Source organism: Pinus tabuliformis, chromosome 8 (genome assembly GCF_031772625.1).
Source record: "Pinus tabuliformis cultivar Carrire ecotype Pingquan chromosome 8, CPIR1, whole genome shotgun sequence".
Lineage (NCBI taxonomy): Eukaryota > Viridiplantae > Streptophyta > Pinopsida > Pinales > Pinaceae > Pinus > Pinus tabuliformis.
In genome coordinates this window covers 2,066,363,929-2,066,652,286 of record NC_142294.1, presented here as the reverse complement: position 1 = coordinate 2,066,652,286, position 288,358 = coordinate 2,066,363,929, and the positions used below count along the sequence as shown (strand labels likewise).

At 39.3% G+C, this 288,358-nt stretch overlaps 1 protein-coding gene across 1 annotated transcript; it reads left to right on the top strand.

Moving 5' to 3' along the window:
* Positions 1–70,068: 70,068 nt before the first annotated feature.
* Positions 70,069–240,420, top strand: LOC149244763 (zinc finger (CCCH-type) family protein / D111/G-patch domain-containing protein). The gene is made up of 4 exons (XM_089374989.1): positions 70,069–70,573; positions 110,156–110,476; positions 238,449–238,509; positions 239,097–240,420. The coding sequence occupies exons 1-4, from the start codon at positions 70,448–70,450 to the stop codon at positions 240,125–240,127; spliced, it is 1,539 nt and encodes a 512-aa protein (XP_089231115.1). The 5' UTR covers positions 70,069–70,447; the 3' UTR covers positions 240,128–240,420.
* Positions 240,421–288,358: the final 47,938 nt, after the last annotated feature.

The window sequence follows — 288,358 nt, the reverse complement described above, 5'->3', positions numbered from 1 at the left end:
GGAACAATATTTCGATCTCCATAATGTGCAAAACACACAAAAGGTACGCATTGCAACTGTATATTTGGAGCCAAATCAGTTTGTATGGATGGCTTTGCTCTCGTAAACAAATTGTCACTTGGGAATTTTTTACAGAAGAAATGATAGCACATTATGAGGATACAAAAAGAAACACCTTTTTTAGCCAATTGATAAAACTCAAACAAAAGGATTCAATGATGGAGCACATTGAGGACTTCAAAAAATTGAATATAAGGGTAAAACATAGTCCAGAGGAGCATAGGATTGATGTGTCCATAGAGAATTTAAAGGGTAACATCCAACATGAGGTTCACCTTTGGGAACTTGATTCATTGGAGAAGGCATTCATGATGGGAAGAAAAATGGAAAGCAAAATTATGGCAACAAGGAAGCCTACCGCTCACAACTATAAAGATGGAAGTGTTGTTACCCATAGCCTTCCACAACCTACAAGGTTGGCACCACAACAATTGGAAGAAAAAAGAGCAAAATGGCTTTGTTACAGTTGTGATAGCAAATACACTAAAGGTCATAAGTGTGCTAAGAATAAATTATTTTACATAGATTGTGAAGAGGAGGAAGAAAAGGAACAGGAAATGTCAAAAGAAGAGGATATACACCAAGAAAAAACCCTAGAGAAAGGAGAAATTAATCCGACCATATCTTGTAATGCATTGGCCGAAATTACCACTCCTCAAACTATTAAGATAGAAGGGCATATCAAGAAGAAAAAGGTAATATTTTTGATTGATTCGGGTAGTACCCATAATTTTATTCATTGTAAGATAGCCAAGGAATTGAATTGCTTCCTATATCCATCACCAGAGTGTCAAGTGATGGTTGCAAGTGGAGGAACCATAAATTTCTCTAGAAAGTGCCATAATATCAAGCTATCCATGGGATAATATGTATTGAATATCCCAATGCTTTCCATTCCAATAGGTGGTGTTGACGTTGTACTAGGAGTCTAATGGCTACAAACCTTAGGTACAATAACTTTTATTTTTCAAGAACTTTTCATGAAATATTTTTCGAAAGGAAAGGAAGTTGAATTAAGTGTTATCGTAGGGAAACCGGGAAAGATAATCAGCTCTAACATAATGACAAAGCTTCTAAAGAAAGAACAATGAGGTGTAATTGCACAATTATGTTCGGTAGAGGTTCCCACATCGAAATCATCTATTTCTCCAGATCTCCAAAAAGTCTTGGATAGTCATTCCAAGGTATTTGATACTCCCTGTTAGCTCTGCTATTTATTTCAACATGTGAAGGTCAAATGTAGGCGTGATCGAGTTGTCTATGATCAAAAATGGATTTGCAGCAGCCATCCCGCCCATTCCCCTTCACTCTGCTTACGCTCTTATAAACTCTGCTACCTCTGTTTTGCCTCTAAAACCCTGTGTAAGCCCCCTTTCCGTCAAGCCCCTCGGTGCTAAGGTTTTAAACCCATATAACCACGCGCCTTCGCAAAAAGCGTTACCCACAAAGTCTTTCCTTGTCACATCAGTCAAAAAGCATGTGAAGTTAAACCCCGCCATCCGATCCTTCACCTTGCGATCCAACGGCATACGCTACTCCAGACCCCACGAACCACCCGCGTGTTAACTCGCGGGGAAAGTGGTTTTCTGTCTGTCCCATCCGCCACGCGTCATGCAATAAGCGTAATCGTGAGCCCATGTACGAATATCGCCGCAGGCTCTAAAGCGGTGCGATACATACCGCTTACCGCCATTCACCCGTCCCCCGCTCATTATCGTCCCTGTACCTTCCGCCCCCGATAACCGTTGGATCTATCCGCCCAAGATCCAACAGCTCAGGACTGTTTGTTCCTAATGTCTCCCGCTGATAGATCTCCGCCACCCATCCATGTGATCCAACGGCTAATATTTATTCCCTGCCCTCCACTCATTCCCCATGTAGTTTTCGTGTCTTTGGCCTGTCCTGTGCATCTGAAGGAAGAAGGCGGCCAGTATTCAACATTTTGCATAGTTAATCCTTAACCTCTGCATTTAAAAGCAGTATGGCCGAAGGACGGGAAGGACATGCCTCGAGTAGATTATGGCATTTATTAGTTATGGGACTTCTTCAATATAACACTTCACCTGCTCGAGGAGTACAACAAAGTACCAGAGAATGTCAAATTCATTCATTGAAGCAACAGATCATAGCAGAGGCCCATTTTAGATAGTTAATGTGGTTGGTGGTCCATTATGACCCCTCCACGCATATAATAGTAGAGCATTTTTTGTAAACAAACTCTATATATACCCAGACCATGCAATGAGGGTTGACGGTTGTTGTTTTGATGTAAGGTTCAACTTCTGGAGACTGTAACTACTGTGATACTTGCAGCGTCTGGTCTTCATCTTTAGCTAATACAAGCTTCTTTTGTTGTTAATTGCTCACTTCCCATTTCTACTCTGTTCTAGGTTGTGCTTGTTATGCATTTGTTCATGTGCTCTTGATATTTAGCATTAGAGGGGCTCTCATCCCACCTCTGTGTTGAAGCCTAGTATGTATCGTTGAATGTGTTATGCATGTTTCTGTTTACTTAGTGCCAGAGAGTTGTCATCCTGTCTGTGCATAAGGAAATAGATTTGCAGACCTCTTTACTGGTTGCAGCCGGCCATCACATGGTCTTGTGCATCTATTGGTGTGGTCAGTATTCTCCATGTTCACCTAATCCTCAAATTGTGAGTAATTGGTGGTCTAAAGCCTTGTAGTCTAGGGGTGTTCACCCATGTCTGGAGTTAAGTTTAGTAGAAGTGGTTATCTGGTTTGAATATGCATCATTCCTTCCATTCATCCATTTCCAACATTTTGTTGAGTTTGTAATGTTCCCGAGCATCTCCAAGATACAACCTAGGAGAGTTTCTTGGGGTGATAACATTGATTGGCACCGTTGCCGGGGAGAGGATATTGAAGCTCAGCTTCCCTGGGAGACAACACAGTTCCAGATTTTGATGATAGACAAGGTCTGGGCACATTTCTGGTTGTAATCATCTATCTGGCGACTCCACGTTATAGTCCTGGCTCAGTTCGTGAGACACACTCGAAGAAATCCTCAGAAATCACCAGCTGTTCCAGTACCTGACCCTGAGAAGATTGCTAAGCAGAAGAAAACATCACAGAAAGGAGCATCAGGATCGGGTAAGCCCAAGAAATCTTATGCATCTCTGAAAGATAAGGTTATAGCTGAGGATTTACAGTTTGAAGATTTAGAGCCTAGCTTTGTTAGTAAAGAAATTCCTTCAAAGATTAATAAAGCTCCTTTCTCAGTCAGTTCCCCTTTGGATCGTAGTCCAAAGAAAGCCTCCCATTCAGTCCATCAATTCCCTTCATTTCTTTCATCACTTCCTACCATTCAATCTGCTAGTATCCTTCCACATATCCCAGTCATGGCAGGACAGCAAGCACCTACAAAAATGGAAAGAATTATTGCTGCTAGGTATGGACCCCTGGTCTTGCCTGTTCCTTTGAATGCCATGCCTGTGGGAGAATATCATAAATATATGCCCTAATTCACTGGTACAGAGGGAGTAACAGCTGAAGAAAACCTGGAATCTTTTTATAGTTATGTTGATAACCTGGATATCAGTGAAGATGATGTGTGGATGAGAGTTTTTGTCCAAAGCCTTGATGGAGAGGCTAGGAAGTGGTTTAGAGAATTGCCCCATAGGTCCATAACAGACATTGAAGCGTTGGATGATGCATTCCTGAAGCAGTGGGGAGATAGAAAAGACCTGCTCTACTACCATACAGAGTTTGGAAACATAAAGAGGGAAAATAGGTAATCATTGCCTGATTTTAATAAAAGATTCAACCGTATGTATAGTAAGATACCAGCTGAGGTAAAGCCTACCCCCACCTCTGCCAAACTTACTTATGCCAATTCTTTTGACTCTGATTTCTGCCTATTGTTGAGAGAAAGAAGATGTGCCACTCTAGCCGACATGTAGGATGCAACACTAGAGGTGGAATCCAATATTATGGTTGCAGAAAAGCTAAAGAGTCGTGCTGACAGAAGGAGGTAGAGAGGTGAGGCTTCTTCTTCCTTTGCCTCATCTTCAGAGCCTAAATTAGATCAAATGACTAAGATGATAGAGTCATTGGCTGCTGAAATATCTAAGCTAAAGGTTGAGCAGAATTCAGGAAAGACAAGGCAGCAAAACACATTTTATCCAAGAAATCCAAATCCATTCAGAAGATCAAATAAACAGTTGCAAATCATTCATAGGGGAAAAGAACCAAATGAAGAACATAAAGTTAAGGCTCCTTTTCAAAATGTAGTCATAGAGGAGGAACAATTTGAAGAAGAGGATGAAATTCCTTGCATGGAAGATAAAGGCAGTGCTGCCTTTTTTACATTGGCTACATATGAAGAATCACTGTTGCAGGACTAAATAAGTCAGGAGTGGGACAGAGAGGCAGTTCTACAAACTGAGGAGCAGCGAAGATATAATCTGAGGTCAAATGCAAAAAATGTCAAGGAGAATCCTGCCCAAAGAGCTTCTGTCCAAACAGAGTCACAGAATATTAGACAGAGAAGACCAGCAACTGATCCAGTCATCCTTAAAGCACCAGTTCAAGAGGTAAGAGGTTCTGACAAGCTACCTTCCTCTTTCAGCTTAGAGTCAGAAGTCCAGAAGTTAAAAATATATGTGCCTCTGGTAGAGTTGGTAAAGAGTGAAGTGTTTAGAAAGCCTATCCTTGAAGCTCTTGAGCTGGAAACCACACAAACCTCCACTGACTCTGTCAATTTGCAAGATGACAAGCCTGTTGTTGTGCTTAGCCCCATGATTGAACCTGCTGATAATAATTCTCCATCATTTTATGTCTCCTTGACCATTCATGACAAAATCCTCCACAATTGCCTGCTAGACATAGGGGCCAGCCACAATCTGATGCCTAAAGCTGTCATGGAAGAGTTAGGCCTTGATATCACTAGACCATATCATGATTTATTCTATTTTGATTCAAGGAAAGTGAAATGCCTAAGATTAATCAAAGACCTGGCCATTACCTCAACTCAACTGCCCATGAAGAGTATGATGATGGATATTGTGGTAGCAGATGTCCCTCCTAAGTTTTGCATGTTGTTGTCTAGAGAATGGATTAAGAGACTAGGTGGGACATTACAGAATGATCTATCTTATGTCATTGTCTTAGTTTTTGGAGGAGAAAGCAGGAGATTGTACAGAGAAGCACAACTGACATACATCATCAGTGATGAAAAGAATCCATCCAATCATCCCATTTATGCTGTGGACACTGATTTTGGAGCATGTGTCCTCCAAATTGAAGAATCCCAGAAGGCCTCAATGCATCTCAAGAAACCAACAAATTAGGCCAAGGGAGAGCAAGGAGGTCAAGTTTGGGAGATGTTCTTTAATGGAGCATGTTCCGGGGAGACTACAGGAGTAGGGGTGGTGCTGATATCTCCAAAACAAGAAAGCACACATCTATCTTTTAAACTGGCTTTTCAAGTCACCAACAATATAGCAAAGTATGAGGCTCTGATATTGGGCCTTAACACAGCAAAAGATAGAGGAATCAGGAACATAAAGGTGTTTGGAGATGCTGATCTTATCATTCAGCTAGTAAACAAAACATTTCCGACAAATCACCCAAGGCAGAAAGCGTACAGAGATGAGGTATGGAGACTCAAAGATTCTTTTGATGATTTTTGTATTTCATGTATCCCTAGAGCCAAAAATCAGCTTGTTGATTCCCTTGCTGTGTCTACTAGCATGTTTATCCCTCCCATGCCTTCCAGACTAGTTTATGAAGTCCAAATGAATTATAGACCATCCTTGCCTGACAATGTCCACCATTGGAAAGTTTTTGAAGATGATGATGAAGTGAACAGATTCTTGCAAGTCATTGATGAATTTTTTGAAATACAAATTGACCAAGAAAATGAAGCTTTAGAAGAAAACCCCCAATCCCAGCTTAGAAATAAAATTGGCAGAGATAGCATTGTCTAGCTTCCCAGCAATCATATTCCTAAGGGTTTAATTCCTCTAGAAAGACTGTTTGACCAAAATGATGTGCCTTACAAGGCTGCCCAAAAAGAAGATCAATCTGCAGTCTGTAAGCATGATATAGGGAGTCCAGGTCAGCCAAGATACATAAATCTGTCCATGCATCTATCTACTGATCAATGTTCTGAATACTGCAATTTAATGAAGCAATTTGCTGATGTGTTTGCCTGGGAATATAGTGACTTGAAAACCTATGATAAGAAAATCATCCAACATAAAATCCCTCTAGAGAAAGATACCATCTGAGACCAATAAATCCTATGCTCCTCCCTCTGATTGAAAAAGAAATCAAAAAGTTGTTGGCTGCCAAAATCATAGTCCCTCTCAGATATTCAAAATGGGTAGCCAATTTGGTTGTGGTGAGGAAGAAAAGTGGAGAAATCAGACTCTGTGTTGATTTCAGGAACTTGAACAAATGCTCTAAGAAAGACAATTATCCACTACCCAAGATGGAGCATTTGCTGCAGAAGGTCTCAGGAGCCAAAGTAATGTCTTTCCTAGACAGATTTTCAGGCTATAACCAGATTGTTGTACATCCAGATGACCAAGAGAAGACTGCATTCACCACTCCTTGGGGCACTTTTATGTATGCCAAGATGCCTTTTGGGCTAATGAATGCTAGAACCACCTTTCAGAGAGCTATGGATGTAGCATTTGTAGGAGAGAAGGATAAATTTGTCCTCATATACCTAGATGATATAACAGTATACTCCAGTAACCATGAGGATCATCTGCAACATTTGAAGAAGGTGTTCCTGAAGTGTAGAAGGTTTGGGATTTCAGTCAATCCTAAGAAATCACAGTTTGCTTTAGAAGAAGGCAAGCTGTTGGGACATCTTGTTTCTACTGCAGGTGTCCAAATTGACCCAGAAAGAGTGAGGGCAATACAGCTTTGTATGTCCCAAGATCAAAGAAAGATATCCAGTCCTTTTTGGGCAAGATTAATTTTGTGAAGAGGTTTATACCAAATTTTGCAGAATTGGTGAAGCATATTACCTCCATGTTGAAGAAGGGGTCGGAAATCAAGTGGACTTATCAAGCAAGAAAATCCTTTGAGTCCATTAAGAAGGCTATTATGGAGGCTCCCACTTTAATAAGTCCAGATTACAGCTAGGAGTTCCATGTATTCTCATTTCCCTCTGAAGACACCATTGTAGTAGTTTTATTGCAAGCTGATGAAGAAGGTTCAGAGCATCCGGTGGCATTTTTCAGCAAAGACTTAAGGGATGCTGAACTGAGGTATGACATTATTGAAAAACAAGCATATGCTCTTATCAAATCCTTGAAAGCTTTCAGAGTTTACATTCTGTATTCCAAGATAATTGCATATGTGCCCTCTGCTACAATAAAGGATGTCTTAACACAACCTGATGTTGATGGAAGAAGGGCTAAATGGATTGTACAGTTAATTGAATTTAATATAGAACTGAAGCCCGCCAAACTTGTCAGAGGTCATGGTCTTGCCAGATTGTTAGCTAAAGAAAATCACAAAACATTGGACATAAACCTCATGGGCTCAATTTCAGATATTGGTCAAACAGAAGAAGAGGAAGCAGCTGAACCAGAAAAAAATCAGACACTGACCGAAAATCTAGAATTTTGTGATTGGTATTCTGCAATAGTTAAATTCTTGCTGAAGCTAGAAATCCCTCCAGGTTCAAGCACAAGTCAAGCCAAAACTATTAAGCTTAGGGCAGCTAAATATTGCATTAATAAAAATCTGCTCTATTGGAGGTGTTAGCTCTGTTGTTAACTTCACTACTTAAAAGGCAAATTCAAGTGCTGGCAGCGGTCTTTTCTTCCTTCTTCCTCCATTTCTTTTACACTTCCATGAACCTTGCTATCCCTGCTTTACCCCGAAAATCAACATAAAGCCTTATTCCCTTATAACTCCCCCTACCTCCATTTCTTCTTTCCCCTGTATTCTTTTTATTGCTCTCATAATCCCTTTATCTCTGTTTTATTCCTTTAAACCCCGCTTAAAACTATTTTTCGTTTAGCCCCCGGGTGTTGGGTTTACATGTCATGAAACCCTGATAATGTGACCTCGTGCCTTATAGCCCTTTTTGTCGCTTTTAATTCTGAGCCGTTGATCACATCTGTCGCGATCCAACGGTCTTCGCTGACTTTCCCGCGCATTAAAATGATACCTCTTTCCACCCTTGATCGCTTCCTTCGTCGGAATCAAATGGCTTTCCCGTGCCCCGCTCACACAACCTGCCCACTTGTTAATGCATGAGGAGAGTGGTTTCTCGCCGGTCGCGGAAGCCACGTGGCACCTTTTTGTTGGATCGTGGCCCGCTATACGGAAACCGCCCGACGCCGATGGGCGATGCGGGGAATACCGTCGCCCACGAAAACCGCCATTTCCCCGCTCATTAACCATCGGGCAACTCCGCCGCCCGATAGCCGTCGGATCTGCCCGACAGCGATCCAACAGCCCACGTGTCTCCATTCGCGCTACCTCTCGTACAATTCCCCGGCCGTTAACCTGTGCGTGACTTCCGGTAGCGATCACCGTCGAATCTAGTGCGTCCTAATCCGACGGTCCTCGTTCATCCCGATTTTTAAACCTCCCGATAACCTTTATCAGGTGATCTCCACCGTTGATCTATATGATCTAACGGCCCATATCTGTTCGCCTCGCTTCTGTCAAAATTTTTCCCCTTCGATAGATCTTCGTCGTTGATCCACGCGATCTAACGGTCGAGCCTCGTTCTCATGTTGTGCAAGCCTCCGCCTTACTTCGTGTATTTCTCTCGATTGCTCCTTGCTGCCAAAAAAAGAGGAGACCATGATCTAGTGACCTTCACATTAAATCTGCAACCAACTGCATTTAAAGAAGAATGGCCGAAGGACAAACAGGACGACCTTGAGCAGTGAAGAGCATTTATCAGGCATGGAGTTTAATCCATAATTCATTCCAGCTGCCAGAGAAGGACATCAGACAATCTAAACAGGCCGATTTGTCCATTAAAGCTCTAAGAATTGCAGTAGAGGCCCATTTCATATTGTAAATGTGGTTGGTGGTCATTTATTGACACCTCCACGCATAGCCTAGTAGAGCAACTTTGTAAACAGATTCTATATATATCCAGAGACACAATGTAATCAGGTTGATGAGTGTTGGATGAGTGTTATTTTGCTGTAAGGTTCAACTTCTGGAGATTGTAACTGCTGTGATACCTGCAGCGTCTGGTCTTCATTTTCAGCTAATGCAAGCTTCTTTTGTTGTTAATTGCTCACTGTCCACTTATTCTTCTTGTTCTAGGCTGTGCCTATCTTGCATTTATTCATGTGTTGTTAATGTTAGCATTAGAGGGGCTGTCACCCCACCTCTGTGTTAGGATTTAGCATGTATCACTGAATTTGTATGCAGGTTTCTGTTCTTTTAGTGCCAGAGAGCTGTCAACTTGTCTGTGTATTAGAAAACATATTTACAGACCTTTTAACTGGTTGCAGCCGGCCATCACAGGATCCTATGCATCTACTGGTGTGGTCAGTCTTCTCCATTATCACCTTATCCTCAAACTGTGAGTAATTGGTGGTCTAAAGCCTTGTAGTCTGGGGGTGTTCGCCCATGTTTGGGGTCAAGCACAGTAGAAGTGGTTATCTGGCTTGAATATGCAGCATTTCTTTCATTCATCCACCATTTTCCAACATTTTTGTTGAGTTTGTAATGTTCCTGAGCATCTCTGATATACAACCTAGGAGAGTTTCTTGGGGTGATAACATTAATTGGTGCCACTGCCGGGGAGAGGAGAATGAAAGTTCAGCTTCCCTGGGAGAACGACACAACTTCAAACTTTGATGATAGACAAGGTTTGAACACATATTTTGGTTGTAATCATCTATCTAGCGACTCCATTGGAGGAAGACCATCATTTGGCGACTCCACATTGCAGTTCTGGCACAGTTGGTGAAGCATGCTCGCAGAAATCCTTAGAAATCATCAGCTGAACCAGTGCCTGATTCTGAGAATACCTTTAAGCATATGAAAATATTGCAGAAAGGAGCACCAGGATCAGGTAAGCCTTGAAATTTTTATGTATCTTTGATAATGTAGAAATACCTTCAAAGATTCATACAGCTCCTTAGTCATTCATTTCCCTTTCGGACCTCAGTTGAAAGAAGCATCCATGTTGTCCATCATATTCCTCTGTTTCTGTCATTCTTTTCATTGATTCATTCCACTCAGTCCACCAGTATCCTTTTTGTATACCTCAGTCATGGCAGGCCAGCAAGCTCTTATAAAGATAGAAAGAATAATTGCTGCTAGGTATGGACCCTTGGTCTTGCCTTCCCCTTTGAATGCCATGCCTGCAGGAGATTATCAAGAATTTATGCCAAAGTTTACTAGTGCAGAAGGAGTAACAGCTGAAGAGCATTTAGAGTCCTTTTACAACTATGTTGATAACCTAGATATCAATGAAGAAGATGTTTGGATGAGGGTTTTTGTCCAAATCCTAGATGGGGAGGCTAGAAAATGGTTTAGAGAATTACCCCCTAGGTCTATTGCAGACATTGATGCTCTAAATGATGTATTTTTAAAGCACTGGCGAAATAATAAAGATCTACTCTTTTATCATTCTGAATTTGGGAGTTTGCAAAGAGAAGATGGTGAGCTGCTGTCTGATTTCAACATCAGATTTGATCATATGTACAGTAGAATGCCAGCTGAAATAAAACCCACCCCTACTTCTGTCATGATTACTTATTCTAATGCCTTCGATTCTCAGTTCTGCCTGCTGTTAAGAGAAGGAATATGCACTTCTTTGGCTGATATGCAAACTATAGCCTTTGAAGTAGAAACAAATATCATTGCTGCAGAGAGTCTCGAAGATGATGATGAAAACAGAGGACAGGGAGAAGAATCATCATCATCCTATGATCCTGAAATAGATGAATTAGCTAGGATGATTGAGTTTTTGGCCTCTGAAGTTTCCAAATTACAGGCTGAGCAGCATTTTGAAGAAGCAGGAGCTCATTGTTCCTTTTCTCTTCCAACTCTAAATCCACATAGAGGAACACATGAGCATGTGTAGATTTTGCAAAGAAATAGACATGTAAACGAAGATCAAAGGGTGAAGACCCTTTGTCAAAATATAGTCATGGAAGAGGTGCAGCATGAGGAGGAGGTTCATGTTTTGGAAGGTGCTCCTTTCCTAACCAGAGCTGCTTATGAGGAAGCAATATCCAAAGGCACTGCTCAACAATTTGTTGTAGCTGCAGAACAACAAGTTGACCAGCAGGGGCAGCCAGCAGCAGTTCCCTTCTTCCTCCAAGAATCTGTGCTCGATGCTAGCCCAGCTTCCACTAACTGTGCAGATCTGCAAATTCATCTGCCTACTTTCATTCCCATCACAGTGATCAAAGAGGGAAAAGAAAGCTCCCCATCATCTTTTGTCCCTTTGTCTGCTCAAAAAACAATCCCTCACAATAGCCCCTTGAACACTGAGGTAGAACAAAATTCAATGATCAAGGTTGAGACTGATCAACTCAGTTTTGATATCCTGAAATCTGCTCAGATGGCTTCCACACAGAATGAAAGGGCAGCTTTATAGATGGTAGAGGAAGAAAATGTTCAGTCATGGGACTCCTCCTTGGATGAGGATTTTTCAAAGAAAGATTCAGGAGCCGATGTTGTTTATGTGTCCCTTGCACAAAAATTCAATGGTGCCTCTTTCATATTAGTTGTGCAGGCTACAAAAGACACAGACATGTACACAGCAACAGTGGCTATTCAGCAGGTGTACAAAGGCTCCTCTAAAGAGCATCCAAGGAGGAAAATACACAGAGAGGGAATGAAATTTGATCCCTATCTACCCACCAAGCTCAAATCTCCCAAACTGTTTGAGGTAGAGGATCAAATAAATCTTGTCTTGCTGATATATGATGAACCAGATGACAGGCAGCAATTTTGGTGGCTCAGCAAATGGGCAATTTTTGAAGTTTAAGTTTTTCAGGTTTTAATGATTGTAAGCAGTTTCTTGTTCAGTTTTTAGTATATGCTTAGTTTGACTCCATGCCCAATGGATACTAGGCAATGTTTTCAAAGCTGATTTTTGTATGAAGGCATTGGTCTGCAGGTTCTTGAGACCTCACAGGGAGGATCTCATCCCCAGAAGGAGCCAATGTTAGCTCTGTTGTTAACTTCACTACTTAAAAGGCAAATTCAAGTGTTGACAGCGGTCTTTTCTTCCTTCTTCATCCATTTCTTTCACACTTCCATGAACCCTGTTATCCCTGCTTTACCCCGAAAATCAACATAAAGCCTTATTCCCTTATAACTCCCCCTACCTCCATTTCTTCTTTCCCCTGTATTCTTTTTATTGTTCTCATAATCCCTTTATCTCCGTTTTATTCCTTTAAACCCCGCTTAAAACTATTTTTCGTTTAGCCCCCGGGTGTTGGGTTTACATGTCATGAAACCATGATAATGTGACCTCGTGCCTTATAGCCCTTTTTGTCGCTTTTAATTCTGAGTCGTTGATCGCATCTGTTGCGATCCAACGGTCTTCACTGACTTTCCTGCGCATTAAACTGATACCTCTTTCCACCGTTGATCGCTTCCTCCATTGCAATCGAATGGCTTTCGCGCGCCCCGCTCGCACAACCTGCCCGCTTGTTAATGCACGGGGAGAGTGGTTTCCCGCCAGTCACGGAAGCCACACGGTGCCTTTTTGTTGGATCGCAGCCCTCTATACGGAAACTGCCCGACGCCGATGGGCGGTGCAGGGAATACTGCTGCCCGCGAAAACTGCCATTCCCCCGTCATTAACCATCAAGCAACTCTGCCACTCGATAGCCTTCGGATCTGCCCGACAACGATCCGATGGCCCACGTGTCTCCATTCGCGTTGCCTCCCGTATGATTCCCCGACCGTTAACCTATGCGCGCCTTCCGATAGCGATCACCGTCGGATCTGGTGCGTCCTGATCCGACGGTCCTCGTTCATCCCGATTGTTAAACCTCCCGATAACCTTTATCAGGTGATCTCCACCGTTGATCTATATGATATAACGGCCCATATCTGTTCGCCTCGCTTCTGTCAAAAATTTTCCCCTCCGATAGATCTTCGTCGTTGATCCACACGATCTAACGGTCGAGCCTCGTTCTCATGCTGTGCAAGCCTCCGCCTTACTGCCTGTATTGCTCCCAATTGCTCCCTGCTGCCGAAAAAAGAGGAGGCCATAATTCAGTGACCTGCACATTAAATATGCAACCAACTGCACTTAAAGAAGAATGGCCGAAGGACAAACAGGACGACCTTGAGCAGTGAAGATCATTTATCAGGCATGGAGTTTAATCCATAATTCATTCCAGCTGCCAGAGAAGGACATCAGGTAATCTAAACAGGCCAATTTGTCCATTAAAGCTCTGAGAATTGCAACAGAGGCCCATTTCATATTGTAAATGTGGTTGGTGGTCATTTATTGACACCTCCATGTATAGCCTAGTAGAGCAACTTGGTAAACAGATTCTATATATATCCAGAGACACAATGTAATCAGGTTGATGAGTGTTGGATGAGTGTTATTTTGTTGTAAGGTTCAACTTCTGGAGATTGTAACTGTTGTGATACCTGTAGCGTCTGGTCTTCATTTTCAGCCAATGCAAGCTTCCTTTGCTGTTAATTGCTCACTGTCTACTTCTTCTTCTTGTTCCAGGTTGTGCCTGTCTTGCATTTATTCATGTGCTGTTAATGTTAGCATTAGAGGGGCTGTCATCCCACCTCTGTGTTAGGATTTAGCATGTATCATTGAATTTGTATGCAGGTTTTTGTTCTTTTAGTGCCAGAGAGCTGTCATCCTGCCTGTGTATTAGAAAATAGATTTACAGACCTTTTAACTGGTTACAGCCGGCCATCACAGGATCCTGTGCATCTTCTGGTGTGGTCAGTCTTCTCCATTATCACCTTATCCTCAAACTGTGAGTAATTGGTGGTCTAAAGCCTTGTAGTCTGGGGGTGTTCACCCATGTCTGGGGTCAAGCACAGTAGAAGTGGTTATTTGGCTTGAATATGCAGCATTTCTTTCATTCATCCACCATTTTCCAACATTTTTGTTGAGTTTGTAATGTTCCCGAGCATCTCTGATATACAACCTAGGAGAGTTTCTTGGGGTGATAATAGGAGGGATCCATCTGGAATGCTTTTGAGGCGTCTGGACAAAGAACAATCAATGGAGGTTATGCAGCAGTTTCATTCCAGCATGTGTGGAGCACACCATTTTTAGAAAACCACTGCCCACAAAATTCTCAGAGCTTGGTACTATTGGCCCACCTTGTTTTCTAATGTCTTTTCATTTGTTAAATCTTGTGACAGGTGCCAAATATTTGAAGGAAAGCAGCAGTTGAAGTCCCTTCCCTTAAAACCAATACATGCAAAATGACCTTTTCAATAGGGGGGATTGGATTTCATTGGAGAGATCAATCCACATTCCAGTGGCCAGCACAGATGGATATTAGTAGCCACTGGTTATTTTACTAAGTTGATTGAAGCAATCCCTACCAGGAAGGTTAATCATAATGTGGTCATGAAGTTTTTGACAGAGAATATTTTTACCAGATTTGGTTGTCCACATAAATTAGTCACAGACAATGCAGCAGCCTTTAGGGAAAAAGAATTGGTGGAAATGTGTGACTTAATGAGCATCAAGCTAGTTCATTCCACCTCATATTACCCTCAAGGCAATGGCCTAGCAGAGTCTTCCAACAAAATCCTGATAAGAATAATTAAAAAGCTATTGGAAAACAATAAAAATAATTGGGATTCTAAGCTCAAATATGCATTGTGGGCTTATAGAGTAAACACCAAGAGATCCACAGGGAATTCCCCTTTCAAGCTGGTATATGGCACTGAAGCTATATTCCCAATTCAGTTAACTCTCCCTGTGGCAAAATTCCTTCAAGAAGAGCAGAACGAGGAAGAATACATGGCAAAAAGGATCACTGATTTGACAGAGGTACATCAAATCCGAGAACAGCTGGTTGAAAAGGCTGCAGCACATCAGAAGAAGATCAAGGAAGCCTTTGACAAGAAGGCAAAAACAAATAATTTTCAGGTTGGAGACTTGGTTCTGAAGTGGGATGCACTAAAGGAAAAGAAAGGCAATCATGGGAAGTTTGATGCTTTCTGGACAGGGCCTTTTATCATTTCTTAGATTCAAGGGAACAACACCTTCATATTGAAAAGTATGGGAGGAGAGGTAGTTTTTGATGGCCCAGTCAATGGGCGTTTTCTGAAAAATTATGTGATTTAAGGTCTTTTGGCCTTAAAATTGTAAATATTTGATTTTATCAGTCTTAGTGTAGGTTCAGTCAGACTCCATGCCCAATGGAACACTAGGAATTTTGTTAATTTGTTTTTCATCAGAAAGGCATTGATCTGCAGGTTCTTGAGACCTCATAGGGAGGATCTCATCCCCAGAAGGAGCCAGTGTTAGCTCTACTATTTATTTCAACATTTGAAGGTCAAATGTAGGCCTGATCGGGTTGTCTATGATCAAAAAGGGATTTGCAGCAGCCATCCCGCCCATTCCCCTTCACTCTACTTACGCTCTTATAAACTCCGCTACCTCCGTTTTGCCTCTAAAACCCTGTGTAAGCCCCTTTTCCGTCAAGCCCCTCAGCGCTAAGGTTTTAAACCCATATAACCACGTGCCTTCGCAAAAAGCGCTACCTGCAAAGTCTTTCCCTGTCACATCAGTAAAAAAGCATGTGAAGTTAAACCCCGCCATCTGATCCTCCACCTCGCGATCCAACGGCATACGCTACTCCCGACCCCGCGAACCGCCCGCGCGTTAACTCGCGGGGAAAGTGGTTTTCTATCTGTCCCATCTACCATGCGTCATGCGATAAGCGTGATCGCGAGCCCATGTACGAATACCGCCGCAGGCTCTAAAGCAGTGCGATACATACCGCTTACCGCCATTCACCCGTCCCCCGCTCGTTATCGTCCATGTACCTTCCGCCCTCGATAACCGTTGGATCTATCCGCCCAAGATCCAACAGCTCAGGACTGTTTGTTCCCAATGTCTCCCGCCGATAGATCTATGCCGCCCATCCGTGTGATCCAACGGCTGATATTTATTCCCTGCCCTCCATTCATTCCCCATGCAGTTTTCGTGTCTTTGACCTGTCCCGTGCATCTAAAGGAAGAAGGCGGACAGTATTCAGCATTATGCGCAGTTAATACTCAACCTTCTGCTTTTAAAAGTAGTGTGGCCGAAGGACGGGAAGGACATGCCTCGAGCAGATTATGGCATTTATTAGTTATGGGACTTCTTCAATATAACACTTCACCTGCTCGAGGAGTACAATAGAGTACCAGAGAATGTCAAATTCATTCATTAAAGCAGTAGATTGTAGCAGAGGCCCATTTTAGATAGTTAATGTGGTTGGTGGTCCATTATGACCCCTCCACGCATAGAATAGTAGAGCATTTTTTGTAAACAGACTCTATATATACCCAGACCACAGATGCAATGAGGGTTGATGGTTGTTGTTTTGATGTAAGGTTCAACTTCTGGAGACTGTAACTACTGTGATACTTGCAACGTCTGGTCTTCATTTTTAGCTAATACAAGCTTCTTTTGTTGTGAATTGCTCACTTCCCTTTTCTACTCTGTTCTAGGTTGTGCCTGTTATGCATTTGTTCATGTGCTCTTGATATTTAGCATTAGAGGGGCTGTCATCCCACCTCTGTGTTGAAGTCTAGTATGTATCATTGAATGTGCTATGCAGGTTTCTGTTTACTTAGTGCCAGAGAGTTGTCATCCTGTCTGTGCATAAGGAAATAGATTTGCAGGCCTCTTTACTAGTTGCAGCCGGCCATCACATAGTCTTGTGCATATGCTGGTGTGGTCAATATTCTCCATGTTCACCTAATCCTCAAACTGTGAGTAATTAGTGGTCTAAAGCCTTGTAGTCTGGGGGTGTTCACCCATGTCTGGAGTTAAGCATAATAGAAGTGGTTATCTAGCTTGAATATGCATCATTCCTTCCATTCATCCATTTCCAACATTTTGTTGAGTTTGTAATGTTCCCAAGCATCTCCGAGATACAACCTAGGAGAGTTTCTTGGGGTGATAACACTCCCAAAGGCATCCCACCTATTCGTGATCATGATCATGCGATTCATTTGATTCCAGGAAGTGTTCCTCCAAACATCGGGCCTTACAGATATCCCTATGTCCAAAAGAGTGAAATTGAACGTATGGTTGCAAAAATGCGAGAGGTTGGTATAATTCAACCTAGTGAAAGTTATTTCTTTGCTCCAGTAGTATTGGTGCACAAGAAGGATGGGTCATGGCGCATGTTTTCGGATTATAGGGAGCTCAACAAGCTCACTATTACAGATAAATTTCCCATTCCTGTCATTGATGAATTATTAGATGAATTGTATGGATTAATTTACTTCACCAAGTTGGATCTTCATTTAGGATATCATCAAATTATAATGAAGACTGAAGGCATTCTAAAAATAGAATTTAGAACTCATGAGGGTCATTATGAACTTTTGGTCATGCCTTTTGGCCTTACCAATGCACCTTCTACATTTCAAGGGTTGATGAATTCCATTTTCAAACCCTTCCTTAGAAATTTTGTGTTAGTATTTTTTGATGATATAATAATCTACAACAAGTCTTGGAAGGATAATGTTCAACATGTTAACAGGGTGCTCAAACTATTGGAGGAGAAACAATTATATGCAAAAAGCTCCAAGTGCTTCTTTGGAGTACAAGAGGTGGAATATTTGGGTCATATTGTATCTCATGAAGGTGTTAAGATAGACCCTAGCAAAATTAAATCCATTAAGGAATGGAAAATCCCCACATCCATAAAGAATCTACGAGGATTTCTCGGGTTGACAGGGTATTATCGCAAGTTTGTTAAGAATTATGGTAGAATAGCAGCACCTCTAACAACATTATTGAAGAAAGATGCATTTTCATGGACTCCAAAAGCAACAAAATCCTTTGAACATCTTAAAGAGGCAATGTGCCAAGCACTGGTCTTAGCTACGCCGGACTTCACAAAAATGTTTATTGTGGAGTGTGATGCCTCAAGAAATGGAATTGGTGTTGTTTTAATGTAAGAAGAAAGACCAATTGCTTTCGAAAGTCGTCCAATCATAGGAAAGTATTTACACAAAGCTATTTATGAGAAGGAAATGTTGGCAACACTACATGCACTTAAGAAATGGCGACCCTACGTAATGGGAAGACACTTCAAGGTAAAAACGGATCATGATAGTCTTAAATACCTTTTAGAACAAAGATTATCTTCAGAAGAGCAGCAAAAATGGGTCAAAAAGATGTTGGGTTATGACTTTGAAATCATTTACAAAAAAGGAAAGCAAAATGTTGTGGCACATGCACTCTCAAGAAAGGATGAGGATGTGGAAGCATTGCTTTGTGCCATTTCTATTATCCGACCAGATTGGATAAACGAAGTAAGGGATGAATGGAAGAATGACGAAGAAGTGTGGGCACTCATTCAAAAGTTACAACAGGATCTCAGTACATCTCATACATTTAGTTGGAAAAATGATTTGTTATGGTACAAAGATCACTTATACCTATGTAAGAATTCCCAACTCAAATAAAATATTCTTATGGAATTGCACATGTCTCCCTTAGGAGGGCACTCGAGATTTTTAAAAACTTATCACAGGGTTAAGAAGGAATTTTGTTGGGATGGCCTTAAATCGGATATTCAAAAGTTTGTGGTGGAATGTTTGGTTTGCCAACAAAATAAAGTTAAAACAATTAAGACCCCAAGTCTATTACAACCTTTATCCATTCCAAGCCAACGTTGGGAGGAGGTTTCAATGGATTTTATCACAGGTTTACCCAAGTCTGAAGGAAATAGTGTCATCATGGTGGTATTTGACAGACTTACCAAGTATGCACACTTTTTTTCATTATCGCATCCATTTAAAGCAAGTATAGTTTCTACTACATTTATGGAAACAATTCAAAAGTTACATGGAAACCCAAAGATAATTGTAAGTGACAGAGATCCCATTTTCACCGGAAATTTTTGGACAGAATTATTTTCTTGTCTTGGTACTCAGTTAGCTCATAGCTCATCTTATCATCCTCAATCTGATGGGCAAACTAAGATAGTAAAAAAATGTTTGGAAGGATATCTTCGTTACTTTGTATCTAAGAAACAGACACAATGGGTCAAATGGTTGCCTCTGGTTGAATGGTGGTATAACACTTCCTTCCATACTACAGCAAAAATGACCCCATTTATGGCACTTTATGGATATCATCCACCGTCCATCACATCATATTTAAGAGAAAATTCTAAGGTTCAAGCAGTGGAAGATCACATCGAGCATCAATAACAGGTTCTCCAACTCTTAAAGGATAACCTCGCTTTGACGCAGAATAGAATGAAACAACAGGCAGATCAACATCACAGTTAAAGAAGTTTTGATGTAGGTGATTGGGTATTCTTACGACTACAACCATATAAACAAATGTCCCTCAAGCAAGCTAAGAAGGATAATAAATTATCACCAAAGTATTATGGTCCATACAAGGTGTTGCAAAAGATTATTACTATGGCATACAAATTGGAGCTTCCTGCAACTTCCCGAGTGCACCCAATTTTCCATGTTTCATGCTTAAAGAAAGTTATAGGTGACAAACTCCCAGTTCAAATAATATTGCCAGAACTTGACGAGGAAGGAAAAATCATATTGGAACCTGAAGCAGTCATAGAAATAAGAACTCAACAGCTACGAAATCGATCAATTTCGGAGTATCTCATCAAGTGGAAGAACTTACCCGCTGAAGATTCCACATGGGAGGGTGAGAATTTTATACAGAAGCATCCAGAACTACTCAAGCGTTGAGGACAACACTTTTTTTAAGGACAGGGACATGTTACGTCCCTATAATACTAATGATTCCCCCATTACTATTGTCATTGTATCCCTTCTTCTTATTGTTGTGCCCCTATTTTCCCCATATTGTTATTAATGTGCCCCATAGGAGCCCACTATTGTTATTGTTGTGCCCTTATATTATTATTGTTATGTAGGCTTTGATTATATTGTGGCCCCTTAGACTCCATTATATAGAAAGAAGATTTTTTCATTTGTATCATCCAAGAATTGTTCATTTGTGTAATGTAAACGAGGTTTCCCCCTCAAAGAGGCTGAATTTCAAGTCATTGATCAATCTTTTCTTCTATTTTGTGAGTTGGTTACATAACACCCCTCCAGATCAATGATGAGGAAACCATTTTGCACCCCCTCATCCCTTTTCACATTAACGACGAGGGCGGGGGGAAGGGGGTTCGAAAATTTGGATTGCTTTTCATGGGACCCATGCGACATGGCGTCCTCTTCTCAATTCGCACCCCCCCCACCTACGAAAACTACCTAACCCTCTCCTTCCTGCCAACATCTATTTACCCCAGGTCACATCACTTTCCACCAACCATGTCAAAACCGGAAAGAGGTTTTTGTTGATAACATCCTCATGTACAAAAACCTCTCTCGGATTTCTATGAGCTATTATGTTTTGGGAGATTCGGATGAAGCTTTGCAACCATAGTTTCCCGAATTTTCCTTTTTTTAGTCAGCATTTTCAAATGCCATTTCCGAGCAAGTGGAAATGAATTTTTAAAAATGGAAAGAGATTTTTGTTTCCATAATACTCATGTACAAAAACCTCTCTCGGTTTTCTAACATATGTTATGGTTTTTTATATACAAAGGGATTCTAGGACCCTATTTTTCAGAATTTCAGGAGGAAAAAGCTCAAAGACAATTAGTGACTTGGAGGCCACCTCATCAAATAAGAGTTGATATCAAATTCGAATTGCTCTTCTTTGTCACCAGAAATTCACAAAGATAGTGCCAGGTAGATTCATTTGTTTTGAATGTCCTATATTTCAGTTCTATTTGCGTAAAACAGTTTGAGATATTTGTAACAAATCTTGATATTTTAAATCAAGATATTTTGTAATAAATTGTATAAATACTTCATCAATTAAGATGATAGGGGTGGGATTTTGATGCCAAGGCTCTTCACTTTGTAATAGCTTATATTATATGATTTCTAATGAAATCCTTCTCGCTCCAGTTTGACATAATTTTGTGTTTTCTAGTATGTCTTTCTAGTGTTTCATATCTTATTTCTACACATGTTTAAAGCATTTATAGCAAGGTCTCGGTAAGTGTAGATTGAGTATCAATCTATTCTTAAATCCCCTACAAAATCATAACCTTTATAAAGATTTTATCGTATTGGACTGTTTGTCTAAGATAACTTCTCTTTCACTGGTTTTTGCTTTATGCCTTCTAATAGCCATTAAAATAGATAACCTTATTGGACTATCTGTTCGAAATAGCTCCTCTTAGAATTGGTTTCAGTTTGGCCTTCTTGAATACTCTGCAATGTGTTTTGTTGGCCTGTAGAAATCTTCTACACGCATCCAAATTTCCCTAGTTGTTAAGAAGTTTGTCTGACTGCTTAATTATTAGGAATCTCCTTACATTCTTCTATCATAATCCTTGAAAATCTAAGTCTTTCTGTCAGGCTCGAAGCTGACATGTTCAGAAGGGACCCTGTGAGAGAGGCCTTTAATCATGGAGAGAGATTGTTATTGATTGCCAACCACCCCCAATTAAAACCATAAATCCGGTCATTGTGCTTCAAAGGCTATTGTTGAGTGACAGGTGAACAGCGTTAAACAAAGCCTCGTAACCACTGAGGGAGCCCCCTCTGGTTCAAGGGCCAGCTTGAACCTAAAGGATGTTTGAGTTGGTTCCATGGCGTAGTTTTTGCAGCTAAGGACTGCCTGCAGGAAACAGGTACAACATTTGGCATCGTTGCAGGGGAGCGAAGTAACGAAGATATCTTTCTCCGGGGAATGATAAAGATTACATCTATTCGTTGTTGGTGAACAAGGAGTAGGTATTTATTATTGGTTGCATTTCTTTCACCTAGCGACTCCACTTTGTCATATGGCGATTCCACTGGGTAACTGATCCCACTCTTTTGAAATTTCAGATGCCTTTTACTGCTATGCAAGGTTTATTGATACTTGTAATCAGTAGTATATGTCTGTCCCTCTCAGCCATGGTCAGAAATCTAAAATGTCTACAGAGGATGCAGCTTTTAAAGTACACCTGTGAATATAAGTTTCCCATGGAATTTCATGTTCATATTGTATATATTCTTCAGATTTTCAGCTATTGGCAATGTGGTTTGTTAATAAATCCACTCCGCAATTGGTTGCATTGGAAAGCATATTACACTTAACAGTGTAAAGTTTTTTAGTTCAGTTAGATAAAGGTGTGGGGATTGAATAGATATTCTGAGTGTCAATATGCAGTAGATCAACGTGTTTGTTGTTTACGAGTGGTGTGATTTGACGAGTATAAGATAGATAAACTTATATTTTCAGTTTTCATATTTCAGTATGAAAGAGTATCTGAATTAGTGTAGTCATATGGTTGCATTTCACAGTTGCAGGTTGCAGTGTGTAGTAGCAGAGTCTTTAAATGACAGCACTGATCCATGGGGATTGGTTATATTTCTACATAAGATGGTAGATCAGTGGTTGATGGTTTTATGGTATGACTCCATGCCCAACACTAAAGGCAATTGGTCTACTAGTTCTCCGCATCCCACAGCGGGAGGTAGTCACCATTAAAGCCGATGTTGTAACATGATTAGTTTTGATAATTTAAATTTGTTGATATAATAGGTTTTAGTAGTTTAGAAATAATAAATGGGTATGCAAGAGTAAATGCACCCTCAAAAATGTAATTTAAGTTTCATTAGCTTGTTGATTTAGTTAATCATGCATTTAATTGATGTAATAAAGTTTAAATCAGATTTTAACTTATGATCGAAAATTGGCAAGACATCTTGTCGCTTTCACAAAAGTTCAGTTGCTTTTGCATGGTTAAGATCTTCCCCGCCAGATCAACAGCTAGGAAACCATTTCACTCCCCCTCATCCCTTTTCACATTAACGGCGGCGGGGGGGGGGGGGGGGGGGGGGGGTCTGAAAAGTGGTATCGCTTTTCATGGGCCCCATGCGACGTGGCGTCCTCTTATCAATTCACACCACCCCCCCCCCCCACCCCGCCCCCCAAAAAAATACCTAACCCTCTCCTTCCCGTTAATTTCTATCCCGGTCACATCACTTACCACCAACCATGTCTTTCCACGTTATCTCCCGCCTCCATGTCATATGTTCGTTTCATAATCAATTAAAACTATGTTTTGTCTTTTATACAACACAGTAAATTCAAACATGGTTTACAAACAGCTGAGAATGAATTTTCAAAAATGGAAAGAGGTTTTTGTTGATACCATCCTCATGTACAAGAACATCTCTTGAATTTCTAATAGATGTTATGGTTTGCGAGATTCGGATGAAGCTTTGCAGCCATAGCTTCCTGAATTTTCCTATTTTTATTCAGCGTTTCAAATACGGTTTCCAAGTAGGTGGAAATGAATTTTCAAAAACTGAAAGAGGTTTTTGTTTCCAACATCCTCATGTAGAAAAACCTCTCTCATTTTTATAAAATATATTATGGTTTGGCATATACAAAGGGATTACAGGACCCTATTTTTTAGAATTTCGGGAGGAAAAAGATCAAAGACAATTAGTGACTTGGAGGCCACCTCATCAAATAAAAGTTACTAACAAATTTGAATTGCTCTTCTTTGTCACCAACAATCCACAAATATAGTGCCAATTAGATTCATTAGTTTTGAATGCCCTATATTTCAGTTCTATTTGTGTAAACAGTTTGAGATATTTGTAACAAATCTTGATATTTTAAATAAATATATTTTGTAATAAATTGTATAAATACTTCATCAATTGAGATGATATGGGTGGGCTTTTGATGTCAAGGCTCTTCACTTTGTAATAGCTTCTATTATAGGATTTCTAATGAAAGCCTTCCGGCTTCAGTTTGACATAATTTTTTGTTTTCTAGTATGTCTTTCTAGTGTTTCATATCTTATTTCTACACATGTTCAAAGCATTTATAGGAAGGTCTAGGTAAGTGTAGATTGAGTATCAATCTATTCTTAAATCCCCTGCAAAATCATAACCTTTATAAAGAGATTAGCTTATTGGACTGTTTGTCCAAGATAACTCCTCTTTGACTGGTTTTGGCTTTATGCCTTTTGATAGCCATTAAAAGAGATTAGCTTATTGGATTATCTGTTTGAAATAGCTCCTCTTAGAATTGGTTTCAGTTTGGCCCTCTTGAATACTCTACAATGTGTTTTGTTGCGTTGTAGAAATCTTCTACACATATCCAAATTTCCCTAGTTATTAAGAAGTTTGTCTGACTGCTTAATTATTAGGAATCTCCTTACATTCTTCTATCATAATCCTTCAAAAGCTAAGTCATTCTGTCAGGCTGGAAGCTGACACATTCTGAAGGGACCCTGTGAGGGGGTCCGAAAAGCGGGATCACTTTTCATGGGCCCCATGCGACGTGGCGTCTTCTTCTCAATTTGCACCCCCCCCATGAAAACCACCTAACTCTCTCCTTCCCGCCAATGTCTATTTACCCCAGGTCGAATCACTTTACACCAACCATGTGCTTCCACATTATCTCCCACCTCCATGTGTCCTCCCACCTACATGTCATATGTTCATTTCATAATCAGTTAAAACTATGTTTTGTCTTTTATACAATACAGTAAATTAAAACATGGCTTACAAACAACTGAGAACAATTTTTCAAAAACGAAAAGAGGTTTTTGTTGATAACATCCTCATGTACAAAAACCTCTCTCGGATTTCAAACAGCTATTATTTTTTGGGCGATTCGGATGAAGCTTTGCAGCCATAGTTGCCCGAATTTTCCTTTTTTTAGTCAGCGTTTTCAAATGTGGTTTTCGAGTAGGTGGAAATGAATTTTCAAAAACGGCAAGAAATTTTTGTTTCCAACATCCTCATGTACAAAAACCTATCTCGGTTTTCTAACATATATTATTGTTTTCGATATACAAAGGGATTACAGGACCCTATTTTTCAAAATTTCAGGAGGAAAAAGCTCAAAGACAATTAGTGACTTGGAGGCCACCTCATCAAATAAGAGTTGCTATCAAATTCGAATTACTCTTCTTTGTCACCAAAATTCACAAAGATAGTTCCAAGTAGATTCATTTGCTTTGAATGTCCTATATTTCAATTCTATTTGTGTAAAACGGTTTGAGATATTTGTAACAAATCTTGATATTTTAAATCAAGATATTTTGTAATAAATTGTATAAATACTTCATTAATTGAGATGATAGGGGTGGGATTTTGATGCCAAGGCTCTTCAATTTGTAATAGCTTATATTATATGATTTCTAATGAAATCCTTCTCGCTCTAGTTTGACAAAATTTTGTGTTTTCTAGCATGTCTTTCTAGTGTTTCATATCTTATTTCTACACATGTTCAAAGCATTTATAGGGAGGTCTCGGTAAGTGTAGATTGAGTATCAATCTATTCTTAATCCCCTCCAAAATCATAAGCTTTCTAAAGAGATTAGCTTATTGGACTGTTTGTCCAAGATAACTCCTCTTTGATTGGTTTTTGCTTTATACCTTCTGATAGGCGTCAAAAGAGATTAGCTTATTGGGCTATCTATTTGAAATAGCTCCTCTTAGAATTGGTTTCAGTTTGGCCTTCTTGAATACTCTGCAATGTGTTTTGTTGGGTTGTAGAAATCTTCTACATGCATCCAAATTTCCCTAGTTGTTAAGAAGTTTGTCTGACTACTTAATTATTAGGAATCTCCTTACATTCTTCTATCATAATCCTTGAAAAGCTAAGTCATTATGTCAGGCTGGAAGCTAACACGTTCTAAAGGGACCCTGTGAGAGAGGCCTTTAATCATAGATAGAGATTATCATTGATCGCCAACCACCCCCAATTAAAACCATAAATCTGGCCATTGTGCTTCAAAGGCTATTGTTTAGTGATAGGTGAACAACATTAAACAAAGCCTCGTAACCACTGAGGGAGCCCCCTCTGGTTCAAGGGCCAGCTTGAACCTAAAGGCTGGTTGAGTTGGTTTCCTGGCGTAGTTTTTGCAGCCAAGGACTGCCTACGAGAAACAGGTACAACATTTGGCGTCGTTGTCGGGGAGTGAAGTAATGAAGATATCTTTCTCCGGGGAATGATAAAGATTAGATCTATTCCTTGCTGGTGAACAAGGAGTAGGCATTTATTATTGGTTGCATTTCTTTCACCTGACGACTCCACTTTGTCATATGGTGATTCCACTGGGTAACGGATCCCACTATTGTAATGACCCATCTACCAGTACAAACAAAATGTGAATTATTAGCATGCATACAATGCATGCATATGATAGCTACATATGCATGTGTTGCCTACACTGCACTAGTAGTATTAAATTATGAAGAAATTCCAAACATAGGATAAAAGACGTAATTGTTGAAGATATTAAATAAATATCTAACTTGCAAAAATATATTGGAATATGTATTTTAGTATGTGTCGTCATTCATAATAGGTAACCATAGAACATTATCCAAAAGTTCTAAATTAAATTATTAAAGTTTAAAAGGGAGTTATATTATTATAAAAGTAGTAACTCTTAACTAAAGGTTAAACATTAAAAGAGGTATAATATAATAAAATATTAAATAAAGCTTATTAACAAAAGGACTACGTAATATAGTTTGGTATCACCTACAACCTTATAAAGTGATGAGTGTCAATATAAAGTGTGACTACCTCTTTAATTCACTATGAGGAGCCACGTATTAGACAGGGGGCACACAACTAAGGCAATGAAGGATGAATGAGCGGTGGTCCTAAGAAATAAAAGGAGAAGGGAGTAGGACTGAAAAAGGGGGGGGGGAATATTTTGCTGTTGGGGGAGCATAGTTGAGAGGAGGAAAATTTGTAACAAGAGATTACAGACAGTAAGGACTGAGCCTTGTTTGTTTTTGAAGTTTTTGGGCACGGGGGAACAGATTGCATCAATTGAGAAGCATTCTGGACTGAGTACCTAGGTTGTACCCAGTTTGGCTGGGAGGTTTTGGTCTTTTGGTAGCGAGAGCAGGAGCAAATTCTGAAGTATCTTCAACTACAGCAAAGAGCAAATTCTGAAGTATCTTCAACTACAGCAAACCAGGTAGGTACTCAACAACAAATTAAGGAATTCTGATGTTATGAATCCTGGTTAGTTAAACCTTAAAGCAACTTTCATATTTTGTTTAGTATAGATATTTGATTATATAATTTGGAGTCCTACATTCTTTATCTGATTAAATAATTTGGAACCCTACAACTGTTTCAAAATTTCAACTGTCTTTACTGTTATACAAGCTTCATTGATACTTGTAATCAATAGTATATGTTTGTCCCACTCGGCCATGCTCAGAAATCTAAAATTTCTACAAAGGATGCAGTTTTTAAAGTACACCTGTGAGTATAAGTTTCCCATGGGATTTCATGTTCATATTGTATATATTATTCAGATTTTCAACTACTGGCAATGTGGTTTGTCAATAAATCCACTCCGCACTTGGTTGCATTGGAAAGCAGATTACACCTAACAGTGTAAAGTTTTTCAGCTCAATTAGATAGAGGTGTGGGGATTGAGTAGATATTCTGAGTTTCAATATGCAGTAGATCAGCATGTTCGTTGTTTATGAGGGGTGTGATTTGAAGAGTATATGATAGATCAACTTATATTTTAAGTTTTTAGAAATTTTCAGTTTTCATATTTCAATATGAAAGAGTATCCGAATTAGTGCAGGCATATGGTTGCATTTCACAGTTGCAGGTTGCAGTGTGCAGTTGCAAAGTATTCAAATGACAGCATTGATCCATGGGGATTGGTTATATTTGTACATAAGATGGCAGATCAGTGGTTGAAGGTTTTATGGTATGACTCCATGCCCAACACTAAAGGCAATTGGTCTACTAGTTCTCTTCATCCCATAGTGGGAGGCAGTCACCATTGGAGCCGATGTTGTAACATGATTAGTTTTGATAATTTAAATTTGCTGATATAATAGGTTTTAGTAGTTTAGAAATAATAAATGGGTCTGCAAGAGTAAATGTGCCCTCAAAAATGTAAATTTAAGCTTCCTTAGCTTGTTGATTTAGTTAATCATGCATTTAAACATGATTAAATGATGTAATAAAGTTTAAATCAGTTTTTAACTTATGATCGAAGATTGACAAGACATCTTGTCGCTTTCATAAAAGTTCGGGCGCTTTTGTACGGTTAAAATCTTCCCCGTCATATCAACAGCGAGGAAATCATTTCGCACCCCCTCATCCCTTTTCGCGTTAACGACGGGGGGCGGGGGGGGGGTCCGAAATGCGATATCACTTTTCATGGGCCCCCATGCGACGTGGCTTCCTCTTATCAATTCACCCCCCCACACAACAACCCCCCCAACCACCCCTCAGAAAAATACCTAACCCTCTCCTTCTTGTCAACGTCTATCCCGGTCACATCACTTTCCACCAACTATGTGTTTCCACATTATCTCCCGCCTCCATGTCATATGTTCGTTTCATAATCAGTTAAAACTATGTTCTGTCTTTTATACAACACAGTAAATTCAAACATGGTTTACAAATAGCTGAGAACGAATTTTCAAAAATGGAAAGATGTTTTTGTTGATACCATCCTCATGTACAAAAACATCTCTCGAATTTCTAACAGATGTTATGGTTTGGGAGATTCAGACGAAGTTTTGCAGCCATAGCTTCCTGAATTTTCCTGTTTTTAGCCAGTGTTTTCAAATGCAGTTTCCAAGTAGGTGGAAATGAATTTTAAAATACGAAAAGTGGTTTTTGCTTCCAACATCATCATTTACAAAAAGCTCTCTCACTTTTTAACATATCTTATGGTTTGGAATATACAAACGGATTACAGGATCCCATTGTTAAAAATTTCGGGAGAAAAAACCTCAAAGACAATTAGTAAATTGGATTCCACCTCGTCAAATAAGAGTTTTTATCAAATTCTAATTGCTCTTCTTTGTTACCAACAATCCACAAAGATGGTGCCAAGTAGATTCATTAGCTTTGAATGCCCTCTATTTCAATTCTCTTTGTGTAAATACAGTTTGAGATATTTGTAACAAATCTTGATATTTTAAATCAAGATATTTTGTAATAAATTGTATAAATACTTCATCAATTGAGATGATAGCGGTGGGCTTTTGATGCCAAGGCTCTTCACTTTGTAATATCTTCTATTATAGGATTTCTAATGAAAGCCTTCCAGCTCAGGTTTGACAAAATTTTGTGTTTTCTAGTATGTCTTTGTAGTGTTTCATATCTTATTTCTACACATGTTCAAAGAATATATAGGAAGGTTTGGGTAAGTGTAGATTGAGTATCAAACCTTTCTTAAATCCCCTGCAAAATCATAACCTTTATAAAGAGATTAGCTTATTGGACTGTTTGTCCAAGATAACTCCTCTTTCACTGGTTTTTGCTTTATGCCTTCTGATAGCCATTAAAAGAGATTACCTTATTGGACTATCTGTTCGAAATAGCTCCTCTTAGAATTGGTTTCAGTTTGGCCTTCTTGAATACTTTGCAATGTGTTTTTTTGGGCTGTAGAAATCTTCTACACGCATCCAAATTTCCCTAGTTGTTAAGAAGTTTGTCTGACTGCTTAATTATTAGGAATCTCCTTACATTCTTCTATCATAATCCTTGAAAAGCTAAGCCATTCTGTCAGGCTCGAAGCTGACACGTTCAGAAGGGACCCTGTGAGAGAGGCCTTTAATCATGGAGAGAGATTGTTATTGATTGCCAACCACCCCCAATTAAAACCATAAATCCGGTCATTATGCTTCAAAGGCTATTGTTCAGTGACAAGTGAACAGCGTTAAACAAAGCCTTATAACCATTGAGGGAGCCCCCTCTGGTTCAAGGGCCAGCTTGAACCTAAAAGCTGATTGTGTTGGTTTCATGGCGTAGTTTTTTCAACCAAGGACTGCCTGCGGGAAACAGGTACAACATTTGGCGTCATTGTCGAGGAGCAAAGTAACGAAGATATCTTTCTCTGGGGAACGATAAAGATTAGATCTATTCATTGTTGGTGAACAAGGAGTAGGCATTTATTATTGGTTGCATTTATTTCACCTGGAGACTCCACTTTGTCATATGGCGATTCCACTGGGTAACTGATCCCACTGTTTTGAAATTTCAGTTGCCTTTACTGCTATGCAAGGTTCATTGATACTTGCAATCAGCAGTATATGTCTGTCCTTCTCAGCGATGGTCAAAAATCTAAAATGTCTACAGAGGATGCAACTTTTAAAGTACACATGTGAGTATAAGTTTCCCATGGGATTTCATGTTCATATTGTATATATTCTTCATATTTTCAGCTATTGGCAATGTGGTTTGTCAATAAATCCACTCCGCACTTGGTTACATTGGAAAGCATATTACACCTAATAGTGTAAAGTTTTTCAGTTCAGTTAGATAGAGGTGTGGGGATTGAATAGATATTCTGAGTTTCAATATGCAGTAGATCAGCGTGTTTGTTGTTTACGAGTGGTGTGATTTGAAGAGTATATGATAGATAAACTTATATTTTCAGTTTTCATATTTCAGTATGAAAGAGTATCCGAATTAGTGCATGCATATGGTTTCATTTCATAGTTGCAGGTTGCAGTGTGCAGTGGCAAAGTATTGAAATGACAGCACTGATCCACGGGGATTGGTTATATTTCTACATAAGATGGCGGATCAGTGGTTGATGGTTTTATGGTATGACTCCATGCCCAACACTACAGGCAGTTGGTCTACTAGTTCTCTGCATCCCACAGCGGGAGGCAGTCACCATTGGAGCCGATGTCATAACATGATTAGTTTTGATAATTTAAATTTGTTCATATAATAGGTTTTAGTAGTTTAGAAATAATATATGGGTCTGCAAGAGAAAATGCACACTCAAAAATGTAAATTTAAGTTTCATTAGCTTGTTGATTTAGTTAATCATGCATTTAAACATGATTAAATGATGTAATAAAGTTTAAATCAGTTTTTAACCTATGATCGAAGATTGACAAGACATCTTGTCGCTTTCACAAAAGTTCAGGCGCTTTTGCATGGTTAAGATCTTCCCCGCCAGATCAACGGCGAGGAAACCATTTCGCACCCCCTCATCCCTTTTCACGTTAACGGCCGGGGGGGTGTGTATGGAAAGCGGTATCGCTTTTCATGGGCCCCATGCGACGTGGCGTCCTCTTATCAATTTTCACCCCCGCCCCTTCCGAAAAATACCTAACCCTCTCCTTCCCGTCAATGTCTATCCCGATCACATCACTTTCCACCAGCCATGTGTTTCCACATTATCTCCCACCTCCATGTCATATGTTCGTTTCATAATCAATTAAAACTATGTTTTGTCTTTTATACAACACAGTAAATTCAAACATGGTTTACAAACAACTGAGAACGAATTTTCAAAAATGGAAAGAGGTTTTTGTTGATACCATCCTCATGTACAAAAATATCTTTCGAATTTCTAACAGATGTTATGGTTTGGGAGATTCGAATGAAGCTTTGCAGCCATAGCTTCCTGAATTTTCTTGTTTTTATTTAGCGTTTTCAAATACGGTTTCCAAGTAGGTGGAAATGAATTTTCAAAAATTGAAAGAGGTTTTTGTTTCCAACATCATTATGTACAAAACCCTCTCTCATTTTTATAAAATATATTATGGTTTGGGATATACAAAGGGATTACAGGAACCTATTTTTTAGAATTTCGAGAGGAAAAAGCTCAAAGACAATTAGTGACTTGGGGGCCAACTCATCAAATAAAAGTCGCTATCAAATTCAAATTGCTCTTCTTTGTCACCAACAATCCACAAATATAGTGCCAAGTAGATTCATTAGTTTTGAATGTCCTATATTTCAGTTCTATTTGTGTAAAACAATTTGAGATATTTGTAACAAATCTTGATATTTTAAATAAATATATTTTGTAATAAATTGTATAAATACTTCATCAATTGAGATGATATGGGTGGGCTTTTGATGTCAAGGTTCTTCACTTTGTAATAGCTTCTATTATAGGATTCCTAATGAAAGCCTTCCGGCTTCAGTTTGACATAATTTTTTGTTTTCTAGTGTTTCATATCTTATTTCTACACATGCTCAAAGCATATATAGGAAGGTCTGGGTAAGTGTAGATTGAGTATCAATCTATTCTTAAATCCCCTGCAAAATCATAACCTTTATAAATAGATTAGCTTATTGGACTGTTTGTCCAAGATAACTCCTCTTTGACTAGTTTTTGCTTTATGCCTTCTGATATCCATTAAAAGAGATTAGCTTATTGGACTATCTATTCAAAATAGCTCCTCTTAGAATTGGTTTCAGTTTGGCCTTCTTGAATACTCTGCAATGTGTTTTGTTGGGCTTTAGAAATCTTCTACACACATCCAAATTTCCCTAGTCGTTAAGAATTTTGTCTGATTTCTTAATTATTAGAAATCTCCTTACATTCTTCTATCATAATACTTCAAAAGCTAAGTCATTCTATCAGGCTGGAAGCTAAAACGTTCTGAAGGGACCCTGTGAGGGGGTCCGAAAAGTGGGATAGATTTTCATGGGCCCCATGCGACGTGGCATCTTCTTCTCGATTTGCACCCCCCCTATGAAAACCACCTAACCCTCTCCTTTCCACCAACTTCTATTTACCTTGGGTCACATCACTTTCCACCAACCATGTGCTTCCACATTATCTCTCACCTCCATGTCTCCTCCCGCCTCCATGTAATATGTTCGTTTCATAATCAGTTCAAACTATGTTTTGTCTTTTATATGGTACAGTAATTTAAAACATGGTTTACAAACAACTGAGAACAATTTTTCAGAAACGAAAAGAGGTTTTTGTTGATAACATCCTCATGTACAAAAACCTCTCTCGGATTTCTAACAGCTATTATGTTTTGGGAGATTCGGATGAAGCTTTGCAGCCATAGTTTCCCGAATTTTCCTTTTTTTAGTCAGCGTTTTCAAATGTGGTTTTCGAGCAGGTGGAAATGAATTTTCAAAAACGGAAAGAGTTTTTTGTTTCCAACATCCTCACGTACAAAAACCTCTCTCAGTTTTCTAACATATATTATTTTTTTTTATATACAAAGGGATTACAGGACCCTATTTTTCAAATTTCTCGAGGAAAAAGCTCAAAGACAATTAGTGACTTGGAGGTCACCTCATCAAATAAGAGTTGCTATCAAATTCGAATTGCTCTTCTTTGTCACCAGAAATTCACAAAGATAGTTCCAAGCAGATTCATTTGTTTTGAATGTCCTATATTTCAGCTCTATTTGTGTAAAACAGTTTGAGATATTTGTAACAAATTTTGATATTTTAAATCAAGATATTTTGTAATAAATTGTATAAATACTTCATTAATTGAGATAATAGGGGTGGGATTTTGATGCCAAGGCTCTTCACTTTGTAATAGCTTATATTATATGATTTCTAATGAAATCCTTCTCGCTCCAGTTTGACAGAATTTTGTGTTTTCTAGTATGTCTTTCTAGTGTTTCATATCTTATTTCTACACATGTTCAAAGCATTTATAGCAAGTTCTCAGTAAGTGTAGATTGAGTATCAATCTATTCTTAAATCCCCTCCAAAATCATAACCTTTTTAAAGAGATTAGCTTATTGGACTCTTTGTCCAAGATAACTCCTCTTTGACTGGTTTTTGCTTTATACCTTCTGATAGCCATTAAAAGAGATTAGCTTCTTGGACTATCTGTTCGAAATAGCTCCTCTTAGAATTGGTTTCAGTTTGGCCTTCTTGAATACTCTGCAATGTGTTTTGTTGGGTTGTAGAAATCTTCTACATGCATCCAAATTTACCTAGTTGTTAAGAAGTTTGTTTGACTGCTTAATTATTAGGAATCTCCTTACATTCTTCTATCATAATCCTTGGAAAGCTAAGTCATTCTATCAGGCTGGAAGTTGACACGTTCTAAAGGGACCTTGTGTGTTATGAAACTAGCTCACAAAAAGATAGAAAAGAGAGATCAACGCATTAGAATTCAACCTCTTCGAGGGGGCAACCTCCTTTACATTACACAAATGAAAAATTCTTCGATGATACAAATGAAAAGACCTCCTTTCTATATATAGGAGTCTAAGCGGTCATAACATAATCAAAGCCGACATAACAATAATAATGTAAGGGCACAATAATAACAATAGTGGGCTTCTATGTGGCACAATAGTAACAATATGGGCACTACATGGGTACATCAATATAATAAATGGGTTGTACTAATAACAATAAGGGGTTACACTAGTAGTATAGGGGCCTAACATGCCCCTCTCCTTCAAAAAGCGTTGTCCTCAAAGCTTGAGTAATTCTTGATGCTTCTGTATAAAATTCTTGTCCTCCCATGTGGAATCTTCAGTGGGTAAGTTCTTCCACATGATGTGATACTCTGAAATTGATCGATTTCGTAGTTGTCGGGTTCTTTTTTCTGTGACTGCTCCAGGTTCCAATATGATTTTTCCTTCCTCTTCAATTGCTGGAAATATTGTTTGAATTGGGATCTTTTGCAACTTTTGAATAAGTGGCCATACTTCTTCATCCTTCTTCCATTCATCCCTTGCTTCGTTTATCCAATCTGGTTGGATAATAGAAATAGCACAAAACAATGCTTCCACATCCTCATCCTTGAAGAGTCTTCCCATTCGGTAAGGTCGCCATTTTTTAAGTGCATGTAGTATTGCAAACATTTCCTTCTCATAAATAGCTTGCTTGAGATGTAGCAATAAAAATACCCAATCACCTACATCAAAACATTTTTCACTACGATGTTGATCTACCTATTGTTTCGTTTTATTTTGCACCAAAGTGGCGTTATCCTTTAAAAGTTGGAGAACTTGTTGTTGATGCTCGATGTGATCTTTCTCTGCTTGAACCTTTTTCTTCTTGATATGTCCTTCTATCTCTAGAGTTTGAGGAGTGGTAATTTCTTCCAATCCTTTACAAGATATGGTCGGATTCATTTTTTGATGCTCGATGTGATCTTTCACTTCTTGAACATTTTTCTTCTTGATATGTCCTTCTATCTTGATAGTTTGAGGAGTGGTAATTTTGACCAATGAATTACAAGATATGGTTGGATTCATTTCTTCTTTCTCGATGTGATCTTTCACTTCTTGCACCTTTTTCTTCTTGATATGTCCTTCTATCTTGAGAGTTTGAGGAGTGGTAATTCTTGCCAATGCTTTACAAGATATGGTCTGATTCATTTCTTCTTTCTCTGGGGTGGGGTCCTGGCGTATATCCTCTCCTTTTGATGTTTCTTGATCTTTTTATTCCTCCTCTTCATATTCTATGTAAAATAATTTCTTCTCAACACACTTATGACCTTTAGTGCATTTGCTATCACAATTGTAACAAAGCCCTTTTTCTCTTTTTTCTTCCAATTGTTGTGGTGTAACCCTTGTAGGTTGTGGAAGGCTGGGAGAAACAACACTTCCATCTTTATAGTTGTGAGGGGTATGCTTCCTAGTTTCCATAATTTTGCTTTCCACTATGTCACAAAGCCCTTTTACTCTTTCCAATTGTTGTGGTGTTGCTCTAAAGAAGGTGTTGCTCTTTGTATCCTCATAATGTGCTATCATTTCCTCCGTGAAAATTGACCACGTAACAAGTTGTTTACGAGAACAAAGCCCTTAATACCATAAAAATTGATCCGGTTCTAAATACGAAGATGCAATACATACCTTTTTTAACAGTGGTACGCCATGTAGATCAAAATATTGCTCCATCTGAAGTATCCAATTTACTGGATCCTTGCCATCAAACTTCCTCATCTTGCTTTTTCTTGATTTCAGGAGCTCGATCTTGAAACGACTGTAACTATGTACTTTCGGATCTTTAAGTTCTGAAATTGCGACTTGTAGTAGCCCTCTGCGTCCTCTTTCCAATGCCACCAATCTGATCCAAATTGGATTCTCCAAGAAAGAGTTATGCACAATCTCCCAAGATGACCTGATTATAGACCTTTCCAGAAGAGTGAACTTGTATGAAGTGCCACGTGTCACTGTTTCGACCTTTGGCTCTGAAAAATATATAGAAGAAACTACAGTCCGTCCTCTTTCTGTACCTTCTTACGAAATTTCAATCCAATGCTCAAAGAGAAAATTATGACGATTTTCCCCAGGTCACCTGTTTGGAATGTAATTTAGGAGTCTGCAAAAAGACCAACTTTCGCAGATCATATCTCCACAAATATAACGTGAAAAGCTCTGAAATTCGGACCCGAGATTCATCGCAATTTCTTCTCAAATGGGTTTTTTTTTTTAGCTTCTGAAACGTCGCCAAAAAAAAGTTATAGCAAAAATGCCACGATGACCTGTTTGGAGCAGCGAAACCCTAGAATCCAAAGCTCTGATACCAAATGTTATGAAACCAACTCACAAAAAGATAGAAAAGAGAGATCAACACCTTAGAATTCAGCCTCTTTGAGGGGGCAACCTCATTTACATTACACAAATGAACAATTCTTCGATGACACAAATGAAAAGACCTCCTTTCTATATATAGGAGTCTAAGGGGTCATAACATAATCAGAGCTAACATAACAATAATAATGTAAGGGCACAATAATAACAATAGTGGGTTTCTATGTGGCACAATAGTAACAATATGGGCACTACATGGGTACATCAATATAATAAGTGGGTTGTACTAATAACAATAAGGGGTTACACTAGTAGTATAGGGGCCTAACACTGTGAGAGAGGCCTTTAATCATGGATAGAGATTGTCATTGATTGCCAACCACCCCCAATTAAAACCATAAATCTGGCCATTGTGCTTCAAAGGCTATTGTTTAGTGACAGGTGAACGACGTTAAACAAAGCCTCGTAACCACTAAGGGAGCCCCCTCTGGTTCAAGGGCCAGCTTGAACCTAAAGGCTGGTTGAGTTGGTTTCCTGGCGTAGTTTATGCAGCCAAGGACTGCCTACGAGAAACAGGGACGAAGATTGACAAGACATCTTGTCGCTTTCACAAAAGTTCAGGCACTTTTGCACGGTTAAGATATTCCCCGCTAGATCAACAACGAGGAAACCATTTCGCACCCCCTCATCCCTTTTCACGTTAGCGGCGGGGGGGGTCCGAAAAACGCTATTGCTTTTCATGGGCCCCATGCGACGTGGCGTCCTCTTATCAATTCGCAACCCCTCCCCCCCCCCCCCAACCCCCCACTCCCCTCCGAAAAATACCTAACACTCTCCTTCTTGGAAATGTCTATCCCAGTGACATCACTTTCCACCAACCATGTGTTTCCACATTATCTCCCGCCTCCATGTCATATGTTTGTTTCATAATCAGTTAAAACTATGTTTTGTCTTTTATACAACACAGTAAATTCAAACATGGTTTACAAACAGCTGAGAACGAATTTTCAAAAATGGAAAGAGGTTTTTGTTGATACCATCCACATGTACAAAAAAATCTCTCTAATTTCTAACAGATGTTATGGTTTGGGAGATTCGGATGAAGCTTTGCAGCCATAACTTCTTGAATTTTCCTATTTTTAGCCACCGTTTTCAAATGCGGTTTCCAAGTAGGTGGAAATGAATTTTAAAAAACTAAAATAGATTTTTGTTTCCAACATCCTCATGTACAAAAACCTCTCTCATTTGTATAAAATATATTATGGTTTGGGATATAAAAAGGGATTACAGGACCCTATTTTTCATAATTTCGAGAGGAAAATCTCAAAGACAATTAGTGACTTGGAGGCCACCTCATCAAATAAAAGTTGCTATCAAATTCGAATTGCACTTCTTTGTCACCAACAATCCACAAATATAGTGACAAGTATATTCATTAGTTTTGAATGTCCTATATTTCAGTTCTATTTATGTAAAACAATTTGAGATATTTGTAACAAATCTTGATATTTTAAATCAAGATATTTTGTAATAAATTGTATAAATACTTCATCAATTGAGATGATATGGGTGGGCTTTTGATGCCAAGGCTCTTCACTTTGTAATAGCTTCTATTATAGGATTTCTAATGAAAGCCTTCCGACTCCAGTTTGACAGAATTTTGTGTTTTCTAGTATGTCTTTCTAGTGTTTCATATCTTATTTCTACACATGTTCAAAACATATATAGGAAGGTCTGGGTAAGTGTAGATTGAGTATCAATCTATTCTTAAATCCCCTGCAAAATCATAACCTTTAGAAAGAGATTAGCTTATTGGATTGTTTGTCCAAGATAACTCCTCTTTGACTGGTTTTTGCTTTATGCCTTTTGATAGCCATTAAAAGAGATTAGCTTATTGGACTATCTGTTCGAAATAGATCCTCTTAGAATTGGTTTCAGTTTGGCCTTCTTGAATATTCTGAAATGTGTTTTTTTGGGTTGTAGAAATCTTCTACACACATCCAAATTTCCCTATTTGTTAAGAATTTTGTCTGACTTCTTAATTAATAAGAATCTCCTTACATTCTTCTATCATAATCCTTGAAAAGCTAAGTCATTCTGTCAGGCTGGAAGCTGACACGTTCTGAAGGGACCCTATGAGAGAGGCCTTTAATCATGGATAGATATTGTCATTGATCACCAACCACCCCAAATTAAAACCATAAATCTGGCCATTGTGCTTCAAAGGTTGTTGTTCAGTGATAGGTGAACAACGTTAAAAAAATCCCCGTAACCACTAAGGGAGCACCTTCTGGTTCAAGGGCCAACTTGAACCTAAAGGATGGTTGAGTTGGTTTCTTGAAGTAGTTTTTGCAACCAAGGACTGCCTATAGGAAACAGGTACAACAGAGGCATTGAGAGGAAATAAATAGGGGTGATGTTCCCTCGAAGCATAATTCCTTGTAAAATCAACTAACAATATCAGTTACGAAGAGACATCACCCAGAAGAGTGAAGCACCTAACTGGTTGCCTCCCTCCAACTGAACTGAGCTACACACACCGCTCCCCAAGAGACAAGACCTTCCTCCCTTCCGCGACACGCTTCTTGGGCTCACCCCATGGCCTGATTGCCACTTCACAACTCCAAACAAGCTCTGCCCCATCCGCACCAACCACTTTAAAAGAACTATCTGAAAGGAATATTAGGAGGTGAACCAAGAGGTGAAGCGAAACGAGAGGGCCTCCACGCCAATTCCCTCTTGCCACCCACCAGTCTACGAATTTGATTTCCCCCCATGACTAAGAAGCATTGCAGCCTAGCTTCACAGCTTCCACTGAGATCCCTTCTAACATAATTCGACCTTAAGGCGCACATAGGTCACCCTGTAGGGTCCCCAAAACCCTTCTTCCCCTAAGTGATGGCAGAAAGAAACCAGACAAGGCTCGAATCATACAGTCCAAATCCCTCCAGCAGAGCCAGATACACCAAGAGCCACTAGACTGGGAAACCCATCTGTTGCTCCCCCTCTTCCCTGATAAAAATAATGAGGCATATCACCCAATCTTCCAAGTACCTAAGCCATGAGCAAAGCAGAGCGTGGAGACAACTCGGTTCCACTGCCCAGAGCAACCCCAAGTCCTAGGGACAGAGTAGAGAAATCACCCTCGATCGCACCAGAGAGATGAAAGAACATGCAACGCCTTACAATCAAGGCCGCAACCCCTAGGAGTCACCACGAAAATAGAACAAGTTGTCGTGCCTACCTATACTTATTTCCCAATTCACCTTACTGGATTGCCTCCGTAGCTGCCTCACTATATTAATCTCAAGCAAGACCTCCCACAATCTACAATAAATGCGGTCCTGTATAGCCATAAGTGGAATAATTATCCACGTGGAGCCATCGATGGTCCTGAGGACCGATCCTCTGCCACTTTGTTTACTGTTAAATTACCCCCATCGGGGAAGTATTATTAACCCACCATTATAACCATAAGACTTTTGGTTTAAAAATCATATGCTATTTAAATACATATTCATTGGTTTTGGTTTTTTGACTTTTTCTTTGAAATGTAATTTTTTTAGGGTTTTTTATTTTTATTTTTATTTTTATTTTATAACCATATACATTTAATATATATGATTTTTGTATTTTTAAATAATTTTTTTATTTTTTGGAATTTTTAATATTAGTTTTTTTTACTTTTCTGCATGGGCAAGGAGCTGATGATGGAGTGCCATGTTTTTTTGGTTAATTGGAAAGACAAATTCCATGTATGCCTTATGGGCCCCACTTTCCTGTTTTAACATATGAATTTCTGCCTGCGATAAGTTAGCCAGACAGGCTCAGATTTGAGTGTCGTCTGCCCCACTGGATTCAGAATGACGAGATATATGACTTGGAATTGGTTTCATTGAGATCCACAAACTTTGATTTTTTAGCCTCTCGAGAGCCACCTGGATCATGAGGGCTTCTATTTTGAATGTACACAACTGTTTGTGATGCCTCCCATAATAAGGACTATGACAAGTCCAAATCATGCATCATGGCCTTGATGGATTCTTCAATGGACTTGTTCTTTCATTCTGCTACACCATTATGTTGTGGATTATAAGGGACAATTAGCTCCCTCTTAATCCCAACCTGCTTGCAAAAATCTCAAGCTCCTTCAAGGGTATTCTCCTCCATTATCAGATCTCAGTGTCTTGATCTTCCTGTTTGTCAAGTTTTTCGCTTCAACTTTGAATTGCTAAAACTTATCGAATACCTCATCCTTAGTATTCAAGAGATATATCCATGTCTTAGAGGAGAAGTCATCAATAAATGTCACACAGTACAACAAACCACCAAGCGATTTCACAGGAATGAGACCACGCACATTAGGATGAATCAACTCCAAAGCTTCCTTAGATCTATTATCACTATTTGGAAATGGTATCTTGATGATGTTCTTCACAAGAGCATAGCCTTTTTATACACCATCGTTCTTTATCTGCAGTTTAGGAACCCTTAACACTATTTGACTCAACTCAGGCAATGCTCTAAAGTGAAGATGTCTATACCTTTTGTGCCATAACTCACTTGGATTTATCTCATCATGTACTAGTGCTTGATCTGGTTGACTCACAAGTTTATATAGTCTTCCATCATGAATCCCAATAACCCTAGCATCATCTATACTAGAGCCCTTGGACCAAACGAGTACTTTTTCATCCACAAAAGCAACTCTATCTCCTTTACCTTCCAAACAAGAAATAAAGACAAGATTCTTTTTCAAACCTGGTACATAAATAACATTGTTGAGATGTACATTGTAACTAGATTCCAACTCTATGGATTCCTTTCCAACTCCTTTGACTACATAGTTATTATTGTCTCCCAGTTCAACCCTTTGAGATAACTTATTTTCTATTGTGCTTGAAAGATTCCCATGCTCTCCGGTCATGTGTCTTGATGCTCCACTATCTACTAGCCACATGTCATCATAATCTGGAAAGTGTAGAAATTTTCACTGTAGATCACCTGATAATGCAATATAACTAAAGCAAAATACTAGATCTACTTAGACAATCAAACTTTGTGGAAGCTTAATCAATTTGAGCAAGATCAATCGGAACACATATAATAGAGAAGAAGAAATCATACACATGAAACACAGAAAATACTCAGGGGAAAGCCTCAGCTAAAAACCCCACTATCTGTATTATCATACAAGGTGGAAATACATCAAGATTACACAAAGCTTTAGCTCTCACAGCTAGCCAGCTCTCAGTACAATCCTCCTGGATGCTCACAGGCAATCAAGGCTTCTCACAAACCTTCTCCTCTGCCCTCCAAGCCTCCTATTTCCTTACGTAGTTTTCCCTAGGTGCTCCATTTGTAACCTTGTGTGACACTAGTCTCACTCACTGCTCTCACTCACTGTAAAACTGCGCAATCCTCAAGGAACCTTTGCCTTGACTGCATGGATGAGTTTCCTTTATAGGAAAATTCCTCCAACTGATAGTACATTGTCCCTGTCTTTAATCTCAACTGGGTCTTTCTCTGAATTGACATGCATGAGTTATTTATGAGAGAATATTCAGTTATCTGGAGTACACTAGTTGCATGCATGCATGCATTAACTGACTGAACTCGCAATTAGTTTCTCAAACTGTTTGGAACTAATTTAACTGGACATAGCTCAGTTAACTGAGCTAACTAATTACAACTCAATTATAACTCATCCTTATCTCCTTAATTAAGGAATAACTGTTGCATGACTTCACAAAGACTTCATGTTTGAATTTATCCAACTAATTAACTCAAGATGAATTAATTAATTATTTTTCAAGCAGCTGGTGAGACTAAATTCGAATTTAATTCTCAATTTTAATTCAAGGACAAATCAAAATTGGAATATTCTGAATTCTATTTTTAGCATTTCTTGTTGCTATTTTCAACACTCCCTCTCAACAAGAAAGGAATTCAACTCGATCCTTGTCCTGAGCCTTTGGAATGTTCTACATGCAACACTTCTCCCTAGTGTTGTTGCTCCAACAACTCCAGAAACAAAAACAAAAACAAAAAAATCCAACCTGAATCAGTATGATGCATCTGTCATCAAAGTCTCTCACTGCTATTGCCTCTATCAACTGAAAAAATTGCGCTTCTGCTGACTCTGCCTTTTTGCACTGTTGTCAATCCTTCTCCGTGCTCTTCAGTATCTGACTGCTCTAACCTCTATCACTTTGATCTCTGACTGCATCAATCCCACTAATTCCTCCCGCTACTATGTACTTTGGGCTCCTGTAGCAAGGTACGATCCATGAGATAAAACCTCTCAATGGACCCTACCCAATTTCAGCCTTCTTGGGACTATCACTTCACATCGCCCCACCTCACACCTGGAGGTATGGCTACATGTGCTCCCTCTGCCCACTTGGCTCGAAATTTCCCCCTACTAGAGATCTCTACATGAGTTGATGCCTCCACTCGGTCTCCTCTCAGCATCTCTAATTTTGGCTCCTCCACAATTGTCCGAGACTTCTTCTGGGACTGCATGTTGAGAGGTAATTTATTCTCCCTCTCAACCACCAAGTCTCTAACATTTGCCTTGCTTCTCAAGGCTTTGCATGCATCTTGAACCTCAAGAGCATATAGGTTCTTGGCTAGCACACCAATCTATTTCATTTGTCCCGCTGTCACAAAATTTTCTGGTAAAATAGTTGATTTTAAATCAGCGATATCTCCCTCATTCGAACTCTGATTCGACCGTTTTTTTTTAATTGGGTATTTCTTTGCAAGGAATCCAAATGTGCTATTTGTTTCTGAAAATTTTGCACAAAAAATTTCAGATCTTCTCTGCAAACTCTTGGCCCAAAACTCAAAACTTCGAAATCTCCTCTAGTATATTGTTCTTAGCTCCGATACGATGTAGAAATTTCTCTATAGATCAGATAGCCCTCATACCATGTAGAAATTCTCACTATAGATCGCTTGATAATGCAATATAACTAAAGCAAAATACTAGATCTACTTCTACAATCAAACTTTTTGGAAGCTTAATCAATTTGAGCAAGATTAATTGGAACACATATAACAGAGAAGAAGAAATCATACACATGAAACATAGAAAATACTCAGGGGAAAGCCTCAGCTAAAAACCCCACTATATGTATTATTATACAAGGTGGAAATATATCAAGATTACACAAAGCTTTAGCTCTCACAGCTATCCAGCTCTCAGTACAGTCCTCCTGGATGCTCACAGGCAATCAAGGCTTCTCACAAACCTTCTCCTCTACCCTCCAAGCCTCCTATTTCCTTACGCAGTTTTCCCTGGGTGCTCCAGCTGTAACCTTGTGTGACACTGGTCTCACTCACTGTAAAACTGCACAATCCTCAAGGAACCTTTGCCTTGACTGCATGGATGAGTTTCCTTTATAGGAAAATTCCTCCAACTGATAGTACATTGTCCCTGTCTTTAATCTCAACTGGGTCTTTCTCTGAATTGACATGCATGAGTTATTTATGAGAGAATATTCAGTTATCTGGAGTACACTAGTTGCATGCATGCATGCATTAACTGATTGAACTCACAATTAGTTCCTCAAACTGTTTGGAACTAATTTAACTGGACATAACTCAGTTAACTGAGCTAACTAATTACAACTCAATTATAACTCATCCTTATCTCCTTAATTAAGGGATAACTTCCTTAATTTAAGGAATAATTGTTGCATGACTTCACAAAGACTTCATGTTTGAATTTCTCCAACTAATTAACTCAAGATGAATTAATTAATTATTTTTCAAGCAGCTGGTGAGACTAAATTCGAATTTTAATTTAAGGACAAATCAAAATTGGAATATTCTGAGTTCTATTTTTAGCATTTCTTGTTGCTATTTTCAACAAAAAGGAACCTGTCAAATCATAAAAGTAAAAGAAATCCTTATCACCTTTGGACTTCTTTGGTTTTTCATCTTCAACATCTATTGCAAAAGCATGTTGTTTCCCTTTTCTCTTCTTTTTATTGACCATGTTAGGACAATATCTCTTGAAATGTCCATATTCTTGACAACCATAACATTGGATCTTTGATAAGTCTTTCTTCTTCTTGGAGGAAGAAGATCCCTTTCCTGACTTCTTGTGTTGAGGTCCAAACTTCTTCTTTCCCTTGTTCTTGAAGCGAGCTACAAGGGCTTGAACTTCCTCATCTTGATGATCTCTAGTCATCAATATTGATTCTTCTTGAGCACAAGATATACGTAGCTGTTCAAATTTAGGAGCTTCCTACCAACTCCTTATACCTACTTCAAAAGCGTCCCATGATCTAGGAAGACCATTGAGTGTTGTATCGTTAGTTCTTGATCAAGAATGGATTCACCAATTGCTTAAATTCGATCTCTTATTTGTGAAATCCTTACGAAGTAGGAAACCATTATGCCATCATTAGTCATCCTTGTATTTCGAAGTTCACTCTTTAAGCTCATCAATTGACCAACAGTCTTGATAGTGTAAAGATTCATTAGGGCATTGTACATCTTCTTTGAAGTATCGAGTTTTGCAATGTAGGGAACCAAATGATCACTAATGGAGTCCACTATAAGACTCGTAATAGTGATGTCATCCTCTTCGAACTTTTATTTTCCTGTTTCATCTTCTGGTTCAACAACCTTCCCTTTCACAATATCTAGAAATTTGTCCTTGGCAAGAAGAATATATGTTCTAAATTTCCAAGCTATGGAGTTTGATGATCCCTCTAGCTTGTTTTCAGATTTCATAGAGGAAGCCATAAAAACCAATCTAGAAGAAGGACGTGAATAAAATGTTCTTTAGGGTTTCATAGAGGTGATCTCAATGCTTTTCTTCCTTCACCAAAGCTCTAATACCATGTTGATTTTTTTAGTGCAATTAGAGTTATCATAATATTTATGAAATTTTGATAATTACTTTTGGTGTATATCTTCTTTTAACTTGTTCCAATATATATATTGTCTCTTCCAAAGACAGCCTCAGATTGCTTACAAGAACAGTGCCTAGACATATCTAGATTTTGTGTGTCTCATATGATTCTCGGGAAACTGGAGACATCACACACACACACACATATATATATAAAGATTTCCATAATCTATATATATATATATATATATATATATATATATATATATATATATATATTAGAGTATTTCCATAATAGAAAGAGATTTATGTGTTTTCAATTCTGAGTATCTCTTGTGAGTCTTGAGTTTTATATGTTTTCAATTCTTGGTATCAGAGCCAAACCAAGGTAGAGGTAGAAAGGGTTACCTGTTGTAGGCGAAAGCTGAAGGTCATACGTTGTGATAAGTCCCTGTTGAAGACCAGTTGAGGTCATGTTTTGGGCGTGAAGGCATTAGACCACGAATTGCAAAGTATTCTTGCGATTTTTCAGGTGTCTCTTACTTTCTCTCTTTGGATAATATGGATTCTAGGAAAAATTATCTGTTTTTTGAATCACGTAAAGAAGCACATGAGAAAAAATGGTCTTGGTTGTCTTGGTTATTAAATAAGGAAAATAAGGATGTATTGTATAATACACGAGTTATCACTCAAGAATTTGATCCTTAGCCAAACTGGACTCTCCCAGATATTGATGTGGATAAGATATATAATATGCCCGTGTTTAAATTTAGAGTTGCTAGTCTCTTCCGATTTTCCTCTGTGAATATTCCTATTTCCTTGTCTCAACAAGTCTACCAAGTTCCTTTGATCCATAAGGAAGATGTAGAGTGGGGTCTTGAAAACGGATTTAAATACATTCATATTGGGCTTATACAGTTCAGAATCAATCCTTTGGTGTGACCTGGACTAAATACTTCATGCTTAACTTGTGTCCTTGATTCCAGAGCTAATGATTTTAATGATGCATTAATAGGAGGTTTTCAAAGTCCTTTAAATAATGGCCTTGCATGGTCATCAATAATCCCTCGCTATCAGGTCTCATTGATAGACCCTTACATTAATGAATTCCTGCAAGCCTTTATTCAATTCCATGGGTTTAACTTTGCTCCTAATACCTAGATAGATCAACTTCATACCACAGTTTGTATCCATTTTGTCACATCAAGCATGCCCCCTATAAATTCCAGACTGCATAAAAGAGCACTCAAAGAGGGAGTTATAGTCGGCCCAGGTAATGCAACTCCACTCCAGATTGGATTTAGTGAGCTAACTCTTCCTGAAGAATGGTCAAGTTCATACCAACCTCTCTCTCAAAAGTATCCCCAATTAGCTAACACATCCCACCAATTGAGAGTTGTACCCACAGGAGATGGTCGAACTAGTCTCAGGTTCTAGAATCCTAATCCATTAAATCGAAGTTTGTCAGCAAGACTTGAAAAAGCACCTATTCCTTCGAGATTGTCAGTTTCTACTATACCTACTACTAGTTTTGGTAGTCATGTACAAATGCATAAATCCATTTCTTCTCAGTCATGTGTGTATTGCCAAAATAACACAAAAAATACCAAAATAAATATCAGACTATTGATACTCCATCCAGTTCTCAGTCACACCATGGTCAACATTTAGATTGTCCTGATTGTGTCATGATTCCCACATCTGACATAAAAATGTACAGTCTTCCCAGAGAAAAACCTGGAAACAGAATCACACTTCCTGAGAGAAGCTTAGAGCCAACAAATACTACTCCAAAATTTAAAAATGGTTATGTTCAAAGTGATCTTCAGTTCTTGCATTATCGATCATCTTCAGAAGATGAACCTACCAAGCCAGTCAAATTGCTCAATTACAATAATTATCAGTCTGTATGTTTGGCTCAAAACTTAGATGATTTAGCCAAAGACGTTCTTGAAGTCAAAAATCATGTCAGAATGATACATCAGACATATGATACTATGTATGCTCATCAGAATGTGCAAGAGGAGCAATTAAAAGAAATCATAACTCAATTAGGAGTTATCATTAAGGCAGTGTCTAGCTTTCAAGACTCTTTACCTAGACCCAAATCTCCTCCCAATTATGAAGAAGTCGAAGCTAAAGGCCCGAATTTTTCTTATTTCAAAAATTCTAAGTCATCTTCTACCTTATCTTTGAAAGCTATTTCTGATGAATTTGTAGATACTACAAGAATAACAGATGGAGCTAGATTAGCTAGAGAAAAGATAGATCTAATTAAAACCAAGTTAGAAAAGTTCAAAACTTATGAAATCAAGATGGCAGGACAAGAAGACATTGGTGAGTCTTCTAAACATAAGAGAAATGAATCTTTTCACTTCTCACATAAAGCTCCAAGAACTTCAAGGTTTGATTTTTGGAACTCAATCCCAAACCATTCCATTTTCTAAATGGGCTCGTTTCATGTCGTCAACAGAAGCTCAAGAATAAACTACTCCTACTCCCAGTAGCCAAGGATCAACCTTTTTTATTAATTTTGAATGTTTGAATAAAGATCAAACATTGATCTTACTGCAAAGGATTAATGCATGGGCCAGTCAGAGAAAAGTTGACCTCAAAGCCACATGGAAGGAATTATTCATACAGGTGACATAGGCACTAACAGGTAATGCAATACTTTGGTGGGAAACATTGAAAAGATCTTAACAGCTTGCAATTTTAGACAATGAAGATCCACTTGAAGTAATGTTAATGGCATTATCCCATGAGTTTCTTGGTACTCTATCAACATATTCAGACCATTATGAACAAATGTTCATGAGTCAAAGGTTGTGTAGCCTAGATTTGTTAGATGAATACTATTGCACCATGCAAAAGTTGTACTATAAAATCCCAGACCACCAAAATATTGCATATCTTCGTCATTATATAGCATCAATGCTCAGAAAAATTCCCTAGCCCGTTCACCAAGCATTATCTTCTCAAAGTATCTCAATAGATACTTTATCCTTAGCTTCTTTACAACAACATATTCTTCAAATTCTTAGGAATGAGTGTGCATCTTATAAGACCCGAAAGAATGTCAAGAAGCAACTAAGTTTCAGTCCTAATCTTTGCAACTCTTTCTCAGAAACTTACCACTTTGGATGCTTTAAGAACTCCTCCAGTAAGAGTTCTCATATATCCCAAAGACAAAAGTGTAAGTGCTCCAGCCCATGACGTAGATTCCCTAACCATTCTAAACGAAAAGAGCATCAAGGAAGAAAATTCCCCAAGAATAGATATGTATTCAGAAGGAGATCAAAACCAGCTAGAGAATCAAAATGTTTCATTTGCGGGAGAAAAGATCACTGGGAAAATAAATGTCCAGAAAAGAACAAAAGAGGGATCCAGAACAAGGTTATGGAACTGTTCAACTCCTCACATAATCCAGCTGACTGGGATTTAGTCTCTGAATCAAATTCTGAGTTTGAATACTTTTCTGTAAATACTGACTCTGATAGTGACATTGAAAATGCATTTCAGAAAATTTCAGTAACAGATGATGCTACAAGTGAAGGTGATTGTACATATCTCTCTGATTGCCTTATGTTTTCTTTTAATAATACTCAACAATAGATAACCAGTCTCCAGAGGTAGATGGATTCTCTCAATCCAAGCCTAGTTATCCCAAGGGGACGAATCCAAGAGAAAATTAATGCACTGACTATGGAATCCCAGCTTCATGAAGACCTTGATCCTACAAAATGGTTTACAACAGAATCTGCACCAGAGCCCAACAGAGAATTAGGCCACGATGTTGTCCTAACAGACATCAGAATACTTGAAGAAAGTATACGAAGAGGACAATAATTGGTCAGCATAGCAGAGAAAATTCAAATTAAAGTTCAGAAACTAGACGAACTCAATTCCAAATTTGTATCGTCTATATTTGACAAAGCACACACAACAACTGGGCTGAATACAGAAGAAGAACCAGTGAAATAAATCAGTGGCATTGGAGACAGGATGGTCATTCCAGTTTCCATCAAAATACCAGGATTCAAAAGCTACCAGTTAGACGCCCAAATTGATACAGGAGCCATGAGTAGTTGCTGCAAATACAAAGCTATCCCAGCTTATTATTGGCAACCAACAAAGGTACATTTCAAAGCTGTTAACAAACAACTCATGAAGATTTCTTATGTAGCTCTTGATTTTCCTATATATATTTCTTCAACAATTGTATATGTTACTCTATATAATTACGACATTGGATCTGATATTCTTCTTGGTCAATATTTTGTAAAGAGACACATGCCCATGATTGTTGATAAAGACCAGATCACATTCAGTGTCCAAAATGAGAAAGTATCTGTCCCTGCAACAAATACATACTCTATCAGGATTCCTCCTGATAATGTGGATACAGTCATGGAAGCTATTGAAGACCTATCAAAAATAAAAAATATTGTCAAACATGTTGAGCTACATGGGCAAGAAGTTCTCAAAGATATTGCATGTAAGCTTCGGAAAGAATGCATAGCAGAGCATCCTGATGCATTTTGGTTCTGAGAAAAGTACTTTGTTTCACTTCCTTTCAGGATAGGGTCTGATCACAAACCACAAAAGGCCTCAGCCAACCACATGAGCCCTACAGAGCAAAAGTTGTGCCAACAAGAAATCAAACAACTCCTAGACAGGGGATTGATTGAACCTTGCAAAAGTTCATGGGCATGCCCAACCTTCTACGTCAACAAGCACTCAGAACAGAAAAGAGGAAAAAAGAGGTTGGTGATCAATTACAAGGCATTAAATGAAGCACTAGAACCCATCAGGTATCCTCTACCTAGCAAAGACATACTCCTTGCAAAAATATCAGGTGCTAATGTGTTTAGCAAATTTGATCTGAAAAGTGGTTTCTAGCAGATAGGCATAAATCCTCAAGATAGATATAAGACTGCCTTTGTTGTCCCAGGAGGACAATACCAATGGACAGTTATGCCTTTTGGCCTGAAGAATGCGCCTTCTGAATTTCAGAAACGCATGGAGGATATTTTCCATGATTTTGATTTTGTTATTGTATATATTGATGATTTGTTAGTTTTTAGCAGAGACATACAACATCATAAAAAGCATCTGGAATCATTTTATCAGGTTGTTTTCAAGCACGACTTAGTTCTATCTCCCACTCAGGATAAGTTTATTATTGCTCAAACCAAGATCGAATATCTTGGATTATATATTTCCCAAGGGAAGATACAACTGCAACCTCATGTTCTGCAATCTCTATTAAGATTTCCATACCAGCTTCCAGATATCAAATCTGTCCAAAGATTCTTAGGATGTTTGAACTATATTCGGACAATTCTATCCAGAACAAGCTAAGGATACCAGAATTCTTCAGCAAAGATTGAAAAAGGATTCAGTATGGCTACCATAGATGACTAAAGCAGTCCAGTGCATCAAAGATAAAATCAAGAATTTACCATCTTTATCCCTTCTAGAATAGGATTTACCTTTCATTTTAGAAATTGATGCTTCTGACTCTTGTTGGGTTGTTATTCTTCTACAAAAGCATCATAAGAGAGATGAGATTTGTGCTTATGCTTCAGGAACATTTTCGCCAACTGAATTGAAATATCCATCCTCCCATAAATAAATACTAGCTGTTAAGAATGGGATTAAAAGATTTCGCCTTTTCCTAAAAAGTGTGCATTTTACTGTCAAGACAGATCTCAAACATATGAAAGGTATGCTACAAAATAAAAAATTGTTAGAACAAGGGAATTCCTGAGTCCTAAGATGGGCACTCTGGCTTGAAGGATTTGATTTTGATATTATCTACAAAGCAGGGAAAGAAAACTATCTTGTTGATATGATGACCAGAGAAGGAACATGAGATCTAAAGGTTATATCCATAAAAAAGTTTGAGATAGGAGAAAGTTCTTCTAAAACCCAATCTCAAATCAATTTATGTCCATCATGCCATTATCAATTCTGCTGGGATTGTTTTTCTCAAAATATTTTATCACTACCATCAGAGATCCAAAAAATGATTTTAGAAAAATGGTTCAATTCTGAGAATGGGAGACATAGTTATAACATCAACTGGAGCCTCATTAATAATAATCACATCTATTTTGGTCAAGCCAGGGCAAACCACCCAAAAATTGTTTATATCTTTGATCCAAGTATAACTTGGATGGATTATTATGGAATTCTGCAATATGCTAGAGCTTGGGGAAGAATTTTTATTGTAATGTATTGTGAAGATGTTGTTTCCCCTTTCAGACATTGGAGCCAATGGATGGATCTGCTAATGTATTCATTTGTTCCAAGGAAAGATGATCTTGGTAAAGTAAGCCCACATTGGACTTTATCTTTTCTTCATAAAGATATGGAAGAAGGCAGTCTGAGATATGATATCTTTGGATATGATCTTATTTATCAAGGTACCACAGTATTGATCACCCCTGACAGCTCTCCGACAGGCCACCACTTCAACATCAACATCGATTATTTTGGAGAAATTGGTATTCTACCAGCCAATTGTGATCCTTTTATGGCATCTTCATCCTTTTTAGCTTGCTTTGGACATGAGCCACCTTGGCTCGCTCAAATCATACCTGGAATAAATCTTGATCCTCATCATGAAGTACCCACTGATTCTGATTATGAATATGATTCTGACAGAAGTCTGAAAGGATAGGATTGGTAGACTCTCATTTCATCTTTCTCGGCTTTCGAGGGGTTCACCCGTGAAGAATCTCCTCTGTGGTATGGTGCACGGTTTACTTACTTTCGTGAGTGGTGCACAGTTTACTTGCTTTCGTGGGTTCCTCCTCAGGAATCTCCACTGTGTTTACTTTTTTGTAATCTGCTTTACTTGCTTTCGTGGGTTCCTCCTCAAGAATCTCCACTGTGTAAAAATTTGCGTAGTCCACTTTAAGTCTTATCTATAGAAGGACCTTATGAAAGTCATATCTTTAAGGATAGTCCTGGATGATTTGTTTATATATGATTCAAAATGATCATATCTTTAAGGTCAGTCCTAGATGATTTGTTTTAGGTTGATTTGAAATGGAGAACCTAGAGAAACAAGACTTCCCTCAAAATTCATATATAAAGGAAGGAAGGGCTCAATATTACTCACTTGTAAATGGATTAGAGTATTTCCATAATAGAAAGAAATTTCTGTGTTTTCAATTATGAGTATCTCTTGTGATTCTTGAGTTTTATGTATGTATATATATATATATAATAAACAAATTGGGTTGGTTCATTCATCTAAAGGCATAAGCCATGCATTTCTGGTACTTCTTCACATATACGACTCACAAAAATATATGATAAACTAGTGGAGGCCAAGTAGTTCAAGGACCTATAGTTCAATAATCTTTAGCAGAGCAATGAGAGAGGATAAGGAGATAGATTAACTCATCACATAGAGCTTGAAGTGTCAGGAATTCTACACTTATCGCATAGAGATTGAAGCCTATAGAATTCTACGCATTTGAGCTAAAGGTAGACATAATGGATGAAAGAGGATGGGAGCGATGATTCATGGAGTGCAATTTTAAAGATATAATATCAAATATCCATACAGGCACATGCATTAAAGAATCAATACAAATGAATCTGTAAGAACATATGAAGCCTTTCTAGCAGCTACGATTACATGAATTCAGAGAGGAAACATGAACATAATGGAATTTAACAGAAGGATAACATACTATAGTACTTGAAGGAGGAATCACCACCATTTTCTTAATATTCTGAAAGATGCATATCATAAAATCATACAGTCTTGAAAATAACATGTAGTTCTTTCTTTAGAATTCTGAACCTTTGTGAAGTGTTGCTTCCCCCTATTTAGGGAGGGGAGCATTGAACAATAATAACAACAAAATATCTCTGTCAAGCCTCAACAGTTAGATCGACTAGCTGTCTTGGCATGGGATGGCTTAGTGGCCCAAAAATGACTACAAAAATTAATTGCTTCAATAAATGGCGACACATTACAGGAAAACAAAACAAGTTAATCAATTAGATGAACACGCCAACAAAATATCTCCATGCCATCCCTGCGATCACCTTTGCTTCAGGTTGTTACTTACCCACGGTCTAGTCACCTGTGTCACAAGTCGATTCCCGTCGCTTCTGCCTTTACGACTCGGATCATTTGTTCTTCAAAACTGGGAGAAATCAAGTATCAGTTTAATGCCACAGTATAGGAGCAGAGGTCACCTGGGCGGTACTTCATCTTCCCTCTGAGTGGAGCACCATGCTGGATCATCAAGTCCTTGTGAGCTTCCATGTCTTCATTTAATCTGCATTCGTTGACCCCGGTTTCGTGTCACAAGGGGACTTTCTGGGTCAACCCATGCCAGTTTTAAATGTTGCGCCTCCTTTCTTAAATTCCTCAGCTACAGACCCACCACGCCTTTCAAGTTTTGCGTTACTTCATCGTAGATCTATCACATCGTGGTTTTCCATTAAATGTCCTTACGGGATGGCAATGCATCCCCTTGACAATTGCGGTCGCCGATATGCGGAATTGGGCCCACGTGGGATATCGCAATCGACCATTACTTAGTATTACCTTTGTTTGCCCTATTTTGTGACTGTGCTATTGGATATATGCCAAAAAATACCTTCGTTGTCCCACTGAGTGGAAGCGAAATAGACGTCTTAATGCTTATTGACCTGGGCCGATTCAATCTAGGTCGTTGATTCGGGCCTGATGGTATCGCAATCGCAATGAAGGAGAGGGCCTTTTTACCACATTTCATAGTGCTTGCCAATAGTTCAGGCGTGAAACTTCCATAAAGCATGATACATAAAATATCACATCCAGAACCAGGACTCGCATATCGCCATCGGAAAGGGAAGAGGGGCTTTAACACGGATTTATGGTGATTTTCGATGTTTTGGATGCAATGGTTTATAGAATGTATCACATAAAATATTGCATTTGGGAGGGTTCTCGCACATCACACTCGCAGGTTGGAAGGGACTTCGGCGGAGGAGGGACTTTGACATGTGCGATCCCTGATTGTGATATCGGGGGGAGGGAATTATCACAATTGGTGAAAAGGAGTGGTGATAGGCGGATATGGAAATCAGCGGGGGAACTTTGCGATATGCGATATCGGTAGAGGATGGATTCCATCGCAATCAGTAAGGAGGAGTGGTGTCGGGCGATATGTATCATAAAAAAGGGAAAGGGCCGATAACGATTATGGTTTGTGGGTCCCGACGCTTAAAAAGGGTTTTGGCATGATCTTCGAATGTTTTAAAACATTTCAAAGGGGAATGGAAAACACGGCTAGAGTTGGATATACAAGGGATTTCGGCTAGAGTTAAAAAAGGGTCACTGCGGCTAGAGTTTAAAAACAAAGGGAAAATGGGTTTTGTGAAAGAAATGGTTTTTAGAGAATATGGAAATTTCTCCAAAATGATTTAAGCTAGACCTATTCTTCCCCCTTTAATCTCCAATTTGCAAAGCACAACAACCTCCTCTCTGTTCTTTTGCCCTCTTTGTGCAACTAGAACTCTCTTTTCAGAAGGTGACAACATTGGATCCAACTGGGGACGGGGCATTGGATTGCAATGCGTCAAGAACCTGCAGACTGTGAACTTCTCCTTTGAGCATGGAGTCTTTTCTAAACAAATGATAATTTTATGAAAGTGGAATTTTCAACAGAAACTGGAAATTTCATATAATAATTACAATACACACACCGATATATGAATTGAGTGCAAGATAGGTACCTCTAATTATGGAAATAGAGTTTGAGGAATTGACCATTTACTGGCAGTTCCAACGATTCACCATTGATATTTTTGAGCAGGTACATGTTATTTCCTCTCTCTTCTGAAATTTTGAAAGGGTCGAACCAGAGTGGATCAAATTTTCCATGTTTGCCTTTTTCTTCTCGTCGGACATCCCATCGGAGAACTAAATCTCCAGGTTGAAGAGGTCTATCCTTGGCTTTCTTGTCGAACATGGATTTCATCTTCTGTTGGTATTTTGACAATTTAGCCCCCACCTGTTCCTTGTTTTCACGAAGTTCGACCAGTTGGTTTATCCTTCGTGTCAAGGCACTTGGCTCTTCTTCAGCTTCTTGTAGTAACTTCACCACTGGAATTGTTAATTGGATTGGGAAGATTGCAACCTTACCACACACTAGCTCAAAAGGCGATTTTCCAATGGATCGTTTAGGAGTTACTCGGTTAGCCCAGAGGGAACACTTCAATTGGGAGTCCCATTTCCTCTGATTCTCGGTGATGGTCTTCTTCAACACTCTCACCACAGTTTTGTTTAAGGACTCAGCCAAGCCGTTACCTTGAGGATAGTAAGTAGTGGAGTGTCTGATGATGATATTGAATTTCTGGCAGAAGTTGGTGAATTTTGCAGATTTGAAGACTTGAGCATTGTCAGTGATAATTTTGATAGGACAACCAAAGCGAGATAATATGTTCTCCTCCATAAACTTGATTACCACTGAGTCTATAGCATTTCTGGCTAGGATGGCCTCTACCCACTTGGTGAAATAATCCATGGTCGTTAATATCCACTTGTGTTGGCCACTGGAAGGTGGGCTTATTTTTACTATGAAGTCTAGTCCCCATTGTCTGAAAGGTTCTTCCACATGCACTAGAGTCAGGGGAAGAGGAGAAAGTTTTCGTCTCTTAGAAAACACTTGGCACTTCTGACATGACTTGACCTAGGAATGAACATTTCCAAACAGTGTAGGCCAGTAGAATCCTGCCTTGAGGATTTTGTGAGCTGTGGTCTTCCAGTTGTAATGACCTCCACAAACTCCTCCATGAAATTCCGCAATCACTTTATGAGTTTTGCCTTCTACCAATCATAACAATAAAACTCCCACCGAGTCCTTCCAGTAGAGTTGACCATTGGATATGATATACTTTTGAGCTTGCAATCTTAGAGTTCTACATTTGGACTTATCCATACCTAGTGGGCACCTCAGAAATAAGAGATAATGGATGATTTTCTTATACCAGGGTGATCCCTCATATTGAGCGTAGATCTTTTGCTCTAATGTTTTAATCCCGTTCTGCTAAACCTTTGTTCTGCCTTCCTCCATTATCAGGTTTATCCCTAAATCTTGGCAATTAGATTATGATAAAACCTTGGCCAACCCCTGGCCTTTTATGAGCTTAGTAGGCTTTATGTCTAACTCATATTCATGTATCTTTGCTATCCACCTACCCCTTTTTCCTTCACTATCTCCCTGCACAAGGATGTCCTTGACATCTGTCATTGGGACAAATGTTGTGATTTCTGATTGTAGCACATACATTCAAAATGCCTTCAAAGCCTTGACTAGTGCATAGGCTTATTTCTTTAAGATGTTATATTTCAGCTCAACATCCCTTAGGACTTGGCTAAAGAAGGCGATGGGTTGTTCATAACCATCTTTATTCTTCTATAGCAGAACTCCGGCAATAGTACGCGGAGAAGCGAAAGAAAAGATATAGGAAGGCGTTGAGTAGTCAGGGTTGACTAGTACTGGGGCTTAAACCAAAGCTTCTTTAATTATAGTGAAATAATCACGGGGGGGGGGGGGGGCAGGACTCCACTTGACTTCATTTTCCTTTTCTAAAATATCAGTAATACCCTTTACTATTTCTGCATAGTTGGGTATGAAACTCCTCAAGAAATTGATTCTCCCCAAAAAGGCTTGGACCTCTTTCTTATTTTTGGGTAGAGGAATATGATTGATAGCTTTGACTCACTTAGGATCGATTTTCACTCCTTCTTTCGCTACTATGTGTCCTAGTAGCTTCCCCTCACTCAGGGTGAACTGATATTTCTTGGGATTCAAAGAAAGACCATACCTCGAAGTGATATTTCTTGGGATTCAAAGAAAGACCATACCTCCTACATTCCTTAAAGGTGAGCTTCAGGTGGAGGATGTGTTCTTCATTAGTCTCAGAGAAGACTGTGATATCATCCAAATATACCACTACGAACTTATCTCACTCCCTTACAAAATTTATATCCATAGCTCTTTGAAACGTGGCCCCTGTATTAATAAGACCGAAAGGCATGCGAGCATGAATGTTCCCCAAGGGGTGGTGAAAGCAGTCTTCTTCTGATCATTAGGGTGGACCACCACTTGGTTGTAACCGGAGAACCCATCCATCATGGACATCCTGACTGATCCAACCACCTTTTGTAGTATGTAATCCATCTTAGGTAGCGGGTAGTTGTCTTTCAACGATGCCCTGTTAAGGTTCCGAAAATCTACACATAGCCTTATCTCTCCATTCTTTTTTCGAACTGGGACCAAGTTGGCCACCCACTCCGAGTACCTTAAAGGCACTATGATTTTAGCTTGTAGAAGTTTCCTCACTTCTTTTTCAATGGAGGGGAGTAAGAGTGGATTAATTTGCCTGAGTTTCTGCTTGCATGGTTTTATTCCACTCTTTAAAGGAATCTTATGTTGTATGATGTTAGTATCAAATGCTTTTAAGTCATCATAAGACCAACTGAAAACATCCTTATACATTTTGAAGAGATTTAAATACCTTTGTTTATATTGCAAGGGGATCCCTTTTGATAGTCTGACCATCTAGGGTTCATCCTCTGAACCGATATTACAATCTTCTACTTGTTCGTCCATCTCCGGAGCCATTGGTTTGAACGCTACATCGTCCTTATTAAATAATGTTTCCAGTGGGACTAGCCCACGAGGAATGTTATTCCCTATCGGTTGTAGAATTTTATGTCCAACCACTATGTCTTCCCACAAAGTGGGTTCTTTATCTGCCTATTTTTCCTCTCCTTGATCAATGGTTGGGTTAGTGAACTCCCTAACGACTTCTATAAATTGTTTGATGTGCTCATCGTCCTCGAATACCTACCAGTGCTTGACATTATCAGGTATAGAGGGTTTGTATCTGACCTCCACCTCGTACCTGAGAAGTGGATTTTGAGGGGGTTTGAAATTGCTTGCTGCTATAGCAAGGGAATCAACCATTTTGTTTCCTTCTCTGGGCAAAAATTGGATATTAAAGGCCAGGAAGAAGTTATCAATCAAATCCCATACTTCATTTCGGTAAGTCCTCAATCTGGGGTGTTTAGCCTAGCACTGATTTTTTATCTGCTTTACAATCAGCTCAGAGTCTCCATGCACAGTTAAGCATTCAATATTCATATTCCTTGTTGTTTGTAGCCCAAGGAGCAATGCTTCATACTCTACCACGTTGTTGGTTGCCTCAAACTCCAACTTGAATGAGAGAGGTATCAAGCTGCCCTCAGGACTTACCAACAATACTCCTGCTCCATTTCCCTCTTTGGAATTCGCTCCATCAAAGTATAATTTCCATACTTTTTTTTTATCTGGGTGATGGTCATCTAACAACATCATTAGATGTACTGGTGTTTCTTCTAAGATGTTCTCATCTTCTTTTAGGAACAGATAGGATAGGTCACTTTCTTTTCCATACACTGGAGAATTCTTAGAACCTTCGACTGGGGTCATAGTTTTTATGAATCTGGATTCTTTGTACAACCTTCTTTCTTCGCCTTCAAAAGTGGGAATAATGTCATAAGTTAGATCTAATTTGATAGAGCCCCCCACCTTGGAACCCCAAGACCTAGATAGGAGCATGTCGAATCGAGGGGGAATATATGCCACTACAATGTCCTTCATTACGCTCTTCACAGGGATTTGAGCCAGGTTTACCACTAGATATTTTATCATTCCCAAACATTTGACCCTCTTAGAGTCAAAGTAGTATAGATCCTTGTAGGGCCTAGTGATCTGCAAGCTAATTTATTCCATCACGGCTAAGGGCATGAGGTTATGCGAGGCTCCAGAGTCCAACATGCAATTATGCAATAAGAGGTCATGGATTACCAGGGTCACATAGAAGGGTGCAATGGAAGGATTAAGTTCTTCAACATGAGGCCCAAACACAACCATTGGTCTTTATTCTTGAAGGTTTAAACAATCATGGGTCGGTGCTGAGTTGGATGGAAGCATGAACTAAGAGACCTGAGATTTATAAGTGGGCTGCTTTAGAAGTTCAATAAGAGGAACATGAATCTTTACCTTTTTGAGTTCGTTATGAAGATTGAATGCAGGTTGGCCTTTTTCTACGCCTCCTAGCTCTGCTTCTCTCTCCTTATCACTGGTAGTTTTTATCAGAACAGATGCCTTCTATTTTGTGTGTTCCTAGGAGCTATTGCATTCCTTATTCGAGGAGACTTTTACCTTGGATGAGTCAGGATTCAGCTTGCATTTCCCTTTATCTATAACTATGGGAATAGCTTGGGGAGTAGTTCCCTCTTGTTGTTCCTGTTCCCTTGACCTCTTTCTTGAAGATCTTAGATCATACCTTTGGTGTAGTTGTGCTTGCATGAAATTCACAAACCATTTATCATAATCCCCTATGTCCTCCTCATTTGTTGTTGCTTCTCTATCATGACTTGTCTCCCGGTGAGCCATATTTTCGTGTTCTTCTTAAGAGAAAGAGGGATACAAGTTTTCCTGCATCTCATGAGTATCCGATGATTGTTCATCAAGATCATCTTCTAAATATAGAGGATGAGGGATCTGATCAAGTTGGTCCTTTCTTTCCCTTGGAAGTATCTGCAAGGGTGTTCTTTTGTACTGTGGGTTATAACCTCGGTTGTTACCTTGAGCATTCGGTTTCAAGAGACTCTTGTTCTCCATCTCAAGTTTCACCACCTTATGCGATAAACTCTTGATGAGTTTATCCATTTCTTCCCACTTCAGATCTGGTGATTCTTTAGCTTGACCAGAGGAGGATGCTTCTTCTTTCCCCCTTTTCTTCTCAGTAGGTTCGTCCTTACCTCTCGACTTCCTTACCGAAATGAAATTTGCTTCTACCTCAAGAGCATCAACTTGGAGTTGATCCAAAGTGTGAGACTTCCTTTCTCTTAGGGTAAAACCAAAGTCAGATTCAAAGGCTCCCACAAAAACTACGCGAGTGACAGCTGGAGGAGGCTTTATCTCACCAAGTAGGTTATTATACTGCTTATTGAACCTTTTTATGAATTCTAAAATATCCTCTTCTAGCTTCTTCCTTATAACATTAAACTTTGTGAGGACGTACTCATGATTTCTCTTTTCACCCCACTTTTGTGTGAAAGAGTTTTCGAGTTCCTCCCAGGTAGTGATGGAGGCATTAGGTAGGGCTTTAAACCATTTTTTGGCTTCTCCATCAAGGGATTGTACAAAGAGGGACCACGTCTAGTTGTTCTACATTTAGAATCTCGGCAAAAGCACATACGGTTTCAATGTGTCTTTGTGCAATGTTTTCATCCTCCCCATTGAACCTAGGCAAAAGCTTTAGGTAGTCCTGGGGCATAGCACTTACAGGTTGAGGTAAATCAAGAGGAGCATATTTATTCAGTAAAAAACTCGAGACAACCATCTGAATTAATGAAGGGGGATTGAGATTTTCTGAAGGAACTTCGGCCAAAACCACAGTGGTTGGAGTGGCTAGACTAAGAGTAGGGTATGTAAGGATCTTAGGAGTAAATTCTGAGCAGTGAGTGACAACGGGTTGGGAGTTGGATGAGGAAGCTTCAAAGAATGATGAGACAGTAGCATAGGTAGTAGGAGTTTTTTCCTTCCAGACTATACTGAAAATTAATTTCTCTGGCTCAGATACAATTGGGGTTTTCTGCTGAGAGGTATCTGAGCGAGTGGGAGGCTTTCTAAAAGCTAAGATGATAAATGATAATGGGATTTGTGGAGTTGCCAAGGTGATGAGGATGCAATCAGAACGTCTTTGCTCACCTACACAAAGAGTGCTTAACTTGTCGTATCCCAGGGGAAAAATCCTTCAATATGTTCCTTGGCAACGATGCCAGAAGATGTTATCGCTTCCAGAGACAACCTCAGATTGCTTACAAGACCAGTGCTTGAACACATCTAGATTTTGTGTGTCTCATATGATTCTCAGGAAACTTGAGAGATCACACACACACACACACACATATATATTCAAAATATATAATAAACAACTTGGGTTGGTTCATTCATCTAAAGGTGTAAGCCATGCATTTCTGGTACTTCTTCACATATACGACTCACATAAATATATGATAAGCTAGTGGAGGTCGAGTAGTTCGAGGACCTACAGTTCAATAAGCTTTGGCAGAGCAATGTGAGAGGATAAGGAGATAGATTAACTCATCACATAGAGCTTGAAGCCTCAAGAATTCTACACTTTTGAGCTAAAGGTAGACATAATGGATGAAAGAGGATGGGAGTGATGATTCATGGAGCACAATTTTAAAGATATAATATCAAATATCCATACAAACACATGCATTAAAGAATCAATTCAAATTAATTTGTAAGAACATATGAAGCCTTTCTAGCAGCTACGATTACATAAATTCAGAGAGGAAACATGAACATAATGGAATTTAACAGAAGGATAACATACTGTAGTACTCGAAGGAGGAATCACCACCATTTTCTTAATATTCTGAAATACGCATATCATAAAATCATACAGTCTTGAAAATAACATGTAGTTCTTTCTTTAGAATTCTAAACCTTTGTGAAGTGTTGCTTCCCCCTATTTATCTGGGGAGGGGAGCATTGAATAGTAATTACAACAAAATATCTCAGTCGAGCCTCAATTGTCAGATCGACTAGCTGTCTCGGCCTGGGATGGCTCTGTGGCCCAAAAATGACTACAAAAATTAATTGCTTCAATAAATGGCGACACATTACAGGAAAACAAAACAAGTCAATCAATTAGATGAACACGCCAACAAAATATCTCCATGCCCATCCCTGTGATCGCCTTTGCTTCAGGTTGTTGCTTGCCCACGGTTTGGTCACCTGTGTCACAAGTTGATTCCCATCGCTTCTACCTTTACTGCTCAGATCATTCATTCTTCAAAACTGGGAGCGGTCAACTATCAGTTTAATGCCACAGTACAGAAGTAGAGGTCACCTGGGCAGTACTTCGTCTTCCCTCTGCGTGGAGCACCATGCTGGATCATCAAGTCCTCCTAAGCTTCCATGTCTTCATTTACTCTGTATTCATCGACCCTGGTTTCGTGTCACAAGGGGCCTTTCTGGGTCAGCCCATGTCAATTTTGAATGTTGCACCTCCTTTCTTAAATGCCTCAACTACCGACCCACCACGCCTTTAAATTTTTGTGTTACTTCATCGCAGAGCTATCGCATTAGGGTTTTCCATTAAAGGTCCTTACGGGACAAGAGTGCCTCCCCTTGACAATTGCGATCACCGATATGCGGGATTGGGCCCACCTGGGATATCACAATCGACCATTACATAGTATTACCTTTGTTTGCCCTGTTTGGTGATCGTGCTGCTAGATATATGCCGAAAAATACCCTCACCATCCCACTGAGCAGAAGCAAAATAGACGTCTTAATGCTCGTTGACCTAGGTCGTTGATCCGGGTCTAATGGTATCGCAATTGCAATGCAGGAGAGGGCCTTTTTAGCATGTTTCATAATGCTTGCCAATAGTCCGTGCACGAAACTTCCATAAAGCATGATACATAAAATATCGCATCGGGAACCAGGACTCACATATTGCCATCGGAAAGGGAAGAGGGGCTTTAACATATATTTATGGTGATTTTCGATGTTTTCGGAAGTGATGGTTTATAGAATGTATCACATAAAATATTGCACTCGGGAGGGTTCTCGCACATCGCAATCGCAAGTTGGAAGGGACTTCGGTGGAGGAGGGAATTTGACGTGTCGCAATTGGCGAAAAGTAGTGGTGACAGGCGGATATGGCAATCAGCAGGGGAACTTTGCGATATGCGATATCCACGAAGGAGGGATTCCATCGCAATCGGTGAGAAGGAGTGGTGTCGGGCAAATATGTATCACAAAAAAGGGAAAGGGCCGATAGAGATTATGGTTTGTGGATCCTGACGCTTAAAAAAGGGTTTCAACGTGATATATGAATGTTTTAAAACATTTCAAAGGGGAATGAAAAACACCGGTAGAGTTAGATATACAAGGGATTTCGGCTGTAGTTAAAAAAGGGTCACTGTGGCTAGAGTTTAAAAACAAAGGAAAAATGGGATTTGTGAAAGAAATGGTTTTTACAGAATATGGAAATTTCTCCAAAACGATTTAAGATGGACCTATTCTTCCCCCTTTAATCTCCAATTTGCAAAGCATAACAACCTCATCTCTGTTCTTTTTCCCTCTTTGTGCAACTAGAACTCTCTTTTCAAAAGGTGACAACAATATCATTTAATAATTATAATTTATAAATTCAACCATAAATAACATTATAACAATAGAGATCATAATACACAAAAGAAGACAAAATTTACCCTGGGAAAACACACCAAGGGGAAAAACCCAACAACCTTTTCCATTAGAGAAATTATTCTTGTTAAATGAGAGACACACCTAGACCTATGGTCAAACTTGGTCTTCTCCTCTAAGTCAAGTCACCCAATTTGATCCAACAATTCTTTTTGCATGTTTGACCAAGAATTTCAACCCTCCTGCAATTGCGAGTTGCCACAAAAATTTCGGCCCTACAACAGTTGCCCCAGTTACCTGGAAATTTCAGCCTTCCAACGGTTGCCCTAGTTACCTATAAATTTCGGCCTCTTGCAACAACTGCCCCAAAAAATGCGAACCACAAAGAGAATAGCCAATCCACAGGTGTGAGTTACAAGAGAGAGAGAATTTGCCCTATCCGTCCTTCTTGTCCTTCGCTTGCTTGCTTATAAACTGTCTTGTGCGAGGGAGATCGAATGTCCAAGTGGAGGAGGAAGTGTTGCCTTTATATAGTGATATATCTAGGTCAAATGGGTGTCCTTTGGAGCCATGACCGACTTGAATTTGAGGGAAGCCGACTTGTCACTTTTGGAGCCAAAAATTACATTCCAAAAATTCAATTTTTCATCTTTAAAAATTTGCAATGGGACTTTGACTCAAAATAAATTTTACTTTGACTCTAGCATTTATAAATATGCTTTACGATGATAAATACAAGTACATCAAGCGAGAAAATATACATTATGGAGACTGACCATAGTTACAAATTCAACACTCCCTAAACAATCAAGAAGGTGATATTAAATACGCATTCTATCAAAGCACCATAGGGCTTCCTAAAGAAACTCACATAACTGCCTTTTCCCCTTAATTCTAATGACAAATATAATAAAATATAAATGAAAAGGCCTAGCTTCTCTAGCTACTCCATATTACAAAATCATGACACCCTATAACTCTTGTCCTTATCCATCTGCAGTTGGTGATGCATTTTATTATTAATCTTCAAAGTTATTATGTTGCTAGGCTCTTCAACCTCTAACCATGTACAAACATACATTATTAATGTAAGGGTATTGCTCTACACATTCCAATTATAACAAAGCTTGAGGTGTTGGCAATATGCCATATTTTTTTGGAACAACTTTTGGATTATCAATTGCTGAGAGATGGAGGGGCTAAGGGTACTTTCTATAGGAGAATTAATGTGAGTAACAAATGAAGGCCTTTTGGTTTGGGCATTGATCATCGTCTTGACTTCTTTAGCCCTTTCACAATATTCCAACAATGTGGCCAGACATTGCACCTTGACTTGTGTTCTAATTGACTCCTCAAGACCATTGATGAAACATTCTTTAAAAGGGAATCAAATAGGTCCTTTGTGTGGATGTTAATTACTCAAAGGTTGCGATAAATTTAATAATTATCTTTATTTAGCATAATTTTGCCAATTATCTTAGATAATCAGTATCACATTAAAAATGAGAATAATGGACTTTATAAACTAGGTCAAAGCAATGTAGCTTCCATGAGCATTTTTTACCATTGCCAACAATTTGAATCCAAATATAAGAACCCCACTTTGAGTTTATGTAGGTCATTAGTAATACCCTTGAGAGAAATAAATTTCAAATTGAGTAACCCAACTTGATGGATTGGAAGCATCAAACTTGTCCATGTCCGGTTTTGGAAAGTGGTGCCATGGATTATGATTGTGAAAGGGTGCGGGATGATTATGGTTACTAAAAAAGAATGTAATAGGGTGTGGATTTTCATCTCATGGATATTTCCCCATGGGTGGATCTGTGTGGTATTATGGTTCTTTGTCTTTTATGGAAGTCAAAAGTGATCTTAGCCATTCTTTGAACTCCTCCTTTTCATCGACAAAGTGTTGGGACATCTATTGAGCAACCTACTAGGATATTTTAATACTACAATTGTAACAACCCTGGTGAAAATTCCATGTAATAAAAGTTAATAAAGGTAAAAATAATAACCACGATTGATAGGACACTTATTCCAAGCCGAATGTTGGGCAAGACATCCTAGGGGGTGTTCATTTAGTCGTTTACGACTAAGGAAATTGGCAAAGGCTTTGGAAAGGTAAAATGGCATTTTTGGCACATTTATTTATGAAAATAATGGAAATCAGGAGAAAGGTGAAAGGTCACAGGTTGCATGTGAGCATAAAATTGAAGGAAAATAATGGAAAATGAAGAAAATAGAGGCCTCGTTCATAAAAAGACTTATGAGGACTAGTTGGTAACCTTTTGTCAGTTCGGTTTTGGAGCTCTCTCATTACTCTCTCTCTCTCTCTCTCTTAGACACTTAAATTTTCTTGGAGCATCGTGGCATTGGAGCAAGAAAGGCAAAGAAGACAAGAGGAAGCAAAGATCAAGCAGGGAAAGGCATGATCAAGCAGCTACAACAAGATTCATTGTAGGTATCGATTTGCATGTGTATTTTCCTTGCTATATTTGGCATGCATGGTATTGCATGTGGTTCTTTCGTTGTTGAGGCATGGGTTTTTCCAGGTGTAACGATGTTTTTAGCACAAGCTTGCCATTTTCGGATAGTCATGGTGTGATGGGGTTCTCATGTTTTGGTTGAGCTAGATTTCCATATGAATTTGAAGCTGAGTGGGGTGGATCTTTGAATGATAGAGCGCATGGCCTAGTGCCAGAATGTGGATCACAGTAAAGCCACTGGCCTAGTGACCCCTGAGCCAGACTGTGGGTTGCGGTAAAGCCAAGAGGTGGTTTACTCTCCGTTGGGCCTAGTAATCTCGGGTTTGGGATATGCAATAAAGCCTGGAGAGTGGGTCTCGGTTTAGGTCCTAGTGATCCGGGTTTCGATTGCGGTAAAGCCTGAGAGATTAGAGGCAGGAAAATTCCTCACGCTATAGGTGGAGAAATCCGGTGGCATCCATGCTTGTTTGGCCTAGTGATCGGGTGGAGATCATGGTAAAGCCTATTATGATGTGTTCATTGTGTTGGCTTAGTGATCCGGGATGGATTACGGTAAAACATGGTTTCTGATGATGAGGGTGAGGTGATTTGGCCTCAATATGCCCTGGTTGGTTCTTTTGGTTGAGTCCAACATTCATGCTTGGAATATGGCTCAGGGGTGGATGGTTGAAGAGAGATTTGGCTTAGCCATTCTATGGTCGGGTGGAACATGGAAGTCTCATCCCACGTTTGGTTTTTGCATAATTAATGAAAGGTTAATTCTCCTTTTATTTCTATGAGCATTTTGATGGATTATATGTCGTTTATATGGTTGTACTTTCATGAGTATTTATGTAGTTATTATGTTGGTTATATGTGTGTTTTATGATAGTAGTTATGTATGGCTCTCAACATGTTTTTGCTTGTAAATGAATGTATAATGTATCTATGGCCTAATAGATGATAATGCAATAAATGACATGAGGGAACAATGGTTCATAGTGATTCTCAGATAAGTATGAGATCCCTACATTTAATTACGCTGTTTACACCTGCAGGTTACATGTTGATGATATGTTTGATGAAATGCCTGGCATGGATAGTAGGGGTATAATTAAGGTCTTGTTCAACTTATTGCTTTCGCATCATTGTTTCCCTATTCTTTTAATGTTCCCGAGTTATCATTCCATTATGGGCAGTGACCTGGGCTCTTGGCCTAAAAAAATGGCTCAAATCCCGGGGTTATTGGCATAACACTTGCAAATTTAGTCTTTGGTAGCTGGCAGAGAAGCCTGCGAGAGTGACTTTGGTTTTCTGGACGCTCTCTTTCCTATAACATGAGGGCAACTGAGGCTTAAGATGTCCAGAACATCAATGGGACCCACAGAGAGGATGTCTGAGTGGCTGACATGTCTCCTGAGGGTTCTGTTGCTTACATGGATAGGTTGGTTAATGTGTTTCGTCGATTCCACTTCCTTAAGGTCACATAGGAGGTCGAATCCAATCATAGTAGCCTCTCGTCGCATGTTTACCCCTGTTCGCTGGTTACTTGGGTAGATGTGTGAGGAGTGTGTTACAACAATGATTAACCTTTTCTTGAATTTGAGCGAGTACGAAAGTTTTCGGTACTTAGTGTGTAGGTCATCATTGGTTGCCATGTTACAAATATGTGTCATGTGACCACTTAAGAGCTTGTTGAAGTGCTATCTCTAATTTATGCCAATATGATCAAAGGTTGGAAGATATTCTTTGAGAGGTATCACCAACCACTATAGTTTGGGCCCACGAAAAAGAGTTTACAAGAGAGTTGTACTACCATAATCAACACAACCTAAGGAATCTTTCAAGATAAATATCCCATAATGGTGCTTGCAAGACCTAGATTTATTTCTCTTTTTGTTTTTTGATTTTGTTTACATTGGTGGGAGTACCCTCAATTGATTATTATGTACTAACATACTTCCAAAATGATTTTATATGCAAAGTTGCAGGAATTTCACTAGTGGACTGTAGAGCCTTGGATTTGCAAGGTCCCTAGGACAAAGGAGTGTTAAGAGTGTAGCTCTAAGATATATCAAAAGGTCTCTAACAATAGTACTAACCAAATCATTCACAATGCCAACCAAGGAGGATAGAGTCTACCCTTTGTCACACTGCTCGATTCCTTTGTACATGAGAGTGATCTCCCCGAGTGTTCTTCTTGATGTGCTATAACAACAAGATATTGACAAGTTTTTGTAAGGCTAGTTTTAGGTGCACATAAAGGGTTTATAGTATACCCTAGGGTACATGGAAAACAATTCTATATATAGGGGCTATCTAATGTGGTACTACTTGAAGGAGTACTAACAAAGTTACAGGGGTGTATGACCAGATGACGTGACATGTATTTTTTGCGTGTATTTTTCCCCAACTACATGTGTTACCTATTGAATGACATATTTATATGTTATTTATAAATTGCAGAACATGTCTCTAGCCTAAAAAAGATCTTGCTAAATTTTAGAGGTTTGTTGGCTTAGAAAATAGTTACGATACCACTTGTAGTGTTCCTTAACCCTAAGACCTTAAACCCAAATTAAGTATATGAATATTAAAAAGATCGAAAGCTAGATACAAGAGACAAATAAGATTACATATATAAATATGCCATCGCATTATGATAATAAAGAGAGAAAGCATTACTCACTTGCTTCTAAACCTTTCACTGAGCAAAGCTCCAAATACGATAATATTCATCAGAACATTCCTTGACGTTCAATTTTTTTAAATATGTTCTCAATAGCAAAAACCTAACAGTAAGTGGGTCTTTTTTTAACAAAGAGGGCTCTTTTACATTAAATATCGATTCATTACTATCTAATGAACATCATTTAAAGAAGATTGTTGCATACATTATTGACTAACTCCCAATTAGCCTAAAGTAGAGAGGCTAGGGTAAAACCCCAACATAATACATAGAGTTATTGCCCCAACCTCTATTTCTACAATCTAAGATCTTGATGTGCGACTACGTTATTGTGTGTAGACAAAACATGACCATCTTAAATAACCTGTTTGTGGTCCCTAGGGGGGCATACTTCCACTCCTGCAATATGCCTCTAAGCCTTTGGTTGCCAACCTATTTGCTTACATCCAAGGAAGACGAACTCTTAGCCAATTAGAGACAATTTAAGGTCATATTATGGGACCAAAAGAGATGGTTTTAGTCTTGATCGATATCTAAAGTGCTCATTGATAACCCGAGGGCAAAAGTGAGGGTTAATATAACAATATTCATAGGCTCGTAGCCATTACAACAATATTTCTCATTATCATGTCACTTGCAGGGAATTGAACTTGGGTGGGGAACACAACAACCATTTTGTCCAACCACCCAAAATAACCCCAATTAACAATCATTAATAATGTTCTAGTGGTAGGATCATGTACTTTCCTCAAACGACATGCCTTAACCCCCATACATGAAACCAAAATACAAAACCTTCAGTCATATTTTTATTTTATATATCTATCATAGTTTTTGCACCGATGGGCACTATCCAACCCAATATAGAAAAAATGTTGTAATATCCTGTAAACATTTTGATTCAATAAAATTACATAAAAATAAAAATTAAAATAAATTTTAAAAAGTAATAATTATAATTATAAATTATTTTTTTGACTTTATTAAATTACATAAACATAAAATAAAATAAAATAAATAATTATTAATAATTAAATCAACCTAATCCATTTTAACACTCAATCTACTAATTATTGACACTTAATAAATCCAAAATTAAAATAAATCTAAACTAATTACTATACCATATATCATTCATAATTATTAAAAAAAAAAAAATTCGCTATATAAATCTAATCTAATCAATGTTAATAGAAAATAAATTTATGACTTCATAAAGCTGAGACATTCAAAAACACATCTACAAGAAGTCCTACTCGAACGAAATCGAATGTCTCATTGAAGATTTGAGCCCAAGTTAAAAAATATAAAACACTCCACGTAATTCCCTATTTTCTCCGGTCGGAAAACAACCAAAAAAGTCTCCCTACGTTTGATCTGACCGACATTTGCAGTCGAATAGTAGAAACCGCGGTTCGAACCATAAGGCTTTCGATGTTACAGTGGCCACACGTCTGGAATTTTGGTGCCAAATTACTGCAAAGACTATCTCAAAATATCAGCCGGAGGACCACTTGAACGCATTCTCCTTCGGTTTCTCCGTTCCGAGCATTCATTTGTCCCCTTCTGCTTAGAGATTTGGAAGGGCCAGGTTTTTTTTAACTCAAGCCAAACTAGAGTGTTTTCCTGAATGTAAAATATGGCCGAAGAAGAGGAATACGATCTAGAACAGCAGCTAGAATGTCAGCTGGTGGAGCACAGGGACTCGGTTACTGGTGTGAATGAAGCCCTCGCTGGAGACCCAGAAAATGCCGAGCTTTTGATGGTAGGATACGGGGAATTATCGCCATTATCATATTTATAAAATTGGTTTATGAAGGTTAATAGGATGCATTGTGCATGCCATTTTCATGAACTCTATTGCAGTCACGATTGAGGTTATCGGGTTTTTTTCTTTTTTCTTTTTTCGGTTAAATTTATGTGAATTTGATGCCGAATTTGGGTTTTTGAAGTAAACCTGCAGTAGCTTCTCTGTTTCTAACTTCCAATTTATGTTTCTGTGCATGGATATCATACATGATTAACTTTTAGAACAATCAATATAGCTTAAGGCCAAAGTGGCCGAGTTTGGAAAAAGGAAAATGGTGGAATATTAGTGTCAATTGAGTGGAAACCACGACGAATTTAGACTAGTGCAAATCTATGGAAATTTTCTAAAATACAGTTCCCATTTAATAATTTCATTACCATATCTAGGATTTAAATGAATGAACTGATGGGAAAATGCCCTATCTAACCATCCTATTTTATGTTTTCAATCTACTTAGACTGCTATGAGTGAAATTGTAAGTAGCTAGATTAGGATGCTAGAAAACTCCTGAGAGCGTGGATACCTATATATTTGAGCCCTGAGCTTCACAGTTTAAAATGAAAAAATCGTTCGTGTGGTTATTGACCTGTTGATCCTTTCTTTACAAACCAAATTCTTGTGCATTACCAGAGAGCAATACTTGACCGACTGAATCAGTGAACTGAGGGTGGCTTATTTCTCAAAGAGTGTAGAGGGATGTATGTTTTGGTTATTATTGGCTGTCTTGTGCATGGTATGTCTGTTATATGCCTGGAAATTGCTAGAGTAAGGGTTTTTGGTCTAAATGATATCTCTGTTTTTAAACGTACTTATTTGGTTTGTCCATTATTATGTAGGCGTGGGAATAAAGTGCAGATTAATCGAAGTTAATTCAATTATGCTTGTTGCACAATGTAGGGTTAGACTCTAGAGTTTGAGAAGGTATAAAAAAGAAAGTCGACATGATGTTCCAGATGTTAGTTCATTTATTATTTTGTTAACCTAAATAAAACATCAAAAAATTAAAAGTAGTTCTATGCTCCCTGCAAAGTAAATGTCCTTCAACAACCAAATAAGCATGCCCAGGTCCCACATTTGAGAAAATGATCCCCAGCCCAGAAATTGTTGGAATTCCATGCACCGCAGGTCTGTTCTATGTTTTGCAGTTTCACAAAACAGAAAACATAAACACACTGAAAATTCCTAATTTTAAAAACAACTTGCACAGCACAAAATGCACCAGCAATTAGATCATAAACAGTACACAATATTCAATGCCCAAATCTGATATCTTATAAGTCCATTAACAAGAATCCTTAGGGCTCCTGTACCAGGGATAATGGCCCTTTACAATCACCTGGCAAATGCCCAAATCCAGGTCAAACCCTTTGACCAAATCTCTAGGGCTGAGGCCAAGTCCCTTAGGCTCTCATCCTCCCAATTAGCAACCAGTAGGGCACACCTTGCCTTTCACAAGAAATCCCAACCCTTTACAATCACCTGGCAAATGCCCAAATCCAGGTCAAACCCTTTGACCGAATCTCTACGGCCGAGGCCAAGTCCCTTAGGCTCTCATCCTCCCAATTAGCAATCAGTAGGGCACACCTTGCCTTTCACAAGAAATCCCAACAGTCAGCTCCTTTAGCTGCAATCTCCTAGGTGACTTCTAGTCCATCCACAAGTCAACTATCAAATTTGGGTCTGCCCTCCTGGTACCCTTATTCAGTGGCCTGCTGCTGTACCCTTCAGCAGCACTAAACAGGCTGTGGATTGACCTTAGATGCCTTGTTCAGGCCAGCTGTCAACTACAGGCCTCTCTGCCTATTTCTTGTCTGCTGTGGCCTGTCCAAACAGCTTCGGTCTGTTCCAGTTTTCCAGCCCCCGTGCTGTCCCTTGCAGCCTGCTTTTAGGTCTGCGGCCAGCCCCTCCTGGCTGTGGCCTCCTTCGGCAACAGCTGTGGCCTTCTCTTCTGCCCTCGGCCTCTTGTTGCAGCCTACAACTCCTCCAGTCTGCCGCCCTTCCTTAGGGCACAGCCTTCTATTCAGCCTGCAGCTAGGCCTCTTCTAGCCTCCCACCTGTAAACAGCAAAACCAAAGGTCTTCCCACCATAGAAAAAATACCCTAAAAAACACCCTGCTGCCCTAGTTGCAGGTCTGTGGTTCCCTTGATCGATTTCCGACCTCAATCAAGAAGAAATCCATTAGATCTTGTCCATATGAGTTGCTCGTTATGCCTTTCCATTGGCGTCTTGACCATTGGTACTTTTGGAAGCCCCCTTTTTCCTTCAAGGAAGAAGCTCCAACATCAAACTCAACATTAAATTAGAATATTAAATGCTCTCCCTCGGTACAAAATCCACTCACTTTGGGTACAGAGCCTACAACTTGGGTGCAAAACCCATACACTCACAAAATCATATTTTATGAGCGTCTCTCTCTCACAAGCCTAGCACCAAGGGCATGTGAGAGTACCTCTTGCCGCCTGATGCTACCCAATGTCAACACTCCCTCTAAGCAAGGGAGGTACTTCCATTCCTTGGAAGTCTCTTTGTTTCCCACATTGGAACACATTCATCTTCCACAGTTGCTCTCCAACATTCGTCATAAGCTTTGTCTTTCATCATAGAAGCAAAATGTGTTGCAAGAACACAATGTTGGAATCACGATTGCCATTACACCAAATCCCGCAGGTGTTAGTAAACAGACACATCGACAGAGTTAATGGATCCATGAGAGGCAGTTAAGCACATGTCATGAAACACACGGGAAGCATTGGTGTATCTAATGTCCAACAATCTCACCCCCAACGCGAGCTGGGTGTGATTCGAACTCGAGACCTTTGGCTTTGATACCACTTGTTGGAACCACAATTGCTATTACACCAAAACCTGTAGGTGTTAGTAAATGGAAGCATTGCCAGAGTTAACGAAGCCATGAGAGGCGGTTAAGCACATGTCACGAAACACATGGGGGGCGTTGGTTTATCCAATGTCCAACACATAACCCTTTTTTGGAAGTTTTCTTGGTACTAGAAGCCTCTTGTTTCTTTTCTTGATAGGCCTTTAAGCCATTCCATGGCTCCTTCTTGTCAGTTATGGAAGTCTCCTTTCTTCTCTCTGACAATGCACCCTTCTAGGGTTGTTGACTCTCCCTCTGAATCGGCGAACTCCCTCTGGAACTTGACTCTCTTTGAGTCTCTGAAACCTTCTTCTTTCCTTGGTCAACAAGCTTTCCCTTTAGCCTATACAAACCATTCTCTTTGACTCCAAGAACCACCCTTGGGCTAGAGTTAGATCCACTGAGCTTGAGCATCACTTTTCCATCTCAGAATAGAACATCAAACCCCTTTACCTCAATTACAGAGACTGAAAGCATGTTGCATCTGAGCTTTGGTACCCAAAGTACATCTTGGACTCGTAGCAATCCATTTGACTCCATCATGAATGGTACAATCCCTATTCTTCTGATTACATGTTGACTCTTATCACCAACATTCACTTGTAGATCAGAGTCCCACTTGGTCAAGCTCTCAAACACTTTTTGTGTTCCTGTCCTACGCTTCCAGGCCTTGCTGTCTAAGAACTAAGCTCCCTCACGAATGGTGCTCCCAAAGAAATGAGAAATAAGAGGAAATTCGTCGTTGAATCTCTCATCGAAATCATCCTCTTCGATTGTAGCTGGAGCAACCATCTCAAGCTTCTTCTCTTCCCCTCTTTTCTTCTTATGCAGACACTGGCTCACATAATGACCAAACTCATCACATGCAAAGCATTTCACTTTACTCAAGTCCTTCTTGTTGCCGTTGTTGGATTTCCCTTTGCCCCTCTTCAACTTACTAGCGAGGGCAACATTCTCCTCATTAGGACTCTTTTGCTGAAGATCCTCGTATCTAAGTTCCTCTTGGATGAGATCACCCCACACCCTGTTCCAATATGGAAGTTTCTCCTGTGATACTACTCCTTTGATGATTAGGTTTCATTGCTCTGAGAACTCCTTTAGTGCAGTCCTCACCAACTCTGTTTTTTCCATTGTCTCCCCTATAGCTGCAAGCTCATCACGATCTTGCAAAATCCTTGTAAGATAGGAAGTCACATTCTCTAAACCTATCATCTTGATTTCTCTAAGCTTCTCTCTCAATACCATCTTTTGATTTTCATTCTTGTTCTGAAACAATGCTTTTAGAGCTTCCCGCATGTCCCATGCAATGCCTTTTTTGGTAAGATGAGGTATCAAATGATCCTTGATTCCATCAAGGATGATGAACTTGGCCTTTGCATCTGCTTTGTTATACAAAGCCAAATTTGCCACATCAGTTGGTTCCTTGATCTAGGTGTTGGCACAATCCCACTAAATATTCACCAATAACACTAGCGTGATTCTTTCCTTCCACGAATTGTAGTTGGATATCCCTTCCAATCGGTCCTCAAACTTCAAACCAAAAACCATTTTTTCTATTGGATTCTTACCCAAAAATCCAAGAGACCAGTTGTCCCTCCTTCAACGACAAGACAACACAACTCCCTCTTGGAATTGCCCCCTGTGCACAAGTGACAATTCTGACCCAACTAGTCTTCAAAATAGCTCTGATACCGTGCTAGAATTCCATGTGCCCCAGGTTTGTTCTATGTTTTGGCAGTTTCACAAAACAAAATACATAATCACTTTGAAAATAGCTTAACTTAAAAAAGAACTTGCATAGTGGAAAATACACCAACAATTAAATCATGCATAGTACACAATATTCAATGCCCAAATCTGATTTCTTATAAGTCCATTAACAAAAATCCTTAGGTCTCCCATACTAGGGATAATGGCCCTTTGACCAAATCTCTAAGGTTGAGGCCAAGTCCCCTAGGCTCTCATCGCCCAAATAACAATCATTAGGGCACACACTGCCCTTCACAAGAAATCCCAACAGTGAACTCCTTTAGCTGCAATATCCTAGGGCACTTCTTGCTCATCTACAAGTCAAATATCAAACTTGGGTTTTCCCTCTTGGTACACTTATTCAACGGCCTGTTGCTGCACCCTTCATCAACCCTAAACAGGCTGCAGATTAACCTTAGATGTCTTGTTCAGGCTAACACTCACCTATAGTCCACTCAACCTATCTCTTGCCTGTTGCGGCTTGTCAAAACAACTTCGGCTTGTTCCGCCCTCGACCTCCTTCAACAACCCTTATTCTTCCCTGCTCCAAGGCCTTAGTCTAGCTTCGACTTGTTCCTTTTTTCTAGCTCCCTTGTTGCCCCTTCTGGTTTGTTGTTATGAATAAATATATAGGAAATAATATAAATGATAATAATTAATAATGATTAGTTAATTAGTTATTAGGTTGAAGAGTCATGTCTAAATGAGACACGACTCTCCATGAAGAGGCACCTGCATAGTATATAAGCAGACCTCTTGCTCTCATTTGTATCATCATTCGAGAGGTCTGCTTATATACTATGCAGGTGCCTCTTCATGGAGAGTCATGTCTCATTTAGACATGACTCTTCAACCTAATTACTAATTAACTAATCATTATTAATTATTATCATTTACATTATTTCCTATATATTTATTCATATCATTGCCTTTCTCTTCAAAAAGCTTTGTTCTCAAAGCTTGTCGATGAAAAAAGCTTGATCTCTTTTTCGGTTTCGAATGTCTTCTCGTCTCAGAACAATCATCTTTGTTGATACAAGTTGATATGATCTTCTAAGTGACAAACAAAACTGTTGCACTGAGAAGGGATCAGACCATCCTAGATTAATCTTCTGTGGAATATTCTGATCATTGGAATTTTGTAACTACTTGTCATCATAGGACTGGATTGAGGTTACATTAATATTCTTTGGAACATTAGTTTGTTGTTTCTATTCTGAATGGTCCTGATACGTAGCTTGGTTGAGTTGTCTACTCTCATGATTCAGATGTCGATAGGAAAGTTTTTTGGTTTGACTTTCCCTTATTGGGTGTGTGACAATATTTTGATTTTCTTCTTGTGAGGATGTTGTTGAGTTGGTTACAGAACATTCACTTGGGATGTTCATTTTCTGAATTGCAACATCTAAATTTGTATTTCCTTCAACTTGTGTGTCTTCTTCTTGAGTTGTGACATTCACTCGATCGGTATCTGTTGCTTTTTTCGTAAACTTGAATTCCTACATTTGATGCTTCCTTCTCGATAAGTTGTTGTACCTTCTTTTCTAATGACTTCTTATCCTTCTTAAGCTTCTTAATTTGTGTCAGTAATTTTTCACTATGGTCTTTAAGTCGAGAAACTTCCTCATTCTTGTTAGCAGTGATTTTGTCAACTGCCTTTTGCATATTTTGTATCGTTTTTTTACTTTCTTGAAGAATTACTTTTGAGATTTCTTGTATGTCTGCTGGTGTCACTGAATCTGGTTTTAAAGTAACATCTTGTAGCTTTATTTTTTTCTTTTTGTGGGAAAATGTCAAAAACTTCTTTTTTGTATCTAGAATAAAGGATCCTAGAGTTTCCATCCAGGGTGAGCCCAAAACAATGTCACCTAGATCACTCCATAGAGATTGAGCAGATAATTGTGATATAAAAGTATAATCACCAATGTTTAATTGTAATTCGGTTATGTCATATTGTTTTCTACCCAAGAGTCCAAACTCTCAATTATGTTTGACTCCGGAATCACCAATTGGTTAGCAAGATTAGAGTTTATATAATTTTTACCTTCAGTGGGAGAGATAGAAATAATAACATATTTTCCTGCAAGAGTCCCTTTAATGTTGAATAGCATTGGAGCAGCTCAACGTGAGGTTCCTAAAAATCTCTGACGGAACCAGCACAGCCACAACGAAACAACGAGTTATTCGAGGGTTAATACCTTGGTCTGTGGTCGCGTCCCTCTTGAAGTGATTTCCTTGTGGCAACAAAATCATTCAAGGCAGTGGAGTTCCCTACCTGAGGCAGCAAGGGCCTCTGAGGTCGTTTCCTTGTAGCGAGTTGTTCTGGAAGCGAGGGCTTATGTGTAGGCCACATTTGAGGGTTTGTAGTAAGTGGCGAATTAAGAATTGTCGCAGGGAAGAGGTGTCTATATCGACAGCCGGGGTGAGTGACTGCGTGCTGCGATAGGGCTCTGGTGACAGTGGCGACTGTTTGATCTTTGATGGCAGCGGTAAATTGGACGCCGTGGAGGTGGTGACGGCTAGAGGCAAGTCTTTTTTCTTTTCTTTATTTTTTTATTTTTTTATATATATATATATATATATATATATATATTTTTTTTTTTTTTTTTCTTCTAACTTTGAATTTTTATTTTATTTTATATATATATATATATATATATATATTTATAATTTCATTATTATTATTATTATTTTCTTTTTAATTTTTAATTATTTTCTTGTTCTTTTAATTTTTTATTTTTCAATAATTTTTTTTCTCTTTTTTTTTATATGAGTTTTTTTTGACTTTTATGAATATATATATTTTTTAAATGGGCCAAAGGCCTGAACGGTGAAATTGAGAATGGAGAAACTCCACAGACGATATAGCGAAATGCTTCGATCACAACGACAACAAAGTTGTCAAATTTCAACGGTCAAGGACCTGGATCAGATTGGCTATGTGCAGCGGTAGAGCAACTAGAGGATTGAACGACTCTGATACCAAATGAAGCGAACAAAGTTCCTTCTTAAGATTAATTACTCCAGAAGACTTGGAATATGTAGATCTCCATTGAGGATACAAATATTATATATTAAATGTATGAATATGAATGATGATACAAATGAGAGCGAAAGGTTTGCTTATATACCATGCAGGTGCCTCTTCATGGAGAGTCATGTCTCATTTAGACATGACTCTTCAACCTAATCACTAATTAACTAATCATTATTAATTATTATCATTTACATTATTTCCTATATATTTATTCATAACATTTGTGGCCAACCTTTCATGGCTACATCCAACAGTTGTAGACTTCTCTTCTGCCCTCGACCTCTTCTTATAACCTACAACTCCTCCAGTGTTGCCCAAGTTCAGCTTTGGCCAGCGTATCGACCCTTCCTTAGGCAATGACCCTCATTTCAACCTGCAACTAGGTCTCTTCTAGCCCTACTACCTGCAAACAAAAAAACTAAAAGCCCTTCCCACCAAAGAAAAGATGCCCTAAAAAACACCCGACTGCCCTAGTTGTAGGCTTGTGGTTTCCTTGATCAATTTCAGACATCAATCAAGCAGAAATTCTTTACATTTTGGCCATATGAGTTGTCCCTTATGCCTTTCCATTGGCCTCTTATCTATACTTGACCATTGGTCCCATTGGAAGTTCCCTTTTCCTTTAAGAAGCCTCTAACATCAAACTCAACATTAAATTAGAATATTAAATGCTCTCCTTAGGTACAAAGCCCATACACTCATAAAATCATACTTTATGAGTGTTTCTCTCTCACAAACCTAGCACCAAGGGCATGTGAGAGTACCTCCTGATGCTACCCAATTTCAATGGAAATGGCATGACTAGGGATCCCTTTGGGGTAGTTTAATTTATTAAAATATGTACCTTTACATACAATGAGGGAAATTGTATCTTTAGATACATTAAATGATTCAAATGGCCATTCTTTTGCACACAAATCTATTTTATGTCAATCTCCCAAAGATGTGAGTCGTTCGTACTTTGTAATCTTATGTGTATCCTGATTCTTGATCCATATGGTAAGCTTCACCAAGGCTTTTTTTAAAGCACTAGATCAAATACCAAGAAAGAAGTATCTTCCATTCAATCTAAATAAACTCGCAATCTCTTATTACACCTTATCTGTTGGACATTGGATAAACCAATGCTCCCCGTGTGTTTTGTGACATGGACTAACCGCCTCTCGTGGATCCTTATCTCTGGCGATGCTATTGTTGACTAACACTTGCGGGGTTTGGTCTAACGACAATCGTGATTCCCAACATTATCAACATTAGTGGAAATATTAACCACACTAAAGGTCTAGTTGTCATTTGACATCTAACTTTCATTCTTTGTCTTTAATGACGTGGAGTTCTTTCCTTTAAAAGTTAGCTTGAAAGAGCTATGCCTATGATACGAAATTCCCATCATCCTTCTTACCTATCCAAGTTATCATCACATACAAATATAACCACTAGTATTTCCTTTATGGATGATAGAATGATAAGATATAAGGTGAGCTCAAACATTGCACATCATTTTTGTTGTAGTGAGGTCGATCATGTCTTAGCTATATAATAAAATGTGAATGGTTAGGATCCAAAACATCTGATTTGCGATTGACAATCTTGACCATAATTGTAGTTGGTTTCCAAATCATTGGACAAATCCTAATGTACCTCAAAGTTTGAAATTGCATACGTGCATGTTAGGTAGCTCCTTTCTAATATATTTACTCTTGCATCTATAAGATAGATTTACATCTCTTAGAAGCCAAAATGTTTATTTCTTTTGATTGGCATCACAACCAACTTCTTAGTCTAGGAATCATTTAAGAAATTGAAAGGAATGGAGACACAATCAGTAATCACCACCATAATTATAGAAATATTTGGAAATTTTGTTGATCCATGGACAATCTTGTTAGGAGACCTAAGGGATACTTCCATATATTCATGCATGGCATCCCTATTAAATCTGTTGCAATAGACTAGTGCTCCTCACTTAGGGGGATTTGATTCCGACACTTGTTGGCATAAAACTAGCCCAAACCAAACGAAATTGGCGACAATTGTTTGAGCTACCCCTTGAACTTAATCGGAATTTGTTTCTCTTGCAAATAGGTTAACATTATAATTGTTACATTACATCTTGATTAGTAATGAAGCAAGTCTAAGCTCCCAAGGCAAATTATTTTGTGAGCTGACCTACAAATCAAGTTGTAATCATGTCATTGTATTGTTGTGTTTGAAGCAATACCTCTGTGTTTGAAGGTTTGGCTTGTTAACATTCGAACTGATTGTCATTCTTTGTTAATTATTAACCACAACAACTAGACCAAATATGTTTTATCGTACATACTTAACTAGACTAGATCACTAGTTGATCACTATAATAACAAGATTAGATTCACTTTTCTCCAATCGTAAAAAGTTATAATGGTGTGTTAGAATAACTAAAACTCATCAATATATTGCATAGTCGTAATATAATAAAATTATAAGGAATAAGTGTTGTTACCGCTCAAACTAGCAGGGGTCCTAGGAGGGGATCCTATGGAGCGATAGCCCACTGTCACCTCAACTAAGGCTCCTTGCTCTTTACGGACTTTCACCGATGAGAGGAGACCCGGTATAAGAGGAACCACAATAATGAATATGTCAATGGAAGGATAAAAGGTGATTCCCAAGGCCCACTCACAGGAGAGACTTAATGATATGTCTTTCTTGCTTAAAAAGTAAGGTGAAAGGCTCTCTAGGAAAGGCTAGGAGGATCTTGAGGCTAGGTTTTGGGAATATACCTTGTCAAGAAGGTTCCTAGGCCCGCAAATCCTTATGGAGAACTGGTCTTTATGTGATCTTTATGGAATTAGAGTTGTAAGGTCGTGGGATCACACAGGACCAAGTGGACCCCGAATTAGGTCAGGGAAGTGGAGTTGAGCAACCAAGGAGGGGATTGACCTAATTATGGAAGAGAAGAGGATCAAAGGACAAATCTTCTTAGAATTGAATGCAATGATCCAAATGAGGACACTAGCCAAGGGAAACCTAGGGCAAGAAACGATCTTTGAGCTCAGGCTTGCTATATCCTAAGATCCCATTGTCGGAATTTCTTGAAATTTGAAGGGCCTCTAGAGGAAACGTTAGCGCAGTTATGGACAAAATATCGAAGTCTTTTGATGGCTAGAACGTGAGATAGGTGATGCCCTAGGTGAAGTACGGAGGTTAGGCCTAGAAAGAGGAGGAGAGGTAAGAGAAATATTCTTTAAAAGTGATCATCTATGGGAGGACTAGTGCCTTATCCTTTGGGAGAGATGTGGTCATGAAAAATTTATTGTTTGGACTAGTGCCTTATCTTCTTAGAATTGAATGCAATGATCCAAATGAGGACACTAGCCAAGGGAAACCTAGGGCAAGAAACAATCCTTGAGTTAGGGCTTGCTATATCTCAAGATCCCATTGTCGAAATTTCTTGAAATTGGGAGGGCCTCTAGAGGGAACCTTAGCGCTGTTATGGATAAGAGATTGAAGTCTTTTGATGGCTAGAATGTGAGATAGGTGATGCCCTAGGTGACCTATGGAGGCTAGGCCTAGAAAGAAGAGGAGAGGTGAGAGAAATATTCTTTAAAAGTGATCACCTATTGGAGGACTAGTGCCTTATCCTTTGGGAGATATGGAGTCACGAAAAATTTATTGTGTGGAAGAAGTTTACCTAATCAAGTTTCACATGGCATTAGGGCATGAGAGCAGCTACTCAAGGACTTTATACTTCGATATCTTATCATGATGTATTTTAACAAAATATTCTCTACGAACATTCACCCATTCATACATGGCACATGCAATGTTGTAACACTACAAAAGATCAAAATTTCCACAATTTAGCATAGGAAAGCAGTAAATTTCAGACTTGTATAGCGAAAATCCCAACAACATTCATGTGACAAAGTAGATAACAAGAATAATGTTATGGTATGTTCTATGCTTAGAGCAGTTTACTTCTTTTTATTATTATTATCCACAGATTAGCAATCACATGTACATTAAGTAAAGTGCAGATAGAACATTAAACGGTCGATAGAAAACAAGCCAAGACAAGAGACACAAGATGTGGCGGCTAGCCAAGGACAAACCCCAATATGGGGAAACCCTTTGATCAAATCTTCTTTTATCTTCAATAATTCAGTAGAGAGAAATAGTACAAAAATCTGATTTGCGTTAGCAGCAGCAAACCCTAGATCAGCCCTCAACTAGGGCAGACAATATCTTGCAAACTGACCATCGGATCAGCGTGATTCATTCACCAAAAAATGCGGCCTTCCACAGAGAGTCAGGTTCACCTACAATGTAGTTCTGAGAGAGAGAAAGATGGTCAACGCTGGTCAAACTTCTGATCTGCAATTGCAGCCCTAAATTCTGCGTCCTTCCTCCACACGTGTGAGAGGAGAGTCCCTTTCTGTGCAGTAGGAGAAGAGCCTCTTTTCTACGCAGGAGAGAGAGAGATGTGATGAGATGTGAGTGTGCAAATGAGGAAAAGACCTCCTGTATTTATATACAAATGTTGATGATGAATAGATGCGTTTGTTGGGCTTCTGAGCCTACATGAGTTGCTGGTCGGCTTGATAATTATTCCATAATCAAAATAAATTCATATCTCCATAAATACTGAATCGGATGATCTTTAGATCAATCCTACACCTCTCGACGAGAGGAATCTAGGAAAAATATTATCAGCCATGAATAAGGTGACCCACATGGAGTTTGGCCCTAGTTGCCAATTTTAACACTCCCTCTCAACTAGGGAGAACTTCATCAACAATTCGTCTGTCTGTCGCTACTATTCATCCATCAAATGCACTGCCTTGTATAGCTTGATCCCTGCTTTGCTCTGCTCTGCTCGAATTATGAAGAAGAAGTGATCGTGGATGTATCATACCATCTTCCATTGACTCAAAGTAAGTCTCAGAGTGTGTACCACTGGTCCCAGACCAGTCCTCAACCGACCTGAAGTCAGTGTCATAGTGGGTACAACTCCTACCACTGGTCCCAGACCAGTATCATTGATCCCAGATCAATGAAGGTCATCCTAGCATAGGGAGTACGGTAGATACAACGATGCGTCCATCGGTACTACTATGGTCCCTATCCTCATTTCCCTGCTCATTGATCAGATGAGAGGTACTTCCCATGAGTCCCAGACTGCATGGGTAGGATGCCTCGACAGGAGAACTAATCATCCTGTCCACAGGAGAGCGAATCATCCTGTCCAATGGATGCCACAGAGAACTAATCATCCTGGCCCACAGGAGAGCGAATCATCCTGTTCCACAATCGCCATGGAGAACACATCATCTAGGCCTCACAGGAGAACTAATCATCTTGCTACATAATCGTCATGGAGAACACATCATCTAGAACTCACAGGAGAACTAATCATCCTGCTACACAATTGTCATGGGGAACACATCATCCAGACCTCATAGGAGCACTGATCATCTTGTTACATAGTCGCCACGGGATGTCACAGGGAAAGTTTTGATTCTTTTACCCTGTACATGTACACCACCAGGGGATGGTGAGTCACCCTGTGGTGATATGTCGCTCCAAGAAGTACCCCGTGCTCCCCCGGAGCTCCAAGAGCTCCATACATCATACAGGACCCTCATTAGAGGGTTTCTAAACGACACCAAGTCGTTCTCGGAAAGTCAATAATTTGACCTTTCCTAGGGGCTTTGTCAGAATGTCGGTGACCTGTTCATCTGCACCGATATGTTGGAGCCTTAGAGCTCCCCACTGCACCATATCTCGAATATGGTGTTTCTTGATATCGATATGCTTGGAGTGATCATGAAATACGGGATTCTCTGATAAACGAATCCTACTCTGGTTATCACACAGGATCACGGTGGTATCCAATGTAAATCCAAACAGCTCATTGAAGAGCTTTTGTAACCAGACTGCCTCACAGGTGGCCATGCTAGCAACAATATACTCTGCCTCGGCGGTGCTCAAAGCCACCGACTTCTGCTTCCTGCTCATCTAGGATATCGAAGCAAATCCCAAGGAGAAACAGCACCTGGAAGTGCTCTTACGATCCACCACACTGCCTGCCCATCAACATCAGTGTATCCAAGTAGCCTTACATCTCTGGCAGTGTATCTTAACCCATATGTAATTGTGCCAGGAAGATATCTTGACAGATTCTTGGCACCAATCCAATGTATGTGGTGAGGTTCAACCATATGTTGACTTAATGTGTTGACTGCAAAGCATATATCTGGACGAGAGTTCACTAAGAACATTAATGCTCCGACAAGTTGCCGATACTCGGTAACATTTCGTAAAACAGGTCTAGCAGCACTACTGCTTAACTTCTTGAAGTCAAGCTCCTTTGGGGTACTTACAGGCTTGCAGTCTACTGAATCTTTCCAATATCTTCACCACATATTTTCCTTGAGATAGGAAAATTTCCCCTGGCTTCTGCCACACTTCAAGTCCTAGGAAATAGTGCATCAGTCCTAGGTCCTTCATTTCAAATTCAGAAGCCAACTCCCTCTTACATTTGTGAATGAGAGGGTCTGCACCTGTTAGGAAGAGGTCGTCAACATACAACACTAGTCTGAGAGGTTTGTCATCTTCAACCTTAAAGTAAAGGTTAGGATCGACGTCACTCCTAGTGAATCCCAGCTTCATCAAGTAGCTATTGATCCTCTCACACCATGCTTGGGGTGCTTGCTTCAGCCCATAGAGGGCCTTCTTCAACTTGCACACGTGAGATTTTCGATCATGAATCTCAACTCCTTTGGGTTGCTCCACGTAGACCTCTTCTTTAATCAAACCATGCAGGAACGCAGTCTTAACATCCATCTGATGTAGATTCCATCCTTGTGTAGCCGCAAGGGCTATGATTAAGCAGATGGTGGTATATCTGGCAACAGGCGCAAATATATCGTCATAGTCTATACCTTCCTTCTGGGAAAAGCCACGAGCGACAAAACGAGCCTTATACTTTTCCGTACTTCCATCAGCTGCATGCTTTATCTTGTAAATCCATTTAGAGGTGATGACTGTCTTGTCCGGGGGGTCTGGGAACTACTTCCCAGACATCATTCTTCATAATAGACTCATATTCTTTGGTCATAGCATCCTTCCATACTTGATACTTGATGGCATCTGAGAATGATGAAGGCTCATTTTGTATGATCGTGCTCATGATGGTCAGGTATCCCTGATACCTGTTTGGTTTCTTACTTTCACGGAAGGTTCCTCGGGGTGCAGTGTGTCCTTCAGCATCTTCAAGTGTCCCCCTAAGCCATGAAGGCCTCTTCCTAGAAGAGGAAGGCTCAGGTGGAGGAGGATCAATGGGATCCATGGGTTCTTCCACATCAGGCATTGTTTCATCATCCTTTTCTTTCCGTTCCCTGGTGTGAGCTTCTTGAGAGCTCCTCAAGGTAGGAAGATTGTCCATCTTGTTGAGAGCCATATCTTCGTCAAAGGTGACATCATGACTAATCACAATTTCCCTTTGACCGGCTACATAGATTCTATAGCCCTTAGTATTTTCACTATAGCCCACGAAGATTCCTTTCTTTCCAGATGCACCCAATTTATTCCTTTTCTCTTTCGACACATGAAAATATACAGGGCTTCCAAAAATTCTAAAATGAGATATGTCAGGTTTCTTACCGGTGAACATTTCTTTAGGAGTCTTGGAACCCAATGCTTGATGAGGGCATTGGTTTTGTACATATACGGCGGTGCTTGCAGCTTCGGCCCATAGAAACTTCGGAAGTCTTTGATCATGGAGCATGGCACGGACAACTTCCACAATCGTATGGTTCTTCCTTTCTGCCACACCATTTTGTTCAGGAGTATATGGTGTAGTAGTCTCCCTCTTAATGCCAGCCTCTTTACAAAAGTCATGAAATTCTTTAGATTCATATTCAGTCCCATTATCAGTCCTTAAGATCTTGATCTTCTTGCTTTGGCTTGAGGGGAATGGTCCCCTTTTAAGCTTTCCTTCGGCACATCCTGGACATACACCTTCTTTCTCTACTCGGAATTCGGGCATCCCTGTCACCATTTGTCTTACATCAAGTAGAGCTTTATAATGAAAGTGGGCAAACCTCTGATGCCAAAGTTCGGACTGAAGAGATGCGTCACAAGACATGATACCTAGCGGACTTCCACTGACCTGATATAATGAATCAACTCGAAACCCAAGAGTAAAGGCATCTTTAACATTGTTTTTCCATACACGTACCTTGCCGTCGCTGAAGGTCACCTTGTAGCCTTTGTCTTCCATTGTTGAAATGGACACCAGGTTCTTTTTGAGATCAGGTACATATAATACATCCTGGAATTTCTAGCCTTCTTGAATGGTTGTCCTCTTCCTTGAATTCCAGCATTCCTTTTACCTTTGCTATTAGATTTTCCATTCCTTTGATTGCCATGAGAGGGATTTTGATCGTTGTCCTGGTGAGAGTTCCTTCTATCAGGGCATTCCCTTGCATAGTGACCTGCTTTATCGCAAATGTAACATCGTCCTTTTTCTTTTTTTTCACCCTTTAGGTCCAGCCTTTCTTTTTGATTTAGTCCCAGAATTATTTCTTTTCTTAGCATGAGAAGAAAAGGTAGCAGGAGGACCTTTAGGCATGGGCATTTCTTGCTCTTCTATCCTTGTTTCTTGCCATGAATTCCTCGAAACCAGGAATTACGTTATTGTTGAGAAGAGTAGTCCTGAACATGTACCATTCGGATGGTAATCCTTAAAGAGTCGTGAGTGCCATTTCCCTATCAGTAATTATCTCCCCGATAGATAGGAGATTGTTCTTGATCTTGGTGATTCTTAAGAAGCATGCTTGCATACTCTCATCTTTTCCCTTCTTAATTTTCTTAAGCTTATTTCTAAGAAACAAGACTTGATTTGCATCATTAACTTTAAATAAACTCACCAGTCTATCGTAGATTTCCTTGGAGGTGTTCAGGTCGAAGATGTAGGCCACCAAGCATTTGTCGATAAAGTCCCGGATGATCTTATTAGCTTTTACTTCCCCCTTGGTCCATTTGTTCCTAGCAGCAGCAGATGCATTTGATGGAGGCTTAATTCCGCCTCTTACATGGTCCAACACTTCATGTTCTTCTAATGTCAGATCGACAGACATCTTCCATCTGTGATAGTCAAACTTCTCACGGAGCTTGTCTTCGGCAGGGAAGAGTCTCGAGGACCCCATAGTTCTTTTAGGATAGCCTTGCCAATCTTCTCTTTAGTGATTGCTCTTGCTCTTGCTCTTGCTTGGGCTTTGTCTTCACCTCAACTCTGATACCATGTTAAGTTATGGTATGTTCTATGCTTAGAGAAGTTTACTTCTTTTTATTATTATTATCCATAGATTAGTAATCACATGTACATTAAGTAAAGTGCAGATAGAACATTAAACAATCGACAGAAAACAAGCCAAGACAAGAGACACAAGATGTGGCGGCTAGCCAGGGACAAACCCCAATATGGGGAAACCCTTTGATCAAATCTTCTTTTATCTTCAATAATTCAGTAGAGAGAAATAGTACAAAAATCTGATTTGCATTAGCAGCAGCAAACCCTAGATCAGCCCTCAACTAGGGCAGACAATATCTTGCAAACCGACCGTCAGATCAGCTTGATTCCTTCACCAAAAAATGCGGCCTTCCATAGAGAGTCAGGTTCACCTACATCGCAATTCTGAGAGAGAGAAAGATGGTCAACGCTGGTCAAACTTCCGATTTGCAGTTGCAGCCCTAAATTCTGCGTCCTTCCTTCACACGTGTGAGAGAAGAGTCCCTTTCTGTGCAGTAGGAGAAGAGTCTCTTTTCTGCGCAGGAGAGAGAGAGAGAGATGTGATGAGATGTGTGTGCAAATGAGGAAAAGACCTCCTATATTTATATACAAATGTTGATGATGAATAGATGCGTCTGTTGGGCTTTTGAGCCTACATGAGTTGCTGGTCGGCTTGATAATTATTCCATAATCAAAATAAATTCATATCTCCATAAATACTTTTCGGAATCGGATGATCTTTAGATAAATCCTACATCTCTTGACGAGAGGAATCTAGGAAAAATATTATCAGCCATGAATAAGGTGACCCACATGGAGTTTGGCCCTAGTTGCCAATTTTAACAAATAAACACGAAAATATCACTTACATGTAGAAATGAGTATATCCAATCATCACATTATGCCAATAATGAAGCTCCAAGACAAGAGAAATAGGTCCAAACATCAAAATTCAACCATGTAATCCAAACTTGTCCTCCAAAAGGGAATGTGAAATTCTCAAGTAGTTACTAAATCCCAATCCAAGTGATGATGATCAAAATGATTCATCTCACTTCTATTTATACACTCACTAATGAGTTTGATTTGCCTAACTTAGCCTAATTGAGCCCCAAATAATAAAATAATGTGCAATAATAACATCCCTTGGTGACAAGCCCACCAAGATAGCTCAATAACATAATAGTAAGTCTCTCAAGAGGGTAGGATGATCAATAAAGTGAGTCATTGGCCCTTTGAGGAGGCCTAATGAAGTCTTAAGTGTGCCATGATGTGAGAATGGACTTCAAACATAGTGGACAAGGGGTTGGCCCCTTGTCTTCCAAGCAAATCCCTGTGGTGCCCCCAAGTGGGTGTGAGGGGCACAAGGACATCCTCATGGCTCTCCAAGTGGATCGAAAATGCCTATAAACCATATGTAAGGGCTAGGATGATGACATAAGCTCTCATTTGGACTTCAAAACATCTGCCAAGTGTATCATGCAAGTGTGGAGCCCGCTGGGCATGGTGAACCAGATGCATCGTCCTCATCCAAAAGGTGGAACACAAGCAATCAATGAGTGGTGCTGGGGATCCCTGAAGTACTCTCTGATATGGTGGAGGCCCATGGCTCTCAATGCTCACCCTACAAGTGCCAATGTGGCCCTCTGTGTTGAAGAATGTGACTAGGTTCAGTCTTCATATTTATATTTGAGTCAAAGAATGAAAAATAATCTTTTATTATTATTACAATGACTTATTAAAGCATGGGTTTCATGCTCGAGTCATCATTTTATAGGTCAAAGTCCCCATTGTGGACTTTTAGGTTTTATACTGAGTCATTAGAGTCATTATCCATTTAATGAGACCCTTCTTGGGCTTTTGTATCATGTAAAAAGAATTATTATTGAGTCAAAAATGTATTTTGTCACCTCCACACCAAGTCGGCCCTAACCTGATGAAGTCAGCCTACAAGAGGACAATTCGACTCACAGAAGAGGCTATATATACAAGAGCAGTTCAATCTATTTGGACATCATCTCAACAAGTTCGATACACACTAAGGAAGTGCATAAAAAATGTGAAGTTCAAGGAGAAGAAGGAAGAAGGACAAGTTGAATTTTTGGGCTATCTCTCTCTCTTTTATGCGAAGTTATTGGGCTATTTGCTGGATCGAAGTTCTATTGCTGGGAGGGTCGAAATTCTGAAAGTGTTGGGTGGAAGATTCTGCTGTTGGGAGGTTGAAATTCTGGATTTGCTCGGTCGAAGTGCTGCTGTTGCAAGGTTGAAGATCTAGATTGAAGTTGCTGAAGGGAAGGGCTGACTTGGTTGTTGGAGGAGGTCTGTCTCTAGGTTGAAGAGTCTTGGATTATCTCGTCTTAACTACTGAAGTAAGAAGTTTGACTAGGTTTTCCCCTAGATAGGGGTTTTTCCCTGGCAGAGTGCCCACATCTTGTGTCTCTTGTTCTTGTGATCTCCATACCCACATAATTTGGTAATTGCTTGATGAAAGATAATAGAATAATGATATAAAAGAAGCTAACATAATTCACAAGTAATTATCAAGGAAGAGAGCAAACATTGATTTCTCAACATGGTATTAGAGCTAAGGTAAGACCCAAGGGAAAATTGGAGATCACTCTATTGGCTTGAAAGAAAGACATAAGATACTTGAAAATGGGATTCAACATTGTAGGAAGCTGGATCAAAAGGATCATTTACAACTTATTCAACAAGGTCGAAAACAAAGGGCTTTTTTGGCCGCACTCACAGGTTCACTCAATGATGACAATGCATGGATTATTGATAGTGCAGTATCAAGACTCATGACAGGAGATAGCAAACAACTTCATACTCTATCAAAGGAACTATCTTCTCATGCAGTGGAACCGGGAGACAACAAAAGCTATGCTGTTAAAAGCCTGGGATCAACTTCTTTAAAGCTGGACAATGGAGCAAAGCTACATCACAACAATATACTATATGTTCTAGGTTTGAAAAAGAATTTACTTTCAATTTCTTGCTTAGAAGATAAAGGTGATAGAGTTGCTTTTATAGATGGAAAGGTTTTGGCTTGGGGTAAAGATTCAAGCATTGATAAAGTTGGAGTTATTGGAATTTGTGAAGCAAGTTTATATAGAGTATTAATACCATCTCCTCAAGTCCTAGTTCACATGGAAATCAATCCCATTTACATTACAAGGTTATTCCCTCTCTCGACAAATTGGTAAATGACATTCCCAATACTATAGAAGATCGTGAAAGAATATGCAAGGGATGTGCCTTAGGAAAGAATACAAGGAAACCATTTACAAGCAATGAAACAAGGTCTAAAGAAATATTGGACCTTATCCATTCAGATGTGTGTGGGCCTATGTCTGACAAATCACTTGGAGGTCATCTCTATTATGTAACCTTCATTGATGATCACTCTAGAAAGACATGGCTCTATCTACTCAAAACAAAGGGCGAAATTCATTCAGATGTGTGGCCCTATGTCTGACAAATCACTTGGTGGTCATCTCTATTATGTAACCTTCATTGATGATCACTCTAGAAAGACATGGCTCTATCTACTCAAAACAAAGGGCGAAGTATTTGAAAAGCTTAAGGAATTTAGGTTTGATGTAGAGACCTTAACCAAAAGAAGAATAAAGACTTTGAGATTCGATAATGGTGGAGAATACACTTCAAAAGAAATAATTGCATATTGCAAAGAAGTAGGAATTAAGAGGGAGCTCATTGTACCCTACAATCCCGAACAAAATGGAGCCGCAGAAAGGAAGAATATAACACATGAAGAATGTATATGAATGATTTTTGATCAAGGCATTCCTAAATTTCTATGGGGAGAAGCTGCAATGACTGTTGTATATATAGAAAATAGAAGTCCTCATAGAATCCTCGATAATATGACACCCGAAGAAGCATTCACAGCCATGGTGTGGACCATCTCCGAATCTTTGGATGTCTTGCCTATATCCATGTTCCAAAGGAAAAACGAAAGAAGCTAGATTCTACAAGCATTAAAGGGATTTTTGTTGGTGACAGTCTTTCTTCAAAGGCATATAGATTCTACATCAAGGAAGGGAGACATATTGAAGTAAGCAGGGACGTTATATTTGATGAAAATCATGCCTACAAAAGATCCAAAGATATTCCTATTGACTCCGATGACGAAGACATACCACTATTCTAAGAAGAAGAGCACCACGACAATCCTACTTCAAATCAAGAAGAAGAAGAAGAAGAAGAAGAAGGACCAAGTGAGTCTATTCAACCTGTGATCATACTCGACACAAGCGAAAGACCAAAAAGATATTCTGGATATGCTGCATACATGAAAAAACTAATAGAGGCTGAACCAACTACATTTGAGGAAGCTGCTCGTCAAGAAGCATGCAAGAAGGCTATGCAGGAAGAATATTAATCCATCATGAAGAATGAGGTTTTGGAAATCATTCCTAGACATAGTGACAAATCAGTTGTCACCTCTAAATGGATCTACAAGATCAAGCACGTTGTTGATGGAAGCATAGACAAGTACAAAGCTAGATTCGTTGCAAGGGGTTTCTCTCAAAAGGAAGGCATAGACTATGAAGAAACCTTTGCACCTACCACAAGATATACTACTATAAGATCTTTGGTTTTGTTGGCTGCAACAATGGGATGGAATATCCATCAAATGGATGTAAAAACAACATTTCTGAATGGGACCATTGATGAAGAAGTATACATTGAACAACCTAAAGGCTTTGAAATAAATGGCAAAGACACTCATGTTTATAGACTCAAAAAGGCCCTGTATGGTTTGAAGGAAGCTCCTAGGGCATGGTATGCATACCTTCTAAGAATCGGGTTTGTCAAAATTTCTGCTGATCCAAATCTCTATATCAAGGTTGTGGATAATGAGCCAGTCATTATTCTACTATATGTGGATGATTTATTTATTATAGTGTAGAGCGAAGGATACAAGAATGCAAGAAGATGCTGGCAGCTGAATTTGAGCTGAAGGATTTAGGTCTAATGCATTATTACCTAGGATTGGAAGTATGGCAAAAACTTGGGCAGATTTATTTGGGGCAAGGAAAGTAATAAAGTTATTGCAGAAATTCTATATGATGGATTTCCAAGCCCATGACTACTCCCATGATTGCCAATCTCAAGAAGTTGAGAAGTTCTGGCTCAAGCCTCATAGATCCTACCTCCTATCGAAAGTTGGTGGGTTCTCTGATGTATCTAATAAACACTAGATCGGATATATGCTTCGCTGTGAACATTCTTAGTCAATTTCAGTTGGAGCCTCGTCATGATCATTGGGTAACTACCAATCATATATTGAGATATATATGAGGTACTATTCATCACTGCATAAAGTATGATAGCAAGGAAGTCAAGCTGACAGGTTTTACTAATTCTGATTAGGGTGGCAGTGAGACCGATGGAAGAATCACTACTGGTGGATGTTTTAGTTTGGGATCTGCGATGATTTCATGGATGAGTAGAAAACAAGATCCTGTTGCTTTAAGTAGTGCTAAAACTATGTGGCTGCATGTGAAGTAGGAAAGGAGGCTGTATGGTTAAGGAAGCTTCTGTCAGATTTGTTTGAGAAACCTCTAAGTCCTACTGTGATAAATTGCAATAATTAAAGCAACATTAAGATGTTAGAAGATCCCATGTTCCGTGCTAGGACGAAGCATATCAACAATAAATACCACTATATTAGAAGTTTGGTACAAGATGGGATCGTGAAGCTACAATATGTTTCGATCGACGAACAGGTAGCTGATGTGTTAACAAAGTCTCTTCCTAATAAGAAGTTTGAATATTTGAGAAGCATGCTTGGTTTGGTTGATATCACTGATTTCATTAATGAAAAGTGTTTGGAAGAGACTTGAGAGGCATCTTGTGTGATACAAAATCCCTGGGAGGACATCTGGTCGACATATGTGTTGATGTCTAGATCCCAAAGTAGGGAGGGTGGCGTTGGTCATAGAGCTTTGACCTTGTATTACGCACCTAGATCCCTGGGTTGATGGTTAGCAAGTAAGCCTAATGGTACCTAGAGAGGTTGAAAGCTTTAGTCCATCTTAGTCCCACTCGGATAGATTGCCTTGGTCAGAATCTAGTCCGTGGCACCTTGTGTGCCGAAGTTCTTCGTAGTTCTTGTGTTTTGAGATCTTCCTTGTACTTGTATATACATGTGTAAATTATGAATACCTCCCTAGTTAAGAGGGAGTGTTGAAGAATGTAACTAGGTTCGGTCTTCATATTTATATTTGAGTCAAAGAATGATTTATTATTATTATTATTACAATGACTTATTAAAGCATGGATTTCATGCTTGGGTCATCATTTTATAGGTCACGGTCCCCATTGTGGACATCTAGGTTTTACACTAAGTCATTGGAATCATTGTCCATTTAATGAAAACCCTTCTTGGGCTTTTGTATCATGTAAAAAGAATTATTATCGAGTCAAAAATGTATTTTGTCACCTCCACACCAAGTCAGCCCTAACCTGATGAAGTCGGCCTACAAGAGGACAATTCGACCCACAGAAGAGGCTATATATACAAGAGTAGTTCCATCTATTTGGACATCGTCTCAACAAGTTCGATACACACTAAGGAAGTGCAGAAAAAGTGCGAAGTTCAAGGAGAAGGAAAACGTACAAATCGATTTTTTTGGGCTCTCTCTCTCTTTTATGCGAAGTTACTGGGCTATTTGCTAGATCAAAGTTCTATTGCTGGGAGGCTTGAAATTCTGAAAGTGTTGGGTCTAAGATTCTACTGCTGGGAGGTTGAAATTCTGGATTTGCTGGGGTGAAGTGCTGCTGCTGCAAGGTCGAAGTTGCTGGAAGGAAACACTGACTTGGTGGTTGGAGGAGGTCTGTGTCTAGGTTGGAGAGTCTTGGATTATCTCGTCTTAACTACTGAAGCAAGAAGTTTCACTGGGTTTTCCCCTAGATAGGGGTTTTGCCCTGGCAGAGTGCCTACATCTTGTGTCTCTTGTTCTTGTGATCTTAATACACATAATTTGGTAATTGATTGATGAAAGATAATAGAATAAAGATATAAAAGAAACTAACATAATTCACAAGTAATTATCAAGGAAGAAAAATCTAACCCTAATTCTACTAACATTGATTTCTCAACACTCTGGAGGGCTAGGACCCCGTATAGGGAGACCAAGTCGCAAATGGAGAAGACCCACTTGCAATCCTATGTAAGATCCAATGCGTCCCCTTGCCCTCCAATACAACAAATCATTAGAATAATCAAGTAAAATAGCTTACAAGTCATGGAATCAATGGGTCACTTCATGGTGGCATGCCCTTCCATAGTGGGCTTTGGCATGTACAAGTGTCTCCAAGCTCAATAAGGGGGTTAATCAAGGACCCTATTAGGTGGTTTCAATAGGTGACATGTCCATGGTACATCCCTGAAGTGGTAGGTGGCAAATGATATAGTAATGGAACAGAGTGGGGACCAGGAGAATCATCCAGACCACATGTCATGTTATAGGGGTAGCTATATTAAGGGAAGCCCACACTTGAGTATACGAGTGTAGGAGGGAGCAAATTGTGGTACATGAGTTACCTCGACTTGTGTTTTCCCACTCTTCTTCATATGCCTTTTGCCTTTGATTGATTTTTCTTCATAACTACTTGGGGCTCCAGGGGATGAGAGCATGTTGTGTAATATATAGTAGTGGATACCTCCTTAAGGTGGGGCAGTTCATCGACCACCAGGGGTTGGGACAATCATGGGTTCCTTAATGATGGAGGGCTCATCTAGGGCCCATAGGAACCAAGGTGATGGTCATGGTTAAGGGGTAGAGCTTATGTTTGGCTTTTGCCGACGTGCTAATTTGTATGCCCCGACCATCTTTTGCATTTTGTGGTACATTTCCTGTTGAAAGTGGCCAAATTATGGTTTTCTTATCTTTTTAACTGCATCAACCTCTGGGCATCGTTCCAGGCTTGACCCAAGGTGTGTACAAAGGGAGGGGGACGCTAACCCTTTGTGGAACCAGTGGATACATGTGGACCCGGATGGGAAAAGAAATGAATGGGGCTAAAATAAGTGGAAGGGAGTGATGTATATGGTGTCGGGAAGCACGACCACGTAACCATAATCGGGATGTCCCATGCAGTCCAACCCTAAAGTTAATGGCTAGTAAAGGAGATCCCATGGGACTAGGATATAAGGCTAACCACAAAATCCGGCAATGGAGATAAGAGTATAAACCTAGCCCACTCTTTCCGCTGAATCCCCCCATCAATCCATGCCCAAAAGTGCTCATGACAAGTAAAGAAAATTACTCAACTATACCAATGAAAAGCCATGCCTTTGGGTTCGGGAGGCCTACCTTCAAACATACAATCATAACAATTGAGTGAGGGACCACATGGATGGCTTAGGTGGCAGAGATAATGGCACATTGGGCTAATTAGTGGTTGCAAGGGGCCGAGGACCATCTAGATTTTTTTTTTCTCCTATATACACTACCCACTGGTGTTGGGTAACGAGGTTCATGTGTGTTAAGTCATCAATTAGGTTAAATTTTGACTTAAGTGTTAATATTGCAAGTTGGGGGTGAATAGGTAGAACAACTACCATATTTACAAATAAAAGGATGTAATCATATTGTATCATGGCTTCATTAATAAACAATTTATTCCTCCCATATCTCTTTCTCGTGTTGTAATTGTGTATCTTTATTTTACCAATAATGGTATTTGGGCGAGAACACTTTGGAGTCTGAGAAAGTTTGTGTTGAGCATCCTATGAAAGTGTATATGGGGCCATGGTTAAAAGGAAACCAAGGGGCAAGCTATTAGAACCTATAAGGTTTTAATACCTTTGGTTTTTTGTTAAATTTTCTAGAAATTGTAAAAGATTTTTCAACATTTGAGGAAAAAGGCATCATGAGTCAGTGAAGAAAAAGGTGTTCATGTAGAGATGCTTGATGACAAATCAATACTAGATGCATGGTGCTACACCAAGAAGATTAGTTCTATGAGAATGAACTTAACAAATTAGACACATATATTGATGACCTTGAGTACAAACTTACAGAATCTAGCAGCAAGTGTGTACAAGCAAGACTATAGAGATTTTCAGATGAATCTATCATGCAGATTAGGCATACAAATGCAAATGAACTTATGCCAACAAATCATGAAAACCATGCTTTCATCTAGAGCAAATGTGACTTTATGAGAAATGCACCTATAAATTGGAAGACATAGAAGAATGTAGGGGCTCACAAACATAAGCACAAACTAGATGAAGAATATACATACGATCCTACAACAAAAGCCCTAAATGTAGACAAACATGTACAAATGCAAAAGAATGGAAGTTTGAGGAGATATACAATTATTAATGTTAAATTTCTAATACCAGCAAGATTTATTTTCTCACGACAATTTAATTTATCCCCAACAATTTATTTATTTACCCACATAATTACTGAATCACCGAAATATAAAATCACTGGTATATTTAACTTCTATAATTAAATATATGCAACGGAAATAAACTAGAGAGATTAATTACACATTGCAAAAAAAATCACTCACAACAATTCTCCATCATTTCATCATCTTGAAAGTTTGGTTTTTTCAACCCACATAGATACAAGGAAAAATACAAAACCCCGAAACCTGTAACACACCTCCCTTATAATGAATTGGGCCCAATATAACTCAACCTTAAGGAAATTAGCCTCTGAATGAAATTAGCTTGGAGAACTCGACCCAACAACTCTGTCAGCAACTTGAACTGTGCCCTCCTTGTGTGCCACTGATGCGCTCTAGGGAAAACTCTGCCCTCTAGCAACTCGACCTCCTGCAAATAAATTCAATCTCCCTCCAACAACTCGACCCTGCAATCTCCTCCTGCTCGACCCTCTCGGATTCACACAAACCCATTCACACTTCTCCTCTACGCACTGGTCCACAGAGCCACTCGCACATAGAGAAAATCACTCTCTTCTTGATGACTCGCTCACTTCTCTTATGTCTTCACGTCCTTGCTAGGCTTCCTTTATAATCTTCATTAAGTCCAAATCCCTATCCCTAATCTCCCTTCTAGAACCATCTTGGAGATCAACAGTTGAGATTATTTCTAAGTCACTTAAATAATTAAATTATTTATCCTTAGAAAATGACTTAATAGTCCACAATAATTATTTGACTTTAATTATTGTACTTTTCCTAAGTTATACTTAGGAAAGAAGATATAAATCACTTACTCCACCAAGCAAGCACTTAGAAGAGGCAAATAATGTCTTCCACATGTTATGACACCCAGCATATGCAAAAGACCTTCTAATGCTACCGCTCACATCAACACTCCCTCCTAGCAAGGAAGGGATTCTCCACCACCCCTTTCACTAAAGGCTTAGTGAGAACATTTGCCACATGCTCCTTTGTAAAAAAATTTCACAACACCTGTTTGAACCTTGTCTCTTATGTAGTGATATCTGATCTCAATATGCTTGGATCAATCTTGAAACAAAGGATTTTTAGAGAGGTTCATGCAACTCTGATTATCACAATGGATCACCGTTGGGCCCATCTGCAAATCAAATAATCTTGCAAGCATTTTGTGAAGCCACATTGCCTCACAACTCGCCATACTCGCTGCCATATACTCTACTTCTACTGAACTGAGTGTCACTGATTGTTGCTTCCTGTTGAACAATGAGATCATGGCTGATCCCAAGCTGAAACAACATCTAGATGTGGACTTTTGGTCCACCTACCCAATTAGAATCTGTGTATCTTTACAACGCCACTCCCCCTGTTATCACATTTAGTTGGGTTTGAAATTTTTTAAATGCTGACAATTACAGTGCCAACAGAATTTTTGTAATACACATGGAAAACGCTGATAATGGGACTATCAATGCTTTTTTGAGCTCAAAAAATTATTAGAGGAATACGCCGACAACGGGAGTGTCAACATTATCGGGTATTGGCTGATAACGGGAGTATGAGTGCCAAAATTAAAATTTGAATTTCGACTTTTGAAATGCGTTGACCATGTTAGCAACGAAATAATGTTTTTCGGTCATGCCACGTTAAATCCAAAGGGTAAAAGTTACGTGCCGAAGGAGTGTTTTCCGCCACCGAAGGTATGTAGTCATCGTATAATCATTCAAAGGTTAAATCAATTATTACTTGTAAATCATTACCCGAATGTCATTTGTTTTCTTGTATGGTTAATTTCCAGTTTCCATTATAAAATTTTGTTAACTCTAATCGCTGGCAAGGTCGTTTGTGTGCAAATTGTTGGCGGAGATCTAGGATTGAATCCCGGTCCATCCTTCTGCACATTCGTTTGATTATATAGATCATGGGGAAAAGTGGGAAAGCAAACACAAGTGAGCCAAACGCGCCCGACCTCCTGGAGATTTACCTAGATATTCAACAACAATTCTAGTGGATTGGGTGGCAGGAATTTTTCCAATGATGCACTGATTACCATGACGATGTGGCTCGACCATTTGCTCAGGGGTTTGACGGTCAGCATGTGGAGGTAGGAGGGCTTTCATTCCTGATCACAGAGGAACTAATTGCAGAGGCTACAACTCTGCCTATGGATGGGGAAAAAGTTTTCAGAAGTCACGTTTTAGCTGGGATTGATGTCCCATTTTTCCTGAAAGGCGAGTTCAGAGACAGAAATTGGAAGACAGGGGTTCAGAGGGCATGGATGCAAGACAAATGGCATGTGTTGCTGCGGATTGTCTAGTCGTATTTCACCTGTGAGGGGTGTTTTAATCGGGTAAACTTGTATCATTTACATTTCTTAGCTCACCTAGCAGAACAAGTGAGAATGAAAGTCTGTTTTTATTTATTGGAAAGTCTGAAGCACATGGCTACTCGTTTCCGGGTCAGGGCAGACCCATACCCCCATTTTGTTTATCATAAAGCTTTAATTAAATTATTAATTGAAAATCAATTGGCAAAAGATGGAAGGATATGGAGCCATTTCCTGTTCTGGGGAGGTTTTCAACCCTAGCCTCCTAAGGCTAAATGAGGGAGGAAGAAGGGTACCAAACAGGGCAAGAAAACTCAGGCAAGAACCTCCTCTCAGGGCACCTCCACCGTGCAAACTAGAGGCTGAAAAAAGGAAGACAAACCCTCATCTTTTGTCCCTAAAATACCCAAGGTCTATTCTAGAAGAAGTGATAGGCTTAGGAAGATACAGTCTGCTGAAGACCCTCCTATTGTGAGTTCCCCACATGCTGAAAATCTACCTACTGAAGGTTCCCCTGCAGAAAGCCAGCCACTAGAGCAAAACAAAGGAAAGAGGCCTGACCATAAACCCCATGATGAAGAAGTTCTAGATGAAGAAGAACCCTCCCTGTTTGAAATGTTCAAAGGGGGTAAAAGACCTCACACCAGGCCCTTAAACAAATTGAGGCTGAAGATGAAACAAAATCTTGACCTCGCCAAGGAAGTAATAGATGTGGACAATGTCCCATTAAAGGACCTGATAATAAACAAAGAGAAAATTGCAGGTTCTAAAAAGTCAAAGGCTAAGGCAACTAAAAAGAAAATCCCTATGGAAACTAGACAAAGCAAGAGGTAGAGGATGGATAAGGTGGACGTTCTTTTGGAGGCGGCCAATACCCTCAGCTAGGAAGTTGGTAACCATTTTTGGGTTTTTGATTATTCACTGTTAAAGTGAATTTTGTTGATCTATCACTGATCATGCACCTGTTAGCGTTTAGGTACAGAAGGGCACAGAGGAGAGCTGACATTCCCATTGTTAGTGAATTTTGCAAAGAAGCGTTGACATTTCCATTGTCAGCGCATTTTGAAAGAAACAGTTTGAGAAAAGCGCCGACAATCGGTTCGTTAGCAAAACTATCGGTTCAGGTAGCTAAAGGACTAACAACGACAGTATTAGCGATTTGCAATAGGGATATCCGAGAAGACAGGAGCAAAACAAAAGCCCATTTTTGAAGGATGACAAGGCCTGATCTAAAACAAGGGAAGCACAACCATGATACATTTTCTCAGCCCCATTTTCAGCATAATTTTCAGCAAGTTGTTTTGATTTTGAAAAAACTTGATATGTTTAAAGATATTTTCAGATGCATGTACCTAAGAGATTTATACTTCTATTATTGGATTACTGTAATTATTTTTGAGCTACAAACATGTTTAAGTTATTGTATTATCTATATAAGCAAAGGCAGTAGAAGAAGTAAGGGTTGGTGTTTATTTGAGATATAGCATCCTTGTGTATTTTTGCGCAGATCTTAATGAAAACAATGTTCATGAGTATTTACGAAAATTCTTGTGGTGTAATTCCCTTTTTGTCTTTTGCTTTGTTTTATATTTCCCCATGTCTGGAAAATTATTGTTTTATATTTCCCCATGTCTGAAAAACTAAGTGTATGACATTGGGATTCATATTTTATGCTCTTGTTTCTTTATTGCTCAGGGATTAATAATTAACCCTTACACTAATTTCCTTCATCTTCCTCTAAGTTACTTAAGTGTTGAAGGAATTACTGCTACCTTGCTTTTGTGTTTTACTCATCCAAACTCTTTTTGTATAAAACACGATTGGGTTAGACTCCATGCCCAATGGTGGAACTTTCACATAGCCCAACCAAATTTCGGCCATTTTTAGATAAATCTGGCCACAGGACTCAACTGCAAACCTTCTACTACAGTGACCTTGAGTAGTTGAGTTCTAGGGAGAGATACCTCTCCAGGTTGAATGGCCAGCTTTCAACCTCAAAGAGGTTCGAGGTTACCTTAGAGTTTTTCTCGCAGCCAAGGTTTTCTCTAAGAGATAACACTCCCAATTCTAACATACCTTAGTCCAAAGTCTATTGTCCCATGCAAGTATCTCAACACATGCATCACTGCCACCCAATGAACTTGTCTTGGGTCCACCATGAACTGACTGAGTGTATTCACAACAAAACATATATTTGGCCTAGTGTTGACTAGATACATAAAGGAACTTATTAGCTGCCTATACTATGTGGGATCCACTAATTCACCTTCAAAAGTGCTTAACTTCTTCAGGTTAGTGATCATAGGTGTAGACATAGGTCGGCAATCCTCCATCTTGAATCTCCTCAAGATCTCCACTGCATACTTGCCCTACCCAAGAAAAATCCCTCCTGGCTGCTGCCACAACTCCAATATGGAATGTAACGCGTCAAGCCAATGTCCTTCATGTCGAATTTCGAAGCTAGATCCTCCTTGCACATCTGTATGAGCTTCTCAGATCCTGTTTAGAAGAGATCGTCCACATATAAAACCAAGATGAGCGGTTTGTTGAAAATTTAGGGCAACCTTTATACTGATAATTACCTCTGATTTACATTAGTTTAATCCTTTTAATCATAAAGTAATTACACAAAGTTGCTCAACAGTAAATACAAAATACCATAAGGATCATAAAGAGATAGCCACAAAATAACACATTATTTTACCTTGGGAAAAGCCACATGGGGAAAACCCATCAACCTTTTCAATAAAGAAATCTTCAATTCAACAGAGATTCATTCGTCAAGAGCTAGGTCAAACTTGGTCCATCCTCCTAGTGAAGTCAACTACCCTCATATTAGGTTAGGCCATATGCCTTCCTCTAAATTTGGTCCCCTGTTGCTCTTCTTCACCACAAAAAATTCGGCCTTCTATTTCATCCATGCGAGAGTTCAGAGGGAGATCAAGTCTACAAGTGCGAGGACTTCTTCTTGTCTTCATTCATCTTAGAAAGACATAAATTTCAGTGATTTGTCCATCAAACAAAATCGTCCAACAAGGAGATTCTTTCTTAGAAAAGAGGCACTACTTCATAAGTGCGAGGGTTAGTGAGACCTTGCTATTCTTCCTTCCTCATTTCCTTTGCTTGATCACAAAAATCTTTCATCAAATGATTTGAATTACTCTTGGACATAAGCTATGCGAATTGCTTGCCAAATAGTGGAGAACAAGTGTCAATAAATAGTCTTAATTCATGCTGAAGGGATGCCTCTTTGACTGGTGCAGAATTGAACATTGAATGAGCCAACTTGACTAGGAGGAGGTCGACTTGGCTTCTTTTGGAGCCAAAAATTAATTTTACAAATTCAAATTTTCTTCTTTTGAAAAGAGCATGAAGAATTTGCATTACAATATTTTTCTTTTGACCCAAGCATAAAGAACATTCTCTGCAAATACATTAAGGGCAAAAATAATAATTATGAAGACCGACCATAGCTACAAAATTCAACACGGTTCATCCTGTGTTCCGACAAACCAATCCCGATTAATCGCACTCTAATTTTTGAAGGGGTAAAAGTCTGTGCTAACAACAGTCAACCAAGTCTTCCCCCATGACCTAGAATAGAATTGTTGTGTTAGCTGCCAATAGCAAGAGACAGAGTGCGAGGTGAGTTAATCATTAAAGACATGGGCCCACATGGGAACACTATGCTTAAGGTCATGAGGAACCCTAGCCTTGCTCCTAATCATGTTTTCAAGAATCATTAATATAAATTACTTACCCAATACAAATTTATATTTATATAATATAACATATATGTAGTTAATTCCTATGGTGACTTCAATAACATATATGTAGTTAATTTCCATGGCGACTTCAATCGTAGTAAGTGTAACAAAAACCTAATGTATTCGTAAATTATAGTTGACTTAAGTTATTAGTAGACAACAAACTTCAATTTGTTTTTGACATTCATATGATAGATGGAGGGTACATTACACAGTTGCATCTATATGATAGATGGAGGGTGGGCATATTGGACTACTGCATATGAAAATGGAGAGCACATTCCATCACTGCATATGCAAACATAGAGATGTCATATTTAAATAGAGGGCACATTCCATGATATTTCATTCGATAGCCATTTAAAAAATGACTAAAGATTAATTATGAAATTGTGGCTAGGTTGAAAGGTGAATATCCAGTTGATTTTTACTAAATTTATATGTTTGCTTATCAAATGCGCCGAATTTCGAATTTCATCAATGAAATTAGGAAAACTTGGTGACTTTGGATAAGGGTCTTGGAGACCCAGATTAACTCTATACAATAGACGAATGCACTTAATTAAGTGCCTTAAAGGGTCTACTAGAGTCAAAGTAATAGCCAAGAGCGAAGGACAAGAGAGGAGGCCATAAGGGAACCCCACCGATGTACTAGACATCCAAAAGCAATTGTGCATCCAAACTAGAACAAGATTGCTCAAGGGACCATCTTCCAACACAGAAGAGTCTTTGAAATGAAGGATGAGAGGTAACCAAGTCACCATCTCACTAGTCTTGCATGGACACTACTATAACAAAATCTAGCATCCACCTAAGTGTAAAGTTCCAACCATCAAGTTGTTAGTTTTGTTCAACTTAGGAAGGCTACTCATAATCACTGCATTAGCTCTTCCTCTCTCTGTTGGTTGGCTCTTCTCCAATTTAAGGGGGGCTTCCCCAAGGATAGGATTCCTAAGGCTATGGAGTGGAGGCTCAAGGTGATTTTGTGAAGAGTTAGCCTAAGCAAAACAAATGGTTGTAGTGAAATGGAAAATGAAAGGAAATGGGGATGAAAGGAACGGAAGAAAGGGGAACAAGGAAATGGGCTGATATGAGACCAATAACTATCAATCTATGGGCTAATGGAGTCATGAAATATTGTATGAAGGAACTAGTGTCACAATTCAACTACTTTAGATGTCTATATAGTAGAAAGGGCTAGTTTGCCACATTCAAAATTTGGGATGAAAGAAGTTCTTGATACATGCATCATTTGGGTGTATACTTAAGGTAAAAGGAACTAATTTGATTCAATTTAACCTCAATCGTTTGTTGGAAGTTAAGATGAGAAAATTTAATCTTGGAGAGCTAGGGGTGCTACTGATAAACAATAATTTGAAGGTGCTATTATATTAGGCTGAATTTTACTTTGATTTCAACAATTAATATATTAGATGAAGGAAATAAAACATAATTATAACAAGGAAAGAAAGAGGGTGAATCTACTCACATTGCTTTAGTCCTAAATGCAAAAACTTTCATTAATAGGCCTTCAAATAATAATGATCACAAGAGATTTTGTACATATAATTATCAACAAAATTGAAGGGCATGTATATAACCATACAACAAAGTAATCAAAACCTCAGTTCTTCATTAGTCTTAAAGAATTTGATGTGCAAGGGAGGTACACATCGATCATCTCCAAGCTCTACAATCTCCTATTACTTCTCTTTCATAATCTTGCAACTTCCAATTACTGAAGTATGAACAAAATAAATCACTTTGAATATGTGTGCCAATGAAGGGTGCACTTTAAGAAAATGTTGTACCATGTAAATAAAAGATGTTCTCCCTAGCAAAACCCCTCCATGATAACAACAAAACATAAAGTCTAACTTAATTTGCACAATCACTGAGGGATTATATTTATTACATTAAAATTACCATCTAAACTTAGGAAAAGGTTAGGTCACCTTAAAATCATAACGTAACACACCCTCTCTAACTCAAACTTAGGAAATTACATAACAATGAGGGTACTAACATCATGGAACACATTCTCCCCTATGTGATGTCTAGCAAATGTAAGTTGTAACATTGCAAAGTTAAATCATCAAAGAAAATCTCACAAAGGAAATATGCATCATTCCACCATAGCAACATCATAAGAGAAAGGGACATAATAAAAAGGCTAACTCATCCAAACATCAAGTGTGTCCCCCATTACATATCCAACATATGAAGGTCATGTAAAACACCTCTCATAGTGCTACCAAATAATACCACATCATCACGCAAAAGTTAATGGGAAAATTCAACCATCATGAAACATTTATATCCTAACCATTATCATCTAACCCATTGAAGGGTTAGAATCATCATCCATATCCAAGATAAGTATATATACCATGCCACTACAATGAGATAGTATGTTCCACAACCATTGAAAGTGCAAACAATGGGTGATCAACAAGGCAAGCACATGTGAGAACCAAGTGACAAACACAATTACCAACCAGCCAGGCAAGGAGAAATGAGACTCCCCCAACCAAATATCTCCATCAAGTGATCAAATGCAATGAAGAGGAAGGGGCTCCACGAAGATGTATCCCCAAGTTTTTCCAATGCTCCAAGAGTACTATTACCAAGTCTCCATCTTGTGATGAAAATCACAAGATGGAACTTCATACAATAGTTGTAATAGATGTGACAAAGAAGTAAGTCGCACTATGGTATGCTTGAGTGGGTAAGCGTTTATTAGTACTAAAGTATGAATCCATATGCTATAAAAGGATGATAAAGATAAAGTAATTGGAGGACCTGATTCTGAGTTGCACCACGTTGACCTATCAAAATAATTAAAAGTGATTTGGGATGACTTGAATAGACTATTTGGGTCATTGCCAAATTATTATTGGAACTACAACTCTTTAGGTTTAAAATGGCTAGTGGAGTAACTATCTCAAGCCTAAAATCCTTGTTAAAGTTGTTAGGAGAAGTAGGTGTAAAGGTTGAAGAAGAAGAAGATGCAATTTTTTTATCCTAACTAGTTTGTCATTAAATTATAGCAATATAGCATTTACAATTGGTTAGATTTCCTTCACAATAATTGGAAAATATGATTCCTTGCCCTAGTGGCCGAAAAATATTGGTGAAAAGGCCTTTTCAATAAAGGCCAGCATTAAGAAAGGTAGCAATGGTGAAAGCAATAACACCTAGGAATGAAAAAAGTACAACTGTTGTGGAAAGTTAGGCCATTGTTCTTGGGACTGCATATTTTGTTGTGCCGATGTACTAAAGGATAATGTCAAGGAGAATTGTATTATGGCTAGGGATTCAGGTGATGTAGAGTCAATTAATGACGAATATGATGTATTTGATGACAACTTTTTGTTTTGATTGGCAACATAGTAGTGCTTCTTCCAAACAAAGGATAACTAGGAAGGATGCCTAGTTGATTGATGAGCAAGGGGAATCCAGTCAAATTCTACCTATGAAGTGTTGAAAAATGTAACTGGTATCGGTCTTCGTAAGTGTCATTTGTCTCATATCATGATGTAATTCTTATGTATTGATCAACATAAGAAAGAAAATGTAAAAGAAAAATTGTTTATAAAGCATGGGTTTCATGCTTATGTCATTTGGTCAATAGGTCAAGCATCCATTGTATGCTTCTAGGTCTTTGTCTTAAGTCTTGGTCATTGTAATTATGTAAGAGACCCTGTTGGGCTTTTGCATCAGTCAAAAAAATGTTATTTTTGTAATTATAAATGTCTAGAGGGCTCCATCAGTCAAGTCGGCCAGCCTTGCTCTAGTTGGCCTAGAGTAGGCTTAATAAGCCTCTTGGAAAGACTATATAAAGGAGAGTCTACGACCTCCTTTGGAATAACAAGTGCGTGCAAGTTTTCTATCTGATCTGCGGCCAAGACTACAGGTGCGAAGAGGGCTAGAAGAGCTGAGAATAAAGGAGAAGTTTGAAGGATTAAAATCTATGTTATTTCTTCTTTGACAGTCTATATATACGCAAGAAGTTTCAGATCCAAGGTTACAAAGAAGAGTTGCAGAACTGTAAGGCTAGGAGAGCCTCATCTTGAAGAATATCTACTCCATTTGTGTGGGAAGGCAGGCTGGTCGACTTGATGGGAGCCCTGGTCTAAAGTTTGGTCTTGGAAGTCTCCTTTGAAGTTGATAAGAAGAGAAGTTCTTTTGGGTTTTCCCCTGTTGGAGGGGTTTTGCCCTGGCATGGAGCCTATATCCTGTGTTCATGTGATCTTTATTGTGTTTGGAATTTATTTGATGAAGAGAACATTAACATAATCAAGTTAAGAAGAACCTAAATCACAAGTAAATGTCAAAGAAGGAAAATGATAAGTTAAATATACTGCCCTAATTCATTTTCCAACATGAAGAAAGAGGGTTATGCTAGTCGGATGGAGCACTGAGAAAAGTCCCATAACTGGATTGGTATTGCATTGCTGAAGACTGAATGCAAATGTTATATATTATCATACTCTAGTTGTTGTACCTAGTTGTTTTCAAAAGTATTCTTATGGATTTTGTTGTAGTCAGGGGATACAAAAAATAGTACTTTGTTGGGGGGGTGTCGGAATAAATAACACTCAATACTTAATATTGGAGTTGTTTTAAAATAAATTATAAACAAGTGATTAGGCAAACAAATGATCTAATCTCATAGTTGCGGGGGAGCGCCCCCCCCCCCCCCCCTCGCACCCGCTCCCAATCCGCGCTTCGGGCGGGAGCGACTCGGGAGCGGGTCGGGAGCGCGCTCCCTAAAAAAAATTTCGCTCCCTGCCTTTTCGGGAGCGTTTTGCCTTTTTTGCATTTTTTTTTGTAGTAATGTTTGAAATGCAATTTTTTTTGAAAGAAACAAATAGTTTTTGAGTGGGGCAGCTAGGCCCTAGTATTGATATGCTATTCATGGTAATGTTAAATTCTTAAAGTAAAAGTGACATTTTCTTTAATTTTCATTTTCATCCTTTTACTTAAATTTTTAACATTACCATGAAATGACTCAGGATGTTTGAGAGTGGTTTCGTCCTCATTGGATTTCATATGGAGAAAGTAGAATTTTAGATTTCATTCAAAATCCAACAGACTTATCAGTTTTTCAGGATTTCAGGATTGGGGGATTGCAATGTTTCCATTGAATTTTGTCATGTATTAGGGTATGGAACTCATACTTAATCAAGAGTACCAATCCCTCTATGTACCTTGATGTTAGTGACATTGGTTGTCGAACTCCTCTATCATGACCCTTCTAAAAATGTACGCATCACTCAAACAAAATCTTGACTTGACATGCTATGCTTTTTCTATCTTATGTTAATGCTTAGAGGGTGATATTAATGACAAAGATCCCCATACAGATACAAAGGTAATGACAAAGATACCTCTGGATATTAATGCTTGGAGGGTGATATTAATGACAAAGATCCTGATTTTGCAACAAGACTAAAAAATTAGACATTTCTCGTGGTGGCAAGAGGCCCAAGCATAAGAAATAGATAATAGATTTACTTCTCTTTTCTAGTTTCTAGTAGCTTTTATAACTATTGACTCTTTCATATTTATTATGATATTTTTTTAAACAATATATGACAATTTAAGTTTGAAGTTGGCAATTATAACTCATTAGTAATGAATTATGAATATGATGCTTCATGAAAGTTGAAAGTTGTTTCATTTCATTTCATTTTATAACATTTCATTTCATGTTAGATATTATTTGTTGTAATGGTTACACTTAGCTTACAAGTACAACTTTGGTGATCAATGATGATAAATGTTATATATTGAATTTTGAAAGCTTGAAACTTTAAGATTGATGAATCATGAGACTCAATATGTTGTATGTTACTATGTTACTAACTTGCGGACGTGGTTGATGAAGATTATAACTTCTAGATGATTGTTGTTATATGGTTCAATCTATGCTTTTTTATGTTTTTTATATCTAATTCATCATTCTACATGTTTTTGTTGACATATATGTATCAAAAATTTAAAAATATAAAAAAATATATATATTTTTAAAAAATCGCTCCGGGATTCGCTCCCAAACCGGGAGCTTCTGAAAATGGTCGCTCCCGCTCCCGTTTTCGCTCCCAAGTAACATGGTCTAATCTACAAATAAAAGGAAATCATTGTATGATGTCAATGACTCTATTAATAAATGATATATGTCCCTTATATATCTCTCTCTCTCAGATGTTATAATTGTGTATCTTCAATTTACCAACATGATGGCAGGGTTATTCAGAGCTTTCTGTGGGTGTTTCAGACTACTACTTCAGAAGCAGTAAGAAAGAATGAGAGTAAATTGGATTTTACCTTGCATACCTATCATTGGCAATTCGCAAGGAGGCATTTTAGTGGACTGTTGTATTCCTATATCTAATAATGGTAATCTGAACTGACTAGCTGATTCAGGCTGCTGCTTCTTTATCAAGTACTAATCACATCAAACTGTGGTAAGGAGGGTTCCCTTGATGGCTATATCTACCTGTGGCATTTGTGCAGCTCTATTAATATGCATGGAAAGAAGTCATCTCTGTGAGAATTGGATTAGTAGCAGCTATTAAAAGCTATGCATAACCACAAAATCAATCCCACTCTGCCACACTTGCAATTGTAACTAGTCTGTTCATGATGGTTTAAGTTGGGTCAAGATTTGTAACTTCACCCTTTTAATTTCACAGCTCTAGGCATTTGATGTTATCATTCCCTTTCAGGCAGATATCTACCAGGGTTTGAAAACTTGCATCTAAAAAGTTATGACATTATATGCCAGCCAATCATGAATGGGATATTGATAAGCTTTCTCTAGTTGTAGCCACAGTTTTGCCAACAATTAATTAAAAAGATAATGACGGTTCATCAGTAAGGGCACCTTCACATGCATAAAAGGATTTACATTCTAAAATATTGTTCCTATAAATCTCTTTCCATTTAGTTTTTATACAACAGCTTGAAAGCACTGAATTGACTTTGCATTGTCTTACATTCATTCTTGAACATGTCATAAATAGCTTTTCGACTAGTTTTGTAAAATGCTCTTGTAATGGTGATCTCTAAAGGTGCGTGAGGAGCTTGCTAATGCAATCAAGGCTGCAGAGGAGGGCCTTCTTCACTTAAAACGTTCTCGTTTACTTCGTGAAATTGACTCTATGGAAGATTTAAGAACTACCTCTAAGCTGGAGACTGCTGATGCTCGAGTTAAGCCATTAGAGTCAACAAAGGTTGAGCCAGAGCCTCTAGAGATTGTCCCTTTCACAGTTGGGTCTAAATGTCGATTTCGTCACATAGATGGCAGATGGTATAATGGTCAAGTTATTGAAATGGAAAATGACAAGTTGGCCAGAGTTTCATTCCTGACACCCACATCTGAAAACATGCAGGTTAGTTTAAGTTTACTTACCCTGCATTTCAAGTTGGTTTTTGGGTTTACAGTACTTATATGTCGTTAGTTTAAGCTGCCAAGTTAAGTTCACTCAGTGTGCCTTTTTAATGATATCAGGTACACTTCTCATTGCTCTAAAAACATTTAATTTTGGAAGTTACTGTGCCACCTTCCCCTGTTGAAGTTGCTGGTGTTTGCTTAACCAAGTATGGCATGTTTACATGCTTAGTTCTAAAATTAATCGGTTGATTAATATTTCTTGTTCTGTTAGCTCAAGATATAATACATGATCACCGTTGGACATCAAAACAAGATCTAGAAAGCTTTTCGATGACCATGACATCATGACAGAATGTAAAGAGATAAAGCTCACTGCAGGATCTCAACTCTCAAAGCTTATACCTATTTAATTTTGTTTTCTTCAAGAGAGACATGCATAGGTGACTACTTAGTCTTTTGTTCTTGTCAGCCACAACACATAAGGATCTGTAGTTTTGAGACATTTCCTTCCGTCTCAACACTCTAACATCTTCTTTTATTCATCTTACAACCTGGTAAATATATTCTCATCATCTGAGATACTATTTTTACAAGATTGCAAAATATGGAATATAATGAAGTGTTTAGTGTTGGAAACACTGAGAGGGGGGTGAATCAGTATTTCACTTACAATTAGTTAATTTATCTTTTCAGAGCATTAATTATCTTCAGCGATAAATTTAAAACAATAGTGCACAGAATCAAGACAGTAGACACAAATTTTTAGAGGGAAACCCTTCTGGGAAAAAAACCACCGAATGCTTCTCTAATAATTTTATGAGTACATCAATCTGTCAACTCCAACTAAAAATGGCAGGCCCAATTCCCTAGTACTCTAGAGAAAGCATTTTAGTTTTATCAGGCAGCTCCAACTCCTGAAAGGATGCTCCTACACTCTGTTTTACCAGCACCCACTGGAAGGACGCTCCAACGCCCTGCAAGCTCCAACTTGCCCTAGCACCACCCTACCACCCTGAAGTGTTTTCAGGCTCCAACCTAAAGGTGACTCCAATCACCTGCCTAGCACCACCCAACCTCCCTGAAAATGATAATGAATTTGACACACTAGTGTGGGCTCCCGTACTAGGGATAATGACCCACTTACATTGATTTTCAATAGAGCCCTTACAACAAAACAATAAAAAACTTAAAAACCTTTCAATTGATGAAAACCCTTACCGCAGAACTGTAAAGTACTGGATAACAGATGCCCTGAAGTAATTACCTTGATGATGAGAGTGCTGGAATGTATGCCACTGTAGAATATACTGTGCTTCTGTCCCTTACTGCTTGATACTGCTAATACAAAGATTAAGCAAGAATCCCTACTCCAAACTGTTGTGAATTAATGACGAGGTCCTAAAAAGATATCTATATTGCTTTGCTGCAAAAGGCTAGAATGCCTGACTGTCTGCTTCAGATGATAAGACACTTGTAGCCCAAACTTCTTACGGCTACAGACTTGTTCAATGATATGGTATCATAGTAGTGGAAACCCTTGATCTTCAATTTCAAACTAAAGTAGCAGCACAGGTTCAGAACTACAATGTAAACTTCAAAATCTTCATACCTTTATTCTTGATTGTAACCATACCTCTGTCTATTCAATATGCTGCCTTGGAGTCACCTCGGTCTTGCTGCTACAGTCAGCCTCACTGCTAGAATCTTGACAAAGTTTATAAAGTGACTATTTAAAGTTTTATGGTCAGAGAGATCTAAAGGTAATAGCCAATCAACATGCAAGTTTCAGGATGTAGTTCTCAAAGTCAAGTGGCTGCAGAGTGATGTCAATCACAAGGTTGTCATGCCTCAATCAGCAAGCAAGTTCATTGGGACATATGCCTCAGGGTTCAGATATGAGATTTCCAAATAATAATAACTAGGTCCGCACAGTTTTGAAGGAGATTAATCACTATGACTTTCACCAACAGGAATGCACTATAATTTCACTGTAACTTCCCCTCCAGTGACGATCTTCAAGGAGGTCGAGTGCTTGACGATAATTGCAACAGGTTCAGGTTGGAGAATAGATAAAATGACCACAGAGGCTATAGACCAAGTGCCCAGAATTGTCTAATTGGACCTCCCTGTGCTCAGATTTTTGATGACGTTGTTTTAGGGCACACTAAAATGAGTCTCTACATTAATGCGGATTCACTTGTATACAAACCTCCAATGAAATCAAAACATAACCATAATCCGTCTCTCAAGATTAATATGATTCTTCTGAACTTAAGATAGATCAGTGCCTCTCTTAGTGTTTAACTTTTCTCCAATAGGCCGAAGAGAAATTACAGAGAGAGATACAAAGGTTTCCTTGCAATTTGAAGAGAAATGGATGAGCGAACTTGCTCAGTAAGTGCTGCAGAAGGTTGGTGCTTCAAGGCTGCAGAGAAGGCTTTTAGGCCTAGATCTGGACGTGATCCATGTCTTAAAATAGACAGTGCTTCATTCTGCAAGGATTCAGACCCTTCACTGCATCAAATGTGATAGTTTAGTTTCCAATGTGAAGTCGTTCCACCTGCACAGACAAGAAGAAACCTAACGATGCACTTAACCAAACCATGAACCCAAAAACCCTTGCAACTTCAAGCCTCTCTTCTGATACAACTTTTCTGCACAGGGCCGAATATTCAGATCAATATCAGAAGATGATTGAGCGTTGAATTGTTACAAAATAAGTGTGGAGAGATGCCTTTATATAATATTTGGAGGGCTCGTGTTTGTGCAGCCGACTTAAGGATTTTAGGAGGGAAAACCCCATTAAATTTTGAATTTTGAATTTGTGGAGCCAAAAATGTGATTTGACTTTTGGAGGGAAAAAGCCCCTTTTTCAAATTCAGGCCTTTGGTTCCAAAACCCTCTATATGATTTAGAATTTAAAAATATATTTGACAAACCCTTCAAAAATATCCTTTTGCTATAGGAAGGATTTGGAGAAGAGCCTCATCACTTGAAGAGCTGCCACATCATCATCCTTTGGGGTTATGGCCCTGTTGCTGCACAAACTAGTAGGCCTAGTAAATAGGCTAAAACTAGAGGGCACAACAACAATTTGGGACAAAGGCCCATTGTCACCACAACCTATGCCCCCTTCTCTTCTCAGATTTTCACTGACGGGAGGAGTCCCAGTATGGAGGAAATCACCTAGGATGATAGGATCAATGATGAGGTTTGTAGTGATTTCCAAGGCCCAATCAAAGGAGAGGCTCAATATGAGGCTCACTTGCTTCAATGAAGCTTGTTGGCTCTCCAAGAAGGACCTAAAAGAAAAGGAATCAAGATCTATGGATTTATGTTGTTACAATAAGGTTAGGTGTACCTAGAGTCAAGATCCCCAAATGATATAGAACCTCTCAATAAGCTCTTTAAAATAAGCAATTGCTTCCAAGAAATGTGTTGCTAAAATTGAGAAACCTAGGTTGGCTCGACATGAGACCTAGGGTTTTTAGATTTATCATGAGAGGGAGGCCTCCTAAGAGGACACTAGGTCAAGTTAGGACAAGGAAAGGGTTAAAAATGATCAATCTTTGATGGAAGATAACCCTCAAGAAAGTCTTTCACTATGACGTCCAAGATTATCTTTCAATGTCCAAGCTAGGGTTTGATTTTTCTCACAAAGGAATTGTTGAAATCTCACAAAACCTTGAGGATCTCTAGGAGAGACACCAACACAGAAAACAGTCCAAATGAACTTGTAAAATCATCTCTCAAATGATTTCGCATGATGCCCTAACAAGGCCATCTAAGTGAGAGACCAAAAATTTGGGGAGGAAGGAAAGATGGTGAAATGAAAGGTGACCACCCAAATTTCTTAGACTAGTGCCTTCCCCTTGGGCTATGGAGTCTTTATGTTTCGAAATTGAGACTAATTCGTTTCTCAAGGAGGTTGAAAAATGATGCCCTAACACCAATCTTTCAATATTTACCCACCCAAGATCAATGGACTTTCATGGAAGAAAAGAAGTTTCAATCCACTAGGAACATTCTTTTACTTGTTATCAAGGAGCAATATGCACAAATTTGCAATCTAACAATCTTTAACAATGATATTCAATAATTAGGGCATGAAAGAATAAGTTAGTTGCACAATTCCCACAATTAGACATTATTCATGAAAAATTCTTCAATAAAATTAACTTTCAAGATAACAAGAGATATATCCAATCCAAGATGAAGACAATAGCGCTAAAGAAAATCGAACTAGCCTCCAAAGATATCAAAATGCATGAAAGCCCACCAAATAACTACTAAAGTGAATGATAAGCCACCAAAGTAGGAAGTGTTGAAGAATCTAGGGCAATTAGATTAATAAGATTCTTCTCACGATGATAACTATTTGTGAGGTACTTTTTACTTTTTCTTATTAGCACAATCTTCTCTTGTTATTATTAGAGTGTGTTTTCTTACTTCATCAAATAGTTACCAAAACAAAAGAGACAAGAACACAAGATGTTGGCTTTCTGCCAGGGCCAAAACCTCTCACTCTTTGAGAGGAAAACCCACACAAATTCTTCTTATAGAGATTCCAATTGACGAATACCAAGACCAAGACCAAGACCCTTGACCTAGTAGCCACTCCAAGCTCAAGACACACATTCTCTTGACAATCCTCTTCTTGATTCCTCTTCCACCAAGATCTTCATCATTACCTTGACAATGAGATCTTCACTGCTGCTTTGATATCGAACTCTTCACCACTGATTTGACATCGAGATCTTGTCACTTTGTAGGAGCACCGAGACTTCATGTTCAAACTGTGACATTATCGAGACTGAGATTAGCATTGGATCCTTCTCCCTATGGCAGCACCGAGACTCCTTAATCTAATCAGAGGTATCTGAACTCGTCTTCTGCACTTAGGCCTCCTAAATAGAGATATCCAAATTGTTCACAGTCTCTGTGTTAATTTTAGGTATGTTTTACGCTTAGAGCAATTTATTTCAATTTTCTCAGTTAGCTCAATATCTTTTCCAGATTAGCAATCGCATCAGCGTAATAGTAAATTGCAGATAGAACATAAAACATAAATTGTAGAAGACAAGCCAAGACAAGAGGACACAAGATGTGGCGCTAACCAAGGACAAACCCCAATGTGGGGAAACCCTTGATCAATTCTTCCTATATGTTCTTCAATAGTTCAGCACAGAGAGAGAGAGAGAGAGATAGTACATTTACAACAGAAGTCAACACTTGACTTATCTCAATAAGAGCATAGATCATTTCTAAGAAGATGATACATGAGGTAGCCGAACTCAGTTGAAGACATGCTGCTTCAACTGATTCTCCAAGGTGACTCTATCATGCTGCACCTATCATAGTGCTGCTCCTCATCATCATGTTGTTCCTCACTGTGTTGCACCATGCTACAACTCATCATCACTATGTTGCATCTCATCTTGCTTCACTAAACATGACTGTACCCATCACTGTACTGCTGAGCTCTTCATTGCACTATGCTGCACTGTACTTGCAGCTCCCATTGCTGTACCAATGCTGCAACATGTACCATTGACCACCATGCTGCTCCATAACTTCTGTCATGCTGCCACACTGCCTTAGCTGCTGGCTATGGCCTATGGCCTAGCCCAGCAGCTAGATAGACTATGATCCCACAGTCCTAGGAAACACACAATGCTGTCATCAATATGTACACTGCTGATCTGTGTGTTATAGGAGCTTCTACTCATCAAAAGTATGGGTAGCAGTTCCTTTATCTAAACTGCTGATAAGAACTTTTTGTGACAGCAAATAGGATCTCCTCATCTGAAGAGACCTCTCCCTTCAACGTGGCTGGTGTTTAGGACAGCGTACAAGATGTGCACCAAAAACACAACAATGTCTCTTTCTTACAGCAGATAGTAGGTGTAGAAGACTGCGTTTGCTGCTGTTCCTTATTGTGACTGGTTAGGGCACCCATGTGCTACAACAACCCTCAAACAGTCACCTAAAACATCCCTCAAAGACTGCAGCCTTATTGAGGAAGGGTCTCCTCCATTCGTGTTGCTGTTCTGAGCACTTTCAGCCCAAGAAGCCTACCACAGGGATTGCTGTCACCTATAGCCAACCAAAACAGTGTCACCCTTACCTTGAAGCTGCCCACAAACATTCCGCAATTCTCCTTACCTAACTTGACCTCTCTGTAGCATGGAACAACCCTCCACACAGTCACCAAGAGGCTCTAACAGCCCTAAAACACCCACGCTGTCCCTACCTTCTTTGCTAGTTAGGGCAGCGAGTTAGGGAGCCTCTTTACTACCTATTTTCCAGCATCTAAGGGCTGCCTCAAACAACGTATAGATTAGGGCATCTAGGGTATGATAAGACTGCGTTTAGGGTTAGCTGTTAGTCCTCTTTCACCGTGCTAGATCTCCCTTTGAACTGCGGCCAAGCCTTCACAAGACTTGTGGCTAGGGTATCCTTCTTTTACAGCGAATAGGGTCTCCTTCTAGACCTGCGTTTAGGGCTTCCTCCTCTTAGACTTCTCTTCCACTAAAACCCAAAGCAAGTGGAGAGAAATCAAGAGTGAAGTGTGTGTACAAATGACTATCAAGTCACCCCCCTTTCACTAAAACGTTGAGCACATGTGGGGGTTATTTGGTTGCTGGCTGACCTTGACGAATTGTCCCATAACACAAATAAATTCATATCTCCATGAATACTTATCATAATTAGATGATCTTTAGATCAATCCTACACCTCTTAATGAGCGGGGATCCAAGAAAAATATCATCTGCCATAAATAAGATGACCCACATGGAGTTTGGCCCTAGTTTCCAATTATAACACTTTGTCCTCCGCAATCACTGAGAGAGACCACCAAATTTATGACTGTGGAAACATGACTACTTCAGGAATATCAAACTGAGACCAATCTTCTTCTTTGCTGTCACTGTAATTTCTTATTTAAGAAGGATCTGAATTCCCTTCCCCACTGAACTGTAGCCTTGTAACCTTCGATCTGTCATCGAAACATAGATGACCCAAATTTATGCGAAGTTACTTCACTGTAATTGTCCTCCGAAAACCACAGAAGAATCCAAACTTATTTGCTGCCTCTGCTCACCCAAAATCTCAGAGGGATATGCGAAATTTTCTGTGTTTCTGCGAGGAGCCTAGCCTCCTATATATAGTTGTTCGACCATATATTAAGCATAGTTTTAAAATTCGGCCGATTCGAAACGGAAACGGCCGAGTTGATCCATTTCATTGCCCAGAAATGTGACTCGGTGGAGGAAACGACTCAGTAGGCCGAGTCATGGTTGACTCGGCCAACTCGGCCGTTTTTGTATTGACTCGGCCGAGTCATAACCAGCGGCCTGTAACACCATCAAAACAACGATTTGACATTTTTTTAATGAAATTTTGAAGTGTTTGCTGATTGGTTTGGACTCCAATGTGTTTTATGAATTAGTTAAATGTTATTTGGGGTCCATTTCCCCCTCCCAAACCCTATTTAACACATTCAAATGCTCTCTACTATTGATAGCTATTCAAATTTCATGGTAATGTTAAATTCTTAAAGTAAAAGTGACATTCTCTTTAATCTTCATTTTCATCCTTTTACTTAAATTTTTAACATTACCATGAAATGACTCAGGATGTTTGAGAGTGGTTTCGGCCTCATTGGATTTCATATGGAGAAAGTAGAATTTTAGATTTCATTCAAAATCCAGCAGACTTATCAGTTTTTCAGGATTTCAGGATTGGAGGATTGCAACGTTTCCATTGAATTTTGTCATGTATTAGGGTATGTAACTCGTATTTAATCAAGAGCACCAATTCCTCTATGTACCTTGATGTTAGTGACATTGGCTGTCGAACTCCTCTGGGATTCGCTCTCAAACCAGGAGCTTCTGAAAATGTTGCTCCCGCTCGCATTTTCTCTCTCGCTCCCCACTTTCGCTCCTGCTCCCAAGTAACACTGAGCCAGATGATGTTGGCAACTCTAGCAGTAGCCAGTAGTACTGGTCACAGACTTTTGTTGTAGAGGCCATTTATAGCCTCCTTGGTTATGTGTTTTTGTTTTGATCTCTATATCATCATCGTGTATGTATTGGACAATGCACTGGGTGCCATTTTGATACAATGGATATATTCATGAGCCTATCTTGATCATATGTTGTCTTCTATCTATATTCTTGTAGAAATTTCTGTTTTCCCACCCCGGTTTTCAGTTTCTCCTTATTTCTCCCATGTAGTTAAATGCCCATTCCCATAACCATACATTTAACAGACTGGAAAAAATAAATATTGCTGAAAACACAAATTCTGGAAATTTTTCAGAATGCTGGAAATTGCAGAATTAAAAATCAGCAATCAAAAACAGCCATTAAAACACATTAAAACACTGATATTTTTGGTCAACTTGACCCTGGAAAAACCCCCTACAACTCTTGGGGAAAACCAGTTTGAGAGCTCTTCTTTATTTATGAAAATTGCCTTTTTACAGTGAGAATTATTCAGCAAAAAATCAGCAAGCAAATTTACAACTTATCTCCTTTCCCGTGCCTCACAACAATCTGGAAATTACAGCAAACAGGACAGCAATAAATGCTGTACGGCCTCCGTTTTGTGTGCAGAAAAATCAGCAAACTGCTCCTCGATTTTTGTGCAAAAATCTGCCTTTCACTATGTGCTGAATCAGCTGTACAAACCCGCTCAACGGCTGCCTTGGAATGTGTGCCAAGCTGCTGTCTCCTTCTCCTCCTGGCTCAGAAATCTCTCTTGCTCTCCTTCTCCCAATCTGCTCATGAAAGAATGAATGACCTTTTCCTCCTTTAATATAACTCCAAGTGACTTTTGGGTGATCTCTAAATCCAATGGCTGAAATACATTTAGATCAATGGCTGAGATTAAATGCTCATTTAAATCTCACTTTCTATTTTTTAATTCACCCCACTTTAATAAAGACCCACTTAGTCATTTATTTCCAAAGTCACTTTTTCTTTCTAATTTTTCATTTACTTTATAAAAGTTACTTTAAAATTAGACTTAGTAACTTTATCACTTAAAGTCACTTTTAAATTAGATTTAACTTTATAAAATTATAAAGTCACTTTAGGAGAAAAATTAAATTCTTTTGGACACTTTTCCCTAGGCCAAAGATCAAAGCCTAAGGGAACCACCTGTCCTCCGGTACCAAATTTCAACACTCCCTCTTACCGAGGAAGGTGTTCCTCACCACACCCATCTTGTCCCTGAAGTAGACATGCTTGCCCCGTGGTAAGGCTTTGGTAAGGATATCTGCAACCTGCTCATCAGTGGAAATATACTCAAGCTTCACAACTCCCTTCTGAACATAGTCTCTGATGAAATGATATCTGATCCCGATATGCTTTGACCTGTCATGAAATACTGGATTCTCCGTGAGTTTAATACAACTCTGATTATCACAGTAAATCACTGAAGGTCTCAACGGCTGACCAAATAAGCCAAACAACATCTTGCGAAGCCAGATAGCCTCACAACTAGCTAGACTGGCTGCCATATACTCTGCTTCCGCTGAACTCAGTGCTACTGACTGCTGCTTCCGGCTGAACCATGACACTACTGCTGAACCCAACCCAAAACAGCACCCTGAAGTGCTCTTCCTATCAGAAGCACAACCTGCCCAATCAGAATCAGTGTATCTTGCCAATCTCACTCCATCTCCCTACCTGTAGTCCAGACCATAATCCACTGTCCCCTGCAAGTACCGCAAAATGTGTTTTGCAGCCACCCAGTGAACCTTCCTAGGCTCACACATAAACTGACTCATCGTGTTGACTGCAAAACAGATGTCTGGTCTAGTGTTGACCAAATACATCAAGGAACCAATCAGCTGCCTGTACAATGTGGGATCCACCAACTCGGAATCCGAAGCATGAAGCTTCTTCCAGTTGGTGATCATCGGTGTCGACATGGGTCTACAATCCTCCATGTGGAATCTGCTAAGGATGTCCACAATATACTTCCCCTGCCCCAGGAAGAAATGCCCCTCCTCGTGCCACACCTCCAAACCCAAAAAGTAATGCATCAAGCCGATGTCCTTCATCTCAAACTCCGCCGCAAGATCTCTCTTGCAGTGCTCTATGAGTCTCTCTGCACCTGTAATGATCAAGTCATCCACATACAACACCAGAATGAGAGGCTCTTCACCAATCATAATAAAGTAAAGGTTTGGATCTGCCTCACTCTTTGTGAAACCCATCCCCTGCAAGTATGCATCTATCCTGGAGTACCAAGCTCTGGGAGCTTGCTTCAGGCCATAAAGGGCCTTCTTTAATCTGCACACATGGGACTCCTTCCCATGCACCTCAAAGCCCTGTGGCTGCTCAATGTACACCTCCTCCTGTATGAAGCCATTGAGAAATGCGGTCTTCACATCCATCTGGTGGATCTTCCAACCCATCTCTACTGCTATCGATATGATGGAGTGGATCGAAGTATATCGAGCCACGGGAGCGAAGGTCTCCTCATAATCAACTCCCTCTACCTGGGAGAACCCTCTAGCCACAAATCTCGCTTTGAATTTCTCAATGCTGCCATCTGCAGCATGCTTTACCTTGTAAAGCCATCTGGAAGTAACCACGGATTTGCCCTCAGGCCTCGGCACCACCTCCCAAACATCATTCTTCATGATAGAAGAATACTCCTCCTGCATGGCCTCTCTCCAGACCTGCTGGCTAGCTGCCTCCTCATAGCTAGAAGGCTCAGAGTCAAGGATGCTGGTAACCATCGCCATATAGCTACAAAACCTCTCAGGTGGTCTACTCTCTCTGACCGGCCTCTTCGGCTCAGCAACAGATGTGGCATCTCTCAAGGTGTCCTGAAGCCACTTGGGCTTCCTCTTCCCTGAGCGCACTTCTCCCACCGGAGAATGAAACTCCTCCTCCTCATCATCATCAGTAGCCTGAACTCCTGACTGTCTGTCTGCTGTCCTCCTGCCTGCACCTGAACCTGTAGAAGCTGAGGTACCGTGTGAACTGTCCATCAGTGGACTCCCTAGTGAACTGCTCTGCATGCTGCCCGGAGCACCACCCCTCTGGCTCGGCGAGCCACTGCTCACTGACGGACCTGACATCCTCATAGATGTACCTCCGGATCCTCCTGATCCCTGCCCACTGGATCCCTGCGACTGACTCAACTGCTGCTGAGGGTCTGGCTGATCCAGATACTCTAACTCCCGTGACCTCCTAAAGGCCCTGTCCTCCTTGAACTTCACATCTCGTCTGACAACAACTCTCCTCTGTGCAGGAATGTAAATCCGAAAGGCCTTTGAGGTCTCACTGTAGCCCACAAAGATACCCTTCTCTGCGGTGGGCTCTAGTTTGGTCCTCTTCTCCTTGGGTATATAGGAGTATGTAATGCATCCAAAGATATGAAGATGACCAAGATCAGGCTTCTTCCCAGAGAAAGCCTCTTCCGGAGTCATGTGCCCCAAGGCATGATGCGGACTCCTGTTCTGCAAGTAAACAGCTGTGTTGCAGGCCTCTGCCCACAAGAACAATGGCAACCCCTGATCATGTAACATGGCTTTGGCAGCCCCTATGATGGATCTGTTCTTCCTCTCTGCAACCCCGTTCTGCTGGGGGTTGTAAGGAACAGTGAACTCCCTCCTAATGCCTGCCTCCGCACAATAGTCAACAAACTCTCCAAGGGTGTACTCTCCTCCATTGTCCGACCTCAAGGACTTGATCTTTCGACCTGTCTGAGTCTCCACAAGAGCTCTGAACTCCTGAAACCGCTTGAAGACCTCACTCTTGGTCTTCAAAAAATAAATCCAGGTCCTCCTGGAGTGATCATCAATGAATAAAACATAGTACTCATATCCACTCAAGGAAACATGAGACATCCGACCACTCACATCAGAATGAATCAAATCAAGTATCCCCATCGCTCTGCTGTCACTGCTGGGAAAAGGGGATTTGGCAAACTTGCCCATCGCACAACCTCTGCAAGTATTAAAGTGATCAGTATTGAAATCTGGCACACCTGTAGTGATCTCCCGCAATGTCCTCAAGGCTCCATGATACATATGTCCCATCCTGCGGTGCCAAATCTCACACAGTTCAGAACTACTAGCTCTGCTGTCGGTACTACTGCTCAATGCCAAAAGGGGCTGGAATGCAAACTTGTACACCTTTGCATGGCGTACACCTATCACTCTAGCTGAATCAGCTGGAGTGCCCTTGGGATACATCAACACCTGTCCTCCCCTGAACAGTACCTCATATCCTCTGTCCTCCAAAGCTGAGACGGATATGAGGTTCTTCCTCATCCCTGGCACATAAAGAACCTCTGACACCTTCAAGGGAGGTTTGGACTCCCTCTGAAATGTCACTGTCCCCACCCCGACTGCTCTAACAACTCTGTCATCACCGAGTACTACCTCAATATCAGTGCCACTCTCTGAAAGCTCTGAGAAGTACTCACGGACTCCTGTCATATGACGTGAAGCCCCACTGTCCACATACCAGATACCTGAAGATGCTCCGCTAATCGAGGGAAAAGCATGCTCCCTCTGAACCTGTGTGGCAGGTGATCCTGCACTAGAGGACTCACACGTAGTGAACGCAAACTCTCGGTCAAAACGACCAGCAAAGTCCTCAATCTCTGCTGAAGCTGCCACGTCCTGGTTCTTCCCCTTCTTCTTCTTCTTCTCCGGACACACAACTGCATAGTGTCCCATCTTTTGACAATTCCAACACTTCACCTTGGAATAGTCCTTCTGTGTGTTCCCCTGTTTACCTTTACCTTTGCCTTTGCCCCCACCACTGCTTGTGGAAGCCTGCTTCTTCCCTTTGCCTTTCTTGTCTCCTGCCACCAGTGCTACGTCCTCATCCTGCTCAACTGGCTTGGCTGCCCCAAGCTGACCTTTCCTGATCTCTGTCTGAATACAATCATCCCAAAACCTCTCCCATGTGGGAAGGGTCTCACGTGCACAAACCCCATCAGCAAAGTTCAACCATGAACGGGGGAGGCCATTCACTGCAATACGCACCAACTCAGTGGATGGAATGGCCTCTCTAATCGCTGCCAACTCATCTCTCACATTGGTAATCTTTGTGAGATATCCAGCTGCACTATCATTCCCCATTTTAATGTTCTTCAGCTTCTCCTTCAGGACCATCTTCCGGTTCTCATTGGTACTCTGGTAGAGATTGGACAATGCTGTCCACATCTCATGGGCATTGCTCTTTCCTCTCACATGAGGAATGCAATGCTCTTTGATTCCGTCTAGAATCAGCCTCTTACCCTTATTGTTCTTCTTTTTATACTCAGCCAACTGAGTAACATCAGTGGGCACAACAACAGGGTTTTGTGCGGTATGCACCATGATATCCCAGACTTTTGCCTCCTCAAAGATACTCTGCATTCTCTCCTTCCAAACACTGTAATTTGTATGCCCATCCAACCTATCCTCGACCCTCAATCCCAATGACATCCTGCTGTCCTAAAACTGAAAGAATAGCACTGCTGTAGTAAAGATAAAACTGCTGTTTATGAAAAAATCAGCTTGCTGGAATTTTCTGAGTGAAAAATCAGCCACTGTAATTTTTCCTTTTGCTGTCCCAAACTGCCCTTCAGCACTCAAGCTCTGATACCATGTAGAAATTTCTGTTTTCCCACCCCGGTTTTCAGTTTCTCCTTATTTCTCCCATGTAGTTAATTGCCCATTTCCATAACCATACATTTAACAGACTGAAAAAAATAAATATTGCTGAAAAACACAAATTCTGGAAATTTTTCAGAATGCTGGAAATTGCAGAATTAAAAATCAGCAATCAAAAACAGCCATTAAAACACATTAAAACACTGATATTTTTGGTCAACTTGACCTTGGAAAAACCCCCTACAACTCTTGGGGAAAACCAGTTTGAGAGCTCTTCTTTATTTCTGAAAATTGCCTTTTTACAGTGAGAAGAATTATTCAGCAAAAAATCAGCAAGCAAATTTACAACTTATCTCCTTTCCCGTGCCTCATAGCAATCTGGAAATTACAGCAAACAGGACAACAATAAATGTTGTACGGCCTTCGTTTTGTGTGCAGAAAAATCAGCAAACTGCTCCTCGATTTTTGTGCAAAAATCTGCCTTTCACTATGTGCTGAATCAGCTGTACAAATCTGTTCAACTGCTGCCTTGGAATGTGTGCCAAGCTGCTGTCTCCTTCCCCTCCCTGCTCAGAAATCTCTCTTGCTCTCTTGCTTTCCTTCTCCCAATCTGCTCATGAAAGAATGAATGACCTTTTCCTCCTTTAATATAACTCCAAGTGACTTTTGGGTGATCCAAGTGACTTTTGGGTGATCTCTAAATCCAATGGCTGAAATAGATTTAGATCAATGGCTGAGATTAAATGCTCATTTAAATTTCACTTTCTATTTTTTAATTCACCCCACTTTAATAAAGACCCACTTAGTCATTTATTTCCAAAGTCACTTTTCTTTTCTAATTTTTCATTTACTTTATAAAAGTTACTTTAAAATTAAACTTAGTAACTTTATCACTTAAAGTCACTTTTAAATTAGATTTAACTTTATAAAATTATAAAGTCACTTTAGGAGAAAAATTAAATTCTTTTGGACACTTTTCCCTAGGCCAAAGATCAAAGCCTAAGGGAACCACCTGTCCTTCGGTACCAAATTTCAACAATTCTAATGCTGTGTGTTTGGAAACATGAATGAAAATCTTTAAAATTATGTGTTTTTATAAAAAATAAATATTTAATGTATTTTTTACGACGACCGAGTCATTGAAATCGAGCTGGCCGAGTCGATACCGAGTCGGAGTTGGAGTCGGAGTCGACCCTCGGCCGAGTCGGAGTCGACCCTCGGCCGAGTCGGAGTCGGAGTCGGAGTTTTAAAACATTGATATTAAGCCGACCTTAACATCCGAATAGTTGTGACATTTTAGGTGAGCCGACATGTGTCATTTAATTCATTTTGCAGGCCAACATCAAGAGGACTGTGCTTGTCTTTTTGGAGGGCTTTTCTAGACACTAAGTTGACACATATATTTTACATATGCTCAAGAATAACTCGTTATACATGACACTGACTCTTTGACTCGATAATAAATCCCAAGGCTCTTAATGGGAGTCAATGACAAATAAAATCACTTGCTCATGAAACCCATGAAGCAAGGCTTATAATAATAATTTTATTTTCTTCATTACATCATTTACAATAGTCACAATTACATGTCATTATGAAGATCGAACCTAGTTACATTTTAGAACATGTAGGGCCGTTGGAAGAGGCCAAGATGAGTCCTAATGTACTATGATGAAAGAAAGGGCCTCAAACATGATGAATAAGAGGGGGATGCCCTCCAAATGTTGCAAAACATTTCCAGACCCCATCTTGGGCTTTGTGTGTTGAGAAATCTAGGGTATTAACGTTAGGTGATTTCTCTTCTATTAGTCACTGTTTGTGAATGCTTTTACTTGTTTAGATTAGGATCTTCTTCATGTTAGATTATTAATGTTCTTATTCATCAAACAATAACCAATGCATGAACATAAATAGACAAGAGAATTAGCATGTAGGTTATGAGCTAGGGCCAAAACTTCTCACTCTTTGAGAGGAAAACCCACACAAATTCTTCTTATAGAGATTCCAATTGACGAATAACAAGACCAAGACCCTTGACTTATTAGCCACTCCAAGACCAAGACACAAGCTCTCAAAACAGTCAGCCTTCTTCTCAACTCTTTTTCAATCTCAACCTTCTTCAATATATAACACACAGACTAAGATCATCTCTTTCATGGCAACGAACTGTGCATATGTACCTTTGTCCGATATGTGTGATCTTCTGCTATGATTTTGAGACTCTCCTTTTGAAATCCAAACCACTGTTCTTGTAACTAGCCCTTAGACGTTTTCGCTGTTCCATCAACATCTCACTCGCTGCTCCTTCCACCCGAATTTGTCTCTATTCTAGATATCTGAACTGTGTATTGTTGATTGCCCAACCCAATTCAGAGTGGGATCCGAATTCCTAAACTGTGATGACATCCGAACTTTCCGATCCACCCAAAACAGAGATCAAACTTACTTGTTGATTGTTATGGAGATCCAAAATTATCTCTATTACATCCATGCAAAAATATATGAGGTGTCATCGAATTGTTGATTGTACTTCATCATATAAAACTTCAGAGAATCGAACTTCTGTTGCCACTGAAATTCTCAGACATTCAAACTTCTGTTGCCACCGAAAACTTCAGAGAGATATGATCGAAATTCTGGCCTTGGGGAATAGGCTGAGGTCCCTATTTATAGTGGTTGGTCCATATATTAAGTCGACATGACATCTTGAATAGATGTGTCTCCATATAGCTGAGCCGACATGAGTTATTATTTCATCTTGTAGGCTGACATCAAGAGAAGACGATTGTGCTTGTCTTTGGAGGGCTTTCTAGACACTTAATTGACTCATATACATTTTACACATGCTCAAGAAGAGCACTTGATACATGACATTAATTCTTTGACCTTAATGACAAATCCGAAGGCTCTCAATGGGAGCCATCTAAAATAAAATCACTTGCTCATGAACCCCACGAAGCAAGGCTTACAAAAATAATTTTATTTTCTTCATTACATCATTTACAAAAGTCACAATTACATGTCATTATGAACACTGAATGTTACGTAAAAAATTAGTTAGTATTTAAATTTATGTTTATTATTTAATTTTAGGTTAATTAGACAAAAGGGCACGATCATAAGATCATGCCCTTTCCCCAAAGGGTGCCCATGGTGGTATATAAGCCTGGAAACCCCATTGTAAACAGCATCATCCGTCAATTCAATTATTAATATATATATATATATATATATATATATTTTCTGTGTATCGAGAAGTTTTACGCTTCATTTGGTATCAGAGCGAACGATCTTCACGCCTGGCAATCACCAATCTTCATCTCCTCTGCGTCATCCGTCAGCACCCCGTCCCAATCCGCCTACGCCATCTCTGTTTCCGTTGCCACCGCAGTGACCCAGCATTACTAACAAACCCCCGAGTTGCGTATTCCCTCTGCTGCCTGTCGCCTTCGCTTTTGTCCACAGCCCACCGTATTTTTTTCTACGCCCCTCTGCTGTCTCCATTCGCCCGGAAGACTGCGACGTTCGGCCGTCCCTCCGCTGTCTCCATCTGCCCAGAAGACTGCGGCCTCCGCCTTCCCGTCCGCTGTGCAGGCTTACCCTGTCCACTTCCGCCCTTCCGTCAGACGCATTTTTCGTGCGGCCGTCGTACCTTGGTGAACGATGAGTCATCCATTGTAAATCTGTGGTAAAATTCAAGTTTTATGAACAGTCAAAAGGATACGACGTGACTGTTCTGAGTGGTAGTAACGCATATGATATATATATATATATATATATATATATATATATATAATTTAATTAATTAATTTTTAAAAATTAATTAATTAAAAAAAATTAATTTAAGCTGGCAGATAAATACACACCTCCACAAACTCGCTCAATGTCGACAATGACAATGGCGGATTTCCAAAAAAAATTGTTGGACGCGGAGCATAGGATAAATAACAACCACGACGAGGTCAGTAAAAGATTAGATGAATTCCAGATCAAGCTTGAGGGGCAGGCTGACAATATCAAAAAACAGGCTAACAATATCAAAAATCAGGTTGACAAAATAAAAAATCTTCAGGATACAACAAATCGAATAGAAATAAAGATGGAAAATCAACATGTCCAAACAGAAGTAGACATTAGAGAGGCCTTAACAATGCTGAAACTTCTATGTAAAAAGGCGAATTGTACACCCGAACAACTACTAAAAGAAAATGAAGAGAATCAAGAACACATCTCATCAGATTCAACAAAGTCAACAGACTCTCATGAAAAAGTTGAATCCCCAAAAAAATCAGCGACACCCCACCAAGAAGTGAGTAACGCAACCCTTACAAACAAGCAACTCTGGGATACCTTTACCAATCAACACCCCTTTTTCTTTCAACCATTAGCAACATACCAGCGAAGGGCAAAAGTCGAGATGCCTAAATTCGACGGAAACGAAAAAACAATGTTGCATGGATAAATAAAGCAGAAGAATACTTTGAGATATATGACATCAATGATGATGACGAAAAGCTCAGGCACACATCCATGAAAATGGAAAGCGAAGCATATAATTGGTATATGTGGTGGAAAAAGACAACACATGTTATTAGCTGGAGAAAATTTAAGGATGTGTTGTCGCGCGGATTGGCACGACAACGCTCGGACCGGGGGCTGTCACTCTGAACCCCGATCCCTCCGTTTAAGCCTATCTCCCGCGGCTAAGGGGGGTAGACCCTGTGAGATGATGAGACCAACTGTCGACCAGTTGGTTGGGAGACACGAGATGCGATGTAAAAAAGCACGCGATGATTTGTTTAATTTAGCAGACCAGTGCCTTGTGGAGTCAATGCTTAAATGATTACTTTTTAAATGATAAAGAAACATGGACCATGAACAACAACCATCTAGCATCAGCTAAATCATATGACCAAAACGATACCTGGGTCAACTGAAAATTTGAAAAGATGAATGCTTTAAAATACCACGAGAGTTATAAACCATTAACCAGATATCGATTTTGCATCTCGGCCTGAAAACTTTAGATCTCAGCAATAAAGATATAACATGAAAACCACTGAGACTAGCAAAAATAAATTCCCACAAATTTTTATTTTTATTTTTATTTTTTTATTTTTTTTTAAATCTTTTTTCAATTTTTTATTATTTTTTTTTTTTTTATTTTTTATGAGAAGATAAAATGAACTACTAAAAATAAATTTAAATCTAAATCTCCTAAAAATTGAACTCTAAATAAAATAAATCCTAAAACATAAATCCAAAATCTAAATAAAACTTAAGCCAAAAGAAATATTTTTTTTATTTTTATTTTTCATATTTAAAAGCAAAAGTAAAACTAAATTTAAATCAAATTTTTATTTTTATTTTTTTTTATTTTTTTCTTTTTATTTTATTTTTAAATATGTAAATCTAAATCTAGAAAATTCTAAACTAAAACATTCATCTAAAAGGTATATACATAAACATTAAAAAACTAACTCATAAAGTAAAAACTATATAAAACTAAAAAAAAATTAAAGATAAAACCTACCTACGCTAAAACTTATATTACAAAATAAAAAAAAATAAACCAAGTCTACGCTGGATATCAGGCATGGATACGATTAACAATTAACAACTACGCATGCCCAAATAAAAACCGAACGATATAACCCTGCTATCGAAAATATGCATTTCATATATATGATCGTGACCAGGCTCCAGGAAAAAATACCGTATGCGTGGAAGGAAAAATCGACAGGCTCCTCTTCGTCGGCGGAAAAGACTCTACGGTGGACAGAAAAGAAAACGCGTGCTTGCAGGTGATGAACAGAGATTTGGGAATCGGTTTTACCTTAGCCACCGGAGGAAAAACGCGTTTGGAAATGGCAGATAAACTGAGCCGCAAGTCAAAATTTAGCTGCCGGCATGAGTAGGGTTCGATGCCCACGCAACTGCCCTTTTCACACCCGAAAAAATGCGGCTTCTGCAATGAATGTGACGTGATCTCCTTGGATGCGGATTTGAGGAAGGGAACAGGCTTTGAGTATGCACAGATCTCGACTTTTTTATGCTGCGTGAGGGATTGTTAGAGGGTTTTCCAGCTCTCGTTGCAGGGTTTTCCAGCTCTCGTTTGGCTCATATCTTTTGATCACGTGGAGCTGCATGAAGTGCACTCGTTTTCTTTTGATAGCGGCTCTGATAAGCTTTGCATTTGTGCTGGCCTTTTCTTACACTACCGTCTTGATACACACAACCTCCAGCAATCCAACAGAAGTTTAAAGGAAAAATGCGTGGTCACGGCAGCATCAATGGAGGCGGACAGCGCGTGAATAAGCCTCAGAGGTCGTCCAAAGCTCGGCAACTTTTTAATACTCACCATCCAGCCAAAGTCGAGAAATTTGAATCATGCTTGAGCTGAATAAATCTCACTGTAACCTGCAAAGGAAGGAAAGAGACCCAATAATATGTGCACAAAACCTTATACCTGTAAACACAAGAAAACAAAAAAAAGAAACCCTAGAACAGCTAATTGATTAATGTACAGACTTTGGCCCTCTTCAGCCAGATTTACCCACAAGAACAGAAAATTTTCAGAATGTCAGAAAGAAATTTGAACTTTGCTGTGAACAGACAGAAAAATCCCTCATGTAAAACAGGAAATGAACTCTTAATGATTAACCCAGGGAACAATCAGCTGGGCTCTGCACAGAAAATGCTTGCGGGAGTTGGCTGGTTCAGCCGAGAACTTCCCCGAACGCCCACAAAATTTCCTTCAAAAAATGCTTTCCTGCACATCTCAAGCAACCATCAGCAAAGAGAGAGAGAAAGCTGCTAGATCTCAGGAAATAATGGAGATACCTGCCATTATTTCAGAAACCCTAGCAGCCCTCAAACCCTAGCAGGTGAACAAGATACCTGTGCTCACACTACTCAAAAAACAAGCTATGATTAACAGCTGAAAATCACATATGCAGAAAATTAAAACAATCTCACAGCATTTCAAGAGAGAGTAACACCAGCAAGATATGGACCCCAAAGTCTTCTTTATTAACCAGAAATAAATTTACAAGAGAGCTTCTTCAGTCTTAGACTCACAGATCAGATGACTTGAAATGACCCCCTAAGACCCTATATAAAGGAAATGATCCTAACGGCTAGTTCAAGTGATCCATGTAGAAATGATCTCGACCGTTGATGAGGATCAAGACATCTCTTGATCTCATCCGTCGATTTATTAACTTAAAATATTATTATTTTATTAGTTAGGGTTTTTGCTTGATTTTTTTAATTTTTATTATTTTATTGTTTTTTTATTATTTTATTATTTTTATTCATTTTTTAATTTTTTAATTCATTTTAAAATGGATCACTGAACTAAACCTTCGGAAACATCACCTAGGACCTAGGACTTAGGACTCAAGAGGGGATTTAAAACATTTCTCGACCCTCAGGACACATTACATCATGACTTTTACAAAATTACATCTTAAGGGACAAACCCATTTAATACAGACCCTCACAAAACACCCAGCTCTGCGACACAACGATAATCTAGCAGATCAACACACTAGGATTTTCCTAAAGTTCTAATGACAAAATCAATCCCGGCTTTGGGGTCAGGTTTGAAGGAAAACTCTGCCGATCCATGGATCGGTGAGACAAAAAACCTTCCGGGACGTAGATTATCATCAGAAAGTTAGGTCCACCTAGGCAAACTACATACATGACTCATGTCTGCTAAGATTATTTACAGTTAATACATGCAGACTGGGTTTACAATCAAAAAGATCAAACTGCTGATGATGGCAGGATGGCACGGACATGCTGATCAGGTGCTGCTTCTTTCTGTCAAAAAACGGGGTGCACTACATGGGCAGTTGACCAGTAGGGGTCAACATCTGGCTCTACTTGGGGACACGTTGCTGCTTGCAGGAATGTGAGAATCCAGAATCTGCATCCATACAACACAAAAATAAGTAGCGTCCATCCAAAAATCAGCATATACGTTAAGCACAATAAAGATAAAAGCTCTTCATTTATTAACTATGTAAAACAGAAACGAAAATGCGGAAAAAACAAGGAGTAGGGTCAGAAATACGATACAAAGGATGCCCAATGGCATCAGATGTGTTCAATGTAGTGCATACTGAGCATTTGCCTGCTTTCAGGCAAATCTGTGGGCTGCTTGTCGGATGTGCCATGTCCAATTTTGCATATGGTAGGACTCCTTCCTATCCGAAAATCAAGCTGCTCACGGCCGTCTGATGCATCAAATCTTCGTCTAATCTTCTTCCTCTTGCGCTTCTTCTTTCTGGCAGGATGGCACGGACATGCTGATCAGGTGCTGCTTCTTTCTGTCAAAAAACGGGGTGCACTACATGGGCAGTTGACCAGTAGGGGTCAACAGGATGCATTCTTTAAAAGATTCCAAGGTGTAAAGGAAGAAGAGTTCTTTTCAAAACTCATCAAATTACGACAAAAAGGAAGTGTGGACGAATACACTCAAGAATGGGAGACTTTAGTAACACGAGTACCTAGGTTATCAGAATTTTGTCTAATTCAATGATATGTCTCGGGACTCAAAACCCATTTACAAGCAGAACTTGAGATGCATGACATTGCATCAATAGAAGTAGCAAGACGAAAAGCAAAAACAGTCGAAAAGAAATCCGAACCAATATTTTGGTCAAAAGCGGAAAAAACATATTCAAGACGAAGGATACCCCAGTATGTGGACTCAAATAATACGAGATATGTTCCACCACATCGTCGTGAAGATGAAAAATCTAATGTGGAAATGCAAAGTATAAAAGAGGGTAAATGTAAACGCTGTGGTGGGAAGTGGGACCCCAAACATAGATGTGCTAAAGGAAAAGAACCAAAGAACCTATATAACTGTGAAGCAACCAATGATTCAAACAGTGAAGATCATGACATAGAAGAAACAAAAGACGCCCCAGAATTCTCACCAGAACTAGATGACGGAAGTATTCCTCAAGTGTCATTATTAGCTATGACAGGTATATCACAACCTCAGATTTTAAAGTTAAAAGGACACATAAAGAAGAACAACGTAGTGGTTCTCATCGACTCTGGTAGCACACACAATTTTTTAGATGCAACCGTGGCAAAAAGGACACATAAAGAAGAACAACGTAGTGGTTCTAATCGACTCTGGTAGCACACACAATTTTTTAGATGCAACCGTGGCAAAGAGACTCAATATTTTTTCATTTCCCTTACCAAACATGAAAGTGATGGTAGCTAACTGTAAGAAGATTGAAAAGGTGGGGAAATGCCATAAGGTCAATTTGCGGATTCAAGACTCTAATCTAGAGTCTCTGTTCTTCACGGTACCGTTAGGAGGAGTAGATGTAGTCTTAGGTATCCAATGGCTACGAACTTTAGGTACTTATGCCGCCAACCATCAAGTACAATTTATAAAATTCAAATGGGGAGGTCAGAAGTACAAACTACACGGATTCCAAGCACCAGAAAATCAAGTTGTATCATCATCTCAGATGATGAAGATGAGTCGAAAAGGAGCACCCGCTTATGTAGTACAATGTCACCAATTAGAAATGTTATCTGCAAATATGATCAGAGAAGAGTCACCAAAGATACAAGATCCGATTCAGAAGCATGAAAAAATATTTCAAGACCTACCTATGAAGATCTGCCTAATAAGGAAATTGAGCATACAAGAGAAGTCAGGGCAGGGTCAGATCCCATCAACATCAAGCCATACCGATATCCACATCACCAAAAAATGGAAATTGAGAGATTAATCCAAGACCTTTTAAAGTGTGGGACCTTGATCATCTTGGAATATCTGATCAAGTGGAAGGACTTACCCGAAGAAGACGCTTCTTGGGAGAATGAAGCATTTTGTCAACAACATCCGTCGTCACATATGCTTTGAGGACAAAGCATTCTTTCGAGAGGAAGGCAATGTTATGTAAAAAATTAGTTAGTATTTAATTTTAGGTTTATTATTTAATTTTAGGTTAATTAGACGAAAGGGCACGATCATAAGATCATGCCCTTTCCCCAAAGGGTGCCCATGGCGGTATATAAGCCAAGAAACCCCATTGTAAACAGCATCATCTATCAATTCAATTATTAATAAATATTTATATATATATATATATATTTTCTGTGTATCGAGAAGTTTTACGCTTCACTGAACCTAGTTACACTTTTAAACACTCCCTCTTAACTAAGGAGGTTTTCATAATGGTACTTGGTCATTCTCAATCTGAGGAATTTCTCATAAGAAGAATAAGATTGGTAACCCATCTGTCTAACATCTTATCAACCAAGATTGTCACATAGCAAGGCCTTGACTAACAAATCTATCCACATGATCAAAGCACAATGTTGGCGAGACCAATGATTCATAAACACCAAAATCATTGTCTCTCAAGGTACATACTCCACCTGGGCGTTCACAGAGCGTGACCATCTTTAGACTATTCTTATCTTGGATAGCCAGTCCTCAAAGAATATCGGTCCACGACTACTCTTATCTTGGATGCCCTATCTCATCCTCAAGGAGTATCAGATGCCAGAAGATTACCCAATCCTCCATTCTGTCTTCCCAGGTGGACTGTGAAAATTCCACAACCAGAACCCCTACTGCAGCAAACTAATGTTACTTCTCCTACTTGTTAATCCAGACAAGTTATTTACTGTGTGGTACAACAAATATCGAAGTAAATACTACTGCAACCTTCACTTAATTAAATTATAAGTGGAAACAAGATACTAAGCAAGAAAGAAAATACAACACAATGGAAACTGTTATTTTTGGACAAATGTCCTCGGAAAAACCCAATGCGGGAAAAACGATGCAGCAGTTCTAAAGGTTTATTATTATTAAGCAAAAGCAAATTCTGAATACATCTTTGAATACCTCACAGGTTATTCAGTTACAGAGAGAAACACTGGCAGAAAGATTTGTGAGATTACCTCACACAATCACTGTGAAAATCCTGGTTGATCCGGATATTGAATGAATGGCCTTTGGCAGGCCCTACGCTGCTCTGCGCAGTCCTCACGCAAGCTTTTCCTCAACCCCTCTAGGCTCTGCATCACTCAGTTTGCTGATTGATTTGCTGCTCGGAGTCTCTGCTCTCAGCCTCCAGTTCTCACACCTCGACTCCCAACTTCTGAAACTGGCTCTTAGCAAAATCTCAGACTCTCTCTCACCCTTTGCACTGCCTCTGCGTGGCCCTGCGTCAGCGTCTATGCCTGGGCTACTGGATCACTCTCTGTCTCTCTCTACTGATGATTCTCCGACTGAGAAAATCTCTCTCTGGATGTTATCCTTGCCCTTCAACTGTAAGAAATCTCCTCAATCAAATTTCCTCCTGAGAACTTCTCACTTCAGAAATTCGATTTCTTGATCTTTCTCGATGTGTTTTCCAAATGACCCTCAAGCCTCTTCTTATATCTTTCTGTTGGACAACCAACGACCTAGATTAACTCCTAATCAAAGGCTTAGATCGTTTTGACTTGACGTTTGTCTTTTTCTAGAAGTTACACCCACAATTAGATTAATACCGATTAATATTTTAATTTTTTCTAAGTTTAGACTTAGGAACTCCATTAAAAATATTAATTATTTTAATAAAATCGTATCTGGGTGGAATTTCCCAAAACAGTTTCTGGGTTCTTTGGAATGCACGTGCCTAAACCTCCCTGCAAAATTTGAGGCCTAGAGCACATTTGATGCTACCCCAAGTCAACACTCCCTCTTAGCGATGAATGTGCTCTAGCAATATACTGCTGCTGCACATTGCTCAGACTCTGAAGCATCATCCTCTGCGTTGCTGATGTTTGACATGTTGTCCACCAACTACTGCGTTGCTGCTGCAACTGTATTGCTGCCTTTGCCACTGCCACTGCCACTGCCATTGCCAATGCTACATCTGTACTACAACTCCCTCTCAAACGCTGCATTTGCTATGCTGCTATCACTGCCACTGCTAACACTGCATCCATTCTGCGACTCAGTTGCTGAGAGAAGCAACTAAAAAACATCCAAAATTACTGAACTAACTGTGTTTAGTATGATACCACGTGAATGCTGGAACTGATTGCTACTAGTCTTTGCACTGACCCTTTGAATATACTGCGTTGCTGCTGACCTCCTGCAACCTTTTCGAACTCCCATCTTTTGTTCAGCGTTGGATCTACCGGCTCCGTTCTTCTTGCTTCACCTGCAACTCTGATACCATGTGAAAATTCCACAACCGGAACCCATACTGTGGCAAACTGATGTTACTTCTCCTACTTGTTAATTCATACAAGTTATTTACTATGTGCTATGGCAAATATTGAAGTAAATACTACTGCAACCTTCACTTAATTAAATAATAAGCGGAAACAAGATACTGAGCAAGAAAGAAAATACAACACAATGGACACCGATATTTTTGGACAAATGTCCCTGGAAAAACCCAATGCGGGAAAATCGGTGCAGCAGTTCTGAGGGTTTATTATTATTAAGTAGTAGCAAATTCTGAATACAACTTTGAATACCTCACAGGTTATTCAGTTATATAAACACTGGAAAAAAGATTTGTGAGATTACCTCACACAATCACTGAGAAAATCCCGACTGTTTCGGATACTGAATGAATGGCCTCTAAGAGGCCATACATTGCTCTGTGCAGTGCTCACGCAGGCTCTTCGTCAACCCCTCTAGGCTTTGTATCACTTAGTCTGCTGATCGATTTGCTGCCCGGAGTCTTTGCTCTCAGCTTCCCGGTATCAAACCCCAACTCCCGTCTTCTGAAACTGACTCTCCTCAGCAAAATTTTAGACTCTCTCTCACCCTCTGCGTTGCCTTTGTGTGGCCCTTCGTTGCCCTGCGTCAACCTCTGCATTTGGCCTACTGGATCACTCTCTGCCTCTCTCTACTGATGATTCTCTGACTGAGAAAATCTCTCTCTCTCTCTCTCTGGATGCTTTCCCTGCACCTCAACTGCAAGAAATCTCCTCAATTGAATTTCCTCCTGAGAACTTCTCATTTTAGAAATTCGATCTCTTGATCTCTCTCGGTGTGTTTTCCAAATGACCCTCAAGCCCTTTCTTATATCTTTCTGTTGGACAACCAACGACCTAGATCTAATCAAAGGCTTAGATCGTTTTGACTTGATCTTCGTCTTTTTCTAGAAGTTACACCCACAATTAGATTAATACCCATTAATATTTTAATTTTCTTAAGTTTAGATTTAGGAACTCCATTAAAAATACTAATTATTTTAATAAAACCGTCTCTGGGTGGAATTTCTCAAAACGGTTTCTGGGTTCTTTGGAATGCATGTGTCTAAGCTTCCCTGCAAAATTTGAGGTCTAGAGCACATTTGATGCTACCCAAATCAACAAAGACCAGAATGATGTGTCTATCTCTCCCTCTCAATTATGGTGGACATATCAATTCCAATAATGGAATGTACTCATTCCCACATAAGGAATGTACCTAAGTTCCCTCTTGGCGTAGGAATTTCCAAGTTTCTTCCAAGTAAGAAACTTGCTTTCAAGCTCCCTCTTAATTAGGGACCTATAGCAGTGCCTCGACTAGTTGCTTGAAGAGCTCCTTCCTTCGATGTCATGTATTTCTTTGTCCAGTAGTGTTCATCTTTTGTGGCTTCTTTCATAGGGCACAAACCATCCATCACTTTGATCCACGAGTCAGTCATGTCATCATTCCTTTCATTAGAAAGTGATCCATTAGTCTTCATCTGGCCTTGCTTCATGTCATGTTTCTTTCTTCATGCCATATTGTTGGAAGGATCTTACATCCTTCTATATGGTCCTTTTGGAAGTCGTCCACAATTCTTCCCTTTGGTAGTCCTGCATAAGCCCATCCAAAAATTTGTTCAAAATTAAGAAATGAACACTTAAAATCAAAATTACCTTTGTGATGGTTTTTCATCATGACATCTTCCTGTAGGTATCAACATTTTGCATACATGTTGACACATTTCCCAAAGATATCCATTGTCAAGGGTCTCCAGCTTTTTCAGACTTCCATCAGAGTTTTCATATATTTCCGGGAGATTTCCTAGTCAAATCTTCTTGGTCTTTTGGATGTTGATTGCCTTTATCATGGTTGCATATCTCATGATCTCTTCCTTCCTTTCTTCACACATTCCATTCCCAGGAGCTTCCAATCAGAGTTCCTTAATTGTAGTCAACCACCTCATACTTCATATGAGGACATATTATGTTGATTTCATCTAGTGTGACTTATGCCTTCCTGCATCCTTTCAGAGGAGGAGATCCTTTTCCCTTGATTATGCTTCTCAAGATAGAAGTAGTGATCCATGTTACCTGCAACCATATGATATGACATTATAATATTAAATACAAGTATACATACCTCATTTACCTTTAGGTCATTTAGGCTTCTTTCAACAACTTATTGAAAAGATCTCCAACCCTTTATCTGCTACATCTCGTATTTCTTCATACCATCATCCCATGCACTCCACAAGTTGGAGTTCCCGATGAAACACTTGCTTCCTCTCTAGATCGGTGAACCCTTCGATGAGGATTCCATCAGAGAATGTTGAGGATTTTGTATATCCCTATTCGACATATGTTTCCTTTTTGACTTGATTTATGATGAGCCTTGTCTTGGATGACTTCTTCCTTTCCTTAAGTTTGCCATAAGGTTCCCAAGAGCTATATCCTTCATATTTGATTGCCATGGATTTTGTTTTGTCTGTCCTTCATGATTCCCTATGGTGATGTCACGAGCTCTTGTTTCTAATGCTTCCATGATGCCACGATGCATCTTATTATTTATTATAGTCATATCCTATAAAAGATTTAGGAGCTATGACAAGACCTTTTGTGAGGGAGACTATCTCAACATAGTAGAGATCTCTGGCGTCGTCTTTTCTTGGAATTCTTTTCTTAGGCTCCACTTCTTTGGTGATATGGGCTTCTTCTCTTCCTCTTTTGATATTTTCTCTTTAGGACAATCTTTCCTGTAATGTCCATAATTTTACATCCATAGCATTGAATCTCAGCTATGCTCTTTTTTTTTTGAGGAACAAATTTTGTGAACTTCCCTTTCCTTTCTGTAAATGTTTGAGTCCTTTAACCTTCAACACTTTTGCCCTCAACTTGTCTTCTTCTATCTTGCATAGAAACCACAAGTTGTCGAATGAGGTAGCTTTCTTATCCTCATGGATATTTGTTACCTTGTTCATCATTTAGCGCATTTAGAACAATGATGATTATCTTTTTATCATCTCTCCCGGATCTTGCAATTGAGATCTTATGAAGATATCCCTTCATTCTTTGATACCTTCAACTTTGTGTAGACCAGATCCGAGTCATGTGACCTTCTTTATCGCATCTTCAATGAATAGTCTTACGAGCTTATCATATACATCTCTTTGTTGTCTCCAATATTGCTATATGATGGGACCTTTCGTAAGAATCCCTTTCCATGAATTTAGAGGAGACCTTTTCCATTGATGTGTTCAATGACTTCACTTTCTTCGAGGACTATGTTTAAACTTTATCCTCCTCTTTCATGCAAGAAATTTTGATGACCCAACCAGCGTATAGATCTCCTTGCAAACACAAAGTCATTTTACCAAATTTGATTAAAGAATGAAAGATACTTACTTGACAAGTGAAGATGAAATCTTCATCGTGATCACTTTTGATGATGGTTGAAGAAGATGTATTAGTGCGAAGATGTATTAGTGCTTCCTTTTGGATGATCTTCCTCCAAATGAAAAGTCTTTCTTCAATAAAGAAGATTGCTCCTTTTATGATGACAAACGCCTTTTGATCTGGCTCCTTTTGATGAGGATGATTTGCTGCTTCCTCGGATGATCTTCATCAAGGACAAGGAGATGATCCTTGCTTGCCTTATAACCTTGAAGATTTCTAACCTTGAAGATACTTCAACTTCTTCGGTAGTGAATGGGTGCAAATCAGAATTGCTTCAAGGGTTTCAACTTTCTTCAAGATGATGTGATCTTCGTCTTTAAAGTTCTTTGAGCTACCTTGCTTTGTAGATAACTTGATGAGGGTCTTTGTGGTCTTTTGATGATGACTAGAGGATCCAGAACTTTTGTTGTTGTAGACTGCTTCTTCGATCTAGGGTTTTATTCTTCAATGTAGATCTTGATCTTCGTCTTGCTTAGATGCCTTTTGTTGGAACTTGAACCTTGAGTGTCTCTTTGTTTAGATGCCCTTCCTTTGACTTTAGCACCTTAGCTTTGATACCATGTTGGGAAATCTAGGTCATTAGCATTAGGTGATTTCTCTTCTATTAGTTACTGTTTGTGAATGCTTTTTACTTGTTTAGATTAGGATCTTCTTCATGTTAGATTATTAATATTCTTCTTCATCAAACAGTAACCAATGCATGAAGATAAATAGATAGGAGACTCAGCATGTAGGCTATGAACCAGGGCCAAAACCTCTCACTCTTTGAGAGGAAAACCCGCACAAATTCTTCTTATAGAGATTCCAATTGACGAATACCAAGACCAAGACCCTTGACCTATTAGCCACTCCAAGACCAAAACACAAGCTCTCAAGACAGTGAGCCTTCTTCTCAAATCTTCTTCAATCTCGACCTTCTTTAATACATAGCGCACAGATTGAAATAATCTCTATCATGGCAACGAACTGTGCATATGTACCTTTGTCTGATATGTGATATTCTGCTATGATTCTGAGACTCTCCTTCTGAAATCCGAACCACTGTTCTTGTAACTAGCCCTTAGACCTTTTTGCTGTTCCATCATCATCTCACTTGTTGCTCCTTCCATCGGAATTTGTCTCTGTTCTAGATATCTGAACTGTGTATTGTTGACTGCCCAACCGAATTCAGAGTGGGATCCAAATTCCTAAACTGTGATGACATCCGAACTTTCTGATCCACCCAAAACAGAGATTGAACTTACTTGTTTTTTTTTTGCTAAGTATGATTAATCTATTATTTACAAAAAGAGAGTACTGTTACATCGTTTGAGCAAAGAAAGCCATCATGCCTGAGAGATAGGTCGTTTGAGCATGACTAAGTCAAAAACTGGGAGTTTGGACGTGATATCCCGCGCAGGGGAATCAGAGAGATACAAACAACAGAAACTAGACAATAGTCCCGACACAACAGAAACTAGACAATAGACCCGACACAAGAACATAGAGAAAGTTTGACAAACAGAGCCAGAAAGAACCTTTCCTCCTTTCCACTGGGCTTCAAAAACTGATGGACAGCTGAAACACAAGTTTACTCGTCGGGTGGCTCCTCCACAATCCTGCACCATCCCTCTTCCGGTTCCTGCCTGTCCGGCTGAGCATGAGCAACTGGCACTATATTGATGGCGCTGGCTGGCTGAGATGTCCCGTGTTGCATATCAGTAGAAGGCCTCAGAGAGTTGGGATTTTGATCTTCCTCAGTGTGAGGCATAGGCTCACCCTCTTCTTGGGCTTCTTCTAAGAAGAGAACAGAGACATGAGCCGTAATCCGAGGGCGATTGAGAGAACAATTGAACGAGAATATAGCTGAGCCAAAGGACGACGAATTGGAGGAGTCTGGAGAGTTTGGGTCCAGGTATTGACTTGGTCTCAGAATGCTCTCTGTTCCCAGAGGAGGAGGAGCTTGCCCCATGGAGCCAGACCCAGCAGAAGGGCGCGAAGGGTTGCCCCGGCAGGAGCCTCTGCGGCTGAGCATGCGCTGGTGGGGTCTCGGCATAGCGGACAGAAAAGCACGAACAACAAAGTTGAAATCTCCTTCAGTGGAAATTCCACGACCAGCAATGAGAATTCCACGAACACCACAGGGGATGCCGCCAACAGCTGAGGGGAAATTATGCACCGTGAGCCCTGCCTCAGGCGCAATCCAAAGACAGCAGCCGGAGCATGACCCCCCCCAAGCCCAATCTGTATCAAAACTCTGAATCGTCCCAAGCAGACTCAAACACAGTAGCATGTTGCTGAAGCTGAAGCTATTAAATACGCGAGTGCCACCCCCTCGGTCCTCACCCGCCATTACTATGGCAATCAAGATCGTTGCACGCAGAAATCCTCCAGTGCAGGCGAAACTGGACAACGATTTAATGCCGAGACCAAACAAACAAACAACCATAATGTTAACCACCTGCGAGTTCATAACCTCCCACCTGATATTCTGTCCGGCGAGCATGCTGGACAGGTGCCTTCCATGCTGCGCCTTCCTCCGTCCCATCATAGTTAATGCTTTACAGATTACCCGCATCCGGGGGATCGAACTTACTTGTTGACTGCTATGGAGATGTGAAATTATCACTATTACATCCATCCGAAAATCTCAGAGGTGTCACAGAATTGTTGACTGTACTTCATCACAGAAAATTTCAGAGAATCGAACTTCTGTTGCCACCGAAATTCTCAGACTTCCGAACTTCTGTTGCCACCGAAAACTTCAGAGAGATATGACTGAAATTCTGCCCTTGGGGAATAGGCCGAGGTCCCTATTTATAGTGGTTGGTCGATATATTAAGCCGACATGACATCTTGAATAGATGTGTCTCTATATAGCTGAGCCGGCATGAGTTATTATTTCATCTTGCAGGCCGACATCAAGAGAAGAGGACTGTGCTTGTCTTTGGAGGGCTTTCTAGACACTTAATTGATTCATATACATTTTAGACATGCTCAAGAAGAGCTCTTCATACATGACATTAATTCGTTGACCTTAATGACAAATCCTAAGGCTCTCAATGGGAGCCATCTAAAATAAAATCACTTGCTCATGAAACCTGTGAAGCAAGGCTTACAAAAATAATTTTATTTGCTTCATTATATCATTTACAAAAGTCACAATTACATTTCATTATGAAGACTGAACCCAGTTACACTTTTCAACACTGTGGGCTCCAAATGGGTCTCATGTGTCTCCAAATGGCTCAAGATCATGTCGATGCTCCATCAATGAGGGCTAGAAGATGACACATGCCCTCCCATGTCTCCCTTGAAGAGAAATCCTCATCTAGGCACTGGATCAGCTGGAAAGTGTCAGGTGCAATGTGTGGCCGGCTGGGCAACATGGTCCATTGGGAAGTCATTTTGATGAAGTGTAATTGCTTGATGAAGAAATTGTAAATGCCAAAAGAAGATATAAATCATCAGAAGTAATTATCAGTGTTCAGAATTTAATGCTAGTCTCTATTGCTCTTGAAATTTCAACATGGTATTAGAGCTATGGTATATGAGCAGCCTTCTTCTAGAATAGTAACCCTAGATCTGTCAACAATATGTTTTGATCAAAAGAGACCTAAATTGTGCTGGTGTAAGAAAAGTTTTTGAAGAAGGCCAAAACCCTAAATCTTGGGTCTCAGACCTAGCCTCAGTACTGAGCCTCATGGCCTGTTACATAGGCCAAAAAACCTCAAATGATCCGAAAATGACCTCAGGACTATTGCAGAAGGTCAAGAACACCTAGGATAATATCAGGAAGGCCAAGAAGGCCTCAAGATAATTTCAGAAAGGCTGAAAGATATCAGTATAGCATCCTCAATCACCAAAGTAGTCTCAGGCATGAAAAGGATTACAATTTCGATTGAAAAAGCTTTGAAGCATACCACAATTAAATCTCTGTATGTGCATTTGTAATCAATGTTTTTGAAGAAGCCAAGGTATTAGTAATTCCCAGAACTGAAAGATTATTCTAGAGGTTGATTCCTTTAAATTCTTGAGGTGCTGAATTGAAACCAAGGTGTTGAGATCATTCTCTTGCCAGATCTGGTTATCACATTGGAGTCTGAAACTTCTATTGTCTTAGATTCCAAGTTATTGATCAGATCGAGTTTCCTGAGCATCCCTGTACCCATTGCTACTGTGGTAAATCTAAAAAGTCTTAGAAGGTGGTCGAGAAAATATTTTGACAAGATGAAGACTTAGTCAAGTCTAGACAATATGATGACACTTGCAAGATTACCTTTCTTATCTCAGTTGCACTATTGTTAAACGAATTAAAATCTATATCTATCAAATGCTAAGATAGTCTGAGATACCTACAATAAATATTTTTGATGTCATCCGTCTCTCTTTTCGAAAGCTGCCAAGTAAAACTCTGACTGAATATGCCATCTCCTTTATGAATTCTCGGAGCAAGCTATTACAAGGAAATTGTTTGAGATAGATTTGAAGGGGTCTTAATTAGTCATCTTATGAATTGCGAAGCACAGCATTAAGCTGGTCTATGGAAGACAGTGGGATGCCATGATTTTGTTCTTCACCTTGATAACTGGAAGAGCAATTTCCTTGCTATACTACGACACTGAGATCCTATAACACATTCTCCTTTGATTCTGATACTTATATTTTGCAGGATAATTTGCACTTCTGAACTTAGGAAGATCTGATAACATATAAGTCAATGACTTCACAGGTTTGGATTATGATAAAGCTGCTTGGCATCCTGAAGCATGATTTGATTAAAATTCAGATTCAGACCTGTGTAAAGACATTCCCTTAAGATACATGATCAAAAGTAGAATGTCAATGTCATGTCATGTACTATTTTGAAAAGGGTTCTTGTCAATTATGATTGCACTAGCCAAAATATGGTTGATTCAGGTATGTTCAGATTACAAGAAAGTTATTCAAATGGAGCAAAGAAGCACATTGAAATGCCTTCATGAAGTATTTTTGATATGACGGAGATTACAATGAAAAAGGAGGCCGAGTTCCTCTTCAAGTTCGAAGACCAAAATGAGTCATTTGCAAAATCCCTTATTATTACTGTTGCTATGATGAAGGGCATGCTACCTGGGTGAATGTTTAGCTGAGAATACATAACTGAAGCAGTAACCAAGTATGCCATGAGTATGTCATAACAGATGACTCCTAATCTTGACTTGCTAAAGCATTGGAACTCTATGACAATTGGACATTTTGATATGGAAAAAGAATTTGTACTTGACCAAGTCTCAAAGGACAAGATATTGCTGCTGTTACAATAATTGTGAGGAAGCCAAATTACTTGGTTTGGAGAGATCAAGGATAATCATTGGACGAAATATACTTGATTGATTGATGACAATGATGAAGTTCATCTCATATGTAAAGAGCATATCAATTCTAGGGCTTTGAAAGTTTGATATTCAAATATGAGAATTGGAAATGCAGGGTTTGAAAACCTTAGCTAGCCAAAAGGGGCTTGAATAAGAAAGCTTCAAGGTTTATGGATAAAACCATAGAACTAAACCTAGATTAACGTTTTTGCTGTAAGAAGAAATCCTAGCCTATGCAAGGAAGTAATGACATCATGCTGATGATGAGGACAAGGATGATAAAGTCGCAAGATGAATGCAAGAAGGCTAAGATCAAGAGGGAGCTGACATTTCCCTATAATCCTCAAAAGATAAGTACTTTATATCTCTTTCTTAATTATTAGTGTTGTTGTTGTTTTACTATTAGTCTCGTCTTTGTTTCTTTTGTTGTCTTGTAATCATTCTTCCATGACCTCCTAGTGAAGATTGTAGGTACATAGTGAAGGCTTCCAAGATTTTGGCAGCAGATGGAAGAAGTGGAAGAGCGAAGCAAAGCATGTGACAAAAGGACTGTTCCAGAATCGTGATTATGTTGAGAAATATTGTACTATATGAAATCTGAGCTCAAAAGGAGCTAGTAGATTAACTAGTTTGAAGTATGCCTTGGTTATGCCGAAGAGAAGTCAAAATGACTTCCAAATGGATCTACAAGATTAACATGCAACAAATGGTAGCATAGACAAGTACAAAGAGAGAGTTGAATAAAAGGTTCTCTTAGAAAGAGGGAAAGGATCATGACAAAACATTTGCTCCAAGTTAAGAGGTACACTTTTATTAGAATTATTATTATTGCTTTGAAATTGTACCAAGTAGATGCAGAGATCGTTCTTCTCAGTGTTGAAAATATCGGTATCGGCAAAATATCGGCGAGGGTCTAGAAAATATCTTATCCGCAATATCGGTGAAAATATCGAAAAATATCGGCAAGCATAAAAATGCATAATATATTCATTTTTTTTTTCAGATTTTTAATCATATAAAGCAATAACAACATGAAATAAACACATTGGCACATAAATATGAAGAAAGCACTGATATATATGATGTCAACTAGAAATGATATATCAAAGGCGATACCAAATTCTGCTGATCCCTAATGATTGTCCATTCAAGGACTCAAATGTGGAGAACCAATACAAAATAACATCATATATATAAAAGTATCTCATCATCATGAGTTATATGTAGCATAACAAATAAAACTAGCAACGATCTATTTGAAATCACTGCCCTCTCCCCCTTTTACGGGAAAACATGATGGGTTGTTTGCCAGGCCTGTCCCTAGTAGTAGAAGGCCTTGACCCTGCCGTTGCACCTAATGTCAAATAATGAGTGCTAGGTATGGCACTGTGCTCTCCTATCTCTATAGCAGATGGTGTTGATGCTGATGCTCCCACAATGTCCTCCTCCTCCTGCTGCTCCTCCTCTGAGTGCTCCTCCTCTTGCTGCCCCTGTTCTAATGGATCATCTGGCTCTAACCATGAAGGTGACTCCTCCAAGATGGGCTCCTCAGACTCCACCCTCCACTGAGACAATACATCAATATTGTCTAAGGAAATGGCATCTAGATCCATTGGTGCTTCTATTTGCCTCACTCGAAGTCGGATGTTGTAATGCACATACACTAAATCATTGAGGTGTGCGAACTCCAACCTGTAAGAGTGTCAAAAAAACTAATGAGTCTTGACTCTTGACACTTGAAGGTCATAAATTAAAAATTAAAAATTACAATAAGTGTAATTGCTCAACTGAAGGTTGGAGCTCAAAGTTATACCTGTTGCGCTTTTTTGCATGTATTTTCTCAAATACACTCCAATTGCACTCACACTTTGAAGAGCTATATGTTTGAATCAAGATTCTTATGGCCAATTTCTGCAAATTTGGTGCCCTTGCACCATAGCTTCGCCACCAAATATCTACAACAAAATAAAGAAATAAAAAATTCAAAAACTTAAAACATAATTAAACTTTCAAATAAAAGTTACATAATTGAATTTAAAAAAAATAGAATTATAAGTAAGGAAATTCTAAATTGAAAATTCTAATTTCTAATGAGTGATGACTTGTCACTTACGTGGCATGAAGAGGGTCCTTTCCCTAATAGCATCATCAAAGCCAAATAGGCCAACACAATCCTGATAATACTGTATCTCGCGATTGATTTTGCTACGAAGCTCAGGATCAGGTACCATCCTATGAATACAGGAATGGAGCCCTTCCATCACCTCGCCATCAAAATCAAAGCCGCATTTGTATGAAAATGCGGGGTTGAGGAAGAGTGTTGCTGCATGAATGGGTCGATGAAGCATCCCTGTCCACTGACTATCAATCACATCCCATAACATCATATGCCTATCAAGGCCAGCAGAACCCTTGTTTGCATAATAAGAACGAATGGCCTCCTTGGCCCTATCCATGGCCTCATACAAATAAGCCATTGCAGGCTTCTCCCCATCTACCAATCTGAGAACCTTTACTATAGGTTCACTAACTGAGCATGCTTCTTCTACTCCACGCCAAAATGTCTCAGAGTACACCATTTTTGCAATGGCTTTCCCGTCCTGTCTCCTACTGTATCTACAATTACACCAGTCATCAGACACAAACATTTGCTTCAACTCGAACTGACATCGAAGTAAAGACTGAAGAGTAATAAAGTTTGTGGCAAAACGTGTGATCGCAGGATGCCGCAACTCCTTGTTTCTAGTGAACTTCCTCATGAGGCTAAGAACAAAAGCATGGTTATAAATAAACTTGGGGACGCTCTTAGCCATATCAACTGCCTCCTTGATGAAGGAGAGTTTCCCCATATCCTCAAGCAACAAATTGAGACAATGTGTTGCACACGGAGTCCAAAACAATGTGCGATGCCTCTCCATAAGCATCTTGCTGACAGACACATAATTAGCTGCATTGTCTGTTATGACTTGCACCACATTCTGCACACCAATCTCTCGAATGAACCCATCTAACAACTCACATATCGTTGCTGCATCTTTGATATGTTCTGATGGATCCACCGATTTAATAAACATGGTACCTTTAGGACAATGTACCAAGAAATTTAGAAGGGTCCTACCCTTCCTATCTGTCCAACCATTAGACGTCACTGTGCATCCAGTAACTTGCCATGTTTTTTTCAACTCCGACAATTAGAGTTGATGTCCTGCTTTTCTGCTTGAAGAATTGGCCCTTGCAACTCCTCATATGTATCACTTTTGTACCCTGGGCCCACAACAGCGATAGCATCACACATTGGCTGCCAAAATGGATTGGTTTTGGTGATGTTGAGAGGTAAGTCGCTCCAGAAAAGACACCTCCCCATGACTCTATCTGCTTCTTGCTTCTCCTTTTTTTTAACAAGCAATTTTATGCCAGGTTGTGATCCATGTCCTATTCGTGGAACAAAAAATGATGACCTTGCACTAGCAGTAGCAGGTGATGATGTGCCAGCTGTGGAGCCCCTCCCACTACCCTCAACATCAAAATCAGGAGAAGATATCTCGAAAGATCTACCTACACGTTCAACCTTGTTTCTTTTTGTCTCTTCCTTCTTTTTGTCTTTTCCATCAATTGCCTCAAGAGCTTTTTGTATAAGCTCCGGACTAGAAACTGTACAAATCCAAACATCATGTCCAGTGAGTCTAGCCAGATGGTATTTCAGTCGTGTAACCCCTCCTGTCATCCTGGTCCCACACAATTTGCATGTAAGATATGCCTGATTTGTCCCACCATCAGGGTCCCCATACTCCCAAAATGGGTCCAAGGCTTTTGGCATATTTGAATTTTGTAGTGAGCTAACTCAAACCTAGGGCACCAAAAAAAAATTGGAATTAATAAGTAATAACTGCATCATTTTACAAAATAATTTTTTTGCTACATTATTTACAATGTGAATTCAATGAAAAACCATAAATGCAGAACAATATTACACTTTGAGGGCCGCGTCTGTTGACTCTTTTTGTGATTCTTTAATAAGAGAACAAGAAAAACTCTTACACCTTGGTCTTCTTAATCCTGGAAACTCTTCCACGAAAGCGTTAGCCGCCCAGCAGCAACCAAATTCAAAGAATCCTAAGAAGTCATATCCTCAAAAGAATGGTCCTAAACCAACTCAGCCTCAAAATGAAAGATCATTTCAGCAAAATGATAAGACCAATAAAAACAAATGGAAGAAGACTGATAGACATTGTAACTTTTGTAATCGAGATGGCCACTTAGAATCTAAATGCTTTAAGAAGATGGAAGCCTTGGAAGCCGCAATGAAGAAACATAACATCCATGTGGAGCATACTTCAACTTCAACTTCCGGAATGGCACTTTCTGCATGTCGTTGTCAATCATCTCAGTCTGGTTATGCATTAAATGTATCTTCTTCCTCTCCTTCTCATGAGTGGCTCATTGATTCTGGAGCCTCTTATCACATGGCCAAAAACCAAGCCATGTTTTCTTCTTTAAATGATTGTAACACCAAAAATATATATGTTGGTGATTATAGATCTCTTAATGTTGTCGGGACTGGAACTGTTCATCTAGACAATGGTCAGTTTAATGATGTATTATGTGTTCCAACCTTATCCTGCAACCTTCTATCTGTATATCAGATAACTCATTCAGGTGAAGGTAAAATTGTTGAATTTTCACCTCATGATGTTGTAATCAAGGATCTAAGAGATCCTAAACAGATTCTAGCTACTGGTATTGCTGATGATTCCACAAGGTTGTATAAGTTTCACAACTTTGGGTCATCAAATCTTCCCTCAGTATTTGTTGCTCATAATGATGAAGTGAGCAAACTTTGGCATGAGCGATTTGGTCACTTAAACTATCGCTCCCTTCATCATCTATGTAAAGAAAATATGGTGACAGGTCTTCCTATGGTATCTTGCAGAGATGGTGTTTGTTCCGGATGTGTACTCGGAAAACATCATCGGGACAGTTTTGACAAACGTGCCTCTTGGCACGCCTCAGCCCCTTTACAACTTGTGCACAGTGATTTATGTGGTCCACTTCCTGTTGCTTCATTCTCTGGCTGCAAGTATTTCTTAACTTTCATTGATGATTTCTCCAGACGCACTTGGGTATACTTCTTAAAACTCAAGAGCGAAGTATTTAACACATTTTTGGCCTTCAAAGCCTTTGTTGAAAAACAATCTGGACATCAAATTCTTAAGCTAAGAACTGATAATGGTGGAGAATATGCTAAAAATACATTCATCAACTTTTGCACCGAAAATGGAATTCAAATGCAACATACTGTTCCATACACTCCACAACAAAATGGTGTAGCTGAAAGGAAAAATCGCACCTTAAAGGAAATGGCTAATTGTATGCTGCAATCTAAAGGACTCAGTCTTAGTTTTTGGGCCGAAGCAATTAATTGTGCAAATTATATAATCAATCGCACTCCTACTAAGGTTCTAGAGAATATCCCTCCAGAAGAAGCTTGGAGTTCCATTAAACCAGATGTAAGTCACTTTCGTGTTTTTGGAAGTGAAGCATGGGCCCATATTCCAGATGAAAAGCATAAAGCTTTAGAACCTAAGAGTGAGAAATGTACTTTTGTTGGATATTCTGAAGATGTAAAAGGTTATAGACTTATTCCATTTAAGTCCAAAAATGTTATCATTAGAAGAGATGTAAAATTTGATGAAAATAAATCGGCCTGTGAGCCTAGTCCGGCGGATGTGCCACCTCTTCCTATCTCTTCTACTTTTGAAAACATTTCTTCTTCAGATGATGAAAGTGAGGATGATAATCCTTCCCCACCTTCTCAGGATCCTCAACTTCCAAGATGGGTCCGTGCTACTCGGGATGCAGCAGGTGATCTTGCCGGTGATCCTACAGATCAGCGACATACACGTTCTCAGTTTGAAAGAGCCTCTTCTTTACTGGCTCAAGCTCCAGTAAATCATGATCCTGACACTTTTGCAGAAGCTTCAGGCCATCCACATTGGGAAGCAGCTATGAATGAAGAATATCATTCATTGTTGGCAAATGATACATGGGATCTTGTTCCTCTACCAAAGGGACGCAAACTTGTTAGATGTAAATGGGTTTACAGAACCAAGTATGGACCAGATGGGAAAGTTGATAAACATAAAGCTCGTCTTGTTGCTAAGGGCTTTTCACAGGTTGAAGGCATTGACTACACTGAAACCTTCTCCCCTGTTGCCAAAATGAACTCTATCCGCCTTGTTCTTTCCCTTGCTGCCTCTTTAAAATGGGAAGTCCATCAGATGGATGTTAAATCTGCCTTCTTGCATGGGGACTTGCAGGAAGAAATCTATATGGAACAACCCATTGGCTTCATACAAACAGACTCCAGCCTTGTTGGTCGACTTAAGAAATCCCTTTATGGTCTCAAGCAAGCTCCTCGGGTTTGGTATGCCAAAATGGATAGCTTTCTTTTAGAATCTGGCTTTTCTAGGTGTTATTCTGACAATACTGTCTACACCAAGAAAGTGGGCAACTCTCTTATCATCCTTGTTCTTTATGTTGATGATCTTATTCTTACTGGTAGTGATCCCAACCTTATAAACCATGTGAAGTCCAGCCTTAAAAAGAAATTTGAAATGACAGACTTAGGACACTTACACTATTTTCTCGGTCTTCAAGTCTTGCAATCCAAGGAGGGTATTTTCCTTTCCCAGTCCAAGTATGCTTGTGATATTCTTCGTCATTTTCACATGGAAGACTATAAGCCAGCCCCTTCTCCCTTTCAGTCTGGAGTCAAACTTTCAGTCTCTTGTACTTCTCCTGAAGTTGATGCTACCTTATACCGTCAACTTGTAGGAAAACTCTTGTATTTAACCCATACTCGTCCTGACCTTTCCTTTGCTGTTGGCCTTGTTGCTCGTTTTATGCAAAACCCCCGTGAAAGTCATTGGAAAGCAGCTAAAAGAATACTTCGTTATGTTCGAGGTACAGTACAGTTTGGGATTCATTACAGTGCCAAAGCAGCTCCTCTATTAGTTGGTTTCACTGATTCTGATTGGGCTGGTGACCCTGATGATCGGAAGTCTACTGCCGGTTATGTCTTCACTCTTGGTTCAGGACCTATTACATGGGCTTGTAAGAAACAGGCTGCCATTTCTCTTTCGTCAGCAGAAGCAGAGTATCGTGGTGCCGTGGAAGCTAGTAAGGAAGCCTTGTGGCTTCGTCAGATCCTATCAGAGTTTGGCTTTGAGCAGCAGCATCCAACCACACTTTGGTGTGATAATCAAAGTGCCATTCAGCTATGCAAAGATCCAGTCCAGCATCAGCGCAGCAAACACATTGAACTACACATGCACTTCATCAGAAAGCTCATTCATGACCATGTTCTTGAAGTGCAATATTGTTCAACAGATGATCAGGTTGCAGACATCTTCACAAAGGCTCTCACAGAGGCGAAGTTTACTAAACTTCGATATATGCTTGGAGTTCAGGAAGTTGTCACTAAGGGGGGATAGGCTCTAGTGCCTCCTTCCTTCTCCTATTGTGTCATATTTGTAAATCCTTCAATCCTATCCCAAGTTGTTCTTAAGGGGGGATGTTAGGATATTCCGACACATAGGAAATAGTTAAGTACAATTTGGTCTAGTTTAGAGTTAGGTATAGAGTTAGGTAAAGTGTGTTTCTTTACCGTTGTACATTTTGTAACTTACAATCCGACGGTCACGATATGTAGTGATCCGACGGTTCGTTCTCTCCTCGGTATTACTGACACTTGATCCGTGGCTTGACACCCGATTGGTCCATGAGTTCTATTTAAAGCGCATGGAGGGTCATTGTTTGGGTAATCCGTGCATGAGAGAAGCTTATGTAAATTTTCATTCTTTGATTAATAAATTGCCTGTAGTAGCCACGTTGGCACAGGCCGTGGACTGTTTCCCTCTTTGAGGGTTTTAACCACGTCAAAAATACTGGTGTATTGATCTGTGATCTGGTTGTGAGCGGTGTCCTTTTGGTGTTCTTTCTGAGGAACTTACCCTGTAAATTCCTACAACAATAAGGGGGTGTATTTGAAAGTTTAAAAAAAATGGAGTTTGCTCTCCAAATATGGAGAAAACCCTTGCATTTGCTCATGGGCATGAGAATCATAGCAAATGGAAAAAAAACAAGCAAAATGATTGTAGGCGAATAGGCAAGCAAGAATAATCCTAAAACTATAAAAAAATTCATTAACATAGGGGTTTATTCTAACATACCTGTTAATGGAAGAAATGAAATTGTCTTACTGTTCTTCAAGCTTAGATCAACAAAATCTTTGTTGTTGGTGGCGATAATAGCTATTCAACACTCAATCCCTCCTTAGCAGCGAGCACATAGCTCTCCCCTTCCTTCTCCAGTAATAAAAAATGAAAATGATTGAAAAAAAACAAAATTGGACTTTTATAGCCGCGGCGGCAATTTTTACTGTCTTTTGGCGATATTTTAGGTCGTAGCGCGATATTTCCCCGAGATATCGCCGATATTTCGGAAATATCGCGATATTTTTAGGGAGACAAAATATCGCGATATTTTCTCGGTGATATTTCGTCTCCCCGAAAATATCGCGATATTTCCGAAAATCGGCGATATTATATACATGTAACGAATAAAATATATAAATAATATAAATATAATGTAAAAGATAATAATCATAAATAATAGCTAGTTAAGCTAGTAATTAGGTTGAAGAGGCATGTCTAATAGGACATGACTCTTCATGAAGAGACACTTGCTTGGTATATAAGCAAGTCTCTCGTTCTCATTTGTAAATCATCATTCTTATTCTTATTCACATATTTAATATAATATTTATATCCTTAATGGATAATTTAATATTCCAAGTCTTTTGGAGTAATTAATCTTAAGAAGGAACTTTGTTCGCTTCATGTGGTATCAGAGCCACGTTGGCTGATCACCAGGCCTTTGGCTATCAACCTATCATCAACTTCGTTGCTGTCATAATTGAAGCGTTTCGCTACATATTGGGAGATTCTCCATTTTTTAGGTCTTTGGCCATTATTTAAAAAAAATAATAAAGAATAAATAAGAAGGGTATATAAAAAGAAAAGAGGAAAGGAAATAATATATTCTGAACAAACAAACAAAAACATTGAAAAAAAAATATATATATATATATAAAGGGTTTTACATTATTGATAAAAGTGCATAATAAATATACGCGGGAATCTTTTGAAGTATATTAAAAAAAATTTACGTGGAGAAGCTCGTGGTTTTAGAAACCAATGGTAATTGCCTGTGGTTTTAGAAACCAATGGTAATTGCCTGTGGTTTTAGAAACCAGCGGTAAGTTTTACATTTTACGTAGAGAACATTAACCGAGGTTTTAGAAACAATTGCCCATGGTATTTTAGAAACCAATGGTAATTGCCCGTGGTTTTAGAAACCAGTAGTAAGTTTTACATTTTACATTTTACGTGGAGAACATTAACCGAGGTTTTAGAAACAACCCATGGTAATTGCCCATGGTATTTTAAAAGTGAAAGATATTTTGATAAGCATTGGAGAAAAAAGGTGTGATCTAAATAATTTTAATCGTTCAAATCTAAAGATTGTGACCATACTAAGAGTCACGTCTCATCCAAATTAGTCACGACTCATCCAAATTTTCGAAAAAAAAAAATATTATTATAATTATAAAAAAAATACTATATAAGCCTTATATAGTTACATATAAAAGGAAAAGTGGGTGCCAAAAAAGTATATATAAATTTTATATAATTATAATTTTATAATATATATAAATTAAAAGTATATAATATATATAATTTATAATTATATATATTAAAAAAAATTATTATTATATAAAATTTTTATTAAAAGAGTGAACAAAAGAAGAAGAAGAAGAAGAGAATATTGGAAATATATATATATATATATATATATAAAGGGAGATAAAATAAGTTTAAAAAATAAAAATAAAAAATAAAAAATAAAAAAAATAAAATAAAAAAATATTTCCATACAAAGTTAAAATGATGAAGGAAGAAAGGTTCTCCTATAATGGTCTTTCAATTACAGATCATAGAATAATTACACTAAAAGGAAATATCCAAGGAAGAGAAGTTAATGTCGCCATCAACCCAAGCAATGATAAAAATTATATCAACATCAACTTGGCAAATCAACTATTAATTCCAGAGCTAAGCATTAGTGTAAAGAAAAATATTTTTGACCAAAACAAGTATAAAATTAGTGATCTACAAGTGACAATAGGTCATTATAACTACATATCTCAATTTCATGTTGTAAGGACAGATATAAACACTGACATCATACTCGGTCAATCCTGGTTTAAGGATCTGGGTACATTCATGTTAAACATAAAGAAACAAGTTTTGACGTTTCCTTATAAAGGGAAGATGGTCATGTTTCGAGACATAACAAGTAAATCAAAATCAATAAAATCTTCATTAGAAGACCTTAAGGATATCTCAGATTTGATGTTTCAAGATAACGAGAAAACTATATCAAAGAAGCAAAAAGAGCTTGAAGAAGTCATCTGCAGCAGAGACACAGAAATTTCGATCCTAAGAGGTCACCAGGAAAAGCTACTCGAACAAGTCAAGAAGACTAAAGTCTCAAAGAAGGAACTCAAGGAGCACTTATCAGAACAAGAAGAGGAAACTTTGCGTTTAAAGAACCTTAGTAAAAATTTATTAGAACAAATCAAAGATCTAAAAGATGAAAATTTTAAAATTCAAAACACTGAAAATAAGGTTGATAAATCAGAAATCAAAGAACTTTTACGACTGAAAAACCATAATCAAAGTCTACTCACTCAAATTAAGAAGCTTAAGGATGATAAGAAAGCATTAAAAGATAAGTTGGAACAATTCACTCAAGAAAAAGCATCGGAATCTCCAGTCGTAGCAATCCAAGTTGAAAGTAAGGGAACAAATACCGATCCAGTGAATATGACAACTCAAGAAGACAAGCTAGTTGAAGAAACGACACACGTAGATGTTGCAGTTCAGACAATGGACATCCCAGGTGAATGTTCCATAACCAATTCAACAACATCTTTGCCAGAAGAAAATCTAAAAACTCCATATCGACATCCGAATCACGAGAGTAGACCAATCAACCATGCTACGTATCGGTGCCATTCAGACCAGAAACAACAAATTGATGTTTCAGAGAATAATGACGTAAAATCAGTCCAGTCTTATGCTAACAAGTCGTTACAAAATTCCAGTGATCAGAATGCTATACAGAAGATTAATCTCGGATGGTCTGATCCCTTCTCAGTGCGACAATTTTGTTTGTCACTAAGAAGATCATATCAGCTTGTATCGACGAAGATGACTGTTCCAAGAGAGAAAAGACTTTCAAAGCCGAAAAAGAGATCAAGCTTTTTTTCATCGACAAGCTTTGAGGACAAAGCTTTTTGAGGAAGGAGGCAATGTAACGAATAAAATATATAAATAATATAAATATAATGTAAAAGATAATAATCATAAATAATAGCTAGTTAAGCTAGTAATTAGGTTGAAGAGGCATGTCTAATAGGACATGACTCTTCATGAAGAGACACTTGCTTGGTATATAAGCAAGTCTCTCGTTCTCATTTGTAAATCATCATTCTTATTCTTATTCACATATTTAATATAATATTTATATCCTTAATGGATAATTTAATATTCCAAGTCTTTTGGAGTAATTAATCTTAAGAAGGAACTTTGTTCGCTTCAATACACTGGTTCTTCTCAATAATTGAAAAGGAAGAAGTGTACATAGAGCTACCTCAAAGTTTTGAGGTACATGAGAAGAAGTCTCACTATTGAAGAAGACATTGTACAATTGCAAGCATACACGTTGGGCTTGGTATTTTTGGGCTAATGGATCAAGGATGATCTTATATGATTTGTTTATGATGGAAGTAGAGGAACTCATGTGTTAGAGGGAGAAGTTGTGGCATAAAGAATTGCTTTTGTAACAAAGGGAGTAGTCAGAGAGCCCTGTTTTAACTTTAGAACGAGTTGACCTCTGAGTTCGAGATGGTCTATCATTGACATTGTCAGACTAGATAGTTGATATGCTAGTAGGAAATAATGGTAGGGGGAGCAACCATAATTACCACAATAGGATATGTTTCAGTGTGAGAGGGAGCACCTAGTCAGGGTGACAAGCAAGCAACGGTGATGATGGACCCAATGAAAGGACTTTTATGTGCCAAGGCATGTTGCTCAACATGGGTTGGAGTACCAGCATGGTATAGTTGGTCATGACAAAGTCAGTTATGATTTGATATTTGTCTCAAACAGTAAAGTGTAGTTGTAGATTCAGATTGGGCAAAGAGTGCTAAAGATAGAAAGGGTTCATCAAGATATTGCTTCAATTTGGGCTCCGTTATAATTTCTTGGATGAGCATGAAGCGGTCATTTGTCGCTCAGTATTGAGGAATTTGAGTATATTGCAATTGGATTGACAAGTTGAGAAGTAGTCTGGCTTCAGAGGCTACTTATAGGATTGTCTTGCTCAATTGCAGGTGGCAACCATGATGATAGGTCGAAGCATATTGGCATCAAGTACCACTTCATTCAGAAGGGAGCAATGGAGCTCCATTATGTGTCCATTGGTCAACTGATCATTGATATTAGTATGAAGCCTCTGTCTAGAGTGAAGTTTGCTTACTGTAGGAACAAGCTTGGACTTGTGGAGAATGCCTCTCTCATTGAGAGGAAGTGTTGATGAGATAGCATCACGGATTGAATTTATCTCTATGTCATTATGACCTTGGTTGGAGAATGGTCCAACATTCTCCTTGTCATTATGACCTTGGTTGGTGAATGGTTTGATTGATTAGATAACATCATGGAACGACATTCTCCTTGTGTCATTATGACCTTGGTTGGAGAATGGTCCGATGGACAAACATTCTCCCTGTGTCTCTATGGCCTTGGTTGGAGAATGGTCCGACAAAGGACAATATTCTTCTATAAGAAGAATAGTCCTAGAGGTTGCTCAGATGAGTAGGAGCTTCCCAACATCATTCTTATATCTCTTTCTAGAGTGAGCTTATTTGGCATCAGTTCCTATGTCACAAGGTTCGTCGAACTTCAACCTTGAGGTTCGAATTTGGCAAACCTTAAAAAAAATTTGAGGTTTGACGAACCTCATAGCCATTGACCAAGTTTATAGATCAAAACTCATAACCTCATGTCACAACTCAAGCTTGTAATCTGTCCTTGCAATTTCCATGTTCGTGATAGCATTTTTATGTTTATTGATGTTGATATCTTATGATTTTATCCTATATTTTATTCTAAATTCAATATATGTATATATAGAAAGTTTATTTAAACGAACCTAATGGAAAATCTCATCCGAACCTCATAAAAAATTCGAACTTGCACCGAACCTAATCATTGCTGAACCCAAACTCGAACCATGTGACTTAGATCGGGTCTAGGATGAGGCCTTTGGAGTTTCTCCTAGACTATGTATGGGGACTAGCCATTTGATGGTGAACCAAGACTATGTATGGGGACTAGTCGATGCATGTATGTTAGGAGTACCATAACTGTAAGTCTGGGGTGCCGACTACTTGATTGATGATGGTAATAATGATTGTGATGATGATGCTTATCTTAATCTTGATCCTTCCTTATAGGATTTGTCAACTTTAGAACATCCAGATAGTCATTATGAATACCTCCCTAGCTAAGAGGGAGTGTTGAATTTTGTAACTATGGTCGGTCTTCATAATTAATATATTTATCATTGATGTACTTGTAACATTAAATATCTATGTAAAGCATGTTCTTCATGCTCAAAAGAAAATTATGTTAAAGTCATGTTCTTCATGTACTTGTCAAAAGAAAAAGATAAGGCATGTTTTTCATGACCTTCTCGAAAGAAAAATTTGAATTTTGAAATTTTCTTTTTGGCTCCATAAGAAGTACAAGTCGACCATTCATTGATCAAGTCGGTCAGGCCCCGAAGTGTCACCTATTTGACCCCCTCTAGAAGATGATAAACGAGCATTTCTTCTCCCTCCAAAAAGGCAATTCGGATCACTCATCTCAAGCATAGTTCTTCTCCTCTAAGCGAAGAAGAAGAAGGCCGAGACAAGGAGAACAAGTTCGAAGTCAAAGGAGAGAGAAGACCTCGCACACGTGGATATTTGACCTTCTATTGCTCGCGCGTGTGGACTGTTTTGGGCTGAAATTTTCTGTGGTATCTTTTTGTGGTTAGTCAAAATTTCTATGGAAGAGAGAGGCCGAATTTCAGACCTCTATTGTAGACTTTGACCAAGTTGACACAGAGAAGATTGAGGAGGGATTTGACTTCGATTCTTGGTGGAGTTTGCTGGTCAGTTTGCTTATGGTCTTGACTTTGATGTCTCTCTTGTTGAATTGATTCTGTAAGGAAAGGATTGCTGGGTTTTTACCCCAATTGGGTTTTCCTAGGGTAAACTTTGTGCATTGTGATCTCTATTGTTCCTTTTACTTTTTATGGTTGAATTTCTGAAGTGTAATTGCTTGATGAAGAAATTGTAAGTGCTAAAATAAGATATAAATAATTAGAAGTAATTATCAGTGTTAAAAAATTAGTGCTAGTCTCTATTGCACTTGAAATTTCATCATTTAGCAATCACCACTTTGCTACTTATTGGTTGCTTCAAATTCTAATATGTAAGCAAAGTTGAAGACCTTCCCGTTGTTGAAAATTAGTGCTCAGAAATTAGTGCTAGTCTCTATTGCACTTGAAATTTCAACATTTAGCAATTGCCACTCCCAATAAGATTGTCATACTCTGCTACTTATTCGTTGCTTCAAATTCTAATAAGCAAGCAAAGTTGAAGACCTTCCCGTTGTTGAAAATTGTAGCCACTGTTGGTATTTCCTTTGTCAAAGTCAAAGGAAAAATATGTTGTTTTCCATCCTTCCAAGTCAGCCTCAATTTGACAAGTTGGCCCCACCATTTGAAGGGGTTTGACCTTTTAGCTCAAAACCCACTTGTTATGACTCTTATATATTGGTATTCGTTGGAATTCATTTGATTATCAATCACTCATCAAATTGACCTATTCAAAGGAGTTTTGTTCACACGTGCGAAGAAAGAAGACAAAGTTTTCAAGCGAAGTTTGACCTCTCTTATCTTTGCTTTGACCAACGTTGACTTGGATTTTCTCTGTTTGATCGAATCTTTGATTGTGATTGGAGACAGAATATTCTTAGGATAGTTGACTATTTGTTGAATGAAGTTTCTGTCTCTGTTCTGGGCATTGATTGAGGTTTCACTGTTGGTCAAACTCTGAGGTTTGACTGAATTCTTTTGTAGAATTGCAAAATTGAATTTCGGCCCTTTGACCAGTGGCCTCAGGTTGAAATTTGACGCCTTGTGTAGACTTTGACCAATGAGCAGTTCGTTGACTTATTCTCTCTCGTTTGACTTATTTTGATTGGGCATTTATTGAAGTCAAAGGTTGATATTTTGACTGGAATATTCTGATGTACAAGAAATTTTGGTGTCTCTTGTTTCATTGTTTTTACTATGATCTCTATTGTTGTTCTGAAGTTAATGGTTGGAATTTTCAAGTGTAACTGCTTAATGATTGGAATGCTCTAAGTCAAAATTGTATCAATGAAGTAGTTATTAGATTGAAAATTGTTTTAGTCTCCTTGTAGCTAGAAAATCAACATGCTATTAGAGCTACGGTGAAGAATATTGATCATCGACACTTGAGGCAACCCTGAATATAGAGTCATTTATGTTTTCCTTAGAAGACCTAATACATTTCAAAGTTGAGCTCTGTCTTTGTTTGCAAGGTTGAGCTATTTGATTGAAAGCCTTATTAAAATGTTCAAAGGAGCCTCAATAGGTCGAAAAATCTTAAAAGACTGCAAGGAATATCTTAGACCAACAACCTCAGAAGGTCCGAAATACCTAAATTAATGAAAGAAGCATGCCTAATTCAACTCAGTGTCATTTTCATGAAGAGCAGTGAAGCTCATCATGTCAAGGCCGAAATTCTTGTGGCTATTTGTTTTTTGCTCAAATCGAAAAGGAGGATCGTCTAGAACTGATCTGAATCGGATCCATAAACGACTGTCAAAGAACCGTGACTAAATCAAGTCGAACAAATCTCGAATGAAATCCAAAACAGCAATCGAAAACACCCTGAACCAGTGGCCATGGCAGCTGGCGCGGAACGACGAGGACCTCGGTCAAAGCGCGTTGACCGAGGCCCATGGAGACTGTGCAGGAGGTCGATGTAGCCCCTGGGAGCCCCGGAATGGGAAAAGGAGCTGATTTTCGATGCGCGATTAGCTGGGCGAACAGGGCTGAAATGGTAGAGCCTTAAGCACTCGGTCACGTTGGGAGCCAGAGGATTGTTGGCGGAGAAACGTAAAGCGCCATCGTACGAAGGTGGGACCCACAACCTGGAAATCGACGGTTTGATCGGGGCGCCCTTGAACGGTAAGAGGTTTTGGAAAAACCGGGGCAATCACACTCAGCGATCGATGTGTGGCAGCGGAGGTGAGAGAAAAACCGCTGTGATCACGCGTTATCGGTCGAGCAAGTCAACCGCGCTCGACGTGCGTATGACGTTGGATCTGGAGGAGCCCAGATTAGACGACTGAGATTGCGCCTGATAGACAGAAGCGGAATTGACAGGGAATTAAGCCGCGATTTAAGGGGATTTGGAATCCGTTGACCGCCACGGTGGAGAAAGAATGTATCCACGACATAACGGAAGAAACGAATCGACGAACAGGCTGGCGCTGTTCCAATGAAGACACGTGGCTACTTCCTGAGCGTTCATGCTGACGCCGAACAGGGAACTCCAAGCACACAGGCGGAAGGCGAATCGATGCAGGCAGGAGAGGAACCGAACAGGCATGGAGGTCGAATGGCTAAAGCCATGAACAGAGACAGCCGAATAGAGAAGAAGAGAGAGAGCGAGGAGTCCAAGCGACCAAGAGAGACAGTGAACAGTGAACCTTGAGAGGAGGACTGAGCACAGAGAGTAGTAAAGCCAAGCAAAGGAGACAGAGGGCCGAGCTGACCACAGGCAGCATCGAGCACCAGAGAGCTTGAATAATCAAGCCTTCCCATAGAGGAATCTGTTAGGATTGAGCATCATAGTTGGCTCTTTCCACTGTAGACCGAGGGTCACAGAGCTGGTAGGAAGAACAAGAGTCTGTGTACTTCGAGTGGCTTGGGGAATCCAAGAACCACCCTGCCAAGCAAAATCTGCTTTAGGAGAACTCATATTGAGTCCTTGCATTGTAATTTTTCTGCTGAAAGACACAATAAAACAAGGCCACCATTGAAGCTGGACCGGAGACGTAGCCCTAGAGAGTAGGGTGAACTCCTTATTAAAAACTGCTTGTGTCTTTATGTTGCTTACTGTATTTCTCTGCTGTCTTTCCATTTATTTTCTGTGTATTGGCAATCTGATTGATCTGTTGTTTCAATAACACAGAACACACACCAGCACATGGGTCTGTAATACCTTTTGTTTAATAAATCTTCAACTGAGGTCACTCATAGGGTGATTATCAGATCAAGTGGTATCAGAGCTCTAGGCTGTAAGGTTGGACAAGCTTGTGTTGGTTTAGTTGTGAATGCTCACTAGATCAAAGCTCAAATTAGGAGAAGGAGAGTTGGTGGAAACTAATCCTGAAATTGGGAGAGTCTATTTTCGAAAGACAATGTCAGAAGAAGGTTCTGAAATTGGGAGAGTCTATTTTCGAAAGACAATGTCAGAAGAAGGTTTTATAAGGCCAGACCCTCAATTCCTAGAAAGTTTCCTAGCTATAAAGTCTATTGTAGAAGAAATGTATAGGGACTTTAGAAAGCATAAGGGTGAAGATTCATCAGGCTCTAAGCAAGATAAAGAAGAAGATGAATCTCATTCCCATGACCACTCCAAAGGAAAGGGAAAAGAAGAAAGCTTCCCTACACCTCTTAGTAGCCCTGTGCATAATAAGAAAGCATCTTTGATTAAGTTAGATGTTAAATTTGATTTGCCTATATATGATGGAGAGCTAAATGTTGAAAAGTTGGACAATTGGATTAGACAAATTGATGTGTATTGCAGAGTACAAAATATAGACTCAGATAAGAGCAAGATTCAGCTGGCAAGCCTTCGCCTAGGGGGCACTGCCTTGGTTTGGTGGGAAGACAGAACCCAAGCTGATATGAGGAAGCATGGTAAGACCATCTCTGTCTGGAGTGAATTTGTTACTGCAATCAAAAAGCAGTGCTATCCATTGGCCTACATGCAACAAGCCATGATGAGTTGGCAAACTCTTCGGCAGTTGAAAGGGCAAAGTGTACAAGGGTATACTCAAGAGTTCAGAAAGAGAGCATTGATGTTGGGTATTTCATTAGACTCACCAGAGACTCTTTTGAAGTACATTGGTGGTCTACACAGCTACATGAGGCATACCATCCTCATGTTTAATCCCACTAGTATAGATGAGGTATCTGTACAAGCTACTCATCTAGAAGCTAGAGGAAAGAATGGAAATCCAGAAGTTGGGGGACCATCCCAACCCATTGTAAGCAAGAGCAAGGAGAAAATAAAGCAGAAGTGGAAAGCAAGGAAGGCTAACACTGCACAGAAAGGCAAAGCCTCATGCACTCACTGTAAAAAGGAGGGGCATGATGATGAGCACTGTTGGATTCTGCATCCAGAGCTGAGACCTAAGAAGTCCGAGGGCAAGAAGAAGAAGACTGCTGCAGCTATTCAGAAAGATTTGGGGTCAGACTCGGGAGATGAAACAATCATTGCAGCCACAGGTATAAAAGGTAAGAATTCTGAAGCATCTACTAGTAATTCTGCTCAATCTGTTATTGATGAAGAACATGAGAGAAAAAGGCATGAGCTTTTCCATATTCGAGTTGTTTCCAAAAATCAAAAGATTGATACTTTGTTTGATAGTGGCTCACAAGTAAATCTAATTTCTGAAGCAATTGTAAATAAATTGGGATTGGCAACTACACCTCATAAGAAGCCATACCCATTAGGATGGTTGAATGATAAAGCACAACTACAAGTGACTAGACAGTGCAAACTCAAGTTTTCTTTTGGGTCAACATTTGTAGATGAGGTTGAGTTAGATATAATTCCTTTGGATATATGTGGAATTGTTTTAGGAAGTCCTTACTTGTATGATAGAAAGGCTATTTTCTATAGAGCCGAGAACAAGTATCTACTTGTTAAAGATGGAATCGAATACTTTGTAAGAGCTCATAAGCTCAAGAATAATTATATTCTCATAAACTCAGGATAGATGAAAAGAATGATAAATTCATCCAAACAGTTCTTACTAATGGTTGTAAAGGAAAAGAAAACTGATAAAACCAATGTATTTGAGGGTTGTAATTCTGATCATCAAGCTGATATAGAAAAGATTGTTTCAGAGTATGATGTCTTGTTTCAAGAACCTCAAGGTCTGCGACCCAAAAAGGGAATAGTACATGGTATTATTTTGCAGCAAGATGTTCCTTTGCCTAACATTGGGATGTACAGGTTATTTGCTTTAGAGAATGCTGAAATCAAGAAGTAGGTGCAGGAGTTGCTCGAGAAAGGGTTCATCAGGCCTAACACATCACCATGTGGGTCACCAATCGTTTTGGTGAGAAAGAAAGATGGCTCGTGGAGAATCTGCATTGCTTACCGAGCACTAAATAAGATAACAATCAAAAATCGTTATCCCCTTCCTGGCATAGATGATCTTTTAGATCAATTGAAGGAAGCTGTCTATTTCACCAAGCTGGATTTGCACAGTGGATACCATCAGGTCAGAGTTGCAGAGCAAGATGCATGGAAGACTGCTTTCAAAACAAAGCAGGGATTGTATGAATGGCTGGTTATGCCTTTTGGCTTGACCAATGCCCCTGCTACTTTCATGAGATTAATGAATGATGTACTCAGACCTTTTCTTGATGATTTTGTTATTGTGTATTTGGATGACATTCTGATTTTTAGTAAAACGTGGGAAGAACATTTAAAGCATGTTAAGCAGAGATTAGATGTTTTGAAAAGAGACAAACTTTATTTTAAACTCTCCAAATGTGAATTTGGCAAAACCTCTCTAAATTATTTGGGTCATATAGTAGGGGGAGGTGAATTGAAAATAGATCCCTCTAAAGTGGCAGTCATTGTGAACTGGCCTAAACCCAAGTCTGCTACAGAAGTGAGAAGCTTCTTAGGAGCAGCACAGTATTGGAGGAAGTTCATTTCAAATTTTTTCTCAATTGCAGCTCCCTTACATGCTTTGACAGGATTGAACAAGGTGTTTCAGTGGGGAGGCAAACAGCAGAAAGCCTTCGACACCTTGAAAGAAAAAATTAGTACAACACCCGTACTAGCACTGCCAGATCTACAAAGACCATTTGAGATCCAAACTGATGCCAGTGACTATGCCATGGGAGCAGTGTTGACACAGCACGGTAAACCCATATGTTATCATTCTGAGACTTTTAATCCTGCAGTAGTTAACTATCCTACATATGATAAGGAATTGTATGCATTAGTTCAGAGTGTGAAAAAGTGGAAACATTACTTAATGGGCAAGGAAACAGTAATACATACTGATCATCAGCCACTTCAATACCTACACTCCCAAACTAAGTTGCAACAATCAAGACATTATAGATGGATGGGTTTTCTACAACAGTTTCATTTAGTCATCAGATATAAAAAGGGCATACATAACAAGGTTGCAGACATGTTATCTAGACCCATTATAAATGCATCTACCATACTTAAGCATAATTCTGTGTTGCATGAAAGCTACATAGAACAGTATGCTCAGGACATGGACTTTAAAGATGTATATGCAACTTTGAGTCAAGGCAAAAGAGTAGAAGAATTGGACTATCATGTGAAGGACCAACTCTTATATCATTGTGGGAAACTCTGCATTCCACAAACTGAGAGAGCAAAGATAATTAGGGAAGCACACACTTCTCTGATATCAGGTCACTTTGGGGTAAGTAAAATAGTTGCACAGCTGCAAAGGTTCTGCTATTGGCCAAGAATGAGTGAGACAGTTTCTAGATATGTAAAGGGATGTGCTATGTGTGCTAAAAGCAAGCCCAGCAACAGAAAACTAGGCTTTTACACCCCATTGCCAGTTCCTTCTCACCCTTGGGAAAGCATTTCCATGGATTTTGTTGGAGGACTGCCTAAATCTAGGAAAGGTCATGATTATCTATATGTTGTTGTGGATAGGTTCAGCAAAATGTGTATTTTGATACCCTGTAGTAAACAGATTATAGCTGAACAAACTGCAAAATTATTCTTTGAACATGTATGGGTTCATTTTGGATTACCCACTTCTATTATATCTGATCGAGACACCCGATTTGTGGGAAAGTTTTGGTCCAGTCTGTGGGAACTAATGGACACCAAATTAAAGAAAAGCACAACTTTTCATCCACAAACAGATGGCCAGACAAAAGTAGCTAACAGGACAGTGATCCAGTGACTGAGAGGATATTGCAGCAAACACCCTAAGCTTTGGGATGAACACTTGTGTTATGTGCAACATGCTTACAACAGAGCCAAACACTCTTCTACCCAGAGATCTCCTTTCGAGACCTGCTTTGGTTTCATACCAAGGTCTCCCTTGGATTTTGTCTTTGGTAAAGATATCATGGTTGATGGACACAATGATGTGGACAGGGCAACTAGGTTCATTGAACAGATCCAGGAGATCCACCAGGCAGTACAGGAACAATTGGAAAAGAGCCAGGCCAAGTATAAGGCTAGGCATGACAAGCATCGGATGGAGCATAGTTTTCAAGTTGGAGACCAAGTCTGGCTGTATATCAGCAAGGACAGGATGCAAGGTGAAGGCAAGAAGCTAAAACCTATCAGGTATGGACTCTTCAGGATACTTGAGAAGATTGGTGAAAATGCTTTTCGCCTTGATTTGCCAGCTTACATGCACATCTACTCAGTGGTGAACGCAGATTGCTTGAGGTTGTTTGAACCTTCAATGATTGAGGACCCTGAAGAGCAAAGTTGATTGCCTTCTGTTGATGACCTGCTACCTAAATATCTTAATGAGTTGCAGGAAGATACAGCGCTGGACAGGAAGGTAAGGACAACGCGCAGTGGACAGGTGGAATACCTCAGGATTGGGCTTAAAGGTTCGAAGCCGAGCAGTGCGAAGTGGATTGAGATTGGACAAGTGAGACAACAGTTTCCTCACTTAGTCGATGCTTGAAGAAAACCAACTTTTGGTGGTCCAAAAGCTTTTCAGTAGGGAGGCCGTGATCCGAATCGGATCCATAAATGACTGTCAAAGAACCGTGACTAAATCAAGTCGAACAAATCTTGAATGAAATCCAAAACAGCAATCGAAAACACCCTGAACCAGTGGCCATGGCAGCTGGTGCGGAACGATGAGGACCTCGGTCAAAGCGCGCTGACCGAGGCCCATGGAGACTGTGCAGGAGGTCGATGTAGCCCCTGGGAGCCCCAGAATGGGAAAAGGAGCTGATTTTCGATGCGCGATTAGCTGGGCGAACAGGGCTGAAATGGTAGAGCCTTAAGCACTTGGTCACGTTGGGAGCCAGAGGACCGTGGGCGGAGAAACGTAAAGCGCCATCATACGAAGGTGGGACCCACAACCTGGAAACTGGCGGTTTGATCGGGGCACCCTTGAACGGTAAGAGGTTTTGGAAAAAGCGGAGTGATCACACTCAGCGATTGACGCGTGGCAGCGGAGGTGAGAGAAAAACCGCCGTGATCGCGCGTTATCGGTCGAGCAAGTCAACCGTGCTCGACGTGCGTATGACGTTGGATCTGGAGGAGCCCAGATCGGATGGCTGAGATCGCGCCCGATAGACAGAAGCGGAATCGACAAGGAATTAAGCCGCGATTTAAGGGGATTTGGAATCCGTTGACCGCCACGGTGGAGAAAGAACGTATCCACGACATAACGGAAGAAACGAATCGATGAATAGGCTGGCGTTGTTCCAATGAAGACACATGGTTACTTCCTGAGCGTTCATGTTGACGCCAAACAGGGAACTCCAAGCACACAGGCGGAAGGTGAATCGACACGGGCAGGAGAGGAACTGAACATGCATGGAGGCCGAATGGCTAAAGCCATGAACAGAGACAACCGAATAGAGAAGAAGAGAGAGAGCGAGGAGTCCAAGCGACCAAGAGAGACAGTGAACAGTTAACCCTGAGAGGAGGACTGAGCACAGAGAGTAGTAAAGCCAAGCAGAGGAGACAGAGGGCCGAGCTGACCACAGGCAGCATCGAGCACCAGAGAGCTTGAAGAATCAAGCCTTCCCATAGAGGAATCTGTCAGGATTTAGCATCACAGTTGGCTCTTTCCACTGTAGACCGAGGGTCACAGAGCTGGTAGGAAGAACAAGAGTCTGTGTACTCCGAGTGGCTTGGGGAATCCAAGAACCACCCTGCCAAGCAAATTTTGCTTCAAGAGAACTCATATTGAGTCCCTGCATTGTAATTTCTTTGCTGAAAGACATAATAAAACAAGGCCACCACTGAAGCTGGACCGGAGACGTAGCCCTGGAGAATAGGGTGAACTCCTTATTAAAAACTGCTTGTGTCTTTGTGTTGCTTACTGTATTTCTTTGTTGTCTTTACAGTTATTTTCTGTGTATTGGCAATCTGATCGATCCGTTGTTTCAATAACATAGAACACACACCAGCACATGGGTCTGTAATACCTTTTGTTTAATAAATCTTCAACTGAGGTCACTCATAGGGTGATTATCAGATCAAGAACCTTACCTCAAAAGAGCAAGTTCTGTTCTGTGTGAAGAAATGAAAGCCACATGCTGGAAAGAGGTCTATTAAACCTCTGATTCGAACCTCTATGGTTTTGAGAAATCTAGGGCAGCTAGATTAGGGTGATTTCTCTTTCCTTTGATAATTGCTTGTGATGTTCTTTACTTTAATTTGATGTCACTGTAGTTAGCTTCTTCTTTACATGATTATTATCTTGTTCTTATCATCAAACAACTACCAAACTATGAAGATCAATAGAACAAGATGACACAAGATATAGGCTGCTAGCCAGGGCCAAAGCCTCTCCCTTTTAGAAGAAAACCCACAAGAATTCTTTGTCTTCTTATAAAATCTCCAAATGACGAATTCTAAGACTTAAGACCCAAGAAAAATACCCCTCCAAGACCAAGTCAACTTCTCCTTTGATGAGTTTGTCCTTCAGAAAGTCAACCTAAGTCAAACTGTCCCAAAACTGCTGCAACTTCACAAATTCAGACTTGCAACTTTTGACTGTAATTTTTCGGATGTACTGCAGAAACCCTACCTTGAACATGTGAGGAAAAGATGGTGAAGTAGGCCTTCTCTCTCCTTTGCTTGAATTGCTTCTTCTTCCTTAGGTATTTGACTTCCAAAGTTGATCTTCTTAACACCTGAATTCGACTCCTTGAGGTGGCTGGAATTCAATGTTGCTGCAACTAAATTTGCCTAATTTTTTTCATTCATGTGAGAGTATATAGCCAAGAACAGTCCTTCAACACTACGATGTTCTTCCTTTAGTTCTCCTCTTCTTTGCTTGCTTTTCTCCTTGAATCAAACTTGTCTTTCTCAATTGATCGAATGCCTGAGATGCTTCTTCAAATGAGGTCGAGTGCTCTTTATATATAGGTTTCTAGGGAGCCCTAATTAGGTTGACTTCATCACTCTAGGCCGACTTGGTCTTGGAGGGACTTTAGGACTCAAATTTGACTTACATATATTCTTTTGACTTGATACAAAATGTCTAATGGGGTCTTTTACATGTGACAATGACTCTTTGACTTCTTTGACTCTATGACAAAGCCTTAGAAGCACACAATGGGTGCTTGACCTAAAACAAATTGACCTAGAGCATGAAACCCATGCTAAAAATAATAATAATAATTTTTCTTTCTCTTTACATCAAATATATAAAATCAATAGTACATAAGACATTATGAAGACCGAACCTAGTTACATATTTCAACACTCCCTCTTAACTAGGGAGGTATTCATAATACATACATGGTACATGGACATTCTCATACTGAAGAATTCTCATAAGAAGAGTTGGATTGGTAAGCCATCTCATAAGCTATCTATTTAGCATATATCTATGCATCTCATCATATCAACCAACATTGTCATATAGCAAGGGCTTGACTAACAACTCTATCTCTCCACTAGATTAGAGCACAATGCTGGGGAGGCAAATGATTTATAGGCACCTTCATCATTCTCTCTCAAGCCACATACCCCATCCGGATGTTCACAAGGTGTGTCCTTTTAGGACCATTCCCATCTTGGATTTACATATCCTCATGGAATTTCCTTTTCGACTACTCTTACCTATTGGATGCCCTACCTCATCCTCAAAGAGTATTGTTATCAGTCTCAGATGCTTACTCAATCCTCCATTCTTTCTTCAGAGTGTGAAGGCGAGAATGATGTGTCGATCTCTCGCTTTCAACTAGGGTAGGGAGGTCTATTCGTTCCTATAAAAGAATATACCCAAGCTCCCTCTTAACTAGGGACTTATTTCCAACAACAACTATCTGCTCTTTGGTGGGGATCATGGTACTATCCGCTGTTTGTAGGGCTCCTTATTTTTGCATCATCATGTCATGGATGAACTTCAACTTCTTCATCATGGAACCATCTTTTTTCATAACTTCTTTGTAGGGCATCGACCATCTTCTACATCACTTCAATTCAACGAAACATAGTGTTGAATCAATAGTTATGTCATACTTCTCTTCATCGGGAAGTGATCTCTTCCGTCATCATCTGACTATCCTTCATACTGCTACCTCTTCCAAGTCGTATTTCTTCCTGGATTTTCCATCCAAGTCTATGTGTACTAGTTGTAGGTGACTTTCTACAACCCTCTTTCGGTAGCCTTGTTTTCAACCCAACCAGATGTTTGCTTTCAAAATAAAAAAAGTGAACTAAAAACATAATTACCTCTTAATGATGGCCCTTCGTCATAATATCAACTTTGCAACATCAACATCCTGCATACTATACAAATCCATCTCCAAGATATTTACTATTAAGGTTTTTTTTCTTCTTTATACTTATCAGGGTCTTCATACCTTCTCCATGGAGATGTCATAGCTAATCCTTCTAACTATTATCAGATGTTGATTACTCATCTCATCTCAAGTGACTATAGGTACATCTTCACGAACTCTTCTTCCAACTTCCTCATATACTACTTCCTCGGGATTTCATTGCATAGTTCCTTCATCATAGGAAGTTGCCAACCACCTCATTTTCTTTATAAGGCCATGTAATGTTGATTTCATCATGTTATCATATAGAAGAGTTCAAGGCATATTTATTTTTTCCTTCATGTATCATTCATAAGGAAGAGTTTCCTTCTTCTTTAATCATGTTTATGAGATAGAGCATTCTAACCATTCTATCTGCAACTATGTGATGACATGACTTCTAATATCAAATATATGCATACTTCTTCCTTTATGTGGTCACCTAGACTTCCTTCATCAACTTTCCTTTTCTTTGCTTGAATATGACAACCAACTTGACATGATACACTTCTCTGTCACCATACCTTCATCCTTCTAATTTGTGGATTCCACCCTAGGTGGAATGTACACTGTTTGTGTGACACTTGCTTCTTTTAAAGTGAGTCTTTTAACAAATATTCCAATGGAGGATCTTGATGATCCTTATTCTACAAATGCTTCTTCCTAATGATGATGAAGTGTGACAAAATCCATTCTTGCTAGATGACTTGTGTTAACCATACAAACTGCTACTTTGACTATCCTTTCATGCTTCTAATGATGATGCCATGAGCTACTTCCTTTCTATCATGTACTTTGACTGCTTCAACCATATACATATTTTACATGTTTCTAATATGATGCCATCTTAATCACTGCTACAATGCATCTTTATGATAATTGTCATAACTGCTATCTCAGTGATAGTAAAGATCTTTCACTTTCTCCTTTGTCTTCTACTTTTCTGGTTCTTCTACCTCTTCAGTGACATGAACTTCTTTCTTTCCTTTCTTTTCTTGTTGTCCCTTCTGAGTTTAGGACAATTTCTTTTGAAGTGCCCATATTCATTGCATTCATAGCACTTAATTTTAGACATATCAATTTTCTTTTGAAATTTCTTTCGAGGCTCAAACTTTCCAAATTTCCCTTTCCTCCTTGTCATAGCTGCATATGCTTGTGTTTGCTCATTTGATCCAACATCATTCTTTGCCTTTAATCTAGTTTCTTCAATCTTACATAATGACCACAAATCACTAAATGGAGTGGCTTCCTTCTTTCCATAGATGCTTGATACAAATTTGCCCCATTCATCTAGTAGTGCATTGAGTAGAAGAGTGGTCATCTCTGGATCTGACATTGTTTCTCCTAGCTCTTGTAGTTGATCTCTTATTTGAGCTACCTTCATGAGATATGAAGCTACCCCTTCTTCTCTTGATACTTTCATCATGTATAATTCGGTTCTCAACGATACAATTTCTCTAGCAGTACTTACAGAGAACAACTCCACCAAGTTGTCACAGATTTCTTTCGATGTCTTCAACTTTGCTACATAAGGGATGGGGGAATCCTTGATTGATTTAATGAGGATTCTTTGAGCCCTTATTTCTCCTTTCATATACTTTGATAGAACTAGAGATTGCTCTTGTGGTGGTTTGGGGATTGAGCCCTTGGCATATTCAATAACTTCATTTCCATGAGAATTAAATCTATTTTCTTTTTCCATGCAAGGTAGATTGATGTCCCAACAAGTTTATTGTTCTCCTTACAAAAAGAAGTCATTTGGTTTGTAGGTTGAGACACAAAATATAAAGTACTTACTTGTCGAGTGAAGATACCTCCTTTATGGCGTCTTCCACTAGTTGCTTCTTTGATGATGTCTTCGTTCTTCAAGAATGACAACGCTTCTTCAATATAAGGAGAGATGTTCCTCTTCCCTCAAAGATGTTTGAGATGTGATCCTTTCTTCAGTGTGAGGGAGATCACTTTGATTTCGATGATGGAGTGCTCTTCGTGCTTCCTTTGGTTGATGATGTAGACTGTGTAAGCTTCCCAAAATACTTCAAATATGTAGAGTCCTTCCTTTGAATAGAGGAAGGGTCCTTGAGGTCTTTTTTTTTTCCAATAGTTATTTCTTCAAGAAGATATGATCCTTGTGATGTGTCCTCCTTGATGCTGTTGTTCTTGTATTTGGCCCTTATGTATCCTTCTTCTAGTGAGTGATCTTGACGCTGCCTCTTCTTGTTGTCACCTTAGCTCTGATACCATGTTGAGAAATCTAGGGCAGCTAGATTAGGGTGATTTCTCTTTTGTTTGATAATTTCTTGTGATGTTCTTTACTTTAATTTGTTGCCGCTGTAGTTAGCTTCTTCTTTACTTGATTATTATTGTGTTCTTATCATCAAACAACTACCAAACTATGAAGATCAATAGAACAAGAGGACACAAGATATAGGTTGCTAGCCCGTGCCAAAACCTCTCCCTTTGAGAGGAAAACCCACAAGAATTCTTTCTCTTCTTATAGAATCTCCAAATGGCGAATTCTAAGACCTATGACCCAAGACAAAGACCCCTCTAAGACCAAGTCAACTTCTCCTTTGATGAGCCTGTCCTTTACAAAGTCAACCCAAGTTAAACTATCCCAAAATTGCTTCAACTTCATAAATTCGGACCTGCCACTTTTGATTGTAATTTTTCGGCGGTACTGTAGAAACCCTAGCTTGCACGTGTGAGGAAAATATGGTGAAGTAGGCCTTCTCTCTCCTTTGCTTGAATTGCTTCTTCTTCGTTAGGTATTCGGCTTCCAAAGTTGATCTTCTTGACACCTAAATTCTGCGCCTTGAGGTGGCTGCAATCGGTCTTGCTGCAACAAAATTTGCCCTAATTTCTTTCGTACGTGTGAGAGTATATATCCAAAAATAGTTCTTCAACACTACGTTTTTCTTCCTTTCATGCTATTCTTCTTTCCTTGCTTTTCTCCTTGAATCGAACTTGCTTTTCTCTCTTGATTGAATGCCTTAGATGCTTCTTCAAATGAGGTCGAATGCTCTTTATATATAGGCTTCTAGGGAACCCTGATTGGGTCGACTTCATCACTCTAGGCCAACTTATCTTCTAGCAGGTTGACTTGGTCTTGGAGGGACTTTATGACTAAAATTTGACTTACATAAATTCTTTTGACTTGATACAAAATGTCCAAATGGGTCTTTTACATGTGATAATGACTCGTTGACTTCTTACTCTATGACAAAGCCCTAGAAGCACACAATGGGTGCTTGACTTAAAACAAATTGACTTAGAGCATGAAACTCTTGCTAAAAACAATAATAATAATTTTTCTTTCTCTTTATATCGAAAAAGTGCGAAATTCTTAAGAGAGAGAAGAGATCCAATCCAAAGTGATGGTGACCAAATAAACTCATCTCACTTGTATTTATACACTAATGAGGAGTTCGAATTAGTCTCCTTGGCCTACATAAGCCTCAAAAATAAAATAATGTGCTAATAATCTATGTTTTAGTGACAAGCCCACCCAACTAGCTCACAAATGAAATAATAAGCTTCTTAAGAGGAGAGATGATGAATAATACATGTTGTAAGGCCCTTCAAGTGGCATGATGAGGTCCATAGGTGCCATAATGAAGAATAGGACCCTCAAAAGTGATGGAACCCCTTGTTATCCAAACAATAAACCAGTGGTGCTCCTAGTGGTTGTGGGGGCACAATAATAACCTCATGGGTCTCCAAATGAGTCAAAGATGCCTGTAGATCATCTGTAAGGGCTCTAATGATGGTGTAGGTGATGCCACATCATCCTACAAGTCTCGGGCCAACTGCCAAGTGTATGGTACATCTGTGGGGCCGATTGGGCAAATGTGAGTCAGGTGCATCTTCCTTGTCCAATAGGTGAATCTCGAGCATCTCTGAACATCCTTGGAGATCCATGGAGTATTTTTTATTGCTGTGGAGGCCCATGGATCTCAACACACACCCTACATGTGCCAATGTAGCTCTATGGAGAATTAGGACTCCATATAGGGAGACCAAACCCAAGATGGAGACCATTTGCGATCTTGCATAAGATCCAATGCCTCCCCTAGCCTTCCAGTACAACAAGTCATTAGAGAAATCGAGTAAATGATCTTACCAACAGTGGACCACAAATGGGACTTTTTAATGGCCCGCCCTTCCATAATGGGCTTCGAGATGTGCCAGTGTCTTCTAAACCCCAAATAGGGTTAACCAAGTATCTTATTAGGTGGTTTCTACTTCTGAAGGGGATAATATGCTCAAGGTATATCCTTCAAAAGGTGGTGGCATGTGAAAGATAGGTGAATGAATTAGGGGATGCGTGTGAAAATTTCTGAATCTACACATCAGAAACCCTACTGCAATCACTGGTTTATCATCTCCTACTTGTTTTTTACATTCAACAAGTTATTTAATTATTTAAACAACGATGAAAACACTATTGCAGACTACACTGACATGCAAATCATAAACTGAAATAGATATGAGACAATCACACAAGGGACACTATTATTTTGGACAAATGTCCCTGGAAAAACCCAATGCGGGAAAACCGGTGCAACCGCTTTGAGGGTTTTCTATTATTAAGTAGTAGTTCTGAATACAACTCTAGATGCCCTCTTGGTTATCCAGTTACAAAGATAAAATATACTGGCAGAAACCTAAGTGAGATTGCCTCACTTCACCTGGCAAAATCCCTCTGATCCGGCAACTGGACTGAATATCCCCGTCTACAATTGCACTGCCCCTTTGCAGTAACTATGTGGGCTTGCGTGGAGCACACTGGGACTCTACGTCAGCTCTGCGCTGCCTCCTCTGCCTCTTGGAGCTCTGACATCAGCGTTCTTGGCTGATCCTGCTGCTCCCTGGCTGAATTCAGACTTCTGCAGGAGGGTAGCTCTTCCCCTATGCTGACACTGTGTCAAGCAATGTGTGGGCCCTCTTGGCCCAACGTCAACCTTCCTTCGTCTACGCTGCTTCCTTTGGCGTCTCTCTTCCTCTCTCTGTTGTGTATTCGAGGTCTCGGAGAAGATCCTCCAACCCCAACTATCCTTGCCCCTCTGCTACAACTTAGATCAACTGTTTGATTTTCTCAGCAAACCTCGCCCCAAAAAAGTCAAACTGACTGATCAATATTGGTGTATCCCCGACTGACCCTCAAGCCTCCTCTTATACTTTTCCAATTGATGAATCAACGATCGACATTAAGCATTAAGTCCCTGATCAACGGTTAAGATTAAAACATACTTGATGCTCGTCACTTAGGAGTTTCTCACCCATATTCTTATTATTACCCATTAATATTTTTATTTTCCCAAGTTTAGACTTGAGGACCCATTAAAAATATTAATTATTTTAATAACTCATCCGTGTGGAATTTTTCCAAATGATTTTGGGTCTTGGAGATCTCATGTGTTCTAGCCCCTCCACAAAATTTCGGAGCTAGAGCACATCCGATGCTACCCAAAATCAACAATGAGAGGGGGCAACCCTGGGCCACATGCTAGGGTACAAGGTAGCTAATAAAAGGGAAGGCCACATTTGGGTTTATAATGTATAGGAGGGAGCAATCGTGGTACATGAGGTGTCTCGACTTTGATTTTTCCACTCTTCTCTATATGCCTTTTGCCTTTTTATGATTTTCTTTGATTAATTGCTCGAGACTCGAGGGTTAAGAGCATGATGCATAAGATATAGTAGTGAATACCCCCTTTTAAGGTAGGGCAGTTCATTTCCTACTAGGGGTTGCGACAATCATGGGTTCCTATATGATGAAGGAGGCTAATAGAACCTGTAGGAACCAGGGTGATGGCCATGTTGATGGGGTAGAGCTCATGTATTGGCTTTTGCCCACGTGTTAAACGTGTTTGTGCTTACTATCTTTTGCATTTTGTGGTACCAGTGATGCGGGGGAGCGCCCCCCCCCCCCCCTTCGAACCCGCTCCCGAAGCGCGCTCCGGGCGGGAGCGGCTCGGGAGCGGGTCGGGAGCGCGCTCCCCAAATCGCTCCCGGACGGGAGCGATTTTCGGGAGCGCGCTCCCGTAAAAAAATTTGCGCTCCCTGGTCTGTGAGGGAGCGCTTCAGGGAGCGATCGCTCCCGCGCTCCCGGAGCGCTTTTTAATGCCCGGGAGCGATCGGGGAGCGATCGCTCCCTGATCGCTCCCGGGCATTAAAAAACGCTCCGGGAGCGAATTTTAAAAATTCGGGAGCGATTCGACGGAAAAAAATTCCGCGGACCCGAAAAAAACAAAAAATTTAACTTATTTTTTTGGATTTATAAGCCCAATGGGCCAAAACAAAATCATTTCAATGAGATTGAGCTTGAGTTTGAGAGCAAAGGAGCAAGGAGCAAGAGCTGAGGAGCAAGGAGCCAGAGCTGAGGAGCGAGGAGCAAGTGCCAAGGAGCGAGGAGCAAGCTTGCAGAGGTAAGTAACTTAATCATTTAGTTAGTTTAGCTGGTTAGGTGGTTAGTTTGGTTAGTTTAATTTACCTGTTTGAGTTTAAAGATCATTAATTTAAATTAAATTAATAAATTAAATGAATTAATCCCAATAAACTAAATTAATTTGCAGATTCAAGACTCAAACCCTACAAACATCAAACACGATGGACCTGGGGATTTTTATTGGCATTTTCCTCTTCCTGGTCCCTTTTCTGGTTATTATGGTGGTGGAGAGTAGGAAATGGAGGGGGCCTGAAACTGAAGAGGTGGATGAAGAAGCCGGAGGAAGTCAAATAGGTGAAAACCCCAGTGAGGAGGATGTGGAGGAGGGTGAACATGAGGGTCAAAAAACTAAACAAGACCAAACTCCATTGTGGAAATATGTTCAGAGGCCTGAAGCAGGGAGAGGGGGTGGAACCACTAAATTTCATTGCCCCCATTGCAATTCTGATTTCACAGGCTCATACACCCGTTTGAGAAGACACCTTTGCGGGAAAAGGGCATGGGATGGAGAGAAACAAATAGGAATCAGAACTTGCGACAAGGTGTCAACAGAAGATAGAGCCAAATACATAAAGGAAGAGGAGGACGCCCAATACAAAGCAAAAAGATCAAGGGGTTTCTTTGAAAGCTCACAAAGAACTCCTTCAGCATCCTCCCAAGGCAGTGGATATGGACATGGAGGCTCAGGGTCATCATCTTTACGCCGTAGAACCATATCAGATTTCCTTGATGAGGGGTGTAGGAATGATGTGGATTCAAAAATTTACAGGTTCCTCTATGCAAATGGGATACCATTCAATGTTCTACGCTCACCTTATTGGCACGAAATGGTTTCTGCCATAAATGATGCCCATAAAGGATACAAGAGCCCTAGGTATGACAAGGCAAGAACAGTTGGCCTTGATCATGAAAAAGCAAAAATATCACATTCTTTGAATAAAATGACAAGTTCTTGGACTGACAATGGGGTGTCCATTGTATCTGATGGATGGACAAATGTAAAAGGCAAGCCATTGATAAGTGTTCTCGCTGTGTCCCGAAGTGGTCCCATTTTTCTAGCTGCACATGATTACTCAGACAAGTTCAAGACCGCTATCAACATTGCAGAAGCATTGTTTGAAACAATTGAGCGTATTGGCCCATACAATGTCATCCAAGTCATCACTGATAATGCTCCTAATTGTAAGGCAGCGGGAGCAATTATTGAGGATAGATACCCGAACATATTTTGGTCTGGATGTTTGGTTCACACATTGAACCTTCTGTTGCATGATATTGTCAAAAACAAAAATGAACAATACCAATGGATTGGTGATTTGTACAAGAAAGGAAAAAAAATGATAAAATTTATTACAAATCATAGCAATACCCATGGCCTTTTCCGCAGTCACTCGAGATTGGAGTTGCTGAAGATTGCGAGGACTAGATTTGGTAGCTATTACCTCACCTTCAGGCGCCTTTTGAAGGTAAGAGAGGGTTTAGCTAGCATGGTATCAAGTCCAAATTGGTAGGTGTTAAAGGAAAGGGCTACAAATGTAGCTGACATTGCAGGTTTTGAAACGGTGGAGGAGGCCGCTCTTGATGGGCAGTTTTGGACAACTGTGAGACAGGTATTGGATTTCACCAAGCCAATTTATAACATGATTCGGTTTGCAGATACAGACAAACCAGTGATTGGTGAGGTGTATGAGCAAATGGATACCATGTTGGGGGAAATAAAAGACATTGTTAATAACAGAGATCCCGACTTGTACAATCTGATTCACGATTGTGTGTGTCAACGGTGGAAAAGGCTTAACCTTCCACTACATTGCTTGGCGTATATCCTTACGCCAAAATACTACTCAGATTCTTGGTTGGGCAAACCTGCAGCAGGGGGTGGTGTTAGGACCAAACCCCATTTAGATCGAGAGGTAACTAAAGGATATCTGGATGCATTAGAAAAGTTGGTGCCTGACAGGGAGGAATGTGCAGCTGTGCGCCTTGAAATAGGCAGATACTTCACTGGCAGTGGTTTGTATGGTAACTTCCATGCAATGGACGACAAAGATAAATTTGATTCTCTCACATGGTGGGAAACATATGGCGGCGACGGACTTTTGCGAAAATTGGCATTGAAAGTTCTTGCACAGGTTGTAAATTCTTCTTCTGCAGAGAGGTGTTGGAGCACCTACAGTTATATACATAATGTGAAAAGAAACAGGCTCAACGAAAACCGAGCAGAAAGCTTGGTTTATGTGCACTACAATTTGAGGTTGTTGAGCCATTACTGTGATCGGGCTAATGAAGATCCCACATATAAAATTTGGGACAATCACCCTGAGGACGACAATTTGGAAGATGGCATTGTACATATGGAAGAACTAGAAGATGAGCTTGTACGGGATGAAGCTGAAGCAGCTGCAGCAGCCATGCCACCTCCACCTCCACCATCCAGTTCTCGGGGCCCGAGTCTTGTTCCATTGCTGTCGCCACCTCCATCGACACCCTCGCGTGGAGGCTCTAGTTCTGGTCGTCGGTCTGGGCGGGAGACTCCTAGAAGACCGCCAAGACCTACTTATACTCCTGGAGACTCTCGTGGCAAGGGCCACTTGTAGATTTACAGTTTACTTGTCTTTTTTAGTTTCTATTAGACTTGTGACTTGTCACTTTAGTTTTCATAACTGTTCAGTGTTGAGTTTTGAGTCCTTGACTCTTGACTCTTGACTCTTTCATATCATTATGACATTATGATATTTTTTGTAAACATTATATCACTGGTGACTGTGACAATGAAAATTTGAAGTTTGAAGTTGGGCCTTGGCAATTATAACTCATTGGTAATGATTGTGAATTATGAATATGATGCTTTGTGAAAGACTAAAGTTGTTTCATTTCATCTCATTATTCATGTTTCATTTTATAAATTTTTAACATTTCATATCATGTTAACAGTTAGAAGTTAGGACTTAGAAATATCTTCGATATTACTTCTTGTAATGGTTAAACTTGGCTTACAAGTACAACTTGTTACTTTGGTGATCAATGATGATAAATGTTATTGAATTGAATGTTATTTTAATTTATTATTTTACTAAGGTTGATGACGATTATAATTTCTAGATGATTGATGTGATATGGTTCAATGATCAATTTATGTTTTTTTATGTTTTTTATGTCTATTTCATCATTCTACATGTTTTTGTTGACATATATGTATCAAAAATTAAAAAATATAAAAAATATATATATTTTTAAAAAATCGCTCCCCGATTCGCTCCCAAACCGGGAGCTTCTGAAAATGGTCGCTCCCGCTCCCGCTTCCGCTCCCGCTCCCCGCTCCCGCTCCCGCTCCCAAGTAACACTGTGTGGTACATTTCCAGTTGAATGTGGCGAAATATGCTTTTACCATTCTTTTTAGCTGCATCAACCTCCGGGGCATTATTTTAGGCCTGACCCAAGTTATGGGCAAGGGAAGGGGGGAGTGAGCCCTATGTGGACCCAGGAGGGAACATGATGAATGGGGTAATAGTGAGTGGAAAGGGGGTAATATATGCGGGTAAGGGAGCGGGACCACACAACCAAAATTAGGGTTTCCCGTGAAATACCATCCCTAAGCCAAATGGTCAGTAAAAGGGATCCCACGGGACTAGAATCCAAAGTTAATATCGAAAAGAGGTCTAGGGGACGAAAGCATAGACCTAGCCCATTCTTTCTGCCGAATCCCCCCATTAATCCATGCCTAAAAGTGTCCATGATAAGTAAACTTCAATACTCAATTACCAAATGAGAATGCATACCTTTAGGTTCAAGAGGCCACCTTCAAACATACGATCATATCAGATGGGTGAGGAACCACATGGATGGCTTAGGTGGTGGAGAAATGGCATAATGAGCTAGCTGGTGGCTGCAAGGGGCTGCCGACTGAGGAACATTTTGGAGAAATTTTTTTTCTCCTAGGGATATGACCCAAAAAATGGTGGGTAACATCTGGCTCCAACTGGGACGTGATCTCTTGAAGAAGTGGACGAAGCTACTCGAATGAGAGGTCACGAGAACTCCAACAATCTCTTGGTTACCGTAGACCTGTCACCTGCACATATTATAGATGAAAAACACAGGCAACATGCTTTCGCGCCGTCTCATGATTGCACATGCTAAATGTTAGGCAATAAAATCAACAAGAATTAAAATATGCAAATGTGCATCTATCTACCTTGACAAGTATCAGATTGTGTTAGTTCTAATGCAAAATCAACATGCAATGCACCCTACTCTACCATGCATTTGATACAATGTCAAGTGCTAGGTATAATCATAGACCCCATGCAACCAAAATGTCAATTGATCAATACAAGAATGCATGCTTCCGTGATTATTTTTGTAATGGACTCAACAATATAAATGGGAATAATGATGCGAGGAGTTACGGAGGCCGGTGGTGGGAAAACATGAGACCCATATTATACAGAAAGGAACCCTAGAAGAAGGGAAAGACATCAACTGAGAAGATTGAATTTGGTTTTCTAACCAGGAGATAGAAATGTCAATGATCAAGTACATGAATCTTTGATGAAGAGCTATCTTAGGCCTATCACCCTCTAGGTAAGAAGGATTGAATGTCTCGAACATATTTAGGATGATATTATTTTGGTCATTGGGAAAACAAGAAGTGGACTCATCATTTTATTTGGGGAAAAACCTTGATTTCTGGTTCTTTATAGGGGAAAGAAGTTCTTCATCAAGACTAGGGGAATGAACATCATTACAAACCTTTATTTCTGGGGTAGGGAAGGAATGCTCGAACATGAAGAAAAATCCTTTATGGGGGTCATGGCCTAAGGAAGCATCTTCCTCAATTTCTTCTATATTAGAGTCATCAAAATTTCCCACAATCTTGGAAGGCTCTTCTTTGATTGAATCATTTTGGAACATAAAGAAGAGACCTTTCCAATCACTAGGAAGGGCTTCACAAGGAACAACATTGTTATGCAGAAGGGGTAGAGCATTTTCTTCTTCCCTGAGTTCATTCTTGTGGACTTGAGAAACCATGGGGTCTTCATTCTATAATCATACCCAATTCCCCAATCAACAACCCCAAAGTCACTTGTAGATTCTTTGTTTATAAGATTATCACGATCTTCCTGAGAATCTTCCCATTTTTCCCTATATATTTGGTGTTGGTTAGGATGCCATTCATTCTCTTCTTTAGATAGGGCAGACTTTTCTTCCTTCATCCGTTCTTGAAGAATGATCTCCAAGGTATTTACTACATGATTTTGATAAAATGCCTCGAGAAGAAGGTCATCGGTAGGACTCTCTTTATATTCAATCTTCGTGTTATGGAGCCTTTCTGATTGCTCACAATAGTGGAAGAAAATCTCTTGGGAGTTATAGGTGGCCATCAGTTTCCTGCAAGACTTTTCATATTCCATCATCCATTCTTGCAATGTTCGAGGGCTGTCGGGGTTGAGATCTTCCTCATTATTCTTAGAGGACATGCTTTCCAATTCATGAGTCTCTCCTTTGGCACCATCATTAAAGTATGCATCAATAAGAGGCTCTTCCTCAAACATAAAACCATATTCAATAACTTCCTCCTCTCAAAGGGCCATATCTAACATTTGGGATATGTCTTCATGAGATTGGAAACTCGGCCCTTCATGCAACAAGAAGTACGTAGTCAACATTGGAAGAGAAGGAATGCTTTTAGGTTTACATGACTCAAGCTAATCGGTACTTGGGGCAATGGATAGGACAAACAATTCCATTTGGTCACAAGGTTGAGTTATACTTTGCTTTGAAAGGCACCTTATGAACCTTACCACGTGGTTGGCTGCGGAATGTGGATCCCCATCAAACATTGGCGTATTCTTCATGGATTTCGGTGAAGGATATTTTGGGGTCCCTGTCATATCTATGGCGGGAATATATGTGGTCAACATGCTGTTGGGTCGTTAGTGACATGGGAGTTGCTAGGGCGAATGAAATTGCCTTAACAACTGCTTGCTTCACCCTACAAGCATTGACTTTAAAGTTTAATGAAGAACTAGGGCTTTGTTCTTCCAATGGAGTCACCAATAATGTTATGTCAATATGTCGTACCAAACACACGTTTCGTGTCCCCGACAATGACACCAAAAATGTTACTACTCAAAGTAGTAGGGGACCTAAAGGGGATCCCTAAAGGGCAAATGCTAGACCAAGGGCAACAAATGCAGACTTAGCTCACTATCACCTCGGCTAAGGCTCCCTACTATTTACGAACTTTCACCGATGGGATGAGACTCGGTATATTATGGAGTCAACCAATGAAGGATAAATCAACCAGTCCATGTGGAGTGACCCAAATGATCCCTTTCCAGAAGAGGTTGAAGGATAAAGCTTGCTTGCTTTCTAAGCAAGGTACAATGTTTTCTAGGAGAAGGATGGGAGGATTTGAGGGTTAGGTTTAGGGAATATGACTTATGAAAGATTTTCCCAATCTGTACAATCCTTATTGAAATTGGTATCCCGGATGGTTCTTGAAGGATTGTCTTTTCAAAGGAAGGGACCACATGGGACCAGATGGACCCAACCTAGGTTATGAGGTAAGAGTTTAACAACCACTGATGTTCTTAACCCAGACAAGGAGGGGGAAAAAGATCAAAGAAAGAATATTCACTCAAAGGTGTTGAATTGATACTATGAAGCTCTAGCCTTGGGGATACTAGGGCAAAGTTTGATCTCGGAGCCAGGGCATGGATTTTCTCACAACTCCACTGTCAGAATGGCTTCAAAATTGGAGGAGGCCTTTGGGAGACACCAACACAGGAGAGGTTAGGAGATTGAACTTTTTGGAGGGCTATCTTGTCGGGAAAAATGGTGCCCTAGGTGACCTAACTTGGCTAGACCTAGGAAAAGGTGTAAAGGAATTGATTTAAGGTGACCACCTCTAGGTAGATCAGTGCCTTAGTCTTGGGAGAATGGAGTCTATGATAAATATGAATGAGGACCTTTGGTTCTTAGTCAAGGAGGCCTCAAGACTACTTTGCTAACCTTCTAGGTCAAAGAAAAGCAATTTTGTAGCTTTTATACTTCGATGTGCAAAAGGTGATGACTTATCTAGGTGAATATATTGGTAGAATTACCCTTAGGAGATTTCTTTCAAATTACATGGCCCATACATTGAGAGATGCTATATAGAGACAAAGTTCCACAATTTAAGTAGTAAATGCATGCAACAATTAGCCCTAAAAATAGCGAAATCTCTGTCCAATGTATATGACAAAGTAAAACAAGAATAACATTAAAAGCATGTACTTACATTTAATAGAACATATCCAACCACCCACAATTTGACAATAGAGAAGCTCCAAGATAAGATAAACCAAATCCACACATCAAAATTCATCCATAAAGCTCCCAAATCCACACATCAAAATTCATCCATAAAGCTCCAATTCACCGTCCATGAAAAGGTGCGAAATTCTTAAGAGAGAGAAGAGATCCAATCCAAAGTGATGGTGACCAAATAAACTCATCTCACTTGTATTTATACACTAATGAGGAGTTGGAATTGGTCTCCTTGGCCTACATAAGCCCCAAAAATAAAATAATGTGCTAATAATCTATTTTGGTGACAAGCCCACCCAAATAGCTCACAAATGAAATAATAAGCCTCTTAAGAGGTGAGATGATGAATAATACATGTCGTAGGGTCCTCTGAGTGGCTTGATGAGGTCCATAAGTGGCATAATGAAGAATAGGGCTCTCAAAAGTGATGGACAAGGGGTTGGTCCCTTGTTCGCCAAACAATAAACCTGTGGTGCTCCCAGTGGTTGTGGGGGCACAATAATAACCTCATTAGTCTCCAAATGAGTCAAAGATGCTTGTAGATCATCTGCAGGGGCTCTGATGATGGTGTAGGTGATGCCACATCATCCAACAAGTCCCGAGTTGTTGATTTGGGGTAGCATCGGATGTGCTCTAGCCATGAAATTTGGTGGAGAGGTTGAGGCACATGAGATATCCAATACCCAGAAAGGGTTTGGGCAGATTCTAAGCAGTTCAGGAGATATTAAAATAATTAATATTTTTAATGGAGTTCCTAAGTCTAAACTTAGGGAAAATAAAATATTAATGTGTATTAATATGAAACCGTGTTAGAATGGTCCAAAAGCCATGGATCAAGCCAGATCTAATCTTAGCCGTTGATTAGGGACTTAATCTCGGCCATTGATTTGTCAACGAGAAAAGTATAAGAGGAGGCTTGAGGGTCACTTGGAGGAAACACTGAGGGAGACCAGTGAGTTCAATTTCTGGAGCGGGGTTAGCTGAGAAATTGAACCAGTGGTCTGGAGAGCAGTTAGGAGGCAGCAAGTACGGAACAAAGAGACGAGAGATTAGCACAGAGGAAGAAGAGGCAGATGTTGGGCCAGAGGAAGCCACGCTGAGGCAGCATAGATTGCACAGAGCTAGCAAGGCCTGCGTCATCCATGTAGAGGCTACAGGAGTGACGCAGAAGGCCAGAGAGGCTACACAGAGCCTCAGTAGGCTGACGCAGAGGGTTTTAGTTTGACGCAGAGGGTTTCAGGGTGACACAGAAGTTAGTAGGGCCTACATTGGGTTTAGAAGAAGTGCTGGAAAATTTGTCTATCTATGGGTAAGCCAGTTTGGCACCCTGTTGTACTAGAAAATTGCTAAATAATAAAATCCTCTCTTGCTGCACCGGTTTTCCCACATTGCGTTTTTCCGGGGACATTAGTCCAAAATAACTGTGTCAATGTGTTAATTCTTGTGCATATGTTTGTTTCTGTATTATGGTGTGATATCTACAACAGTATTTATTTTAATGTTTGTTGAAGTAATTTCATAAATAAGTTATGGTGAAATAAGTAGGAAAAGTAAATCAGTTGCTGCAGTGATAGAATTTTCACACGGGTCAGCGGCCAAGTGTATGGTACATTTGTGGGGCCGACTAGGCAAATGTGAGCCAGGTGCATCTTCCTCGTCCAATGGGTGAATCTTGAGCATCTTTGAACATCCTTGGGGATCCATGGAACACTGTCTATTGTTGTGGAGACCCATGGCTCTCAATACACACCCTGCATGTGCTAATGTAGCTCTATGGAGGATTAGGACTTTGTATAGGGAGACCAAACCTAAGATGGAGACCATTTGCAATCCTGCATAAGATCCAATGCCTCCCCTTGCCTTCCAGTACAACAAGTCATTAGAGAAATCGAGTAAATGAGCTTACAAACCATGGACCACAAATGGGAACTTCATAATGGCCCACCCTTCCATAATGGGCTTCGAGATGTGCCAATGTCTCCTAAACTCCAAATAGGGGTAACCAAGTATCCTATTAGGTGGTTTCTACTTCTAAAGGGGATAATATGCTCAAGGTACATCCTTCAAAAGGTGGTGGCATGTGACAGATAGGTGAATGAAGTAGGGGATGAGAAGGGGCAGCCCTAGGCGACATGCTGGGGTACAAGGGTGGCTAATAAAAGGGAAGCCCACATTTGGGTTTATAATGTATAGGAGGGTGCAATCATGGTACATGAAGTGCCCCGACCTTGATTTTTCCATCCTTTTTTATATGCGTTTTGCCTTTTTATGATTTTCTTTGATTAACTACTTGGTGCTCAAGGGGTAAGAGCATGATGCATACGATATAGCAGTGAATACCCCTTTTTAAGGTAGGGCGGTTCATTTCCCACTAGGGGTTGGGATAATCATGGGTTCCTATATGATGAAGGAGGCTCAGAGAGCCTGTAGGAACCAAGGTGATCGCCATGATGATGGGGTAGAGCTCATGTATTGGCTTTTGCCCATGTGCTAAACGTGTTTGTCCCAACCATATTTTGCATTTTGTGGTACATTTTCCCGTTTAATGTGGCCAAATATGCTTTTACCTTTCTTGTTAGTTGCAATAACCTTCGGGGCATCATTCTAGGCCTGACCCAAGGTGTGGGCAAGGAAAGGGGTAAGCCAACCCATGTGGACCAAGGGGGAAACATGATGAATGGGGTAATAATGAGTGGAAAGGGGGTAATATATGTAGATAAGGGAGCGGTACCCCACAACCAAAATTAGTGTTTCCTATGAAATACCATCCCTAAATCCAAATGGTCAGTAAAAGGGATCCCACGGGACTAGAACCCAAGGTTAATATCCAAAAGGGGTCTAGGAGACTAAAGCACAGACCTAGCCTATTCTTTCTGCCAAATCCCCCGATTAATCCATGCCAGAAGTGTCCATGATAAGCAAACTACAATATTCAATTACCAAATGACAATGCATACCTTTAGGTTCGGGAGGCCCACCTTCAAACATACGATCATGGCAGATGGGCGAGGGACCACATGGCTGGCTCATGTGGTGGAGAAATGACATAATGAGCTAGCTAGTGGCTGTAAGGAGCTGCTAGTTGAGGACCATCTTGGAGAAAAAATTTCTCCTAGGGATATCACTCACAAAATGGTGGGTAACAGGCTCACTAAGCAAATTTTTTCGACATAGAGCAATTATTGTCAATATGATCAAGAGTAAACTTGTATGCTAATGATATTTAGTGCCTTCAACCTTACCAAATTCCCTTTAATTAAAAGATTAATTAAAGTGAATTGCTTTTTTTAAAGAGTGTGTTTAATCTAATGAAGCACAAAGGGTTTTGCATTATTGAATTACATGAATCCTGACTATTTATCTCAAGTGAGGTGAGATCTAATTACAATTGTCAATCACTTTGGCGATTAGGGCTATGGATTTGGTCAACAACTCAAGACAATAAAAGAAAGGCGCGGTGAAGGGAAAAGAAACAAAAGAACCCAGTGAGTGATTGAGGCACAAAGGAAAATTACTCAAGCTCAGAGAAGACAAGGGAGAAATTTACAACAAAGGGTTCAACCACCCATCAGGGCAGTAAAATGTAGGTCGAGAGCGTATCTGTACAATGCTACTGTACAACATCGCAGATTTTGCACCATTTTAAATTTATTAATTGGTTGCCCAAAAGGTACCATGTTTCTCTAACCTATGGATGCATTTGATCAGGATAAGCATGTGTAGTTATTATTTTGTCTTTGGATGAAGTGGTTATGGAGGTAGGGGTAGAGAATGGTGTACAACTGATCACAGATAATGCCTCCAACTGTGTTGCAGTTGGAAGGATGTTGGGGGAAAACACCCCACCATTTGGTGGACTCCATGTGTATCCCATTGTTTGAACCTTAGGCTCAAGGATATTGTCAACTTTGAGTGGGTGAAAAGTGTACGAAAGCAACAAAATCCATAACTAGGTACACCTAACTTGTTTAGTCAACCATTACTAGATTTGCAACAAACTTTCTTTCATTGCAATCCCTTGTTTAGTGAAAAACCAACTTAAGGAAGATGTTTTCTTGTGCAGAATGGAATGCATCTTTATGGAGAAGAAATGTTGAAGGAAATAGATGGTTGACCAAGTGTTTGACATAAATTTTTGGATGGAAGCAAAAAAGATAGTGCTATTTAGTGAGTCTCTTGTGAGAGTATTGCAAATGGTGGATGGTGATAAATTGCTATGGGTTTTGAGGCCAGGGATCAGGCCAAAGAGAAGATACAATCAACATATGGGGATAAAAGGCAGAAGTACCTTTCTCTATGGAGAATCATTAACAATTCCATGGACGTTTACATGCATCTAGCAATTACTTAAATCCAAGTCATATAATTTCAATTTTCAAAGTTTATAAGTTTTGTTATTCATTAGAAAAACTTTGCCAAACATTCAAAATCAATTGATGAATATTTTTTGCTTTTTGAACTTTGAAGGTATTGTTGACTTCTGAAGTTGCACTTAAACTTTTTGAACACTCCATGACCGAGGATATGTCAGAGGCTTCATGTACTGTCAAAGTTTTTTAACTTTTTCTTTTTCTCATCTTCTTCTCATGTTGTACATGATTCCACAAGCCCTGTGGGGATGATGTAAAGTGGTGCTAGTGTGATGAGTTGAGCATGTAACATACCTAGGTAACTTGGGACATTGTCATCAAGTGAGTTTACTCTGGGAGTTTTTTTACTTGGTTAATTATTAGGTGCTTTCAAGGACTTAATAATTAATTGAGTTTTTTCCTCCAAGCAAAACCCTAAGGTCGGAGTGCGGCTTGATGGCGAGGCCTTGGATGAGTCGTAGTGTTTGGAGTCATTGTATATCACCATACTAGATCAATCGTAAAATTTCATGAAATTTGAATAGGTCTAGGGGTCAATTTTTAATTTTTTAAATTTCTCGCTGGACAGAAATTTGGAAAATTATGAATGTAAAATGTAATAAGTGATGCTTAGAGAAGTTGTATGGGGTATGTGTGCTCAAAATTACACTTCTCACCTTCAACTTTCTACTATGACACACTTGGAGGTGTAAAAAACAAGTACTAGACCCTCAAAATCCACTTTTCCTAAGTTTAATGGAAATGTGGGAATAAATTAGCCAGAAATTAAATAATGGATAGAAATAAATAACTCTATATGAAAAATTGACATGGAAATGACTTGGAAATTATCTCAAGTGAAGAGTTAAGTTAAAGGACAAGTGGGAGATGATTTGACACTTGATATCGTCAAAGCATTTATCACATGGGAAAATTGATTTTCTTGCTACAAAAAGGGAATTCGATTTGTTGACTGAGAAATTGAATTGGTTGGAGTAAATGCACATGAGGGAATATTTGGATGGATTTTTGATTGAGATTTTTGTGGAGGCTTGTCTCCAACTTAACTTCACTATCTCTACTCTTGGCATCAACATGGATCAATGAGTTCCCCAAGGAAGGCCCACACATTTCTTCGAGCTCCAACGCATGGCACATTGGGAACATCAATTCGATGCGACACTTCTTGGCTTGATGGTGGATAATTTACTCCCTCTTGTTACACATTTGGCATTCCTTGGCTCTCCACTTTGATATTCGATTTGCTCAATGAGGAATTCATTGGCCACCTCAAGGAGTTCGATTTGGTTGAAGCTCCACACATGTCATCTCATCTCTCCACTTGGAAATCGACTTCTGTTCTTGGGATCTTCTCCAACGCCAGTTGTCACTTGGATCTCTCATTGGGTTTTGCTCCCAAATTTTTATATAAGTGAGCATTGGGCTCTTACTATGCATTCATGTTATGAGCTATTGAGCTTAATGAAACTCTGCCATTCTGTACACTTTGATTTTGCTAATAAAACAAGACTTTGGGGTAATTTTGGTGGTGTTATCTTGGCTACTTTGAGGTGATTTCTTTCCATATTATTGCTATTGTGCTTCAATTTCTTATACATTTGAATGTTAGCTTCTATTGCCTTCTATTTTGGATTGATATGTGCAAGCTATCTTCCACATATCTTTGATTTAGAGTAGTATTATAGGAGTGAAATTGCTAATTGATTTTTGGAGGAATCTTTGGTCTATTTCACCCACTGTGTTGCTCTAATTCCTTTTGTAAGCTAATATTTGTCTTCAAGTGTGTAGGGAAAACTTGTTTTAATTTTGTGTAGGAATCCATTTGGGCGTGGAAGAAGTCTCAAATAGATCAACTCACTCCCAGATTCAAGGTTGCTCAAGACCCATCGATTTTCACTTCAAGGCCTTTATCTAAAGAGAAGCAAGAGGGGAGTTCTCTTTCCCATTATTTACTTGAATCATTTATAAATTTAAATTACATGCTTCTTTTGATCTAGAGCTTTCAAAGATTAAATAAGCTAATTAAAAACAATTTTCTAAACTAGACAAGTATGGGGGTTCACTCCCATCACTTGGTTTGGTTTCTTGTATATTAATGTGTATTATATGTTGTTGTCTTTTTTTGCATACTCACTCCACTAACATTCTTTTTGTTTTGTAGCCCATTGTTGAAGACAAATTTTAAGGAGAAATTTCTTGAGACTTCTAACAAGTGTTTGCAGGACCTCTCGCACAAGTGAAGATCATATTTCAAGGAGGCCGTGAGCACTTTCTAGAAGGTCGAGTTGCTTGAGGGCAACTGCAAAATAGCTAGGCCGTGGGCCCTTTGTGGCTGATTTCTCTTTGTAATTTTCAGATTTTGAGAAAATTCCATTGGCTATTGTGGTTGGCAAGTTTCACAAGGAGACTCTTGCTTCTAAATCTCCTACTTTGTAAAAACTTGTCCTTCATATTTTGGGCAGGCTTCTAAAGGTCTTCTCCTCATTGTAACATTTAATAGAATTCCAATTTTCTTGTGGGAAATTGTGAAAGTACCCATGGCATCCCTCCTCCTCATTTGGAGGGAGGACCTTTCTTGGGTGGATTGACTTGCATTTCTACTTTCTAGTTTTATGACTTAGTTCATTTACATGCTCTTTTTGGTTTATTAATCTAATTCACATAACATCCACATCTAATTTCATTTTTAGCTTGCTTTGTATTTCTCAAGTATTTGCAATCTCTTACATTTCATGCACAATCTTTGAGCAAATGCAAGTACTCTAAGTTTTATGTGGCAAGTTCAACTCATTACTTAACATTTTTCTTATTTGAATACATTTGAATACATTTTCCTCATTATATGCTTACTTGTTGCTTTGATCATGCATCATACATTTTAGGCAATCATTTTGCTCACTTACAAGCAAGCATTTTACTCTTGGCTACATTTCAATTGATACATGCTTCATTGTCAATTTGTGCTCAAGTATATTGTTCATTGGTACATCCTTTGTTAAGCATTTACTTGGAGCAAACTTGCAAATCTTGGTCATTTATGAAGCTTATGTTTACATGCCATTTACTTTTACAAGCTTGTGAGTAATATTTGAAGTCATTGATGCAATCTTATGTTGAACAATTTATCCAATTACTTTGTGGCATTTGTATCAATACTTTCTTTTGCAAGCACTAATAACATCCAAGCAAGCATTTACGCTTTCAGTTTTAGATCTTGCATACTTCAAATTTACTTCCAAGCATAAGCTTGTTTGAATAGAAATAAGAAGGCCAAGATTTTCCTTAAAAATTCTTCCAATTGGTACGGATTAAAAGGTAAAGTATGTGGCTTTGCAGTTATGAAGGTGACTTTGTCTCTTTGTAGGAACGAATGCACACATGACTTGTAAGGATTAGGGTAAGAGTATCGTTAACGAAGACAAGAGCTTCCTCAACCCCTTTTCTTTGTAGTCACCCCAATCTTTACCATTTGGTAAGAGGTTGAAGGGGGAATCTCTCACCTAGAATAGACATTTAGTTTAAAAACTTACCAAGATAATTGCATCTCACCTTAACTAGGTGCATATCATTTTAACTCATTTATTTTAAAGCATTTTTCAAATTTACTTGCAAGTTTATCTCATGTACTTGTTATGATGAACAACTTCACTATCCATTGAAGTTATTATTTTTGTTGTTGAAGTATCTAATTTAGCAAGTACAACATTTTTTTTGCAAGTAAAGTTTTGGTTGACTTAATTTCATTTTCAAGTCATTGTCCTTTAACTTGCCACTGTACATGCTTATGATCATGAATGATAGTATCTTTATTTGAGCATATCTTTAAAGTGCAATTTATATCTTGCAATTGATATCTTTTTATCTAACATTGATTTGTTTTGCAGGACTACTTGTTATTTCTTTTTGAATATTTATATTTGAGCAAGTCTTTACTATTTCTTGAAGCAATCATTAAGACACTGGTTTACATGTTTATCTTTTGAATGATGTGTTGATTATCATTGAAATTTCTTTAATTTGCTCAATCTATTCACCAAGCTTGCTCACAAATTTTGAAGTAGTCCCATTAACTTAAGATCTCTTAGAAACTCACATCACTCATCTAACTGCCATTAGGGACCACCCCCCTGAGCTTTAAGTAGAAGAGAGATTTAACAGAGAGAGTTGGGAAAATGTGACAACCCCATCTCTTAGTTTGCCACCAAGTCACACCTTGTGGGGTGAAGGACTTTTCCACAATAACCTAGGTGTGTGAGCGAGGCGACATCAACACCATTAAACTAAAGATTTTGAGGTAAATGGTGAGATAAAAGAGGGTTTGTATGCATTGAGTGCATGGTCCTAGATCCCAGAAGTCAAGATGAGATACATAGCAAGCTCTTGAATTTCAGTGAGAGTACTAGTACCTTTGTCTTGTATATGGCTATAAGAAACATAGCAAAGGGTCTATTCACTAATAAATGCCAAAGTTTTCAAATCATATTACTCATTGCAATAGGTAAGTCGAAGTTTCAAATTCATTTTCTAATACTTCTTTGCCTTCAACGAGTTTTACAACCTATTGGTGACAATAATTTCGAAGTCGATGCCCTGATTTGCAAAAGTTTGCAATTTGGATATTGAGCTAGACATGCAGTGCTTCGAGCGTGAGCAAAGTTGGAGCATTTTTTAGCATATACACACGAAGAAGAGGAGTTGTTTGAAGCAAAAACGATTGAATAACATGGTTTATGTTTAGTACAATCTTAGGTTGAGGTGTAACCAATTGCTGAACAAAACCCCTAAATCAAGAAACATAGTTTTGAATTACTTTGATCCATCATCATAATGGGTTCTGGGGAGTTAGACACCAACATTTGCAATGATCTTTTTTGGATGGACTTGGACACACCTCCACATGGAGAGATATCACTGCCTTCAGGGCTAAGTGAATCAAGTCAAGATTCCACTACAGAGGCTACGCATCTCGAGGTCGAGCATGAGGAGGATGATGATTATAATAATATACATTAGCACTAGTAGCTATTTTACTATAGTACTATGTTTATTTTTGGACTTTAGAGGCCATTTAGAGGTTTTTTCTTAATGTATTTTGGTTCGGAGATGTATCGCACTAAGTGCTATTTTGGTTATATGCTCTCTTGCTATATAAATGAGAATTTTTTCATATCTGTATAAATGGTTTGGATTCATATGGGTGCATATGAAGATATATATTTTTCTTTAAAATTTGATTGTTTTATGTATTTTTGGTCCACTGGGTTTTTGGTGCACGTTAGATGGTGTTGTCATTGATGTCAACCCATGGAGTTGATTGGGTTTGACTTTGTTAATTTTAGGTATGTTCTATGCTTAGAGCAATTTATTTCAATTTTCACAGTTAGCTCAATATCTTTTCCACATTAGCAATCACATCAGCATTAAAGTAAACTGCAGATAGAACATAAACATAAATTGTAGAAGACAAGCCAAGACAAGAGGACACAAGATGTGGCACTAGCCAGGGACAAACCCCAATGTGGGGAAACCCTTGATCAATTCTTCTTATATGTTCTTTAATAGTTCAACAGAGAGACACAGAGATAGTATGTTTACAATGGAAGTCAACACTTTGACTTATCTAGATAAGAGCATAGATCATATCTAAGAAGATGATACATGAGATCAATTGAAGACATTCAACTGATTCTCCAAGGTGACTCTTTCACCTATCGTTGTGCTGCATTTCGTCATCATGTTGCACCTCACCGTGCTGCACCATGCTGCACCCATCATCACTATGCTGCATCTCATCATGCTTCATTAATCATGATTGTACCCATCACTGTACTGCATTATGTGCCATTGCTGCACCATGTTGCCATACTGACCTATGTGCTGGCTGCATCTTGCTTGCTTGTTGTCCCTAGCATGCTTGTTGTCCTTTGCATGCTTGTTGTTGCATGCTAGCTGTCCCTTGCATGCTAGCTGTAACATTTCATGCTTGGTGTATTTGCTGCTAAGTACCATACAACTGTCCCAATGTTAGTTAGTTGTCCCTTGCATGCTGCTCTCCTTCGGAGACAGATGCTCAGGCTGTTCCGGCAGTTTCGACAATTTCCGCTGTTCCCAGTAGTTCTGGCAGTCCCGGCTATTCCTGACAGTTTTGTTAGTTTCGGCTTTTCCCGGCAGTTCCGGCTTTTCCTGGCAATTCTGGCAGTTCCGACAGTTCTTGACAATTTCGGCCTCTGCCCTCTACATTAGCGTTCCCCGCTGTTTCGACAGTTCCCGTTGTTCCCGACAATTCCAACAATTCCGGCTATTCTCGACAGTTCTGGCAGTTGCGGCTTTTCCCGACAGTTCTCGACAGTTCCGACAGTTGCAGCTTTTCCCAGTAGTTCTGGCAGTTCCCGACAGTTTTGGTAGTTCCCGGCAGTTCCGGTAGTTCCCGATAGTTCCGGCTTTTCCGGCTTCTACCCTCTGGATTAGGGCAGCATTATCCCTTAGGATCTCTCCTCCTATTAAAACCCAAATACAAGTGGAGAGGAAGAGATCCCAAGTGTGTTGAAATGACTTGAAGGCCACCTCTATTTATACTAAAACGTTGAGCACAAGTGGGGTTTATTTGGTCGCTGGCCGACCTTGACGAATTGTCCCATAACACAAATAAATTCACATCTCCATGAATACTTATCGGAATCGGATGATCTTTAGATCAATCGTACACCTCTTGATGAGAGGGATCCAAGAAAAATATCAGCTTCCATTAATAAGATGACCCACATGAAGTTTGACCTAGTTGCCAATTTTAACACTCTCTCTCAACTAGAGAGAACTCCATCCGCTGATCCCTATGTCCGACTGTACTATCTCTGCCATCAGTGCCCTGCACTGCTCTGCATAGGGAGTACGATAGATACATCGATGCGTCCATCGATAGTACCACTATGGTCCCTAACCCCATTTCCCTGCTCATTGATCAGATGAGAGGTACTTCCCATGAGTCCCAGACTGCATGGGTAGGATGCCTCGACAGGAGAACTAATCATCTTGTCCACAGGACAACGAATCATCCTGCCCCATAGTCGCCACGTGAGAACTAATCATCCCGACCTACAGGAGAACTAATCATGCTGTTCTACAGTTGCCATGGGAGAACTAATCATCCTGGCCCACAGGAGAACTAATCATCCTGGCCCACAGGAGAACTAATCATCCTGTTCCACAGTTGCCACGCGAGAACTAATCATCCCGGCCCACAGGAGAACTAATCATCCTGTTCCACAATTTCCACGGGAGAACTAATTATCTTGGCCCACTGGAGAACTAATCATCATGTTCCATAGTTGCCACGAGAGACCTAATCATCCCGGCCCACAGGAGAACTAATCATCCTGTTCCATAGTTGCCACGCGAGAATTAATCATCCCGGTCCACAGGAGAACTAATCATCCTGTTCCATAGTTGCCACGCGAGAACTAATCATCCCGCCCAAAGGAGAACTAATCATCCTGTTCCACAGTTTCCACGGGAGAACTAATCATCCCGGCCCACAGGAGAACTAATCATCCTGTTCCACATTTGCCACAGGAGAACTAATCATCCCGGCTCACAGGAGAACTAATCATCCTGTTCCACAGTTGCCGCGGGGTATCACAGGGGAAGGTTGAACCTGTCATCTTGTACATAGCGCACCACCGGGGGAGGGTGAGTCGCCCTGTGGTCGTATGTTGCTCCAGTAAGTACCCCATGCCCCCCAGAGCTCTCAGAGCTCAATGCATGCAACATGCAGGACCCGTATAAGAAGGTCTCTCAATGACTCCAAGTCGTTCGGGAAAGTCACAGATTTGACCTTTCCCCGGGGCTTTGACAAAATGTCTGCGACTTGTACATCAGTCTCAATGTGATGGAGCCTCCTCGCTCATCGACTTACCATATCCCAGATAAGACAGTATCTGATGTCTATTTGCTGGAGCAATCATCGAATACGGGATTCCTAAATAATCGAATCCACCCTCTGGTTGTCACAGAGAATCACAATGGTATTCATCATGTGTACAAACAACTCAATTAAGAGCTTCTGCAACCATGTAGCTTCACACGAGATCTTACTCATAGCTATGTATTCGGTCTCGGCAGTGCTTATAGCAACCGACTTCTGCTTCCTACTCATCCATGATATCGAAGTAGAATCCAAAGAGAATTAGCACTGAAAAGTGCTCTAATGATCCTCCACACTACCTGCCCAGTCAGCATTCGAATAATCATGTAGTTTCATATTTCTGGTAATGTATATCAATCCATGAGAGATTGTGCCCTGAAGATATCTCAGAAGATTCTTGGCACCAATCCAATGACGCTCAACCAAATATGAGCTCACCATGCTAACTGCAAAACATATATCTGGACGGAAGTTCACCAAGAACATCAACGCGAATGAGTTTATGAAACTCAGAGGCATTTCCCAAATCTGGTCCGACATCACAACCATATAACTTTTGAAAATTAAGATCCTCGAGGTAGTCACAGGCTTGTAGTTTATCATTCCACATCCAGAATCCAACTCCCTCTTACTTCTGCAAATGAGAGGGTCTGCACCTGTCAGAAATAGGTCGTCCTCATAAGGTGTTGGTATGAGAGGTTTATCATCCATAACCTTCGAACAATGGTTTGGATCGGCTTCACTCTTAGTGAATCTCAGCTTCATCTGACAGCTATCAATCCTCTCATACTATGCCTGGGGAGTTTTTCTTCATGCCATAGAGGGCGTTCTTCCACCTGCATACATGAGATTCCTGATCATCAATCTCATACCCCTCGGGTTGTTCCAAACCTGTGGACTTGCTACATGAGGGGAATGGTCCCCTTGTAAGATTTTCCTTTGGTACATCTCAGACATGTACTTTCATGCTCTTTTTGAATTCAGGCATCCCTATCACCATCTGACTCACAGAGCTCTGGTGCTATGTGTCAATGGACATGGTCCCTAGTGGACTTCCTGCAACTTGATACAACCCTGAACTCAAAAACATCTTTGAAAATTCTATTTTCAAACACGTACCTTTCCATCGACGAGTGCCACCTTGTAACCTTTGACTTCCATTGCTGAAATGGACACCAGGTTCTTCTTGCGATCAGGTACATAAAAGAGATTATGTAAATGAATCGAGTTACCCTCATTCAATTGAGGGACAACATTCCCTACACCCTTTCCGGGATAGGTGGCATCGGCTCCAAGTATAATCCCACGATTGTTTCCATCTCTACCAAATTAGAGAGTGCACCCTTCTATCCGATGAAGTGCCTTGAAGCACTACAATCAATAAGCCAGATTCCCAAAGAATCTGAAGGAGAGGGCCAATACAAGATAACGCTTCTTTATCTTATCAAAAACAACATTTGATTCTTCATACCTGGGGTTCCTTGCTTTCTTTGAAGAGTTGGCCATTTCCTTGATGACCTGCATTACCTGTCATTCCTTTGATCATTGAAGATGTCCCTGGAATGATTGTTATCTTCATCAAGAGATGTGTCTCTGCCATTCGGACACTCCTTCGCATAATGGCCGAACTTACTGCGCCCAAGGCATCTGCCTCTCCTTCCACCCTTAGATCCGAACTTCCCAATGAAGTGATCTTTAGGTAGGCCATTAGAATCTTTTACTGCGCTATTCTGATAATATTCTCTTCTTCGACTTCACCCTCGATGAATTTGAAGAGGGATGAGGAATCCACTGATCCTTTTGTCCTTTCCCAACTGTCTTCGGTGATTGCTCTTTCACTCTTGCTTGGGCATTGTCTTCACCTCACCTCTGATACCATGTTAATTTTAGGTATGTTCTATGCTTAGAGCAATTTATTTCAGTTTTCACAGTTAGCTCAATATCTTTTCTAGATTAGCAATCACATTAGCATTAAAGTAAACTGCAGATAGAACATAAACATAAATCGCAGAAGACAAGCCAAGACAAGAGGCAACAAGATGTGGCACTAGCCAGGGACAAACCCCAATGTGGGGAAACCCTTGATCAATTCTTCTTATATGTTCTTCAATAGTTCAACAGAGAGAGAGAGAGATAGTATGTTTACAACGAAAGTCAACACTTTGACTTATCTAGATAAGAGCATAGATTATCTCTAAGAAGATGATACATGAGATCAGTTGAAGACATTCAACTGATTCTCCAAGGTGACTCCTTCACCTATCGTTGTGCTTCATTTCGTCATCATGTTGCACCTCACCGCGCTGCATCATGTTGCACCCATCATCACTATGCTGCATCTCATCATGTTTCATTAATCATGATTGTACCCATTACTGTACTGCATTATGTGCCATTGCTGCACCGTGTTGCCATACTGACCTATGTGCTGGCTGCATCTCGCTTGCTTGTTGTCCCTAGCATGCTTGTTGTCCTTTACATGCTTGTTGTTGCATGCTAGCTGTTCCTTGCATGCTAGTTGTAACATTGCATACTTGGTGTATTTGCTGCTAAGTACCATACAACTGTCCCAATGTCAGTTAGTTGTCCCTTGCATGCTGCTCTCCTTCGGAGACAGATGCTCAGGCTGCTCCGGTAGTTTCAGCAATTTCCGCTGTTCCTGACAGTTCTGGCAGTTTCGGCAATTCTGGCTATTCCCAGCAGTTCCGACAGTGTCGGCTTTTCCCGACAGTTTCGGCTTTTCCCAGCAGTTCCGACAATTCCAGCAATTCCCGACAGTTCCAACGTCTGCCCTTTGCGTCAGCTTTCTCGGCTGTTCCGACAGTTCCAGCTATTCCCGACAGTTCCAGCAATTCCGGCTATTCCCGGCAATTCCGGCAATTCCGGCTTTTCCCGGTAGTTTTGACAGTTCCCGACAATTCCCGGCAGTTGCGGCTTTTCCCGACAGTTCCGGCAGTTCCCGACAGTTTTGGCAGTTTTGGCTTTTCCCAGCAGTTCTGGCAGTTCCAGCTTTTCCCGACAGTTCTGGCAGTTCCGGCTTTTCCTGGCAATTCCGACAATTCCTGGTAGTCCTGGTAGTTCCGGCTTTTCCCGACAGTGCCGGCTTTTCCGGCTTTTCCCAGCAGTTCCGGCTTTTCCCGGTAGTTCCGGCAATTTCGACTTCTACCCTCTGGATTAGGGCAGCGTTATCCCTTAGGATCTCTCCTCCTACTAAAACCCAAAGACAAGTAGAGCAGAAGAGATCCCAAGTGTGTTGAAATGACTTGAAGGCCACCTCTATTTATACTAAAACGTTGAGCACAAGTGGGGTTTATTTGGTTGCTGGCCGACCTTGACGAATTGTCCCATAACACAAATAAATTCATATCTCCATGAATACTTATCGGAATCGGATGATCTTTAAATCAATCCTACACCTCTCGATGAGAGGGATCCAAGAAAAATATCAACTTCCATTAATAAGATGACCCACATGGAGTTTGGCCCTAGTTGCCAATTCTAACAGACTTTGACCAAAAACACCAGTGATTGATGTCAAATGGTTAATGAACGCTTCTTAGTAATTGTTGGATTACATCAAGATGGCAACTATATTGTTGGATGGTTGAAAACTCAAGTCCTATGGTTTTGGTTCCCTGGACTAAGGATGTATCTCGACTTTGTCGGGGGTTTTTGGTAGGTAAAATCATTGAGTTTGGGTCGGAGATCTATGTCATTACATTCTCTTCAAAAAGATGTTTATGTTGATATGTGATACGCCCCGAGAGACCTCTTAGTTTGAGAGATATTCCCAATTGAATTTGGTTACACCAGTTTCTAGGCTAAAACCCCAAGGGGTAGTGACATGACACCTCCTCCTATGGTTGTGAATATATGACATTGTTTATCACCGTAATCACACCACCTATAAGTTACAAAACTTCAGAACCAAAGACAAAAAATCAATCATTGACTTCATGCACCCATATGTCACCTACAAAACACACCAAGAAAGGATTAGTGTACGAAATCCTTAGTATTAAAACAAACAAATAAATAATGATTACTAAATTAAATTAAATTTATTAATAATAAAAAGTGCTTAAAATATCCAAAAAAGCCTACCTAATGTAGCCCCTAATTGGCCTTCCAAAACTCTATAAAAAGAGACTTAAAAGCCTCTCAAAACACATCAATTTATCAAGATCTTTCTCTGAAATTTTCGGCCTACTTGGACTGTGAAGGAGCTAGCAAAAATTTTGTGGCTAATCGAGGTTTGTTTTCTTGAGGCCTCTAAGGCAACGAAGTCCTCCAAATCTTCTCTCTTGCTATCACTCCAAGGTAAGTTCTTTTTCTTGTGTTGTGGGTGTGTTCTTTGTTGAAATGTTTGGTCAAAATTCCTTCAGAACAAATCCTTCTATGCAGATAGGGACTTCGACATCCATACTATGTCTAGGGCATCATTTGATTGACTTTTAAAGGACAACGTGTGCTTGACCTTATGACTGGTGAAGATTTCTACACCTTTCGACTAAGGAAACCACAAGCCTGTTTAGCATTCACCCTTTATGCAGAAATATGCGACATTCACTTGTGATTTGTGGTGAGAAATCCTGAAGCAACATTATCTAGTCTTTTCAAGTACCATGTGTATTGCAGACCTGAGTGAGAAATCCTGAAGCAACATTATCTAGTCTTTTCAAGTAGCATGTCTATTGCAGACCTGAGGTGGTAGTGACCTAACACATTCACAACATTTGGTTAAGAAATTCACAAGGAGGTTTGTTAATAAGTGCTTGTTCTAAAGGCATAAGTTTGGCAAAGAATAGAGATTAGATTTCATTTTTTAATTCTTTCAATGTGGGTTGCAGAAGTATGGGTATAGTTTGTATTATGACCTTTTGTCTTGATCTGAACTTAGTAAGAGTAGGTCCAATAGACATAACGCACATGTTGACATGTTGACTTTGACTAGACTTGATACTCTACATGCAATGTAATGTTTGACTGATACGTTGACCTTGACTTAACACTTACATGGCCTATTGACTTGAAACATAGACTATACACTTAGTCGAAAAGTGTTTTTACCTTAACAAATGACTTTGCATCTTAGTTGACATAGTGAGAATGATAAGATACTTTACTATTGACTTGGTAGTTTGAATAAGTAATAGTTGTGACAAAATTTCTTAATGTTGTGATTTTGAAACACTGATAAACTTGATTGGTAACATGACTTATGTTAGACATTGACAACTAGAATATTGAATTCATCAGTCTCATGACAAATACTACCACAAGATGCTTGACTTTGAAGACCTTGACACTGATATGACTATAATACATTGACTATCTTAGAATTTTTCTTTTGATGACAATAATGAGATTTCTTATATTAATGTTGTGATTTTGAAACATTGATAAACTTGATTGGTAACATGACTTATGTTAGACATTGACAACTAGAAAATTGAATTCATCAGTCTCATGACAAATACTACCACAAGATGCTTGACTTTGAAGACCTTGACACTGATATGACTATAATACATTGACTATCTTAGAATTTTCCTTTTGATGACAATAATGAGATTTCTTATATAGTGAGAAGGTAAGTGACATATTGACATTAATATAATACCTTGACCATGACTTGACACTATTACATGACCTTGATAGTTGCTTGACACCTTAACATGACAATACCTTGAGTGAGCATTCTATGATGCTTTGACTTTGACTTTAGTGTGACATCATAATAATATCCAGACATGACATTTGAGTTGACACCTAATCATTGGTATGACAATTTTGCATTAACATTTGAGTTGACACCTAATCATTGGTATGACAATTTTGCGTTAACATTTGAGTTGACACCTTCCATTTTGACCAATTGACTTGACTTATGGATTTATGACAATATTGACTTAGGGATCTGTGCACAAGTGACATAATTGTAATCTTATAGGGTAGCGAGTGTTGAAGGCAATTACATCTAGTTGCACAATATATTGAAGAAGAATGGATAGCAGGGCTTGACCAGTGAAACAACATGTTTACATATATGCTGGTAGCTTTCTTGGGATAGAGCTTGAAAGCATAGGTGATCGGAATGACTCGAGGCACCTTGGTTTGTGCCATCATTTGATAGCAGTGCCAGATGGTTGCAACATCATGTGCAACTTGATACAGTGTGGTAGAAATGTATGAGCATTGATGCCTATTTGTTCATGAGCAACTTAGTATAGTGACAAGCAGAGGTAGCCAACAAATGTGCAGTTGAACAATGACAGTGATACGCAATGATCAAGTTGAGTAGGATTGTATAGTGGTTAGTGGCTACCATGGTTGGTCAGACATGTAACATCTTCTTTACAACTTTCCTACATTCGTTCAGAGTACAGGGGGATCTAGTGTGAAAATTGTGAAACGTGGTCCACTAGCTCTTTAGGGTGGTATGGTGGTGCAAAGCAGGTGATTGGAGTCACCTTCAGGTTGTGGCCTGAGAACACCTCAGGGTGGTAGGGTGTTAGGGCAAGTTTTGGCTTGCACATGGTGTTGTGGTGTCCATTCAATCGAGGTTGATAAACTAACAGGGCAACGAAGCATCCTTTCCGACAACAACTGGTAAACAAAGTGTTGGGGCACTCATCAGGTTGTGGCCTGATCTACAGGGTGTTGGGGCATCCTTCTAGTTGTAGTAGGATATTAGGGTTTAGTAGCGTCCTACAGGTTGTGGCCTGTGAATTAGGGGGTTGACGCATCCCTCAGTTGTAGCTGAAATCTTGATGTAATTAATATTTCTTTTAAAGAGAGAAGAAGACAATTACTAGAGAAGCGTTTGGTGGTTTTTGACCTAGAGGGGGTTTTCCACCTAAAAATCTCTGTGTCTATTGTTTTATCTTCCTGCATTGTTGTATGGTGTTGTCTATTGCTAATTATTGTTTATAATGTTGAAGAATAACTAATGCTCTGAAGATGATTTAAAAGTGCTAATTGCTAAGAAATACTAATCCACTCCCCTCTCAGTACTTCCAACAATTGGTATTAGAGCTTGTTTCCTTTAGTAACAACTTAACCGCTGGAAGGCAATTTTCAGAGCATAGAGATGGGAAAGTCAAAGAGGCAGGCTGCAAGGATTTCAAAGGAAGGTATAGGTAAAACAAAATTTGAAGAAAGTGAGTATTGTGTACCAACCTCTGATTTTGTTGTAGATAATCACTGGATATGGGAATCCATGATGGAAGTACATTTGCAAGCAAATGGTGTATGGGAATTAGTTGTTTCTAGAGACACATCTACCGATGAAGCTAAAAGGTACAATTCAAAGGCCATGCATGTAATTTTGAATGTTTTGCTAATTTTTGTGAAAAACAAAAGTTGTTCAATGTTCAATAGCTAGAGCTCTTTGGGAAAAGCTTCATAATCTCTATTCAACAAAGCAATCAGGGCAAGATGTTATTGAAAATTTGGATCCTTTTAATTATGATGAAGAAATTGGACAAATGAGTAAGACAAAGTTTCAAAATCAAGTGATGAAGGTGATAAAGGAACCCAAAAGTCAATAGGAAAGGACAAGACTTTTGGAAGTAGAATTGAAGACAACAGAAGAAATCTTCAAGGAAAATGAAGAGTCTGAGAAGATGATTAGTAGTCTTAGAACTCAATTGGAAGAAGTCAAGAATACAAAGACACAAGACCTCAAGAGAGAAGTCCAACAAAAGCAACAAGAACTCGACACAACCTTTGTAGAGATTAGCAGGCTCAAACAATAGATGCGGGAAGCAGAAATTGAAAGGAAGGAATCTGATCAAAGATACATATCTGCAGTTGACCAAAAGCAAAAGGAATTGGAAACCTCTTCAATTGAACTAAGCAGGCTTAAGATTGAGATTGAGAAGCAAAAGGAACAGATATAGGTACTCAACAAAGAAGTTGAAAAGGCCTCTCTTATCAAGCTACAGGTTGAAGAAGAAGAAGAAAGAAGGAAATTGTTGAAGGACAGATTTCAGGAAGACCTTGCTCAAAAGCAAGGAGAACTTGATGCAACCCGTGATGAGATCAACAAACTCAAGGGATCATAAAAAGAACACTTACAAGATAAGACAAATGAAGAAGCAAAAATGAAGGCAATTAAAGTTGGTAAAGCTCCAGTTGATGAAGATACAAGCTCCACATCTTCGCAGGATGATTCTAAGAAGGAAGCTGATCAAAATGAAAAGTCAAAGAAGAATGTTGCAACTCCAAAGAACAGACCAAAGTTGTCAATAAGAAAGGACGACAACATACTACAACACTGCCTCCAAAGAAGAATAAAAAATCTTCCAGGTATGTTCGTTTATTTAATGGTTATTGTTTTTCGTGTGCTAACTATGGACATATGACCAGGGATTGTAAAGCTTTTGACAGGTACAACTATCAAGGACCATCGCATCCGAATGAACTATTCAGGTACGCACATTTATTTAATGGTTATTTCTTTTTATGTGCTAACTATGGACATATGGCTAGGGATTGTGAAGTTTTTGGCAGGTACAACTATTATCTGCAAAACCCTAGAAGCAAGTTTGTAGGTTCTTGAGACAGATACCAGATGGCATCTTCTATGGATGACATTGAATGCTTTAAATGTCATAATCATGGACACATAGCTCAAGAATGCAGGTACCATCCAAATATGGAATGTTACAAGTGTCACAATTATGGACACATAGCTCGTCACTGCAGGAACAAAATGGAATCAATCATGAATATTGATGATGAGAATAAGAAGGTTTGGAAGAGGAAACATGTACAAGATGAACAAATACAAGAAGAACAGGTACATGATTAGCAAGAAGTACAAAAAGACAAGAAAGTCCCAGTGGTCATGCTTTCAAGATTCGTAACAGGTTGTGAGGAATCGAGTCAAGATGACTCGTTAGGTGAATCACTATTTTGAACAATCCGACTCGTTGACTCCTTGAAGTTTGTAGAGGGGGAGTCTATGCAACAATATATGGCACAAGTCTTCGATTGATAGACATATAGTTTGAACAAGATGGCAGTGACAGCCTCCTAACAGGTTCAGGGGGAATAAAACAGTTGAAGGATTACAGGTTCACAAAGGAAGGCTTCTCTTCAAGGGAAGCACATACAGGACATAGGGATCGTCATTGACAGACTATTACAAGAAGGCTTCTTGTCAGGGGGAGCATAGGCAGATAATAGGTCCACATGAAGTAAGAAAATTCTCAGGGGCAGTAACCCTTTTCCATTGATGTCATAGGCAGAGAGAAAAACCTGTGAAGGATATTGAAATCTCGAGAAGGAGGTGAAGCATGATGTCAAGGGGAGTTGTACTTGCAGGAGGAGTACATGTGTTTCCATCAATGACAAAGGGGGATATTGTTGGATGGTGTTGTCATTGATGTCAACCCATGGAGTTGATTGGGTTTGACATTGACCAAAAACACCAGTCATTGATGTCAAATGGTTAATGAACACTCCTTAGTAATTTTCGGATTACATTAAGATGTCAGCTATACTGTTGGATAGTTGAAAACCCAAGTCCTAGGGTTTGGGTTCCCTGGACTGAGGATGGACCCGGACTTTGTCGAGGGTTTTTGGTAGGTCAAATCATTGAGATTAGGTTGGAGATCTCTGTCATTAGATTCTCCTCGAAAAGATGTTTATGTTGATATGTGGTAGTATGGTACACCTCGAGAGGCCTCTTGGTTTGAGAGATATTAACAATTGAAGTTGGTGACCCAGTTTCTAAGCTAAAACCCCAAGGAGTAGTGACATGACACCTCCTCCTATGGTTGTCAATATATGACACTGTTTATCATCGTAATCACACCACGTATAAGTTACATAACTTCAAGAACCAAAGACAATAAATCAATCATTGACTTTATGCACCCATATGTCACCTAAAAAACACACCAAGTAGGGGTTAGTGTACAAAATCCTTAGTAATAAAGCAAACAAATAAATAATGATTACTAAATTAAATTAAATTTATTAATAATAAAAAGTCTTTAAAATATCCTAAAAGGCCTACCTAATGTAGCCCCTAATTGGCCTTCCAAAACTCTATAAAAAGAGACTTTAAAGCCTCTCAAAATACATCAATTTATCAAGGACTTTCTTTGAAATTTTCGGTTGTATTTCTCTACAATTTTCAGCCTACTTGGACTGTGAAGGAGCTAAAATTCTGTGGCTAATCGAAGTTTGTTTTCTTGAGGCCTCTGAGGCAGCGAAATCCTCCAAATCTTCTCTCTTGCTATTCGCTCCAAGGTAAGTTCTTTTTCTTGTGTTGTGGGTGTGTTCTTTGTGTTGAAATTTGGTACCGGAGGACAGGTGGTTCCCTTAGGCTTTGATCTTTGGCCTAGGGAAAAGTGTCCAAAAGAATTTAATTTTTCTCCTAAAGTGACTTTATAATTTTATAAAGTTAAATATAATTTAAAAGTGACTTTAAGTGATAAAGTTACTAAGTCTAATTTTAAAGTAAATGAAAAATTAGAAAGGAAAAGTGACTTTGGAAATAAATGACTAAGTGGGTCTTTATTAAAGTGGGGTGAATTAAAAAATAGAAAGTGAGATTTAAATGAACATTTAATCTCAACCATTGATCTAAATCTATTTCAGCCATTGGATTTAGAGATCACCCAAAAGTCACTTGGATCACCCAAAAGTCACTTGGAGTTATATTAAAGGAGGAAAATGAGAAAAAGGTCATTCATTCTTTCATGAGCAGATTGGGAGAAGGAGAGCAAGAGAGCAAGAGAGATTTCTGAGCAGGGAGGAGAAAGAGACAGCAGCTTGGCACACATTCCAAGGCAGCAGTTGAGCAGATTTGTACAGCTGATTCAGCACATAGTGAAAGGCAGATTTTTGCACAAAAATCGAGGAGCAGTTTGCTGATTTTTCTGCACACAAAACGGAGGCCGTACAGCATTTATTGCTGTCCCGTTTGCTGTAATTTCCAGATTGCTGTGAGGCACGGGAAAGGAGATAAGTTGTAAATTTGCTTGCTGATTTTTTGCTGAATAATTCTCACTGTAAAAAGGCAATTTTCAGAAATAAAGAAGAGCTCTCAAACTGGTTTTCCCCAAGAGTTGTAGGGGGTTTTTCCAGGGTCAAGTTGACCAAAAATATCAGTGTTTTAATGGCTGTTTTTGATTGCTGATTTTTAATTCTGCAATTTCCAGCATTCTGAAAAATTTCCAGAATTTGTGTTTTCAACAATATTTATTTTTTTCAGTTTGTTAAATGTATGGTTATGGGAATGGGCATTTAACTACATGGGAGAAATAAGGAGAAACTGAAAACCGGGGTGGGAAAACAGAAATTTTTACATGGTATCAGAGCTTGAGTGCTGAAGGGCAGTTTGGGACAGCAAAAGAAAAAATTACAGTTGCTGATTTTTCACTCAGAAAACTCCAGCAAGCTGATTTTTTCATAAACAACAGTTTTATCTTTACTACAGCAGTGCTATTTTTTAGTTTTAGGACAGCAGGATGTCATTGGGATTGAGGGTGGAGGATAGGTTGGATGGGCATATAAATTACAGCGTTTGGAAGGAGAGAATGCAGAGTATCTTTGAGGAGACAGAAGTCTGGGATATCATGATGCATACCGCACAGAACCCTGTTGTTGTGCCCACTGATGTTACTCAGTTGGCTGAGTATAAAAAGAAGAACAATAAGGGTAAGAGGCTGATTCTAGACGGAATCAAAGACCATTGCATTCCTCATGTGAGAGGAAAGAGCAATGCCCATGAGATGTGGACAACATTGTCCAATCTCTACCAGAGTACTAATGAGAACCGAAAGATGGTCCTGAAGGAGAAGCTGAAGAACATTAAGATGGGGAATGATAGTGCAGCTGGATATCTCACAAAGATTACCAATGTGATAGATGAGTTGGCAGCGATTGGAGAGGCCATTCCATCCACTGAGTTGGTGCGTATTGCAGTGAATGGCCTCCCCCGTTCATGGTTGAACTTTGCTGATGGGGTTTGTGCACGTGAGACCCTTCCCACATGGGAGAGGTTTTGGGATGATTGCATTCAGACAGAGATTAGGAAAGGTCAGCTTGGGGCAGCCAAGCCAGTTGAGCACGATGAGGATGTAGCACTGGTGGCAGGAGGCAAGAAAGGCAAAGGGAAGAAGCAGGCTTCCACAAGCAGTGGTGGGGGCAAAGTCAAAGGTAAAGGTAAACAGGGGAACACACAGAAGGACTATTCCAAAGTGAAGTGTTGGAATTGTCAAAAGATGGGACACTATGCAGTTGTGTGTCCGGAGAAGAAGAAGAAGAAGGGGAAGAACCAGGATGTGGCAGCTTCAACAGAGATTGAGGACTTTGCTGGTCGTTTTGACCGAGAGTTTGCGTTCACTACGTGTGAGTCCTCTAGTGCAGGATCACCTGCCACACAGGTTCAGAGGGAGCATGCTTTTCCCTCGATTAGCGGAGCATCTACAGGTATCTGGTATGTGGACAGTGGGGCTTCACGTCACATGACAGGAGTCCGTGAGTACTTCTCAGAGCTTTCAGAGAGTGGCACTGATATTGAGGTAGTACTCGGTGATGACAGAGTTGTTCGAGCAGTCGGGGTGGGGACAGTGACATTTCAGAGGGAGTCCAAACCTCCCTTGAAGGTGTCAGAGGTTCTTTATGTGCCAGGGATGAGGAAGAACCTCATATCCGTCTCAGCTTTGGAGGACAGAGGATATGAGGTACTGTTCAGGGGAGGACAGGTGTTGATGTATCCCAGGGACACTCCAGCTGATTCAGCTAGAGTGATAGGTGTACGCTATGCAAAGGTGTACAAGTTTGCATTTCAGCCCCTTTTGGCATTGAGCAGTAGTACCGACAGCAGAGCTAGCAGTTCTGAGCTGTGTGAGATTTGGCACCGCAGGATGGGACACATGTATCATGGAGCCTTGAGGACATTGCGGGAGATCACCACAGGTGTGCCAGATTTCAGTACTGATCACTTTGATACTTGCAGAGGTTGTGCAATGGGCAAGTTTGCCAAATCCCCTTTTCCCAGCAGTGATAGCAGAGCGACGGGGATACTTGATTTGATTCATTCCGATGTGAGCGGTCGGATGTCTCATGTTTCCTTGAGTGGATATGAGTACTATGTGTTATTCATTGATGATCACTCCAAGAGGACCTGGATTTATTTTTTGAAGACCAAGAGTGAGGTCTTCAAGCGGTTTCAGGAGTTCAGAGCTCTTGTGGAGACTTAGACAGGTCGAAAGATCAAGTCCTTGAGGTCGGACAATGGAGGAGAGTACACCCTTGGAGAGTTTGTTGACTATTGTGCGGAGGCAGGCATTAGGAGGGAGTTCACTGTTCCTTACAACCCCCAGCAGAACGGAGTTGCAGAGAGGAAGAACAGATCCATCATAGGGGCTGCCAAAGCCATGTTACATGATCAGGGGTTGCCATTGTTCTTGTGGGCAGAAGCCTGCAACACAACTGTTTACTTGCAGAACAGGAGTCCGCATCGTGCCTTGGGGCACATGACTCCGGAGGAGGCTTTCTCTGGGAAGAAGCCTGATATTGGTCATCTTCATATCTTTGGATGCATAACATACTCCTATATACCCAAGGAGAAGAGGACCAAACTAGAGCCCACCGCAGAGAAGGGTATCTTTGTGGGCTATAGTGAGACCTCAAAGGCCTTTCGGATTTACATTCCTGCACAGAGGAGAGTTGTTGTCAGACGGGATGTGAAGTTCGAGGAGGACAGGGCCTTTAGGAGGTCACGAGAGTTAGAGTATCTGGAGCAGCCAGACCCTCAGCAGCAGTTGAGTCAGTCGCAGGGATCCAGTGGGCAGGGATCAGGAGGATCCGGAGGTACATCTATGAGGATGTCAGGTCCATCAGTGAGCAGTGGCTCGCCGAGCCAGAGGGGTGGTGCTCCGGGCAGCATGCAGAGCAGTTCACAGAGCAGTTCACTAGGGAGTCCACTGATGGACAGTTCACACGGTACCTCAGCTTCTACAGGTTCAGGTGCAGGCAGTAGGACAACAGACAGACAGTCAGGAGTTCAGGCTACTGATGATGATGAGGAGGAGGAGTTTCATTCTCCAGTGGGAGAAGTGCGCTCAGGGAAGAGGAAGCCCAAGTGGCTTCAGGACACCTTGATAGATGCCACATCTGTTGTTGAGCCGAAGAGGCCGGTCAGAGAGAGTAGACCACCTGAGAGGTTTTGTAGCTATATGGCGATGGTTACCAGCATCCTTGACTCTGAGCCTTCTAGCTATGAGGAGGCAGCTAGCCAGCAGGTCTGGAGAGAGGCCATGCAGGAGGAGTATTCTTCTATCATGAAGAATGATGTTTGGGAGGTGGTGTCGAGGCCTGAGGGCAAATCCGTGGTTACTTCCAGATGGCTTTACAAGGTAAAGCATGCTGCAGATGGCAGCATTGAGAAATTCAAAGCGAGGTTTGTGGCTAGAGGGTTCTCCCAGGTAGAGGGAGTTGATTATGAGGAGACCTTCGCTCCCGTGGCTCGATATACTTCGATCCGCTCCATTATATCGATAGTAGCAGAGATGGGTTGGAAGATCCACCAGATGGATGTGAAGACCGCATTTCTCAATGGCTTCATACAGGAGGAGGTGTACATTGAGCAGCCACAGGGCTTTGAGGTGCATGGGAAGGAGTCCCATGTGTGCAGATTGAAGAAGGCCCTTTATGGCCTGAAGCAAGCTCCCAGAGCTTGGTACTCCAGGATAGATGCATACTTGCAGGGGATGGGTTTCACAAAGAGTGAGGCAGATCCGAACCTTTACTTTATTGTGATTGGTGAGGAGCCTCTCATTCTGGTGCTGTATGTGGATGACTTGATCATTACAGGTGCAGAGAGACTCATAGAGCACTGCAAGAGAGATCTTGCGGCGGAGTTTGAGATGAAGGACATCGGCTTGATGCATTACTTTTTGGGTTTGGAGGTGTGGCAGGAGGAGGGGCATTTCTTCCTGGGGCAGGGAAGTATATTGTGGACATCCTTAGTAGATTCCACATGGAGGATTGTAGACCCATGATCACCAACTGGAAGAAGCTTCATGCTTCAGATTCCGAGTTGGTGGATCCCACATTGTACATGCAGCTGATTGGTTCCTTGATGTATTTGGTCAACACTAGACCAGATATCTGCTTTGCAGTCAACACGATGAGTCAGTTTATGTGTGAGCCTAGGAAGGTTCACTGGGTGGCTGCAAAACACATTTTGCGGTACTTGCAGGGGACAGTGGATTATGGTCTGGACTACAGGCAGGGAGATGGAGTGAGATTGGCAGGGTACACTGATTCTGATTGGGCAGGTTGTGCTTCTGATAGGAAGAACACTTCAGGTTGTTGTTTTGGGTTGGGTTCAGCAGTAGTGTCATGGTTTAGCCGGAAGCAGCAGTCAGTAGCACTGAGTTCAGCGGAAGCAGAGTATATGGCAGCCAGTCTAGCTAGTTGTGAGGCTATCTGGCTTCGCAAGATGTTGTTTGGCTTATTTGGTCAGCCGTTGAGACCTTCAGTGATTTACTGTGATAATCAGAGTTGCATTAAACTCACGGAGAATCCAGTATTTCATGACAGGTCAAAGCATATCGGGATCAGATATCATTTCATCAGAGACTATGTTCAGAAGGGAGTTGTGAAGCTTGAGTATATTTCCACTGATGAGTAGGTTGCAGATATCCTTACCAAAGCCTTACCACGGGGCAAGCATGTCTACTTCAGAGACAAGATGGGTGTGGTGAGGAACACCTTCTTCGGTAAGAGGGAGTGTTGAAATTTGGTACCGGAGGGCAGGTGGTTCCCTTAGGCTTTGATCTTTGGCCTAGGGAAAAGTGTCCAAAAGAATTTAATTTTTCTCCTAAAGTGACTTTATAATTTTATAAAGTTAAATCTAATTTAAAAGTGACTTTAAGTGATAAAGTTACTATGTCTAATTTTAATGTAAATGAAAAATTAGAAAGGAAAAGTGACTTTGGAAATAAATGACTAAGTGGGTCTTTATTAAAGTGGGGTGAATTAAAAAATAGAAAGTGAGATTTAAATGAGCATTTAATCTCAACCATTGATCTAAATCTATTTCAGCCATTGGATTTAGAGATCACCTAAAAGTCACTTGGATCACCCAAAAGTCACTTGGAGTTATATTAAAGGAGGAAAAGGAGGAAAAGGTCATTCATTCTTTCACGAGCAGATTGGGAGAAGGAGAGCAAGAGAGCAAGAGAGATTTCTGAGCAGGGAGGAGAAGGAGACAACAGCTTGGCACACATTCCAAGGCAGCAGTTGAGCAGATTTGTATAGCTGATTCAGCACATAGTGAAAGGCAGATTTTTGCACAAAAATCGAGGAGCAGTTTGCTGATTTTTCTTCACACAAAACGGAGGCCGTACAGCATTTATTGCTGTCCTGTTTGCTGTAATTTCCAGATTGCTGTGAGGCACGGGAAAGGAGATAAGTTGTAAATTTGCTTGCTGATTTTTTGCTGAATAATTCTCACTGTAAAAAGGCAATTTTCAGAAATAAAGAAGAGCTCTCAAACTGGTTTTCCCCAAGAGTTGTAGGGGGTTTTTCCAGGGTCAAGTTGACCAAAAATATCAGTGTTTTAATGTGTTTTAATGGCTGTTTTTGATTGCTGATTTTTAATTCTGCAATTTCCAGCATTCTGAAAAATTTCCAGAATTTGTGTTTTCAGCAATATTTATTTTTTTCAGTCTGTTAAATGTATGGTTATGGGAATGGGCATTTAACTACATGGGAGAAATAAGGAGAAACTGAAAACCGGGGTGGGAAAACAGAAATTTTTACACTTTGTTGAAATGGTTGGTCAAAATTCCTTCAGAACAGATCCTTCTATCTAGATAGGGACTTTGACATCCATACTATGTCTAGGGCATCATTTGATCGACTTTTAAAGGACAACCTGTGCTTGACCTTATGATAGGTAAATATTTCTACACCTTTTGGCTAAGGCAACCATAGGCCTATTTGGCATTCACCTGTGGTGAGAAATCCTGAAGCGACATTATCTAGTCTTTTCAAGTAACATGTCTATTGCAAACCCGAGGTAGTAGTGACCTAACACATTCACAACATTTGGTTAAGGAATTCACAAGGAGGTTTGTTTATAAGTTCTTTTTCTAAAGGCATAAGTTTGGCAAAGAACAAAGATTAGATTTCTTTTTCTAATTCTTTCAGTGCTGATTGCAGTAGTATGGGTCTAGTTTGTATGGCGATCTTTTGTCTTGACCTGAACTTAGTAAGTCTAGGTCCAATAGACATAACACACATGTTGACATGTTCACTTTGACTAGACTGGATACTCTACATGCATTGTAATGTTTCACTGATATGTTGACCTTGACTTAACACTTACATGGCCTATTGACTTGAAATAGAGACTGTACACTTAGTCGACAAGTGTTTTTACCTTGACAAATGACTTTGCATCTTGGTTGACATAGTGAGAATGATAAGATACTTTAGTATTGACTTGGCAGTTTGAACAAGTAATAGTTGTGACAAAATGTCTTAATGTTGTGACTTTGAACGATAATGATAAACTTGATTGGTAACATGACTTATGTTAGACATTGACAACTAGAATATTGAATGCAACAATGACATGACACAAGATGCTTGACTTAGATGACCTTGACACTGATATGACTATAATACATTGACTATCTTAGAATTTTCCTTTTGATGACAATAATGAGATTTCTTATATAGTGAGAAGGTAAGTGACATATTGACATTAATATAATACCTTGACCATGACTTTGTTGAGAAATAAATGCTAATAGAATTAGGAATATATTTCTCTTCCTTGATAATTACTTGTGAATTATGTTAGCTTCTTTTATATCTTTATTCTATTCTCTTTCATCAAGCAATTACCAAATTATGTGTGTATGAAGATCAGAAGAACAAGAGAAACAAGATGTAGGCACTCTGCCAGGGCAAAACCCCTATCTAGGGGAAAACCCAGTCAAACTTCTTCCTTCACTAGTTAAGACTAGAGAATTCAAGACTCTTCAACTTAGACACAGATCTCCTCCAACCACATGTCAACCCTTCCTGCCAACAACTTCGATCTAGATCTTTGACCTTGCAACAACAAGAGCACTTCAACCTAGCAAATCCAGAATTTCGACCTCCTAGCAGCAGAATCTTCGACCCAACACTTTCAAAATTTCGACCCTCCCAGCAGTAGAACTTCGATCTAGCAAATAACATAGTAACTTCGCATAGAAGAGAGAGAGAGAGAGCCAAAAAATTCGACTTGTACTTCTTCTTTCGTCTCCTTGAACTTCACACTTCCTTGGTGTGTATCTAATTTGTTGAGATGATGTCCAAATAGATCGAATTGGTCTTGTATATATAGCATCAACTTGTCCTCTTGTAGGCCGACTTCATCAGGTTAGGGCCGACTTGGTATGGAGGTGACAAAATACATTTTTGACTCAATAATAATCCTTTTTACATGATACAAAAGCCCAAGAAGGGTCTCATTAAATGGACAATGACTCTAATGACTCAGTATAAAAAGTCCACAATGGGGACTTTGACCTATAAAATAATGACCCATGCATGAAACCCATGCTTTTATACGTCATTGCAATAATAATAAAAAAATATTTTTCATTCTTTGACTTAAATATAAATATGAAGACCGAACCTACTTACATTCTTCAACACTCCCTCTTAACTAGGGAGGTATTCATAATTTACACATGTATATACAAGTACAAGGAAGATCTCAAAACACAAGAACTACGAAGAACTTTAGCACACAAGGTGCCACAGACTAGATTCCTGACCAGGGCAATCTATCCGGGTGGGACTAAGATGGACTAAATCTTTTAGCCTCCCTAGGTACCATTGGAATTACTTTCTAACCATCAACCCAGGGATCTAGGTGCTTAATACAAGGTCAAAGCTCTATGACCAATGCCACCCTCCCTACTTTGGGATGTAGACATCAACACATATGCCGTCCAGATGTCCTCCCAGGCATTTTGTATCACAGAAGATGCCTCCTCAAGTCTCTTCCAAACACCTTTTGTTAACGAAATCAGTAATATCAACCAAACCAAGAATGCTTCTCAAATATTCAAACTTCTTATTAGGAAGAGATTTTGTTAACACATCAACTACGTGTTCGTCGGTTGGAACATACTGTAGCTTCACGATCCCATCTTGTACCAAACTTCTAATATAGTGGTATTCATTGTTGATATGCTTTGTCCTAGCATGGAACAAAGGATCATCAAACATCTTAAATTCTTAATGCTGCTTTGATTATCACAATTTATCACAGTAGGACTTAGAGGTTTCTCAAACAAATCTGGCAGAAGCTTCCTTAACCATACAACCTCCTTTCCTACTTCACATGCAGCCACATACTTAGCTTCAACACTACTTAAAGCAACAAGATCTTTTTTTCTACTCATCTATGAAATCATCACAGATCCCAAACTAAAACATCCACCATTAGTGCTTCTTCCATTGACCTGACTGCCACCCAATCAGAATCTGTAATACCTGTCATTTCGACGTCCTTGCTATCATACTTTAAGCGATGATGAATAGTACCTCGTAGATATCTCAATATATGCTTGGCAGCAATCCAATGATCATGACGAGGCTCCAACTGAAATTGACTAAGAATGTTCAGAGCAAAACATATATCCGGTCTAGTGTTTACTAGATACATCAGAGAACCCACCAACTTTCAATAGGAGGTAGGATCTACGAGACTTGAGTCAGAGCTTCTCAACTTCTTGAGATTGGTGATCATGGGAGTAGTCATGGGCTTGGAATCCATCATACCGAATTTCTACAACAACTTAATTATATACTTTCCTTGCCCCAAATAAATCTCTCCAGGTTTCTACCATACTTCCAATCCTAGGTAATAATGCATTAGACCCAAATCCTTCATCCCAAATTCCGCTGCCCACATCTTCTTGCATTCTTGTATCATTCGCTCTACACCTGTAATAAATAAATTATCCACATATAGTAGAATAATGACTGGCTCATTATCCACAACCTTGATATAGAGATTTGGATTAACAGAACTTTTGACGAACCCGATTCTCAAAAGGTATGTATCCATTCTTGCATACCATGCCCTAGGAGCTTGCTTCAAACCATATAGGGCCTTTTTGAGTCTACAAACATGAGTGTCTTTGCCATTTATTTCAAAGGATTCAAGTTGTTCAATGTATACTTCTTCATCGATGGTCCCATTCAGAAACACTGTTTTTACATCCATTTGATTGATATTCCATCCCATTGTTGCGGCCAGTGAAACCAAAGATCTTATAGTAGTATATCTTATGGTAGGTGCAAAGGTTTCTTCATAGTCTATGCCTTCTTTTTGAGAGAAACCCCTTGCAACGAATCTAGCTTTGTACTTGTCTATGCTTCCATCAACAACGTGCTTGATCTTGTAGATCCATTTAGAGGTGACAACCGATTTGTGACTAGGTCTAGGAGCGATTTCTCAAACCCCATTCTTCATGATGGATTAGTATTCTTCCTGCATAGCCTTCTTCCATACTTCTTGATGAGCAACTTCCTCAAATGTAGTTGGTTCAACTTCTATTAGTTTTGTCATGTATGTAGCATATCCATAATATCTTTTTGGTCTTTCGCTTGTGTTGGGTATGATCACAGGTTTAATAGGGTCACTTGGTCCTTCTTCTTCTTGATTTGAAGTAGGATTGTCGTGGTGCTCTTCTTCTTCGAATAGTGGTATCTCTTCGTCATTAGAATCGATAGGAATATCTTTGTATCTTTTGTAGGCATGATTTTCATCAAATATAACTTCCCTGCTTACTTCAATATGTCTCCCTTCCTTGATGTAGATTCTATATGCCTTTGAAGAAAGATTGTAGTCAACAAAAATCCCTTTAATGCTTGTAGAATCTAGCTTTTTTCGTTTGTCCTTTGGAACATGTATATATGCGGGACATCCAAAGATTTGGAGATGGTCCACACATGGCTATGAATGCTTCTTTGGGTGTCATATTATCGAGGATTCTATGAGGACTTCTATTTTGTATATATACAATAGTGATTGCAGCTTCTCCCCATAGAAATTTAGGAATGTCTTGATAAAAATCATTGTTTCTATACATTCATCAAGTGTTCTATTCTTCCTTTCTGCAACTCCATTTTGTTTGGGATTGTAGGGAACAATGAGCTGCTCTTAATTCCTGCTTCTTTGCAATATGCAATTATTTCTTTTGAAGTGTATTCTCCAATATTATCAGATCTCAAAGTCTTTAGTCTTCTTTTGGTTAAGGTCTCTACTTCAGACCTAAATTCCTTGAACTTTTCAAATACTTTGTCCTTTGTTTTGAGTAGATAGAGCCGTGTCTTTCTAGAGTGATCATCAATGAAGGTTACATAATAGAGATGGTTGAGTGGCATCCCAAGATCTAGCTAGTCGACCTAATTTGCATAATGTACTCTGAAAGGTAAGAATAACATTAGTGCCCCATAGAAAAAATGGAAAATTAAATTCTCAGGATTTTGAAAATTGGATATAGAATACTTTCACTTGTAAATGCCACATTCCTCAATTGAAAGGGAATGTTCCGTTGGGGTCATGAAATGTTCTGATTTCCATAAGGTTTTACTGACTACAGACCTTGGTGCCCAAGGGGAAGATTATCTACTAACTAAGCCCTAGAAGGAATATAGTAGCTTCATCTTAATTGATGCTCAACCTCATTTGTGAGCTTTGTTTAATATAAGACTCATTTAGAGCTTTGTTTACTTTTTGCAATTGACAACTTTATTATAGTCTTTATGTTTTCAAACATGCAAAACGGTGAAGCTTCTAATTTGAAACATAAGAGACGGCTTATATGTCAGCTTAAATTGGTATACCATAACCAATCCAGTTAGACGCTTATTTATAGGAAGTTGAATTCAGAGATATCCATGAAATAGAAACAATGAGGCAATGATGAGGGAACTCTAGGGAATGCTTCCTTGGCAGTATCCATAGCCCAAATATTTTGTGGATGTCTATCCAACAACTAAAATGAAGTAAAAAGTGAAAAATAATCTTAAATTGTATATGGAACCCTATAAAAGAATTGTGGGTGTTCCTATTGTGTTAAGAGTGTAGATGTATCATGCTATAGGTTTGCCAATGCATTATGTTTGTCTTTCTTGATATATCACACACATAAAGCATACAAAAACATTTCCTTGTATCAACGATTGCAGCTAAGAAGCCATTTATGTACTATGTTTAGGAAATTGCTTTGATAATTATGATGTTATTTAGAAAGGAATTGCTTATGCTATAGCATGGAACTAATTTCATGGGTAAGATTAAGTACAATTTTCTTTTGAGTGCCAATTTTGTAAACTTGGGTCAATTGAGGGCATCACTTGGAGATTCAAAGCAATTATGCATACAAAATGTTAATATGTTTGAGTTCTCAGTAGAGCCAATTGCATGCTTTGCCTTGAAAGCACCTTTCCAAGTGGATTCTAACTTGATGATCAAACAATAAAATTCCATTTTATTGTTATTGGAAAAGTACAACTAGCTTCATTGCTTCTTGGGGTTGATTAGGGATTATGTGTTGAGAACAAGGATACCAAGGAGTTGTTTCGTAGGCATTTCTCATTTTGGCCTAGGGAGACACATTGTCTAAGTGACATTATGAGTTTAATTAATGTCAAGATGCTAAAGTACTTTTTGTGGAGATGTACTAGGTAGTTTAAGTTATTAAAGTCATATGTGTTTTAAAAGTTACTTTATGTGGAAAAGTACTAAGTACTCTTTATATTATTAAAGCGACTTTTATATTCTCAAAGTGACTTTATGAGGAAAAAGTGGCCACAATAATAAAACATTAAAAAGTACTAGGGAGGCTCATTAATAGAAGGGGGACCACATTAAAAAGGGGGTCAAGAGGAAATGATCTCCACCCTTGATCTAATGAGCTGAGATTTAATCTTAGCCATTAGATCTAAGGGTTAGGGTTTTCATCTTATTGAGAAGACAAAAAGGAGGAAAAAGAAAAGAGTGCTCTTTATTCTCGTGAGAGCTATTGAGAAGAGAGAGCGAGGAGAAAAGGAGGAAGAGAACTTGTGTGAAGAAGCTCTACAACAACGAGCAAGAAAGAGGACCATCATTAGAGCAATTCGAATCTCATCAAAGGGCTAAGTTTAAGTCTAGAAGAGGATTCAAATCTCTTGTGAAAGTCACTACCATCTCCAGCTAAGAATTCGAGGGCCTTTTGGAGGGTTAAACGTGCAACCTTCAAATATGAAAACAAAGTACATGCATTAATAACTTACCCTCAGACAACTACACGAATCCCAAAATTCTCGGGCCTATTCAACGCAATTTTCGGGCCATCTTTCAACGAGTTTCTCGAGCCAGATTTGGACTGTGGTTCAGCGTGTGGCTAGGGGAAGTGAAGGCTGCGCCTGAAGTGAGTTTTTCCTGACCGCACAAACTCAACATTTTGTGCAGAAGTGTTGACTGTTTAGAGGACATTCCAACATTGAAGGAGTTGTGAGAGAGGCCGTACTTTTGGTGGAGGAGACCAAACTGTGGGCACAAAATTATTAGTCTAGATCTCTGTGCAAAGATTACCTCAGAAATGCTTCTTCAAGGGAAGAGATAAGTTGAATCTCTTGTATTTATTGTTGTAGAAAATTCTCTAAAAGCAAATAAAGTCCTCCTTGAAGACTAGTTTTCCCCTTGTGGGCTTTTCCAGGGTTAGTTGACCAAAAACAAGTGTGTTGTGTGCTTGAAATTTTCTCTTGTATAAGTTGTTGAAAAGTAAATGGTAGAGTAGCTCTTCTGTTTCAAGCTAAGTCACCTGGCACGGGGATTCGGGACACGTAGGATTCGGGTTTCGTGGTGTCGGATTCGGGACACGTTGATCCCCGGAACAGGACACGTTAGGACACATTATATATTATTTTATTAATATATATATATATATATATATATATAATATATATATATTTAAAATTATATATATATATATATATATATATATATATATATATATTAAAAATTAGATATTAGCATATTTCTTACACAAATTTTAATTAATGATACAAATTTATTGATTTCAAACATAGATCTTCATCTATAGCTATTAGCATGTATAGTACATACAAAATTCAAATAAATGTCAGTGGTACTGGTTACATAAATGATAAATCTATTAAAAATTTAAATCATGATTCATAATTCATAACTGAAAGACAACTTACAACTACAAGATAGTAAGATAAACACACTGACAACTGTAGTTTTCTCATTAAGTCATCAAATCAAAATCTGTTACATAGGTAGTGTTGGTGCAATGCCAATGGCAAATAGAAATAGAAAATATAAAACAACTATAGGTATACAAGCCTCAAGGCATCAATCAGCATCAGAATCAGCATCACTGTCCCCATCATCATGGTCCCCACTGCTCTCCTCTGCATCCTCCTCCTCCCCTGTATCCATAGTCGCCTCTGCATCTGCTGGTATGGAGGTTGACCCCTCTAAGTCATCAAAACTAATAGGGTCTAGCACTGGATCACCGAGATCCATGTTGGCCAATGCCAACTCAACAGTGGTGTCCAGACCCATATCATCAGGAAAGACATCCCACATCTTTGTCTTTCCCCTCAACCACTCTTCCCTCTGCCTGTAAATAAGACGAAGGTTGGTGTGCACATACACCATTGTCTCTGCCCTGGACTGCTCAAGCCTGCTCTTCTTCACAGTATGCAAATTCCCATATGTGCTCCAATTCCTCTTGCAACAAGAGGATGAAGTCACCTGAGAGAGGAGCCTCATGGCTAACTGCTGAAGAGGAGGGCTTGTTGCCCCATGATTTGCCCACCAAGAGTAGGGCTTCTTAAGCCCCCTGTCTCTAATCACATCATAACCTCCAAATCGACCAGTGCCAGTGGAAAACTCTGCAAAGGCATCCTCCACCTCAGCAAGCAATGCACTATCCTGATAAATCCGCTTCAATGCCTCTTTCCTCCCCTGTGAGATTTCACCATCCATGTGAGGAGGGAATCTGCGGGAAGGTCCACCATTCAGCCACTCATGGCTGTAGTATTTGGGGTTCAATGAGTGAGCCAAACAATGTAAAGGTGTACAATTCTTGTCCCATCTGCAGACAAGAATATCATGTATGGTATCGCAGAAGGCCTCTGGTGATGTCTCATACTGGGGGCACTCACTCTGTAGAATAATGCTCCTCACAGACTCAATCATGGAATCCCATCCCTCATAAACCTCTCCTAGGATGGGTTTGTCTGTATCTGCAACTCGAAGCAAAGAGATGATAGGGTCCATGATCCGAATAATTAGATCTACCCTCTCCCACCAAGCATCATCTAGTACCGTGTCCTTCACTCTTTTAGAGGCTGCCTGATCTGTCTTTCTCCAAAAAGACCAAAACTCAGAAATAACCATGGACCCAAGAGCAGTCTTGACCTCCCTCAACCTCTTCAACATCATGAATGAAGATGCAAACCGTGTATCGGCAATCTTCAACAATGATAGATTGCTGTACTCCTTGTAGATAGTGAGGGCATTTGTATGATTTTGCACAAAGTTACGGATATGTCTTGCATCCTCAATAATGCTTCCAATCCAAAGCACATCAGAAGCAATGGATTTCAGTGCTAATTCAATGAATGGACAATGCAAGGTGTCCAAAACACTTGTGGATATTTAGCTTCCACAATCATGCCAGCCGCCTTGCAAACAGGTGCATTATTTGTAATGATTTGCACACAAGAATCAACACCTACCTCTTCAACAACTCTAATAAATAACTCACCCATAAATTGTGCATCCTTGTATTCGCCAAGTGTATCCACTGCTTTCAGGAAAACTGGACCATTCAAGGAAGACACCATGAAGTTGATGATTGGGTGTCGTGCTGGATCTGTCCATCCATCAGAAACAATGCTAACCCCAGATGTTGGCCATGATGCCATAATAGGCTCGAGCATTTTCTGGTTTTTGCCTTCGTCAACAATGTGGTTCTCAGCTTCTCTGACCCAGGAGGCACATACCCTGCTGGAGCCCCTTGAGTTAGAGCTCGGCACATCTCAACAAATAAAGGTGAACGTGCAACATTAAATGATATGAAGTTTTGATAGAAGAAGAAGGCAATGGTGAGATCAAGCTCTTCCCGTCTCTCTTTTTGGAAAATCCTGTCCATTGGACCAAGTGATCTTCTTTTTAATGCTTGTCCCCCAATAGAAGTAGAACTCTCAAATGGAAATTTGGTGGTGGCTTTCCTCAAAAATGGAAGGGGGTCTTCATTCTTGCCCTTGGGTGCTTTTGATTTTGAAGCCAGTGCCACATGTTCCATACCAACATTGGCCTCCTTTTCCAATTCTTTTCTCTTTTGTGAAGTAATAACTTTACAAGATCCAATCCCACAACCAGGTATAGCCAACAAATGTGATTTCACACGGTAATATGTGCTTTTGAAAGAAATGTTACAAAAGTTGCATTTCCATTGCACATTGCCTCCTCCCTTTCCCTTGTTGTTTGGCCCATCCTCTCTTGTGACATATTTCCACAATGGATATTTTTCATTGTCTTTAAGTCCTCTTCCCTCAACATTACTTGCAACAGACTCTGATGATATTGGGGGAGGAAGGGCATCTCTACCCATGACATTCTTGCCCTTCCTTGCTGCCTTTGATTGAGCCATGTTACCTCAACCTGTAAAAAAAATGAACAAACTGCTGTAAAAATTTAAATGAACAAACTGCTGTAAAAATGAACAAACTGCTGTAAAAATGAACAAACTGCTGTAGATCGATATAGATCGATACACTGACACACAAACATGTATATATACCGAGGTAGATCGATATACTGTGAGATAAGCTCTATATACAGACAATGCTGAAGCCTGAGATAATACTACCATTAACTGTAAAATTACAACATGAATGAACACTCTTCAGTTTCACGTATCTCAATCTATAATTTAACTTTGAAAAGTCTAAATATATTACGAAACTATTTACCTAAACTTAAAGATAATCACAACATATGTATAATATCCCGAAGCCAATCACATGTTTGGGTTTACAACCACACGGGTTTTTAATTTTTGCAAATCGTATCAACTGGATATGAATGAAGGGTCTAAATGTTGAACACGGATTTTTTATTTACAAAATGATTACAAATACTAAAACTTTAGAAACTAAATTTAGCATCGACTCATCTATATAGAAGCATGACAAAACGTGCTAACTTGATGCTCATTCACGGCTTTCATGGTGGCGATTGAAGGTTGTAACCGGAGGTTTTATTCTAATAGAAACTTATGCTATCTTTTCAATGTTCATCATACAAAAATTAAAATCTGTTCTGCACAGCCACGTGATTTTGAATAAACAGTTAAATGAATCTATTGTTTTCAAATCCGAATGGTGATTTTAACGATGCCTGTGCGGCTGTGCCTACTTACCTGAAGTTTAAACTGGACGTTGGGTGGACTGTGGACGTTGGGCGGTCCGCTCCTCGCTGCAACAAAGCATTCCTTTGCCAACCACCTTGCAGAATGACTGAATGAGCTGAGAGAGACGCCCCTTTTTAACCTAGCAGGTGTTCCGAACCCTCAAAACGAATCGCAAACCCTCAAAACGAATCGCAAACCAGGACTCGTCATAAAATGTCGAGACACGATTTGGAAATTCGGGCACGTTACTGGACACGACGTGCCACAATAGGACACGACGTGCCCTGCAATCCTGACACGAGTCCGCATAGAATCGTGTCCGATTCGACCGATTCGCGATTCGTCAAGGGTTTTGGACGAATCCGGTTTCCTAGGTTTCAAGTAATGCTAATTTGATATACATATCTGTCACATGTTTTATGATGTGTTTGGGCATTAAACCATGCAAAACATGAAAAACTGGGTTAGGCTACAACACAACTTAATTTTCTACATGATATCAAAGTGTGAGAGCAATCAAATTTGAATTCTTCATCAATTGATACAAAGACCAACAAGCAAAAATTTTGCCATCTTAGTGAACAACAGTCATTAAACCTCTGTTTGAAACCCAAAGAAGTGTTGGTTAAGAGGGAGGAGATTGCTTAGTATCAGATTTGCTCCATTTTGTTTGTTGTGAGGGTCATGGCTACTGGGTTGAGGGTAGAGGATAGATTGAGTGGGGCTGATAATTTTGGCCCCTGGAAGGAGAGGTTGACACTTTCGTTTGAGGAGTTGGAGGTATGGGCTAAGAAACCAGATTTGTCCTCCCTCCCCCAAGTGCCCTGAATCGTGTCGGACACGACTCTCGAGGACACATGTTCGATTCGTGGGTTGAGCTTGTCCAAACATGAGGGATTCGTGGACCTAGCGAATCTGATTCTCCTGAGCATTGTGTCATGATTTTGGGACACGTGTCCCTCTCAAAAAGCATGTTGCGACTCTTTAAAAGCCTAATTTGGGCCACTTTCTCTTCATTGTAACGCGTCTCTCTTGCTGTGGGTGTGCGGGAGTGAGTAGCAAAGCGTTTAGGAGCATGTTTCATGATGATGTGTTTGGATAACAGTGTTGAGTTGACATTGGCCAACTTGGATATTAATGAGCCAATGCTAGTGCCTGTCACTTTTGATGATGGTGATACTCTTGAGGGGTCATCCTCCACACTAGTAGATGCAAAGATTATACAAAAGAGGAGGATGCAGAAGAGAGTAGTGGTGGTCGTGATAGTGATGCTGATTTTGATGATGATGATCGATGAGCTACCTATTACCTTGTAGTTGTTTTGTATTTACTATTTCTCTGTAATTGGCTATCCCAGAGGACCAGTTGGTCAGGATTGCATTAGATGGGTTCACTGAGAAATGGGATGGATTCATACATGTCATTGTGGCCAGAGATCACTTTCTAGACTGGAGGAGGATGTGGGACGATTTCATCTAGGAGGAGACTAGGAGGAGTGCCAAGGCAGGCAACCAGAGTGGTGGAGGAGGTGAGGAGAATGTTGCTCTTGCGGCGAAGGGCAAGAAGAAGAGGCCAAGAAGGGGTCTTCTAGTGGAGCAAAGCAGGAGAAGGGGAAGCAAAAGGCGAAGGAGAAGGACATGAGCAAAGTGAAATGCTTTGCTTGTGGGAAGATGGGTCACTATGTTGTTCAGTGCCCCAACAAAAAGAATAAGAAGTAGGGAGTTGTAGCTTCAGCAGAGGTGGATGAGTTCACTTCCATATTTGACACAATGTTTGCCTTATCAGCAGAGGTTGATGAGTTTGCCTTGGTGGTGAGGTTAGCCACTCATGTTAATCTTCCTGTGCATGGTTTGTTGACAGTGGAGCATCCTGCCATATGACTGGAGTTAGAGAGAACTTCACAAGTTTCTCAAAGGATGATATTGACTTGGAGCTTGTGCTTGGAGATAACTCCACGGTTGGAGCAGCGAAAGTGGGGACAATATCATTTCATAGGGAGTCATTACCTCCTCAGAAAGTGACAAATGTTCTTTATGTTCCAAGGCTGAAGAAGAACTTGATATTAGTTTCCAGCTTGGAGGACAGGGGGTATGAGGCGGCATTTCGTAGAGGATAGGTGCTGATATATCCTAGGGGATTTATTGTTGAGCATGCTAGACCTGTTGGAGTCTAGAGTGGGAGGCTATACATGTTTATGTTTCAGCCTATTAGAGCCTTGGTGGCACAAACCAACAACGAGTTGTGTGAGCTATGACACAAGAGGATGGCTCACTTGCACCATGGAGATTTCAGGATGCTGAGGGAGATGGTTACATGATTACCGAAGTGCAACACTTATCATCATGATGTTTGCAGTGGGTGTGCTTTGGGAAAGTACACCAAGACACCTTTCTTGAGCAGTGACAACACAGATGCAACTATCTTAGACTTGGTACACTCTAAAGTTTGTGGTCCTATGTCTCATGTATCACTAAGTGGATGTGAGTACTATGCAACCTTCATTCACAACCACTCTAGGAAGACTTGGATTTTCGTTTTGAAGACCAAGGATGAAGTCTTGAAGAGGTTCCTAGAGTTTAAGACTCTTGTGGAGAACTAGACAGGGAGGAAGATCAAGGTGTTGAGATCAGATAATGGGGGTGAGTATACCTCCACGAAGACGAAGGAGTTTTATAGGGGTGCGAGCATCAAGAGTGAGTACATTGTGCCTTATAACCCCCAATAAAATGGGGTGGCAGAGAGGAAGAACAAGGCCATAGTGGGTGCAACTAGATCCATGTTTCATGATCAAATATTACCTTTCTTCTTGTGGGACGAGGCGTGTAACATTGTAGTGTATTTGCAGAACAAGAGCCCACACAAAGTCTTGGGGAGCCTGACTCCTAGGAGGTGTTTATCGGAAAGAGGTCGAAAGTTGGGCACATTAGGATCTTTGGGTGCCTTTCATATTCTCACGTGCTTGAGGAGAAGAGGGCGAAGTTGGAACCCACTGCAGAGAAGGGTATTCTAGTGGGTTATAGTGAGACTAGCAAGGCCTATCGTATATATCTTCCTGCACAGAGGAAAGTTGTACAAAGGTGGGATGTGAGATTTGAGGAGGAGAGGGCCTTGAGGAGGTCTTGGGATGTTGATTAGGTAGAGCAGTAGGCTTCTCAGCAGGGGGCCACACCACAAGTTTCAGGAGCATTGGTGGTACATCAGGATTAGGAGGATCATCTACCTCAATGGTGACAGGGTCGCATACTCCAGTATCACTGAGTGCAGGATCGCTTGGTGAATGATCGTCAGGTGCAAGATCTCAGAGTCCATGATCTCCTTTCATCATAATAGAGCCTTCCTTGTCAGGAGGAGAGGCTCCAGTTGACTATTTTCCCATACCACCACATGAGGCTACTACAGGGAAGAGGAAGCCAAGATGACTTTGTGATACCCTGAAGGAAACACAAGAGGTAGTGGGGAAAACCAAGTGGTTAGTGAGGGAGAGTAGACCACTAGAGAGGTTGGGTGGCTTTGTGGCAGATGTTGTGATAACAGAGCCGGTTAGTTTTGAGGAGGCCACCAGTCAGTAGATCTGGAGGGATGCCATGGTGGAGGGGTATGCCTCCATCATGAAGAATGATATCTGGGAGGTAGTGTCGAGACCCAAGGGGAAGTCTGTTAGGCCCCTATACTACTAGTATAACCCCTTATTGTTATTAGTACAACCCACTTATTATATTGATGTACCCATGTAGTGCCCATATTGTTACTAATGTGCCCCATAGAAGCCCACTATTGTTATTATTGTGCCCTTACATTATTATTGTTATGTCGGCTCTGATTATGTTATGACCCCTTAGACTCCTATATATAGAAAGGAGGTCTTTTCGTTTGTATCATCCAAGAATTGTTCATTTATGTAATGTAAAGGAGGTTTCCCCCTCGAAGAGGCTGAATTCTAAGGCGTTGATCTATCTTTTCTATTTTTTCTTGAGCTGGTTCCATAACATTTGGTATCAGAGCTTTGGATTCTAGGGTTTCGCTGCTCCAAACAGGTCATCGTGGCATTTTCGCTATAACGTTTTTTTGCGACGTTTCAGAAGTTGCAAAAAAAGCCCATTTGAGAAGAAATCGCGCTGAACCTCGGGTCCGAATTTCAGAGCTTTTCGCGCTATATTTGCGGAGATATGATCTGAGGAAGTTGGTCTTTTGCAGACTCTTGAATTACATTCCAAACAGGTGACCTGGAGAAAATAGTCATAACTTTCTCTCTGAGCATTGGATTGAAATTTCGTAAGAAGGTACAGAAAAAGGACGGACTGTAGTTTCTTGTATATCTTTTTCAGAGCCAAAGGTCGAAAAAATTGACACGTGGCACTTCATACAAGTTCGCTCTTCTGGAAAGGTCTATAATCAGGTCATCTTGAAAGATTGTGCATAACTATTTTTTGGAGAATTCAATTTGGATCAGACTGGTGGCATTGGAAAGAGGACACAGAGGGCTACTACAGGTATCAATTTCAGAACTTAAATATACGCAAGTACAAAGTTACAGTCGTTTCAAGATCGAGGTCCTAAAATCAAGAAAAAACAAGATGAGGAAGTTTGATGGCAAGGATCCGGTAAAATGGATACTTCAGATGGAGCAATATTTTGATCTACATGGTGTACCACTGTTACAAAAGGTATGTATTGCATCTTAATATTTAGAACCGGATCAATTTTTATGGTATAAAGGGCTTTGTTCTCGTAAACAACTTGTTACGTGGTCAATTCTCACGGAGGAAATGATAGCACATTATGAGGATACAAAGAGCAACACCTTCTTTAGAGCAACACCACAACAATTGGAAAGAGTAAAAGGGCTTTGTGACATTTTTGAAAGTAAAATTATGGCAACAAGGAAGTCTACCCCTCACAACTTTAAAGATGGACGTGTTGTTTCTCCTAGCCTTCCACAACCTACAAGGGTTACACCACAACAATTGGAAGAAAAAAGAGAAAAAGGGCTTTGTTACAATTGTGACAGCAAATGCACTAAAGGTCATAAGTGTGCTGAGAAGAAATTATTTTACATAGAGTATGAAGAAGAGGAAGAAAATGATCAAGAAACATCAAAAGAAGAGGATATATGCCAGGACCTGACCCCAGAGAAAGAAGAAATGAATCAGAACATATCTTGTAAACTATTGGCAAGAATGACCACCCCTCAAACTCTCAAGATAGAAGGACATATCAAGAAGAAAAAGGTGCAAGAAGTGAAAGATCACATCAAGAAAGAAGAAATGAATCTAGCCATATCTTGTAATTCACTGGTCGGAATTACCACTCCTCAAACTATCAAGATAGAAGGACATATCAAGAAGAAAAATGTTCAAGAAGTGAAAGATCACATCGAGCGTCAAGAAATGAATCCGACCATATCTTGTAAAGGATTAGAAGAAATTACCACTCCTCAAACTCTGAAGATAGAAGGACATATCAAGAAGAAAAAGGTTCAAGCAGTGAAAGATCACATCGAGCATCAACAACAAGTTCTCCAACTTTTAAAGGATAACGCCACTTCGGTGCAAAATCAAATGAAACAACAAGTAGATCAACATCATAGTGAAAAATGTTTTGATGTAGGCGTCTGGGTATTTTTACTGCTACATCTAAAGCAAGCTATTTATGAGAAGGAAATGTTGGCAATACTACATGCACTTAAAAAATGACGACCTTACCGAATGGGAAGACTCTTCAAGGATGAGGATGTGGAAGCATTGTTTTGTGCTATTTCTATTATCCAACCAGATTGGATAAACGAAGCAAGGGATGAATGGAAGAAGGACAAAGAAGTATGGCCACTTATTCAAAAGTTGCAAAAGATCCCAATTCAAACAATATTGCCAGATATTGAAAAGGAAGGAAAAATCATATTGGAACCTGGAGCAGTCACAGAAACAAGAACCCGGCTATGAAATCGATCAATTTCAGAGTATCTCATCAAGTGGAAGAACTTACCCGCTAAAGATTCCACATGGGAGGACAAGAATTTTATACAGAAGCATCAAGAACTACTCAAGCGTTGAGGACAACACTTTTTGAAGGAGAGGGGCATGTTAGGCCCCTATACTACTAGTGTAACCCCTTGTTGTTATTAGTACAACCCACTTATTATATTGATGTACCCATGTAGTGCCCATATTGTTACTAATGTGCCCCATAGAAGCCCACTATTGTTATTATTGTGCCCTTACATTATTATTGTTATGTCGGCTCTGATTATGTTATGACCCCTTAGACTCCTATATATAGAAAGGAGGTATTTTCATTTGTATCATCCAAGAATTGTTCATTTATGTAATGTAAAGGAGGTTTCCCCCTTGAAGAGGCTGAATTCTAAGGCGTTGATCTATCATTTCTTTAGCTGGTTCCATAACAAAGTCAGTGGTGACTTCTAGGTGGCTCTACGAGATCAAATATGGCATGGATGGCAGCGTGGAGAAGTTCAAAGCTCGTTTTGTGGCTTGGACATTCTCACAGGTAGAGGGGGTTGATTATGAGGAGTCCTTCGCACCAGTTGCTATTACACTTCCATTAGAGCAGTTATATCTATAACCACTGAGATGGGTTGGAGGATTCACTAGATGGATGTGAAGACCACATTTCTTAATGGCGTTATACAAGAGGAGGTGTACATTGAGCAACCACAAAGCTTTGGGGTGCATGGTGAGGGTGTCTCATCTGTGTAGGCTTAAGAAAACCTTATATGGACTGAAGCAGGTGCCAAGGGCATGGTACGAGAGGATAGATGCTTACTTGTAGTAAATGGGTTTCCAAAAGAGCAATGTAGATCCAAACCTCTATTTCATTATGGTTGATGATGATCCACTCATTCTAGTTCTGTATGTGGATGATTTGTTTATTATAGGAGAGGACTGACTCATCCAACACTGCAAGAGAGATCTTGCTTCAGAGTTTGATATGACCGATGTGGGATTGATGCATTACTTTTTGGGGTTGGAGGTTTGGCAAAAGGATGGACATATCTTCATTGGCTAGGGCAGTTTTGTAGGTGATATCTTGAGGTGATTTCGTATGGAGGGTTGCAAGCTTATGGCTACTCCTATGATCACCAACTGGAAGAAGCTGCATGCTTCAGATTACAAGTTGGTGAACCCCACCTTGTATTGTCAGTTAATTGGTTCTTTTATGTATCTGGTCAACACTAGACTGAATATTTGTTTTGTAGTCAATATATTGAGATAGTTTATGGTGGAGCCCAGGAGAGTGCACTGGGTGGTTGTGAAACATGTATTGAGGTACCTACAGGGCACAATGGACTATGATCTATACTATGTCAGGGGAGATGGAGTCAGATTGATTGGTTGCACGGACTCAGATTGGGCTGGCAGTGCTAGTGATAGGAAGAGTACTTCTAGGTGTTGTTTCTCATTGGGCTCAACAGTTGTGTCATGGTTCAGCAGGAAACAAAGGTTAGTGGCATTGAGCAGCATAGAGGCAGAGTATATGGTAGCTAGTCAGGCAGGTTGCGAGGCACTTTGGCTTCACAAGATGCTATTTGGTTTATTTGGTCAAAGGCTGAGACCAACTACAATATACTGTGAAAAGTAGAGTTGTATTAAACTCTATGAGAATCCAGTATTTCATGACCGGTCAAGGCACATTGAGATCAAATACCACTTCATCAGAGACTGGGTTCAGAGGGGAGCTGTGAAGCTTGAGTATATACTCACTGATGAACAGATAGCAAGCATTCTCACCAAGTCATTGCCAAGGGGCAAGCATGTATTCTTCAGAGGCAGGATGGGAGTTGTGAAAAACACCTTCCTCAGTAAGAGTGAGTGTTGAAAATAAGGGTACCAAAGTGTTTCCTAGGCATTTCTCCTTTTGGCCTAGGGAGACACATTAATCACCTTTTGTCTAAGTGACAGTAGGAGTTTAATTAATGTCAATGGGCTAAAGTACTTTTTATGTGGAGATGTACTAGGTACTTTAAGTTATTAAAGTCACGTGTTTTAAAAGTCACTTTATGTGAAAAAGTACTAAGTACACTTTATATTATTAAAGTGACTTTTATATTCTGAAAGTGACTTACGAGGAAAAAATGACCTACTAAAACATTAAAAAGTAATAGGGAGACTAATTAATAGAAGGGAGACCACATTAAAAAGGGGTTAAGAGGAAATGATCTTCACCCTTGATCTAATGAGCTGAGATTTAATCTCAACCATTAGATCTAAGGGTTATGGTTTTCATTGTATTGAGAAGACAAAAAGGAGGAAAAAGAAAAGAGTGCTCATTATTCTCATGAGAGCTATTGAGAAGATAGAGCAAGGAGAAAAGGAGGAAGAGAACTTGTTAAAATTGACAACTAGGGCCGAATTCCACTTTGGACAACTCCTTTGGGGAAGATAATTGTAGCATTAAATTCCTCTTTTCAAGAGGACCAAAATCGATCTAAAGATCATCAAAATTGGATAAGTAAAAGTGGGGTTTTGAATTTATTCTTTTACACAAAAATTATCAAGGTCAACCTTATCTCTATGTCGGCTCAATAGATCCAATTGACACGTCTCTTCACTCTCTACCGAATTGTATAAATAGGGGTGCTTTGTTATGAACATAAATTATGTAAAAATAGATAATAAATTATAATCATAATAATATATAATTAAATAATAATTAGTTAAACAAAGAGGCATGTCTCTACAGACATGACTCTTCGTGAAAGGGTACTTACCGGGCTATATATACAGAACCCTCATTCTCATTTGTATCATCCTATATCAATTCCTTTATACAATATGAATATACAATTTACAATTACTATCCTACGATGCATATTTTTGTCTACGAAGTATTTTAAATACTTCCTCTACGTATACGACTTTTGGTCGTTACATTGGTATCAGAGTCACGTTTGATCCTGGCTTTTGGTCATCAAACTTCGTCAACATTGTTGTCGTCAAAATTCATGCGTTTTGCTACAAACTCGGAGGTTCTCCATTTTGCCAGTTTCACTACTAGGCCTTTGGCCATATTAAAAATAAAAATTTAAGGAATTAAAAAAAAAGAAGAAGAAGAGAAAGAGTTATACTAAAACAAAAGAAAAGAAAAAAAGAAAATTTAATATTTCAAAAAATAAAAAGAGAAAAAGAAAAGAAAATTATATATTGCATATGAAAATAGAAGGGCAAAAGCCAACTTACCTCGCTCAACCACCTCTTGCGTTGTTTGAGGCCCCCCCTTGGTTACCATGACTTCCTACAGGTCGGTTGACCACACCCACACTGCGACCTCCTCTGTCAATCGTTATCAGCTTACCTGTCAACTGACCATCACCATATCCCCTCACTATTTGCCTTTGAAGCTGTAGTCGTGTTTCATCATTGTTGCCGAAAAACGTAGTTCGCAGCGAGCCGCTCACCCGATTCGACCGCTGCACCCAACCTTACATAGCTGTGTCGACGATAGTCTTCTACAACTGCTTAAACAAACCGCTTCCTCCTTTTCAGTCACTGCAATCGTCAACAATCCGTGTTAGACATCAACCATCGACCAAACAAAAGCACACTCTTCTTCGCCACTGATTCCCGTCTGCGCTGTCCGTCGTCAACCAACTGCTACCAGCGCTGTTAGCTGTCACCAAGTCCTCGACCAAGCCCTCGTTCCCTGGCTGTCAGTGCCCTTTCGCCTTTCCGACAGGCTTAAATGCAGTTGTTCTGTCGTGAAGCATCATGCCCGAAAGTCAAACGGTGACATTGGTTGGGAAACCATAACCCGCCATTCACGCATGCCTTAAAAAAAATCACATTTTTTTCTTCAATTGTTTATAAACTATATAACATAGTTTAATAAATTTATTAAATATAAACTATATTATATAATTTTAATATAGTTATATATTAATATATTTATTTAAAAAAATTATATATATATATATATATATATATATATATATTAATTTAATTAATTAAAGAAAAAGAAAAAGAAAAAGAAAGTAAGGTTCAAGGTTATTTAAAAAATACAAAAGGAGAGAGGTCAATAATATTTATTATAAGAAGATAGGAAGGGGTTACCTTTAAACCCTAAGCTTAGCGACAAACACAAAAGAAAGTTCATCATTGAAGAAAGATAGAGTCTAATTTGAAGATGAACAGAGAAACTATGGATTCCATACACAACTCTACATTTTGGACCAGATGTCCATTTTGTGGAGCAGGAGATCAGTATTTATCGATTTTTAAAAATCGCACAATACCTTGTCCCAAATGTTGAAGATTGTTTACTTTAGAAGAATATCAAGATAGCGCCCAGACACAAATTAAAAAATTAAAAGAAGAAATCGCAAAACTTCAAAAAAAGAATGAAGCATCAGAAAAGAAATATAAAGATCTCCAAGATCGGTTTCATGAAAAATCAATAGAAAGCAACAAAGAAATTTGGCATCTAAGGAACCACAATGAGAAACTTCTTGCACAAGTCAAAAAGTGTAAAACTAAGAAGCACAAGTTAGAACAAGAAAAATAAAGTTTTGACAAAAAATTCAACGAAAGTCTATCAAAGAAAGAAGAGGAAAATTTATGCTTAAAAGACCTTAAAAATAAATTATTAAAACAAATCAAGTGTTTAAAAGATGAGAAGCTTGAAGGCGGAAACAATGTTGACTCGTAAAATGATGAATGCTTACGTCTCAAAAATCATAACCAAAATCTGCTCAAACAGATTAAAAAACTTAAGGACGATAAGAAATCATTAACGAATAGGTTCGAAGAAATTGTCGCAAAGGAAGCATCAAAATCACTAGATGTAGTAGTCCAAGTTAGGGAAGAAACAAACACTGATTCCACTAATCTCACAGTTCAGGGAAATCCAGATTCTATTGAAGTGAAGTCGCATGTAGAAGTTGTAGTTCAAACGATGGACATTCCGAATGATGATTCAGTCACCAATTCAACAACAACAATGCTTGAAGGAAATAAGGAAACATCCACTAGCATGATAAGGGAAAGTACAACCAAAAGAAGTATGTATTGACATCTGAATCACAAGAGCAGACTTTCCAGTCAATCTATGCACCAGTATCACTCAGAAAATAAACGACAAGTTTATGTTTCCAGGAATACTGAAGTTTCTAGAATCTAGTCCCACGATAACGATTCATCACAAAATTTGATTCTGCAGAAGATCAATCTAGGATGGTCCGATCCATTCTCAGTACGACACTCTTCAAGGATCATACCAACTTGTATCGACAAAGATGACTGCCCCAAGACGAGGAGACACTCGTAGCAAACAAAGAGATCAAGCCCCTTTCATCAACAAGCTTTGAGGACAAAGCTTTTTGAAGGGGAAGACGATGTTATGAACATAAATTATGTAAAAATAGATAAAAATAGACAATAAATAATAATCATAATAATATATAATTAAATAATAATTAGTTAAACAAAGAGGCATGTCTCTACAGACATGACTCTTCGTGAAAGGGTACTTACTTGGCTATATATACAGGACCCTCATTCTCATTTGTATCATCCTATATAAATTATTTTATACAATATACAATTTACAATTACTATCCTACGATGGATGTTTTTGTCTACGAAATATTTTAAATATTTCCGTTGCATATACAACTTTTGGTCGTTACATGCTTCCACCCTCATATGAGAGACATCCTAAGAGCAACTCACACTGCAAAGGATCTCTGTTTGGCCGCAGATTAGGAGCATCCTAGACAAGGAGGAGAGGACAGGTTCTATAGCCTTTTCTGAGATTGGTTGAATGCAGAGTTGAGCTTACAGCTGGGCCAAGTAATAGAGGGTGATTTGCAGACTGTCTGGGCTTGTTTTGGGTCTGGTTTTGACGCATTTTTGTGAGCTGATCCTTGGTAATATGGCTGCAGTCCTGTACTGAAGCTTAAAGGAGGGTCGAACCCTACATCACTGTTTGGAGGAGGGCCGTGAGTCTGCACAGTGGGCTGGGAGTAGCCCTACTAGCCAGCGAAGTATAGAGGAGCCTCACAGAAGGTAGCCACAGCTGTTAGAAGTATTCTTGAGCAGTAGATTAGGGCTGAAGATGTCTGGTGATTAGCCCTAACCAGGCCGAGACCATAAGCAGAAGGAGCTGACCTGAACACTGAAGCATGAAGGTATGTGCATGATTTGTTCCTTGGCGTTGGGTCCAAGTTTTGGATCAGATTGGACGGAGGTCCTATTTGGACAGTGTTTTTGCCATCCTCATCTTCAGTTAAGAAGGCCGCATATATATTCAGGATTGAGCTGCTTTTGAAGTCCGGTAAGTGGCTGCATCATTCAGAAGAGCAGACTTGACTGGGTTATCTCCTTGACATCTGGATAATGGTATTGCTCAACATATTGGCAAGTCAATTTGACTTTATGTGTACTCTCTCTCATTCTCTGCTGAACATTTGATCATAATAATAAGAAGAATTGATCAAGGGTTTTCCCCTTCTTGGGGTTTTTCCCTGGCTTGTGCCATATTCATGTGTTCTCTTGTCTTGGCTTGTCCTCTGTATTATTTATTTATGTTCTTGCCTCAGTTAATATCAATGTGATAATAATCGATGTGCTTCTAATAAAAATGGATTGATGTCTATGAAAGATTGAAGTAACTGTCTTTAGGAAGAACATGTTAATCAAAATTTAACAGAATTTGTGTGAAAAAATTCTACAGCAAAAAGTAAGGAAGAGGACCATCATTAGAGCAGTTCAAATCTCATCAAAGGGCTGAGTTTAAGTCTAGAAGAGGGTTCGAATCTCTTGTGAAAGTCACTACCATCTCCAGCACAGAATTCGAGGGCCTTTTTGGAGGGTTAAACAAGCAGCCTTCGAGTCTGAAAACAAAGTACAGGCATTAGTAACTTACCCTCAGACAGCTACACGAATCCCGAAATTCTCGGGCATGTTCAGTGCAATTTTCAGGCCACCTTTCAGTGAGTTTCTCAGGCCAGATTTGGACTATGGTTCAGCACGTGGTTAAGGGAAGTGAAGGCTGCCTCTGAAGTGAGTTTTTCCCAGCCATGCAGACTCTAAATTTTGTGGTAAGTGTTGACTGTTTAGAGGACATTCCAGCGTCAAAGGAGCTGTGAGAGGCTGTACTTTGCTGGAGGAGACTGTGGGAACAAAATTATCAGTCCAGATCTCTGTGCAAAGACAACCTCAGAAATGCTTCTTCAAGGGAAGAGGTAAGTTGAATCTCTTGTTGTAGAAAATTCTCTAAAAACAAATAAAATCCTCCTTGAAGACTGGTTTTCCCCTTGTGGATTATTCCATGGTCAGTTGACCAAAAACAAGTGTGTTAATTTCATGTGTGCGCTTGAAATTTTCTCTTGTATCAGTTGTTGAAAAGTAAATGGTAGAGTAGCTCTTATGTTTCAAGTAAATGCTAATCGGATATAAATATTAGTCACATGTTTTATGATGGGTTTGGGCATTAAACCATGCAAAACTTGAAAAACTGGGTTGGGCTACATCACACCTTAATTTTTCTACATTATGTAATTTGAAAAGGTAATCACATGCTTCATGCTTTTTCTTTTTAGAATTCAGCAGCTAACCTGTTGCAGTCATTTGGTCTCGTGTGTTTTTGGTCACAAGGCATTCAGTAATATTAATGTTTCCGGTTTGCACGTCTCTTTTGGAACTTTTGTTCACGAGTGTTCAACTAACTTTAATCCACCTAAAGTGCAGATTTGCAAATTCTATCTACAGCAGCGTTGCCGGTTTGGTAGTAACTGCCGCATGTCACATGGTATGTGTCCTTGCTATTGGCAGTGAAATGTGACAATTAGCACTGGGCAAATAGTAGTGTTATTACAGAATATGCTCAACTTGATCTTATGAGTAGCAGCGGGCACCGATAGATTAAGTTTGTCACTTTGTTGCTTGAATAGATTAATTATTTTTATAATAAGAAGCCTTCATTCCATACTATATCCAATGGGTTAGTGGGATTAAAAATGTCTCGTTTGCTTCACAATACTATGGATTTAAAGGTATCAGAAGGGATCAAACTCTAGATTGAATGGATGGAATATTGAAATTGTGTGTTTATGCCTTTCAAGGTGCCTGCTTGTTCTCGAGAGTTATCTGTGTATAGTTCTCTATTTTTTGTGAACAGTTTTTTCATAGTTTATCCGTTTACATTTTGAACAATTTCTTCACCAGGAAACACACTAATTCATTATTTCTTCCATCTGGCACTGCCAATGACCAGCTTTTTGTATCGTCTCTTTTCAAGTTACAAGGTCAATAGCTCAAAAGGTTGATGAATCTTGTATTTTGTTAATTATTTCTGGATAACTTATTATCATGAAAAATTGTTGTCTATGATTATAGGTATTACGGTGCCAATTGAGTTATTGAAACAGTACATTCCCACAGTGTGGCGGCAGTCATTGGTTGGGTCAAATATTCTTGCAAGTTCTGATAGGAGTAACGGAATTTGGAGGCATGCAGAGCTTGAGTCTTGGGATGATGAAATTCAAAGTGGGCGTGTTGTATTCGTGGATGATGGAAGCCAGCTAGATCTTGGGATTGACACACTCTCTTTTTCTGAGTTTGCAGAAGTAAGTGATGATGATGATGATGTCAGTGGTGATGAATCTGAGAGTAGTGATGGTACTGGTGAAGAGGAAGAAGACAATGATTCAAGTTTTCATAGGATAAGCTTTGGGAACCTGAAGAAAACAGAATGGGGGCAGCAGAATGAAACTGTAATCTTTGCAAAATGGGAGAAACACACTCGAGGCATTGCTTCAAGAATGATGGCTAATATGGGATATCGGGAAGGAAGGGGACTGGGTAAATCAGAGCAAGGAATTGTAAATCCTATTCAAGTAAAGGTTCTACCTCCAAAACAGTCTCTTGATTACATTGGAGACTCTCTCCATGGGAAGGATGAGGTCAAAGCCAGCAAGAAAAAGAGCAGAGGGGGCAAAAGGAAGCGCGAGAAAAAATTTGCAGCAGCTGTTCGGGCTGCTAAAGATGGAGAAGAAAAGGGATCTGATGTATTTGGTTTTATAAACAATCAACTTGCTATGCAAATGGAAACAGAACAGAGCTTTGAAGCGAATAAAAGGGTGGACAAAGGTGAGTACAAAGGTCAAGCACAGGTGAAAGAGAGGGACTCCAAAGAGACTCGGCGCTCTCTTGTTGTGTATGAAGATGAAGTCAAGGAGTTAAGGAAAAAAATTGAAAAGCTAGAGGAAATGGCACAGCGCAACCGCAAAGAAAAGGTTGTGTATGAGGCTGTTTGCCGGAAGTTGCATGAAGCTCGCAAGGCATTGCAAGAAGCTGAAACAACTCACGCATCTGCTACCAATGCAGTACAAAGCAAAGAAAAGGAGAAAAGGTGGTTGAAATTTTAATAACTTTATTTTATTGCAAGTTATTATATGCTAATATAAGATCTAACAAGATGCTGAAGAAACTGATGTATCTGCTATCATTGCTATTCACAACAAAAAAGAGAGAGGTTGGTTGAGATTGTAATTTTTTTATGTTAATATATGTTGCAATCTCCTGTAATGTCTTCCTTTGTTCATATGGAATCATGAAGGCAGACTGAACGATCTTATTGCAGAAGTTAGCATTATTACTAGTGAAGAAAATAGTTCGGCTTCTGAAATGCTAGACAATGAAGCAAGAGTGGTTTTCTGCATATTGCTGGTGTCCAATTATTTATGTTTCCAAACTAATTCTCCGTGGCTCAACAATTATTAGATAATACTGCAGAGAGAAGCTGGATGTTCTGGGTATAAGATATATCAGCAAAATGAGGACGATAAGAATATAAATCAATTATTCATGTTAAAAAACTCATTCTTCATGGCTGGACAATTATTAGATAATAATGCAGAGAGAAGCTGGATGTTCTGGGTAAGTTATATTTGCCAGTTGAGTACATTAGATGTGTAAAATAGTAAATATTGAACCGCTTATTTTCTTTTTGTAATTTCAGATAATTTGTATTAGTGCTTGCTTGCCCCTGTTTGTGTTAAGTATAGGCCCATACTGACCAGTCCCAAAATTGTAGACTATCCAATTTGCTGGCTCGTCTGCTCATTGAATTTTTAAGAACGCTTATTCGGGCCATATTGTTAACTCTAGGGTTAAGTACATATATTACTGTGCTTCATGAGTATCATTTTATTGTTTATTATCATGTGTTAGTATTGAGGCGTAGCTCTTGAATTAATTTTCTCAAATTTATCCCCTAGTTGTTGTCCTAGCGGCTATTTTTGTTCATTCGGGCTGTATTGTTAACTCTAGGGTTAAGTGCATATATTACTGTGCTTCACGAGTATCATTTTATTGTTTGTTATCGTGTACTAGTGTTTAGGCATAACTTTTGAATTAATTTTCTCAAATTTATCCCCTAGTTGTCCTAGCTGCTATTTTTGTTCGTAACACACTTCACACTGGAATTTCTTCAGATCTTTATGTCAATCTGTGGAATTATACTAGTCATAGAACAGCTGTGATGTTCAAACCACTAACTGGTCTACGAAGACGGTTATTCTAGTTGCTATTTTTGTTTGTAACACACTTCACACTGGAATTTCTTCAGATATTTATGTTTATCTGTGGAATAATACTAGGCATAGAACAGCTGTGATGTTCAAACTACTAAGTGGCCTATGAAGACGGTTATGAAAAACAAAGCTTCTATAGCAGAATTACATGATGTCAGCAACAATTAGATCACTCTTCCCATCATTTTGTGAGTGTTGGAATAACAAAAGTATACCAAATGAAATTGCTCAACTTGATCTGCATAGTCACCAGAATGTTTTGTTGATATCTGGCTCACGATATGATATATCCGAGCCTGGAGTGCAGAAACCACTTTGAGTTGGGCCGAGGTTAAACTTTTTTGAAATGTAAAGATTGTGAGATGCAAGAAATTTATATTGTAGTCGGGACTGACTGGTAGTAGGTTTGGAGTTTGTAGCGTAAATGAATACAAATTAATGTTAACTTTAGACTTGAGATTGAGTCCGTCTATTTGCTTGAAACAAATAATTCTTTACCTAACTTACAGTAGATACAAGAAGTGTCATCTTATTTATTTTATACTACTGTTGAAATTTCAATTACAATCTAGTTTTCTCCTGTTGGACTTTTGTCAATTACTTAGCCAATACTTTGATTTCTTACTCCAATACAAATTTCACAAATAATGCATTTTAAACTTAAACACATTCAATCTGATTTTTGAGAGCAGAAATACACATGCCTAAAACTGATATTTAACGGATGAAAATGAAAAATAAACACCACACATTTGACATAGGGTTCTGTGCAAATCCCTTGGAAAAACCTTGAAGGGAAACCAGTAGAGAAGAGGAATTTTATAAGATCCCACAGAAAATTTCTGAGTCTTCAACAAATACAATTTCCAGCAATTAATTCTCAAACTTGTCTCGAAAACTGAGCCACTTTCACCCTTGATTTTCCTGTTGTACGGCCACCGTTTTCTCATTTGTGTGGCCCTCGAAAAATGCATTATATAATATAACAATACCCTGCTGTACAGTCCCTTGAAAATCATGCCAAACAACGGAGCAATAAATTCCCTGCATGGTCCCCGATTTTCATGCCAAAGACCTGCTGAACAACCCTCAAAGATTGTGCCAGTTGTTGCTGTCCGGGCCAGCTATATGGCCCTACAAATAATGGCTGAAAATTGCTTTGAAGTGTGCCCAATCTGGGTGTTAAATGCCTTGGGATTCGTGTCCCCTCTGGCTACTCCTATGCTTTTCTTTAGCTCCTCTCTTCCTACTTCTCAAAGAATGTGCCTCTTTCTCTCCCATTTCTCTTTTTATTTCTCATTAATGACTAAAGTCCCTAACTCTCGATCTCAATGGCTAAGATTCAATCTGACCATCTCAAGATCAATAGTCATGACTTAATTTCACATTGGGCCCACTTAAATCACTTAAGTGAACCAAACTTTATAAAGTTAAACTCACTTTATAAAAGGTCATCTTTTAGTTATTAAATATAAAAAATACACTTTCAATTTTATAAAATCACTTTATAAAGTGCCTAGAGAGAGAAATGTGCTCGTCACTTTTGCATGCTAGGTACTGTTGAGCTATAAAAAATTAACACTAGCTCTTAGCAAGGGAGGTACTTCTGGTACTGCCACTACAAGAATCTGTCTAACACGCTCTTAATGAGGGAGGTACTTCTGGTACCGCCACTGCCAGAATCTGTCTCCAAGCCCATTTCAATGCCTGTAGTTATGCCCTCTGACCTTGAAGCCTGTCTTGCTACCTGACTAGAAACCTGAGCTAAGAGCTTGTCACAACCAACCATGCTCCAAGGAGTCCTATCACACTCCGAAACATCTATTAATGTCATATCATACTGACTGAGTCTCTTGGTAGTACTTGAAGAATCACTCTTCTTAGTCACATATCCCCTCTTAGTACCTAACACTGATCTTGTATCCAAGACCTCCTCGGATACACCCATACACTATCCCAACAATTTGTATGACAACCACTACCGCTACATCCAAGGTAGCAAGCAACTTGATCAGCGTGTAGCAGCGTCACCATGAGTGTTCTTGTTGGGTATGTGTTATATTCTTTCCACGACTAGCACCACGCACGGGGGGGTCACAGGGGGGCGATAGCTACCCTCGTTCGTTGCACCAGATGCAACACAAGGGTCGTAGGGGGGGCGATCGCTACCCCTGTTCATTGTGCCGAACGTAGCAGGGGGGTCGCGGGGGGGCGACAACGCTCCCCTTGAACATAGAAGCACCTATCCATCCCTGAGCAAAACTCTATATTCATCATCCTCCAAAGATGATATTGAGGGTAAGTGCACCATCAACCTTAGAACAAATAACATCCATGTTACCTCCTGAAATCCCTTGAATCTAGTTGGAATCTAACACATCCAACCCCCTTTATTGCATGCGTGGTGCTAGCTCCATTACTCACATGGCAGTGTGAGTCTGTCTCTGAAATACTGTGGAACACCGACCTCATCCTTCTCATGCGACTAGATGCTCTACTGTCCACTAGCCATAACCCATTGTCCTCATACACAACAATACTACAGTAAAAAAAATTTCTCAGCAAAGTAATCAATCTCAGTTGATGCTGTTGCAACCACCTAAGCATCTTTCTTCTTCCTATAAGGACATTGCCCTGCATAGTGACCAATCTTGTGACATGCAGATCATTTTTCTCATGTCCTTCTCAAAAGTAGATCCCCTACTTCCCATAACCTTACCTTTTCTGTTTGTAGTAAGAGGAATGTTCTCCTCATCATCCCTACCATGCTGGCCTCCACTCTTGCATTTTGTCTTATCTCCTCCTAAGTGAAATCATCCCACAATTTTCCCTAATCTCCCCCAATCCGAAATATTTTCACGGGCGACAATCCCATCAATTAAGACATCCCACTTCTTGGAAAATCCCTCAGGGATGACCTAACCAACTCTTCACAAATAATAGTTTCTCCCACTACTGCCAACTCATCTTTGATTTGTGCAATCTTGGTTAGGTATGATGCAATTGTGTTAGTTTCAAACATCCCGATATTTCTCAGTTTCTTTCTCAACACCATCTTTCTGTTTTGGTTTGTACTTTGGTATAACTTGGTTAAGGATGCCCACATCTCATAAGCATTCTTCTTCCTTTCCATCTGAGGTATAATATGGTCTTTAGTGGAATCTAGGATTATCCCCTTGACCTTCACATTCTTCTTATGAAACTCAACCAAATTGAGTAGAATTTGTAGGAATAGTGACAATCTTCTCTACAATATCCCATAACTCTTGCTCAAGCAACAAAACAATCCTCTCCTTCCATATGTTGAAGTTTCTTGCCCCATCCATTGGATCCTCATAATGCAACCCAATAGCCATCAGTAACCCAACTGACCAACAATAAATTTCCCTTCACTTTTTCCTAACACAAACTCTTGCACTCCCTGCAATACCACTGCGTCAAAATTTGCCCACTGAACTATCAAAAATCTAGGGCATCCTCTAAATAATAATTACTTCTTATGATATCCATTAGTTTAACTCTTTTCTTGTGATATTTTCAATCATAAAGCACTTACACAGAGGAGCTCAACAGTAAAACAAAATGCTATTAGGATCATAAGAGACAACCACACAATAACACACATATTTATGATGGGAAAACCCACATTGGGGAAAAACCTAACGATTCTTTCCTTAGAAAATTAATTCAACAAGAGCCATTAAAGTCAAGACAAATTGACCAGTGAAGGTGTCCACCAAGAGTCCAAGTTGCCCCCCTCAACTATTTGCAAGAGAGGTCAGAAAACTTGGCCTATCTTCCACAAGAATTCAGACTTGGCCACAAAGTTATCACAAGGAAATTTGGCCCCATTCCACGGAGTATGTGCCATAGAAAAACTCAATGCTTTTCACAGAGTATATGCCATAGAGAACTCGACTTCTTTACAAAGATTAGACTTGTCTTCAATTTGCTTCTTGATCTTCTTTGTTCTACTCCTTCAAGTCCTTCATATGTCTAGAAGATGTTATATCTTGATGATTGATTTAAATGATGGAGGAGGAGAGGACAAGTGCCTCTTATATATAGAGATCAATAAGTCGAATGGGTGCCATGAAGGGTTGGGCTAACTTGATGTCTTGAGGGCTGACTTGGACATTTTGTGGAGCCAAAAACTAAAATTCAAAAATTCAATTTTTTTTTGACAAGGTCACGAAGAACATGCCTTGTATTTTTCTTTTGAAAAATATATGATTTTTTTTTTTTTGAGCATGAAGAACATGCAACAATGATAAAAATATATGAACATGAAGACTTACCATAGCTACAAATTTCAACACTCCCTCTTAGCTAGGGAGGTATTCATAATGACTATCAAGATGATCTCAAGTTGATAAGTTCTCTAAGGAAAGATCAAGATTAAGATAAACATCATCATCAATATCATAATAACCAACATCAACCGTACATAATCACAATTCACCATCAAACTATAGACGTAGTCTAGGTGAAACACTAGAAGCCTCACCAATGATAAACAAGCTCTCTAGAAAGAGATCCGAGCATGACGCTGGGAGGATGTTGCTCATCTGAGCGGCCTCTAGGACTATTCCCCAACCAAGGTCAAACTTACATAGGGAGAATATCCTTTGCTGGACCATTCTTCGAACCAAGGTCAAAGTGACATGGGGATAATGTCTTCTATCTGAACATTCTCCAACCAAGTTCAAAGCGACACATGAAGAATGCCAATCCATATTAAAATTGTTTTAATATGAACACTGACCATAGTTACAAACTTCAACACTCCCTCTTAGATAGGGAGGTATTCATAATGACTATCAAGATGATCTTAAGTTGACAAATTCTCTAAGGAAAGATCAAGATTAAGATAAGCATCATTATCAATATCATAATCACCAACATTAAGTATACATAATCATAGTTCACCATTAAACAACTATAGGTGTAGTCTAGGTGAAACACCAGAGGCCTCATCAATGCTAAACAAGCTCACTCTAGAAAGAGATCTAAGCATGATGTTGGGAGGCTCTTGCTCATCTGAGCGACCTCTAGGACTACTCTCTAGCCAAAGGTCAAACGAACACAAGGAGAATATCCTCCACTGGACCATTCTTCAAACCAAGGTCAAAGTGACAAGGGGAAAATGTCTTCTATCAGAGCATTTTCCAACCAAGGTCAAAGTGACACAAGAAGAATGTCAGTTCGCCAAACCATTCTTCAACCAAGGTCATAAAGATAGGAAGAATGTCAGTCCATGATGTTATCTAATTTGTCAAACCATTCTCCAACCAAGGTCATAATGACATAGGGAGAACTTCTCCAACCAAGGTCATAATGACATAGGGAGAATATCAGACCATTCTCCAACCAAGGTTGTGAAGACACAGGGAGAATGTCCATCCATAATGGTATCTCATCAACTCTCATTTTTAATGAGAGAGACATTCTTCACAAGTTCAATCTTGTCCCGAAAGTACACAAACTTCGCTCTAGAAAGAGGCATCGTAAGATTATCAACTATCTACTTATCAGTGGAGATATATTGGAGCTTCACAACTCTTTTCAACACCATGTCTTGAATAAAGTAGTACTTGATCCTAATGTGGTTCGACCTCCATCATGGTCGTCACCAACACTTGATCAAGATAATCCTGCAAGTATACTTTGAAGCCATATTGCTTCTCAACTTGCCAATCCGGTTTTAATATACTCGTCCTTTGCCTTATTGAGTGTGGCAGATGGTTGCTTTATGCTCATCCAAGAAATTATAACAGGGTCCATACATAAGCAATATTTTGATGAACTCTTTCTGTCTTCAACACTCTCTTCCCAATCAAAATATGCAACTATACTTATTTGAGCAAAATTTCACATCATAATCGATTTCGCCATAACCAGTTATACCATGATGGTACTACAACACGTGATGAACAGCATATCTTGGCTCAATCATAAACTAATTTGTTCCCTTCACAGATGCTTTCTAGTAACCTGATTGGGTCCTACTTCTCAGACTGAGACATATCCAACTGTGGTAATTCAAGTTGCTCCCTCTGCCCTTGTTATCTTCTAGCAAATTAGTTATCTTGTTTGACCATTTTAAAGATAATCCATCATCTCGGAGTCAGAGGTCAACTCCCTCTGAAACTAAAATAGGGCTCTCTAATTTCTCTGTCTGTTAGGAGTCCTTTAGCTTCTATTAGAGACAAATCAAAACCTTGATCCACCAATCCAAGTGTATCAAATTTGAGGAGCCTGTACATTGCCTTCTTTTTGCTTGCAAGTATAAGACATCTTCATGTACCTCACAAGCTTGAGGTAGCACTTATGTACACTTCTTTCATCGCATAAGGTGATCTTTGCATCCAACGGAAATCATAGAAATAAATTTTAATAAAAGTGTACCTGACTTCATAATCTTCTCACTTTTACGGACATAATTTTATGTTCAATACTCACTTTTGTCTAAGCTGCATACTTCAAACTTGCTGATCTATAAGCTCCCTCTAAGCTTGGATTTCATCTAGTACAATTATTGTCAACTCAACTCATGGTTTAAGAAAAGTCTTCTTGTCATACACTTTGCTTTGTTCTTCCATTTCTTTCATTCGTTGTCAAAGCTTTGGCAGAGTTTACTATGTACCTGCAATTCTCACTAGGAGGCCATGAAGAACAATTACAACCAAGCACATAATATAAAGATGAGACTAACAACTAGTAAAATAACAATAATATAATTCAAAAAAGAGAGATACAAAATAGTTATATTTTGAGAAGAAAATCAACCCCCTCTTGATCTTTAGTCTCTTGCATCCATCCGAGATTCACCTACATAGTTATCATGATGGAATTCCTTCCTTGCTAGGGCTAGGGTTTATTCTTTCAGCAGAAACATTTAGCTAGGGTTTTATCTCAAACCCTAGTTCTTCATTACCCTTCAAAAATTAGTCTAGGGTTTACAAACCCTAATTTTGCAAGACTTTGCAAATTCTATTTTCCATATCCAGGAGACTTTAAGCTTTAGAATCCGAAATGTTCCATCTTGATGTTAGTCACACATCTTTCAATAGGTTATCTTCATCATGACAGACCTTTTGAGTTCAAACGACGCTGCCAACTTTCGAATGGCATATATACTCAAGTTTCCTAAACAATTTTACTCATCGTTTGCCAATCTCACTGACACCTTTTTCACCCAAGGATTTTTTGCAAAGATTTCCTCTCCTTGAGATTTCAAAATAATCCTTTCAAATGAAATAAGTGTAGGAGATGTCACATACCTCTAGTTCCAAGCAGTAAATGAGTTCGTTGGTCTGTATTTTCTAGGCCACACAAACACCTCATTACTATAGTGTGATCAATCTTCAGACAAAGATACCTTACACACTACTCCCAACTTCTCAGGAAAATTCGGCTTCTCTAATCTGGAGATGACTTAGACAAATCTTACTCTTCTTCAAGGGATTGTACAACATAGATTGGGCTTCTGTATATGTTATACTTTGGGACTGAGACTTGGACCTCTGTTATAATATGTTAGTTCTTGATTTCAAGGCACATTGTTTGCAAACAAATCCATTGTGAAAATTTGGAGAGAATATGCTTATTCTATGCTTGTACCATTATATGGTCTTTGTGCTTTGACTTTATTGTTTGAGATGGTTCTTACACAAATAATCCTTGATGACACAAACAATTCATTGACTTATTCATATTGTAATAATTTATTCTGTCTTTGGGATTCTTCGACCTACTTCATCAGACCATTAATTTCGAGTTCTTTGATCTTCTTGCAATAGGGATGAGGCAATCTTTGGTTGTTAAAGTAACTACCTAAAATTATCTTGTCAACTTATTGAGGCTTTCATCCCTTTGAAATTTTGTTATGAGATTTTGAGTTTCAACCTTTTATTTAAGTCTTTGATTAGGCTTAAGGATGGATCACGATAAGTTTTAGTACAGGAGGAAATTCAACCTATCTGAAATAAGATAGTGTTATGCACTTGACATGCGAGAATATTGCCAGAAACACAGAAATACGAGACAATATTGCCAGAAACATAGAAATATCACATGAATTGAGACAAGCTACAAAGTTATTTTATCATTCAGAAGCAGATTACAATGTTCACTTGCCTCTTCGAGGGGGAAACCTCCAATAGAGCAGAGCTCGAATACAACAAGACTCCATGATTCTTTCCTTGCTATTTAAGACTATTTATAACTTAATGACATTCAAAACCATAACTATTAGTGGTCCCAGGTTAACCACTTATTTATTAACTATGGCTTGTTTATAACTAATTGTGGTCCTTTTTCTATAATGTGGGTCAACCACTTACAATTATTATTAATGCAGATGACCACTTACATGCTTTATTGACTCAACTAACTAATTATGAATCTGACTAGGCCCCTTGGGCTTATTACATAAATAAAGGGCTTAGTGTTGGACGCTAACATGCCCTATCCCATAAAAAACAACCTTGTCCTCAAGGCTGAAGCTATGGAAACAACTGAAGAACACAGTCTGGTTCCAATGTCGCATCTTCTAGAGAGGTGTCTTTCCATTTGATGAGGACTTCCTTGATTGTGTGGCCACGGGGATGTCTTTTGTGAGTATTGAGGACATGTTCGGGTCAAAGCCAAAGTGAGCCTTCCTCGTCCAATTTTGACAGACTTGTTTGAACCTTGCAGTTGTTCCCCACAACTTTCTTGAAGCAGGATACATAGAAGGCTGGGTGGAATTTTGAGGTAATTGGTAAGGCCAGTTTGTAAGTGATTGCTCCTATATTCTGAAGTACCTGATAAGGTGCATAGAATTTTGGTGCTAGTTTCTGGAAACCCTTTTCTTTGAGAGAGGTTTGCTTATATGGTTGAAGTCGTTGCAACACTTGGTCACCTATTTGAAATGACCGCTTAGAATGATGTTGGTCAGCCCATTGCTTCATTATGTTATGAGTTTGATGTAGATTATCTTTGAGATGAGTGATCATGGTGGTACGGTTCTATAGGAGATGATCAACTACCTATATTTTGGAACATACGGGGATATAAGACGCTGGGTGAAGGTGGGAGTTGGCCATACACTTCCTCGTATGTCATTATCTTGGCAGCTTCATGGAGTAATAGGAGGAGAAAACTGTACGCTGAAGACTGTCAATTACAATTTCATTGAAATGCAATATATATAATGTTTTATTAATAACTTGGATGAATGCCTTTACATGGCCATGGCGGTTCTCCTTATATAGGAGTTGACTGGCCATGCCAACGTAGAGAGGCATGTCTTTTGACTAATGCCTCTTCAAACTTAATTAAGTAGCTTAGTGTTAATCTATGTCTAAGTTATTAATTTATTAATATTTTAATACTTTATTATTTAATTTAACCCTATATATATATAGTTATGAATATTTAATTCATAACATTGCCTCTCCCTTAAAATTGCTTTGTCCTCAAAGCATAGGTAGGTTTGGGTGTTGCTGAAGAAAACGTTCTGACTCCCAAGATGAGTCTTCTTCCGGTAATTTCTTCTATTTGACAAGGTACTCCTTAATTGTCTTGGACCGTAATACCTTTTCTTGGGTAGCGAGTATACCTTCAGGTTCTAGGATGATTCTTCCTTCTTCATTGGTCTTCAGTATTTCTGTTTGAGCTACTTGGTTTTTCCCTAGTACTCTCTTGAGACTTGATACATGAAAGGTGTTATGGATTCGATAGTTGTGGGGTAACTTCAGTCCATAAGCCACACTACTTATTTTTTTGATTATTTGATATGGACCATAATATTTAGGTGATAGTTTATTCTTTCCTTCTTGTTTTAATGACACTTGCTTATAGGGTTGAAGTCTAACAAAGACCTAATCTCCCTCTTTAAACTCTCTTTCAGTGTGATGTTGGTCGACTTGTTGCTTCATTCTATTACATGCCATGGTTAGATTTTCTTTTAATAAGTTAATGATTCTTTGGTTTTCTTCTAAGTGGTTTTTGACTACTGGCACCTTAGAATCAAGTAGTGCAAAGTCCTTCCATCAGGGTGGTTCATAACCATAGAGAGCTTGGAAAGGTGTCATTTTAGCCGACATATGGTAGGTGGTGTTATACCACCATTTTGCTAGGTGTAGCCGTCGAGTCCATTTGTTTTGTTTGTCATTGACAAAGCAACAAAGGTATGTTTCCAAGCATTTATTTACGACTTCAGTTTGACCATCTGTCTGGGGTGAAGGCTGAACTCATGTTGAGGGATATTCCTACCTGGTGGTAGAATTCTCTCCAAAAATTGCCTTTGAACTTTGTGTCTCTATCACTTACTATAACTTTGGGAAACCCATATAGTTTGTATATGTTTTTACAAAACATCTCTGCGATTCACTTAGTGGTGTTAGTTTTTTTGATGGCCACAAAATGGGCATATTTAGTGAGTCTGTCGACTACGACAAATATCTTATCCTTACCGTCAGATGCGGGTAGTCCTTCAATGAAGTCCATCGAAATCTCTTCCCATTTCTGATTTGGAATGTGTAGCGGGTGTAACAACCCTGGGGTTGGTATATTTTCACTCTTATTCCTTTGACACACATCACATTTCGCAACATATTTCTGAATTTTCTTGTTCATGCCCTTCCAATAGAATGATTGTCAGATGTTGTAGTAAGTCTTGAAGAATCCGACATGTTCGGCCGTGGGCGAATTGTGAGATTCTTTTAAAATCTTCATCTTAAATTGGGATGCTGGTGTTAGGTAATTTCTACCTTTGTACCATATTATGTCATTCTTCCACTCGAAATTGATATATTGATTGATGTTTTTAATCGTAAAATCACAATCCTCATCCTTGGCATATTCAGCGCATATTTCGTCCAACCATTCCGGAACAACTATCATGGCGACACATATTGTATTGTCATCATCCTCAAGTGAGAGTGAATCAGCTACGATATTCTCCTTCCCCTTCTTGTGCAATATTTCTAGGTCGAACACTGATAGCTTCTCCATCCACTTCTGTTGTTCGGTTGATAATGTCTTTCACTGAAGTAAGAATTGAAGACTGTTGTGGTCGGTTTAGATTGACAATTTACTTCCAAGCAAGTATTGGCACCACTTTGTTAAAGCATGTATGATGGCAAGCATCTCCTTTTGGTATGTTGATTTCAAGCCTTTTTGTTTATTAAGTTTCCTTCTTTCGAATGCTATAGGTTGGTTGTCTGCGTTAACACAACTCCAATTCCAAATCTCGAAGCATCACATTCGACTACAAACAGTTTGGAGAAGTTAGGAGTCGCTAGCATTGGTGTGGTTGACATTACTTCCTTTAGATTCTCGAAACACTTGTTTGCTTGGTTATTCCACTGAAAAGCATTCTTCTTTAACAAATTGGCCAGGGGAGCTGTCAAATGTGCATAGTTTTTTTATAAATCTTCTATAATACCCCGTTAGACCTATAAATCCTCTTAGCTTGGATATGTTCTTGGGTTTGGGCGATTCTTTGATTTCCTTGATTTTGTTGGGATCCACCTTGACTCCTTCCCTGGATATAACATGTCCTAGGTATTCAACTTCATTTTGCCCAAAAGTACATTTTGATAACTTGACATAGCACTGATTCTTCTCTAATACAGATAATACTTCTTCCTGATGCTTGAGGTGCTCCTTCCATGTCTTACTATAAACAAGAATATCATCGAAGAAAACTGATACAAACTTCCATAAATATGGGTGAAAAAGTTCATTCATGGTTGCTTGGAAGGTGGCTGGCGCATTTGTTAAGCCAAATGGCATAACTTTAAACTCATAATGCCCTTTGTGAGTTCTGAATGTTGGTTTTTCGATGTCTTCTAGTCTTACCTATATTTGGCAGTACCCTGATCTTAGATCTAACTTTGAGAAGTATTTTGCATCGTGTAGTTCATCTAGCATTCCATCAATGAACAAAATTAGCAACTTATGTTTGATAGTGATTTTGTTTAACCCTCTATAATCTATACATAATCAGAAAGACCCATCCTTCTTCCTGACCAATACTACGGGTGCATCGTATGGACTTCTACTTTCGTATTGATTCCATGCTTCAACAGGTCATGTATCAATCATTCTATTTCTGTCTTGTGCTGATGGAGATAATGATATGGCTTAACGCTTACTAGTGTCGAGTTTGGTTTGAATTCAGTGATGTGTTAAATTTTCCTTTCAGGGGCAATTTCATTGTCAGATCTTGAAAAACCTTCTTGTATTTCTGGATCAAGGATGAAATTTCTGATGGCTGGTGAGTCCCTTCTATCGATAATAACTCCAATTGTTGACATTGTGCAACAAATGCTGGGGCTCCTTTGCGAATAAGTTTTTTCATTTGTTGAGCAGAGATGACTTGAGTGGGTGGAGCTTGGAACCCAAACAACTTATACTTCCTTCCATCCCATTTGAATTTAATGAACTTCTTTTGGTGATTAGCTAAATACGTGCCTAGTGTGTGTAACCATCATATCCCTCAAACGACGTCTATTTCTCCTAGGGGGATTGTATAAAAATTGGACTCCATTTCATATTTGCTTAATTGCAATTTAACTTTATGGCACTTGCCTACTCCATCTATTCATTTCCCATTTGCTACCATAACTTTTAAATCAGCTATAGGGTAAGCAAAAGTGTTCAGTCTTTTTGCGACATTGACATCTATGAAGTTGTGCATACTCCATGAGTCTATTAGAACTATAAGGTTTTGCTTCTTGATGTGACCTTTAAGCGTTATTGTCTATGGCTGAGCTATCCCTGTGATAGCTGCTAGAGAAATTTGTGGCATATCCTCTTCTAATTCTAGATTAGGGGTTGCATTTTTTTCATTGTTCTCTTCATCAGAGCCGTCTTTTGAAGATCCTTCTTCTTGTTCGGCTTCGGAGTTGTAAAGTTTTTGCGTTTCACATTTGTGTCCTATGTAATACTTGTCTCTGCGTTTCCAACATTTGCCATCCTTTTTCCTTTCAATACTAGATTGTTGTTTTCCTTCATTTCACATTGGTGGTGGAACGTACTTGCTAGTGTTCTCTGACGACGGTTTACCTGACTTCCCCTTGGAGTAGCTGTTTGTTTTCTCTTTGTTGGTGATCCAAATGGATTCTATAAACACTCTCTATGTCTTAAAAACTATGAAAATCATGCCAAAAACCAAGGAAAAATCGCACAAGGCAGCCATTTTATACACTATTGGGAGGCAAAACCCGTGAAATTAATGAAAAAAATAGAGTAACGGAGGCAGAACTAATAATACACAGTAGCCGTCAGATCTGGCCGATCAGCGGTCCAGTCGGATTGGCAATCGCAATCGGTGGTAACCTTCAGCAGAGATCGTCGCTTAACACATATATATGGCGACGACGAATGGCAGAGTTAATATGGACTGTCGATCTGCATCGATCAAGCGCGCAGATTGACGGCCCATATTACATCGCCGGATCACTATCGGGGGATTGCAGAAGTGCTTACAAACGGCCCAAGGGTTATTGCGATGAGCGATTGCGATATATCGCATCGCCGCATCGCATTAGAACTGTGTAGAGGAGAGGTTACAATCGACGGGGGTCATGTGCGATATGCGATATCGCGTCGAAACATGAAGCTGGGCCAATATCAATACACCATGCGACAACCGGATGTGATATCATTATAAAGGAAATTTGATATAAATTCAAGTCCGTAACATTTCCGTTTTTAATGTATTTTCGCGATTTTCCTTGTATTTCCAAAACACAAGGGGACGAAGCCTTCCGATATTCGATAGCGACTTGTGGACGGACCCAATAGGGGAATGAATCATATTTAAGGACTTTTAAAGTCTGATATATTGAGTTTTGGCAGACTTTCTTTGTTAAAACACATTTTTCCTGTGTTAACAGAGCGCGACTATTTTAGGACTTTCAGAGGCCCGCGACACTATGGCATTACAGAATGGGTGGCCACCTCCTCTCTAGGCATTAAACAATGATTGTATCACGTTGATAGAGGGATTTGAAGCGGAGAGAGGCTGGGGAGACCGAGAGACAGGGACATGAAACGAACATGCAACACATTTTTGGCTATTAAAGCCACAGACAGAGAGCACAGCGGAAGAGGCAGTGTTGCAAGCAAATGCAAGACGGAGTTAGGACAAAGATTGAGAGTTGTGAGGGAGTCTGTGTACTCAGAGGAAGCTTGAGCGATTCAAGTGAAGCTCTCGTAAATAAATTTGCGATTCAAGTGAAGCTCTCGTAAATAAATCTGTTGTGTGTGAGGCTCAAACTAAGCTAACTATTGTAAAAACTCTGTTTGAAGACTTAATAGAGAGGTCACCACTGAAGGCTGGACTAGGAGATGTAGCCCAGGAATATTGGGTGAACTCCTTATTAAATACGCTGTGTTATGTGTTATCTATTATGTTTTGTTTACTGCTTCATTGTCTGTGCATTTTGCAATCTTATTGATCCATTGCATAAAATGACATAGGCACATCCATGCACATAAGTCTGTAATACCTTATTATTGTCTTAGATCTCATTATCAGATCAAGTGGTATTAGAGCTTTAGGTTGCTAAGGTTAGACAAGCTTGTGCTGGACTGTTAGTGAATGATAACTAGATCAAATCTTAAATTAGGAGAAGGAGGATTGGTTGAAACTAACCCAGAAATTGGTAGAGTCTATCCTAATAGGAAAATGTCAGAAGAAATTCCCTTGGAATCAGACTCTCAGTTCATGGACAGTTTCATGACCATGAGAGCCATGGTAGAAGAAATGTATAGAGAATTTAAGAAAGGTTGAAGTGAAGATTCTTCCACTTCCAAACAAGACAAAGGAACAGAAGAATCTCTTATAGATGGCCATTCTGAAGGCAAAGGGAAAGGAAAAGAGGTTCCTCTGCCCACACCTCCTGATAGCCCTGAAAATAAAAAGAAGAAAACATCTTTGATTAAATTAGATGTTAAATTTGATTTGCCAATATATGATGGAAAATTAAATGCAGAGAAGTTAGATAACTGGATTAAGAAGATTGATGTGTATTGCAGGGTGCAAAGTATTGACTCAGATAGAAGTAAAATTCAGTTGGCCAACCTACGCCTTGGAGGCACTGCCTTGGTATGGTGGGAAGGCAGAACACAAGCTGACTTGAAGAAGCATGGTAAAATTCTTTCTGTCTGGAGTGAATTTGTTTATGCAATTAAAAAACAATTCTATTCGCTAGCTTATATGTAGCAAGCTATGATGAGTTGGGAAACTCTTCGCCAATTAAAAGGGAAAAGTGTACAAAGCTACACCCAAGAGTTTATAAAAAGATCTTTGATTCTAGGCATTTCTTTAGACTCACCTGAAACTTCGCTGAAGTATATAGGTGGTTTACATAGTTATTTGAGACATACCATTCTCATGTTTAACCCTACTAGCATAGATGAGGTATCTATTCAGGGTACCCATCTAGAGGCTAGAGGCAAGAATGTGAACCCAGAGATTGGGGGATCATCAAAACCCATTGCAAGCAAAAACAAAGAAACGAGGAAGCAAAAATGGAAAGAGAGAAAGACAAACATTGTACAAAAGGCCAAACCTTCATGCACTCACTGCAAGAAGGATGGACATGATGATGAACATTGCTGGTCTTTGCATCCGGAGCTGAAACCCAAGAAGTTCAATGGCAAGAAGAAGAAGGCTACTGCTGCTGTTCAGAGAGATTTGGGGTCAGACTCAGGTGATGAAACAACCATCACAGCCACAGGTATACAAGGTAAAAATTCTGAAGCATCTACTAGTAATTTTGCCCAAACTATTGATAGTGAAGAAAATGAGAGAAGAAGACATGAGCTTTTTCATATTAGAGTTATTTCCAAGCATCAAAAGATTGATACTTTATTTGATAGTGGCTCACAAGTAAACTTAATTTCTGAAGCAATTGTAAAGAAATTGGGATTGCTAACCACACATCACAAGAAGCCATATCCATTAGGTTGGGTATGTGATAAAGCAAAACTACAAATGACTAGACAATGTAAACTTAGGTTTTCTTTTGGGTCAGTATTTGTGGATGAGGTTGAGTTAGATATTGTTCTCTTGGATATATGTGGAATTGTTTTAGGAAGTCCTTACTTGTATGATAGAAAAGCCATATTCTATAGAGCTGAAAATAAGTATCAACTCGTTAAAGATGGAATCAAATATATTGTAAGAGCTCATAAACTCAAGAATAATTATACTCTCATAAACTCAGGGCAGATGAAAAGAATTGTAAATTCATGCAAGCAATTTTTACTGATGGTTGTAAAGGAAAAGAAACCTGATAAAACCAATGTATTTGAAGGCTGTGATGCTAAACAACAAGCTGATTTAGAAAAAGTTGTTTTAGAATATGATATCTTATTTCAAGAACCTAAAGGTCTGCCACCCAAAAGTGAAATTGTACATGATAGTAATTTGTAGTAAGATGCTCCATTGCCTAACAGCGGAATGTACAGGTTATCTGCTTTAGAGAATGCAGAAATCAAGAAGCAGGTACAAAAGTTGCTTGAGAAAGGGTTCATAAGACCAAGCACATCGCCATGTGGATCCCCAATAGTGTTGGTGAGAAAGAAGGACGGTTCGTGGAGGATTTGCATTGATTACCGAGCACTGAATAAAATAACGATCAAGAATCGTTATCCCCTTCCTCGCATTGATGATCTATTGGATCAGCTGAAAGAGGCTATTTACTTTTCCAAGTTGGACCTACGTAGTGGTTACCATCAGGTCAGAGTAGCAAAGCAAGATGCATGGAAATCTGCTTTCAAAACAAAGCAAGCGCTGTATGAATGGCTAGTTATGCTTTTTGTCTTAACTAATGCTCCTACCACTTTCATGAGGGTTATGAATGATGTACTTAGGCCTTTTATTGATGAGTTTGTAATTGTATATTTGGATGACATTCTTGTATTTAGTAAAACATGTGAAGAACATTTGAAGCATGTGAAGCGGACTTTAGATGTTTTGAAAGAGGAAAATCTCTATGTTAAATTTTCAAAATGTGAATTTGGTAAAACATTTTTGAATTATTTGGGTCATGTTGTAGGGGGTGGTGAATTGAAGATAGATCCCTCTAAGGTTGCAGTCATTGTAAACTGGCCTAAGCCCAAGTCTGCTACAGAAGTTAGAAGCTTCTTAGGGGCAGCACAATATTGGAGAAAGTTTATTGCTAACTTTTCCTTAATTGCAGCTCCCTTACATGCTTTGACATGATTGAACAAGGTGTTTCAGTGGAGAGGCAAACAACAGAAAGCCTTAGACACCTTGAAGGAAAAAATCAGTACAACACCAGTACTAGCATTGCCAAATCTTCAACAACCATTTGAGATCGAAATATATGCCAGTGATTATGCCATGGGAGCAATGTTGATGCAACATGGTAAACCCATATGCTACCATTCTGAAACTTTTTATTCTGCAGTAGTTAATTATCCTACATATGATAAAGAATTGTATGCATTAGTCCAGAGTGTGAAAAAGTGGAAACATTACTTAATGGGCAAAGAAACAATAATACATACTAATCATCAGCCACTTCAGTACTTGCACTCACAAACTAAGTTGCAACAATCAAGACACTATAGGTGGATGGGTTTCCTACAACAGTTTCATTTAGTAATCAGATATAAAAAGGGCATACACAATAAAGTTGCAGATATGTTGTCCAGACCAATCATAAATGCATCTACTATACTTAAGCATAACTCAGTAATGCATGAAAACTACATTAAACAATATGCTCAAGATATAGACTTTAAAGATGTATATGCAACTTTAAGTAATGGAAAAAAGGTAGAAGAATTGGATTACTATGTTAAGGACCGACTCTTGTATCATTTGGGAAAGCTATGCATTCCACAAACAGAGAGAATTAATATAATTAGGGAAGCACATACTTCTCTGATATCATGTCATTTTGGGGTAAGTAAAACAATTGCACAACTACAAAGATACTGTTATTGGCCAAGAATGCATGAAACAGTTTCTAGATATGAAAGAGGGTGTAACATGTGTGCTAAAAGTAAGCCCAACAATAGGAAACTAGGCTTGTACACTCCACTACCAGTCCCATCCCGTCCTTGGGAAAGTGTTTCCATGGACTTTGTTGGGGGATTGCCAAAATCTAGAAAGGGACATGACTATTTATATGTTATTGTGGACAGGTTCAGCAAAATGTGTATTTTAATACCCTGTAATAAGCAGATTACAACTGAACAAACAATGAAACTGTTCTTTCAGCATGCCTGGGTGCATTTTGGGTTACCCACTTCCATAGTATCTGATCGAGATTCCCGATTTGTTGGGAATTTTTGGTCAAGTCTGTGGGAATTAATGGACACCAAACTGAAGAAAAGCACAACCTTTCATCCACAGACAGATGGCTAAACAGAGGTAGTCAAACGAACAGTGATCCAATTGCTTAGGGGTTATTGCAGCAAACATCCTAAGCTTTGGGATGAACACTTATGTTATGAGCAACATGCTTACAACTGTGCTAAACATTCTTCTACATAGAGATCTCCTTTTGAGACCTGTTTTGGTTTCATACCAAGGTCTCCCTTGGATTTTGTCTTTGAAAAAGACATTGCAGTTGCTGGACACAGTGATGTGGACAAAGCAACCAGATTCATTGAACAGATCCAATAAATTCACCAGGCAGTGTAGGAACAACTGGAAAAGAGCCAAGCCAAATACAAGGCAAGGCATGATAAACACCGGGTGGAGCACAACTTCCAAATTGGTGATCAAGTCTGGCTGTATATCAGCAAGGACAAAATGCAAGGTAAAGGAAAGACGCTGAAGCTAATAAGGTATGGGCCTTTTAAGGTACTTGAGAAAATTGGTGAGAATGCTTTCCGCCTTGATCTGCGAGCATACATGCACATCTATTCAGTAGTAAATGCAGAAAATGTTATGCTCTTAACCTGCAAAAAGATACCCAAATACAGAATATGCGAAGAAAGATACCCAGAACATAGAACAGTGAGAGACAACAGCAAATATTTTATTATTCTGAAAGCAATGTTCACTGGCCTCTTCGAGGGGGCAACCTCCAATAGAGCAGGGCTCGATACAAATAAGACACGATGCTCCTCGTGCTCTGATACCACTGGCCCTGGAAAGTGCTCTGATACCACTTGTTATGCTCTTAACCTGCAAAAAGATACCCAAATACAGAATATGCGAAGAAAGATACCCAGAACAATGAACAGTGAGAGACAACAACGAATATTTTATTATTCAGAAAGCAATGTTCACTGGCCTAGATTCGAGGGGGCAACCTCCAATAGAGCAGGGCTCGATACAAAAATAAGACACGATGCTCCTCGCAGGGAGTCTCTATCCTTTATATATGACTCATACATGCAATACCATGGATCAATACCATGGGTTTTATTAATACCATCTATCTAATACCATGGCCCATTTGCAACTAACTGTGGTCCCGTCATTAATTGCGGGTTAACCACTTACAATTATTAATATGGTCTTTATTGACTCTTTACTATGACTCGATCCCACTACATAAATAAGGGGGTTAGGGTGGGACCCTAACAGAAAATTTAAGATTGTTTGAACTTTCTTTAATTGAAAATCTTGAAGAGCAAAGAAAATTGCCTTCCATTGATGATCTGTTGCCTGAATACCTCAATGAGTTGCAGGAAGATACAGTGCTGGACAAAAAGGTGAGGACAACGCACAGAGGGGACGTGGAGTGCCTTAGAATTGGACTCAAAGGTTCAAAACCTAGCAGTGCAAAATGGATAGAGATTGGGCAAGTGAGGTAGTTGTATCCTCACTTGAACAATGCGTGAAACCCAAATTTTGGTGGTCCAAAGTCCTTTTCAGTGGGAAGGCGTGATCTAAATGGATCCGAGAAACACTCTCTATGTCTTCAAAACTACAAAAATCATGCCAAAAACCAAAGAAAAATCGCACAAGGCAACCTTTTTATACATTATCGGGAGGCAAAACCCGTGAAATTAATGAAAAAAAATAGAGTAACGGAGGCGGAACTAATAATACATAGTAGCTGTCCGATCTGGACAATCAACGGTCCAGATCGGATTGGCAATCGCAATCAGCGGTAACCTTCAGCAGAGATTGGTGCTTAACACATATATATGGTGACGGCGAATGGCAGAGTTAATATGGACCGTCGATCAAGTGCGCAGATCGACGACCCATATTACATCGCCGGATCGCTATCAGGGGATTGCAGAAGCGCTTACAAATGGCCCAAGGGTTATTGCGATGAGCGATTGTGATATATCGCATCGCCGCATTGCATCGGAACTATGTAGAGGAGCGGTTACAATCGGCGGGGGTCATGTGCGATATGTGATATCGCATTGAAACATGAAGTGGGGCCAATATCAATACACCATGCGACAACCAGATGCGATAGCATTATAAAATAAATTTGATATAAATTCAAGTTCGTAACAGAGCCGTTTTTAATGTATTTTCGCGATTTTCGTTGTATTTCCAAAACACAAGGGGACGAAGCCTTCCGATATGCGATAGCGACTTGTGGACGGACCCGATAGGGGAATGAATCATATTTAAGGACTTTTAAAGTCTGATATATTGAGTTTTGGCAGACTTTCTCTGTTAAAACACATTTTTCTTGTGTTTAACAGAGTGCAGTTGTTTCAGGAGTTTCAGAGGCCCGCGACACTATGGCGTTACAGAATGGGTGGCCACCTCCTCTCTAGGCGTTAAACAATGATTGTATCACATTGAGAGAGGGATTCAAAGCGGACAGAGGCCGGGGAGACCGAGAGACAGGAACATGAAACGAACAGGTAGCGCATTTTTGGCTATAAAGCCACAGATAGAGAGCACAGCGGAAGAGGCAGTGTTGCAAGCAAATGCGAGACAGAGTTAGGACAGAGATTGAGAGCTGTGAGGGAGTCTGTGTACTCAGAGGAAGCTTGAGGGATTCAAGTGAAGCTCTCGTAAATAAATCTGTTGTGTGTGAGGCTCAAACTAAGCTCACTATTGTAAAAACTCTGTTTGAAGACTTAATAGAGAGGCCACCACTGAAGGATGGACTGGAAGATGTAGCCCAGGAGTATTGGGTGAACTCCTTATTAAATTTGCTGTATTATGTGTTATTTATTATGTTTTGTTTACTGCTTCATTGTCTGTGCATTTTGCAATCTTATCGATCCATTGCATAAAATGACATAGGCACATCCATGCACATAAGTCTATAATACCTTATTATTGTCTTAGATCTCATTATCAGATTAGTTGGGATATGGTGCCTTATGGAGTTTATATTTTTGTTCGATAATTATAGCTGTGTGTCCGACATCCTCAATGATTTTGGGTTTATGTAATTTTAATTCTTCCCGAATATAATCTTTAAGGCCACAATGATACAATTTTAATAGTTCTTCATTTAAAAATCCTCTTTGCCTTACCGCCAACACTTCCCATTCGTGAATGTATTCACTCACCGTTCCTTTCTATTTAAGGTGAAGGAATCTCTCATATACATCGTCCTCTTCTTCATCATTAAATCTTTTTAGCAAGGTGTTTTTATGTTTTTCCAATTGAACAAGCAACTTGTACATTTAGAAGAGCACCACAGAAACCAATCATACATTTATGCTTCTAGGTAGTTGGATACAATCATGACCCTTTTTTGCTAGCCGAGTGGTGGGTTTGCTAAAAAAACGGCGTCCATCTTGTTTACCCATACTACGATGCCTTTATGGTCCTTACCATCATACTTAGGTAATTCGTTTTTAATTTTAAGATGTTTCCTTTCGAAAGACTCAGTATAACAATGGCTTCCTTCGAAGTGTAGTTCTATTATTCTCGACTGCTTGTGCCTCAAAAATCCATGGTTTGGATAATTTTCGCCTTCCGGGGTTTGGGACTTTGTGTGGCTAAGGGTGGATTGGCTCCTCTATTAGACTGGCTCACCATGTCTTTAATGGCTTGGATATTCTATGCCACATCATTTTGAGTCTTCCAAAAATCATCTTACTTCCTTTTGACATCGTCAAGGTGTTTCCGCAGCCTGTCGAGTTCTTCTTGATTTTTTTGAACTATCATCATGACCCATTTTGTTCTTTTTCTTCCCAATGGACCCATTTTTAAAAAAATAATAATAATATAAATTATTATATATATATATAAAATAATAATATAATTAATTAAAATATTTTAATTGATTAAATTATAATTATATAATATAGTTTTGAATAAAAAATTATGCAATTAAATCGACCCATGGTCTATATTGCCCACGATATCAAACCTTATATATATATTGACCACGATTTATATACTGAACGACATGATCAAAAAGGCGTGACGAATATGACCTTGTCCGACAATGATTTATGCACACGGTCAATGGTTGACTATTATAAACGCGACGTATGAGGTAGCGTCGGGGGTTGAAGTCGTTGTTGATGATGGCATAGGAGTCTGCAGCAGAGATGACAATGACGACGTGAAGCCGAGGGCGTGGGTGGAGGCGAAGGTTTGGGGTGCATGCAGATGCCAAAAGGTGGGAGGGGTCTACATGGAGCACGAAACTTGAGCGACAGACACATCGGGGAAAGGAACACAACGATAGAGGGAACAATGGGACAACATAAGACATGAGTGGGGTGACAGAGGACGCGGAGAGCAAGGTCGGATGGTAGGAGATTTGAGGGCATGTAGATGTCGAGAGATAGCAGCGGAGGTATGGGAGGCCCGCAAGGCCTGACGACCAGTAGGGTGACGTGGGGGGTGTCGCTAGAAGAATTTGGCCTTGATACCACTGGAATAATAGGAGGAGAAAAATGTACGCTGAAGACTGTAACTTACAATTTCATTGAAATGTAATATATATAATGTTTTATTAATAACTTGGATGAATTCCTTTACATGGCCATTTCGATTCTCCTTATATAGGAGTTGCATAGAGAGGCATGTCTTTTGACTAATGCCTCTTCAAACTTAATTAAGTAGCTTAGTGTTAATCTATATCTAAATTATTAATTTATTAATATTTTAATACTTTATTATTTAATTTAACCCTGTATATATAGTTATGAATATTTAATTCATAACACTTCATGATAGTTAGTATTATACCACCATTCAACTAAAGGCAACCAATGTATCCATTGATGTTGCTTGTCTGAAGTGAAGTACTGTAGATAGGTCTCCAAACATTTGTTGACTGCTTCTGTTTGACCATCGGTTTGGGATGATACGCTGTACTCAGTTGGAGTTGCGTGCCCCGTAGCTTGAAAAGTTCCTACCAAAATTTGTTGGTGAAAGTGGGTTCATGATTAGACACGATGGAAGTTGGCATGCCATGCAGTTTGAATATTTGGTCCATGAGAACTTGAGCCACCAATGTTGGGGTAAATGGGTGTGGTAGAGCGCAAAAATGAGCATATCTGAAAAGTCAGTCAACAACCACCATGATCACTGATTTGTTTCCTAACTTTGGGAGACCTGTAATGAAATCCATGGAAACATTTGTCCAAACGGAAGTAGGGAGTGGCAATGGTTATAAGGTTTCTGGTAGCTTGATTGTTTCCCCTTTGTTACGTTGGCATACATCACATTCAACTACAAAAGTAAGAATGTCGTTCTTCATGCCGGTCCAAAAAGAGCGACATGATCGTACATAAGTCTTTCGAAAGCTTGAATGTACTGCGACGAAAGAGGAGTGCAACTCTTCCAAGATGTGGGTTTTGAGGGTGGAGGTCGGGGATAACACTACCTGATTCTTGTAGTGAAGAACCTCATCCGTCGAAGAGTAGTCCTCTGAGGAATTAGGCGCTGCTCTTAATTTATTAAGGAGTTGGGACAGAGAGGGGTGGGAGAACCATTCATGACAGGCCTCTTGAATCCAATCTGGTATGGGTAGAGAGAGGGATAAAAGGGTGCCCTCATCCTCTGATTGTTGCGATTAGGCTTCAACCACTACATTGTCATGCCCCTTCTTGTAAATTATCTCATAATCATATCCCAACATTTTTGTGAGCCATTTAGTTTGTTGTGGCGACGATATACATTGCTTGAGGAAATATTTTAGGCTATGATGGTCAGTGTGGATTTGCAAACGACGACCCAATAAGTATGGTCGCCAAGTGTCCACTGCATGTAAGATGAACATCATTTCTTTCTCATATGTAGATTAAATCAGATGCTTACCACTCGTTTGTTGACTCGTGAAAGACAATGGTCTACCTTCCTACATTAATACTGTGCCAATGCTTGTATCTGAAGCATCACATGAAATCACAATAGGTTTTGTAAAGTTCGGTAGGGACAATACTAGAGTGGAGCACATGGCCTGCTGAGCTGTGTCAGTCCAAAGAAATGGAATTTTCTAGAGAAGATTAGTGAGGGGCCGTACAATGCGTCCATAATTGCGCACAAATTTGTGATAGTAGCCCGTGATACCCAAGAATCCCCTCAAACTCTTCAAGGTTTTTGGTTGGGGCCAGTCTTGCATTGCCTGAATCTTTTTCGGATCAACCCTCACTCCTTCACGACCCACAATGTGTCCCAAATACTCTACTTCTTCCATGCCAAAGGAACACTTGGATAATTTGACAAATAGTTTATGATCTTGGAGTAGTTGCAATACCTGGTCAACATGCTGAAGGTGAGTGTCCCATGTTATGTTGTAGATGAGAATGTCATCAAAAAAGACCAGGACAAATTTTCTGAGATACGGTTTCAAAAGGTGGTTCATGAGGCTATGAAAAGTGGATGGGGCATTACAAAGACCAAATGACATGACCAAGAATTCATAATGGCCTTCATGAGTTCGAAAGTTTGTCTTAGGAATGTCAACTTCCTTCATTTGTATTTGGTGATATCCCGAGTGGAGGTCCATCTTGGTATTTTTTTTGGAAAAATGCAGTTCATCAAGCAGATCATCAACTGTTGGGATAGGAAATTTGTCCTTGATAGTGAGCTTGTTAAGGGCCCTAAAGTTTGGACACATGTGCCATTCACCATATTTCTTTAGAACTATGACCACTGGAGATGAATAAGGGTTGGTGCTAGGACGAATAACACCTACTTTGAGGAGTTCCTTGATGATTTTTTCAATTTCATTCTTTTGGGAAAAAGGATATCGATAGGGGCAAACATTTGGTGGTTGGGGACCCGATAGAAAAGGGATGCTATGATAATGTTCACCCCGAGAGGGTGGGAGTTACATCTTGGGATGAATGGGAGGAGTGGATTCAATGGCATGAATGACATTAAATTGTGCTACTATCCCATGATGGTCGTTTTTTAAAAACTTCTCCATTTGATGCGAGCTGATGATAGTAGAAGAACCTGCCTGGAGTCCCTGCAGTGTATGAATGTTTCCGTTCTGCTTAAAGCTCATATATAACTCTTGGAAGTCCATTATGATAGGGCCCAGTGTGCAGAGCCATTCAACATCAAGGACTATGTGACAATCACCCATTTCAATGGAAAACATGTGGGTTTTGAGATGATAATCCCTCATTTTAAGCTTAATATTTTGACAATGGCCTTCACATTTCATGGTTCCCCCATCCATGATAAGGACTTGGAAATTAGATACTGCCTTAACAAAACAATGAACTGCTTATGCTACTCTCTTATGGACAAAATTATGTGTGCTGCCACTATCAATGAACACCACTATTGGCCATTGTTTAATAAAACCTTGGAGTTTGAGAGTCTGGGGAGAAGAAATGCCGGCCAGGGCATGGAGTGCAATAATTGGCTTATCTGCGTAGCTAGAGTATCAGTGTCCAGGGTTGTTAAGGGTTCATCCTCTTCCTCCTTAGTCACTTTAGTGCTTGGAGCTTCATCGATAGAGCTATTTTTAGTAGCGTCAATATGAAATAATTTTGGTTCCTTGCATTTATGTCATGGGGAGTATTTGTCATCACAATAGTAGTAGAGTCCTTGTTTCCTTCTTTCATCCATTTCTTCCGGTGACACTTTTTGAACCTTAAGTGTTTGGGTGGGGTCCGTAGCCGGGGTGTGTCATGCCTATGAAACGAAATTTGGATGATTTAATTGGGCATTTAAAACGAATTCTACCTCTAATGCCTTGTTGCATTCTTCCAACCAAGTAGTTGGGTGATGCATTCTGACATGGGCTTGGATAATGTCCTTTCAGCGACTTATGAAACATTCCAATTAAAAGGCATCTCCTAGTCCTTCAGTTCGGATGGCCAATTGTTCAAAGGTTGCAATGTAGTCCCTTACTGTGACCGTTTTCTTGAGCTTAGTGAGACGACCCAAAAAGTGAGATTCTTGATCAAAGTGGTGACAAATGGATTTTGAGAACATGTTCCAAGTTGGCCTCCCTGGATAGCATCTTGATGCCACTTCCACCACTGCTATTGTTCTTGGTTCAAGTAAAGAGCTCCCACATGTAGTTTAGTTTCATCTTCTGAGATATTGTTAAGGTGGAAATATTGTTCCATTTGTGCCACCCATACTGCTGGGTTAGAGCCATCAAATTTGTACATGTCCAGCTTGGGTGTCCAGTGGCTCAAATATTGGTGACCTCCATGGAAATGAATGTGATGGATGGATTCTACTTCTACGTGTGCATCAACACTATGTTCTTCCCTTATAGGTTCACGAGACATATGTAGGGCAGTCAATGTTTTGGTGAGTTTGTCAATGGATGCCTGGATGCCATCACATTTTTTCTCGAGAGCTTAGACTCTCTTCACTGCCCTCTCCACAACCATAACTTGAGACCTGGTACCATACATACACTAGCTCCGGTCAAATTTTGAGCTTACTTAAGAGTAGTATGGTTGGAAAGAGGGCAAGCTCAAGAGTCTAGTGATGTGGGTCACTTGAAGCTGTGTCGGGAAAAATTTGGGACTGCACAAAAATTGGGGGTTTACAGGTGAATGGTACCACTGCGATCAACTCGTCATCCTAAATCTTATGGGCTAGGTCTCTTGCAAGCGTCCCATGAAAACCAAATATTTTTTTTAATTAGTCCAAAAGGAGTTTTACTCCTAGCTAATCAATACTGCGGTGGACGAAATCCAAAATGCTTGATACTACCAAGTATCTTGCGAAAATCGGGCTTGGACTATAGTAATCGAAACCCAAAAGTTTTGGCACTGAAAAATGTGCTGCGACAATTTGATCTATGTTGTGAAAACCCCAACTACTGAATTTGATCTTTACTGTGGTGACAAAACTCCAATTGCTGGATCTAATCTGTACAACAACGACCGAACCCTAACTACTAGATCTGAGCTGTACAATGGTGATCGAACCCCAACTGCTGGATCTTATTTGGATGAAAAGGTAGGGGAAGTCTTGAGGGAACTATGGTCACAAAGGAGTGTCAGGGGCTACAAATCGCAGTGTACACAAGGGTCGAACATTAGTACTCGGCCCGATCTTTTAGAGGGATAATTAAGGAGGATCCATCATACCCTTATCTATACTACCCGAATAGCCTATTTTACGTGTGAGTAATCTCCCCGACTGTTGTTCTTAGTGTATTGTAGCAGCTATACGATCAACGAATTATCTAAGGTTAGGTTTCTACTTACCCTAGGGGGCTTCCAATAGACCCAACGGTACATGGAAGTCCATTCTGTGCGGAGTTCTATTTAATGCGCTACTACTTGAAGCGGTACCCACAAAGGTTACAAGGGTGTCCAATAAGCATGACCATTTCTTGTAGTTCCTGCATGCATGCCTCTCCAAATCCGCAAGTTTATGTGCTCAATGACAGATCCCGTAGTTTAAAGATGTCGGAACACGTCTCTAGCCTAAAAAAAAAATCTGCGAAAATTAGAGGTACAATTGGCCATGGAAAGTGCTATGATACCACTTGTTATGCACTTAACCTGCAAGAATAACAAAATGCTAGAAATATGAGACAATATTTCCAGAAACATAGAAGTATCACATGAATTGAGACAAGTTGCAAATTTATTTTATTATTTGGAAGAAAATTACAATGTTCACTTTCATCTTTGAGGGGGCAACCTCCAACAAAGCAGAGCTCGAATACAATAAGACTCGATGATTCTTCCCTTGCTATCTAAGATCATTTATAGCTTAATGACATCCAAAACGCTAACTACTAGTGGTCCCAGGTTAACCACTTTATTTATTAACTATGTCCTATTTATAACTAATTGTGGTCCCTTTTCTATAATGTAGACCAACTATTTACAATTATTATTAATGCAGATAACCGCTTACGGGCTTTATTGACTCAACTAAATAACTATGATTTTGACTTAGCCCCTTGGGCTTATTACATAAATAAAAGGGTAAGGGTTGGACCCTAACAAATAGAGCCATTAATTCAAACTCCTTTATCAAACTTCGATCTTCTGAGATTTGATTAGGGTTACGACCCTTTACTTCAACCTAAAGAATGTATGTTTGATCTATCTTTTATGAGATACTCAACCTTCTTGAATCTGTATTGTTATTAACTTAAGATTATGACACAAATAAATCTATCTTTCTTTTTGAGAACTTAGACAAGTTGACTACTTCAAGGTTGCTCTGATGTCCCAGTTTTGAAACGATGTTAAAAATCTAAGGGATACTCTAAAATGATAATTACTTCTTATGATATCCATTAGTTTAATTCTTTTCTTGTGAACTTTTCAATCATAAAGAAATTACACTAAGGAACTCAACAATAAAACAAAATGCCATAAGGATCATAAAGAGACAGCCACACAACAACACATTCCTTAAAGAATCAATTCAACAAGAGACATCAAAGTCAAGAAAAACTGACCAACAAAGGTGTCCACCAAGAATCCAAGTGAAACCCTCCTCAATCTATCTGCAACAGAGGTATGAAAACTTGGCCTATCTTCCACAAGAATTTGGACTTGGCCACAGAGATATCAAAGAGAAATTATGCCCCTTTCTGTTGGGTTGTGTTATATTCTTTCCATGACTAGCCCACGTAGTTAACCGAGGGATTAGAAGGGGGGCGGAGCCCCCCCTTCGTTGTGCCGATTGAGTAGCAGGGGTAGTCACAGGGGGTTTGAGGGGTGCAGGTAACCCCACTTTATGGCAGACCTACCTATGGTTTTGTGCATGTTTTTTCGCACATGGTTTTGGACGCGATGGTTTTAGATCCATGGTTTTGGACGCGATGGTTTTCGGTCCATGGTATTGGATGCTTCGACATGTATAAATATGTATTGTAACATTGAAAGGAATATAATGAAAAATCAAGTTGGTAGTCTCGGTTTTGGGATCCAGGAGAAAATCTCTGTGTATATGTGTTTTATGTGTTATGCTCTCACATTGTTTATTTTTTGTGTTTTAGAATTCATATGCAGGTAATTTCTGTGCGGGGTTAAAACCTACATTTGGTATCAGAGCTGTTTTGGCTTCAAGGGGACGCCTTTGTTGCTGAGGGGTTTCGCTCGGGGCTATGTTAGATCTTGTTTAGTGGGAGATCTGCGGGATCGATTATGGTAGTGAAAGAAGATGGCGAGCAGTGGAAAGATAGAGATCGAGAAATTTAATGGTCAGAGTTTTGAGTTGTGGAAACTCAAGATGGAGGATATGTTGGTGGATAAAGATCAGTGGATCGCGGTAGATCTGAGTACTAAACTAACGAGAGTGTCTGATGAAGAATGGAAGAAGTTGGATCGGAAGGCAAAGAGCACAATACGATTGTGTGTCTCAGATTCAGTATTGCTGAATATATCAGGGGAAGCTACGATGAAGGCTTTGTGGGACAAGTTAGGGACTTTGTACCAATCTAAGTCTCTGGTGAATAAACTGTTCCTATGGAAAAAGCTGTATAACTTGAGGATGAAAGATGGAGACTCAGTGACAGACCATCTGAATGCATTTAATACTATGGTAAGTTAGTTATCGTCTATTGATATCAAAATTTCAGATGAAGATAAGTGCATTAGTTTTTTGTGTTCTCTACCAGATTCGTGGGATATTTTGGTTACAGTGCATCTCCCTTGAAGTTTGATGAAATAGTCTCATCCTTGCTAACGGAGGAGATGAGACGGAAAAATATGGAGAGCCAGAATGGTGATGCCTTGTTTGTACAAGGACGGTCCCAGAACAGAACAAAAATAAGTCATCGAGTTGGAGATCTAAATCTAGAGGGAGATCTAAATCTCCAAGAAAACCTGTAAAGGTGGTGTGCTAGAAATGAGGAAAGGAAGGGCACTACAAAAGGGACTGTAAATCTAAAGCTCCTGACAAATGAAAGGGATCTGATGATGCTCCTTTTACAGAGGCGAAAACCACCTTAGATGAAGATGGGGATGTGTACTTGGCTTCTTCAAGTACACATGCAGACCATGAGGCATGGGTAATTGACTCAGGTGCATCCTTTCACTTCACTCTTCTTAGGGGATGATAGGAAGGCTAGAATCGTTGGTCGTGGAAAAGTAAAGTTGAAGTTGCAAGGTGGAAGGGTTAGAACACTTCTGGGTGTTCTACATATTCCTGCATTGGCCAGAAATCTGATTTCTGTAAGCAAGCTGGATGATGTAGGTGTAAAAATAGTGTTTGAGAAGGATACCTGCAAGATGGTTCGGGGAGCACTGGTATTGATGTGGGGAATTCGGATTGGAACTCTGTACAAGCTGCAAGGTAGCACTGTTGTTGATGGGTGCAACAGTTCTGTGGTTCCTGAAAGTGGAACAGAAAATCTAGTGGTCTCTGGAGAGAAGACCATGCTGTTGCATCAAAGGCTTGGACATATTGAAGAGAAGGACCTTTGAATACTTCATGCTAAAGGTATGAGTAATAGCTCTCTGGATTTTGATTTCTATGAAAATTGTGTATATGGGAAGCAGAATCGGGTGAGTTTCCCCTCTGGTGGTAAGAGGGTGAAACAAATATTAGAGCTTATGCACAGTGATGTGTTTGGACCTGTGAAGGTTCCATCATTGGGTAAGTCTGTGTACTATCATTGGGTAAGTCTGTGTACTATGTATCATTTATATATGACTTCTCAAGGAATACATGGATATATTTCCTTAAGAAGAAATTTGAGGTCTTTGACATGTTTAAATAATTTAAGGCTCTGGTGGAAAACCAGACAGAGAAGAAGATAAAGGTGCTGAGGACAGATAACGGTGGAGAGTTTTGCAGTAAGGAATTTGAAGAATTCTGTAAGAAGTGTGCTATAGTACGACAGAAGACTACTCCATATACACCTAAGAAAAATGGAGTTGCAGAAAGAATGAACAAGACGTTGATGGAAAGGGCAAGAAACATGCTCAGTGGTGCTGGGTTAGAACAAGAATTCTGGGCAAAGGTGGTGGAGACAGCGTGTTACTTGATCAATAGATCACCTTCATCAACGTTGGAGGATAAGACTCCACAAGAGGTATGGACTGGTAATAAACCCTCTCTTTCACATCTGAGGGTATTTGGATGTGATGCATATGTACATGTTCCAAAGGAGAAACGAATCAAGTTGGATAGTAAATGTGAAAAGTTCATTTTTATTGGGTCTAAGGATGGTTTAAAGGGTTATAAGTTTTGGAACCCAGTAACAAGGAAGGTTGTGTACAACCGAGATGTGGTGTTTAGAGAGGTAAAAGATGTTATTAAAAATGAAGTCCAACCAAAGGAACCTGAGAAGATAGAGTTTGAGCTTAAGGAGGAAGAATCATACTCTACAACAGAGGAGGAATCAGAAGATGAAAAGCCACAAACTCTAGGTGTGAGAAGATCAGTTCGAGAAAGAAGGAAACCAGAAAGGTATAGTCCATCTACTTTCTGTTCAAATTTTGCTTTATCTATTACTAATGATGATCGTAGAACTGTGAAGGAAGCAATAGATTAAGAGGATGGAAAACTATGGAAAGAGGCCATGGTTGATGAAATGACATCTTTGCACAAAAATGAGGCTTGGGATCTAGTGGAGTTGCTAGCTGGAAGGAAACCCATTGGCAGCAAATGGGTGTTCAAGAAGAAGACAAATGTAGAAGGAAAGGTGGAGAAATACAAAGCTCGGTTAGTAGCAAAAGGTTATTTCCATGTGGCATGAATTGATTTTGGTGATATTTTTTTTCCTGTTGCCAAGGTAGCTTCTATTAGATTACTTTTATCTGTTGCTGATGCTTTTGATTTTGAGGTAGAACAGATGGATGTGAAGACAACATTTCTTCACGGGAATTTGGAAGAGGAGATCTACATGAAGCAACCTGATGGCTTTGCGGTGAAGGGTAAGAAAGAACTGATATGAAAGTTAAATAAGTCTCTGTATGGGTTAAAATAGTCACCAAGGATGTGGTATCAGAAATTTGATACATTTATACGGGGACTTGGCTTCACCAGAAGCAAAGCAAATCACTATGTGTATTTTAAATTAATTGGTGACCGTGTTATTTATCTGGTCTTGTATGTGGATGATATGTTGCTGGTTGGAAATGACAAAGAAATTATCTAGGATTTGACGACCCAATTGTCCTCCAAATTCGACATGAAAGGTCTTGGTGCTACAAACTATATTTTAGGCATGGAAATTAAAAGAGACCCGACAAAGAGGAAGCTCTGGTTAAACCAAAGGAAGTATGTTGAGACAATATTGCAGAGGTTTAATATGCAGGATAGTAAACTGGTGAATATTCCTATTCTTATAGGTGTAAAGTTATTTTCTGAACAGTGTCCCAAGACACAAGAAGAGGAAGAGGACATGTCCCGTGTTCCATATGCAAGTGCAATCGGTAGCCTGATGTATACGATGGTCTGTACTAGACCAGACATTGCACATGAAGTGGGAGTATTGAGCAGGTTTATGTCAAAACTAGGGAAGGAGCACTAGATGACAGTGAAGCGAGTTTTCAGGTATTTGCGTGGCACTACTGATTATGGTTTGTGTTACCAAGGAAGACCAAGATTGGACAGAGTGTTGGATATTCGTGGCTTTGTTGATGCAGACTGGGCTGGAGATTTGGATTAGAGAAGATCTACAAGTGGGTATGTGTTTAACCTATTTGGAGGTGCAGTTAGTTGGATGAGTAAGAAATAATCTGTAGTGGCACTATCAACTACAGAGGTAGAATACATGGCAACCACTCATGCAAGCAAAGAAGCAGTTTGGTTGCAGAGATTGTGTTCAAGTATGGGGTTAGTACAGGGAGCTATAAAGATAGATTGTGACAGCCAAAGTGCAATTTTCTTGGCAAAGAACCCTGCATATCATTCAAAGACAAAGCACATTGATGTCCAGTATCACTTTGTGAGGGATATGATGGAAGACAAAAAGGTGTTGCTGGTAAAGGTGGACACTTTGAAGAATACTGTAGATGCATTGACAAATTTGTGAGCTCTGAGAAGTTCTCTTGGTGTAGAGAAACAATGGGCGTTATAGGGCTGGATAAATGACTAAGCTCTCTTGTGGCCCCTTGTGGAAAGAAAAAAAGAAGTGGGAGAATGTTGGGTTGTGTTATATTCTTTCCACGACTAGCCCATGTAGTTAATCGGGGGGTTAGAAGGGGGGCGGAGCCCCCCCTTCATTGCGCCGATTGCGTAGCGGGGGGAGTCACAGGGGGTTTCAAGGGTGCAGGTAACCCCACTTTATGGGGTCCAGGGTAGTGCCCCAGAAAATTTGTTTTTGGACCGTATATTAGGTTTGGCGGACCTACCTATGGTTTTGTGCATGTTTTTTCGCACATGGTTTTGGATGCGATGTTTTTCGGTCCATGGTTTTGGACGCGATGGTTTTCGGTCCATGGTATTGGATGCTTCGGCATGTATAAATATGTATTGTAACATTGAAAGGAACATAATGAAAAATCAAGCTGGTAGTCCTGATTTTGGGATCTAGGGGAAAATATCTGTGTATATGTGTTTTATGTGTTATGCTCTCGCATTGTTTATTTTCTGTGTTTTAGAATTCGTATGCAGGTAAATTCTATACGGGGTTAAAACCTACACTTTCCACAAAGTATGTGCCACTTGAAAACTCGACCATTTTCATAGAGTATATGCCACAAATAACTTGAGTTCTTTACAAAGATGAGACTTGTCTTTAATTTTCTTCTTGATCTTCTTTGCTATGCTCCTTGAACTCTTCCAGATGGGTAAAATATGTTGTATCTTGATGATCAAATTGAATGATGGAGAAGAGGATGAATGTCTCTTATATATTGAGATTAGTAGGCTGAATGGGTGCCATGAAGGGCTGGGACGACTTGATGTATTGAGGTTCGACTTGGACATCTTGTGGAGAAAAAAACTAAAATTCAAAAAATCATTTTTTTTTGGCAAGGTCATGAAGAACATGCCTTGTATTTTACTTTTGACAAATATATGTAAAATAAAATTTTATTTTGAGCATGAATGACATACAACAATGATAATTTTTTTTTTTTTTTAACTATGAAGGGCGACCATAACTACAAATTTCAACATGAACTTCAACAACCTCGCTTTGGTACCATGTTGAAATTTCACCTACAATTTAGTTTTTCTCTTGTAGGGTTTTCGTCAAACACAACCAATACTCTGATCTCTGTCTCCTATAAAAACTTCACAAATAATGCATTTAAACTAAACAAATTCAATTTGATTTTTATGAGCATAAATACACATGACTAAATCTAAGTTTTAACAACTGAAAATGAATAGCAAACACCACACATTTGACACACAAGATTTTTGGAAAGACCCCTGGAAAAAATCAGAAGGAAAAACTAGTAGATAAGAGGAATTTTATAAAAGATCTCACATAAAATTTCTGAGGTTACAACTAATACAATTTACAACAATTAATACTTAATTTTTATCTCAAAAATCAAGTCACTTTCACCCTCGTTTTTCCTATTGTATGGCTGCCCTTATCTCAGTTGTATGATCTTTGAAAAATGTATAGTACGATGCATAAATACCCTATTGTATGGTCCCTTAAAAATCATGCCCAATAGCTCAAAAATAAATGTGTTGTATGACCCTCTATTTTCATGCCAAAGACTTGTTGAACAACCCTTGAAAATCATGCTAGTTGCTGTTGTACATGTTGAATTTTCTTATAGGAACCGATCTTCTAATCTTGATAATTGCTTTCAGTGATATATTAATTCAATTTAACTCATGCCACATGTATCATTAAGCAATTATACACATAAAATCTTCAACAATAATGCAATGACAACAATAGGATCATAAAGAGACAACCAAACACAAGAGTAACAAAAATTACCCTGGGAAAACCCAATCTTGGGAAAAACACAACCAAATTTTATTCTTAGGAGAATTCAATAGTCAACAAAGTCTACAATGAAATTGTCTAGAAATATGTGCCAATTTCCAAGCTCAAATAATAGTTAAACTTGATCACATAATAGTTGGTCAAATTCTTTTCAATACTTCCAAATACAAAGAGGTCAACAATGGTCAAAGTGCCCAGAATTGTAGTCAAAACTTTCTTCTTCCACGATCAAACTTTCCCCTTTTACTGCGGTCAACTTTGGTCAAAAATCTCGACCAAACATAATAGAATATTTTTCAAAGAAAGTATGTCAATGATGGTCAACGAGCAACTTATTTCTCTTGGTTAAGCTTTAGATTTATTCCTCCTTAACTTGCACGTATGAACATAAGAATAGTTGTTAAGATGATGATCCGAATTATCCAAAATGAGGAGGTTGAGTTGATACTTGTAGTGGTCAAACAAGAAGGGTATATATAATATATATATATATATATATATATATATATATATATATATATATATTTTTTTTCCCTAGTATACAACCAATTAAGTAGTCTTTTTCTTGTGGACATTTTGTAATACATTTGATATGAAATCAAATAAGAAACATTACTATTATTGTGTCGGTCAATTTGATTATGCTTTAAATTTTGTTACATTAAATTATCAATCCAAGTTTGTAAGCTTACAAAGTGCATGCCAAAATATATGCAAGGATTTAGTTTCTAATTTTGTTGAATGTAAATTGACAGGAAATGAAATTCTATTCTAAGAAAGTGAGTAAATTGACATGAAAGGAGATTTTAATTTAGGAAAACAATGGAAATCTAATCTAGTAAAGTGATAGAAATTTAATCTATGAAAGCGATAGAAATGCTAATCTAGGAAAGCATTGGAAATTCAATCTAAGAAAGCCTTAAAACTTTAATTTAGGAAAACAGGTAAATATAATCTATGAAAGCATGTAAATATAATCTATGAAAGCATGAAAACTTAGTCTAATAAAGCATGTAAATCTAATCTATAAAAACATTTTATCTTAATATGAAAGCATTTGAAATTTAGTCTATGAAAACAATTGAAATCTAGTCTATCAAGCGATTCAAACCTACAACTATAAGCAAAGAAGGAAAGAGTGTCCATGCTTGGAAAAGGGGGCCATCCAATAATCAACAAGAACACTAGAATTAAAAAATTAGAACAACATATATTAAGTCAAATAGGCTTGGAGCAAGCTCCAAAAGATTTAAGTCTAGGTACAAAGATATTTCTTCAAATATTCTAATTACAAATTCTAAATTTTTCTTCCTTCCTTCCCTCTCAATAGAGAAAGCACTTCTATTTATACATGAATTGCTTTGAGAAGAGGATATACAACTAATAAATTCAGATCCACTTTTCTCTCAAGTTGCTACAACCATTTTTCTAAAAGTAGGAGATCATTACCACTACAAATCCTCTCACAAATATCTAATAGCTTTGATAAGAGATATTTAAAAAACTTCCATGATTCTTCTCCATTGAATGTGCTTGAATATTAATCTCAAATATTCCTCAAAATATTCAAGAGTTTGCAGAGGAAATCTGAAGCTAAGTAGCCAAATATGATTTTGTTGGAATATTCAAATATGCCTATAGACATCACAAAACTTATCCAATTTTTATATATAAGTGAAAAATGCTATTTTTCTAATATTTAATCATAATTTCACTCAAAATAATAAAATAAATGCTTTGGAAAATAACAAGTCTAAATCCATATATAATAATGAAAATGGTCTTAATGTAATGTTGCGAAGTAGCAGGATATGGTAAAAGCTGATGGGAAATAATGTGAAAAAAATGACATTTTGGAGAGCCAATAGATTCCACTTGTAACATACTGAAATATACCACTCAATCGTGCAAATTTTGATTTATATCTTAAAGGTATTTTATCAAAAAGTTTGTATGTAAATTGTAATAAAACACCTCTAACATATTTATTTAGATGCTTACACATAGATCAACTACAATAATACTATCATACAACAATTATAACATAGAACAATATTATCCCTGTTAGCACTCCGTAGTTTTCCTAGGTTGAAGAGGAAACTGCAGAGGTAACCACAAACCACTTTAAAGCTGGGATCTAGCCCTTCCAGCTTCAGAGAGGGCTCTCTCTGTATGAATTTTCAATTACTGTCTTAGGTTTTAGGCTAGTTATGAAGATCAAAATATAGGTTTTAAAATTGTGGTTGCAAGATGAAGGAGGGGTCCATTGGGCATGGAGTCATAAGAATGTTTAGTAATCAATCACAAATAAACAAAGTAGTTGAAACAGGGCGAGGTAGGCAAACTCCTGGATCTTACAAAATATTTGTGGTATGGATGAGATGAATAAGAGTGAGGATCAATTAAATATAAAGCATACAAAGATGAATTTTATATTTAATTTCAGAAGGAAAACATTTAGATTGCTTAACAAGCCAAAGCAGAGTACTGTGAGTAAATTCTACTCATAATCTTCTTGTAAACAATCAAGAAAGAGAATTCATGTGAAAACTTGAAGGAAAGACAATTTTACAAAGAAAGAAACATCACCATTTATCTGACACAAGAATCCTGAAACAATACTGCCTCTGTATTTTTAAATTGATTACTTCAAATAAAATTCCACGACTTACAATCAAAATAAGGATCTTCTCTTTTCTCCACAATCAACCCTTTCTACTTTCTTTTACAAAATATTTATAGAGTCTGTCTAAAAAATATTCAGACTTGAAATAAAATTTATTACAAAAATAATATCTACTAAAACGGTGTAGATATTTCAAAAATAGAACTAAATAATAGCAATTTTGGATCGATTTAGATGTTCTGCACACACTACGTGGATTACTATTACTGTCTGTGGCTATAATTTTTCTCTTTTGTTCACTGCTCATGATATTTAGAAGTATGTTTCCCTTTTTCTGTCATTGGTCACTAGAATTTTGCTTGATTTACTTGATGAGCTCCAGTAGTTTATCCCATCTATCTTCACTCGAAATAGAAAAGTTTACCATGTTTCTAAATCTTTCATCCACCTTTGTATATGTTTCAAAAGTTGGTTTATTAAGAAACATGTGATGAATTTCATGCTGGATAAACAAGTCATATTGTAAACCTTCAATAAAAGCCTGTCCACTTATTATCCCTCTTACTTTGGCAAATTTAGATCTATTTGTAGCTATGCTGCACAACTGGTCCTGGTAAGTTTCTAATGGAATCAATTTTCCATTAGAAGCTCTCAAAGGTGGAAGCCCTTTCTCTTGCAATAGATTGAATTTCCTGTTGAATCTTCTTACTTGTAGTTCTAACTCTTTACACTTATTTTCTAGTTGTACCATAATATTTTTCTTTGTTATAACTCTTTTTACCTCCATGACTATGTCTGTTCTATCCCAAATTTGTAATTCTTTGAGCTCATCGTTGGTTTTTTATTTCGACACCTTGATGATTCTGTGTGCTTCTACTAGCTTATGTTCGATTTTAGCTTTTGTTTTTTCAATTATTGCCTTGACATTCTGTACCAATTCTTCTTGCTCAAATATAATTTGGAAGGATGAACATTATAGCTCTGTGAGATTGACATTAATAATATTTGTACTATCAATTATTGGTCTTCATACTTTTGAATCTGTTGAGTAAGCTTGACGTTTTTCTGCATTTATGCTAAATATGCATTGTCAGCTTTAATTTTACTCTCTTCCATTCTTTTCAATGCTGGCAATAATCTTTCATTTTCTTGATTGATCAATGATAAATCTCCCTTAGCTTTCACTAATGTTTTAGAGGAATCTATAGTGGTTGACTCAATTCTTTTTGTTGAGGTTGTTGCCGCTGTTTGCTATGCTGATGTATCTGTGGCTGCTAACTATTCCTTTTATTTCAAAAGTATCTCCATATCTATCTCCATCTTCTCAATTTGGACAAACTTGCTCAACTATCAACTTAAACAAATTTTCTTTCTCTACTTCCAGCTGAGTAATTTCTTTGGCCTGTGGGTGCTCTGCAGTTGGAAGCTTGAGCTATTTTCTCAAGGCTTGAATATCAACATTTTTGTGTTTTTTCATTTCTTCAGTTGCTTTAATGTCACTAGGATCATATCCTAGCTTAATCACCAAATCTTCAAGAGCTCTAATTCTGGTGTCTTTGGCCAAGGATGACATTCTTTCCATCTTCAACTATGAATGAATATTGTTCAGAGAGGCTTGCAGTTTAAAGGTTTCCATTGTCGAGCTTGTTAATGTTGAATATATCATCTCACCAGCCTGTTTATGCAAGTCAATCTGATCAATTGCATGAATATTCTTGGTGTCAAAAGCAAAGACAATGTTTTGTAATCTTCTGCACTTTTAGGGACTGGAACTGTAGGTTCCAAGAAACCTAATTGGAACTGCACCTTTTCTGTGTCAAGTGCAAACAATAGTCTGTGCTGGGTAGTAGAAGTTTTCTTCCAGAATTCTGAATAAGTTGTGACCTTCAATGCTTCATTCTTCTTCTTAATCTCTTTGTACCTGGCAAAAATATTTTGTTGTGTTGCAATCTGAGAAGCATAAGCCTCAGGAGACTCTGTTGTTTCTTCAATATGTGCAAAAGAAGTAGTGGGAAAACTTGTTAAAACAACTATAGTTTGCTCTTGTGAGCCTTTTTATTATGATTATTCCCCTTGATTGTTTGTTTTCTTTCTCCTCTTGAAAACTAAAAAGTCCGCAGCTTGAGATTCAGAGCTTGTAGGAGACATACTTTCCCTTGACCTTTTAGTTTATTTTTATTTTGAGATAGGAGTTTGTAAGGATGTTTGAATCACAATCTTTTCTTTAGTTTGCTGAAGCGTATTCTCTGTCCACTCCTCCTGATTTTCACATTGCTCTATTTATGGTCTAGGTGTACGTACATAAGGTGCGGTCCTACGCTCCACTCTTAATTTTGAAATTATCCCTAAAGGATCACAAGACAAAGTGAAACTCAATTTGAATTTTTTTTTCTTCAGTAAAACATCTGCCTTCTTAGCTACTGCTCTGGTATTGACGATGAAAGAGTCGATATTTGCCTTCAACTTAAATTGTGCCTTTTGCTTTCTTGATACAAAATGTAAGTCATCCATATTCATCATTTGCCCGATGTATTCTAAGGCAAATATTCTTATTGGCACAAAAACTGGCAACTTGTAAGGAGGAATTTCACATCCATATATCCTAATCTCTGTATAGTTCTAGTAAAGATACCAGTATCCAACCTTGGCTTGCTCGGTAAGATGTAAAACTCTTGATTTTTGTTGAAATCCTTGGTATAACATCATTGCTAAGAAGACATAAGGACACATGCAAGAACTGATCTACAAAATTACTAAAGGAGTGTTCTTCTGAATTCTTCCTCACCAAGGAAGTCCAGTGAATGATTGACAATGGTCTTCCCTATGCATCCAACTTTTGTAACTGAAACTTGAATCTGTATGCTTGATGAAATAACAACAAATATACAAGAACCGACTGGTGTTTGAATGCAACTTCAGTAGAAAACTTCAAAAATTGATCATGAATAACATCTGACAGAAACTGACTGTAATTGAAAATGATTGAGGGCTTCTGACCAATAGAGAACACTGACAAAAATCCTAATATTACTTCATCTACCCATTGATATGTAGGATAACCTAATAAGAAAGTGACCATAGAAATAATTGTCTTGACATTTCAGGAAAGATAGAAGCATAATATGGGGGATTAGTTCTAGGTAACTCAGAATTCTCAGGCAAAAGGGACTCAAAAATATGGGCTTATTGAGGGAAAGTGAGTTTATGATGTATCTCCATGAGTGAATCAATGGAAAAAAGATATAAGGAGCTTGAGGATTAATCTTGATTGCTTGACAAATAACTTCTGGTGAAATTGCAAATAGAGTTTCATTATTTTGGGTAACTACAACCTAATGGCTAAGGAGATATCTGAGATGACACCATGTAACAAATTCTAGAAAAACATGAGTTGGAGGAAAAATGAATTGAGGTAAAAATGATTCCCAAATGCTCAATTCAACGCTGACATCTAAGAACTTTTGGTTTGCCAAGTTGTGGAGTTCATACAGATCAAACTCACACTGGGTCTCTGATATGTTGAGAAATGGCAACAAGAGAGTCCAATTTAATTTGTCCTTGAATTAAACTGGAAATTAAATTCGATTTCTATTCTCATAGCAACTTAAAATAGTTAAATTAAGTTTATTAAACTTACTTAACTTAGGAATTTCGAGTTGGAAGTCATGTGTATGTTCTCCGTACTTTGTAAGAGTCCAGTATGAGTTAATTGTGAGTTGTAAAATAGAAGACTCAATTTAATGAGTTAGTTCAGTTTTTATTTATTTATTGGGCCGTGGTTCACAGACACCCTAGTCAATGGGTGGTGGCTACATCCACGGAAAAATCTGGGCTGATTGACCCCGAAGAGAATCTAGCCTCGCGACCCACTAGCTAGGCCTAACCCTAAAGGCTTTGAGGAGAATGGACCTTGTGACCTCCCGATCGACGAGGCACTGATTTTGACCAACTGAGATAACCCTTGGGGCTTAGTCAGTTCAGTTAAATTAGTTCTCAAATTGATTGAGAGAACTAATAGCGAGTTAACTGTCAATGGTGTCACTAATGAACTCTGCCAGTGCTACTCTAGTTAACTGAATATTTACTCATCGGAAACTCATGCATGTCGAATCAGAGAAAGACCCAGTTGAGACTAGAGTGCAAGGACAATGTACTATTTGTTTTATATTTTTCTGATTTACACTGACAATGCATGCATTTAGCAACTGACACTTAAGGGATTGCACAATTTTTAGAGGCTTTATTTCCCTTTAAATACACGCTATCCTCCATAGGAATTACACATTGGAATATAGGCTTGGAGAGATTTCAAAGAGGCTAAGCTTTGGCCTTGAGCTTTCTTATGAGTTGAAGATTGAATTTGCTGAGTGTTGGGATTGTTCTTTAGAGAACAAGCATTGTAATTTCATCTTGATTTTCTGAATTAATACAAAACAAATAGTGGGGTTTTGAGCTATGGCTTTCCCCAAATATTTATTGTGTTATGTGCCTTTGATTCTCTTCCTCTATTGATTATTTTTTTTTCAATGTTTATGATATTTTGTTATAAAGAGTAGAAGTAGATTCTTGTCTCTTGCTTTAGCAAATTTCATTAGCTTGTGGATCTATAGGATTTTCTACATGGTATTGGAGCAAGATTGTTTTTTGGGCCGAGAGTTTGTAGAGCATATCTAAAATTTTTTGTGCAAATTTTTTAGAAACAAATAGTAGATCTGGATTCCGTGGGAAAAGATACCCAAATTCAAAAAAAAAAAATCAGCTGAATCGGAGTTCATATGAGGGAGATATCGCTGATTTAAAATCATCTCTCTAGAGGAGATTTCAAAGTTTTGAGTTTTTGGGCCAGAGGTGAAAGTTGAATTTGTAATACATACTTCAAGATCGGCAGATGGTGTTCCATGTGTTGAGGCTTGAGTATGCCTTGGTAGGAAACTCAAATTTCATAGGCTGGAGGGACATGATGGAGGCTGTGCTAGAGGACAATGGCTTGAAGGAATTTTTTGAACAAGCAATTCCTAAGCCAACAACTACTGATGTACAGAACTTGGCCGAGTGGAAGAAGTGTGTGGTGAAGGAAAGGTGGATAATCATTGAGGGAGTTCGAGATCATATTGTCTCGAGTATCCATGGAAAGGAAACCCCACATTCTATGTGGAAAACGTTGACAGACTTGTATCAGAATAACAATTATCAAAGGAAGTTGGCACTAAAGGATAAACTTCGTAAAATCAAGATGGAGAAGGCGAGACGATTCCAAAGTACTTGACCAAGTTCACTCAATGTCGGGATGAACTTGGAAGTGTTGGAATCACGGTTTCCGAGGAGGATATGGTGAGCCTTTCTCTTCTTGGACTCCCAAAGAGTTGGCATAGTTATCAGGACTCTGTCAATGGTCAGGAGAAGCTGCCATATTGGGAACGACTATGGTTGGATTTGATGCAGGATGAGATCAGGAGGAACACCAGGGATGGCTCTTCATCAAAGACTGATGATGAAGAGAATCGTTCCTTAGCGATTAAGGCGAGGAAGGGGAAAGGTAAAATTTCCCATTCCAAATCAGATTCTTATCATGGAGGTAAGAAGAAGGACATGATGAAAGTTAAGTTCTTTCATTGTCACAAGATGGGACACTTTGCTACAAATTGTCCATTGAAGAAGTCCAAGGAGAAGTCCTTAGGACAAATAGCGGGTGAGGCTTTGGCCTCCCAATTCGAATTGGACTTTTACCTCATTGCATGCATGGTGTCTTGAATGATGGGAAGTGTTTGGTACTTAGACAGTGGAGCTTCCTTCCAAATGACTCATGACAGAGTTATTCAGTGAATTGGAGGAGAAAGATCTCAAAATGCATATCGAGATGGGTGAAGATAGTAAGTATAGTGTTACTGGTGTGGGCACTATTACTTTTCAGAGGGAGCATGCGTCTCCACTCACCTTGAAGAATGTTATGCATGTACCTAGATTGAAGAAGAACTTGGTATCCATTGCCATGCTTGAGGATAGAGGCTATGATGTGTTGTTTTCGAAAGGAAAGACGTTCCTTCGACACACAATGACGGGTCAAGTAAAGAAGATAGGGATCCGAGTTCAAAATCTCTATAAGATAGAGGTAGAGGATTATGCTGCTTTGAGTTCAAAAGTGGAAAAAATTGAACTAAGACGTCGGCGAGTTGTGGCACAGGTGATTGGGCTACTTGCATCATGGGGATTTGAAGATATTGTAGCAAATCTCTACCGGTCTTCCCAAAGGTACGCTTAAGCAAGTTGATACATGCAAGGGTTGTACTTTGGGAAAATACACCATGTCTTCCTTTGGAGACAGAGACAGTCGAGTAGAGTCTATTCTAGAGAGAGTCCATTCAGATGTGTGTGGACCATTCTAGATAGCATCCACGACCAAACACATGTATTATGTTATATTTGTTGATGACTATTCTCGTAAATGATGGGTATTTTTTATGAAGAGAAATGATTAAAATTTCACAAAGTTTTTTGAGTTCAAAGCATTGGTAGAGAAAGAGTCTGGCAAGAAGGTTAAAGCTCTACAGAGTGATAACAGTGGTGAGTATGTTTCCAATGAGTTTAGGAACTTCTGTGTAGCTGAAGGGATTAAAAGAGAGTTGATGAAAACTCATAACCCTCAACAGAATGGGGTTGCTGAGAGGAAGAACATGAGAATAGTAGGGGCAGCAAGGGTGATGTTGCACGATCAGGGCCTACCACTACACTTGTGGGCTGAGGCATGCAACACAATGGTTTATGTTAAGAACCGTAACCCACATTGGATACTTTAGATGGAGACACTAGAGGAGGATTATTCCGGTAAGAGGCCAAATGTTGGTCACTTCAGGATTTTTGGGTCATCGGTTTATTGCCATGTGACCAAAGATGCATGGAAGAAGCTTGAGCCAACAACAAAGTTGGGGATATTTGTGGGGTACACTGATACACCCCACAACTATCGGGTGTACATGCCGACCAATTGGATGACAGTGGTTCACAGGGATATCAGGTTCAATGAGGAGAAGGCCATGTGAGTATCCCTTGAGAGGGAGCTTGAGCTACATGCAGATGAGGAGCTTTTAGATCCTAAGGTTGAGGGGCCTCAGATTGATATGGAGCAACCACATGCAAAGGTTCATACAGTGGAGACATCCACTCAAGAAGAGTCTTCCAGAGAGGGAAGAAAGCACACTAGAGAGGTTAACAGATTGTTGGATGATGCACGGGAGAATGTGGGAGCACCCTATTCTCAACGCAGATAGAGGAGGTCACCAGAGAGGTACACTAGATACACAACGCTTATGGGTGCATGTGTTGTGACAGAGTTAGCTTCCTTTTAGGAAGTAATGAAACAACTAGTTTGGGTTGATGCGATGGTGGAGGAGTATGACTCCATAGTTCGAAATAGTGTTTGGGATGTGGTCCCGAGAACAGAGTACAAGTCAGTTGTGAGCTCCTGATGGATTTACAAGGTAAAGAAAGCTACAGATGGTAGTGTGGAGAAGCATAAACCCAGATTTTTGGCTCATGGATTTTCACAGGTAGAGGGGATTGACTATGATGAGACCTTTTCTCCTATTGCAAGGTACTCATCAATCAAATATATTTTGGCACTATCAACACAGATGGGTTAGAATATCCATTAGATGGATGTGAAGACTGCCTTACTTAATGGCATGATTGAGGAAGAGGTGTACATAGAGAAGCCCGAAGGTTTTGAAACCTTAGACCGTGAGTCACATGTGTGCCAATTTAAGAGAGAGTTATATGGGCTAAAGCAAGCACCCCATGCTTTGTGCACCAGGATAGATAGATACTACACTGGGTTGGGCTTCATGAAGAGTGAAGCGGATGCGAACCTGTATCACATAGTGGTGGAAGGTAAGCTGTTGATCATTGTACTTTATGTAGATGATCTCATATTAACAAGTGATGAGAAGCTCATCAAATCTTTCAAGGAGTACCTTGTGAGAGAGTTTGAGATGAAGGACATGGGGCTTATGCATTACTTTCTTGGCATGGAGGTATGGCAGGGAGATGGGGAGTTGTTTGTATCTTAGGGCAAGTATGCCAACAAGATACTCAAGAAATTAAGCATGGAGAAAATTAAACCCATGGAGACTCCTCTAGCTGGTAACTGGAGGAAGGAGGATGCTACTTCTCGGGAATTAGTGGAAGCTACTGTTTATAGGCAGCTTGTGGGTTCACTCATGTACTTGGTGAACACACGACCGGATATGTGCTATGCAGTTAACCAACTTAGTCAAGCGAAGGTTAGGCCTACCAAGATGTATTGGAAGGAGACAAAGTGTGTATTGAGATACCTCAGAGGCACTACTAAGTTTGGGTTATGGTACATAAAAACAAAGGGAGTGAAGCTTCAATAGTATTGGGTCAACGAAAATTTCTTGGTATAGTAGGAAACAAAGATTTGTTGCACTGAGTATGGCAGAGGCAGAGTACATGGTTGCAAGTTAGGCAACATGTGAGGCTATCTGGATGAGGAAGATCCTGGTTGGTTTTTTTAGTCAGCAGATGGATCCGACAATGATTTATTTTCATAGTTAGATTTGTATCAAACTTTCTGAAATTCGAGTCTTTCATGATTGGTCCAAGCATATTGATATTTGATATCATCATCTCAGAGATTGTGTATTGAGGTGAATCATGTTGTTAGATTACATTCCCACGGAGGAGAAAGATGCCGACACCTTGACAAAGGCATTGTCAAGATGTAAATTTGGGTTTCACAGGGACATGATCGGGGTAGTTGATAATCCCTTTCTTGTTGAGAGGGAGTGTTGAGAAATGACAATAAGAGAGTCCAGTTTAATTTGTTCTTGAATTAAACTAGAAATTAAATTCGAATTCTATTCTCGTAGAAACTTAAAATAGTTAAATTAAGTTTATTAAACTTATTTAACTTAGGAATTTCGATTTGGAAGTCATTTGGAAGTCATGTGTATGTTCTCCATACTTTGTAGGAGTCCAATATGAGTTAATTGTGAGTTGTAAAATAGAAGACTCAGTTTAATGAGCCAGTTCAGTTAAATTAATTCTCAAACTGATTGAGATAACTAATAATGAGTTAACTGTCAGTGGTGTCACTAATGAATTCTGCCAGTGCTACTCTAGTTAATTGAATATTTACTCATCAGAAAATCATGCATGTCGAATCAGAGAAAGACCCAATTGAAACTAGAGTGCAGGGACAATGTACTATTTGTTTTATAT

Excerpts from the sequence above, each read along its gene's own strand:
- LOC149244763 (XM_089374989.1), top strand. The coding sequence starts at position 70,448 with ATGGCCGAAGAAGAGGAATACGATCTAGAACAGCAGCTAGAATGTCAG. Across the intron at positions 70,574-110,155 it reads AAAATGCCGAGCTTTTGATG|GTGCGTGAGGAGCTTGCTAA; the intron begins GTAGGATACGGG and ends TGATCTCTAAAG. Across the intron at positions 110,477-238,448 it reads CCACATCTGAAAACATGCAG|ATTTGCAAATTCTATCTACA; the intron begins GTTAGTTTAAGT and ends CCTAAAGTGCAG.